The following is a 288,358-nucleotide window of genomic DNA, read 5'->3' as shown; positions in this document are numbered from 1 at the left end:
ACTTCTTCTTCTAGCACTCCTGGCATTACCATTATAAATTCTTGTGCATCTTGCTGAGTAAATATTAATGATCTGCTACATTTATCAAAAAGGTCTTGAATGCCTGAAGCAGAATGTATTACAGATCTGTCACTGAGTAAACTTTGGAGCAAATGATACAGTGTAGAATTCAATCACGTATCTGTTTTTTGTTGAATTTGATTTGGACGGTGTGGTAAATGGACCAGTACATTGAGAATATAATTTGCATGGCATGTGACACCTGAACTAATTTCCAAGTCGTATCCTACAATATCTCCCTTATTTTCCAGGTATTTTGTCTTAACAACTTCTAGCTTCTGCTGGTTTTCTTTCTTTTATTGAATATCAGATGACTCTTTTGTAAGCCTACATTTTAGACAGATTGCCTGTTTCTCATAAATTGGGTACTGACCTAAATGAAGAGCTTATAGACTTATTCATTGATTGTTCTGTCTTACACAGCTTGCATCAGCCATAACTTTCTTATCATCAAATTTAAGTAAAAACGAACCGGAAAATGTTCTAACTCGTGATAATGCTACATATGAAATATCTTCTTTAAATAATGTACATTTAATTTTAATAAAAGCTGTGACTACACTTCAACATTGAGATTTAGGGATAGTTACAGGATATGCTAGAGACACTGGAAACTGTTTCAGTCGCACATATAAGTCCTTCACAAGCAAAAAACATAGAATACATCAGCCAATCTGCTTCACGGCATCAATCTGATCAAATGTTATTGCTAAGTACTCAACCTCATCCCTATTTGAAAATTAATTAACTCAATAACTTTGCCCATATCACCGTTTGCTAACCCTTACTCCACATTTAAACTACGCTGCAAAATTACTCGATACTTTTTGCACATGTGTAAACACTTTTCTGATCCTGCAGTCCTCTACATAGGTCTCTCAAAAGAATCCAACTTTGCTTATAGTTTCTCAGTTAGTAGTACTATTACTCCATGGTGTTCCTTGTTACAATAGCTATACTTTCCAAAAGATCTTCTTTCTCCAGCTTCAGTAATTGTTCATTGAAGTTGTAGCACTCTTGAAGTGCTCGCATTAAACAGACTGGATTTCTCTTTTTCAATTAAATTGTACATTAGTTGTGCTGCTATGTTGTCAGATGAAAATAGTTTCTTGGTAAGTTGACTTTCCAAAGCACGTTTCCCTTCCTTTGTCAGAACTCCTGCTCCTACGTCCTTCAGGATATCTTCATATTCCATATCATATGCTTGATGCATATTCTTCACTAGTTCCTTGTATTCAAAGTGTACCCAAATATTCACATTGCCCATACTTCCCAAATAATGTCTTGTTTCAATGTGAAGAAGTGCCTTGTCTTAAAAACATAATGTCCTTTCATGGGGGGTGAGTAGGTCACCAAATACAATTAAATGCTTTCCTCCAAACAGAACATCATACTTGCTTTTAAAATCTGCTGCTTTCTTAAGTGTACGAAGGCAAGCATTAATCTCAAAACCATACTCACCTCATCGAAGCTTCAGTTTCTTCATTAAGTTTGACACCTCATCACAAGCCTAACTAGATAACGTCTGGTATTCCAGCTTATTGTCAAGTTCAACAGGCAGCACAAGTAGTCGGTGTAAAGTTATTTTTTAATGGTGTGTGCAGCTAATCCAGTTGATGCTGTTACTATATATGGTACATTTGATTCTGTTGTCCTCTGTAGGTAAGGGGTGAGAACTTTAATTAAAAAGCTTTTCTAGTACCAGCTTGACCACTGATGAATAGTAGAATTGGCTTGAATGAAGAGCATTCACATGCTCTCTTCTCAGTCAGAAATCCATGCTCTATTTTATCTTTCACTTCAATATAAATTTCTTTCTGTTGATTGTTCAGCTGTGCCACTAAGTGTTAAAAATCCAAATTTTCCTCTCTTGCTTGCTGTATTACAGGTTTTACCTCACTCATGGCTATGGCTGCTTCATTTTGAATAATTGGTTGTCCAAGTGGATCTTGACTCAGTGGTGTAGAACATTGGCTTCTATGTGAACTCTCCCTAGCTACTTCAGCAGCAATGGTCTCTTCTTCTTCAATCTCATGGTTCAGCATTTGTTAATAGTTTACAAGACTAGGCACTGAATTCTGTATTTTACAAAATTGAAAGAATCTCCATAGCAGTTGTACTCTCAAAGTATTTCTGATTCAGCTTGCCAATGCTTAACCAGTTGCAAAAGTGTAAAATAGAAAAAATCTCTTCTGTCTGAAGTTTAGCAACTCCGTTTTCTGTGGTTAATTACATTTTTGTTACTATGTCTCACCAAACAACCATTACATCTAACTACTGCATATTTTCCTTCTATGTTTTCTGTTACATTCTATTTCTATCTATAGAGTTGAAGTTCTTTATAAAGGCACATGTCTTCTAGATGCGGACTCCTTCTAGAATAGTACATAGCTACCGTATTTGTCTTAACAATGTCTCTACTTTCTGGGTCAAACTGCTAGATACTGAATTTACGGGAAATACTTCAGCATTCTATTTTGTATAGTTGCTAGGCCTAGGCTTACCCAAACAATTCCCCTTGCCTATGGGGACAAACTGGATGAGCTCAGCAGGTCCCAGCACTCATAGGCACCCATCTTACTATGGGAAAGCCTTTTTCAAGCTGAAGCTGTACCATTTCTTAGATAGACAATTTTCTGCAGAAATCTCCTCCCACACATCCTTCATCTCTGTCTTCTCTGATTTTGTAATGTATGAAGTGATGTATCAAGCACCAGCCATGGCATTTACTGTAATAAATTGTAGATCAATATTTGTATTCCACATCTTCAGAATCACAGAGTTGTAGTCATTTATATATTTGAAGCCCTCTGTTCTTCTCATGTTGTATGTGTTTTTCTGTGATTTCCGTGTCAATATATGTCTGACTGCAGACATAAAGCTGTTCACTATTCCTTGTGAAAACAAAAGTCGTGGGAATTCAAATCGACATCTCATTAAAAAATTTCCTTTGCATCTATATTTTCAACAACAGAACTTCCCACATCTATGAGTTTGAAACCATTGAACTTGTTGTCGCAAGCCCTTTTTGTCAGCATCTTTTGGGGTGGAGCATGTTACATACTGTTCTATAAAAGCAGCATGTGAATATGAGGAGCACCTCTTACTTGGTACTCTTTGCACCGAAGGAAATCAGTAACTGCACCAAGAGGAGGATTAGTTTTGTTGCAGATGAAAGGCATCATGGCTTGAAACCTGTCGTTAAAATGTCTGCAAACATCTGCAGGATCATAAGGAGCTAATTTTTACTGCTGTCTTCACTTTGATGTCCTTAATGTATGAGTATGCTTCTGACAAAAATTCAAGCACTTCATTTCAGGCATACTCAGCACAACTGAGTTTGAGAAACCAAGTAGTTGCACCTAGATTTGCCACATAAGTTTTAGTTCTCCATGATGGCATACCAATATTTGTTGGTGCCACATTAGCATTCCATCAATTTAATCAAGTTGAACTCCAAGATTTTGTCCTTCCCATAAACCTCAATAAATTCCTTTGCAGACAGATTTTGAAGATTAGCTCCTGTTTTCAATATATGGTAAACAGCATATAATAGTCCAGACAATTCACTCTCAAACAGAAATGGTTATGTAGGGAATACAATGTCAAAATCTTGGATCCCCTGCATATAATCTGGTTGACCAGTATTTAGCTGCTGGTATATGTAGAGGGTGGTCATTGTCATGTGTGCGTCTTTCTTACCTCATTCGACTGATGGTCTCAAAGGGGATCGCGCTATCACACATGTGCCTTATGTTTTCTTAGTGATTATTTAGTTAATTAGGGGGCGGGGTTTCTTGTGTAATGAAAAGGTCCTGGTGTAGCCAGGACAACGAACAGTCTAACCTATGTGGTGGTTTTCATTTCCGGTCTCCGAAACAACATCTTTGGCGATGAAGGTGGTCAGAAATGGGATTTGCTGTTCTCCCGCTTCTGTTTCCGGCGCTGGTGTGGAGCTGCGGCACTCCTTTGGGGGTGTGTGTTTTCTGGCAAGATTCGCTTGTTGGCGTGCCATCTTGCCGAGGTTCCTGTGCCGAGTGAGAGCGGTGTCCTCCTGTTTCCTGGCAGGTTCGTAGTGTCCTGTTTGCCGCTTGCCTGCTCCAGCGGTGTTTGGGGGCATGGCCAGCCTACTTTCTGTGACGCGCTGCGGTAGATAGCCGGCTGGCTCACGGCGGTTACAACGCGTTCACTTTTGTTTCCACAGTGATCCAGGCAGAGCTGTGAGGCCGCTCTGAGAGCAATCAAGGAAACGAGGCAGTTGTGTACGCATCGTGGCAGGAGCACTCTGGCTGTTTTGGTCCCCTGTTCGTGCTTTGACATTGCTGTGGATACATGGCAACAGTTTGCATAAGTTGTCAGCAGCTTGGGAATCCTTGTGCCGGCAGGAAATGCTTTATGGACAGCAACTTCTGCAGAGAATAACATACCTCCAAAGGGGTTTGTGGCCACCATTTACAGTTACGTGGTGCTGAGTGGTGTGGCATTATAGGGTCTTTGGCTGCTCTGATTTCGATATAGAGGGTTTAATATGTCTACCATACCCCCAGTGGAAAACTTACTGTTAGATGGCCCACCATCCTCCCAGGCTGCCCGCTGGAAGGAGTGGGTAGACAGGTTGGAGAATTATTTTGATGCCGTTGACTTGGTGGAGGACAGGGGGCGTCCGATGTGGCTGCATCTTGGAGGGGCGGCGATTCATCGTTTGGGGCAGTCAGTGGTGGAAGGTACTCCACAGACTTATGACACTTTGAAACAAGCTCTGACTGCCCATTTTGAACCTTTGGCAAACCCAGATTATGAGGTTCCTGTTACGTCAGGCTTGGCAGTTGCCTGTTGAGTCCCTGGACATTTTCTTTGCTCGTCTGCGCACTCAGGCCAGTACCTGTCGATTGCCTGATACTGCTGATGAAATTAGGGCCCAATTCATACTGGGATGTTATTCCAGCAAGCTCCGGGAAGCCATATTGCAGGTGCCAAATATGCCGATGGCTGACATGCTGACACATGGTAGATCCAAGGAGTTGTCGAAGGTCAGGGCTGCTCATATAGATGCTGCACTTCGCTGTAAAGGTGGAGCCGGTACACGCTGTTTCAGCCAGAGTGTTTGATAAACCAAAGATGCAATATCGAGGCAAAGTGTAGCGACCCTGGACTTGTTATGGTTGTTATGGTTGTAGGGGTTCGTTTCCTCATAAAGGGATTTGTCCGGCGGTTGGAAAGCGGTGCTCCAATTGTAATAAGGTGAACCACTTTGCAAAAGTGTGTCGTTCTGCTCCTGTCCGAGGATCTGTGGCTTCATCACCTGCCCAGGTGTATTCAACTGTTCCAGATTTGGCAGAGCAGGATATGGATGATGATGATGAGACTACGGATATTTTACATACTTTGCAACCTGGAGGTGCTATATAGAGAGGGTTTGCCCAAACTCTGTGTTTTGGTAAATGGGCACTCTGTGCCTGCTCTAATCGACACTGATGCATCCATAAATGTGATGGCCGAGTCCATGATGATGGGGCTGCCAATTATTCCTGTTTTACATGGAACTTATACCAGAATATTTGCTTTTGGAGCTAGTGAACCTCTTCCACTGGCTGGTGTTTTTGCTGCTGCGATTTCGCATGGTCCTCATGTCGTGAACACGCTGGTGTATGTTACCAAAACAGGCCAAGAAATGCTGTTGAGTTGCCAGACAGCTGAGACATTACATCTGGTTGTGTTTGCATTGGCTATACATAAATGGACTGTTGATGACTTGCTGGTCCAGTTCTCATCGTTGTTCAATGGCATAGGCTGTCTGAGGGATCGGATGATTAAACTACATATCGATGAATCAATACAGCCTGTGGCGTTACGTCATTGGAGGGTGGCCTTTCATCTTAGGCCAAAGGTAGAGGCTGAATTGACAAAGCTGGAGGAGGCTGATATTATCGAGAAGGTGGAGGGCCCGACTCCATGGGTATCACCTATTGCCATCGCACGTAAGCCCAAACAAACTGGGGAGGTCTGCATCTGCGTGGACATGCGTTTGCCCAACCTGGCGATTAAGCGCGAACGGCACCTCACCCCTACAATAGATGATATTGTGGTGGAAATAAGCGGGTCTAGGTGGTTTTCTAAGATAGACCTCAGTGCTGGTTACCACCAGTTGCTGCTTGACCCTGCTTCCAGAGCGATTACCACATTCTCTAATCATGTGGGTTTACGGCGTTACAAGCGCCTTAGCTCTGGCATTTCTAGTGCCGCGGAGGTTTTCCAGGACACTATCCATGGGGTTTTGTCTAGGCTGGACGGTGTGATAAATGTCAGCGATGATATTTTAGTACATGCCCCAACCTTGGATGGACATCTCAGCCGCCTCAAAGGTGTGTTTCAAAGGTTGTTAGATCATGGCCTCACCCTGCATAAGGAGAAATGTGAATTTTTAAGGAATGACATTTCGTTCTTCGGTTATCGATTCTCACAGGATGGTGTGTCCCCTGATCCTCTGAAGGTGCGTGATATTCAGTCCGCCTCTGCTCCTGTGAATGTGTCTGGTGTAAGGAGCTTCATGGGGATGGTCAACTACTGTGGCCGATTTATTTGTGGTTTGTCAGAACTAACGGCTCCTTTGGGGGGGATTCATCAAGTCGAATGTTGCCTGGGAGTGGGGCCCGAAACAGGAGTCTGCTTTTCAAGCTACTAAGCCGGACCTATCTACTGACACTACTTTGATGTACTTCAATCCATTGTTAGACTCTGAGCTTTCTGTAGACGCCAGTCCTGGGGGGTTGGGGGCAGTACTTTACCAGCGGCAGGAGAATAGTGAATTGGCTCCAGTGGCGTATGCTAGTCGTGCTTTGACTGCCACCGAACAGAGGTATTCTCACATCGAGAAGGAGGCCATTGCAGTGCATTGGGGATGCCGTCACTTTCATTTATATTTGTATGGCCAGCCTTTTGTTGTATATACTGATCATAAACCTCTTATACATTTGTTTATGGGTTCATCTTCAAAGCCTCCTCACCGTATTGAAAAGTGGATTTTGCAGTTGCAGGACTACAGCTTTATAGTGGTTTTCCGTCCTGGGGTTTCGAATCCCGCTGACTATCTTTCCCGGGATTTTTGTCCCGCTACTGTTGCAGAGGAAAATGATGCCGAGGAAGTTGAGGAGTATATGCGTCTGGTGGTAGAACGTTCCAGGCCTCTCCCTATTTCTATGGAGGAAATTTTGGGTGCCACAGCTAGGAATGATTGCCTTCAACTGTGCCTGTCCGCTGTTTGTACTGGGAAATGGACTGAGTTGATGCATTCCACTAAATGTCGTACAGTGGATGCGAGGTCTACTTTGGTTTCCCTCTTTCAGGTATGGGGTGAGTTGGCTCGTTCCCCGGAGGGATGTCTTATGAGAGGACCAAGGTTGGTGATTCCTGCCTGTCTTCAACAGCGTGGAGTTGATCTAGCTCATTTGGTTCATCAAGGGGTGGTAAAAACCAAATCCCATTTGAGATCCAAGGTATGGTTTCCTGGACTGGACACACTCGTGGAGAGCACAGTGTTGGGCTGTGCGCTGTGTCAGGCTGCTGGGGGAGCTGATGCTCCTGCTCCCATCATCACAGAAGATATCCCCTCCTTCCCGTGGCAGAGGGCAAGTGCTGATTTCGGATGCTTACCTGATGGGCGGCATATGTTGGTGGTAATAGATGACTTTTCAAAATATCCTGAAGGGGAACTTATGGATAGCACCACCGCATGTCGCATTATTCCGCTATTTGACAAGATCATGGCAACTCATGGTTTGATTTCCGAATTGCGCACAGATAACGGACCCCCTTTTTCTAGTCATGAGTTTTTGAATTATTTGCAGACTAGGGGTGTTGTGCATCGTAGGGTCACCCCTTTATGGCCTCAGACTAATTTAGAAGCTGAGCGCTTTATGCGAACACTTAATAAAGCCATTCGGATTTCCCTCACAGACCGTCGGGATTTGGATTGTGCAATATTTTTGTTTTTAAAGGAATTCCGGATGACTCCTCATTCCACCACGAAAGTCAGTCCGATGTCTCTTTGTATGAACCGTCCCATTAATGATTTTGTACCCCGAATGGAAGCAAGCCTGGCAAATTATGCAACTGTGGCTGGGGAGCTGAAGAATCAGCAAGTGGTGAACGATAAAGTAGCATTTCGACATGGGGCTAAACCCCTGACTTTTGTGGTTGGTGATCTTGTCATGGTGAAAACCCGGCATCGTAAAGGGAAATTTAGTTTGCCCTTTGAGCCGCAGCCTTTGGTTGTACAATCAATTGGAATGGTGTGGTCATTTCACGTAATTTTTCTTTCTTTAAGTCATTCCGGGCTCCTGTTGCGATCCAGAACCATGGACATTTGGTTCCATCTGATGCGGACTCAGTATGTTCAGAAGATGAATTCAATGATTCCGTCTGTTGTTCCACTGGCAGATGATGTGACTACTAGTTCATGTGGCGGATTTCCATCTGTGTCACCATCTGCCATGGAGTCTGGTTCTGTCCCTGTGCCTCCCCCTATTGAATCTTTGTTACCGGAGTCTGATGGTCGACGACGGGGTGTGGGGAGATATCAATTACGTCCATGTCCTGTTTGTTCTATACGTTTGAGCGATTATGTGACAGGTTTAAAATGAATTTTCATTTGTGCTTTATTTTGTTGTGTTTTTGGAGGAATGTGATGTGTGCATCTTTCTTACCTCCTTCGACTGACGGTCCCAAAGGGGATCGCGCTATCACACATGTGCCTTATGTATTCTTAGTGATTAATTAGTTTATTAGGGGGCGGGGTTTCTGGTGTTATAAAAAGGTCCTGGTGTAGCCAGGACAACGAACAGTCTAACCTGTGTGGTGGTTTTCATTTCCGGTCTCCGACACAACAGTCATCAAGGTGGCCACCTTCTCCAGTGAAAAAACAGCTGTGAAAAACAGCGATCTTCTAAACTTTTCTCCCACACACTCATGGGAGTTCATTTTGCTGGCTTCATTTGAAAGAGACAAATAGCATCACCAATGAGTTTTTTTAGAATGCAGAGGATGGACGCTGTAGTGTTCGTAAATCTCTTCTGATCTAGATCCCTCCACTTTTTCAATCTGTCCACTTGATGGTGATGTTTCATCCTCTACATATGCCATATGTTGAAGAACATGAACATTTGTATAACAAATATTATTTTGTACCAGGTATAATGGTGCTTTGTTTAGTTTACTAACATGGACTAACTTTTTGCCAGTTTTATTTACTCCTTGTAGGCACACCATTTTCTAAAATGACAAGGTTTTATGATCCTCCCTATGTACACCAACAGTTTCATCATACTGTTTAAAATCTAAAGTTAAGTATACAACTCTTCCTTTAATACCTTTCTGAAGGTCAGTTGGTGGCAGCTTCCCTGTTAGAGGCTCCATACGAACCATAGCCTGAAATGGGTGTACACATTGTATGAGAATGGATTGATACATATTTCAATATTAAAGTTGTCCTTGTACCTCTTCAGCTATCACTTCCTCAACATTCCTAGGAACAATCTCCTCTTTTTGAACGGGAGTGCTATCCTTCATCTCATAACGTCGGCCAGTTGTTTCAACTGCATGCACTATTATTTTCTCTTGAAAGAAGCTTTCTTCATTAAAGAAAGGCTCAATACTGGAAGAATGCTTCTATTCACTACTGAAACCTTTGCCAAAATTACTTTTATTCCTAAATCTTTCTTTTTGCTTCTTTTCCTCAAATACAACACTATTTTGTCCAGTGTTCTTGTTCTGCTCAGTATCAAAATAAATAGCTTCCTCTTCAGGGCAAATGCCTTATCAACTACAGCCTCAGCACATCCCTTTTGTCGACTGTTTCTCTTCTCCTTTTATACTGGTTCATAGTTCGTATGAGATTACCCTACTATGAAACATTCTGACTCTTTTTTAGGGCTTACCGTAATACCGTAATACATAATTTTAATAATCGTTATTTCCTCATCACAATAGATCCTTAATTTTTCCAACACTGTGCTAATGTGCCATGAAGAAGAAAAACCATAATAGCCCATAAATACTTTGGTATAGTTTCAATAAAGTGTAACTGTGCTAGATTTAGCAGCAAACTATAACTATTCAAAGTGCAACTCATCAATTTTCCATCTCTATTTCTTCTTGAAACCATCTTATCTGCAAGTAAACCTTCCGTACGTTGATATGTTTTTCATAGGGCATTTCATAATAAACAACATTAATAATCATCATTTTATTATAACAATGAATCATCAGTTTTTCCAGCAAAGTGCAGAAGTGCAAAAGAAAAAAAGCAAACCTTCCATACATTGATATGCTTTTCACCAATACATAGAGCATACCATAACAGACAATATTAATGATTGTTATTTCATCATCACAATAAATCCTTAATTGTTCCAAAAAAGTGCTAATGTGCCATAACAGAGAAAAACCATACAAATATGGTGATACCGCCATAGTATTCAATAAATACTTTGGTATACTTTCAATAAAGTGCAACTGTGCTAGATTTAGAAACAAACTATCACAACAATAAACACTTTGGAATACTTTCAAAAGAGTGCAACTGTGCTAGATTTAACAGCAAACCATTATTATTCAAAGTGCATCTCATCGAGTTTCCGTCTTGATCGCTTCATGAAACTAATTATTTTATTTATAGCATGGAACTGAGGCCGGACGTGCAGGGTAAATTATAGAGGGCACCGGCAAGGGTGGCCAGCAGGGAAGGAGGCCCTGAGGAAGAATCACCAAATATACCTAAAGACTGCCGCTGGGCATTCAAGGATAAAGAGAAGGGAGCCTAATGAAAAGGTCAACTAACAAGAAAAAAGCCCTCTGTCAGTGGATATCAATGTAGGCTGCATTAGTTTGACCCAAGGGAAGTCAAAAGAATACCCATTCTTCACTTAAACTAAAACAACATTAACTGCACCTCACGGGTCTTCCCCTGATGTTGAGTCTGGGCTTCCTTTAAATGTACAGTCTGCCGCTCTGTGTCCAAAACAGACAATGGTTCTCACCAATCTCATGAGTTACAGAATAAAATTATGATGGCCTGCAGCCTCAGCCTCCAATTAGTAGTAGAAATGGTAGACATGGGCCAGTGAGACTAGGTGAATGTTGAACCAGATGGGTTCTCAGAGAAGCAGTCTTCAAAGCAACTACAAGGAGAGGAGGCTGTTGTGCAATGGGATATAAAGACCATGCTGAACCTCATCTCGGATGAGATAAGAGAATTAAAAGCAACACAAGCAAGCAAGATAGTAACCATGCATCAACATTTAGCTAAAATCAAAAAAGCAGTGGGTAGCTTTCCCGTCAGAATGCAGGAGGCTGAGCCCAGGTCCTCGCAGCTGGAGGATCAGATGAACATCATGCAGCAACAAGTCAACCTAGCAAGGAAGGAGAAAACTTCATTAGAAAGCAAGATCGATGAGGTGGTTGGAGTTCCCGAAGGATACGAAGGAGCCCAACTTCTTCAATGGGTTGAACCATTCACAAAGACAAATGTCTTACCTGATTATCCAGGGTGCCTTACAATCACCCAAGCACATAGGGTCCCTCCGAGGCATATCCTAATCCAAACTACTACAGCCAATTTTGATATAAAAGAACAAACACTTACTAGAGCCATCGAGGAAAAAAATCAACTAATGAAGTACCTTGTTGTCATATCTTTTCCGATATGTCAGCTGCGGCTGCAGGCTGACAAAAAGAATTTGTAAAGCTCTTATATTCGTTTAAAGCACAGGGCCCACAGGCAGCAATAGGCTAACAATCCAAATTAAGGGTCACAGTGAATGGGAAATTCACATGGTTACAAATTGGGATGAAGCATATGAGCTGCTGCAAGAGATTTCCGGGGGTGGGGGGGATTATATATATTATATAAATATCTATATAAAAATATATAGATATATTTTATATTAGTTATGTTTTCCTGGAAATCTCATGCTATATGGGAAAAAGCAAGCTGACAGTGGAGAAAAAGCAATATAACTAGTGTGTCAGCAAGGGGGCTGGGCGGATGAGTAGGTCACCCGGGGTGCATCACTATGGCACCCAGTAAGGACATTCACCAGGAGAGGAGTATTGTGGGCAATTCCCCTTTCCCTTGGGAGCGCGTTGGTTTGGGTGGTGGGGGGTGTTCTGAGTGGGTGGGCTCGTGGATGTGTTTTGGGTACAGCGGAGCACGGGGAAAAATAAACAGAGTCATAGGGGTAGTGAAATTGAGGGAAGAATTGTGTTAAACAAGAAGGTTATTGTGAAAAATGTTATAAAGGTAATGAGTCTTAAAATTCAAATATTACTGTGTAATGCTGATGGTATATCTAACAAACAAAAGTACTGGGGCTTAATTAGGTGCTAGCTTCTTTTTCTCCACAAGTTTTATTACTCAAGGTACCCATTTTAAAGACAATACACCATAGCTTTTTATTCATAAATATTATTACAAAACACTTTTTTTATCCATTTTAGCGGTGAGGGAGATAGCGGTGTATTTTGGACAAGGGGTAGACTGGCAGGATGTACAAATTCATAGGGATCCTAATGGTAGATGGATCTGGATTGCAGCCCGGCTAAATGGAAATACGTTTAACCTAGTAAACTGCTATGCCCCACAGTGGAAGATCTCAAAGCAATCATGAAGATTAACGAGGTGGCCATGGGAGAAAAAGGCCATATAATCATGGGAGGTGTTTTTAATTTTATCCAGGACGTATTAAAGGATACCTCAAATAACACTAAATAAAAGCTAAATCCATGCACTAAGAAAGTGATAGATATAATGAAATAGGGGTATCTACTGGTAGACCTCTGGCGGAGAGCTCATCCAGAGTTCTCACAATATGCTTGCTTTTAAAAGAGATTCAAATCAGCTTCTTGTATAGATTTCTGTTTAATCTCTCACTCTCTTAACTGTGCTGGTTTTAAAATTTGGGCTAACTCTTTTTCTGATCATTCACTAGTCAGTATTGAGTTGAAGGTAGAAACGAGGAAGAGGGAAAGGTCCAGATGGCATATGTATTGCTGCCTTCTTTCTAATCAGGAATAGTCTGCAAGTATGAAAAAGTATATAGATGGCTTTTTCAGATAAACAATGCCACTGCATCAACTTTTTTCAGTTTGTGGAGCCTTTATGGCAACAATCTGAGTAAATATCATGGCATTTATGGCCTCACAAACTAAAACTTGGGCGAAATGTATAGCCAAACTCCAATCTGCAGTTGATACTGCTATACGGAAAAATATTGATACTGATAAAAATTTCCATTTTACCCGTGATGATTTATCTTCTTTCTAATGTCCCAATCAAAATGAATATAGCGTATTATAAGGAATTAGAGCCACTTTTTAGACGCTTCTTTTTGGATAGCATTGTAAATGTCAATTCAACATAGCAGTGCAAACTGCAAACACAGGTTCTGTAGTAGCACACATTACACATATTTGAATTTCTTCTTCTCTATGATGCACAACCAGATATACAATACCTCTACTAGTATATTATTTACAAATGCCAGCACACCTACAGCATAAAAGTACAGCCATACAAATGTATTGAATATACCACTTGTGGGTAAGGTAACAAAACTATATGTTGGACAGAAAAATATTTACTTGACCACTATCAAATATTTCAGTCACCTACTTCTAACCACATGACTCAGTACAAATCTACGTCAGTCTGTTTACATGTACATATCAGTTACTGGTCAAATGGTTCATTACTTCCATCAGCACTTCACTTCATATATAAACAAATATTTCAGCACTCTTTAAGTATATTACAGGATAAGTAACCAATGTTCAAACTTTATTACATTTACCTGACACTTATGTCACTAATATTTTTCTATATATACATTATCAATGTCCCCATTTTAACATACCTCTCAATTCGCTTTGTTGTGCCTCAAATTTTAACACACTGTCACTTCAAATTTCTTCTAGCTGAAAATGATAAGTACCAGTCTCTGTAAGAAAGAGCCAGTAATGGCAATTGTTCCCTCTCTTTTTCCAGAGATAGTGTTGTAGTTACCAAATCAAAATGTTACCTTCTGATGTTGTTCTTACTCCAAATTTCCTTGGTCATTTTTTATCCCTGCATTTAGTCTCCTGCTAAGAAGCCCAATCTGGTAGTGCCGGTGGGTGGATTTGTGACTCCTTCGCGATGTCCAGCACATGCCCCTCCCCCCCTTGTAGTATTCGTGACAGAGTCAAGAATCCATACGGGAGTCCGTTAAAACATTTAGATCAGTGATGTCATTTGAGATGTCATCAGTGATATTACTAAGTATATCATGAGTGTTGTAATATGTGATTTTATGAGCAGTGCATTGTGGGGGCGTACGTTATGGTTAGCTCAGGTAATTATCACTGTTGAATTTCACTGGTTTTGTATGAGTGAAATCTGAGTCTCGCCGGCCGATATTTGTATAGCATGGTTGCCCGGCAACGCCTTCTAGTCCTCCTACTATGTCCACTATACCGTAACGCGTCAACACGCTTACGCGCCCAAACCCCGCCCACCCCGGAAGTCATACTGACACTACTAATCCCGGCCTGGTACGCCACCTCATTAGCGGGGAAGCACGGAGAGGCGAGTAGGTACCAGGCTCTCTAATCACGCAGCAACTGTAAGTTATCTAACTCCTTTTTTCCATCTGAGCCAAGCACCGTTCGATCGTCTATCATTAGCTGGTAAGCCCCACATATGAGACGATCCTATTTTCTTTTTCCTCGACAGAATACGTTATGCTCTGAGGCTTTATCCTTCCCTCTACCCCGTGAAGCTCTAAAGACCCACAACAGGAGTAAGCCCTGTTGACCACGAGGGTTCTTCTAATTTATGTTGTGTGTTGCTCTGTTTAGTATGAATGTGTGAGTGGGTTTTGATTTCACGCCGTTACTATTCACGCTAACTTTGCAGTGAACAGCCGAGCCACGCACAGATAAACGCCTAGTGCTGTCGACTGTTGGTGTAACGGTTATTTATCACAGAGCACGTCGTCATTGATACAGTGTGCCTGCTGGGGCCCCGACTGGCCCTTACTATAAATTTGTATTTTCGTTAGGCACAACCACTAATTAAATGATGAGCCATCCGATAGTTGCACAATTACGGCAATTATGAGTTCTGATTGGGATGCACAGTGAGCAAGCAGACACGTGAGAATCAGCTCGGCACGACGTTACAGGCTTGTAACATGCATATTCGTGACCCCTATGCTTTTTTCCTCCACAGGTCTTTTGCTTTTTTCTCACCACCATTGATTGTGAGATTGCGACTGTGACTGGATTTTCTGTCTACAGTCTTTAGGAATTTAGGGCTGGCAGGTCGTTAGTGTGTCCTGACCACCCATCTTCCTCTTTTTGGTCCTGATGAAAACCCGGAATTTTCCCTTTATGGGTTGAAACATGTAGACCTGAACTACACATAGTGATACACTTGGTCATAACTAACCTCACTGTATCCACACACTTTATTTTAATATTGTCCAGTAACTTGCCAATAAAAGTTTTTTCACACAAGGATACCAGGACAATTTTTAACATATTTTTGTTCACTTCACACACAAAATACCCGCTCCACTGTAATTCACGTGTCGCAGCACACCCTGATGGCATTCGGCCATTAGGGTGGACCCCGATGATGAAGCATGTCACCAACCAGGTTGGTGAGTGAGGGGTTTTTAAACAAAAGAAGGACTCTCTTCATTTGATAGTCATCTCACTCAGTCCGCAATTTTTTTGCTTTCTGATGGTACTCCTCTTTATGTTTATGTAAAAGTTTGGACCTAGGGGAGGGGACCAGGAGTACACTCCGTTCGCTTGTTGCGAATTAATCCCTTACTCTCTCTTTGTTTAACTATATGAAATCTGAGTCTGACAATAACATCCCTGTGGCATTATGTGTGTGTATGTGTGTGTGTAAATCCACTGTTGTATGTGTTTTAAGGTTGATACTGCAAATCAGGTTTATTGTTCCATATATATGCATTTCCTTTTTTATACAGTGACCTGAAAAGACAGCAAAAAATAATGTTGTGTCTATTATTGAAAAGCAAGGTTTCCATTTCATAAATGAGGTCTGAAAAGAGTCATAAGATGTAAAAGTAATCCAATCCTGGTTTTGCAAATTGACATGGCTGCCGTGTCCTTAATCCTTGGGATGACTTGTAAATCTTTTCCAGGCAATCAGAGGCTTATGAAAGTCAGACCCAGCTGGAAACGGAGGATCATTATGCAAATCCATGAGCCATGCTTCCAGCTCTGTTTTATCCACAAGATAAAATGTAAGAGATAGTTTTATGTTTTCTCATTCACTGCAACAAGTCCAGATTTCCTTGTACCAACATTGCCAAGCCTACAACATTGTCGAGTCTGCCGATTCAAACATGTGTGCTGCATTTAACAAGTGCGTTACAATTACAAAATAGTCACTGACAAGAGAGATTCACACAGAAAACAATGAATATCGGCCTGAAATCAGTGCTGTATTAAAGCTGCCCAGCAGAACAGAAAAAGTTATAATGTACCAATTCACAGAAAACATAACAGTAAAGTGGGACACAATCCTGCATCCAACGCAACATATATAACAAAGACACAAATTAACAAAAATTCACAAATTCAGAAAAAGGCTCAAGCAGGACAAGAAATGCTTGTAACTTGTATAAAGAAATGCAACAAGCAAACAAGATGTAGAGGCAACGTTACACATCAGTAATTAATTCATTTGCTTTTACGGTGCATATAAGGTCAACAACGTTTCGATCCCGTAAAAACAATATTGGGATCATTATCAAGACGTAAAAGTTACATTGGTGAGGGAATTTTAGCCAAACGTAATAGCAGGGGTCAAGCAATGAGGCAAATGCGATAATGCCAGAAAGAGATTACTGCGGTCGCACTGAGGTACGTTAGATCACTCGAGCGTCTTGGCGCATAGCAAAGGAGGTAGGGTGGGATTGGGGCAATTCCCAATTAAAGGTACTGGTATGGAGAGGCGAGGTAACCTAATTACCTGAATAGCTGCAAACAATCCAATTTGGAAATAAATGAAAGGTGCTCTGAGTCACACAACGATGATGCGAGTACTCCTGAGCTGGTACAATGACCTGTGTATCCTTCGGTATCCTGGTATGCTCAGGGGACACTATCTAGATGGAAGTATTACTAACAATCCTGTGCTTTAAGTTGACACAGTTATCCATGTTATCTGGTCCGACCATAGCGCAATTGACTTTTTGATCAATTTGCCTCTGACAAAAAACATTTGGTTGGACCCTTCTGTTAAAATCAGGCTCTAGGATTAGAAACAAATGGATCATGCTCTGAAGTCTACATGTTATTTGGCTCATCCGGAGGTAGTGGCAGTACATTATCAGAATTGGCTCATCGACATTGTGGCTCTATTTAAAACTTGCAATCAGCGTCGGGCAAAATCTTCCGTCCCCTGGTTTTCAGATAACCTTAAACCAATTTCACAGGCAAGAGTGCAATGGCAGCTAGGATATGATCTTCAGGCAAAACAATCTATAGGTCTCTAATTTGCGATTACAAACAGGCGATTTTTGAGAAAATCTAAATTTTGTATAACTTAAATTATGAACACCCAAAATCTCACAAAAGAATTGTTAAATGTTGTGAACATACTCGCTGATTAAAAGCACTGGCAGCTACAGAACTATCACAATCTTTTTGTGATGATTTAGACACCTTTTTCTGCAACAAGATCTGTAATATATTTTCTGAGTTTTCCAACCCTCAGGATAGCAATCAATTGGATGGCACCCCTACATAAATAAGGCGGCCAATAGGAAATTCCACTTTTTTCTCTATTTTTACCTACACTATGATTACCAGTTAGTTTGGTTTCTGCAGGTTCTTGTGATTTAAATGGCACCACCATACTTTCCTCCTTTTCCTCTCTCTCTGCCTCCGACGTTGAGGCTCTTCTGTTGAAAAGTCAGGTTTTCCTCGGAACTCCTGTTCAATTCCAATTCTACACTCAGTCTCAGAAGCAGTCACTGTTCAGCACACACCACTTCTTAATGCCGTGATTACTTCTGGCCACTTACCTAAAGTTTGGAAGGAAGCAATTGTAATCCTTTGCTTAAAATGGCCAACCTGGATGTGAAGGTTTAAAGAACTATTGTCCTATATTACTTTTTCCTTTTTACTGCTAAAGTCCTAGAAAAACATCTGAATCAGCACTGATATCTGTTGTCGGTCAGTATGATCTATTAGAACAGTCTCAAACTGGATTTAGGAGACTGCTTAGTGCTGAATCTACATTAGTGGCAGTAGCTGATAACATCATAACCCCTGTTGACAGTAGAAAGACTGCGGTGCTTTTTATTTTAGGTTTGTCTGCAGTCTTCGATACTGTGTCCTCCTTACTTCTTATAGTGTGTCTTACTCAAATGGGGGTAAAGCCCTAAATTTACTTATTTCAAATTCAAATTTAAATCATTATTTCGGTCGATTGCAACCATAAAAAATACAGATAACATTTTTCAGTAAATTACATTCTTAATTAATCCAATAGTTTCAGAGCAACGTGGTAGGGCAAATCAATCCATGGTAATTGCAGATCCAAATCAAAATTTGCCAATAAAACCTATCTACATCAATAACTATTTATAAAATTCATTTTAAAAGCCAGGCAGTCCATAAAAATATAACATGTTACAGCATAAGTAGTATACTGAATATTTGATAATCCTAAATTTTACAACTAAACAACAAAACAATATTATTAACAACAGAAGAGAACACAATTCATCATGAAGCAGCCATTTTTCTAAAGTGCAAGTGCAGAAGGTTCATGTTAAATGATTGTTGATCCCCTAATGGCTAGAGCTTCAATCCCATTTTTTTCCTTATGAGATATGCATTAAATAGGAATCTGCACACACTGAAGATGACTATTTGTGATGTGTCCGTCTTCAATATACATTCTGCCTCATTGCAGTGCCTGATATTCAGATTTTTGCAGAGTGGTCTTATCCATCGTTTTCTAGCCTCATCATATACAGGACAAAAAAACAGTATATGTAAGTCGTATTCTACCGCCATTTTTGGACATAAGGTACACTGGTCGCTGCTTGTATCATCATGGCTTTTGCTCCATCTTAATTTATTAATATTTGTCTGCAAAACCCCGTACCTAAATTGCAAAAACAAGGATTTCGCTAACTGGGGGCGCACCTCATCAAAAAACAATTCAAATTGTGCAGTATTTTTGAAAGCTAAAAATCTTGATGTAAGAGACCCCACAGAGGAGCCGTGCAGCACCCTATCATTAATATGTACCCAGAATAATAATTTTAGTTGTTTTTTGCAAGCCGATGTTAGTTGAAGGGGATTGTCCCAATAATGGGAAACACCCAACTTGGTCATCCATACTGCTATATGCTTGAACCAGGGGATCTCTTTACACTGATCAAGCTTCATGATCTCCTCTAGACCCTCTCTGTAATGAAGGAGCTCTGGTGTGACCAAATCCTCACCCAAAACAGAAGGGGTCTCAATAATGCATCATGATCAGTCCGTTTAAGATTAAGATCCATAATCACTGGAATTAATGGTGTTCTAGTGGGGATACTTATTAATTTCCGGATAAATTTATTTTCTCCCTTCTCAAAAGTGTTCTTGCAGTAAGGGCCCCAAATTTCCGCCCCATATAAGGATGCTAATTGAGCTTTATATCTAAAAATCTTTAATGTGGGGGAAACAGCTTTTGAAGTGCTGGCAAAATGGTTTTTTAGGATGGGTGATGAGTTCTGGAGCAAAATTATTTTATTATTTTCCATTTGCAGCTTCCAAGATAATTTAGTATCCAGTGTTATCCCTAGATAATTAAAACTATGTAATATTCTAGTTTTTGATCTTTTAGTACTAGATTCTTTTAAAAAGATTTATGAGGATTTATAGACATGTATTTTGTTTTGCTGGAATTAATTTCAAGGCCTCCCGTGGTACAGTATGCGTAAAAGGAATCCACGAGACATTGCAGTCCCTTTGGGGTTTGTGAGATTAGGATGGTATCGTTGGCGAACAATAATGCTGGTATTATTTCCCCCCCCAACTTGGGTGAGTCATTTTTACAACCTGTTTTGGAATATCCGTTACATAGAGTGAGAAAAGTGTGGGTGCTAATACGCACCCCTGCCGCACTCCTCTACTAACTGGTATCGCCTTAGTTAATTCTCCCCTTGGACCCAATCTCACTTTGTCAAAATTCCCTTCAGGTAGCCTAATTAACTTTATGAGAAGTTCAATCGGCACCCCTAAGCATTTCAACGTATTCCATGGGTACCAAATCAAACGCTGCCTTTAAATCTACAAAGACGATATATAAACTGCCTTTTTTTACATTAATGTATTTCCAGCATATACATGTAAACCTGAAAACTTGATCAACCATACTGGTTTTAATTCTAAACCCTGCCTGGTACTTTGACATAACTTTGGTCTCCTCTATCCATTCAGTTAACCCCTTGTGTGCTGATGACGAGCTGAGCTCGTCATGGCACACAGTCGCCGTGTGCTGATGGCGAACTCAGCTCGTCATGGCACCCACCCACGTGGGAAGCGCTGGCACTCCCCCCGTGGGCGTTCAATCAGCCCCTATTTAATGGGGAAGGCAGGGGAAGACATTCCCCTGCCTCCCCCCGCCCCCCTCCCGCGTCATCAATGAGGCGCGCTGACGTCATTGGAGGTTCCCTTTAGTTCACCGACGCGCAGGAAGCCATTTGCTTCCTGCGCGTCGGTGAACTAACAGGTACGTTTTGGGGCTGGGGAGGGGGGAATTTAAACTAAAGAGGCATCGGGGGAAACGAAAGGGTTTTCCATTCCCTCGATGCCTCTTTTGAGCATTCCTGCTGCACGATCGTGCGATCGTACAACAGGAATGCCCACTAGACACCAGGGATTTTTTTTTTTAAATCGCCACCATTGTTCGTGTGTTGGGGGAGCGGCCCCTTGGGCAAGGGTCGCTCCCCTTTTGGGGGCATATTCGTGGTCTTTGTCTCCCCCCCAGGGGGGATGTAGAATATGGTTTTTTTATTTATGTAAGCCCAAATTTACGTTTTGTGCATGGGAGTGGCCCCTTGGGCAAGGGTCGCTCCCCCTTTGGGGGTATATTCGTGGTCTTTGTCTCCCCCCCAGGGGGGGATGTAGAATATGTTTTTTTTACTTTTGTAAGCCCAAATTTACGTTTTGTGCATGGGAGTGGCCCCTTAGGCAAGGGTCGCTCCCCCTTTGGGGGCATATTCGTGGTCTTTGTCTCCCCCCCAGGGGGGGATGTAGAATATGTTTTTTTTATTTTTGTAAGCCCAAATTTACGTTTTGTGCATGGGAGTGGCCCCTTGGGCATGGGTCACTCCCTTTGGGGGCCATGTTGGATTGCCTACGATGTTTTTTGTTTGTTTTGGGGAGCGGCCCCTTTGGCAAGGGTGGCTCCCCTTTTGGGGGCAAATTGATAGGCTTTGTCTGCCTCCCTGAGGGGAAGCAGAATTTGTTTTTTTTTAAATAAAAAATGGGCGAAATTGACCAATGTGTGTTAGCAAGCCCACCATTATTTGTTTATTTTGGGGAGCAACCCCTTCGGTTGCTCTCCTTTTGGGGGCCATTATTTTTGCTTGTTTACCCACCTGGGGGGGGCAGATTTAAAATAAAAAGTAAAAAATAAAAAAATGTGTTTGGCCCAATGAGCCAATTGAATAAGTGTAGTGGGGAGTGGCCCCTTGGGCAAGGGTCACTCCCCTTAGTTGCCTTTTTAGTTTGCCCATGATGTTAGTTTTTTAAAGGGTCGCCCTTTTGGCTTTGTCTTTCCCCTGGGGGGGGGCTGATTGAATTTTTCACCAGTCTTCATGCTTCAGCTCACTCCACCACCTTAGTTCAGACATGGCTATATGCAAATTAGTCTGACCCTGTGCCTCATGGGAACAGTCCAGCCCGAACTGCCAAGCTATATCTTCCCTTCCTTGGAAACAACCATCCTGGGACCATTTTCTGCCTAATCTGCCGCCATCAGCCAGGCTACCTTGAGTTCAGTGGCAAAGGGAGCAGGGGTCTCATTTCTGGGCATACCCTGCCACCTTAGGGCAATGAAAGTGCACAGGCTTAGACTGATTTGCATATAGCCATATCTGAACTGAGGTGGTGGAGTGGGCTAAACAATGATGATGCATTAACCCAAGATCAGTTGACGGGGGTGAGTGTTAGATTTGCTCAAGCGCTCTGTCCATCATCCCCTTTGGTATCCCCTTGAGGGTCAGTTCAGTTCTTTTTTTTTGTGGTTCCACTAGGCAACCAGGGTTTATTTTTATGTTAGGGAGCTGCCCCTTGGATATGGGTCGCTTCACTTTATGGGAGGATGATTGTTGCCATTTCTGCCCTCTTTGGGTGGCTAAGTTGCAGTATGTATTTAGGCCCATCTGCCCACTAGACGCCAGAGTTTTGTTAATTTTTGTTTTAGGGGGTGGCCTCAAGGGCAAGGGTTGCTCTCCTTTTATGGGGGTGAATATTTAATTTGTCCTGTTAGGTCCACCTACCCCTTAGCTTGGCAGGCGGACTGGTGCATTATTTGCATATGTGATTGTATTTTTTTTTTCTCCATTTAAATCTAGTGTACAGCTTTTGATTCTTGTTTGCTGTTTCGACAGTGGTTGTTCTGCAGTTTTGCGTAGTTGCATTTTTTTGGTAAGAACAACTTTTTTGTTGTATGTACTCCAAATGAGTAATATTGTAATGTATGGATGCATGTTTTTGTAAGTGGTGTCATAGTGGCAGCATATTTAGTTAGTTTTTTTAGCATGAAAATCGGTGTGATGTGTTTTGCATTGTCTTTTGTGTAATTTTCTTTTCTCTTTCTTTTTTAGTGGGATATTGTTGATCCATACTGTGTCTGTGCAGAGTACGTGGTGCTGATTTTAGCTGCTTGTGGCAAGTGAGTGGTATTGTTTTGGAGTGTATAGGTATTTTTGATAAAGGTGCAATTTGTTTATTTTTTTCTTACAAAGTGTTTGTTGTTGTTGACTTGTTTGACAAGTTACCTTTATTAGTAATCATTATGGCTAGCCGTAGAATGACTGCTCAGCAGGTGGTTGGAATGCTTCTTGAATCTTCCTCTCAGCCGGATTATGAGACTGACAGTGCATCTGAGGGAGAGGAGGGAGGGGAAGATTCTGGTAGTGAGTTTTCTCTCCACATGGAATCATCGGAGGATTAAGGTTCTCTCAGTGCAGATGAAGGGCCTGTTTTAGAGGAGGATACTGCTGTGCCGATGGTGCAAGAGCGATCTGGATTGCATCCCGAGGCTACTAGACTTCCTACTGGAAGTGCTGAACTCTGGGTTGATCCAAACATGGTGCAGCTGGTGTTGCCTGTCTTTAGCAGTGATGCAGGGTGTAGAGTGGATTGTGAAATTCTTTTGCCTATACAGTATTTCCAGTTATTTATGGATGATGTATTTTTGGGTGAGATCGTTGAGCAGACCAGTTTGTATGCTGAACAGTTTTTGAGGGACAACAGTGAGAAACTTAGACCCCACTCTAGAGCTACCCGGTGGACTCCCACAAATCTGAAAGAGCTGAAGAAGTTTTTGGGTTTGACTTTCTTTATGGGTTTGCTAAGGAAGCTTCATATTGATCTACCAGCCCCTTGATGGCAACAGCTATATTTCCTGCAGTTATGGCTCGTGATCGTATTTACTTTTGCTACGCATGCTGCATTTTGGTGATAATTCTTTGGCGTTGCCACGTAGTCACCCTGATAGTGACCGTCTTTTTAAGATTCGGCCTGTTCTTGACCACTTTGTTGATTTTCAGAGATATACATTCCAGGGAAAGAAATATCTATTGATGAGTCTTTGGTTTTGTTCAAGGGTTGTTTGGTTTTTAGGCAGTACATCCCTAGCTAGAGGGCACGCTATGGAATTAAGCTGTATATGTTGTCTGAGAGTAGGACAGGATATGTTTTTAATTTTCGTGTGTACACTGGTAAAGATTCCACTATTGACCCCCCAGGTTGTCCGTCCACTTTTGGAGTTTTAGAGAAAATTGTGTGGGACCTTGATAGGAGACTGTTTAACAGAGGCCACCATTTGTACCTTGATAACTTCTACACTGCTGTGCAATTATTTAAGGAATTGTTTAAAGTGGACACTTTTGCATGTGGCATAATCCGCTCTAACCGCAAAGGTTATCCCAAAGAGCTTGTTTGCAAAAAACTTCAGAGGGGTCAGTGCAGTTCCTTGCGTAGTGATGAACTACTAGCTGTGAAATTTGTGGACAGGAGGGATGTGTACATGCTGACTACCATCCATGATGAGAGTACTTCACCTGTGCCTGTTTGGGGTCAAGTTGCAGAACTGCACAAACCTGTGTGCATTCTAGACTACAATCAGCACATGGGTGGTGTTGACAGAGTAGATCAGAAGTTGGAACCTTATACTGCTATTCCGAAGGCTTATGTTTGGTATAAGAAGTTGGCCATCCATTTTTTCAACTTAGCAACTTTCAATGCTTTTATTGTGTTCAAGGAGTGTTCTCGTGCGTCACAGATGACATTTCTTCAGTTTAAGCACTCTGTGATAGCTAGCCTTGTTGTTGTGGATCAGGTAAGTGTTCCTAGATTTGGAGTGGTGGAGGATGTGACTCTATTGAAAGATCGCCACTTTCCTGATTACATTCTTCCCACATCAACAAAAGACTTTCCCATTAGAAGATGTAGAGTCTGTTGGCAAAGAGGTTTGAGGAGGGAGACTCGCCTTTTCTGCCCCAGGTGTCCTGCTAACCCTGGGCTGTGTGTGCCTGCTTGTTATAGAGCGTACCACAGGCAAAAGAATTGTTGGGAGTATCCATGAGTGGTAAAGTGAACTGTCTGGTCTGTATTGTTTAAAAGTGTGTATTCTGTTTCAAGGTTGGCATTAGTGCCATGTATTTAGTTTCAGTTTGTTTATTGTATTAGTAGATTTGTATCTATTTGCAATTTGTTTGTGGTTTTTTTTGTTTAAAAAAATCCTAAATGTGATGGCGGTGTGTGGAGCCTGGCTTTGGCTGGCGGTATGCGTGGACTTGCGCTTGGCTGGCGGTGTGCGTGGCCTGGCGCTTGGCTGGCGGTGTGCGTGGACTGGCGCTTGGATGATGGTGTGCGTGGATTGGTGCTCGGCTGGCGGTGTGTGAGTAGTGACTTGCTGCTGGTCACTACACACATTGCTACCTGAGTGCTACTCCACACAATCCATCAGTTTGTGTAGTTGCTGGGTCTGGAATGTGGGCGTGTGAAAGTGATGGGCCCTTGAATGGGGCTGTCTGCTAGTGTGAGTGTTGTAATGTGATGGGCCCGGGGCTGGCGGTGTGAATGTTTTGTATGTGTCACACGTATGAAAGGTGTATGAATTGCCTGTAAAGAGGTTGGTGCCTTGTCATGACTTTACAGTTCACGAGCTGCGAGTCAATGGTTTAGTTTCTTGTCCTTTCAATCATTAACAGTGCATTTCACTTTTGTGAAATGACTTGCTAATACAATTGTATATACTGAATCATCACTCACCCTCGTGTCAAATCCAACCAGTATGTGAGTGTGCTTTTTTATCTTTTTGAAGCAGGTTGTACTTTGTCCCTTTTTGTAAATGTTATAATGTCTTGGTTTTGTGAATGGTCTTGTATGTATCAGGTATGAAATGTGCGTGAATGGCCTGTAAAACGGTTGGTGCCTTGTCGTGGCTTTACAGCTCACGAGCTGCGAGTCACTGGTTCAGTTTTTGTGCATTTAATTATTGACAGTGCATTTCATTTTTGTGAAATCTCTTGTTAAACAAATTAAAGGTACTGAACCATCACTCGCCCTCGTGCCAAATCTAACCAGTATGTGTCTGTGTTTGAGAAATTGATAGCTGTGCTGGAATCTTTGTCTTTTGAGTCTCTCTGTCAAGGTGTCCATTCCATCTAAGAAGAAACTCCTAAATTTAGATATTATTGTTAACCCATGGGAGTACATGGTGATGTCTCCCTTGTGAATATATTTATTTTTTCATCCACAATGTCCTGCAAACTTCACAATGTCTGTCACAATTTCCATGCAATGTTGTGCCAAAAATCTCACGCTGTAGAACTGAAAACATAATTAAGTCAAAACAATTTGGTGTTGCAAGGGAGGTCACCTGGGTCTTTGGCCCAGTGCTCGACGGCCATCAAGGGAAACCTACCAAACCCACACATTTCTGAAAAGTAGACACCCTGGGGCTTCCAAGGAGGTATGGTTTCCGTGGATCCCCCAACGTTCCCTTACCCCGAATCCCTTGCAAACCTCAATTTTAGCTGAGAAAATCAATTTTTTCACACATTTTTGTGTGGGAAAGTGTGGCATCACCAGGCTCACACAAATATCCTACCACCCAGCATTCCCCCAGGTCTCCCGATAAAAATGGTGCCTCACTTGTGTGGGAGTCCCAAGTGCCCGCGACAGGCAAGGCCCCAAAACGTAGTGAGGCAACCTCAAAATTGCCTATGTCAAAACCACCTGTTTTTGCAAGGGGGCTCACCTGGGGTTTTCGCCCCGTGCTCGACGGCCATCTAGGTAAACCTACCAAACCCACCCATTTCTGAAAAGTAGACACCCGGGGACTTCCAAGGCGGTATGGCTTGCGTGGATCCCCCAACGTTCCCTTACCAGAATCCCTTGCAAACCTCAATTTTAGCACGAAAAATAATTTTTTTCACACATTTTTGTGTGGGAAAGTGTGGCATCACCGGACTCACACAAATTTCCAACCACCCAGGGTTCCCCCAGGTCTCCCGATAAAAATGGGGCCTCACTTGTGTGGGAGGCCCAAGTGCCCACGATAGGCAGGTCCTTGATTGTCGCGGGCACTTGGGCCTCCCACACAAGTGTGGCACCATTTTTATCGGGAGACCTGTGAGGCCGGTGAATCTGGCCAAAGTCTCAGGTGACCTTTCTTAGGTGCCGGCAGAGCTAAGGTTCGCAAACTACAGCTAGGCACCTTGCCAAAAAAGGTAATTTTTCACTGCGAAATTGAGGTGTGACCACGTTGTGTTTTGTGCCGTTTCCTGTCGCAGGCACTAGGCCGACCCACACAAGTGGGGTACCGTTTTTCTCGTAAGACTTTGGAGAAATCAGGGTGGAAGGAAATTTGAGGATACACGAAGATTCCAGAACTTTCCACCACAAAATGTTGAGAAAATTAGTTTTTTTTTGTCTATGTTTTAGGTTTGCAAGGAATTCTGGGTAACAGAACCTGGTGCGAGGCAGTCAAGTCACCCCATCCTGGATTCCCCTGGTTGTCTAGTTTTCAAAAATGTATAGGTGTGCTAGGTTTCCCTAGGTACCGGCAGAGCTAGGGTTAAAAAACTACAGCTAGGCACTTTGCCAAAAAAGGTCATTTTTCACCGCGAAATTGAGGTGTGACCACGTTGCGTTTTACGCCGTTTCCTTTCCCAGGCACTAGGCCAACCCACACAAGTGGGGTACCGTTTTTCTTGTAAGACTTTGGGGAACGCAGGGTGCAAGGAAATCTGTGGATACACGCAGATTCCAGAACTTTCCATCACAAAATGTGGAGAAAATGTGTTTTTTTGTCAATGTTTTAGGTTTGCAAGGGATTCTGGGTAACAGAACCTGGTGGGAGGCAGTCAAGTCACCCCATCCTGGATTCCCCTGAGTGACTAGTATTAAAAAACGTATAGGTTTGATAGGTTTCCCTAGGTGCCGGCAGAGCTAGGGTTCGCAAACTACAGCTAGGCACTTTGCCAAAAAATTGTCATTTTTCACTGCGAAATTGAGCTGTGACCACGTTGCGTTTTACGCCGTTTCCTGTCGCAGGCACTAGGCCGACCCACACAAGTGGGGTACCGTTTTTCTCGAAAGACGTTGGGAAACGCAGGGTGAAAGGAAATTTGTGGATACATGCAGATTCCAGAACTTTCCACTACAAAATGTGGAGAAAATGTGTTTTTTTGTTTTAGATTTGCAAGGGATTCTGGGTAACAGAACCTGGTGGGTGGGAGGCAGTCAAGTCACCCCATCCTAGATTTCCCTGGGTGTCTAGTTTTCAAGAATGTATAGGTTTGCTAGGTTTCCCTAGGTGCCGACAGAGCTAGGGTTCAAACACTACAACTAGGCACTTTGCCAAAAAAGGGTCATTTTTCACTGCGAAATTGAGGTGTGACCACGTTGCGTTTTGCGCCGTTTCCTGTTGCAGGCACTAGGCCGACCCACACAAGTGGGATACCGTTTTTTTCAGGGGACTTTGGGGAACAGAGGGTCGAAGGAAATTTGTGGATGCACGCAGATTCCAGAACTTTCCAACACAAAATGTGGAGAAAATGTGGGTTTTTTGTCAGTTTTTGTAGGTTTGCAAGGGATTCTGGGTAACAGAACCTGGTGGGAGGCAGTCAAGACACCCCATCGTGGATTTCCCTGGGTGTCTAGTTTTCAAAAAATGTATAGGTTTGCTAGGGTTCGCAAACTACAGCTAGGCACTGCCAAAAATAGGTCATTTTTCCCTGCGAAATTGAGGTGTGACCATGTTGCGTTTTGCGCCGTTTCCTGTCGCAGGCACTAGGCCGACCCACACAAGTGGGGTACCGTTTTTCTCGCAAGCCTTTGGGGAATGCAGGGTGGAAGGAAATTTGTGGATGCACGCAGAATCCTGAACTTTCCACCACAAAATTAGGAGAAAATGTGTTTGGGTGTTTTTAGGTTTGCAAGGGATTCTGGGTAACAGAACCTGGTGGCAGGCAGTCAAGTCACCCCATCCGGGATTCCCGTGGGTGTCTACTTTTTAAAAATGTATAGGTTTGCTTGGTTTCCCTAGGTGCCGGCAGAGCTAGGGTTCAAAAACTACAACTCGGTGAAATTGAGGTGTGACCATGTTGCGTTTTGCGCCGTTTCCTGTTGCAGGCACTAGGCCGACCCACACAAGTGGGGTACCGTTTTTCTCAGAAGACTTTGGGGAACGCAGGGTGGAAGGAAATTTGTGGATGCACGCAGAATCCTGAACTTTCCACCACAAAATGAGGAGAAAATGTGTTTTTTTGTTTTAGGTTTGCAAGGGATTCTGGGTAACATAACCTGGTGGGAGGCAGTCAAGTCACCCCATCCTAGATTTCCCTGGGTGTCTAGTTTTCAAGAATGTATAGGTTTGCTAGGTTTCCCTAGGTGCCGGCAGAGCTAGTGTTCAAACACTACAACTAGGCACTTTGCCAAAAAAGGGTCATTTTACACTGCAAAATTGAGGTGTGACCACGTTGCGTTTTACGCCGTTTCCTGTCGCAGGCACTAGGCCGACCCACACAAGTGGGGTACCGTTTTTCTCGAAAGACGTTGGGGAACGCAGGGTGAAAGGAAATTTGTGGATACATGCAGATTCCAGAACTTTCCACTACAAAATGTGGAGAAAATGTGTTTTTTTGTTTTAGATTTGCAAGGGATTCTGGGTAACAGAACCTGGTGGGTGGGAGGCAGTCAAGTCACCCCATCCTAGATTTCCCTGGGTGTCTAGTTTTCAAGAATGTATAGGTTTTCTAGGTTTCCCTAGGTGCCGACAGAGCTAGGGTTCAAACACTACAACTAGGCACTTTGCCAAAAAAGGGTCATTTTTCACTGCGAAATTGAGGTGTGACCACGTTGCGTTTTGCGCCGTTTCCTGTTGCAGGCACTAGGCCGACCCACACAAGTGGGATACCGTTTTTTTCGGAGGACTTTGGGGAACAGAGGGTCGAAGGAAATTTGTGGATGCACGCAGATTCCAGAACTTTCCAACACAAAATGTGGAGAAAATGTGGGTTTTTTGTCAGTTTTTGTAGGTTTGCAAGGGATTCTGGGTAACAGAACCTGGTGGGAGGCAGTCAAGACACCCCATCGTGGATTTCCCTGGGTGTCTAGTTTTCAAAAAATGTATAGGTTTGCTAGGGTTCGCAAACTACAGCTAGGCACTGCCAAAAATAGGTCATTTTTCCCTGCGAAATTGAGGTGTGACCATGTTGCGTTTTGCGCCGTTTCCTGTCGCAGGCACTAGGCCGACCCACACAAGTGTGGTACCGTTTTTCTCGAAAGCCTTTGGGGAATGCAGGGTGGAAGGAAATTTGTGGATGCACGCAGAATCCTGAACTTTCCACCACAAAATTAGGAGAAAATGTGTTTGGGTGTTTTTAGGTTTGCAAGGGATTCTGGGTAACAGAACCTGGTGGCAGGCAGTCAAGTCACCCCATCCGGGATTCCCGTGGGTGTCTACTTTTTAAAAATGTATAGGTTTGCTTGGTTTCCCTAGGTGCCGGCAGAGCTAGGGTTCAAAAACTACAACTCGGTGAAATTGAGGTGTGACCATGTTGCGTTTTGCGCCGTTTCCTGTTGCAGGCACTAGGCCGACCCACACAAGTGGGGTACCGTTTTTCTCAGAAGACTTTGGGGAACGCAGGGTGGAAGGAAATTTGTGGATGCACGCAGAATCCTGAACTTTCCACCACAAAATGAGGAGAAAATTTGTTTTTTTGTTTTAGGTTTTCAAGGGATTCTGGGTAACATAACCTGGTGGGAGGCAGTCAAGTCACCCCATCCTAGATTTCCCTGGGTGTCTAGTTTTCAAGAATGTATAGGTTTGCTAGGTTTCCCTAGGTGCCGGCAGAGCTAGTGTTCAAACACTACAACTAGGCACTTTGCCAAAAAAGGGTCATTTTACACTGCAAAATTGAGGTGTGACCACGTTGCGTTTTGCGCCGTTTCCTGTTGCAGGCACTAGGCCGACCCACACAAGTGGGGTACCATTTTTCTCGGAAGACTTTGGGGAACACAGGGTCGGATGAAATTGGTGGATGCACTCAGATTCCAGAACTTTCCAACACAAAATGTGGAGAAAATGTGGTTTTTTTGTCAGTTTTTGTAGGTTTGCAAGGGATTCTGGGTAACAGAACCTGGTGGGAGGCAGTCAAGTCACCCCATCCTGGATTCCCCAGGGTGTCTAGTTTTCAACAATGCATAGGTTTGCTAGGTTTCCCTAGGTGCCGGCAGAGCTAGGGTACAAAAACTACAGCTAGGCAGTCTGCTAAAAAAGGGTCATTTTTCCCTTCGAAATTGAGGTTTGACCACGTTGCGTTTTGCGCCGGTTCCTGTCGCGGGCACAAGGCTGACCCACACAAGTGAGGTACCGGTTTTATCGGGAGACTTTGAGTAATTCAGATTTATAAAACAACTGTTATTACCTATTGAGTTTTCATGCATTTCTCCCTTCCAAATGAAAGACATTGTGTAAAACAGAAGTCATGCTGAAAAATGACCAATAATTTTCATGCTAGCATGAGCATTCCCAATTTTGAAAATGTGCAAATAGGTACTGTTTCTAAACTCTATAATTTGTACCCATTTCAGAAATACATAGGTGTCTTTCATACCAATTTTTCCATGTATACATTTTCCAAGAATAATTGCTCTATACCCGGTACATAATAAAATACCATTGGAAGTTACTGCTCAGTTTTTGGCTCTGGGTTCGTCGGGTTGTTGGTGAACCTACAAGTCCTATATATCCCCACAACCAGGAAGGTCCAGCGAATGTAACGGTATATTGCTTTCAATGAGATGTCATAATTACAAGAAGATACAGGTAAAAACATTGACACAAAAGGCCGTTTTTTTCAAATAGTTTTCAATTTTTTCAATATTTAACTGTTAGTTTCTATTAAGAAACCACCATGGATTTCGACAAATGACCCCTTTATGAATTCAGAATTGTGTCTACTTTTCTAAATATATTTCCAGGATCCATCATTTCTTTCATACTCATTTTTACTATTAACTGGAAGGAGGTTGAAAGCACTAAAAATAGCAAAAATAGGCTATGTTCCAGAAAAATGCCAAAACTGTGTGAAAAATGTTGGTTCTCTGACAAAAGACTGTCATTCCCTAAAAGCTGGTAAAATGGTGATTTCAGCCCCCCAAAACCTTTTTTGATAACAGTTGCAGGGAAAAATTTCTGAGACCCCTCCAAGGGAATCCACAAACCCTGGGTACCTTTAGAATCCCCATGATGTTGGAGGAAAAGGATGCAAAATTGGCATGGATACCTTATGTGGTCAAAAAGTAACAGGGGCCTAAGCACGCACTACCCCAAATAGCCAAAAAAAAGGCTTCGCACAGGAGAGGAAAAGGCCTAGCAGGAAAGGGGTTAATCTGTTTAAAATATGCCTGGCAAAAACTTTTTGTAAAATATCGATTAAACTAATAGGGTGGTAATTTGCAGGGTCATGTGAATTACCCTTCTTAAAGATTGTCACAATCTCTGCCCCTTTCCACATCTCAGGTATTGGTGTGCCTGTCACTATTGAATTACACAGAAAGTTTATATACGGACCCCAGACCTCTATGTCATGTTTTAATAAATCTCCTGAAACTTTGTCCAGTCCTGGAGCTTTCCTTCTTTTAATGGCCTCAATGGCGTTTATTGTTTCTTCCATGCTAAACTGCAAATTGGCTGCCTTTGCGGCTAGCTCCATTTCTTTAGTTACGAGAAATTGATCCCAGTTTGTATCTGAGTACAGCCTAGAGAAATGACCAACCCATGTTTTTTCGTCTAGGAACAGATCTTTGTTGGACCAGCCCATTTTATTCCCTTTTGCTATTATTCTCCAAAAGCCGGCTTGATCTTTGGACCTGGCTGCTTTTATTAAATCTGTCCAATTATCTTCCTCCCATTCTTTTTCTGCTTTTGCAAGTGATTTTTTATAATTATATCTTTTTTCACTTACTGTTAGTATATTATTGTTTTTAATTGCTTGAATTAGCTCTGTCTTAGCTATCCAACAGTCTTTATTATACCAGGGAATACCCATCTTGCTATGCCCATTGCCGTCACTATTCCTTTCTTTAGGTATTTTACTTAATATTGGAGCTAGAGCATGTATCAGTTTATTATGTAAGTCCAACATTGGGATTTCCTCAGCTGGTAACTCAACAAAGGGTGTAATTGTCTCAACAAAGGTACTGTAGATATTGGTCATGGATCGAGTGTTGCCTAAGATGTTCAGCCACTTAACGGCTCGCCTATTATTACTTATTAAAATTACTTCCATAGTGGTACTATTTTCTCTTTTACCCACTGGGATGGATACAAAGAGTTCCGGTAGTTTACTTATTTATTTTCTTTCCGAAAGAACACAGGCTGTTAGATGTGGACAGTTCACTCCTAAACGCTGTTTGCAGCCTGTGGGGTGCCTCAGATTTCGTCCCCTTAGCCCTACGTAATTCAATCTGTATGTCACTCCTCCGGCCAAGCATATTCAATCTTCCGGACTCAGTGTACTACCCTACAAAGACGATACCCAGAACATTGTTACGGTTACGATTGACATCATTTATATGGTTCAAAATTTTAACGACTGTGTGTTTGCAATCAGTGAGTGGATGACGAACAATTTCTTAAAACGTAATGCTGACAAAACACATATTGTTTTTTCTTCTCTTTCCTCGGTTTGGTCTCACAATTGGTGGCCCTCTGCCCTAGGCTCACCTTCTGATCCTACAAAGGCAGCTAAAAATCTGGGGGGATTTCGACGAACATCATGCCTTCGACATACATGTCAATGGTACGGTTTCTTCTTTTTTTAACATCACTTGCTCCGTTAAGAAAATATTCACTTTTATTCCGGAGTCAGCACAGAAAACTGTTATTGTTGCCTTAATTTTCTCTAGGTTGGATTACTGAAATGCATTGTTCCTCAACATTAAATAGAGATTTGGGGATATTCAATTTAGGGATATCCCTAACTTTGGATATCCCTATATTCAGACCAGTATCTGAGGAGCTGATAAAATTGTGTTGACTTTCAGTCAGAAAAAGAATCTCTTTTAAAGCTCTTTGTCTCGCTGATCATTACCAGGGACCTTATTTCTTACTGTGTGTTTGCAATCAGTGAGTGGATGACGGACAATTTCTTAAAACGTAATGCTGACAAAACAAATATTGTTTTTTCTTCTCTTTCCTCGGTTTGGTCTCACAATTGGTGGCCCTCTGCCCTAGGCTGACCTTCTGATCCTACAAAGGCAGCTAAAAATCTGGGGGGATTTCGACAAACATCTTGCCCTCGACATACATGTCAATGGTACGGTTTCTTCTTGTTTTAACATCACTAGCTCCCTTAAGAATATGTTCACTTTTATTCCAGAGTCAGCGCAGAAAACTGTTATTGTTACCTTCATTTCCTCTAAGTTGGATTACTGAAATGCATTGTTCCTCAACATTAAATAGAAATTTGGGGATATCCAATTTAGGGATATCCCTAAATGTGGATATCTCTATATTCAGACCAATATCTGAGGAGTTGAAAAAAATTGCATTGACTTTCAGTCAGAAAAATAATCTCTTTTAAAGGTCTTTGTCTTACTGATCATTATCAGGGACCTTATTTCTTACGTTCTAAGTTCCAGTGTTACCATCCGGCAAAATCACCATGGTCTGCTCAGAGGAAATAGTTCATCATGCCCAGATATCTCAAAGCTAAATGGGAAGGCAGGTCTCGTGTCTTTCTGATTTCTCAAATCTGGAATTCCCTTCCTTGCCATATCTCAGAACTGGATACTTTATTTTTATTTAGAAAGAGCCTGGAAACTTGCCTCTTTTCACATTAAGTATGGTTCTGGGGATTTTCACACAGCTTTGCTCTTTGCTCCCTGGAAGAGCTGTTTTTAAGTTTTAAGGAATTGTCCTTTATCCACTCACTGACAAACACACAGTTGTTAAACTTTGGACCACAGAAAGGATGTCATCCGTAACTGTAACAATGATCTGGGTATCGTCTTTCTAGGATGGTACCCTGGTAATTATTTTCGTGGCCCTTTAGAGAACACACCATTTTTACTCTTGCCCCCATCCCTTTAGCTGCTGGGGACTCTTCCCACCTTTGGCAGAGTCTCCCACAAACAACCTCATGTGAACCCTGGTACTCACCTTTCAGTCCGCCTCCTGAGCAAGCTTCCTGGTGTCAGTAAGCTTGCTTTCCATCAAGTGCTGGTGCAGCTCCAGAAAACACAGACTAGACAAGTGCTTCCACATAATAAAATTGTACAGCCCCTTGTAAACTGTTACCTCGATGTCCATCATAACCGTCCAGTGCTCTGCAAAATGTACTGGCACACTTAAGTCATGTCTGGAATCAGGCTTCTTGCTCTGCATAAAACTTATCTAGTTACTCTCTATGGTAAGACCATACATAGTGATCAGGGTATCCTTCATGGCAGGGTAGTTGAACTCATTTAGGTTCCTCAAGGCCAGCAATGTGTCTCTCCCCTCCACTGTAAAGTAGTTCCACAAACCCACCTCCCCCCCAATCTTTCTCAGGGACCCAGTGCATATGGAGAGCTGACTCATACCCCTGAAACCACCTGTGTATGTCATCCTTCTTCGAAAGCTCTTTCCCTATACCCTTGGATATGTGTACTCTAAAATCAGACTGCACTTTAGAATTGCTGACACCGTCTGGGCTTGACTTGACCTTCAAGTCCAACTCTTTTAAGCTCAGTTCCTTAGCTAACATCATTTTTCTCACCTCTTATTTATCCTTTTGGAACTCCCTCTCATGCTCCAACTTAAGCCTTTCCAGCGCCAACTGACGTCTCCTAGCCTCCCGCCTGTCCTACAGCTCCTCTGCGGACAGACCTCTGGAAGAAACACTGCTATTTGACCTGGAAGGTGCATTCCTCCCAGGTGAATCTTGATTCACAACATCCACATGCAAGTTCTGCTCCTCCATATTCACATTATCATTCACATCTTCTGTGTGTCCAAAAGCCTCATCTGCTGTCGACCAGGCACTTAGCGCTTTTTGCAGGTCCTCCTTTGTAGGAGACTTCTAGTAGGAAATTTGAACTTCCTGCAGAACGTTTTGAGCTGAGGCACTGTTTAGGTCTCCAAACTCTGTAGCTCAAACACCAGATCTGCAGGTACTGCTGATGGCTCTCCAGGCTGAGACATGATTGTGAATCAAACTCAAGAGTTGCAAAGAAGAGAAAAATCAAAAAGAGTATTTGAATGTATAATAGTCTGTGATATGGAAGTAGTGTACACCAATCACTGTATGCAAAGTATAAACAGAATTCTTATCCTCACTGCTGCCAACCAATGTTAGAAATGGGGCCTTTAGTTATCAGTGGTTTGCATCCTGTCCAAGTAGGGATCCTCACTGTAGTCAGGGTAAGAGAGTCACACAGCTAAAATAACCCATGCTCACGCCCTTGGTAGTTTGGCACGAGCAGTCAGTCTTATCTCAGAGGCATTGTGTAAAGCATTTGTACATGCATGCACACCCAGTAAAACAGTGAAAACACTACAAAATGAGTCCACATTAGTTTAGGAAAATAGCCAATATTTTTCTAAATAAAACAAGACCATAACGACAAATCCAACATAAACAAGTCAAGATAACACTTTTCAGAGGCTAAATAAGTTCAGTCCATAGAAATCTATGGATGTTGTGGAAAAGTAAATTTTGCCATGTTCTGTGTCCCTACGCCTCATCCATCATATGTTATGTGTGCATGACCAATATGCATATGTTATTCCCCATGTCCGATTAATGACGCAATTACAGTTGTGTCCACCTTTAGTATGCTAGTTTCCAGTCCTCGTGAATACTACGAATATCAGGCCTATGTAAAGTTACGTTGCCACGTTTCTCAGTGTGCACGTTATTCCATTATAAAGTCCCCGTTTCCAGGCCTCAAAAGGGCCCGGACCACAGATTCAGCTCCTGTCTCCTGAAGTCTCGCTGAGGAGCGATACAACCCCCACCTGTATCCTCGACCCTTCACTTACTTCCTGCCTCGCAGTGCCCGGTGCAGCCTGGCTCTGCCTCTGAGTCTGCCAAAAGTATGTTATAGTTCCAGTTATCAGTTCAGTCCTCCTTCTCTGCATTCCTAAGCTACTGAACTGCATCAATAGTTTCCGTCATTGTCTAGCCTATGCGGCTCCACGTTAGAGAAATACTGTATTTAATGGTCATTTAGTATTCTTCATCACGCACTACATGTAGAATAATGCATGGTCCAGTCTTAGAATCAAGTTAGCCTTTCCCCTCATGACTTCTAGTTTATATCAACATGTTCCCTAAACATCAGATACTAGATAGGGTTTAGGTACATGTCGCTCCGACCCTCCAGACTTTAGTCTCTGCTCCTAGCACAGAGTTCATAGCCCCCAGCTTCACCTAGTAATACGTCATTGCCAGTTTGCGCGCACCACCAGGTTAGAGGTCCCGGCTCCTTAGGTAGCCCCCTCCTATGTTTCCGCCCCATTCATGACATATTCTGTTACGTTTGCACCACATGTCTATGTATACGCCCAGTTACACCCACTTTTACTGTTATCTTTCGCGACTGCTACGCGTCACGCCTTCTGCTCCACCCACTGCTACGCCTACTGCAATGTAATGCTATGTGTTTGCGCTATGTATATAAGTTCATGTATTGTTATTAAAAGTTAGCGCGCTCATCCCAGACCCAGCCCCAGCAGCTGCTGGGCCTCTTTTCCCCTGCTGGGTCATCCTATGCAGGTTGTCCTGATCCTGTCCTTATGCTGTAATAAACCTGCAGAAACTCCTACTACCTCGAATCTTGACTCTTATTTATTGAGCTATCTGTTATGCTATATGCCTAGTCAAAAATAGGGTATTATTTATTTATTTACCACATAATGGCGCCCGAATAGGGACTTGCCCTTTCCCCACGCGTCGGTGAAGCCACGCCGACCCCCTGACCCTCTACAGTCGTGACGGAACTCTTCTGCGCAGTGGCAGATATTTCTGCTCAAGTATCCCTCAGGCCAACGGAGGAGACGGAGGAGGCGGTCCAGCATCCGAACGAGACGGTGGAGGAACGCGGCGAGTCCCGACCAGAGCCCAAGCCGAGAGTCCAAGGTCCGAGGTATCCGGAGGCCCACCCGTAACTGAAGTCCGAAGTCCGTCGTCGTCAGCCCAGTCCCGTCCGAGGCCTTCCGTTCTTGCTGCCCGGTGAGTACCATTGCTGGGGTAGTATCTAGACAGGACCAATCTAAATTGACTCCTGGTCCGTGGGTTGGTGGTACCCAGACTCACAAACGAAGTGTTCACCTAGGTGGATACGGGTCTTGATGCGTTCCTTTATGGGACCGGTATGTTCCGTACTGTTTCAGCAGTGCATCCAGTAATTCTAGTCTGTTCCGTTCTCGAGAAATTCTGTTCTGTTTCTGTTCTCAAGTATTCCAGGTAATATTCTGTTCGAACTGTTATGTTATGATATTGTTTAATGTAATTCCAATGTCGTGGTATGCCTGAATTGTTTTCCCAATTGTTATTGTTCTTCGTGTATTGTATTGTGTTCCGATTCAAGTTTACAATGCCGCTCTTTTCAAGATTACGTCAGCTAAAAACTAGAAAGGGTTTATTAGAAGAAGCAGTTCCTGTCCCGCCTAGGGACAGTCCAGGTCACTTTATGTATCAGAAACATGGCATAAGCGCCATATTGTATCTAGATTTATGGGTAGAGTATACCAAACAGTTAGAAGAAAAGTATAGATGGCCCGTATCGGGTACATGGGATGCCGAATGTATCATGCGAGTAGAAGAAGCATTATGGAAAAAGAAAGCCAGACAGTCACAGAAAGATGCCATCGAGTTATGGCGTAAAGAAGCGCATAGAAGAACGGAAAAGGAAGTCAGAGTTAAGTAGAGAATCCCAAGAACGAGCCCAAGAAAGAGAATTAATCGAGATAGGTGAACGAGTCAAAGCCGAACAGTCAGACAGACAGAGGCATGCCCTCATTAAGGGTATGTATCCTCTCCTTGCCGAGGGCTTGCCAAAAGCGACCCCAGAGGCATCCAGTAATTTCCCGCCACCATTACTTCCGACCAAGCTACGTCACAAACCGACCGCAGCTGATATTTTTATTTCGTCCTACTTGGACGACACAGTCCCAGAATATGCAAATCCTGTTCGCGCTCCGCCAGTCCCTGTAAATCAGGCACTTCCCGCTCCTCCAGACACCGGAGTACCTGTTACGGTACCCCCGGTCCAGCCCGCCATACAAGTCCAGCCCACGTTACAATTACCGACCCTGCCAGGTCGGAAAGCATCAGTTGATGATTCCAGTTTAGGGGCCGCAGGGGGAGGTCCTCCTCAAACCCCGCCGCCACACAAGCGTTTAACGTTAGCCGAATTACATGCACAAGCATTACAGCGTACGCCTAGGTATCAGTCTGTTGCAGAAATAAGAAAATCCCTTGCCGAATGTTGCTATGATCCAGTCCCAGGCGAGGATAATATGGTTTTATATTCATTTCGCGTAAGAAAGGTGGCCGAGTATCTAGTCACCTTACCGAATATGAAAGAAGATCTAGACAGAATATATCGTTTCATCCGTACAGGGGATGATCCAGAAAGTATTAGCGAGACTATGTCTCAAAGGAAAGCCGAGATCCAGCTCATGATATTAAAGTTCCTGATCAATTGTCTAATAAGAGAACAAGATTACCCGTCTAAAGATCCCGCCGAAATGAGAATCCTGACAAGGTGGAGTGATAATATAGCCGAGGGTAAGCACAAGACCGTCGGGGCTATGGAGAGTATGTACAAGAAAATCCGTAAAGAGATAATAAAGATACACGAACAGCGTAAAACAGCACAAGTAAGCGAGAAAGAAAGTATCTCTGATCCCGAAGAAGAAGAGGACGAGAATCCCGCCAGAATAGCGTATGTAGGAAAATCTAGATTTCCAGATCGCCATTTACGTCTAGAACCCAAGTCTAGTTTTCATCATTCAGCACCAGAACAAGGTTCTCTAGAACAAGTATTTCAAGCTACCGATCACATTCTGAAATCACGAATCGGTTATAGTGAGTTAAGTACCATGCATGAACAAGAACTAGCCCGATCAGCAGTCCGATGGATTACTGATTCTACCACTTTTCCAGACGAAATAGTGGCACAAATGTTTCTGAAAATGCCCCCAGCCGAGCAGCGACTGGTGGGTATGTATATGATTCAGCACCTCATTACTCTGTATGAGGGTCAACACTCTGATCCAGGTCCGTTACATGATATCCTGAACGAGTTACTCCAGTATAAATGGAGAGGTCTAGGTACCGATTTAATTAGTGTCATTCTAGAACAACGCCACAAATATAGAACGTTCTTGAACCCACATTTTGTTCATGTCTCACCCCCAGAAAGTAAATCATTCTACATAGACAGACAGAATCCGTTACGAGAAGTCCACCCAGTCCAAGGGGCGGGTGGCGAAATGCAACGAGTGTTTGTATACACTCCAATAACAAAGATGGAACTTCTTGAAATGAAGAAATTAATTCCCTGTCATGACAAAGATCCAGCAGGGTTCCATAGAGAATTAAAAGACATGCTCCGTATGGGAGAATACACTTACCCAGATATCATTAAAATGTTAAAGGTCCTGTTACCCGCAGGGGTGTATGAAAAGCTAAAGGAAAAAGAATGGGAGGTGGGAGAGAAAAAGATCGATTGGACAGCTCTAGAAGCTGAAGACAAGGCTCGAGTACCAGGTACCGGTCTTGGAGATAAATGTAAAGAACTACCAGAATTATTGATTCAAGTTTTACCCAGATTATTGACAACTAGAAAAGAAGACTGGGATGCAATCTCAGCCTGTAAACAGAAACAAGACGAAGATATTAGTGATTTTTATTCTAGATTTGAAAAATGTTTTAGTATTAACAGTGGTCTCAAGACAAGTAGTGAGTCATACCCTCACCTTTTCGTTACTAAATTAGTCGAGAATTCAAGTCCTCAAATTAAAAATCGAGTTTTGAAAGTCGAAAGCACCTGGCAAGCAAATACTCCGTCCCAGATGCTCCAGATGCTCCAATACCACCAGAATAGAATCAGAGAAGAGCAAGAACACGAAAGAAAACGTATGAAAGACACGAAAATGAAAGTGCTAGTTGCACAATCTGTTCCTCAAGACAGTCAGAAGAGGGGTCCGAATCAAGCCAGTCATCCTGCAGCTCCCGTTAAAGGGAACTGCAATTATTGTAAACAGCCAGGTCATTTTATAAACGAGTGTGCAGTTCTGAAACATAACATAGCTACTGGTAAGACTAAAGAAAGATCACGTCCGCCTAGACAAGAACAAGTTTCACAGACTCCTCAGTCGCAGAATGCACAACAGACAGTTACAGTACCGCAGCCTATTGCTGCAACACAGCATGTCACATCACAAATGTACCAGTATGCACAGTCCGAGTATCCAGAGTATCAGCCATATTCATGAAACAGCCTAGAGAGGGAGGTAGGCTTGCCTCTCATCGAGATACCCGTAGATCAAGAAGGTCCCTATGTTCACAGTCAAGTATTAGGGAAAGACAGAAAGTTTTTGATCGATACAGGGGCAAGTAGGACCACAATTAGTCATGCCGAAGTTCCAGGGGCTCCGCTCTCAGGCTCAAGAAATGTTTCCCTTGGATTTTCAGGAAAACCCATTATAAATGAGATCTCAAAGCCAGTTACTCTAGAAGTAGGTCCATTGTCCCGCACTACTGATCTGTTACTTACTAAGTCATGTCCAGAAAATCTATTAGGCATTAAGACACTGAAAGAGTTAGGTGCAGTCATTTGCTGTTCCCCAGAGGGAATACGTCTGTTCCTACGTGACTTTAAGGGTCACTATGTATTACGAGATTTTGATTCCAGACTGTCTAATGTTCCGCAGCATCTATGGGCACAAGGTCCAACAGATGTAGGTTATATGCAAATCACACCCTATCGTGTGACTCTCAAACCAGGTGTAGTGTTACCACGAATCAGACAGTACAGATTGCCACCTGAGGCTGTAGCAGCCTTATCCAAAATTATTGACGAGCTCATGGCTCAAGGAGTAGTTGTAGAAACTGACTCCAATGTATGTAATTCTCCGATCATTCCAGTCATGAAACGTACTGATCCAAATGCACCCCCAGTATATCGATTAGTGATTGATTTACGAGAGCTTAATAAATGTATTATTCCTCAGTACCCAGTAGTCCCAGACATCTCTTCCCTATTGACAGCCATTGATTCCGAAGCCACGTTCTTCACTGTCATAGACCTCAAGAATGCATTTTTTAGTGTTCCCATCCATCCAGACAGCCAGTTTCTTTTTGGATTTTGTTTAAATGGAAGGAGCTATATGTTCACACGCGCTCCTCAAGGATTCACAGAAAGTCCTAGTATTTACAGTCAGGCACTTAAGAGACAACTAGACACCATTCACATGCCAACGGACACTGCCCTGCTCCAGTATGTCGATGATCTACTGATCACAGCCCGTTCTGAACGTGCTTGCGAGCGAGCATCCCTTACAGTTTTGTATTTTCTAGCCGAGATGGGGCACAAGGTGTCACCTTCGAAGCTTCAATTCTGTGTCCAGCAAGTGGTCTACTTAGGACACTTGCTGTCCAAGAGGGGTAGGCAGTTGACACCCGACCGTATCCAGTTAATAGCGAGTCTTCCCCAGCCCAGAACCCAGAAGGAGGTACGTGCTTTTATCGGCCTTACTTCTTATTGTAGACAATGGATTCCCCAGTATGCATTTCTAGCCAAGCCACTGATACAGTTAACGACACAGGAGGCAGCCGTATCGACTGTCCTCCCTTGGACATCTGAACACACACTTAGTTTCAACGAGTTAAAGAAAGCCCTATGCCAAGCTCCAGTTCTAGCTACACCGAACTACAGTAAGCCTTTTACACTTTTCGTTACTGAACGTGAAGGTACAGCATTATCTGTTCTCACACAAGATCAAGCAGGACAATCCAAGCCCTGTGCTTACTTTTCTAGCACATTAGATCCAGTCGCCCAGGCGTTGCCTGCGTGCCTCAAGTCAGTTGCAGCCACAGCACTAGCTATCAGACAAAGTGATTCCATAGTTTTAGGACATTCCCTGACAGTACAAGTTCCACATTCCGTGGAAGTTCTTTTAAACCGAACACAAACTCAGCACTTGACAATTGCACGTTTAACAGGTTATGAATTGACACTGTTCCAGCCACACATAGAAATTAGACGCTGCAACGTCCTGAATCCTGCTACACTGTTACCATCAGTTAGTTCAAATCCTGACCCACATGACTGTGTGGAAGTAGTTAACATTACGACAAAGCCAAGACAAGACCTGACAGACATTCCGTTACCAGATCCTGACCTGACACTTTATGTGGATGGTTCATGTATGAGAACTAGTACAGGAGAACTAGTCGCCGCGTATGCAGTGACTACTGACACCGAAGTTATTGAAACACACCGTATTGATACCCTGTCCGCTCAAGCAGCAGAGCTAGTTGCTCTGACACAAGCCTGTATACACGCCAAGAACCTGAAAGTTAATGTTTATACAGATTCACGTTACGCATTCGGAGTTGTACACGACTTCGGAGTGCTCTGGCAGGAGAGAGGTTTCATGACTTCTCATGGAACCAAGATTCAGCATGGTCTCCTTATTCAAGCTCTGTTAGATGCCATACATTTACCGACATCCATTGCTATCATGAAATGCAAAGCACATACGAAAGTTACTGACATTATTTCCCAAGGTAACGATCTAGCAGACCGCACAGCCAAGCTTACAGCACAGACTCTAGACATTCCAGTTAATCAGACACATACTCCAGATCCGACTACATGCATGACAGTTAAGGACCCTACCCAAGATGTCATAGATATCCAGTTACATGCTACTCCCGAGGAAATCAAGAAATGGTCCGAACAAGGAGGGGTCCAGACAGATCAAGGATGGTTAACAAAGGGTAGAGCCACATGGTTTCTCCCCGACTCTATGGTTCAAGTCATTATCAATACCGCACATAGTCCAGCACATTTAGGAGAAAAAGCTATGTTAGACAGTATCCAGAACATTTGGTTCAACAAGCATTTACGAGCTGCAGCCAAGCAGAAAGTCCGTACCTGTATGATATGTTGTCAGTTTAATCCAGGTAAAAGTGCCCCGGTGGAACAAGGTGGTTTCCAGCCCCCTGACCACCCTTTTGAGGTCCTCCAGATGGATTATATTCAAATGGAGCGATGTCGAGGTTTCAAGTATGTCCTTGTAGTAGTATGCGCTTTGTCCAGGTGGACAGAAGCATATCCAGTCCCAGATTACACAGCCGCGACCACTGCCAAGCAGTTGGTTCGTGAATTCTTCCCTAGATATGGACTCCCTAGAGTCGTATATTCTGATAACGGTCAGCCATTCTCCTCAGAGTTAATGAAGCATGTTTCCCTGTTGTTAGGGTACCAGTGGAAGTTCCATTGTGTACGCCATCCTGAAGCAGCCGGTCTAGTCGAGAGACATAATCAGACCCTGAAAATCCGTATTGCAAAAGTTTGTAAAGAAAAAGGTGTGGACTGGCTAGTAGCTCTGCCAGTCGCTTTATTTTATATGCGCATGGTCGCACATTCCAGATCAGGTCTGTCCCCGTATGAGGTCGTATTCGGCCGCCCCCCTAACATGTGGGGTACTCCTAGACCCCGAAGTATTACCGATGTTTCATGTAATATGTTGACAGATTACCTAGCTTCCTTGATGTCTGCCCTCAACTCATGTCGTTCACAGGTTGCCGCCGCCTTTCCAGACAATACCGAGGTGGCACCGCATGAAATCGTTCCAGGTTCCCTTGTGATGGTCCGGAATTTTGACAGATCAAGTCCGCTGGAACCTCGTTGGAAGGAGCCACGTCAGGTCCTCTTGACCACCCGTACTGCCGTCAAGCTGGAAGGCAGGAAGGGGTGGGTCCACCTTTCTCATGTAAAACTTTTCAATGGATTGAAACCCGTTTCTAAAAACATTTCCAAGGAGTCCCAGGATTTTAAAGACTGCCAAGATATTGTTCTTAAGGACTGTCCCGCAAAAGACATTGTTACAACCCCTTCCCTGTTAGAGAAAACTCCGCAACAGGAGTATAAGCAAAAACTACGGTCTAGTAAGTCAGTCAGTTTGATTGTATAAGTCCTCCCCTAGGTGAAACGGTTAGACTGTTTCTGACATGTATAAAATAGACCCCCATAGTGAGAGAGTCAGTAAAAACTCAATTCAATGTATCGTTTTTCTAAGTTTCATATTATTCATCAGCCTAATGATTTCCTGCACTAGCTACGCACTTTTCCTGTGTTTCTCAGTTCCTCATGTAAATAAGTCTGCTAATGCTACAGTAGAGCATACGTTTAGTGATCTGCCTCCTCACGAATATTCTTACCGCCTCGCTATGCGTAATAATTCTTTTATCCGTATGTTACATTATTCACACCAGACCAGCAATGCCACTAATTGTTGGGTGTGTGGTCGACTCCCCCCTTTCCAGACACCGAAGGGAGTTCTGCCACTCTTTCCTTATCCTTTTTCACATAATGGTTCGTGTGGAGCATGGTCCACGTTAACGTCATCCGCAACAGATATGTCTTTTCTTAACAGTACATGTTTCCCAGACAAGCAAGGTTTCCCCCACAGAACCGGGTTAGATCTAGAAAATGAAGTGTATAATTTAGGTAATTATTCGTCGAATTTCATGGTCCTGAATGTTCAGTCGGATACTACTCCAGACTCACCTGCTATTTCAGTACTACCAGTCAAAGGCGAATTATGTGTCCGTAATTATGGTTCTGTACACGTATGCCATAGTGAATGTACTACTGTTATCCAGTATAGTGACAGTGGGAAATCTATTTTTAAAGCCTCACGTCATTCTTATTTTGTTTGTGGTCAAACTGCATATGTTCGTCTGCCCCTCGATTGGGAGGGAACCTGTTACATTGCCCTCCTACTGCCGCCTGTTTTTCTAGCCCCACCTGACTACCATAGGAATTCCTTCCTAGTACATACTAGACACAAGAGAAATCTCCCGATTGTCGATTATACTGAAACTGCCGCAGAGCAATTCATTGATATAGATAAAGGTGTTTTCCCTTATTTAGGTACAGTTGTAAATAGTAAGCTAATTCGTAGGTTAACAAGAACCCTTGAAGCAGTAGTAGATGAGACTGCCTCCGCTCTAGGTAACCTAACTGAAGAGCAATCCTTTATGAGAATTGTCGTTTTACAGAATCGTCTCGTCCTTGACGTCATACTGGCCGATAGGGGCGGGGCCTGTAGAGTCCTCGGATCTAGTTGTTGCATTTTCATTCCAAATAACGCGCCGTCTGTTTATTCAGCTATAACCAGACTCCATAAAATTGCCCATCTGTTACATCAAGATCCAGGCACCTGGACATGGTCCGGTTGGTTCTGGAATATAATTTCCGCATGGGGATGGAAATTCCTGTCCTTTCTAAGTATTGCAGTAGCGATCATATTTAGCTGCTGCCTCTGTATACAATGTGGCCCTGCGATTTGCAGCATGTGTGCTACCTCTTGTATTCCTAGTCCTAAGCCCCGTTCTAAGTCCCGTTCCAAGATAATTCGAGACGAGCAAATGGTACTGTATGAAATGATAGATGGTATCATGAAAATTGATGTTTCCTGATGGAAACGTAGTGACAAGGAGGGAATGTGGAAAAGTAAATTTTGCCATGTTCTGTGTCCCTACGCCTCATCCATCATATGTTATGTGTGCATGACCAATATGCATATGTTATTCCCCATGTCCGATTAATGACGCAATTACAGTTGTGTCCACCTTTAGTATGCTAGTTTCCAGTCCTCGTGAATACTACGAATATCAGGCCTATGTAAAGTTACGTTGCCACGTTTCTCAGTGTGCACGTTATTCCATTATAAAGTCCCCGTTTCCAGGCCTCAAAAGGGCCCGGACCACAGATTCAGCTCCTGTCTCCTGAAGTCTCGCTGAGGAGCGATACAGCCCCCACCTGTATCCTCGACCCTTCACTTACTTCCTGCCTCGCAGTGCCCGGTGCAGCCTGGCTCTGCCTCTGAGTCTGCCAAAAGTATGTTATAGCTCCAGTTATCAGTTCAGTCCTCCTTCTCTGCATTCCTAAGCTACTGAACTGCATCAATAGTTTCCGTCATTGTCTAGCCTATGCGGCTCCACGTTAGAGAAATACTGTATTTAATGGTCATTTAGTATTCTTCATCACGCACTACATGTAGAATAATGCATGGTCCAGTCTTAGAATCAAGTTAGCCTTTCCCCTCATGACTTCTAGTTTATATCAACATGTTCCCTAAACATCAGATACTAGATAGGGTTTAGGTGCATGTCGCTCCGACCCTCCAGACTTTAGTCTCTGCTCCTAGCACAGAGTTCATAGCCCCCAGCTTCACCTAGTAATACGTCATTGCCAGTTTGCGCGCACCACCAGGTTAGAGGTCCCGGCTCCTTAGGTAGCCCCCTCCTATGTTTCCGCCCCATTCATGACATATTCTGTTACGTTTGCACCACATGTCTATGTATACGCCCAGTTACACCCACTTTTACTGTTATCTTTCGCGACTGCTACGCGTCACGCCTTCTGCTCCACCCACTGCTACGCCTACTGCAATGTAATGCTATGTGTTTGCGCTATGTATATAAGTTCATGTATTGTTATTAAAAGTTAGCGCGCTCATCCCAGACCCAGCCCCAGCAGCTGCTGGGCCTCTTTTCCCCTGCTGGGTCATCCTATGCAGGTTGTCCTGATCCTGTCCTTATGCTGTAATAAACCTGCAGAAACTCCTACTACCTCGAATCTTGACTCTTATTTATTGAGCTATCTGTTATGCTATATGCCTAGTCAAAAATAGGGTATTATTTATTTATTTACCACAATGTGTTTCTTTTAGCACAAAGTACCCTGGAGGTGTCAAAATTCAAAGACGGAACAGGCGCAGGGGAGGTGAGGTGCCGGAAAAGCAAAGCAATGCATTGGTTCCTTATTCCCAGGGTAGGTGAGGCATCTGTTCCTTACTGCCAGGGGAGGTGATGCATCAGTTCCTTACTGCTAGACAGGGAAGATGATGCTTTGTTTCCTTATTGTCAGGGGAGGTGATGTGTTGGCTTCTTACTGGAAGGGAAGGTGATGCGTTGATATCTAGACATGTAGCCTCGATTCCTGACTGCGGGCTGACATCAATGAAGAGACAGTGTTGAAGGACGATGCACCAAAAATCCAGATATGCTGAGTCAATGCGGAGATACAGGTGCTGCTTCGATTTCACAGCCGTGAAGCAGGAGATGGGTTGAATCTTCAACAGGGGCTGCGTCAGAGTCAGAGCGGGTGCCATGGACGTCGGTGACACAGTGCTCAGGATTTGGGCTGTGGCGATTTTTCAGCCACAAAGCAGGTGCTGCATTGTTTCTCTAGCCGCATGGCGGTGCTGTGTCAAGAACACTGGTGTTGTGAGTCGCTTTATGGATTTTCTCACCAGGTTTCAATTCCAAGGGCCCAGAATCTGATTTGGCACCCCCTGGCAAGTCAGGGCTCTCAGCAAAAGAGCTCTGGTACTGGTAGGGGAAGTCTTTGATGGCCCGCAGACTTCTTAACAGGAGGCAAGCATGCACAAGCCCTTGAAGAACCTTGGAAGCAGAATACAGAAAGAAAAGTCCTCTCCTTTCACTCCCAGAACAGTCCAGCAAGACAAAGCAACAGGCAGATGGCAGTCTCACCAACATCCAGCTCTTCTTCCTGGTAGATTGTACTCAGTTCAGAGGTTTTCTGAGTCTGGTGTGTCAGATGTCCAATACTTATACCCCATTCTGCCTTTGAAGTAGGCAAACTTTAAAGGAAAGACTTTGTAGTGCAAAATATCCTGCCTTTCCCTGACTCCAGACACACTAAAGGAGGGTGGACACAGCTATGTGTGAGGACAGGCACACTCCGTTTCAGGCATCAGTGGCAACTCCTCCCACCAATCTAGTTCAGGAAGGCCCATCAGCCTGGTGATGGGCCATCAGGAAATTCAAAGTACACCTCAACTCCCTTTGTGTGACTGTCTAGAGTGCATACACAAGAGCCCAACTGTCAGCCAACCCATACTTGGATTCTACAGACAGGCTGAGGCACAGAATGGTTAAGGAAGAAAATGCCCACTTTCTAAACATTACTACAACAAGATTGGACAACCCAATATACCCTTGGAGTCTTGGGTAAATTACAATAATAAGTAAATGTGCCTAGAAGGGAATTTATTTTTCGCTAAATCTTCATAATATTCTCATATATTCACGAAGTCCTAAATAGTGACTTCAGACAAAAAATCTATGGAATTATACATGTTTTTCAACATGAATGAATCTCAAAAGAAAATAAGACGGGTGTATACTTTTTTAGACAAATATAAATTGATGTGGAAAAATTAATTGAGGGTACAGAAAAAGCAAATCACAAGTACGCAAAAGTGAACTAAGTTAAATTCTTTATACACTCACTGACACTTTTGTCAACACCTATTCCAGTTCTTTAACAGCATGGAAAACATTGTGGAGGATACCATGAATATTGTTTAGCAATTTATTTGTACATGGAATTAGGTGAGCTTATCGACGTTTTGGTCTATTTGTTCTCATCTTTTAGACTATCTTCAGGACGAGATGCTCATATTGTGAACGAAAAACCCTGGATTTTAACATGATCTGATGATGATGGTAAAAATGGCAAAGCGATTGTTTCCATTGAATCAACTCTGTATGCGCTGGACTTGTAACGATTTCCATATAACAAGTCTTAAGACAAGCACATTGGAAATTTCCCAGGCCTGGTGTTGGGGTCAGTGAGTGAAGTACTTTGGTCATTCAGTAAACTTTTACCGGATGGTGAAGCCGTCACGGATCGGGCCTCGATGTCCGATTGGTGACGGCTTCTCCATCCAGTAAAAGTTTACTGAATCAGATTAGATTCATTCAGAGACCCCAAACTCCAAATCTATTGCATCCAATGGGAAATTATGCTTAAAAGATATTTCAAGGCAATCCCCATGTTACCCTATGGGAGAGATAGTCCTTGCAATAGTGAAAAACTAAATTAACAGTGTTTCAGTATAAGGACATGTAAAACACAACAGTACATGTCCTACCTTTTAAATACACTGCACCTCTGCCTATGGGACTGCCTTAGGCCTACCTTAGGGGTGACTTACATGCAGTTAAAGGAAAGGTTTGGGCCTGGCAAGTGGGTGCACTTGCCAGGTCGAAATGGCAATTCAAAACAGCACACACAGAAACTGCAGTGACAGGTCTTAGACATGTTTGCAGAGCTACTCAGGTGGGTGGCACAAACAGTGCTACAGGCCCACTAGTTGCTTTTGATTTACAGGCCCTGAGCACAGCTGGTGCACTTTACTAGGGACTTACTAGTAAATCAAATATGCCAATCATGGATAAACCATTCACCAATACATTTTACACAGTGAGAACTTGCACTTTAGCACTGGCCAGCAGTGGTAAAGTGCCCAGAGTCTTAAAAAAATGCTCAGAAACAAAATGCTGCACACAGTTCAGTTCAATATCTTTATTCAGCAGGAAAAGATACAGCCATAAATGTACATTATATACATGAATTAATCCAACATTAAAATCATTCCAGGTAATCCACGTTACATACCTACTTTTAGTTCCATACCACTATTAAATATGTCTCGGGAATCTAATACCAGTAGCGGTTGGCAGTAGGTGTTTCTGTAGGGCAGTGACGTGGGCAGGGGGAGGGGCAGGGTGGGGGGTAGTAATGTATGGATTATGGAGTTTTACAGGTAAGTAAACATTAAAAAAATTAAACGAATTTCGTTGCGCGCATTGCATCACATTTGGTGATGCAGTGTGCGCAACAAAATTCGTTTTATTTATTTAAATGTTTACTTACCTGTAAAACTCCGTGATCGATACATTACTACCCCCCACCCTGCCCCTCCCCCTGCCCACGTCACCGCCCTACAGAAACACCTACTGCCGACCTCTACTGTCTAATACATAATACGACTTTCAAGGTAAAAAGAGCAACATTAAAACAAACTTGGTGGTGATTCAGTACAAGCAGATCTGTAAAAGCAACCATTTGGGACCTGATATTCTGTGCCAAAAAACAATGGTTTACGGTAATGCCTAGATTTAGAATACATTTTACAAAACAAGATAAAGTGCCACGTGCTTTGTTTACTTATGTCATCACATTGACTTAAGCAAAATAAACAAGTGATGGACGGAATGCTGGACAATGCAAACATTCACCCCCAGTCAAAAGGATCTGGGTTAAATCCATCAGTTTTTTTGCTCACCACACCACCCAAGTTTGGACACAGCCATATGCAAACCAGTCTTGACATTGTTCCTTTAGGGAACAGTCCAGCCCGAACTGCCAAGCCAGGTCCTCCCTGGACCAGAAACAAGCATCCTGGGACCAGTTTCAGGGCATCACCATTCATCAGCCAGGCTAGCTTGACTCCAGTGGTGTAGTGGACAAGGGACCCATGTCTGGGCATACCCTTCCCACTTAGGACGACATATGCAAAAGAAACAATTGATGGACGGAATGCTAGACATTGCAAACATTCACCCATAATCATTGGATCTTGGTTAAATCCATCATTCTGTTGCTCACCACACAACCCCAGTTTGGACCCAGCCATATGCAAATCAATCTTGACCCTGTTCCTTGCCCAAACAGTAATAGCTGTGTTGCTTTTCCTCCTGCCTTCGACTGTGACATTTGTACTACCTAAGGAAACCTGGCACACCTTCATTAAAGAAAGAAAAAATGTTTGCCAACTCTTTTGAGATTTTTCTTTCAAGTCAATTATTTGATCTCCTCACAGGGGGTCGAAACATCAACTTTTCTGTTCTAAACTTCCAATACTTCACTCAAAAAAGAGGGGAACCCACTAAGAAATTGGAATATCCTCTCCCACATCCACATGCTCCCCGAGAGTCCATCCTCCAGAAGCCACATAAACCACAGTGCTAAAAGTTAACCCACTGGTAATATACTGCTCTATGTAGCACAACACAGACTCATGTAAGCACACAATCCTTAAGCTCATCTATAAGGCCCACAACAAACATCCAGCATCCACATGAGTCCCACATAGGGTATTGGCCCATTTTTCAGGTCCAAGATCCTCATTTCTGTGCTTAGCCAGGAAACAGGTACTTACCATATCCCCACTAATTACTCATTATGTGGCCCCTTGGGGACTAAGGCCTAGCATCCATGACATTCCTTTCCTACTTACCATCTGCAGCATCAACTCACAACCAACGATTTGCAGAGCAAAGACAGAAAGGCAAGACGTTCCTGCTTTCTTGTCAACTTAGTCAGATATCACTCCTGCATGCATGGTCAAAGTCAGGGGCATGTGGTGCAAGTGTAGTAGCAAAGACAGCATAAGGGATATTTTAGTGCAGGATTAGGTTCTTCACGTAGGTTAACTCTGACACTTGTTGAAAGTGGCTTTGCTTATTTGCTGCCATCCATGCTATGCTATGTAATATTGATGTATATAACACACTTATCACCCAAGAGGGTATCCAGGTGCTGGGGCAGGTGTGTAAGTGTGGGGTCCCCAAGGTTCTTGTACAAAGAGCGAGGTCTACAGCTGCTTGCAGAACTCAAGAAGTGAGGAGGAGGCTATGATTCATTAAGGGAGGACATTGCATGTCTTAGGTGTGATGTAATAGAATGTGCAACCTCCAGTTTCACTTTTACAGATGCAGGGAATGTGTGCAAGTTAGAATGAGGCGGAGCATAGGTGTCTGGTGGGTTGGTGAAATTATATGTGGCTCTTCATGTATTCTGGTCCTGTGTTGTGGAGGGCTTTGTATATGTACATGAGTAGTTTGAATTGGCTCTGCTTGTGAATGAGGAGCCAGTGAAACGTCTTGAAGTGTGGTGTGATATGGGTGTGGCAAGGGAGGCCTAGTATGAGTCTTGCTGCTCGGTTTTGGATATTATGGAGTCTGTGTAGAAGTTGTTTGGAGAGTCCAAAGTAGAGAGGGTTGCCGTAGCCCAGGCTGCCAGTGATGAGTGCTTGTGTGACAGTCTGTCTGGTGTTCTGAGGCAACCATTTCAAGATTTTTCATAGCATGCATAGGATGTGGAAGCAGGAGGTGCACACTGCTTTGACTTGCGCCACCGTGTTAAGCTTATTGTCTAGGATGATCCCTAGATTTCTTGCGTGGTCTGTGGGTGTTGGTACTAGCTCCAACTAGCCGGATTCTCGTGGGGAGGTCATTTGGCTGAAGATTAGGAATTCCGTCTTCTTGGGGCTGAGCTACAGGCAGTTGGTTCATATCCAGTCTACTATCATGGTAATGCAGTTGGTGAAGTTGGTTCTGGTGGTGATTGTCATGTCTGTCAGGGAGAGGAGGAGTTGGGCATCCTCAGTGTCATGAACCCCAGTTAGATAGCATCAGATGTCACCCAGAACAAACAGTTATAGTACCTTAGCATTTACAGACTAAGATAAAGCATGTCTCCAGACAAAGGCAACAAAGGCAATAGGAACACTATACCAGACACAGAAGTGCATATGTCATTAACACTGTCTGTTGTAGGTTATAATATGCTGCTTTTAAATGCAAAATTTGTTTTCATTTACCTATTTGGTTTTTCGTTTAATCTTTTTACTTTGCACGATCCTAGCTCTTTTCGCGTAGCACATGTTAAATGTGTACTATGTGCTTACGCGGCCAGCTTACGGTGACTCGCGGCCATAAAAGGAGCCACACCCATCCACTCTACACGTATTATTAGGAGTCCCGAGCTCAGTGGGTTATTCCGGCGGCTCCGTCCAGTTTCTTCAATCGTGTCCTTGAGTCAAGTAGGCATTGTTGCAGGCTGCAGAAGTCTTTTTTTGGCATGCTGAGCAGGTAGGAGACACCAACGTTCTTTCTGGCTGAATCCGTATTGGCTGCAAAAGTAAACAAAGTGCAGTTAAACACCGAACCTGATAAGACAGTGTATCAGGCATGTCAATTGAACTTTGTAACCCTTGTGACAAGTGAACGTTTAACCCATTTTAACAAAGTGTGCTCAGAGAGAGATAAAGACTAAGAAAAAGTGAAATAGGGTCAACCAGTGTGGGTTGATCTAAAATGCTGCTAATCTGAGTCAACAACACAGGTGACAAGGGACACTCCTGACCTTCTTTATGTTTAATCAACCAGTGTGATAATTTGAGCCAGCAACACAGGTGATAAGAGATACTTCATTACCAAAGACTTCAAGATAAAATACTTCACTGGTTCATTCCAACAAAGGTTATTCGTTTTATTTACAGGTATACCTGAGTACACATGTTCATGTATTGAGTTAACAACGTATATGTTACACAGTAGAATTATCCTTTAAATGTATTGGGTTCTCTTTTCCAGGTCTCTCTCACCTCGGTACCCTCCCCTCCCTAATTCCCTTCCCCTCATCGGGCCATTCTGAACGTCTGTTATTCTAAAATCAGAGTCGAAGCTGCCAGAAGGTGGGCCTCTTGGGGGTATTGCTCTTGGGGAACACAAGAGACCATTTGACACTCAGGGTAGGAAATGACGGTGATCTCTTGTGATTGGATGATAATGAGAAATGGTGTCACGTATTTCTTGAAAAGGGTGGGGCTAAGGGACAAACCCTGTGAACCTCAGCATATCAATTTCTTGGTCTCTGATGTGAAGGGTGGCAGCCAAACTCTTTGGGTTCTTCCTTTGAGGAAGGAACACATTCACTAAAGATCAGATCCTTGTATGCCAAACTAGTGGAGTGTTCTGATGAGGGTGTTATGGGAGACAGTGTTGAAGGCAGCAGAGATTTCAAGCAGGAGGAGGTCCGCTGTTTCTTCTTGGTCCAGGATGAATTGAATGTTGTTGGTGGCAGGGGTGAGTGCTATTTTGCTGGTGTGGTTCTTTCTGAATCCTGATTGAGTGTTATCTAGAAGATGGTGACGTTTGTGGTGGATTGTGAGTTGCTTGTTGAGGACATTCTCAATCACTTTGGCTGGATAGGGGAGCAGGTAGATGGTTCAGAAACTAATTGGTTGTTTTGGGTTTGGCTTTGAGGAGGGCATTGATTTCTGCAAGTTTCCATTCATCTGGGAAAGTCGCGAACATGATGGAGGTGTTGATTGGGGATGTGCCCAGATTGTAGATATAGTGAGGGCATAGGTCAACTGGGGCCTCTGGGTGGATGGTCCGCATTATTTCCGCTGTGTCGTTTTTGGTGATGATTGTCCACTCGGTCAGGTTGCTGTCTTGGTAGGTGGTGTAGGTTAGCAACGAGTTCTCTGGGACAAGTCAGTGTGCGAAGTTGCTGTAGATGTTTGCGAGTTTGCTGTGGAAGAAGTTGGATAGGTAGTCATAGAGTTGCTAGGAGTCAGCAACATTGTTGACATTGGTTGAGGGAGCAGTGAAATCCTTAATGATCGAGAAGATCTCCTTGCAGCTGTTGGAGCTTCCTTTGATGCAGTTCACTCGTGCTTTTTTTAGGTGTCTCTCATTTGCACATGAATGCTTGGAATCATGAATCTGGTAGGGGTGTTGACTTGAGGTGGGTTGATTTGGAAGTGGATGATGGTGTTATCAGTCCATGTGAGTCGTGGAGTTGTATTTGCTGCTGTCAGTTGTGGTGAAGATGGAGTCCCAGTGTGTGTCCTGTGGTGTGTGTTAGTTTTGAGTTCGATGTTGCTCAAGCTTTTGGAGAGTGTTGTAGAGCAGGGGTTGTTCTAGTGTTCCAGGTGAAAGTTGAGGTGACCGAGGAGAATGTAGGCTCTGGAGTTGATGGTGAGTCGAACGATAAAGTTGGTAATGAGGTTGATAAAGGTGGCTCGTGGTCCGGGTGGTCGGTAGGTAAAGATTCCATTCAGGGGACATTTTCGGAAATTTGCAGCATAAAGTGCAGGTGTTCCACGAATGGGGTGGCTTTCTCTGTGGATGTTGTGCATTTGGAGGTTTTCTTGTATATAAGAGTGGTCCTGGCAACACATTTCGTGTACTTCTGGAATTGCCGAGCCAGTGAGGTGTTGAGCCAGGTCTCTGTGATGAAGAGAATGTTGGGTGTGTCGCCCATCTCCACATACCTCAAAGCCACTCTAAGCTTTGCTGCTGCTAAGCACTTTGCCTCTCCATGATCTAATTCTCCTGTGCGTCAGAACTAGGTGCACATTCTGTGTTTGCAGTGCCCGTCAACTGGCTCCTTTTTCATACTCTTTGCCCTACGCTGCAGTAGGGCAATTCAGAGTAGTTAAGTTTTCAATCCTGGTTATATCAATCCAGAGTTCTTTAATGACCCTAGTTGGCCTCATACGACCTCTTCTCTCCTGAGACTACCCCCATTCTAGTATTTCCTCCCAATTATTATGCAGGAAAAACACTTTTATGTCTATACTTTGGACAGGCCTGTCCTCTTTCTGTATAAAACTAACTTAGTTTGTGCGCATTGTCCTGCACCTGGCTTACAAATTCAGCAGCATCATACTGAAGCTGATTCCGTCTTTCTTCATCTGTGACTCATATGTTCCTCGTCAAGCAGCACATGTAATCAGTTTAGTTCATTAAACTTTTTTAGGTTTTTGATAAAATCATAAAAGTGTGCATCTCATTTAATAGCAGCAATGTATCACAGGAAACATGCATCAGTTAAAAATACATTGTATAAACATTTAAAAAGAACTTACAAAAGTACATTAAAATTGGCAATTAATACTAAGATAGAAACTGGAATTACCATCATTGTCTTAGAATAACCAGATCCTAAACTACCAATACTTAGTAACTTACAGATAGGACACCAGAAAGGAAGTGAGAAACAAAGAAACACACTTTGGGTGTCGCTAACAGCTGTATGTAAAGATATGCAGGTCTAATCTGTCTGAAATGTTGCGGAATCAGGAGAGGCCTGATATGTTTCAATCGGAGATTAGAGAAAACTTCAGGCAAATGAGTAATACATGCATAGTGTTACATATTGTGATTTTATCACAGTTATAAACGGGCAATTTGGATGGTTTGTACCATACCCCCTTCTTGAACAAGAGGTGGTGAAATTTGTCCAGCCTCAGGAATGTCAGGAAGCGATGTTCCCAATTAGGCATATTCAGTAGGAGATAGGGCTCAATCCCATAGACATATTTAACCAGGACATACTTGTGCATTTTCTGGTTTGTTAAAGCTGAGTTCTCCCTCATGGCTGCCATCCTCTGGGAGAAAGCCTGCTTAACCCACTCAAGATCAATTTTGAAATTTCCCTGGGGTTGGTGAATAGGCCTGGTCGCCCCAATTCATAAAAAGATTTTTTAACATATTGCAGCTATGGGATTTGGGCTACAGTCTTTAAGTGCTGACAATCCTGAAGAATGAGCCTGTTAACATGGCATTCCTCCTTAGGGCATACAGAACACCACACCAAAAGCGGACAAACACTTATAAAATCTGTAATGAATGATATGGATCATTTCAACGGGAATAGCCTGGCCAACGGCTTGTAGATGTCTCAAAAACTTGTTTTCAATCACCTGCGCATGATCAATATTAGCATCCCCACAGATTCCGCAACCAAAAGTGGCTATCGGGACACATTTAGCCTTGTATACATCTAATGGAAGTTTGGGGGAGACTTATGCCCAATGCATTTGGCAAAATCGTAACGCCCTGAATTGGCCCTTTGCAGAATCCTCCTGTTTCTTGCAAGTAGAGGTTTCCAGCTGAGCCTGTGCTAAAAGATTGAACGATTTTGTATTTTTGGGACCTAACACGATGAAATGTGGGGGCATATTACCAACAACTAACGATAATTTTCGCTATGTTGGTTTAGCGGCGATATTTTTATCGCCGAGCTGCGGCGATTTTTATCGCTTAGGAGCCTTGATATTATCAAGGTTTATCTCCTAAGCGATAAAAATCGTCCGAAATGCATGAATATCGCTGAAAAGTCAGCGATATTCATGCATTACCGAGCTAATGCTCTTAGCCATGTTATCCACCTACCATTGGATAACATGGCTAAGAACTGCTCTGGGGCAGGTGTTAGCTTTTGGAGATATTCGCGCTTAGTGCGAATATCTCCAAAAGTTGGTAATAGGAGATAGCGATGTTAGCGACTGTTTCCAGTCGCTAACATCTTGTCACGCCCACTTTGCATGTCATTAGTGATAAATATCACTGACATGCAAAGCGGGGCCCAAGATGGTCGCTATCTCCTACTAGCTGTCGCTAACTGGTGTTAGGTACAGCTAGGTAATAGGGAGATAATTTTATCTCCGCTTTCTTGGCTTGTAAAGCCAAAAAAGTGGAGATAAACCGCCTTGATAATATGCCCCGTGATTTCTTAAAATGTGTGGATAGATCCAAACTATTCATAAAATCGATAAAAGTACCTAAAAGATGTTGGAGGCTCCTAGCTGTACGGGCAATTAAAACCTCATTATCTGCATTTAAAAGTACTGGAATTGCTCTTCCACCAACTCTGGGGATATCTGAGCCGATATCAATAAGCACCTCCTTTAGCCGTTTTCTTTGCATGATAAATAAAAATGGGGCCAGAATGCAGCCCTCTCAGACACCTTTTTTTGAGTTCATATGCCGCTGTGCACTCACCGTCAGGTCCGTACCTAACCACCCCTGTTAGGCCACTGTGTAATACTCTCATGAAGGATACAAGTGTTTGATCTACCTCCAAAGACCCCAGCTCAGTTCACAGCATATCTCTGTTAGCACAGTCAAAAGCTGACCTGAGATATGTAAAGTCCAGGTGGACAGAACCCTCTCTAGCCCTCGTATATCTAGATATCAGGAGTTGCAGGTTTAGGTTTTTCTCAACTGTCCCTCTCCCTGGTCTAAACCCATATTGCAGGTCAGAGAGAATTTCCTTTTAATTATCCCAAGTGGGAGTCTCTCCAGGATCACTTTTCCTATAATCTTCACTTCTACGTCAACCAGGTAAATTGGCCTGTAGCATGCCTATAGCATGCGGGATATGCTCTGTCTCCATTTATTAAATATAGGGACTGTAACTGACCGCTTTCATGCCTCTGGATGTGGACCTCTTATGGCTGCATTTGTATGGAGAGTTATAAGAGGAGCCCAAACATCAAATGGTGATTTTAAGAAATCGCCTGGACTGTGGCGGCACGGGGGTTCTGACTCTGGGGTAAAGATAAAATTGCCTTTTTAACTTCTGGCTAATGGATAGTGAGCACGTCAGTGTTGTTGATAGGGTAGGAAAATGGCTCAGATCCCTCACACTTGTAGAGGGCCGAGAAGTGGTTTACCCAGGCCTGAGCCAGGGGTTGTAAGACGGCACATCGCAAACGGTAACATCGCATGCCCTCACTTCGCCATTTTTAGATCGCATGTCCCTTTACATCGCAAGCAATGGCAACGCAACCAATCACGCCGCATCCCAATAGAAAACAATGCAAAAGACTTTAACACCGCATACCAACACTTCACATGCTATAATGCAAACCTAATACCTGCCCTGAACCCTAGAATCGGGGTGGTTCGTGGATAGCAGAAACTCTCACCGTGGATAGCGGATCAAAGTGAGGATAGCAGAAACTCTTTCCATAAAAGATAGTAAAGAGAACGCGGATAGCAGAAACTCTTACCGTAAAAGACAGTAAAGAGAACGCGGATAGCAGAACCTCTTACCGTAAAAGACAGTAAAGAGAACGCAGATAGCAGAAACTCTTACCGTAAAAGACAGTAAAGAGAATGCGGATAGCAGAAACTCTTACCGTATAAGACAGTAAAGAGAACGCGGATAGCAGAAACTCTTTTGCGATGTGCGTTGTACATGCCTACGATGCTAATGTCATCGTGCTGTTGTGGCATGCGCAGTAAATGCATGCGATGCCATTTACCCTGCGATGTATTGACTTCGCTGTAATGGGTGTTTCCGGAGCCAGGACAGTGATCACCTGGTCTGGAAGCTGTTCTTTCTAAAAAAGTAGTGATTCAGGAGCCCCTAAAACTTGTTACTATCTTTTAGTGTGCTAACCTCTACCAGCCCAATCCACAAGTTTTTCTTGTGCTGCAGCTTTCTATTAGCAACAGCTACTTTATATACTGATCTGCACCTTATAACCTCTTCCCTATCCCGTGGGGTACTTTTGGGTGATACCAGGAGCTCCTTCTTTGACCTGGTGCAAATTTTTATCAAACCTCCTACAGGGTTTGGGAGATCCTGCTGATCATGGGTTAGTGTGTGTCTGATTAAAATATCCGCAAAGGAATTCAATGGCTTTACAAATGTAGACATCTAATGCCTCATCAACAAGACAGATTTTAAACTCCTCCTGGCATGACAACAACATATTGCCATTAAATGCAACAATAACGTCTCCCCATTTGATTTGATCCTGCATCCTCTATCTTTGGTTGTGACTAGGGTTTTATAAAGATCACTTGTACCCCAGGGCTTTTTCTCCCAAAAAAACTAGAGATCAGTGGATTGTGATCACTGTTCGGGTTCCATTCAGGGGAAAAACTCAAAGAAGAAAAAACTCCCTGATGCGAATATTTAATCAATAATGGGCCCTGCTCCAAGGCCCTTAAAGGTGGAGGCACTCTATAGGCACTTAAACTCATATAGAGAGTAGATCAAATACGTTGACATTTGCAGCCAGATCATTAGGATATTCCCTTGAGTGGAATGCCTAACATAAACCTGTTTCACAGGGAGACCCTCTATGTCCTTGGAATCATATAGAAAGTAGCTACTACAAGGGTGTAAATTAAAATCCCCAGACACAATCAGCTCAACCTGTTGAGTGGGAGGAGAGAGGGGGAAAGCTTCTAAAAACCTACCCAATTCTTCCAAAGTATCTAAATTCTCTTTCCCTTGAATAGGATTATAAATGTTAATGCAAAAAACAGTTAGATGATGGTCAAGATTCAATAAGACAACTAGAAAATAAGGGGAGTTGGTGGGGATCATCTTGGGAGCTCATGTAATCACTAAACGAAGGGTACTGAGGTTAGCAAATGAAGATGGACAAGAGGGAAAGTTTCACTGAAGTATACAACTAGTTATCTCTGTTCTCATTGTCATTTGTGGCTCTTAAACAGATGCAACAATCATTCCCTATATGATTGGTCCAAGCCATTCATCACCCCTTAATTCCAGCACAGTTAAGCATACTCCATCTTGACGTAATCTACCAGGGGCCAACACCAAGGGTAGGCACTGTACTACTTCAATTTTCATATCTGCATTCGGATTAGTGCCTGACACTACTGACCAAAACCCATGGCATGGTTTGTATTTTTCTTGGCTCACATATCCCAGACTACCTGCTGCCACGCGGCAACACACATAACTGAGACAGCCAAAAGATGAGCAACGATGCATAATCCAAGCAGCCCACACTGCAAGAGATCAGATCATACTAATATCAGACGTGTAATAAAAGCCATCCCACTAGCATTGAATAACTTCATATTACACCATTTCTTTCATTGACAGATAACATTAAAAACAAAAGTAAGTCTCCTCATCTGTTAGAATTGTTTATACAAAGAATGCAAACTGGATTTAATGCAGCTGTTAAGGGCATAGGTTGCGTCATTGCCAAGGCTTGTTATCGAAATTATGGGAGTAGTCATAGTGTAATCAGACACTGGGTCTTGGTCACAGCCAAAGATATGTATTTAAGGCCAGGAGATATTTGAACTAGGAAAGCAGGCATCACAGGACGAAGTATGTCAGAAATTATAGAAGAGCAGGGAGCTCACAATAAATGCACTTCCTCGTGATGTTTGTTCTGCCGCAGACACTCTTTCGTATTACAAAATGGGTCAAAGCTGCTTGTATGGCCCCTTCAGTAATACTGTAACACACATAACATGGATGCAGATTTGTGAACTACGCAATCAGGTATGGCCAATTCCTCTCTTGTTTAAGGGCATGGCCTATGCAAATGTCAGAAGAGAGAATGAACATGTGTGTGCTTGTGTCATATTACAGATGTTAAAAAAGTTCACAGGAAGGGCTGAACAAGTGAGCATCAGCTACCCTGCCTTTAGTAGGGGTACTTAAGGTTACCCTTAGGATGGGTACAGATGCTGACTGCGACCGCCCCAGTGAGGCGCTTCAAGGGCAGCCTATAGGGTCCCTGCTCTACTCTCTCCAGCACATGTGCAACTTTTGGTGGTTAGGTCATGCGCTGAAGAGCATTTCTATGGGCTGTGTAGACCCATGCCGTTGGTGTGCTACAGGCACGCTCAATAAAGGTGATAGTGAAACACATGGTCATGTGCTGAATCTTCATCCAGGCACCAGCTACTTTTGACGGTCTTGAGAGTAAAAAGCACCAGTATGTGAAGATATACAATAGCAAATGCAGTGAGTACTGAAATTGACTGAACTTCTTTCTAAAGGCTGTTAAACATTTCACTTATTTAGGTGTCCGAATTTATGTTGATCCGCAAGAAATTATTGGTTTCAACTATATACTCGGACTCTTTAGGCATGGGGCTAATAGGTGGAATGTCATGTTATTAAAATGGTCATTTTACCTTTCTATCTTTACCTGTTTAGGTGCATCCCGTTATTTCTTCTGAAAGTGTTGAATCCAGTTGGCAAAAATTATATGGCAAAATAAAAAATAGTGGTGTGCTATAAGTTACCTGCGAATTACTCGTCGTAAGGGTGGTATGGCCCTACCAGCAATCTGAATATACAATATATGTTCCATCATTCTCAGACTCCCGCTGTAGTTAGCACAAGTAATTGGGAAATGGAAGACAACTTTTCGACTACCAGGTTTTCTCACAGGCTAATATGTACGAGGAAGGCTTGGTAGACCGAGCCTTTTTCAAACACACAAGCTATAAGACTCTTTTGCTCGATCATAAAATCGGCCATACCATTAGCTCGCTGTGCCATATTCCAAGCTTTCATCAATACTCTTGGCCACAAAAGGAGGGTCCTGATTTTGCATGATGGTGACACGAGGGATCAGTCTGTCTGTGTGGCTTAGTATTTTCCATCACAGACAATGATACGCGACGTTGGAAGTTAAAAATAATGTGGGCCCCACTACAAGATGCGTTGACAGATGTTTGATATACCTAATTTTCCATTATCTGTATTTATATCAAGAATGCTTATAGATCTCTGATGATTGATTTTTAAGTATCACATTTCTATAACTAATGTCTTACCCTTTTCTTTGTACGTGTATGTGTTCAAGCTGGCATTATTAAGGAATTGTAAATCATTACATTTTGCACTTTCGTTAAAAAAAGAGAACTTTTAATAAACCTCTTTAATAAGTATAATCTGGAAAATTCTGTGAGAAGGAACACATGATCCTGCTAAGAGTACATTCTTCAAAGGTGGTCGTTATAAAAAAAACTTACATAAAAACTTGAAGGAAAGATTCAAAATGTTTCTATGTAAGAATATGAGGACAGGAATGCAATCATCATTCTTTATGAACATGTATTAAATTGTAGAGAGCCCAAACCAGCTCTTCTCCATGTAAGGCAGCTTCAGCGCGCCCATAGAGTACACACAGGATGTACGTTACATAGTTACATTCATCCTGATTCACTAAGGGTTTGTCAAACTAAATTCAAATTAAGTGCGAGAATAAACCAATTTTACCATCAGAAACAGAATTAAGGGTTTGGGACAATATTATGTACTTTTTTCATCACAAAAATTGTGCTGGAGACATTTTGGGAGAATTCCTACCTATAAAAGTGGGTGAACGACCACAAACCTAGAAAGCTGTGCTTATCTATACCTATACGACCATTTCAAGAAGATTGCCAAAACATCCAAGATTACTCTGAAGATTCATCGTGAATCCCTGAAAATCAATGATTTTCTTCAAGAATAGAAGAATTTCAATTGTAACAAAAGACTGTATCATTCCTTCCCACCCTTGTTAATTAGACAAGTATCCAGAGTACTTAAAAGATGCTAAGATGATCTCAAACCAAAAAGGATGCCTTCCTGCACAAAAACTGTCCTTTGAGGCTATTTCCTCTTTGCATGTGTGCTGCGGAATGAGCTACACGTGCATAGAAGCGGTCGCCAGTAGGTAGTTATAGTTTGGCCCTATTATCCATAATAAATCCGCAACATTCTATTTCCAATAACTTTGGCGCCGGTCGACGAATCTTTGCGGATTTTCAAAACGTATGGCCCGCTCCGGTCCGCTCCTAACCTGAAAGTCTTGGGGTGATTCGTCAAGCGGGGGCCGAGAAAAAAGGGGGGTCCCAAAACTTGTTTTTGCTATGCAATTTCCCATAGGAACCTTTAGCTGCAGCTACAGCCCGAACTGCTGAACGGAATTACACCAAATTTGGGAAAGAGGTAGCCCTTGGTTCAGACTCATGCCTTTTTGTTAAATGGTGTAAATCCGTTCAGTAGTTCCTGATAAAATAAAAAGTAAAATCATATATATATCTATGGCCGTGCAGGATCTGCGCACCCTCCGGATGACAAGCTGTATGCTAATTGGCTGTCAACACTCCAAACCAGGAAGTGATGGCAGCCATCTTGTGCCTCCATAGAACCGAGGCACAAGAAAGCTGAGAAAAAAACCAGCAAAACGTAAAAAGGGGGCAAGGTAGAAACACCCTGACCCATTAGGCCTGCTTAGGGGGTCCAAAATAGACCCGCAGGGCCCAAAAAATATATATATTTAAAAAACAGACAAAATCTGAGCAAGCTGCGCGGATCCTGACTATAAAAAAAAGTGCGGGCTCCTGCACTTCGTTGGTAATTAGTCCCCGGGGGGGCCAAGTCCTGGGGGCAATGTGATTATGTAAATGGGGGGCCAAGAGGGGCCCACAGCCCCGGGGACCGCCACACCCCAGGACTTTATAACATTATGTGTGGGGGAACTCACAGCACCCCAGCCCCCGGGACCGCCACCCCCGGGGCTTCATTAGAATATATGCGGGGGCTCACGGTCCCCCAGCAGCCCCGGGAACAGTCCCGGGGCTTTTTAAAAAAAAAACCTGTGTGGGGGAACTTGAGCTCCCCCACATGCCCACGGCCTCCCTCCTGGAACCTTGTCGTGGCCCTAGGGACCGTCACCAGGGCCGGCTCCTGCAGTGACCCAGGGTGCCCAGCTGTAGTTTGCTATGGCAGGGCAGGAGGCTCATGGCTCCTGCCCTGCCATATCAGACTTGGTTTGCATTTTGAAAGAGAGAGCAGGGAAACCTCCTCTCTCTTTCAAAATGCAAACCAAATTGCTTTTCCACATGGGGAGCTGTATCTTAGCAACTCCCAATGTGGAAAAGCAATGCCGGCTCCCGCAGGAGGCAGGGAGCCGGCTGGGAACTTGGGGGGATGGGGACCCCCCACGGTCCCCAACGAGAGGCTAGGCCCCGGGGGGAGGCCCCGGGGCCATAAGTGGCCCGGGAGGGGGGCCACGCGGCCCCCCTCCCCAAAGTTTGCATAGAATAAATAAATATATTTTTTTAAAAGGCTGGCCCCGGGGGGTGGGGTCCCAGGGGCCATACGTGGCCCCCCTACAAAATATATTAAATACAAATAAAGGCAATGCCCCCGGGGATAGGGTCCCCGGGGCCGATTAAGGCCTTGGGAGGCGGCCACGTGGCCCCCTCCCAAAATATTTAAAAAACAAAATAAAAAAGGCGTCAGGCCCTGGGGGCCCCCAGTGCCAAAAAAATAGGAAAAGAAGGGGGGCCACACAGCCCTCTTCTTAAAAAAAAAATTGAAAAAAAACGCGGCATTGTGCGGAGGCCCCACATCCTCGCTGCAGCACTATGCAAACACGCCACCTGGCGCGTTTGCAGATGGGGAACAAATTCCCCTTGAATACTGGGGGGTCCCTGGAGGCCAAGTAGCCCACCAGGAACCTCCAGTATGCGCCAGGGGGCTGCATTGCAGAGAGGTGTTCTGAGGCCATGCCCCTTTTTACACCTCCATGCAACGCAGCTCTGTGGCACTTAATGGAGGCAGCTGGTGGGTTAGTTGCACCCCAGGGACCATCAGGATTCAAGAGGAGTTAATCCCTCAACTTAAAATGCGAAAAAAGGGTGTGTTTGCAGACATGTGACCTCAGGCCCGCCCCCTTCCTTCACCATTGTGCAAACGCACCCCCTGGCGAGTTGTAAGTTGGGGAATTAGTTCCACTTCAATACTGAGGGTCCCTGAGGGCCAACTAGCCCACCAGGTACCTCCAGTATGTGCCAGGGAGCTGCGTTGCAGAGAGGTGTTCATTGGCCACGCCCCTCTTTACACCTCTCTGCAACGCAGCTCTGTGGCGCTTACTGGAGGTACCTAGTGGGCTAGTTTGACCCTAGGGACCCTCAGGATTCAAGGGGACTTAATCTCCCAACTTAAAACTGACACAGGGCGCATTTACACATGGGCGGTGGGAGGGGATGGGGCCTGAGGTGACTTGTGCAAACACGCCCTGTGGCATGTTTTAAGTTGGGAAAAGAATTCCCCTTCAATCCTGAGAGCCCCTGGGGGCCAACAAGCCCACCAGGTGCTTCCAGTAAGCGCCATTGTGCTGCGTTGCAGAGAAGTAGTCCAGGCGGTACCCCTTTTTACACCTCTCTGCAACGCAGCTCTGTGGCACTTGCTGGAGGGACCTAGTGGGCTAGTTGGACCCTAGGAACCCTCAGGATTCAAGGAGACTTAATCTCTCAAATGAAAACGGCCACAGGTCGCGTTTACATAGTGGTGAAGGGAGGGAAGGGGGCCTGAGGTCACGTGTGCAAACGCCCTGTGGCGCGTTTTAAGTTGGGGAAATAATTCCCCTAACCCACCAGGTGCTTCCAGTAAGCGCCACTGCGCTGCATTGTAGAGAGGTGGTGCAGGCTGTGCCCCTTTTTACACCTCTGCAATGCAGAGCTGTGGCGCTAACTGGAGATACCTGGTGGGCTACTTGTACCCAAGGGACACTCAGAATTCAAGGGGACTTTACCCCCCAAATTAAAACTGCCACAGGGCGTGTTTGGGCATGTCAGCTCAGCCCCCCTCCCTTCCCCAGTGTGCAAATGCACCCTGTGGTGCATTTTAAGAGGTAATTTTAATCCCTCTGCCCTATTATATACTAGGGGCTTACAGAGGAGGTCAGGCTAATAACAGGGGTACCCCAACGCATGGTGTTCCCTAGTGTATGTAGGTGTTTTAACTGTATTCTAAGTGTATTTTAGCATAGCACTGTGTTGTAAATAAGGGTCCAAACAGTATCACGTTAACATCTGATTTATTCGCAGTATAAATAAGCAGTGCCCCCGGCTTGACCGAGCTCTCACAGAAGGTCCTGGTCACAACATTCTAACCCTGCCTTCAACCTCGGAGAAGGTACCTACCAAGTAGTATGAGAAGGGGGGTGGCGGGTGATACCATTTCTTCAAGTAAGTTACAACACACTGGCTCTAGGACTGGTTAGTCAGAGTCAGTTACCACCAGTACCCATCTGAAAAAGTTGAGGGTACAGGATAATTTTGTAAAAAGGCCTCTTTATGCTCCTCTGTTTGTTCTTTCTGCATGTCTTCCTTCTTCCTGAACTTTTCTTTGTCTTTGAGGACTTCTGTTGCTAGGTTTTAGGTGCGTTATAGTTAGTTGGGCATTTCAGCTAACTATAACTCGCGTGCCCGCAATGCACTGCTGATGACGTCACATATTACATCACTCATGACATGGTCCGTGACATTACACATGACATCACTGATGACATCTCAAATGACATCATCATGACATCACTAATGACATCATCCTAGTGATAGAGTGTCAGACCTCCTCTCACCCTAATATAACCTTTGATACACACATTCAAAAATAGAAACAACATTTTTCAAAACAATACCAATACCAGTTACAACAATCTATTCAGTAATTCCAAGATCTACATACACATCCATTTTTTCATCAACAGTCCTATACATTCACTCATACATGTACTCACTGATCATATGTACTCATACACCTATACATCCTGTTACACACCGCCACTCATCCATAGAGTTTCTGACACACATAGTCACTCATGCTAATAAAGAATCAAACATTCATTTACTTGCATATACAGTTATACACACACCACCACACTTACTTCTAAAGAAACTTACACATTCTTAGTCTTTTAAACAATCACTTATATAAACACATACTTATTCATACAGGAACTCTTCCAATCTCTCACTCTCACATATACTCACTTAGGCACACAAATACTCACATATACTAGTTTAAAATATATGAAGTAACTTATAAAGACACTAATGAGACAGTCATTCACTCACTAACACACCCATACACACACTCATCCACACATACAGTCCTGCTCACATACTGTCTTCGACACATACAAACAATAACACACTCATGCATGCATCTATGCACTAACTAATAACTCCCACTGAACCATACAGACACTCAGACACTCATACTGATACTCGAAAAATCAAGTAATAACCCATAGACACTCATGTTGCTACTCACAAACCCATGCAGTCACTTATACACAAAGTGAGAGACTGACACAGATATTTACATATTTAAACATTACTCACTAACCCATGTATTTACTAAGATACACTTAATCAGTCCTTTATGCAATGATGATTCTCCAATTATCATACAGAGAGAATCTTGATTTCATTAAAGGCAACGGAGGCTGACATGCAATAACCTTTATTGCTTCCCAGGACATGCAGCCCTATAAAGTGTAACAAACTACATCATAGAAGAACATTCCATATAGCAACAACAAAGCACCATGACAACCAACTATCTTCCTCTTGGAGCTGCAAACGAATAGACAACTTCTTCCAAGATAAAAAAAATAACTTCTATAACTTCTTTATGCAGATTCTGAAATAGAAGAAAGAAAAATAATGGTAGAGACCAAATGCATGTACGTAAAATAGAATAATGGTAAGGACAATAAGTAAATATGTAAGCAAAATTAATAAGGCAACCACCTGGGAATGGTGGGAGCGATAATGTCAGCCTCCGTTGTCTTTAATGAAATCAAGATTCTCTCTGTATGATAATTGGAGAATCGTCATTTCATTACAAGACCGGAGGCTACATTATGCAAGTTTAAAGCTCTGTAAAGCTACATTGCTAACATTATCTATAGGTTTAAGATAACATTTAACAAAAGTGGAGGCATTTGACCAATCCACTGCTTTGAGGATATCTGAAATAGAACCACCATTCCAGATAACCTTACTGGCCATAGCCCCTCGTGAAGAGTGATCGCCAAATTTGGATAAATCAATACCTGCTTCTAACATAAAAGTTCTCACCCATCTCGAGATCGTAGCAGAAGAGATTGCCCGATAGGGTTCAATAAAAAGAAATAAGCAATTGATTTTCATTTAAAGGTCTAAAAACACTAATGTTTTGTACATACACCTTCATACAGTTTACAACACAAAGCTTTGCACAATCAAAAAAGGAAGGGTAAAAAATACTTTCTGACATAGTTTTGGTTCTTTTCCAAATTTCAAAGAATACAACATCAGGAGAATACATTCTATTACAAATTTCTAAAGCTTTAACATCTGAAACACTTCTAAAAGAGATTAAGCAAAGAAGTGTAGCTAAATTAATTGAAAGTTGTTTCCTAGAAAGGAAGAGGTTATCAGGCCAGGAAGTAAAAAGTTCGAAGATAAAATTAACATTCCATACAGAATCATTCTTAGCCTTAGGAGGACGTTTGAGTCTTATTCCTTTCATCACTCTACGAACTAGTGGATCAGTACCAATAGAAAAATCATTTGACAGGGAGTGACCTGCAGAGATTGCAGATCTGTAACAATTAACTGTTCAATAAGAAAGTCCAGATTTAAAAAGATCTGCTAGAAAATTAGCTACTTCTACAGGAGGTGCATCCACAGGAACCACTTTTTCCAGGACATGTATTCACTAAGAGACACTTAATCAGTCTGTTATACAATGACGATTCTCCATCTATCATACAGAGAGAATCTTGATTTCATTAAAGACAACGGAGGCTGACATCAATAACTTTTATTGCTTCCCAGGACATGCAGCCCTATAAAATGTAACAAACTACATCATAGAAGAACATTCCATATAGCAATAATAAAGCACCATGACAACCAACTATCCTCCTCTTTTATTCGCTGCTCACGGACAGTTAAGTACAACTTCTTCTTGTCTCTATATGACTTTCTAAAGTTTGAGATATTTAAACTGTATATTTGCCCTTTTTGGCGTTATTTACTTCCTTACATGGTGAATTTTAAACTGTCTATAGTTTTTTTTCACAGTTTATAGGATTTTGTTGTAGTTTTTGTCTCATTATGATTCATGTGTATATTAGTTTGACTTCCTTGTGCTTTCTCTCTGAATAAGGTACGTTTTGCCTACCTTTCGCTCACACCTTCCAATTTACGGTTGGGTTCTTCCTTTTTCTTGAATCTTTTCTTTATTTTTCCTTTTCGTGCCCCTTTCATTTTTACGCGATTGTTTGCTCTCCATTACACGATTGTTTGCTCTCTGCCCGTCTTTCCGCTTTTAATTAGGCGTTTACCTAAGGGTACAGAGTTTCGGCATTGCCGTAAGTAAACAGCCCTCCCTCTTAGTTTAATGCGGCTTTAGCACACATCTGGGCTTAGTAACGGCTTTAACACGCATCGGTGCTTTCTCTGTTATCAGAGTCACCATATGCGCGTTTTAAGGCGTCTCTCTCCTGCTTCCCAGTCGTCTCTCTCCAGCTTCCGGGTCGCGCCGATTGCTCGGAGTTGACCCACATGCCCAAATCGGAGCTCAAGGCTCCACTCGCTGTGCCCCGAAAGGCAAAATTTTTATATTTAAACACAACTCGAGCCTGACCCGCCCGCTGTGCGTCTCCATGGGAGCGTACAGTGCTAAATCAATGGACCGTAGTCAGTTTTTTTTCCCTCGCGACGATACAACACTTGGCTGACCTTTTACTCTCATTATTTTATAGAAAAGAGTCAGGGCTTCCATTTTAGTTATTTGTTTAAAAGCACTCCGAAGGTGATTAGTTATTTGTTTAAAAGCGCTCCGAAGGTGATTAATTATTTAAAAAAAAGAAAAAATGAGGAAGAAGATTTACAAAGAAGGAGGTTTGACTTTTATAGTTTGGTTAATACCTTACACTATGTCTTAGGAGGACTCTCTCTAATGATGAGACTCCCCTTACTCAAACCTTGCTAATGAACCTCTTTGAGAGGCAAATAAACTCCTCCCTTAAAGAAGTTGTAGAAGCAGCACTTACTAAAAGAAAAAGAGACACCTTTTGTGAGCAAACAGCACTTTCTTCGGATGAAGAAGTGGACATCCTCCCTTCTAAAGGCGGTAAGGCAACAAAAAAGATTAAACATGTTGAGCCTCAAGGTATCCCACCGGCTACCAACGACAGGGTGTTATCTATGGGTAGCCTTCGCTCTACAAATGACATAGGTGTCCTGAGCGGTACAAAAAGATCGAGCGGCCTTAATGGCACAAAGAGCACAGGTGCCCTTAGCGTCGCGCAGAGAATAAGTGTCCATCGCGGCACAATTGACCTCGTCAATGATGATGACGATTACCTGTCCACAATTGATTTTGATGACGATGTTGATAAGTACAATTTTGACCCTCAGGAAAAGTTTGAGGATGACCTCCTTGATGAGGACCTGGGTCAATCTAGTAATAACTCTGGCTCAATTAAGGATCCATCTGGGAACGAGATGTTCAATCCCTCTAGGATCACCCACCCTAGAGGTTCAGAGTGGTGGCCCTTGGATCATGTCTCTGAATTCATTAAAGCTTGGATTAGGAAACCCCTCGAAAGAGATTCTCGTAATCTCATGAAATCTGAATGTCCAAGACCCTTTTTGGATAACAAAGCGGGCGCAACTCCCAATCTTGATCCTGAACTTCTGACTTATTTAAAACTGAGAGAGATCCTCGCAAAGGTCTGGAACGATGCATTAAACAGTGTCAGGACAAGCTTTTAGACACACTTGGTCCTCTGGCTAGGATCCTAGATCTGGCTGAGGAGGCTTCTATGAATGGGACTCCAGTTGACACTGAACTCCTGTGAGGTTGGAGCCAACGTACCATCTGCTTCTGGGAAATGCTAACGCAAATCTTACCTCCGAAAGGAGAAGAGCGATACTGATGCTTATGAATCCCAAGTCAGGAGATTTAGCTAACAAAGACATACAAGGAGACCCGATTGGTCTCCTCTTCGGAGAGACCTTCATCAAAACTCTTGGCAAATACGTCTCAACTTTTTCTGCATTTAATAAAGCCCAGACAAACATGAGACGCATGTTTGGCGGAATATTTTTGGGAAGGGCCGACAGGGGAAGATCGGCTGTTGGCCGCAGTTATAACAGGTCCTATTACCAACAAAACCAACGTGGTTATTCTAGGAACTTCCTGGGAAACAACAGCTTTTTTCCCCAGCGAGGCCGCAACAATCGAAGCCGAGGCGGAAACAGTCGTGGAAGATTCCAAAATCAGGGACAAGGTAAGGTCTCCTCTTCCTGGTTCTTTCCTCCCAAAGGTAGGGGGGAAGACTCATCCTCTTCAGTCACAATTGGTCTTCTATAACAAACGATGCTTGGTTCTTAGAAACTGTAAGAGGGTTCAAAATATATTTAATTTCCATTCCCTATCAGACCAAACAACCCAGGGAACTTTCCCTAGACCAGGAACAGTCAAGTTTAGTAGATGTAGAGGTGAATCAAATGTTAGAGAAAAGTGCGATTCGCATCGTTCAAAGCTCCGGTCCGGGTTTTGTGAGCACAATCTTTTTGGTGAGAAAAAAAGAAAAGGGTTGGCGCCCTGTAATAAATCTAAAGGAATTGAACTCTTACCTTGTGTACAGACGTTTCAAAATGGATGGTATACAGCTTCTGAGGATCTTCTCCAAGAAGGAGATTGGCTCATAAAACTGGATCTCAAAGACGCATACTTTACAATCCCTATAGATCCAAATTCTCAGAAATACCTAAGGTTCATTTGGAGAAACATAACCTAGCAATTTCAATGTCTTCCTTTTGGTCTATCATCAGCCCCATGGTGTTTCACCAAGGTGCTGAGGCCAGTAGTCACCTCTTTAAGGAGAAGAGGAGTTCGCCTAATTATCTATCTGGACGACATCTTACTGATGTCTCAGAACAAAGAGGAACTCTTGACCCACATGAACCAGACTGTGGATCTCTTGGAGAGTCTTGGTTTTATCATCAATGTGGAGAAATCCATTATGACACCTTCGCAGAACCTGGAATTTCTAGGTCTTCAGTTGAACACACCCTTAACCCAATTGCAACTTCCCAAGCAGAAACTATCAAAAATAAAAAAAGAAGTTTCTTATGTTTTATCCAAGGACCAAGTAAGCTTAAGGGAACTAGCAAGAATAGTGGGTCTTTTATCTTCTTCCATTCAAGCTATCTCTCCAGGCCTACTTCACTACAGGGCCTTACAGAGGCAAAACGCATCAGGCCTGAAGAAAGGTCTTTGGTACACGGATGTAGTTCCCCTGTCCCTGGATGCTCGGGAGGATCTTCTATGGTGGCGCACCAACTTAGACAGTTGGAATGGAAAAGCAATATTCGGGAATACCCCGGATCTTACTCTGGAATCCGACACAAGCAATTTAGGCTGGGGTGCCAGGCTTGGGAAGATGGAAAACAGGGGAAAATGGTCAAAAGAAGAGCTGGCCCTTCACATAAATTCTCTGGAGATGTGAGCATGCTTGAATGCCCTTATGAGCTTCAAGTCTATCCTCAAAAACATGTAGTCCTGATCAAACTAGACAATTTCTCAGCCATTTCATATATCAATCGACTAGGGGGAGCAAGATCGAAAACTCTAGCGGACCTAGCAGAAAATATTTGCTATTTCTGTTGGAATCACAAGATATCTCTGAGAGCAGAATTCATCCCAGGCCACCTAAACACAAGAGCAGACTGGAATTTGAGGTTCCTAAGAGACTCAAGCGACTGGAAATTGAATCCTTCAGTTTTCCAGAAAATTTTAAATCTGTGGGACCCCTTTCAAATAGATCTTTTTGAAAGCAGACTGACCTTTCAGATAAGTCACTTCCTCAGTTGGAGACCAGGCCCTTAAGCATCAGCAGTGGACGTCTTCTCCAACCTTGGAAGTCCCTGAACTCTTATGCCTTCCCTCCATTTGCCCTACTACAGAGAGTTCTCTTGAAAATTCGAAGAGAACATTGCTGCACTGTTCTAATTACTCCCTTTTGGAGTTCTCAAATATGGGAACCATATTTGAGTCAATTTTACAAAAAAAATCATCCATTTAGACACTTATATACCCATTTATTCTTCCATCTACCTTGAGATATACATATATAAAACATACTTAATTTTCTGAAAAACACACATTCACTGGATGATGTCATTAGTGATGCCATTTGAGATGTCATAGTGAATTCATGAGTGATGTCACTGACCATGTCATGAGTGATGTAATATGTGATGTCATCAGCAGTGCATTCCGGGCGCACAAGTTATAGTTAGCTGAACTAACTATAAAAGGGGAATTTCTATGGTTCTGTACGAGTGAAATGCCCTACTAACTATAACGCCCCTGAAACCTATATTTTTTCAGTGAATATATATATGTATATATATATATGTATATATATATATATATATATATATATATATATATATATATATATATATATATATATATATATATATTTGTATATATATATATCTATATATATATTCACTGAAAAAACCATAGGTTTCACACCAGTTATAGTTAGCTGGAAATTTTACTGACATAAAACCATTGAAATTCCCACGTTATAGTTAGTTGGACTCACTATAACTTGCGCGCCTGCAATGCACTGCTGATGACGTCACATATTACATCACTCATGACATGGTCAGTGACATCACTCATGACATCACTGATGACACCATCCAGTGAATGTGTCTCTTTCTGAAAAATAAATATGTTTTATATATGTATATGTAAAGGTCGATGGAAGAATACATGTTTAAATAAGTGTCTAAATGGATGGTTTTTTTTTTTAATTGATTGGTTAACTGGCTTATTAAGTATCTTAGTGAATACATATATTAGCGAGTAATGTTTAAATATTTAAATATATGTATCAGTGTTTCACTTTGTGTATAAGTGGCTGCATGGGTTGGTGAGTAGCTACATGTGTGTGTATATGGGTTATTATTATTATTTTTAGTATCAGTATGAGTGTCTGTATGGTTTGGTGGGGGTATTACTTAGCACATAGATGCATCAATGACTGACTCACTGTTTGTATGTGTTTTGAAGACAGCATATGTGCAGGTCTGTATGGGTGGATGAGTATGTATATGTGTGTGTTAGTGAGTGAATGACTGTCTCACTAGTGTCTTTATCAGTAACTACATATGTTTTAATCTAGTATATGTGAGTATTGATGTATATAAGTGAGTATATGTGAGAGTGAGAGATTGTAAGAGTTCCTGTTTAAATAAGTATGTGTTTCTATAAGTGATTGTTTAAGAGAGTAAGTATGTGTAAGTTTCCTTAGAAGTAAGGTGGTAGTGTGTGTATAGCTGTATATGCAAATAAATGGATGTTTAATAGTTTATTTGCATGTGTGAGTATGTGTGTGAGTAAATTTTGGATGACTGTCGGTGTGTAACAGGATGTATAGGTGTATCACTACATATGATGAGTGAGTATATGTATGAGTGACTATATACAACTGTTGGTGAATGAGTGGATGTGTATATAGATGGTGGAATAACTGAATTGGTTGTTGTAACTGGTATGGGTATCTCCATTTTTTTGTAAATTTTAGTTTCTATTTTTGAATATGTGTTTCAAGGGTTACATTACACTGAAAGGAGGTCTGTCACTCTCTCACAAGGATGGTGTCATGAGTGATGTCACTGACCATGTCATGAGTGATGTAATATGTGACGTCATCAGCAGTGCATTGCACGCGCAAGTTATAGTGAGTCCAACTAACTATAACGTGGGAATTTCAATGGTTTTATGTCAGTAAAATTTCCAGCTAACTATAACTGGTGTCAAACCTATGGTTTTTTCAGTGAATTTAATAGGTTTTTTAAATGCTAATTCCTAACTATAACTGGTGGGAAACCTATGGTTTTTTCAGTGAATTTCATAGGTTTTGTAAATGCTAATTCCTAACTATATATAGGGCCTCAAACCTATGTTTTTTTCAGTGAATTTCAAAGGTTTTTTAATAGCAAATCTCTATAGCTATGAAATATAATATTTTTTGTAATGAATTTTATATTATATATTTATGTAATACTATTTTTTTATGTATATTTTTCCTTTTTTTTTTTGCCCTGGAGCGCTCCCGGTGCGCTGGGTTGCGGCGCGCCCGGGTGCGCGTACCGGTGAGCGTCCCGTTAGCGCTATTGCCACGAACAAAAACATCATCATGACGTATCGCGTAGCCGCGTGATGCGTCTTATGACGCACGGCGTAAGCGCACCCAGAAGCGCCGGAGCGCATGCGATCGTGCAACGTAAACGTTAAAAATGGCTACAGTAGCAGCAGCAGCAGGAGCATCTCAACCACCACCACCACCACCACCACCACAAGGACCACCACAACACCACAGTGGTGGTGAAGAAGAAGAGGAGAAGGAGGAGGAGGAGAGGCAGTTCCTGCCTGAAGATAATCCCCCCTATAAACCGAAGGAGCACATTGTGTGGGAGTTTTTTAAAATCCCAAGGGGACTAAAGAAAGTCAATGCGCCAAAAGTGACTTGTCTGATCTGTGGCACTGTACTTTCCAGGGGGAACCCTGCAAAAAAATATTCATTTGGCAACAATACCATGATTCGCCATATGCAACGCAGGCACCCAAACAACTATGCTGCGGCAGAGGTCAGAGAACTGACAAGAAACCCTCCCCAATCTTCTCCGAGCACCTCCAAAAGCAAACAACCCACTCCAACGGGTCCAGAGACAAGGGAGATGGTCCCAAATATCCAACCCCTGTTTGGAGATTTTAAAATAGTTTGTATATTTTGCGGGACTACAATTTCCTATGGACAGCAAAGTATCAAATTGATCAACCGTGCAGGAGACAACCACAACTGCAGAAAGAAACCTTAATTTTTTCCTGATTTTTTTTGCTCCAGTTGAGCCGTTTACAATTCCCTGTTTTTTGTTTGTCCCCATAAAAATTACAAATAAAATATAAAATTGTTCATAAAAGCCAAAAAAAGTAAAAAATGTTCAAAAAAACAAAAAAAATATAAAACAACAAAAAGAATAAAAAACTGTTCTTTTTAGAACTACCTCCAATTTATAAAAAAATGCTACATTTTTTAAAAACTGTCTTTTTTTTTTCTCCAGGGTACGCGCACCGGTACGCGCACCGGGGCGCGCACCCAAAAAAATATTTAAAAAAATTATGAAGGAGTGAGCATGAGGGAAGGGGACAGAGAGAGTGATGTTAAGAGAAAGAGAGCTAGAGGGAGCAACACAGAGGGACTGTGTAATAGATAGTAAGACAGAGAGAAGGTGTAATAGGGTGTAAGTGAGAAAAGGAAAATGAATAAGGGAGCGAAAGAAGGGAAGAGAGAGGAAGAAGACTAAAGCAGAGGTACTGGGAGAATGTGAGTGGGTGTTGAAAGTAAAGGGAAGGACAGTAAAGGATGGGGAATGAGGGGTAGTGACGGAACCGGAGTAAAGGAACAGCGGTGAGGGAGGGTGAGAAAAGAGCAGTGAGTGTAAGTAAAGAGGGGTGAAAGAGGGTGGATAAAAGTGAATAAGGGTAAGACATGGGGAGTGACAGAGAGAAAGGACAGAGAGAGTAAAGGAAGGAGTGACTGAAAAGGACTGAGTGAAGCAGCAAAGAAAGGTAAGTGAGGGAGTGTGGGTGAGTTATAGGGAGTGAGCATGACGAAAGAGTAGTGATAGAGTTAGGGGATAGAGACAGTGAGGGTAAGAGAGACAGAGTGAGGGAACAGGAGTGAGGAACTGTGAGGACACAGACTGAGAGAAGGAATGAGAGGAGTGGAGTAAGTGAGTAAGGGAAAGGGAATGAGTGAGGGAGCGAAGGAAGGGAACAGAGGGTAAGGGAAGTAAAGCAGGGGGACTGAAAGAAGTTGAATGTGGTAGGAGAGTAAGGGAAAGAGGAGTAAACATGAAGGATAAGAATAAGTGAGGGAAGCAGAGTAAGGAAACAGGAGTGAGGTAGGGTGAGAGAATAGTAGTGAGGTTAAAGCAAAGGGGAATAACAAACTACATTTTTTAGTCACACTTACCATATAATTAATGTAAACTTAATTACATGTTTTTACTACACTTTGTATCTGTGAAAGAGAGAAGAAAAAATAAGTTATGATTAGTAAAATATATATTTTAAAATAGAAGAGACAGGTCAAGAGGTTAAAAATCATAAAAGTGTACTAAGAAATAAAGTAAGAGTGAAGGACACAGAAAGGGAAATAAAGTAATGTAGAAGGACAAAAAGAGGGAAAAAGAAATAGAAGGAGAGCAAATTACTAAGAGTAAGGCGGATACATTCAGTGACAGAGAGGAAGAGAAGAAGAGAGAAATGAACAGAAGGTAAGAAAGATACTAAAAGAATGTGAGTTAGCAAAACTAAATCAGGAAAGAGGAGTAAGTAAAAGGGGAATGACTGAGAGGGAAAGGAGTCTGATTGAGGATGCATTTACAAGAATGAGGAATGGAAGATGACTAGGAGTGAGTGAAGGGGAGTCACAGAGTGAAGGGATGAAGGGAGTGAGGATAATATAGAAGGATTGAGGGAAAAGGAGTGAGGAAGTTAGTAGACAGAGGGACTAAGGGAAGGACTGAGTGAAGTGGAGTACAATGAGTGAGGAAAGGAAAATGAGTAAGGGAGCAAAAGAAGGAAAGAGAGGGGAAGAGGGCTAAAGCAGTGGTACTGAGTGAAAGTGATTCGGTGATGAAAGTAAAGAGAAGAACATTGAAAGATAGGAAATGAGGGGTAGTAATGGAACCGGACTAAAAGAAATGGGGTGAAGAACGATGAGAGAGGAGCAGTGAAGTTGTTGTAAGAGAAATGATAGAAGGTAGATAAACACAAGTGAGCATAACACAGGGAGAGTGAGGGACTGAGGACATAGAGGTAGTGAACGAAAAACAGAGAGAAGAGGACAAAAGAAAGGAGCAAAGAAAGATAAGTGAGAGAGAGCAGGTGAGTTATAGTGACAGAGTGCGACAAAAGAGGTGAGTGAGTAAAGAGGAATTACTAAAAGAGCAAAGGAGGAAAAGACGGAAAAGGGAAGTAAAGCAGAGAGACTGAAAGCTGAAAAGTGGTGCAAGGGAGAGAGGGGATGCAGACAGTTGAAATGGGAATGAGGGGTTGTGAAAGAAGTGGAGTAAAGGAACGGGGTGAAACAGAGTGAGAGAAAGGCAGTGTGAGTGAGTAAAGAGAGCTGAAAGAGGGTGGAAAAAGGAAAGTGAGTGTGAGACAATGGGAATACAATTTAAATTACACAATACAAACTATAGAATAACTTGTACAACATGTTAGATAGTTTATTTTTGCTGTTCTCAGAATATATTGAATTTCACTAAAAACAGTGAGTTCAAACTACTCATCATATGACAGCGGGGAAAAAAAACACAATCTAAAAGATTGTGTTTAAAAAAAACATATAAACTTAAAAATCACATATGTACACTAATCTTTGTTTCACTTACTTTTCCTTTAAGCCAAATAGTACATCATGAAGGTCCTTTTCGTTGGAAAATACTCTGATGTTCTCTAAAACTTCCATTTCATCGACTTTCTATAAGAAAAGCTCCAAGAACATCTGAAATATTTTTCAATGTTTTCATTTCCTCCTTGTGTTCAGTCATGACTCTTTGCTCATTCCTTCACTTTTCCTTAGGGCCAAATAGTGTCAGATGTATCAGTATGTTTTCAAATTACTCAAAACAAACTCTGAAATTACCGTTTTCCCAACGATCTGAAAGAAAAGCTCATACAACATTTTCACAATGTTTAAATATTCATATTTCCATCTCTGGCTCACTCATATTCAACATTTCCTATAATACTGATATCACTTACTATGTGATCCACTTACAGTACCTATATGACAACTAGAATTTTTATATTATCTTGATCACTTTTACTCACAATATAATTTTAAACAGCAAACTAACTTTTATTAACTGCTCCCGTCTTCATAGGCCAATTACCTTTACTTACATTTTGGTTCTAAAAACACTAGGTATGAATTTTTTAAGTCAAAAGGCAAACGTTGTTTGAAAGTCAAATGAGTATCATTACAGAGCTTCCACCCTTTTTGACATTTTAAATAACATGTGTAATACCCTGATGTTGTCGAAGGACCGTCATGATAAATAATAGCTACAGTTGCAAAGGTTCTTCCTGAAATTGATAACTGAGAAACCACAACATTTTTAATAGAAGTTGTCAATTTAGTTCCATCAGGTCTACATCGTTGGAACATTAAAATGACATACTGACCATAAGTTTGTATAAATAATGTGGACAGCATTGCACACTTACATTGGGTACACACCATATTGTGATCAGCTGCCTTAACTAGCTTATTAAAAGACACTGATTTGCAGCCTGGTAAAGTCAAATATATAAATCGTTCAGTGTCTATTCTAGTACTACTTGATAAACTACAATTGTCGGAGTCATGCTGCCATTGATAAGAAAGGCCAAAAAGATTTTCTACATCTACAACTTCATCTTCCAATACACCAAACATATACACAAAAAATTCCTGACAATCCTGCTGAATATTCTGTGAAAATTGACTTTGACCAGAACATATGTCTAAAAGATTTCGAATTTCTGAAAGACTATTTTTGCTCTATCACTGCTACATTTCTCAAACACAGAATTCAATTAACAGCAGAATCTTTGATCCCGATTTTCAACAATCTGTTCTTGTAAAGTTTGAAGAAAAAAAACAACATTAACCACTACATTAGCATAGCAGTTGACATCAGAACTGTTTTCAAACTGAAATCTAACAACATCTTCAACAGAATCCTTTTTCTTTCTGCTTACAATTACAGTTTAATCTACTTTTTGTCTTTTTGCTACTACCTCACTGCAATTATTCTCATTTCTTCATTTTTGGCCTACCAGACGTTTTTCAAACAGAGGATATTGAGGCAAATGTGGAGCATACTCTCTTCTTAACCTATTGTATTCTTTAACACAATCTAGATCAGCAAAAAATCTTTGTTTCATCACACTCAATCAAGTACAATCCTGATAAAGTTCTGACTCGTGATAATGCCACATATGCCATAACCTCTTTAAACACAGAACTTCCAATGTTCACCAAAGCACTATGTACACTTAAACCTTGAGATTTATGAATTGTCACCGCATATGCCAAACAAACAGGAAACTGTTTTCGGCGAACATATACGTCTTTTACAAGCAAAAATCTAGCAGAACAACGACTGATTTGTTGTACTTGCTCAATGCCATCAAATTAAATTTTTTTAAATTCAATTCCCTCTCTATTTCTGTAATTCAGAAATTCAACAACATGACCCATTGCCCCATTTACCAGACCTCTTTCAACATTTAAATTCCTTCTCAAAATGATACGACAATTTAAACACACATTCAGAGTATTTTCAAAAACCAGCAGTTTTAGATATACTCTTCTCTAATGAATCCAATTTTGATTTCAAATTTTCTGACAAAATAATTGTTGCTCCCATATGCTCTATTTTATCTATAGCTTCCAGTTTCACAATCTCTTCATTTTCTAACTTTAACATTTTGTTGTTGAAGATGGAACATTCTTGCAGAGTTGGCATCAAACATATCCCAGATTTGTTCTCAGTAATTTTCTTAAAAATATTCTCTGGAAGAATGTTTTCATTTGGATACACATTTGAAATTAATCGTGCATGTAAAGCTTCTTTCACATGCTCACTTACTTTTCCAATTCTTACATCTTGTAGAATATTTTTATAATCTTCATCCTTTGCCTGTCGCATATTTTGAAGCAGTTCTGCATATTTGAAATTTAACCATATATTAACGTTTCCAATGCTTCCTAGGCACTTCCTGGTATCTTCATGCGTGAGCATTTTAAACACTGGTTGTCCTTTCACTGGAGTCAACTGCAGTAGATCTCCAAAAACAATAATGTGTTTCCCTCCAAATAACATATCATACTCTGTTCTAAGAATTTCTTGCATTCTCAAATGCACAAAAGCAAGCATTAGATTTGAGACCATGCTTACTTCATTAATGATAAGAAGTTTCATTTTCTTCAGGTCTCTGGAAACTTCAGAACATGCATCTCCAGATAGCTTGTGGTATTGCAATTTATTATCATGCTCAACTGGTAGCATCAGTAAACGATGTAAAGTAATCCCTTTAATGTTATGTGCTGCCAGCCCAGTTGGAGCGGTAACAACACAAGACAGCGGTGATTCAGTCCTTTTCTGCAGATCAGTTGCAATTGCTTTAATCAGAAAACGTTTTCCAGTTCCCGCTTCTCCACTCACGTACAGTCGGACAGGCTTAAATGATGTACATGGGCACTCTTTTTTCAAATGACTGAATCCATGTTCAATCTGTTCTGCGACTTCGTCACATATCTGTTTCTGCTCAACGTTTAGTTGTTTCACCAAATCTTCTAAGTTAACTACATCCTCTTGAGCTTGTTCCATAGCTCTTTCCACCTCATCCATGGCAGTGGCAGCTTCATTTTGGATAATTGGTCCTCCTAGTGGATCCTGACTCAATGAAGTAGAACTCTGACTGTCTTGAGAACTGTCTCCAGCAATCTCTACAGCAATTGTGGCTTCTTGCTCGATTTCTTCGTTCAACATTTGCAGATAATTTGGAAAAAGAGGACATTCTATGGTATCCTTGGTTGCATTAAAAGAATCTTCGTAACAGAGAAAATCTCCAAGTAGTTCCTCTTCTGTACGCCATGGCTTAAAGAGTTGCAAAAGAGCTAAATAGTAAAATTCCCTTTTGTCTGGAGATTCGCAACTCAATTTTCGATGATTAATCAAATGGCCTTTTCTCTGCTTAACTAGACATCCTTCACACCCAATGACAGCATATATTCCATTATTGATATCTTCTGTGATGTTCCTCTTATAACTATAGTTTTGCAGAACTTCATACAAACAACTGTTCTCAAGATGATTACTTCTATTTGGATAGTATGTATCCAACATGTTTGTCTTCAAAATATCTGTACTGTTTGGTTCTTTCTCCGCCAAATACTCAATTTCTTGTACAGATTTCAAAACTCGGTTTCGTGTTGCAGCACGACCTAGACGCGCCCAAATGATTGTTCTAGATTTGGCATAGAGACTTGCTGATGATAACCGATCAGAACATTCATATGCTCTAATTTCTCGATGCGACAACATCTTCAGACTGAAACTGTATAATTTTTTACTTATACTCTTTTCATGTGAAATGTCCTCCCACATTTCCTTCAGTTCTGTCTTTTCTTTTTTTGTGATGTAAGACGTCACATATCGAGCCACAGCAATAGAGTTGTCAGCAACTAACTGAATATCCATGTTAGCTTTCCACACGGACAAAATCACTGGGTTGTAGTCGTTGATGTACTTGGATTCTTCGTTTCTTTTTAAATTGTATGTATTTTTTGGTGATTTCCTCGTCACAGTATGTCGCAGAGAAGACATCAAATTATTTACTCTTCCTTTAGAAATCACTGGTCGTGGAAACCCGAAACGACATTTTGTGTAGAACTTGTCCTTGTTTCTGAATTTTCAACGACAGTACTTTCCACAACGATGGGATTGAAAGCGTAAAACGTATTGCCTTAAACTGTTTTCTTCGGTAGTTTTCGGAACAGCACATGTTGAATACTCTTCAATGAAACTCATCACTGTGTCATCCAAATCTGTTCCAAATTTGGGTGCATCTTTAATCCATAACAACATATGTATGTGAGGAGCACCTGTCGCTTGATACTCCTTTCTCCAAAAGAAATCCAAAACCTCTGCAAGGGGAGGATTTTTTTTGTTGGTAATAAAAGACATCATAGCTTCAAATCTATGATTGAAATATCTGCATACATTCACTGGATCCAAAGAACACAGTTCTCCAGGTGTTTTGAATTCTATATTTTGTATGTTTGCATTTGCCTCTTGTAGAAATTAAAGTAAGTCGTCCCATGCATACTCAGCACAGCTAAGAGTGAGGAACCATGTAGGAGTTCCTAAGTTTCTTAGCATACATTTCAATTCCCCATGACGACGGAACCAATACTCGTTTGTACCACGCTGACATGCCATGAGATTGATTAGATGAGATTCCAAAATATTATCTTGCAGATTCACTTTCTCCATAAAGTCCCTCGCCGAAACATTTTGCAGATGTGGTCCACTTTTCAATATATGGTTCACTGCATAAGAAAGCCCAGACAAGTCACTTTCATACAGTAGATGAAACAAATACGGAATGCATTGACGAAACCTTGGATCTTCAGCATATAATCTTAAAGTCCGGTATTCAGATGCAGGAATTTGAACTGGTCGATCGTCATATCGTCCACCTTGACCTGTTGGAAATAACTGTGGAAAACAACAAGCTTCCAAACTTTCTTCCCATACACTAATGGGACTTCCTTTTGCTGCTTTCATTTGAAACAAGTCAATTGCATTCCCCATTACGTCTTTGGAATGCAAAGGATGAACAGCATAATGTTCATATATTTCTTCACTTCTAGACACATCAACTTTTTCAATTTGGCCGGCTAAACAATCACTGTCTTCTTCTGCAACTGTTTCCTCTGCACCAACACATACATGTTTGTAGTACTCATTGTTTTCGACCAAATACAACGTTGCCTTTTTGACTTTCCTAACATCCACTAAATCTTGCCAGATTTTCTTACTCTTTGTCGGAACCCCATTAACTAGAATAACCAGAGGTTCCTCTTCCACTTTTTCTACACCAATTGTATCAATATTTTTCTTGAAATCTAGAGGCAAATAAACAACTCTTCGCTTTAATCGTCTCTGTAAATCTGAAGGAGGCAATTTCCCTATCTTAGGCTCCATGCGAACAATAGCCTGAAAAGGATGCACACACTGAATCAGAATAGACTCATAGGTATTTAAATCCATCAATTCAGAAGGAATGTCTACCAACTCCAGATTATTATGAACAGCTCTAGCAGGCATTCTGTTTTCATTTAATTTATTATAACAATATTTACAAATACGTTGATCGGAACCCAAATCAAAACAATTTTCTACCAACAAATAAGTTGCAAAATCCTTCCACTCATTATTATTTACCTTTTCGCTTTTTACATATAAATCAACTAATCTAGTCTGATGCTTATAATGAGTTCGTCGACAACACACACAACTAAAATTTGACCTTTCACTTGATTTCACCTTAAACTTGGAAATTTCCTGGTCAAACGTTTCTGTACTTGAAATCTGTACATTGTCTTCCACATTACCTTCTATTACTGTGTCAATTTCTACACTGTCCTCTTTTTCACCAAAATAACATAACTCAATTTCTTCACAAATGTTCTTCACATCTATTTCAGATTCATGCAAAAGAGCACTGTTTAACTGTTTAAGCTTAAGTGCTGGACTTTTTGCATAATACAACCTTCTCACTAATTTCCTCATTTTATTATGATGCACTGCTAACATCCTAAAATGATGAAAAACACTCTGCCATACTTTTCTAGAAAGTCAAGCCAGTGAATGCCCATGCAAACCTGTGTTTTCTCTCACTCTGCAAGGATCTAAGTCTTGCAACATCTTCATTTTCTGTTTTAGACTTTTCTTACTATATGTACGTAAGAAATTACGAAGAAAATCGATTGAATCCTGTTGCACACTACAAATACTACTACACTTCCAAGTGTACACTAGACCCTTAGTACTTCTCCCTAAAACTTCATCAGCTAACACCTCTTCTGCATCTCTAGACACAAGTTTCTCTTTTTCAATCGGACAACCGTCTTTCTCCTCATATGCTGGACCACTGGTGTCAACTGCATGCACCAAAACATTCTCCTGGAAGTAACTCTCCTCATTAAAAAATGGCTCACAACTTGAACTAATGTGAGTAAATATATTTCCTAGGCAATTAATAAATGATAATTACAGTGTACCAAGGAGTGCTCAACAACAACAATAAGCAAACAAAAACATATGTTAAAACAGCCACAGTATTTTTTATTTTATTTATATATGATGTATTCAATACAGTGTACTAAAAAAGAAGAATTATCATAGCAATACATAGCAATACACAAGAAATTACAGTACAAAGGCAAGAGTTAAAAATACACAATATGAATGCAGTTATCATAATAATCAAAAACACAGTAGTAATTATCGGTAAATTGTCGACGCGCGTTTCGGCGTATCAAAACGCCTTCTTCAGGAAATTACTACACCTGTAATAAAAATAGACATAATATAAAAAAGACATTTATATAAAAAATAATTCATGTATACCATACATTAAGTCACAGTATTCATGCTTTCCTAATTCTGCTAGTGAGAACAACTCCATCCACTTTATGGTAACGTGGCACGAATGCATAAATATATACCTGTCTAAATTGAGTAACTTATTGCTTTGCCAGAAAAGACTGTGTTGAACCAAACTGATAAAGAGACCTATTCTTACACAAAATTAACTCACCTCATCTACACCCCTGGACAGGCCTCACCTCATCTGCACCCTGTTACCATCAATTATACCCAATACATTGAGGCCTGTCCAGGGGGCACGGAGGAGGTGAGGCTTGTCTAAGGGTCAGAGGAGGTGAGTCCTCTCCTCTGCATTCTTGGACACAGGCCTCACCTCCTCTGCACCCCTGGACATGCCTCACCTCATCTGCACAATCTACTTCCTAATCTGAGGAAACACAGGTGACATGATTGTGAAAGGTTCAAATATATTTATTTAATCTTGCAGACACTATTTATTCCTTCTCAAAAATGTAAAAGCTATTCATTTGCCCCAAAATCGTTTTCCCAATAACATTTAAGAAACAGAGCGCTCGTCCTATGTACAAGCATTCCATTTCACTACTGAAACCTCACTATTTTACAAAATACAATTCCTCTATCTAGCAAATGTTGATACCAAACATTATCATTAAACATAACAAAAACCAACAAGAAAAAAGCACAATCTGCTTCCTAATCTAGGGTAACACAAGTGACATGATTGTGAAATGTGCAAATATATTTATTTAATCATGCAAACACTATTTATTCCTAGTCAAAAATGTAAAAGCCATTCATTTGCCCCAAAATCGTTTTTCAAATAAGATATAAGAAACAGAGGGCAGGTCCTATGTACAAGCATTCCATTTCACTACTGAAACCTCACTATTTTACAAAATACAATTCCTCTCTCTTGCAAACATTGATACCAAACATTGTCAAAAACCATGACACAAACCAACAAGAAAAAAGCACAATCTGCTTCCTATTCTGAGGTAACACAGGTGACATGATTGTGAAAGGTTCAAATATATTTATTTAATCATGCAGACACTATTTATTCCTTCTCAAAAATGTAAAAGCCATTCATTTGCCCCAAAATCGTTTTTTAAATAACATTTAAGAAACAGTGCGCAGGTCCTATGTACCGATCACTGCGACCACTGCGCCCTCCACAGCCTGGTCGCCCCCACGCTCCCCGCCTGCTCTGCCTGCCTCATCACCTGCTGCCTGCCAGACGCCGATTCGGAGCCCCAGCCGCCGCAGGGCCGCCCGACCTCGGATCCCCGGCGCCCCAGCCGCCGCAGGGCCGCCCACCAAGCCCGCATAGGTTTTTCCCGCCATTACCTGCCGCGACCCCGCCCCCCCGCCTGCCGATTGGCCCACGCGCTCCCCACCTCCCAGCGGACCATCCCTCCCGGCTCCCTTCTTAAGGGGACCCAGACCACGGTTCAGGAGCGACCACTGCGCCCTCCACGGCCTGGTCGCCCCCACGCTCCCCGCCTGCTCTGCCTGCCTCATCACCTGCTGCCTGCCAGATGCCGATCCGGAGCCCCAGCCGCCGCAGGGCCGCCCGACCTCGGATCCCCGGTGCCCCAGCCGCCGCAGGGCCGCCCACCAAGCCCGCATAGGTTTTTCCCGCCGTTACCTGCCGCGACCCCGCCCCCCGCCTGTCGATTGGCCCACGCGCTCCCCGCCTCCCAGCGGACCCTCCCTCCCGGCTCCCTTCTCAAGGGGACCCAGACCACGGTTCAGGAGCGACCACTGCGCCCTCCACGGCCTGGTCGCCCCCACGCTCCCCGCCTGCTCTGCCTGCCTCATCACCTGCTGCCTGCCAGACGCCGATCCGGAGCCCCAGCCGCCGCAGGGCCGCCCGACCTCGGATCCCCGGATCCCCAGCCGCCGCAGGGCCGCCCACCAAGCCCGCATAGGTTTTTACCGCCGTTACCTGCCGCGACCCCGCCCTCCCGCCTGCCGATTGGCCCACGCGCTCCCCGCCTCCCAGCGGACCCTCCCTCCCGGCTCCCTTCTTATTCGCCCCCGCCGAACACCTGCACTTCCAGATCCACATCAACCCCAGGACCACCCTCAGAGGCACCCTCATCTACAGACCCCCGGGACCACGCACACAATTCAGCGAGGACATCGCCGAGTTCATCAGCCCGCACGCCCTCCTCTCCGCTGACTACATCCTCCTCGGGGACCTCAACTTCCACCTGGAGAACAACAACGACCGCAACACCACCACCCTGCTGGACAACCTCGCCAACCTCGGACTCAAGCAACTGGTGACCTCCCCCACCCACTACACCGGATACACACTCGACCCGGTCTTCTCTTCCAGCAAGGACATCGCCTTCAGCCACGCCACGGGACTCCACTGGACGGACCACAGCTGCGTCCACTTCAGCTTCAGGAGGACCACGCTCCACCATCACCAGCAACAGGTTCCCCGCAGAAGCTGGAACAAGATCACTGCAGACCAGCTCGCTACTTCCCCGAACAAGAACCCTCCCACCAGCACAATGAACCCCAGCCAAGCGGCCACCAACCTCACGAAATGGATCAGCGACTGCGCAGATGACCTCGCCCCTCTGAAGACCCCGCCGAGCAGACCCGGCAGCAAGAAAGCCCCATGGTTTAACGACGAACTCAAGAGCTCCAAGAAGAACTGCAGAGCACTCGAGAAAACCTGGCGCAGAGACCCAACACCGGACAACATGACTGCCCTCAAGCTCGCCACCCGAAAACACCACCAACTGATCCACGCCACCAAGAAAACCGCATTCAAGGAACGACTGGACAACAACGCACACAACAGCAAGGAACTCTTCAACATCGTGAAAGAGCTCTCCAACCCCAACGCCGGAAACAACGACATCACCCCCTCGCAAGACCTCTGCAACTCCCTCGCCTCCTACTTCCACAACAAGATCGCGGACATCCACAACAGCTTCAGCACTCAACCGACGCACGCCACGACCGAACCACCGCCCCCCACCACCACCCTCCGCGCCTGGACCCCGATCAGCACCGAAGACACCATCCGCACGATGAACTCCATCCACTCCGGATCTCCGACAGACCCCTGCCCTCACCACGTCTTCAACAAGGCCGTAACTGTCATCGCACCCCACCTGCGGGACATCATCAACACCTCCTTCGACATCGCCACCTTCCCGGAGAGCTGGAAGCACGCCGAACTCAGTGCTCTACTCAAGAAACCATCAGCCGACCCCACCGACCTCAAGAACTACCGCCCCATCTCGCTGCTCCCGTTTCCGGCAAAAGTCATCGAGAAGACCGTCAACAAGCAACTGGCCGCCTTCCTCGAGACGAACGGTTCCCTCGACCTCTTGCAGTCTGGCTTCCGGCCGAACCACAGCACCGAGACCGCCCTGATCGCAGCTACCGATGACATCCGAGCCCTGCTCGACAACGGAGAAACAGCGGCCCTCATCCTCCTGGACCTCTCCGCGGCCTTCGACACTGTCTGCCACCATACCCTAGTACAGCGCCTCAGCAATGTCGGAATCCAGGAGAAGGCACTGGAGTGGATCATCTCCTTCCTCGCCGGAAGGACACAGAGAGTCCGCCTCCCCCCGTTCAGATCGGAGGCCACCGAAGTCATCTGCGGCGTTCCTCAAGGCTCCTCGCTCAGCCCAACACTCTTCAACGTCTACATGAGCCCCCTCGCAGCCATCGCACGCCAGCACAACCTCAACATCATCTCCTACGCCGACGACACCCAGCTGATCCTCTCTCTCACCAACGACCCCACCACCGCCAGAGCCAACCTGCACGAAGGGATGACAGACGTAGCCAAATGGATGTCGAACAGCCGCCAGAAACTGAACTCGGACAAGACGGAAGTCCTCATCCTAGGATCCTCACCCTCTGCCTGGGACGACTCCTGGTGGCCCCCCGCCCTGGGCAGCGCACCCAAACCAACAGACCACGCACGCAACCTGGGCTTCATCCTGGACTCCTCCCTCTCCATGACCAGACAAGTCAACGCCGTCTCCTCGTCATGCTTCAACATCCTGCGCATGCTACGCAAGATCTTCCGATGGATCCCCTCTGAGACCAGGAAGACGGTCACCCAGGCCCTCGTCACCAGCCGTCTGGACTACGGCAACTCCCTCTACGCCGGAACCACCGCCAAACTCCAGAAGAGACTCCAGCGGATCCAGAACACCTCAGCACGACTCATCCTGGACATCCCCCGCCGCAGCCACATCTCCGGACACCTGAGAGACCTGCACTGGCTCACGGTCAACAAGAGAATCACCTTCCGGCTCCTCACCCACGCACACAAAGCCCTACACAACCAAGGCCCAGGATACCTCAACAGCCGCCTCAACTTCTACGCCCCCAAACGCCAGCTTCGATCGACCAGCCACGCCCTCGCCCTCGCCGCCGTCCCCCGCATCCGAAGAGCCACCACAGGAGGAAGGTCCTTCTCCTACCTGGCCGCCAAGACTTGGAACTCCCTTCCGACCCACCTCCGCCTGACCCAAGACCACCTCGCCTTCAGGAAGCAGCTTAAGACCTGGCTGTTCGAGCAGTAGCGGACCCCCTCCCCCCAGCGCCTTGAGACCCTCCGGGTGAGTAGTGCGCTATATAAATGCTTGATTGATTGATTGATTGATGTACAAGCATTCAATTTCACTACTGAAACATCACTATTTTACAAAATACAATTCCTCTATCTTGCAAATGTTGATACCAAGCATTATCAAAAAACATGACACAAACCAACAAGAAAGAGTCTCAATCTGCTTCCTAATCTGAGGTAACACAGGTGACATCATTGTGAAAAGTTCAAATATATTTATTATTTCCTTCTCAAAAGTGTAAAAGCCATTCATTTGCCCCAAAATCGTTTTTTAAATAACATTTTAGAAACAGAGCGCAGGTCCTATGTACAAGCATTCAATTTCACTACTGAAACCTCACTATTTCACAAAATACTATTCCTCTATCTTGTAAATGTTAATACTAAGCATTAGCAAAAAACATGACACAAACCAACAAGAAAGAAGATCAATCTGCTTCCTAATCTGAGTTAACACAGGTGACATCATTGTGAAAAGTTCAAATTGTTTTCCTTAATCATGCAGACACTATTTATTCCTTCTCAAAAATGTAAAAGCCATTTATTTTCCCCAAAATCGTTTTTCACATCACATTTAAGAAACACAGCACAGGTCCTATATACAAGCATTCCATGTCACTACTGAAACTTCACAATTTTACAAAATACAATTTCTCTATGCAGCAAAATCTTTTTACCAAGCATTATCAAAAAACATGACACTAAGCAACATTAAAAAAACACAATGTGCTTCCAAATCTTCTCCATAGAGCACACAAGTCTCTATCTATATTAAATGAATCATTACTCACCTTTACAAATGCTTTGGGAGATTGAGAACAGTGTCAGACACACACACCAATATTTCTTTAGCAGAGCAAAAGGTATGCACTCCAGACACTGCAACCATGAATGGCACAGAAAACCTCTAATTCTACACACATATCCCTCATGTTAACCAATTAAAACTCTTCCCTCACTATTTCAAAGCCAACACTCTTCCCCCCTCAGCCCTTTCTGCCTGTTACCATAGCAACTCCCTCCTCACTGAGCTCTCAGGTTTAAAAGTTTATTCTACAATTTTGCAAATGAACTCAGCAAGGATGTTTGACCTCTCAATACACCAGCTTATCCAGTGCAATGTTTCTTTAAATGACTTTTTCTTAACCATTCAAATTACTTCTTTCACAGAACAGAACCATGCACCCTAACTTTCAGTTTTCAACTATCTGAATCCACCAATCAAGAGCACTGAAACTCCACAGTTTGTTTTGCAAACTCCTACTGTTCCAACTACCATTTCATTTCCACACTTCATCTGACTGCACCAGAACCTCCTCTCACCATGTATTCTGTCTGGATTATTGGACATAGCTACATCCACTGTGCTCAAAGGTACACAGCTATCAGACATTTTCACAACCTTGATTTACCAAATGTAGACATCAAGTGGATTGGCCAGAGAGGTTTGAGATGTCACCAATTGATACCATTGGTGAAAACCTTTTTGCATCTGCCACACCCTCACCTCATAATTCTGCACTGTGGTGGAAATGACCTAGGCACTTTGACTGGGGTAGGTCTGGAAATGCTTTTAAAGGACACCTTTGAGCAATTGATGGCACTTTTTCCACAAACTGCCTTGGTATATTCCAATGTATGCCAAAGACAGAAATGGAAGTGGTCCAACCAATTTTGTCCACAATTTGAGTAAGCACGGAAACATGTGAATAAATCTGTTTCTGCTTACATGAGAGACTATGGAATGGTTTCAATATACAATAATAACTTGCGTTACAACATGCAAGATATCTACAGAGGAGATGGTGTGCACTTCTCAGATGAGGGGAATAGAATATTCCTCCTGAATTTAAGACTGTGCATTGGAACCTACTTGTAGGTACCTTAATCAGCCACAGAACCCAAAAGCTCTTTTCAGGGCTACCCTACCTCTGATCACTCAAAATAATTATTTTACTCTAACTTTTTTCACTAATTTTCACCAAAGTACGCTCCCCGGTACGCTCCCCGCGAAAATGTAAAAACATTTTTTGGGGGGGGGGGCCTATATGGGCCTCCTAAGCCCCCCTCAGAAAACCTAGGGGGTCAGGGGGTCTCTACCATGCCCCCTTTTACTCATTCCCAATGTTGTTTGTCCTCCATCTCGTGTTCCAATTGTACCGAAACACAAGATGGAGGACTCCCGTTGCGCAGCCGGTGCGCGTACCGGGGCGCGCACCGGTAAGCGCTTCCCAAAAAATGTGTAAGTTAATTTACATAAAAACCACTGGAGAGACTTTCACCAAAATATATATAGAATAGGCCCTACTACATACCAGTCCCTACCATTTTCCCAAATTTGGTGGAATTCCATTGAGCCATTTGGGCGGTAGCCCTGTCTAAATATCCTGAGGTAAATTACATGACAAAAACACATATGAAAGTGTTAGAATTTACAACCAATTAAAATGTTACTTTCGTTTTGTATTTTTATGTGCTGACATTTGATTGGTTATGTACATGAATATATATGAAAAATGAGAGGGAAACACGGCCATTTTGACTAGTACTACCTGAGGTACATTTATAAAGGATTTTCTCTCAAAACTTCAACTGCTTTCTGAAAGGTAAGTTGTTAATTTGTAAGGGGAACTATGTTGTGCACTTTAAGTTAATTTTGAAAAACGTTTTCTGTTAGTTATTTATAGATTGAGATAGGCTTCTCTGTTATAGTTATGGATTGAGTTAGGCTTCTCTGGTATAATTATGAATTTACTTAGGCTTCATCACATGCACTTTTTTATATGTCTACTTCCTGCCTGATACCATACACTGCCCAAACATAACTTCACTGTTAAAAACTCAGAAGTACGGGGCGTGGCTTACGCGCCGGCGAGCAATGGCGCATCCTCCATGAGCTCCGGGACAACGCGGGACTTGAAGTTCGTTTCCTGATATTTTATTCTTATGCGGAGACCAGCAAGCGGCATCCCTGTACGGCGGAACATGGTCCCCGTCTGCTGCGCGATGCGGTGGCCCTCCTGATTGCCGATTTCCACCAGTTTTGCCGGTAAACATCCCTCGGCTGTTGTGGGACGCGAGCGGCCGCCATTTTGTGCCGCCGAGCTCGCGTCCCGTTTTCTCTTCACATTTGCCGCATCAGCAGCCTGGTGCTTCTCCTGCTACGCCATATGGCCATATGTTGCAAAGGTATGTTGTGGGGACCGTCTAATATGTTCCTACTCTACCCTCGCGACTTTTGGCGCTGCAACTCTCTTCATGTCCTCTCACTATATTAATATTGATTAGCGGCGGCCATTTTGTGGTGTGTCTGGCGCACTATCCAACACCTCCCTCTCATCTACTCATAACCTTCTGTGGAGTACTAGTTGCCCCCCTGGGGTCTCAATTCCTATGGACGCTTTGCTGTTGCTTCTCTGCAATACTCCTGGATGGTTTTCTGCTTGCATATTGCCTTGATTTTTGCTCCATTTCGTTGCACACCATGTGGGTTTGAGTTGTTCCTTCTCCACTGCTCCGTAGTACCTCTTCTACGGCCTCTTCCTCCCAGTGCCTCTGCTCGCTCTATATATAGGGTCTCAACGTTTTGGATCTTGCGGTGTGACTTTTCCTCCTGTGGTCCTCCTCGTTTGCCCCTCTGTTGGTATCATGTCTCAGAACGCGGGACATGCGAGATCTTCTGTCACCGGTACTACACCGAAACGCCTCAAGAATGACCCTCCTTCTCCTATTCGTTCCTCTCAGAACCCTGTGCTGGACTCCATTTTAGAAGAGGTACGTGGCTTACAACCATTTATGGTGGCAACTAACGAGAAGCTCAAGCAGATAGAAGAGCGCTGGGTCGTTATGGAGAACAAGGTTTTACAACTCGAACAACGCATCAGTGACGTCCAGGATGTATCTACGAAAATTCCTATTCTTGAAAAGGAGATACAGCAGTTGAAACTTCACACAGAGGACCTTGAAAATCGTAACAGAAGGAATAACCTTCGTATTTATGGTGTTCCGGTGTCCCTTGAGGGGACCGACATGGTGTCCTTCGTCCGCAAATTCCTCTATGAACTTTTGGACCTCCAACCAGAATCTACTCCTCTAAATATACAGCGTGCTCACCGTTTGGGCCGTCTCACGTCAAACCCGACCAAACCTAGAGGCATTATCCTGCTTTTTCTTGAATTCACCGAATTGATGACTGTTCTTAAAGCTGCGAGACTTAAACGTCGCCTCCTCTGGTCAGGACATACCATCTTTCTTGCCCAGGATTTATCAAACGCCACGAATGCTCGTCGCAAGGAGTTCCTCAATTTACGACCACATATGAGGGACTTGCACATTCAATATGGAATCCTACATCCCTGTCTCTGCAAAATAACTCACAACGGTCGTTCCCGTACATTTGATGATCCTCAGAAGCTTCGAGAATATCTCCGGAATGTTTCTGCTGCCTCTTCCACTATGGACACCAATGACTGAAAATGATTCTTATCTTTTTCCTGCATTCACTTATCTTATGTCCTGACGACTGTTGTGGCCTTGTCCTGGTTTCTCTCTTGTAATTCTTTCCTACGACTTCTCTTCTTTTTGTTTATCTCCTATCTATATTCCCGCGTTTTCCGTCGTTCTGTGGGGTTGGCGCCTTCGCCGGCGTCTCCATGCTCCTAATGTCTAGCTCTTCTCTGTTCTCTCAGATCTGGCTTTTTTGCCTTGATCTGTTTGTTTTCTTTCTTCATCTCTTTCTTTCTTCTCTCTTTTTTCTTTTCACAGGCCATGCATGCTCTCCCCACGTTCATTTATGTTTCGTGGTTTTCTTTGTGTGCCTATCTTCCTTTCTTCTTATTACCTACTGTACTGCTCGTTGCTCCCCTTCTTCTTTCCTTATGCTTGAAATGCTCATTCGTCTAATGTTTCCCCATATTTACCCGACTCTCCTTGCCTTTTGTCATATTCAGTATTTGGTTCTCATTTTTAACGTGTTTGTCTCCACTGTCTTCCCTTGTAGTTGTTCACCCGCAGTGTATTGGACCCAGATGTTATCCTTCTACCTTGTCTTCCATCATGTGTAATTTTGTGACGTGGAATGTTCGTGGTCTTGGACACCCTGTTAAACGTCAGAAGGTACTATCCCACTTATCCAAGTTAAATGCTCAGATTGCTTTTCTCCAAGAGACTCATTGTACAGATGTTGAATCACTGAAACTTAAGAGGGCTTGGGTGGGTCAAGTTGTATTCTCTCCTGCTGTTGATAAAAAAGGTGGTGTTGCTATACTATTTCGTAAAGGTTTGGATGTTCAAATTATCTCATCTCAAACGGATGACGGGGGTCGATGGGTTCTGTCAAAAGTGGTGATACAAAACAAACCGATGGTCCTCCTAAATGTTTATGGGCCTGTCCGACCAGATCCTAAGTTTTGGTCTGACGTCAAAGTCCTCATATCCTCCATTGACTGCCCTAACATTGTCATAGCTGGTGACCTTAACCAATGGTTAGATCCCTTTTCTGATAGACTGTCTTCCTCCAAATTCCAGCCTGATAAGACACATAAATCCTTTCAATCGGCCATTGCCTCACGTCCCCTTTTTGATGTCTGGAAGACATGCAATCCGAACTCGCTCGAATATACATTTTACTCCAATGTTCACCACACCAGGTCCAGAATTGACTATATTCTAGTCAGCAAATCTCTTCTCCCTGCAATTCAGAAATCCGAAATTGGTTCTATTTTTTTGTCGGACCATGCACCTGTTTATGCCACTTTTGACCTAGCTCAAACATCCTCCTCTTTTAATCGATGGAAATTTAATACTTTCCTTCTCTCTGATTCGGTCTTTATGTCTAAAGTTAAAGATTTCATTTCTGAATACTTTTCCCTCAATTTACCTGATGACACTTCAGTTTCGAATAATTGGGATGCCTTTAAAGCTGCCTTACGTGGTTTCACTATTTCATATGTTTCTCAGAAGAAAAAACTCAACCGTGCTAAATATATCACCCAACTCTCCAACATTAAGACCCTAGAACACTCTTACTTTTCTTCCAAGAATCCTGACGCTCTCCTCCAACTTATCAAAGCCAAATCTGATCTTAATCAAATTGCCACGGTTGAAGCTTGTAACACCCTTTTGAAGATTAAATCTAAATTTCATGAGGGGGCAGAATAAAGCTGGTAAAATGCTAGCAAATTATCTCAAAATTAAATCTGAACGTAAATCAATTGGCCCCATTCTCAATGAAGTAACTAACACCCTGGTTTCATCTGATGAGGATATTGCACAAGTATTCCATAACTACTATAAACTCCTATATACTGATGATACGCTTCCTGATGATGATGATCTCTCCCGTTTCTTCAATGACCTGCCTCCTCCCCCATCTCTCCCTACCGAATTTCAGCAATTAGAGTCTGACATTACTCCTCAGGAAATTCTAAAGGCAATTACATCCCTAAAGAAATCGAAAGCCCCTGGCCCAGATGGTCTCCCAATTGAGTTTTATTCTACCATGCACACTATTTTTGTTCCTCATCTGTTACAACTTTTTAACTCCTTTATTACTAATGCCAAAGCCTCTGGATCCTTTTTGGATGCCCTAATTATCATAATCCCTAAGCCTGACAAAGACCACTCCTTGTGTAAAAACTTCCGGCCTATCTCCCTCATTAATTACGATTGTAAAATTTTTGCCAAAATTCTAGCTACCCGCCTTGACTCCATAATCCCTCTCCTAATCAGCACTGATCAAGTCGGTTTTGTGAAAGGTAGACTTGCTGCTGACAATGCTCGTGTTTTTGCCAATATTATTTCACATAGTAAGAATTTTAAAGCCCCCCTAGCTGCCTTATCCCTGGACGCTGAGAAAGCGTTCGACCGTATTAATTGGAATTACATGTTCAAATCATTACAATGGTTTGGGTTTGGCCCCTCTTTCATTTCCTTAGTTAAACTACTATATTCTGCTCCTCGTGCAAGTGTTTTTGTTAATAATCAATTTTCAAAATTTTTCGCCTTAACCAGAGGAACTAGACAAGGCTGCCCCTTTCCCCTTTACTTTTTATTCTTTGCCTTGAACCCTTTCTCATTAAAATCCGTTCTAATCCCCTCATTAATGGGTTCAAATTGTCATCATTTGAGACAAAAATTTCGGCTTATGCCGATGATGTCCTGGTTTACATGGCTAATCCTGTTTCTTCGCTTCCTCCTTTTTTAGAAGAAGTCCGCTTATACTCCTCTGTTTCTGGATATAAGCTTAATCTCTCTAAAACGGAGGTCCTACCCTTAAACTCATCTTGCTACCAACATATGTTTGCTGCAACTGATTTCGCCTGGTGTCCCTCCAAGATCAAATACTTGGGTATTTGGTTCTCCTCTACTTTAGGTGACACACTTAAACTGACCTTTACTTCCCTTACTCAAAAAATTCAGTCACTTCTTCAATTATGGTCTCCCCTTTTTCTTTCTTGGTGGGGTCGTTTAGACACCATTAAAATGATGATTTCCCCACATATTTTGTACACTGTTTCCATGCTTCCGGTGAAAATCCCTAAATTATATTTTAACCGGTTGAACTCCATCTGCTCTAAATTTTTGTGGAATAATAAGAGACCTCGTATTGCCCTACATAAACTTATACGCCCGAAATCTAAAGGTGGGGTTCGCTTTCCTGACTTTCAGTCATACCACTCTGCCTTTTTAATAAAACAAGCTTTTTCATTGGCTTTCAATTTTATTGATACCCCTCTGCCCAGATGGATTGCACTCGAACGATCCTTGTTAAAGGATTTTACTTTCCAACAATCTTTATTTATGTCACATTGTTCATTTTTGACTACTCATCCTGTACTGAAATACTCCCATACTCTCCTGCACAATGTTTTCTCGAAAGACTCCTCACCCTTACAATGTTTTCTTTCCTCTAGTGTATGGTATAACAAATATCTTAAATATAAGGGTAAATCTTTTTCTTTCAAGTATTGGAAAGAAAAGGATATTATGTTTGTATACCAATTTTTCTCTGATTCCTCCATTCTTCCATTTTCTGTAATGCAAACCATGTTTGATTTACCTGTACACTTTCGCAAAGAATATGACATTATTACTTCTGCCATTTCATCTCATTTGTCTACCCTTCCTCCTTTTGATCTCCTTCCTTCCCTTACTCCTACCTCTCCTCTATATCCTTTGTTTACTCAACAAATTCCTAAAGCTGCTCTAATTTATAAACTGTTATTAGATACTGTTGGTCTTAGACCTAAAAGCACTATTGAAACTGTTTGGGAAACGGATTTATCCTTCTCGTTATCTGTTGATGTTTGGGATCATTTATGGTGTAAGTTGTTTAAGACTTCGATTTCAGCTCGTATTACTCAATCACTTTTTTTTCTATACCATAGAGCTCTTATTACCCCTGTAAGCATAACCAAATTCTCCCCTTCATCCTCCCCCCTCTGCTGGTCATGTTCATCTCATCCTGGCACGCTCAAACACCTCCTGTTTGATTGCCCCTCTGTTCTTACTTTTTGGAGCTCAGTTTGGGGTTATTGCATGCGTGTTTTTCATTTTTCTGTACCATTCTCTATGATGCATGTTTTTCTAGGTTCCATATCTGATGTTTTAGATTTACATTCCTATAATGCTAAATTATTTGATCTTTTCATTGCAACTGCTTTCAAAGTAATTTTGTCATGTTGAAAGGATAATACCAAATTATTTGTGCATACATGGTGGAATTTCATTTGTGATGAACACAGAATTGCAATTGCTTCTTCTTCCTCTGTCACTCTAAAAATTAAATCTGACCTTACCTGGCTACCTTTTGCTACCTTCTTATCCTCTTGTCCCCCTCCCTAACCATCCCTCCTTCTTTCTCTTTCCCCCTCTTTTCTCTTTTCTTTACTTCTCTTTCTCTTTTTCTTCTATTTTCTTTCTTTTCATATTTTACCCGAACCATTCTTTCATATCAATTTATCTCCCATTGTTCTCTCATATTGGTTCAGATTTTTGTCATGCTGTTATCTTATGTTGTACTTTCTTCTCTTATACAAAATAAAACTTTACTAAACTGAAAAAAAAACCTCAGAAGTACCTCTCTGAACTTAAACCCAACAGTGCCCTAACTCTACTGATAGTTATTTTTTATGCAATTTACAGCAAGAAAATGGAAGGTAAAGAAGAGACCATTAATATTTCTTTTGAAATTACGGATGAGGACATTCTTGAAGAAGATTTTCTTGACTTGGATTTCATGGATGAATTTCTGGACCAAGAATTAATTGACTGTTTAGAAACCATTGAATCATGCAATCAAAATTTGGAGGAGATTCCACATAATCAGATGTTGGAAGTTTTATTAAATTATGAAAATTCTGAACAATAAATTTATATTTAATAATTAAAAATTGTTTGAGACATTATTAATTTTTATATGTAATTCATGAAGTAGTACCAAAATGATTATAATATAAAGTGAGACTTACAGTATACTGTGCAACTTTTTTGTGTTACATAGTAAGTTTACTCATAGTTACTTCCTTTCTCCCACTATATTATCTCCAATGTGTATTTGACATCTCTTTTTCATCTCCTGCCTCCTTTCTCTCACTGTCTGTCTCTAATGCACCATATCACCGCCAATTTTGTGTAGATTCAGAAGAGAGTAAAATGTAATACTTGAAAACATCATAAGGGAGCAGGGTAGACTACCCATGATCCCCTAGGCCTTCTCAGGGAGTGCTTAAAGGATCTGTTTCTGTTTTCCTGACAGACTATGGTATGGATTCCATATACCACAATAACTTCTGTAACACCATGCAAGATATCTACAGAGGAGACGGTGTACATTGAATTTAAGACTCTGCATTGGTACCTACATGTTGGTACTTAAATCACCCACACAACACAACAACTCTATTCAGAGCTACCCTACCTCTAAGCACTTAAAATTATTATTTTACTGTTTCACTGGGTTTTCCCCATGGTACGCTTCCCGGTACGCTCCCCGGTACGCGTACCGGGTGCTCCCCCCGCGAAAATCGAAAAAAATATTCTTTTTTTGCCCCGCGGGGCCCTTTTATGGCCACCACATCAAACCTAGGGGGTCAGGGGGGGTCTACCCTGCCCCCTTTTGGTCATTGCCCCCTTTGTTTTTGCCACCTCTTGTGTCTCGATCCTACCGACACACAAGATGGCGGCCGCTCCGGACTGTTTGGAATGTTGACAGACACCTGAGAGCCAATCAGCTTTCCGCTCGCGAACTCGCGTAGCGCGCTGGAGCGCGCCCCGGTGCGCGTACCGGGGCGCGCATATAGATATATATATTTTGTTTTAACCTAAATTAGTCAAAATCCACTGGAGCACATATCTTGAGACATAGCAAAGGCACATCGGGCTACCAGTCCCTACAATTTTGCCAAGTTTGGTGGAAATCCATTCAGCCGTTCGGGCTAAAAGTGAGTCCAACCGCCCTATGGAAATTAACATGGGGAAAACATGTTTTGGGACCCCCCTTTTATCTTGGCCCCCGCTTGACGAATCCCCCCCAAACTTTCAGGGAAGGAGCGGAGCGGAGCTGGCCATTTTCTTGGAGAAATTCAGCCAATTCCGTCCATCAACGCCAAAGTTATTCCCAATAGAAAGTTGCGGATTTCCTATGGAAACTAGGTCCTAACTATAACTACCTACTGGCGACCGTCAGTAGGTAATATATATATATATACAGCGGTGTGAAACCTTTGATAAAGCTCACGAAGACACGAGCGAAACATGTTAGGAAAACAAGGCTGCTTTTGAAATAAATTGTTGCAGGCTTCATCGTGGTGTGCGGCTAATTACCTTTCTTTCTTGGAAGGTGTTGGGGAGGATATATATATATATATATATATATATATATATATATATATATATATATATATATATATATATATATAGGTATCCACCATCAAGCTTACTGAATATTGTATGTACGATCCACACCGATCCAAGTTTGAACAATTCGATTTTATTCTGAGCACAGACAACACGTTTTGAGCATACATATTTGTTGATTTTAGGGGGGGAGTGTCATAAAGCACAAACTCGACCAAAGGTAATAGAGCACTTTTCATGAGCAACAGTTGTGTTACCGATGGACACATTCATTTTTTGTTAGGCACGGGGAGATTAAGTGATTTGTTCAGAATCACAGGATGTTGAGCATCCCTGCCAAGACTTAAACCCGGTTCCCCGGCTTCGAGATTGACAGCTCTGGCTGTCAGGCCACATCCTCTCCCCACTACATCAGCCTCAGGCAGGCACACCTTTTTGGTTCAAACCCAGGGGCCTCATTTACTACTTTGTGGTGAAGGGCAGAGCCACAAGTCTCCCTGCTGTGCTGTCCTGCATGAAAGGGCAGGAATGCGCCATATTAATCAAATAAGGGACATTACTGTCTTCTCTGCCTGTGCTGGCGCACAAATTGGTGCCTAGCACCCACTCAGGCACCCTTGCACCATGGTGCAAAGGTGTCTGCCTTGTTGACATGACTGTTTTTGTGCAGGAACGGCCACCTTCCTGCACAAAACCTATCAATGGAGGCGTTTTTCTCTTTCAATGTGTACTGCAGAATGCAGCATACATAGAAGAGGAAAAAACAACGAGAAATAAAGTTATTTCTCCTGATTACGCCTTCCTTGAAGGGGCACAGTTGTGACACATTCCCAGATTTACAGATCCTTGTAAATCTGGGACTGTGTCAAACCCCATGGTTTTTGCATTGGAAAACCCCCAGCAACATCCATGGAATGCCTCCTTGGAATACAGTAAACTAGCACAGCCTTTGAGATGCCTTGACTTACTCTATATCTACGAGGCAATGCAAAGCCACTCATGGTGGCTTTGTGTCACCTCATAGATATGATTGAAAGGCCTACGCCACAGAAGAGTCAAAAAAGTGACGCACCACTGGAACAGGCCTCTTGTAAATGAGGCCCCATGTTTTCAAGTCTTTGCAAATATGAGTTAGCATAAACAAAAAGTGGGTGGTGGCACGAGAAAGCAGATGCAACGCCCATATAACACCTACCTGATGCAAGGCAGCGCAAAGCGCTATTTTGCATTACTTTCTTTTTTTACAAAGCCACACAAATCGGGATTTGCGTGGCTTTGTAAATCCCAAAATGGATTTTGCATTGGGCTGCACCAAATAATCGCCTCAACCACTTAGCGAAATCTTAGTGAATCTTGGGATATGTATTTTACATACTGGGACAATGCACTTGCCGGCCTGGGAAATATGCATAAATGTTTGACGTATAAAGCACACTAGACAAATTTCATAGTTTTACACTGTAAGGCATTATGGATAAGGGTTTGGAAATAGTGCATAAAATCCTGAGTCAATTAAAACACTCATAAAAAGAAAACACAACACAAAAAAATTCACAAACCAATTTAGAAATATAAAGTATATTTTAATTAATAGAATTACACTCTGGCACAAAGTGTAAAAAAATTCCGTACACGAAGATGATGGCAATAACTTCTTTATTTCAGTAATGCGCCAACACAAGCTCTGTGGAGAATGGAGCGCAACAAACGCCTTCCCATCAGATGGCCACTAGCTGTCAACTGTCAACATCCTTATGGAGAGAAAGAGGGACGGAGCGAGAGAGAGAGAGAGAGAGAGAAAATAAAATAAAAAGATAGAGTGAGGCATAAAAGGGAATAACTGGTGTGGGTAAATAACAATGTGTTACTCACAAACATAGTCTGATAGCTTCACAGGTGGCAATAACCTCCTTCCCACCCTACTGGTGACATGGTTTGTGGCAGTGTTGCAAGTGGGTGTGGGAGGTAACCTTCTACTAGTTCTACCCGCGCTTGAAGATCACGGCACTCTGTGGATGAAAGAGGCATTGTTTAGCTCTTAAAGTGGAATGCCCTGCTGTGTTGCATGTTTGAGGTTCACAGTCCATTTCCTCATCTGCCAATCCGGTAAACGATCTACCAAAGCCATGTGTATGTGCTTGGGTGCTGCTGTCAAGGTCAACTGGGGTGTTTTTGCACTGTGAAAGGACTGAGAAGAGCCACACCTTGCCATCACTGAGCAAGGCTGAATTGTATTATACCTTGCGTACAGAAAGGGGCTCTGTGTATCTTTTGTTGCCCTTGCTAATGTGACCGCTTCTCTTTACCTTTACTGTGTCCCCAATCTCAAGCTTGACAGGTTTGCACCCATTTTTTAAATCATATTTTTCCTTGCAGCTAGCTTGTGCTGCTTTCAACTTTTCCTTAACCTGCTCTGTTGACCAATTTACCCTTTTGGCTGCCTTGACCCAACCTACATTATCCTTGCACAAAGGACTCCTGCCTCGCATCAGCTCAAAAGGGCTGTGATCAGTGGTAACGCATGGTGTGATGCGATACGCCCACACAGTTTTGCGTATTTTCTGTTTCCATTCCTTTCTATTGCTTTTAGCCAGTTGTACAATGCCCTTGATGACTCTGTTAAACCTCTCTACTGCCCTGTTCCCCGCGGGGTGGTATACTGAGGTAGTTTTGTGACAGACTTAGTTTCTCTGGGTGTAGCCCTTGATGTTGTCCAATGTGAATTGAGGCCCGTTATCACTGATTATGTTTTTGGGCAGTCCCTCTCGTGTAAAGACTTTGTCAAGAAATCTCACCACAGTTACGGAATCTGGCTGAGTGAAAAACTTGATCTCGGGCCATTTGGAGAAATGGTCGATAAGGACAATTACATACACATGTTCTCCATTTTCCATTATGGGCCCCATAATGTCCACCCCTACCCTCTCCCAAGGCATGGATGGGCAGGGAATGGGTTGTAATGGTGGCCTAAAAGTCACTTGCGATTTTTCTGAGTTAAGACATAAGGTGCAGTCCCTGACTACTCTTTCAACTTCTAGGCTTACTCTGGGCCACCAGTAACTGTTCTAGACTCTATTTTTAGGTTTTGCTTGATGAAGGTGGCGGGACGCATAATTTTAAATAGGATCCAGACATGGGCAGAGGAGCATGATGTTATCTCCAATCTACAATATGGTTTCCGGGCGGGCAAAGGCACAATAGAACAGGGCCTTAACCTAGCACTTGTAATAGCCAAATACACGCAGGCTAAGAAGGGAAACCTTTTTGTTACCTTTGTGGACCTAAGCTCCGCCTTCGACTGCGTGGACCACGAGAAATTATGGTTGATTCTTAGTGATATCGGCATAGACAGACAAATCCTTTTATTTATTAAAGAACTGTATAGGGGGGCAGGTGCTAGGGTACGATATGGTAGGAAGGGCGAGTGCTCAGAGAAGTTTGAGATACGGCGGGGTGTGAGACAGGGGTGCATCTTAGCACCCCTCCTTTTCACCTTGTATATTTATTCTATTGGCCAATATCTCAGCGAATTTCAGCATGATTATCCAATCATAAGGGGAACGCCAGTGCCAATATTTTTGTAATCTGATGACGCCGCAATAATGTCCCGGACCAGGGTTGGCCTCCAAAGGGCAGTAGCTAAATTCACCGAATATATGAGAGGAAGAGGGCTTAAAGTTAATGCTTCTAAAACCTACACCATGTCATGCGGTATTGGGACAAAGAGGAAACCATGCCCAATTTTCCTGGATGGGAAAAGGAACGAGAGGACCGATTGATTTTCCTACTTAGGAATTAACTTTGATAGAAAGGGCTCCTGGCAGGCAGCTGTGACTGCAAGGAATTTAGCCTTCTCCAGGGCCACAGGAGCACTGATAATTTTCCCTGAAACCTTGGTGGAAGACCGGTTGGAGAACTGTTACAAATTTATAAATCAAAATGTGTATCCACCGGTACATATGGAGCAGGCCTTTGGGGCATTGAACATGCACAACAGATACAACTTCATGAGAACCATTATATTTGCTACTTATTAGCAGCCCCTAAATCTATAGCTACTTATACCTCACATAATGAAGTGGGCCTACCATACATCTCTGACATCATTAAAACCTCTCCTCTATTACTGTGGCACAAGGTATGGGTTACACCTGAGACAAGCCTAAACAGAGATGTCATCACTGACTGCATCAAGCAGTCAATATAAAATGGCTTAACTATGTAAAACATATGCTAAATGAGATTGGGCATCCGGAATTCTTTGTGAATCCTGCAAGCATGGAAGCCGTGCCTTGAGACTCATTGAAAAAGATGGTTTTTGAACATTTTGATAACAAGAGGTGGTTTCTGGAAAAATCCAAATGTACAGTTATAGAGAACCAGCTAATTACCATCAGCGAAGTCGTACAACCGTATTTGCTATCTGAGCCAAGCTGCTATGCTCGTATGTTGTTGACCCGCTTTCGCAAGGATACTTTCTATAGACTGATTACTTTCCCAGATTGTAATGATTGGTCAAGGGAAAGGGTAATCTGCCCATGCGACGATACCTCACTCCAATCAAATATTCATTGTGTATTGTTTTGTAAGTTTTATCGGATACCGAGGGGGAGATTTTTTAAACCTATATTAAAGGCCTGGGGGCTATGTACTTGCAAAGTGGCATTCCTCAAGTTAAAACAGTTAGAACACGATTATGTCATCAAGGCAGTATCCTCCTTTTTACAACTTGTCATTAGGTTCCGGAATACGATGTAATGTATATGGTAACTAAACTCCCCCCTTATTACAAATCAATCTAGGGTCTGTGAATATTAAAAAAATTCAGAAGCTCATGTCTACTTATTACAGGAAACGCATTTAGAGGCTAAACTATGTAAACAAGTCTTTGGTAAACTAGGTTGGGTTCAGGAGGTACTATGTTCTAGGCAAAAGGGAATCCCTAGGGGGGTAGTTCTTATTGTTAGAGCAAATAAGGGGATCATGGTCCAGAAATGGGACACTGACCAGTCCGGCAGATGGCTGGTGGCAGTCCTCTCTATAGGTAGTTCTCCCTATATGTGCGCAGTGTATTATGGTCCTATTGAGGACAATTCTAGTTTTCTTCTGAAATTAGGGGGTATTTTATTACAACACACTGCGCCGGTAATACTAGGGGGAGATTTCAATTTAGTTTTTGATAACCAGTTAGATCGCACTTCCAGAGTGAAATATCGTGTCCCAAAGAACTCTTTCTTAGCTCTTAGGAACATCATGAAGGACTTTAATTTACAGGATGTATGTAGAGCTAAATATGGAGCTGTAAGAGAATATTCTTTTTACAGCAAAAAATATAAGCAATACACAAGAATTGATTATTTTTTGGTAGATCGCGCATTAATGCCAGACATAGTGTCGGTATCCCATATTCCAGCAGGTTTTTCCGATCACTCAGTGGTGGAACTAGTAATTAACCTTAGGATCTGGCCCATAGAGGTTAGATGGACCTTTGATAGAACACTCCTGCTGGATGTCGAAATCAAGTCTAAGGTCAGAGAAAGTATTACTGAGTTTTTACATTTCAATATAGGTACAGGCACAGAGCAATTATTTTGGGAATCTTTCAAGTCCTACTTGAGAGGTATACTGAGTTCACAGATGACTTATAAGAGGAGATCTATTAAGAAAAGAGACACAGATGACCTTGAAGTCATAAAAAAGAAAGAATTACAACTACAGTTAGCAGCCCTCGCAGATAGGGATAACATTCCGAGGTTAGAAAAGAAACTTTTAGAACTTCAATCAGGATTCAAAGCAAGAAGCGATAAAGCAATTAAGGAGAGGTGGGAGGTCAGCAGATTGACGAATTTTGAGTACGGGGAGAAGTGTGGCGCTCTCCTGGCCTGGAAGTCGAGATCAGAGAGGAGCAGGAATAATATTGACTCACTAATCCAGCGGGACTCGGGGGTACCGTTAATGGAGGAAGAAGAGATTAGGGAGGAAGCAAGGGGGTTTATGAGGGGGTTATATCAAGAAGATAGCTGTTGTGGAGTTGAGGATGTGGAGGCTTGGTTAGGCTTGAGGGATTTGCCCCATCTGTGTGAATCGGATAAGATCTTGTTAGCCAGTGAGATCACAGAGGGGGAGATAAGGGTGCAAGTGAAGAAGATGAGCCGAGGGAAAGCCGCTGGCCCTGACGGCGTGTCGACAGAGGTGTATGCGGATAACTTGGAGGAAATATTGCCTTTGCTTATGACCCTCTTCAATAGAATTTTTTTACAAGGAGGTGATATTCCCCCTTCATGGCTGGAGGCTACTATTGCCCTAATAATAAAACCAAATAAAGATCCCCAAAAGATCGAGTCGTATAAACCGATTTCCCTCTTAAACTCTGATCTGAAGATATTTTCTGGAATACTATCAACCAGATTAGCAAAAGTTATTAAGACCATCATCCATCCAGATCAAAGAGGGTTTATACCTGGCCGGCAGCTCAATGAGCTCACGTTTCAGGTGATTGGGGCAATTGATGTAGCAGAGGAGAGAGGACTGCCACTCACCATTGTAGCGATCGATGTTGCTAAAGCATTTGATCAGGTTAATTGGGTGTTCCTATGGGAGACTATGACAAGGTTTGGGTTTCCTTCTTTTTTATTGAGGGAGTTAAATCTCTGTACAGGAGCCCCCGGGCCAAAGTCCTGATTAATGGTGGTCTGACAGACTGGTTTAACCTCTCCAGAGGTACGAGGCAGGGCTGTCCCCTGTCCCCTCTCCTGTTCGATGTATACATCGAGCCTTTTGTATGCTCCCTGAGATCGGACTCCGTTATTACACCGTTTAAAATGGGGGAGTTGGAACTAAAAACAGCTTTATGTGCAGATGATCTCTTCCTCTACACTGCTAACCCTGCTGAGGCTCTTCCCAGATTATTTAAATTAGCTAAAGACTTTGGTAGGGTATCAGGATATAAAATTAACAAAGAGAAAACAGATATAATGAGTTGGAATAGCGCAGCCCCGGTACAGGGGGCAAACAAAAAATTAGATATCTGGGTATATACCTTACACAGAAATTAGCAGATACTTCCAAAACTAGCTGGCAGACAGTGGTGAAGGAAGTAAGTAAGTTATTATCTAGGTGGGGGGTCTACCCCTGAATATTTATGGAAGAGTGAATTTAGTTAAAATGACCATCCTCCCCAAAATAACTTTTTTGTTTAACAACATACCCCTATTATTTAATCCCAAGGATATTGCCAACCTCCAAGGGAAGATCGGATCATTTATTTGTGCCACAAAATCTACCAGGATAGCATGGAGGAAATTAAGAAGGGGGCTGAAGTTGGGAGGCTTGGCTCTACCTGATCTGCTTTTTTTATTGCTATGCCTTCCAGCTCAAGAATTTAAAAATTCTGGCCAATAAGCTAGACTCCTCCTCGCACGGCTGTCTCTTTCAGGCAATGTTATTGGACCAGCCACAAGGTTTTGAATTTTTCCTCTATAAATTTGGGGATCAAAAATTCTACAAAAAGGTTTGCTTGAAGATTTTACAGGCGGCACTTAAAATCTGGCAGCACATTCGGAAGGTTCTGGGGATCCCCTACTACAACATACAAGCCCCAATATGGGATTCCCCGGGTACTCCTGACTGTTTGTTAGATCGGTTGGCACAGCCACTGAAAGAAGCAGGCTTGAAAAAGTGGGGGGACCTCTGTGTTAACACTCGGCTCTTGGATTGGGAATCTTTATCAAATCTAACTGGGGGGGTCCCTCACAAGATTCAAGTATTACCAATTGTCATCATGGTGGGGAAGACAGTGTTGGGGGAAGGAGGAGGAGACCCACATTCTAGATTTCATCAATAGAGGGAGAGGCTGGAAGCAGGAGGTCGCCTTCTGGTATAACACTTTGGTGGCGGCAAAAGATAGTCTGGCTTCTGAAATAATGAGTCTCTGGGGCAATTCTTTAACCGAGAGCCCAGAGGAGATACTGAAAGTCTGGTCTGACGCATTTACCATGTCACAAAAGATAGTCAAACCAGCCAACCTCAGAAGAAATCACCTATTCACTGCATACAGGGTATATTGGACTCCTGCTAAACTATCCAGGATATCAGCTGAAATCTATCACTGTGCGAGATGTAACTTTCCGGCAGCTGACGATTTACACATGTTTATGGATTGCCCAGAAATTACCAGCTACTGGAGGCAGGTGTGTGGCTTTATGGAGGAGGTTTTATCAACATCAATTACCTGTTGCCCCAGATTGATTTTCTTTGGCCTCCCACAGGGGTACTCGATGAAGAATTGCGCCACACAGTTTCGGTTTTATGTGATTGTTATCGCTAGGAGAGAAATATGCAGAGAGTGGAAGTCGAAGGCCCCCCCCAAGATTTGATGACTGCTTAAAGAACATCATGACTATTAGCCAGTCAGATAGGGTGTGTGGTGGAGAGAGTGCCATTAAGGTCTGGTCTGCGTTAAAAGATTGGTCAGGAAAATAACTAAAAGTCCAATGATTATGCCAGAGGTTTGTGGTCCGGTCCTCCCTTGTAATAAGGTAATAGGGAGTTGGACAAGGAGACAGCCTACCTCTGGGTGATTTCTGTAGGCCGCGCACACACTCCAGGGGCGGAATCTAAGCTTGTATGTGCGAAAGGCTCAGAGAGATCCCATCTAGAGCAGATATCTTCTGGTGGCATGTATGAGGACAAAAAAAAAACAAAGCCATTGTAAAGTTTGTACCTCAAATTTAACATGTATATATATACATATATATATATATGTCTAGTTTTTTCAAGTATTCAATATTAGCTACATAAATTGAATCGTGTGGAGTGACCCCTTGATAACCATCGGCCTTGTATGAATTGCACTATAGTATTTCTTTTATATTGCTACATTTTTAACTGTACAGATCTCTTTTAACATTGGTTTTTAAAATGTACGCTTTTATGATTTTGTGTTTTGAAATCGAATAAAGCATAATTGAATTGAATTGAATTGACTCTATTTTTAGTTTTTGCTATGCACAGATGCCCCTTGTGGCAGATGTCAAGCATTTTTCTTCTTAGTGTGTTTGGTGGAACTACTTTGCCCCCCCCCTTAACAGAAATACGTTTTCATGCAAGAGTTCATGTTTCACCTCCCAGAAGTGTTTCACTCTCTCAGGTAAGTTATTCTTTGAACCGCAGCCTTTTTTTACCATCTCAATCACTTCACACAGTGTCTTATCTTTGTTTTGTTCAGAGATCCACTCATTTAGAGAGATTCCCTCTATCTCTTCATTCACACTAGCAATGCACAATTCATCACTCTCATCACGTTTTTCACGTTCTGGTAAGTCTGCAACTACATTCTTCACCCCTGGGACATATTCTACAACATAATTATATTCGAGCAATCTCATAGATAGCCGTGCTAGCCTAGGTGATGCAGTGCATAATCCCTTGGTGGTAAACACTTTTGTCAATGGCTTATGGTCGCTGCGTAGAACAACCTTGCCACCCCAGACAAACTGTCTGAAGTGTGCAAGGGCCCATACACATGCCAGTGCCTCACGCTCAATGACTGAACATTCCTCTTCACTCGGAGTCAAGGAGCGTGAGGCAAAGGCTATGGTGCACTCATTACCTTTAGCATCTCTCTGGGTTAAGACGGCACCCAATCCTCTGCAACTAGCGTCCGTTTTAATTATATTCTCAAGTAGGGGGTCAAAACCTTGCAATGGAACGGTTGAACACAAATCACGCTTTAAAGAATTGAAAGTGCTTTGGCAGTCCTCATCCCATATATATTTGTTCTTCATTTTGTGAGAGAAGTTCTTTATGAATTTTGCATAAAATTCTATCAATCCTAGGAAGGATTGTAACTCCTCTTTGTTCTTTGGCACAGGCACTTTGTTGATGGCTTCCAAAAGTTCTTTCTTGGGACAAATTCCTTCACCTGTTATTTCATGCCCCAGATAGTTAACTTTGCGGCAAGCAAATCTGCACTTCTTGTATTCAGCTGTCAAGCACTTTGCCACAAGTATGTCAAGAACTTGGTTTACCTTTTCGTCATGCTCTAGCCTAGACTTTCTCATGATGAGGATGTCGTCTTGGAACGTCAATAAGTCCAGAATGCCTGCGAAGATGTTTTGCATTAGTCTCTGAAACATTGCGGCCACAGACGCCAATACAAAAGGGACACTGTTGAACCGGATCCCATCCTCGTTGCCAAATTCTGTAAAGAATTTCCGTATACGAAGATGATGGCAATAACTTCTTTATTTCAGTAATGCACCAACACAAGCTCCGTGGATATCGGAGCGCAACAAAGGCCTTCACTCAGACGGCCACCAGCTGTCAACTGTCAACATTCCAGGGATGACAGCTGGTGACGTAGGAAGGCAGAGGTACGTTGTCAGCAAGCGGACACAATACAATCACGACACAAAGAGTTCTGTTCGCAGAGGAGGAATCCAAATAAAGTAGGAAGAGCATTGCAGATGTAGACCATGTAGCACGAAGAAGACGCAGGGTGGCATTGGTTGTCATCGCTGTAGTGCGAAGTGCCATTCGGGCGTCGAGGATGGTCATTGCAGGAGCGTTAATGTCGTAATTCCTCTGCCTCTGAAACTAGCAGAGTTATCCATACGTAAAAAAAACAGCCCTTTCCCATGGAAACCTGCACCGCAATTATGTAATTAATGTTATAGTTGTTAATACAGTTGGTAATTGTGTATTTATAATGTTATGTCTATAGCATTTGACAGTACCATGCACTACTGGTTTTAAGGTAAAATTTGACTGTTATGTGTATTGAAGCTGAGTTCACTGCATATTGGATTCACTTGGTTCTGTGTGTGCCAAGCGCTGTTTGGGGAAACTCGCATTCCTGTGATTGAACGCTGCCTGGGGGGCTCTGATTGTAGCGATTGCGGAGCAAAGAGAATACAGCGCATTTCACCATCAGTGAAGCATTGCCAATACAGGAAAGGCAATGCCACACCCCGCGTCACGTTAAACGTGCTTCCAACGTGGCCCCCATTTTGGGTGTGGCACTTCTATATAAAGCCACCGCCAAGTTTCAGAAGTTGCTTAGCCTTCCTCCCGCTTTCGTGGAAGGTTCTCCCTTCGCAATCCTCACCTGAAATCTGACACAGCAAATCTTCAGATGACGATCATCCTAGTATACATCTTCACAACTTCAGGGGAGATTTCTTCTTGATGAGCTCAGCTGCACCTCCTGGAAAGACAAAAGAAAAAGAAAACGAAGTTATCTTATTTAATTTAAGGCGCCCATTGCAAGACAGTTAAATGTACTAACGAGAGGGAACTATTAAGAGACCATTTTTTAACAGTTTTTTCTTCATTAAGGAAAAGACTATTGAATCTGTGTGAACTACATTGGAGGACTACAACAAAACCAAAAGGAAAAAGCAAAGTGAAGTCTGTTATTTGTTTATGTTTTGGTATTTTGTTTTCTTTTCGTTTAGTGATGATAATGATGGAACACATTTGGGGCAGTTAAGGAAATGTAAGTACAATTAGAAAGATATCCTCCTGCAAAATCTTTATTGTGGAATGATAAATAGATTAAGATTGCCCAGAAGTGAAAGCCCAGACCGGGTCTCGCACACCATCATCGCCCGTATCCTGAACTTCAGGGATCGGGAGGCCATTCTGTACGCGGCGCGGATGCATGGCGACCTCAGGCACGAGAATGCCACGAAACGGTTCTTTCTAGACTTCACGCTGCATGTACAACACCAGCGACGCTCCTTCGATGGGGTGAACCGAGCCCATAGGGAACAGGGCGTGAAGTATATGATGCTCTTCCCGGCCCAACTCAAAATCCTTGATAATGGAAAGGCGTACTTCTTCGACATGCCGGAGGAGGCGAGCGACTGGCTTGAGGGCTGGTGCACCGTGAGCTGAAAAGGAGGACACAGGGGATCGGTGATGGACCGGAATCGAGAGGCGTCGGGCCCGGAGGCCGGGAGCTCACCCAGCGGCTAGATGCAATGGACAGATTAGTAATCATTGAGACACCCTTCAGTGGGCTGAGACTGACACGTGGCTCTGTGTAGGGAGGGGTGATCCCTATATAGAGGGGGTGAATCTAATTATGTTATCCAAACACTGGGGCCTGAACCTGGGACTCTTGCTGATAGGACATAAGAACTGCATACATTTGTTATTTGACCTGTTTAGTGGGATAGCAATGCCACGGGGAGAAGTTAGTATCTGTAGGCCTAGCGGGGCGTAGTTGTGGGGCTGAAAATTCCAGACAGATCTCTCTTCACGCTGTAGGCTAGACCATGACCCCTTACGCATGGGTTTCTGGGTTTTTTATGGATGACAGGCACTCTGCAAGTTTGGGTGGGGGGAGGTTGGGGACCCACTCAGCAGGGATGCAGGGAGGGGGGTGTTGGGATTGTTGTGTGTTTTTGTTTGCAGAGGGGAGGAAGTTACGTTCGAGACCTACATATCCAGCAGAGAATGAGGGTTGTCACGGAGTAAGTGGTGGGGGAGCAGGGACTGGGAGGCCCCATTGCCAATAGCTTGATACAATGCCAATGGGCAACCTGGCTACTGTAAAGTTTTGGTTCTGGAGTGTGAACAGACTGGGCAATAAGATTAAGCGCACGCTAGTGATGCAGTATCTGAATAGGCAATCCCCTGACGTTGTTCTTATTCAGGAATCTCACTTGAGGGGAAGTAGATGTAAACCCCTAGATCGGTTTGGCTATAAAATGGTAGTGCACTCTGGGTTTATGTATGGGGTCAGGGGGGTGGGCATCCTCATACGCAAAGCATTGCCCCTGGTAATTACAGACACGTGGACAGATACTGATGGGTGTTTTGCCGTGGCGGCGGGCAAATGGAAGGGGAGCCTGTTGGTATTCGGAGCCTGCTATATGCCGCCGGGGCTTCACTGGGTGAACCTCCCACAGCTCAGTACACTCATAGCGGACCCACCCTCCGACACCCCACTTATTGAAGGTGCCACGAATGCAGTAATGAACCCGGAAATGGATAGGTCTGGCCCTCGATCGGGCACACAGGGGGAACACTGCCTTGTGAACTTCATGAGGGCGCTGGGTCTAGTGGACCGGTGATGGGCACACAACCCTTCCCTAAGGCACTATACTTTCTAATCAGCCAGACACAGGTCCTTCTCTAGACTTGACCATCTGTTCACTCACACAGATAGAGTAGGGGATTTCTCTAACACCCATCACATGGCGAGGGGGATCTCTGATCATGCACCGGTGGGTGCCACACTTAAAGGCCCGATTATTGACAGGGCAGCCTTCCCGCGGATAGATCCATGGCAACTGCATGATCTGCTACTTACTGATAAGCTCCGGGAGGGTTCCGAGCTGTACTTTAAAGAAAATATGGGGACGGTACAATCACATATCACGCTCTGGGAAGCATACAAGTTGGTGTTGAGGGGGCAGGCACAGGCATTAATTGGGGCACAGAAAAAGGAAGAGACCTTGCAATGTAGACAAATTGAGCAAGAGATCAGTCATATGGAGGGCGAGGCTGAGATGGCATCATGCGTGGAGGCGCAACATCGGTAGGCGCTGAAACAGCAGGACCTGCGGGCCCTTGTGGAAGGCGAGGCACGTGCATATGCGCTAGCCACCCAACACCGCCTATACAATGATGGGGATAAGGCCCTTAAACTCTTAGCATGGCTGGAGAAGGGTGACAAAGATAGGTCTTGGGTGGTGGGGATCCGAGATGCAGAAGGAGTGCTTTAGACCACCAGTTTTGATATCGCAGAGGCCTTTGCGGCACACTTTGAGCACGTACACGCCCCGGTGAGCACGAGGTCCGCAGCGGACTGTGAGGAGTTTGTTAGGGATTTTAACTTACCAACGGTGCCCCCAGAAGCCTACGATGATCTAGAGGCAGAACTCACAATAGAAGAAATGGGTAAAGCATTGAGTTCGCTTAAGCTGGGTAAGGCGTCCCGATCCAATGGGCTCCCAAAAAAAAAAAAAAAAAGATTGCCCAGAAGTAACTTTATAATATTTTTTCTCTCAAAGATAAAAAGAGATAATTAAAGACAAGAAAGAGAGAAGCCTTGCCCCAAGGTATTTGTGCTTAATCTTCCCCATAGGAATCATAGCGGACAGCCCAATCATCACAAGAACTACTAGGACGCTCATCACGTTCACTTGAGTTCGCAGGTAGGAAGTCTAACATATAATTAATATTTAAAAGTAAGAAGAAGTGAGATTATGCTTATTTCACTGTCTGACTATTGATATTAAGTTAGTGTAAGATTGTTGCCTTGCAGGTCAACAACAAGAGCCTACCAGCATCCAGTATATGGCCCTCCTTCCTAAATCCTATTGTTTAGCTTAAGGTGATTCTATAACCCACTGGTTAACAAGTAGGTTTGAGGGAAGTTGGTCTATAGCGTCTCTGCAAAACCAACGATGCAGATAAAAGGTAAGAGTGCATTGTTACCTTGACAGTTAGTTTGGTGGTCACCCTGGACTCTCATTGCTGCATCACGAAGGTCAGCTCTCATGTTGTTGCTGGAGGTGATTGTAGCACAAAGATCTGGTCTTCACCTGAGCTTCACATTGGTGGTCATCGTGGGTGTCAGAGTCTTGATGCAAAGGGGGCATTTTGCAGTCACAAAAAGCCCAAACTTCAGGAGTTCGCCTATTTTTCTTTGGAGGAGCTATGATTTATGCCAGTTATGGGCTCAGTCCCTAGGTGCACCTCTTGAGGATCAGGAACTCACTGCAGCAGAGGCCATCAAGGCTCAGGCAGTTCCAGGTCAAGGCAGGTCCAATTGCAACAAGTCAGCTCGGCAGGTGCAGGGAAGCCTCTGGTACCTGGTTTGTCCTTGTATCTCAAACAGGAGGTCAATCAACTGACCCGTGGAGTCACTCAGGGTAGCCTGGAATGAAGGTAAGCAGGTTCAGTCTTCCTTTTTAGACAGCAAGGCATCCCTCAAGCAGCAGGGAGTTCCTCTGGCAAAAGGGCAGTCCTTCTGTAATGTCCATAGGTCCATGAGTGTTATGATGAGAGGCTGTGGAGATCCAATATTTATACCTGGTTCCAACCATTGATGTGGCGGGATTCCCTATAGTACCCCCACCTATGGTTCTGGAAAGTTCTGCCCATTCCCCTCTCAAGGTCCTCAAAAGTCTGAGGTGACAAAAGACAGGACAAGTGTCAGGTGTGTGTGTGTGTATGGGATGGGGCAGGGTCATTTGAAGTGAGGACAGGAAGCAGTCTTTTCTGGTGTAAGTGAGGCTGGGTGAAGCTCCTCCCAGCCATCCTGTCAGGATGGCCCATCCTTTCTACACTTAAGTCCACTTTGTGTAATTTCCTGGAAGGAATACACAAACCTCAACAGCAGAGCCAGTCACAGTCATGTGGCCCAGGATACCGGCAGAAGGCACAACTGGTAACAACAAGAAAATGCCAATTTTCCAAAAGGTGCATCTTCAGAATTGTGACTTAAAATCTAACTTTACCATTAAAGAAGCTTTTTAATTACAATTTGTTTGAGTGTAAAGAGGAAGGGGCTGATTTACAAGCCCCTTGCGTCATTTTTGTGCTGCAGTTGTGTCACTTTTTGTGAGGCAGCAGCAGCTTAAAAATGCGGCCCATTTACAACATGCCGCATCTAGGGTGATGCGTCACATTGTAAAGCCCTGTGTCACATTATACCTGCATCAGGTATAATGTATGTAGGGTGGGTGTTCCAACGCAAAAAAGCCTCGTAGAAGTGACGTAGTGAAATCTACATGATTTCACTGTGCCACTTTTAGGACTCCACTGCGTCAAATTCTTATGCCTGCTTGAAGCAGGCATAAGGATTGACGCAGCACAATGAGGATAGGCATCCCCCTGCATTGCTGGAGTTGTGTCGCGCTTGCGACACGACTCCAGTAATCCGTCACTTTTGCATCGACAGATGCGTCAGAATTTCTGACGCATCTGTCAATCCTTGCGCCATGGTGCACTGTATTGTAAATACGGCACATCCATAGTGGCGCAAGGGTTTTTGAAAGTGGCGCAGGGAAAGTGATGCATCTCCACAGATGCGTTAATTTCTTGTAAATCTCTATCTTCTCCCAATCTAAAGTTATCACTTATTAAATGTAATAAGGAAACTCAGTGTTAGCCAATATGAGTGACAGGCCCTACAGCAGTAAAAGTGGCTTTATGAATTTTACACTGCCAGAACATGTAAAACCTAAGCACACAGGTCTAACTCTTCAAGTGCATCCTGCTCTATAAACCTTTGGGATCTACCTCAGAGGTGACATATAAGTATTAAAAAGGAAGGTTTAGGCCTTGCCAAAGGTTAATTTTGCAGGTCAAAATGGCACTTTAAAACTGCTCAACAGGCCGCAGTTGCTGGGCTGAGGCATGTTGTAAAGGGCTACTTCAGTTGGTGGCACAATGAGTACTGCAAACTCACCATCAGCATTTAATTTACAGCTCCATGGTTAAATGTAGTATCATTTACTGGAGACTCACAAATAAATTCAGTGTGCTAACAAAGTATAAGTCAATTTTCCATGCTTTAGAGCGGGAGCACAAGCATTTTATCACGGTTAGCAGGGGAAAAGTGCACAGTCCTAGTCCCACAAAAAACTACTCCCTGGGAGTAAGCCAAGCTCTCTCTGTACACTCACTCACTCCCTGCAAAATGGGGCTGGGACTTAAAGGTTTTTCGTGCTCCTAGTCCATTTCTAGTAGATATTCTATTGTCTCAGGACCAAAGTTAAAGATCGACTTCCCCGCTCCCCCGAACATCTGTCCCAAGTCAGACTACCTTCTCTAAGGAAACTTTAAGTAAAAAAGCCTTACATAGCTGGAGGGACTGATTGACCCAAACCAAAAGCTGTGTAAATCCCAGAGATTAGTGTTGGTATTCACCTGAAAATACATCACTATAGTGTCATTAGGGTGAATAGAAGAATAGGTGTCAAGTATAAGACTGACCATTTGCATTGGTAGCTAAGAACATTCTTGGTATAATTAACAGAATACCATATTGGGCCAGATGTTCACTTCAGGGATGCGCACTTTCATCAACCGAGATCCCATTGAAACTGCCATCAAAGCTCTTACAAGGCCAGCATCAAGGCCGGCTTTTGCGCTGGTGGCACCCAGTGCGAGAATCATTTTTGGCGCCACCACATCCTACGACCGCCTCCTCGCATTCTCTCGCTACCACCAGGCATAAGTGACCCTCATCTCTCCAATCATAAGTTATTGCTAAACACAGCGCCCACCCTATGAGGTCGGCGCCCCCTCCACAGGTCAGTGCCCAATTCGGCCGCACCAGTGGCACTGCACTAAAGCCGGCGCTCGCCAGCATTCTCGGTGATAACCCTGCATAGTTTCTGGAGGACCTTTTGTCGCTCTTTTGTGCTTGTCACACCAGTACAGAATTAATGCTGGGCTGTGACCCTGGGAGTATTAACTGTTTTCTCAGCAGGACATCTTCTTAGAAGAGGGTAGAGAGTGTGCCATGCAGGCCATCAGTCTGAGATGAAATAACCGGATTTGCATTAATGGATTCTGAGAAGATGTGTCGGCTGATTGGCAAAGGTATATTACGTCAGATACAGCAGAATAAACAGTAATATCACACATTTTCAAACTAGGTAGCAAAAACCTCTGGAAGACACTAGGACAACTCCTGTTGGTAGCAGGGTGTCTGATGTGGTTAGAGCATCACTATTTGACTCCACATGTGTAATACGAATCTCTAAGTCGAATATATATTAACTTTGATTAACTGTGCTATTTGGGATGTGCAACAAGTTCGTCCAATGCCTTCTATTGTATTAGCAGGAACAACTAGATTCAGGCGAAATGTCCAGAGCAAACACATTTTGCGCCGGTCATTCAGTGCAACCGTTTGTGGCAATGTTTTTCTAAAACCACACCAACGCACTATATATAACCTGGAACTGTCATCGTAGAAATGACCCGTCACTGGTGCTGTCTACGTCGTAAGAGAAAAAGATTGTGGGCCACATTTATGAGGCCCTACCGGCTCTATTGCATCGCCGGTACGCTACTTTTTTGACGCTCCGGTGACACAATGTGCCTCAAGCATATTTATAAGGCCACATAAAGTCATGTTACGAGGCTTTTCATTATCTTTTAATTATGTGCCCATTTCACCCAGAAAATTGCATGAAAAGGGTGTTCCATGGGTGTTGATGCGGTAGGGTGACCAGAATTTTAATGCCCAAATCAGGGACATTTCCCAAAAATAGAAGAAGGACTACAATTTTACTTCAACCCAGCGCAAAGGGTGACAGTGCTCCTTAGCAGAGAATTACAGAAGAAGCAGTAAGAACATACATAAAATGCCATTTTTAAAACCAGTAGCTTGCCTGCTAATTAAATTGCTTTCTTATAGCAGCTGCTAACTATCCCTGCTTTGCAAAACATAAAATCGCACCTCCCACCGTTCTCAGCCAACCCTCTCTAAAAACCGGGACATGAGCTTAATTTGGTTAAATCTGCTGGGACAGCTGTCGAAAAACAGGGACTGTCCGGGCAAATATGGGACGCCTGGTCATCCTATGCTGGGGCGTTCCCAGCAACATCTGTGGCTTTTTCACACTGAGGCAGCACTAAAAACTTACGCTTGCCAGGGGAAGCATAAGGGTGGGACAATGTGGAGAAATACCTTTATTTCTCCTTGTTTTTCATATTTCTATGTGTGCTGCATTCTGCCTCTTGTGAGTGTTTTGGTGCAGGAAGGTTTCCCTTCCTGCACAAAAATAATCATCCTCGCAACGTAGGCACCCTTGCACCATGGTGCAAAGGCGCCTGCGTTGGCGCACGGCAGCCTATTGTGCGCCGGGGAAAAGGATAGGAGTGGGCCGTATCTAATAGATGCAGCACATTCTTGCCCTGCACTGACCTATGGCAAAAAACGCAAAAATGAGGCCCTTTGTTTAATAATTTAATTATTTAAACAACTTTACAGATTATTCCTGTAACACCTCATTTGCTTGCTGACTAAATTCAGCGGAGAAGTTTATTTTCGCTCACTAGTTTATGCATTTTTTATCTACTTTTTTTTAAATCTCCTAATTACATTAATTAATTTACTTTGTGATTTGGAGCATCCTATCATCTAAATTGTAGAAATCTTTATATAATCTGTATTAGTAGTAGCAGGTTTTTCCTGGCATAGTAGGCTACGAAAGTACACATAGCTTTCCCTACACTGCTTTGATCAGCACGAAAAAATATTCATTGTGCTGGACAAATAATGATAAAGTGAGGAGTATGAAAGCACTGAGACTGTACAATGTTTCTCCGAGTTATGCTGGTTTCTGTGCCTTTCATCATTACCATATTTTGATAAGTGTGATCTGTTCAAAGTCTTTTATAACCTTATTTATATGCAATGTTTTTCTCCGCATAGCAAATATCCCCATTATGTAAATGCTTGGTTTCCATATTGTGCTGCTAGAAAAAAACATGTAAGTTATTATGATCACATGCGTAGTTTTCAAAGACTGTAAATTGCATTAACAATGTGAACATTAACCTTTTGTTCCCGAGTTCATTGTGGTTGCGCTTACTGAAAATAGTTTATATCATAATGAAATTAGCTGTATCGTCAGTGCCTAAAGTACTATTAATTATTGTGATGTGACACAGTACTACATGAGCAAGGAACCAAAGGCTCTTGTCGCCCTGGGGTTAGGCGAGAGCTGGGGGGTGGGTGGTGGGTGGTGGGAAGTGGGAGGAGGGCTGCAGAATTCGGTCTGAAAAAAATAAGCAAATATATGAGTGTATATTTAGCTCTCCGTTTGCATTAGAGCTCGAGTTAGTATGTCCCATAAAATATGCCAGAAATGTCAGGAGTGGTATTAACACTGCGGGCTTCCACTTCCAGTGTATTTTAAAAATGTTCAGAGAAATTAGCGAATAACCAGGTGAAGCGGTGTTTACGCCAGCCATTTACCAATGGCTCCTCCTGCAGTATTACTGACAAACCTCTAGTAATTTCTTTAAAGGCTTTTAACTCTACGGAGCAGAAGAACTCTTTCAAAAACTTTTTCATAGAACAGTCTTCTACTCTGGAGAATTAGAGAATTGAACTGCAATACCCACTCACTTTTGTTTTGAGATGTTGCACCTGACATCCTTGGAGTGGTTCCCCCCAACATAGGACCTATTTTGATGAGACTCGGTAAGCATCCTTCCGCAGGTAGGAGGCTATCAGAGTCCCACCGTGAGTTTCACTTTTGACCAACGCATTACGATGTAGGCAGGCAAGTGTTAAATCGGCTGGTCATTCTGGCTGGATTCCAGCAGGCTCAAGGAGCCCTTCGGCCAGTCGGAGGCCTCACTGTAATCCAATGGCCAGCATTTTCACCGTCGAGATTACGATATCGATTTCCGACAGGCTTTCCATTTCATGCTTTCCAACATGGAAAGCTTGTTGGAAAGTGACTTTGGGGGCCCTAGCAGGGCCCCCTTCTCTCTGCAGCCTCCGTTTGGGGGCCAAAGGTGCCCCCCTGTTGCTCCTTGCACCGTTTGGCAGGCACCTTGCCACACGGTGCAGGGATGAACAGATTCCCCCATTTCTCTATGGGATCATGTGCTAAGGCGGTTTACGGCCGCAGCACAAGCTCCCATAGAGAAATGGGAGTAAGTAACCACACCAAGGGGGATATTCTCTAGAACGTGTGATAATCACCTCAAAATCAGATTAACGCAACACTTCACATCGCAGTCTATCATGGGAAAATAGCGCTGTTTTAACATTGTATTCTCAACACGGCGGTACCATTCCATAGTCTCGCGATAACATATCAAATGACAGTGTGAAAATTAACACGATGCCAAAAAAACGCGAAACACAAATGCGAAAATAGTAGCAATGAGGCCGATTGCGATACAAAAAATCTGCGATAACCAGGCCTCCAATTCCCACGCGTCATGCAGGGAAAATGCACCATCAAAGCAGAACAAAAAAAAGGGAGAAAAAAAGAAACTGCGTAGCACCATGGATGCACCCGGACCAAGTGCAGAGCCAAACGTGAACCCCACAAGCCCCACAGACCACCAGCAAGGAACATCGGGAAGGCCAAGGAGAAGAGGAAGAGGAAGACGGGGTTCAGTCCACAGGAAAACTGGATATTCGTCACGGAGGAGATAGAACACAAACAACAACTGTTTGTCACCTCCACTGTGTCATTGGCAACACAAACGGAAACAATCCAGGCCATTGTGGACAACGTGACTGCAGTCAGAGTGTCGAGGAGGTCAATGGAGGAGGTCACGAGGCGCTGGCATGATGTAAAAAGCCAAACTAAGCAGAAACCCGCTGCCAACAGGAAGGCAGCCATGGTGACTGGAGATGGAAGTCCTGTGCCACAGAAGAAACTGGAGAAAATGATGGCCACAGTCATCAGTGTGGAAACGGTGCAAGGAGTTGGGAGTCCAGACGCAGCTCCATGTGAGCTGACACAACATCAACAGGGTGAGTAACGACCAGGGACTGGGAGGAAGGGGGGAGATGGGCACAATGGCATACATGCACAATCATGTGTAGCACACTGCACACCGACAATGACCCTGGATTATGTCCCTGTTCCCCGTGCCACACTGCAGCACACATACAAACATCAAGTAGGCCCCCATCCACCATGTGCATAAAGGGGTCCCACCCCATACATCACCAATATCACAACCAACACATACACATGTGGGAAGCACAGAAAAGATGTGTATTTGTGAGCCATGCTGACAATGCAAGTGACACTATATGACGATCAGCATGGCTGTAGTACCATCATCATGACATTGTGCACGCCCCGACACTGAGGTGGCTGAGTGTGGACCACATCCGTTAAGGAGCAGGTTACACTCTGACACATCTACGTGCACAAACAACCCCTGACGTCAACAATATATCTGCAGACAAACAATGCACAAGAGAACAAAAAATGTCCAAGAGCAAAAATGACCAAGTCGCCAACATCTCAGCACCGTAAAAGCACAAAAGTCAAAGGCACACAGCCTCGAAGGGATAAGGGGCAGCAAAATCACTGCTGCAGGTGCAAATCCCCGACAATGCAGCAAGCACACATAGCAATAACAGCACATCCACATTGACGACAATGTGGTTCAAATTGCAACACTTACACAGCAGAACAGAGGACACAACTGGGTCTGCTTGTGCTTTGAAACTGGCCAATCACACCTGACATAGCAGGAAACTGTGAGATAAAAATGTATGTGTACAACCTCACATCCGTGATATAGTCCAAATGTTCACTGTCCCGCATCAAATAGTCCGCTCCTCCCAAACAGTCACAATGTACATTGTCATGCAGTCTGTATGTAAACGTGAACAATGCATCAACATACATGTCAACATAATGTAAAAATGCATCTCCCCTTCACATTGCAGAGGGAAAAAACAACACCTCCAGCAGAGCAGACCAGACAACTAATCTATGATGCTGAAGAGGACCTCCACACCTTCGACACCGATGCCCTACAACAGTTTTTGAACGTCTTAGGCAATCCACCTCCAGGAGCTGGGCAGCCCAGCTGCATCAAGGAGACCCCACCCCCTGCACAGACCACACAGCTGGAAGCACCCACCACCACAGCTGGCTCCCAGCACCCTAACGAAGCACACATCGCATTCCAAGGCCAGGTGTCAGACTGCCAGAAGGAGGTGGCCGAACGGGTGCGAGTGGGGTTCGACCTCATGGAAGTCGAACTAGATCACATATGTGGGTGTCTATGTCCCATCAGGGACCACTTATACTCCCCAGCGGAGACCCACACTGCGACATAGACGCATGCATTTGCACATTTCCAGTACTGAATCACGCCCAGATCCCTGGGATAATCTTTCACACCACCACGCAGGACTAGCGTACGCCGGTCCAGCCCACTCCTCCTATGTACTGAGTGGGGGACAACAAAGCTACATGTCCAAGGTCTTACCTGCTGCCTGCGGTGATATGTTTGCATCTGCTGTACACAGCACAATGTAATGTAGTAGGGCTGGGATCCCTCATGCATACATTATGACCACATGGACACATTCAGATAGTTTGTGGAACTCACTACGGGCACGTGCACCCGGCACCTTTATTGCCAGGGTCACATGTACAGTGACTCCTGTGCTGGACGTGTATGGGAGGTCACCCAATATCCAATCAGAAGGTTCCATGAATTGCAGTGCACTAAGGTTGGGGCACCAGAGCCGAGCGTGCTCATGTGAACAAATTGTCTAGTATTATGTCCTTTCAGGATATTCCTGCTGCTGTGGGGTGTGTTACACCTGCATCATCTTCCTCATCATTGTCCTAGGTCTTCCATACTTCCTGAGGTGACATTGCTGTGTGAGCTGTCCACAGCACAGAACTCAATCTGAAATGGTCCATGAGCTGTGGTGCACTGAGTTAGTGGCACCTGAAGAGCTGAGCAGGGTATCAAGCTGATGATGGCACCCACAACAGGTGTGAGCAACTCTGATAGTCTGGCAGTAAGACTCTTCCGACTGGCACTTGTTGTTTGGAGGTGGTTCTGGTGGTGGTGGCATGTGCATCCTGCAGTGATGCGATGTCCTGGCAGGTCAGGATTTGATTTGATGTGTGAACCCAGGTGGACCGCAGTTGGGGACAGAGGCAGCGGACAGCGCAGAGCCATTGACACATGGGGTTGATGACCCCCAGTCCATCGACCCAGAGGCCATCCAATATTCAATCCGACAGGGTCCATGACTTGAGCTGCACAGAGTTAGTGGCCCCGGATGCACTGCAGGTGACACAAGCCCACTGCCACGGGACAGTGACTTGCGGTCCACTGAGGTAGGGCCACGCGAGCTGAGCAGGTCCTCGTCGATGTCGAAGGTGAATGTAGCGGAGGGTTAAGGGGAAAATGGAAGGTGTCCTCCAGGGCATGATGCAGAGGGCAAAAGCAGGCAGGAAGCGGCAAACTAGGAGTGGAATGCTATAGCCTCATTTTTACCACCTATTAAGTATCACCTACATGATGATGAAGACAACCCCCAGTCCATAGACTCCCGCCACCAAAGTTCAACCAGAGACTATCCATGAATGTCAGGGCACTGACTTAGTGGCACCGGAGCTGAAAGGGGATGCAGTCTGCGATGAGGCCTGTACAATGAAATAAACTCTGCCATAAATAAATCAAGGCTCCGTTCCAAATGTGTGACCTACTTGACCGCAGTGTAGGCCGGAGGCAGCGGTCAGCAGGGGTACACAGCCACGTGTCGGTGGCAGTGTTCGATCACCTCCATAATGATGATCCTTTTATCCTTCGGACTGAAACGCGTCTTTCTCTTACACCTCTCCTAGTGTGCAATGATATGAACGTTGCCATTGAGAAATCAAGGCTCAGTTCCAAATGTGTGACCTACTCAACCGCAGTGTGGGCGGAAGGCAGTAGGGACCACAGACACGTGTGGTTGGAATGCTATACACAGACTTGGTAGCACCACATCAAAGGGAGTACAGTGATATCAAACATCCCATGAACATATGAACTTGGCCATCAGGATATCAAGACTCAGTTCCAAATGTGTGACCTACTTGACGGCAGTGTAGGACGGAGGCAGCGGTGGAGTACATTAACGAGAAAGGAGTACTGCGGGCCTGTGTTGCGGAGGCCGTGATGGTCGGGGGAGGCTGCCAAGGACGCAGGCCTCAGGCTTGGGGCTTGCACTGGCACATGGTGGGCCCACTTTGACACACGCCTGTGTCGGCAGGTGAGCAGTGATGCCTGGGTGCGCAGGGGCAGCCAAGACGGTTTTGGGGACCAGCGGCCCAGGGTGCAGCAGGCGCACAGGATAGCAGGCAATACCGCCCACGGCGATGGCGTCAGCCTCGTGGCAGGGTGAGAGGCGCCACCCTGGCAGACACTTTGGGCATTCTGGGAGAGAACCACGCCCCAGAGCTACGTGCTTTTTATTCATGCCCCTACGCTAGCCTGGCGTAAGCCAGGCCATCCCACTCCGCTCATGCTTACAGGGGGGACGTAACAAGCTACATTTCTGCGATCTTCCCCACTGGCTGAGGTGACATGGTATGTCGACATAGATGTATCTGTGGCCTGCATACTGCATTCTGTCCAGCACATCCACGCCACACTTTGCATTGTGTACATTCTCATTCATGGGTCACTTGCCTCCTTCGCACATGCCTGGTTCCCACCTCTCCCCACATTCTGCTATTGTGTGGCTGGGGTGCCATGCCGTGGTTGGCTCATGTACATGGCTAGCCCAGGTTACTACAGTAAGTTGTGCGGTGGTATCTGGTGAGTGGGCATGTTGTTTGGCATGTTGTGTGTGAGTTTGTAACATGTGCATTCCCAGAGTTGTGAGTTGCATAATTGTGGGGTTGGGGTGTGTGGTGTGTTCATTTGGTACTTACCAAGGAGCAGAGCATTTCTGTAGGTGCCATCTGGGAAGTGCTGGTTGATGTTGGACTGTCGGAAGATGTAGGAATCATGCACACTGCCTAGGTAGTTGGCAACGACATTGGTGAAGAGTCCCCGGTGGTCCACTATTGCCTGCACATGGATGGAATGTGTGTGCTTTCTGTTGCGGTAATTGTGTACAGTCTTGGCAGGGTGCATAAGTAGGACATGTGTGCACTCAGTTGTCATCAACACGTGAGGGAAGCCAGCTATGGCATAGAAGCCTTGCTTGGTCTCCAGCTGATCCTGCGCAGTGTGGATGAAGTGAAGGTGCTGGGGTATGAAGCTAATGATGGCATCCAAGACAGTTGTGATGAACTTTGATACGGCTGGCTGTGAGACTCCTCCGACTCTGGCAGTTGTTGTTTGGAAGGTACCTGAGGCCAACAGATGCAGCACAGCCAGCGGCTTTGTCTGCGGAGGGATATTGGTTGTCCGCTGTATGGGTACCATCTGCATGAGGGCAATGATGTTCAGGATGCGAGGATGGTTGTCCTTTTGAGCCTGTAGAGGGCAATGACATCCTCTTCTGTTGGGTCTGTGAGGCTGGTGCCTTTTCTGAAGGTCCACTGTCTTGGTCTGCGTTGCCTCTGTGGTAGTCTGGGAGGGGGGTGGGGTGGTCCAGGGAGGGTGGCGGGCCTGGCTGTGGTGGCAGTGGGTGTTGTTGCCCTCTTGGGGCTCTGGGATGCATGATCAGTAGCTCCATGGCATCTGTTGTTCTTCAGGTGTGGCTCTGGCCTGGGCTCCCTTTTCTGGTGCAGGTTGTCATCCGACTTTACACCAGGTCAGAGCAGGTGTTAATTTCCTGCTGCTAACGTGCCTTATCGCCTGCTTTGTGATCTTATCACGGATCTGGCTGGTCGTTGAGAATGTTGCATAGTGGTGTTGTCGTGGATTTTTGCACAGGAACGCCTACTCTGCATCTCACTAGCGATAGCTGCCGGGGTCATCTGTGGCGATTTTTTTGGCAGCTGCTATCGTAGGTAAACAGGTGATATCGGCTGTTAGCACCAGCTTGTGAATGGGACGACAAATTTATTGCCAATTTGGCTGCAATAAAGTGCCGATAACTCGGCGATAAGTCCTTGAGAATATGCCCCCAAGTGCGGTCACATTGTAATGCTGAGGTCGGGACCACAGAATGAAGGTCGGTCTGTCCCAATTCCGCAGTGCTGCCACCCAACATCCTAATAAGGTCTTTTTTGTCTTCCATCCTCCTGTTTTTGCTGACTTCATTTTTGCTGGATTTAGGTCTCTGCACACTTTACCACTTCTAATCAGTGCTTAAGTGCTTGTGCTCCGTCCTTCAAATGTGGTAACATTGACTTACACCCAACTGGCACTTTTAATTTACTTGTAAGTCCCTAGTAAAGTGGTATATATGCCCAGGGCCTGTAAATTAAGTGGTACTAGTGGACCTGCAGAAATAATTGTGCCACCCACCTAAGTAGCCTTGAAAACATGCCTCAGGCTTGCCATTGCAGCTTGTGTGTACCATTTTAAAACTATAAAAATGTGACCTGGCAAAAAAAATTCTTACCCGATGTAAACCATTCTTTTTTAAAAACATTTAAGGCACCACTAGGGATGGCCCAGAATACCGAGGGAAGGGTGCAGTTTATGTAAAAAGTTGGACATGTACTTTTAAATTTTACATGTCCTGGTACTGAAAAATTCTTCAATTTGTTTTTCATTACTGTAGGCCCAACATCTACCATAGGATACTATTGGGTTGCCTTATTACAATACAATCTGTCCTGTATCACTCGGTGCTGGGAGTGGCTGCAGACAGACTTCTCCTGTCCTCAGTGCAGAGAAACTTTTCCGAACAAAACCTTAAGACCCATCAGACATTTGGGAAATATGGTGGAGCTGCTAAAACAGCTTCATCCCCAGAGTGTGACTTCTCAGGATGAGAACTATGAGAACCTATGCATAGAACACAAAAAAAACTGAAACTGTTCTGTGAAGATGACCAGGAGCCCATCTGTTTGATCTGTCGAGAGTCCAAAGACCACAAGACTCACTCTGCATGCCCCATTCGGGAGGCTGCCCAGGAGTACAAGAAAACACTTCATAGCCACATGGAATGACTGCAGAAGGTGCTGGAGAACCTACAGACATGGGACGATGAGCAGAGGAGGACAGTGTCAGATCTGAAGGTAAACTACAAGAACCAGGGGGAGATGATCCAAAGTACATTTGAGCTTCTGAAGCAGTTTCTCGATAAAGAGGAGCAACAACTTCTCAGCAAACTAGAAACAACATAAGGAGAATATGAAGAAAATGCAAGAGAAACTGAGTGAACTAGAACAGCAGCAATCCACCCACTGGGACCTTATCAAAGAGATACAAGAGAAGTGTCAGCAGCAGGATGTGGAGCTACTGAAGGATTTGCAGATCATCTTGAACAGAAGTAACACTGTGAAGGTTCAGAAACCCATGGAAGATGCTGTTGTGTGGTGGACTCTGCAGAGCATCGGACAACATGCCTCCTTGCAGGAGAAGCTCTTTGAATTAAAAGGAACATTTCCCACAGAATTGGTGTGCAGATACATAAAACCTGGTGAATCAACTTTTCCTACAGAAAGGAAGTGGATATACATTAAAACCGGGGCATCTGAGATCACTTTGGATCCTGACACTGCAAATCCCTGGCTTATCATCGCTGAGACTGGAAGGAGCGTGAGGCTTGGAGTCAGACCACAGGATCTGCTGGACACATCCTAGAGATTTAATCCTGCTATCAGTGTCTTAGGAAGAGAAAGGCTGAGTTCAGGGAAACATTACTGGGAGGTGGAGGTGGGGGACAAGACTGGCTGGGACCTGGGGCTGTGTGATGAGTCTGTGAGCAAGAAGGAAGTGATCATACTATGTTCTAAGAATGGATACTGGATAGTGTGGTCAGAGATGGTAAATACAAGGCTATCACCTCCCCCTCTGCCGCCTTATTTCCCCGTATACCTCTAAGGGTTGTGTGTCTCTTTCTGGACTATGAGGCAGGCAGACTCTCTGTGTACAATGTACAGGACAAAACTCAGCTCTTCACCTTTTCCGGGGCCTCCTTCCCCCGCACCTTTCGGCCCTTCTTCAATCCAGAACTGAAAGATGGAGGGAAAAATGGAAGAGTGCTGCGGATCCTGTCGGTAGGACAAGAGTGAGACTGAATGTTAGCAGTGCCAGATAAAAGTGTATAGTGGCACTGCAGTTCTTCATTGTATACATGTGTGGTGGTTTATTTGTGTTTTTTCGCCTCATGGGCTCTCTTTTAGTTTCTATCCTATTTTTGGGTGGCATGATCGCAAATCGTTCTTTTGACAGAATCCAGAATGCCTGTTTACTGGCCTCATATGGGCTTAATAGTATTGATTCCTTGTTTTGTATTGTAATTGTCCCAATAAATGTGAAACAATTGAATTGGGAGCAAGAAAAAAAAATATGTTTGGTGTGTAAAAAATTGAAAATCGAAATCCTTTTTAATGGTAAAGTCGGAGTTAAGTCACAATTTTGAAAATCCCACTTTTAGAAAGTTTGAGGTTTTTTTGTCCTAACCATTTGGGGGCTAAAGCCTGTATGCTAGGAAACAAGACTAGGTGAAGCTGGCAGTTCGTCTTTGTGTACTGCTGCCAGACAGTGAGACAAACGGGAATAGGTATTGGCAGGGGTTGGCTGACAAAATATCAACCCTCAAAATATTCACATACAAAAAAATTGCAACCAAAATATCGATGTCAAAAATATCGTCATCCTACACTTATAATGGTAAATACAAAAATAAGTAGAGAAAAAATATTCTAATAAATAGTGTTTTATTAAATATTGTGTTTTAATATATATAAATTAAAATAATAAATATTAAATATATTAAATAGTAACATTAATTAAAAAATAAAATAGACATAATATATATTTTACCAAGTATAACAAATAAAGTTAATTTAAAAAAGTTAAACAAACATATTTCATAATCAATATATATATATATTTACATATATCACCTTAAAAAACAATGATTGAACTAATAACTTTCATTTATATTACAATTAAATTTTTTAATCAATATAAAAAAGAAAAAAATATATATACATACACACATACATATATATATATATATATATATATATATATATATATATATATATATATATATAGGTTTAAGGCCTTATATAGTTAGGAATTAGCATTAAAAAAAACCTTTGAAATTCACTGAAAAAAACATAGGCTTCAGGAGTTATATAGTTAGGAATTCGGTTTTAAAAAACCTTTGAAATTCACTCAAAAAACGATAAGTTTTAGTGGTGTTATAGTTAGCTGGACATTTTACTCATACAAAACCAATGAAATTGCTCCTATATAGTTAGTTGTACTAACTATATTTCGCGCACCCGCAATCCACTGCTGATGATGTCACATATTAGATCATTCATGACATGGTCAGTGACATCACTGATGACATCTCAAATGACATCACTGATGACATCACTGATGACATCATCCAGTGAATGTGGTTTGCTTCGTTATTTAAATATGCATTATATATATAGCAATTTACATTAAAGAATGAGTGGATATATATAAATAAATATTTGGATGGAGGATTTAGTAGCAGTGTAATTGACTGTTTACTTGACCAATTTATAATGTCTCACTAAATATAGTGGATAGTGACTAAACTGTGTGAATATCTGTATCACTTTGTCAGTTGGTGTGTAAACTGATTCTACAGTTGGTTACTAGCTATGTGAAAGTCTATATTAGTTATTGATTAGTTAACTGAGTATTTGTATGGGAGTGTGAAAGTGTGTGTGGTTCGGTGGGGGGTGTGTGACTGTCCAAAGATGTGTGAATAGTTGATTCAGTAGATATATGAAGTTAAACTACATGTTCTAACAGTTTGGGTGAGGGAATCTCTTTATGGGTGTGGTGATGAACAAATATATTTCTCAAAGGTACAGGTCCAACAAACTAGAAAAATAAAAGGCAGTGTATGTGTCAGTTGTTGTATATAAATAAGTATACATAAGACACAATGATTGTGTGAGTGACTGTATGGATAACTGTATACTTGTAATAATGATTTTATAATTCACTAAGTATGACTTACTATCTAAATGAATAGAAGAAGTGGTGTTTGTATAAGTGTTTTGCTAAGTAAATGTGTAAGTATGATCCATTGTTTGCATAAGTGAGTAGGATGACTTCATATGTGAATAGGATGCGTGCTGTTGTTTAATGTCGATATAGATGTATAAGTATTTTTGATAGTGTTCTATTGTTCATTGACAGCATGTATGAGTGAATCCATAGGTAAGTGATTAGATGTGTGTATACATCTATGAATCACTGAGTGGATTTGTAGATACTTGTATTGCTGTGACAATGGATTTAAATATGATACTCTGTATTTTACAAACAGTGATGAAAAATTGTAATAGTGTATGAAAAGGTGTATGTGATTGTCACGTGGATGATGTCATCAGTGATGTCATCAGTGATGTCATTTGAGATGTCATCAGTGATGTCACTGACCATGTCATGAATGATCTAATATGTGACATCATCAGCAGTGAATTGTGGGTGCGCGAAATATAGTTAGTACAACTAACTATATAGGAGCAATTCCATTGGTTTTGTATGAGTAAAATGTCCAGCTAACTATAACACCACTAAAACTTATAGTTTTTTGAGTGGATTTCAAAGGTTTTTTAAAAACTAATTCCTAACTATATAACTCCTGAAACCTATGGTTTTTTCAGTGAATTTCAAAGTTTTTTTTAAATGCTAATTCCTAACTATATAAGGCCTGAAACCTATGGTTTTTTCAGTGAATTTCAAAGGTTTTTTAAATGCTGATTCCTAACTATATAAGGCTTGAAACCTATGGTTTTTCCAGTGAATTTCAAAGGTTTTTTAAATGCTAATTCCTAACTATATAAGGCCTGAAACCTATGGTTTTTTTAGTGAATTTCAAAGGTTTTTTTAAAATGCTAATTCCTAACTATATAAGGTCTGAAACCCATGGTTTTTTCAGTGTTTTTAAAAAAAAATTGATTGGTTAAGTGGCTTATTAAGTGTATCTTAGTGAATACATATATTAGCGAGTAATGTTTAAATATTTAAATATATGCATGAGTGATGTAATATGTGACGTCATCAGCAGTGCATTGCAGACGTGCAAGTTATAGTGAGTCCAACTAACTATAACGTGGGAATTTCAATGGTTTTATGCGAGTAAAATTTCCAGCTAACTATAACTGGTGTGAAACCTATGGTTTTTTCAGTGAATTTCAAAGGTTTTTTAAATGCTAATTCCTAACTATAACTGGTGTGTAACCTATGGTTTTTTCAGTGAATATATATATATATATAAAATTTCTATGGCAAAATGAAACCCCTCATTTTGTTCCTTTTCAAATTAAATGTATTAAGTGTTACCACTTTATTCCAATCAAGATGACTTCAGGTGTGCCATACTTTTGTCATAAGTAAGACTGTTAGCGTTCTAGTTGTTCTTTAGAACACTCTGGGACATTCTGTCATTGGGCTATAGTTGGGCTACATCTGGCTGATATTTGGGCTACATTTGGGCTCTTTTGTCTCTGGTGGCCATCTTGGGAGACTGCATATCAGAATGTTTTTAATGAAATATAAGAGGATTTGAGAAGTCACTCAAAATGTGCCCTAATTTTTCTTTCTTCAGCACTAATCATAATTTCTATGGCAAAATAAACCCCCTCATTTTGTTCCTTTGCAAAATAAATGTTTTAAGTGTTAACACTTTATTCCAATCAAGATGACTTCAGGTGTGCCATACTTTTGTCATAAGTAAGACTGTTAGCGCTCTAGTTGTTCTTTAGAACACTCTGGGACATTCTGTCAATGGGCTATAGTTGGGTTACATCTGGCTGATATTTGGGCAACATTTGTTTTTTTTGTCTCTGGTGGCCATCTTTGGGCTACATTGGGCTACATTGGGCTACATTTGGGCTCTAACATATATATAGCCCAATGTAGCCCAATATATATTTTTTCAAAGTAAATGTTCGTAAAAACGACTGGAGCACATATCTTGAGACATAGCAAAGGCACATTGGGCTACCAGTCCCTACAATTTTGCCAAGTTTGGTGGAAAACCATTCAGCCGTTCGGGCTAAAAGTGAGTCCAACCGCCCTATGGAAATTAACATGGGGAAAACATGTTTTGGGACCCCCCTTTTATCTCGGCCCCCGCTTGACGAATCCCCCCCAAACTTTCAGGGAAGGAGCGGAGCGCCGCGAGGCAAAGTTAAGGAAAATTTCAGGAAGATTCCTCAACCGGCGCCAAAGTTATTCCCAATAGAATGTTGCGATTTCCCTATGGAAAACAATCCTAACTATATATACCTACTGGCTATCGCCAGTAGGTAATATGTATATATATATATATATATATATATTCACTAAAAAAAACATAGGTTTCACAATCGTTATAGTTAGGAATTAGCATTTAAAAAACCTTTGAAATTCACTGAAAAAACCATGGGTTTCACACCAGTTATAGTTAGCTGAACATTTTACTCATACAAAACCATTGAAATTCCCACGTTATAGTTAGCTGGACTCACTACAACTTGCGCGCCCGCAATCCACTGCTGATGATGTCACATATTACATCATTCATCACATGGTCAGTGACATCACTGATGACATCACTGATGACATCTCAAATGACATCACTGATGACATCACTGATGACATCTTCTAGTGACTGTGTGTTTCTGTAAAGTTTAAATATGTTTTACATATTCTAGAATGAGTGGGTGTATAAGTGTCTGGATGAAGGATTTAGTTGGTGCGTGACTGACTGTATGAGTGACTGATTAAATGTGTCTTACTGAATGCATGGGTTAGTGACTAAACTGTCTGAATGTGTGCATCAGTATGTCTGTTGTTGTGTAAGCTGCTGCATGTGTTGATCAATAGCTATATGATTGTCTATATGGGTATTAGATTGGTTGCGCAAGTATTAGAATGTGAGTCTGAGTGTGTGTGTGGGTGGCTGTGAGGTGTGTGACTCTGTGCATAGATGTGTGACCAGTTGATTCACTAGGTGTATGAGGTCAAGAGTGCATGTGGAAAAAGCTGTATGGGCGGTTGACTGTGTGCATGGCTGTGTGGGTGAGTGAATGAATATCTCAGTGCTACATGTCCAAGTAAGTACATATGTAAAACACAGTGCTTGTGAGAGTTGGCATATATAAATGACTGTACATGAGAGCCAGTGATTGTGTGAGTGGCTTTATGGATCAATGTGTACTTTTATCAGTTATTGTATAAGAGAGTAAGTATGTGTTAGTATATGTCTTTATTTTTGAGGTGTTGTCTGTATAACTGTATAGATGAGGAAATGGGAGTGTGATTGATTCTTTGCATGACTGACTAGGTGTGTGAGTAACCCTATGGATGAGTGGCAGTGTGTGAGTGTCTGTATAGGTGTATGAGTGCATATGATAGTGTTGTATTGATGAGTGTCTGTATGTATGAGTGATTGTATGGGTGAATGAGTGGATGTGTGTGTATACCTAGGAATCAGTGAGTGAGTGCGTATGTAGTTACTGGTATTGGTGTGTCAATGGTTTCAGCAATGGTAGATTGTATTTAAAACTGGGTGTATCAAAGGTTAGATTAGAGTGTGAGGAGGTGCATCGTATTATCACATGGATGATGTCATCAGTGATGTCATTTGAGATGTCATCAGTGATGTCACTGACCATGTCATGAATGATGTAATATGTGACATCATCAGCAGTGGATTGTGGGCGCGCGAGTTATAGTGAGTCCAACTAACAATAACGTGGGAATTTCAATGGTTTTGTATGAGTAAAATGTTCAGCTAACTATAACTGGTGTGAAACCTATGGTTTTTTCAGTGAGTTTCAAAGGTTTTTGAAATGCTAATTCCAAACTATAACGAGTTTTAAACCTATGGTTTTTTCAGTGAATTTCAAAGGTTTTTTAAAAGCTAATTCCTTACTATAACGAGTTTGTAACCTACGATTTTTAAAGTGAATTATTACGTTTTTTTAATAGCTGTTTTTATAACTATTAAATATTATATTTTTTATAAAATTATTTAAATAATGTATATTTTTCTAGCGTAAGCGCTATTCCCGGGTGCGAAAAAAATATAAGTATGTATTTAAAGTAAATAATAATGCAAAACATTCAGTGGCATACTTATAAAAGTAGTATTTTTGATTTTAAATAACCGTATTTTAACTTTAAACGCATTTCCTAAAATCTAGAAAAACGTTATTCAGACGCGCCGCATAAGCGCCCCCGGAAGCGCCTACGTACGTGCCGCGTAAGCGCCCCCGGAAGCGCTCCGGAGCGTGTAGCGTACACGTGTCAAGTCATGTGACCTTAAAATAACACTTTTCATTGGTTGTTCATTTTCTCTTTGGAGAGAGCAAGACCTGTTCCCTGTTTCTCCTCTTGAATTCTTTAAAAAGAATGGCTGGAAGAGCACCAAGCAGCAGTGACTCTGATGAGTTTCTACATGAGGACCCTCCTCAACCAAAAATTAAGGAGCACTTCATCTGGAAGTTTTTTACCATTCCAGAAGGTGAGAAAAAAGTCAATGCACCAAAGGTGGAATGCAAAATATGTCACACAATTCTATCACATGGTGACCCAAGAAAGAAATACAGTTTTGGCAACGCCACTATGATTTGACATGTACAAAGAAGGCACCCCCAGAACTATGCCAGAGAGAGTGTCAGGGACCTGGCACGGAATGCACCGAGAGATGGGGCCAGCACCTCGACTGGTGGTGCAACAGCTTTGGGAAGACAAGGTGGAAGAATGATCCCGAACAACCAGCCAGTCTTTGCACGCATCAAAATTCTATGCATGGACTGCGATGAACTACTCTGTTATGGGGAGTAGAGCATTGAGCTGATTGCTCAGAGGAGAGAGGAACCCCGCTGCCCTCCCCACCCCTAATTTTTCCCCTTTTCTTTGCTCCTGTTGAGCAGTTTTGGAATCCATGGTTTTGTTTTTCCCCTGAAAAAAATATAAAATCGTTATAAAAAAGTATAAAAAAATATATAAAAAAAAAAGAAAAAAAGTTATTTTCAGAACTAACTTCAATTCTCCAAAAAGAGCTATATTCTTTACATATATTGCAATTCTTTTTTCAGAGAATGTGTACTGAATAAATTAATGAATGAAATGAGTGAATGAAGGGGAGAAAGTGACAGAGGGAACAAGTGACAGAAGAGGAGTGAGAGAAGGTGAGTTGTAAACAAGAGTGAGTCGAAGTGGAGTGAACGAACGAGAGTGACAGGGAGTGACGGAAAGAAATGAGTCAAGGTGAAGTAAGAGGCCTAACAGACATGCTGCGTAAGATTCACTACTGGTACATATCCTAAAGCCTAACTGACTTCAAGAATACATGTATTCCCATATTTTTAAACACATCAACTAAGCACATTATTCACCCAGATTCATTTAAAAAATGTTCAAAAAACAATAAAAGAAATATAAAACAACAAAAAGAATAAAGAAAACAGTTCTTTTTAGAACTACCTTTAATTTATAAAAAATAAACATATATTTTTAAAGAATCTCTGTCAATCTTTTTTCTGCAGGGTACGCGTACCAGTACGTGCACCAGGGCGCGCACCGAGGCGCGCACCAAAAAAATAAAGAAAGAAAGAAAGAAAGAGTGAGCATGAGGGAAGAACACAGAGAGAGTATGAGGGAAGAACACAGAGAGAGTAATGTTAAGAGAAAAAGAGCTAGAGGGAGCAACACAGAGGGATTGTTTATTACATAGTAAAAAACAGAGAAGGTGTAATAGGGTGTAAGTGAGAAAAGGAAAATGAATAAGGGAGCGAAAGAAGGGAAGAGAGAAAAACAAGACTAAAGTAGAGGTACTGGTAGAATGTGAGTGGGTGTTGAAAGTAAAAGGAAGGACAGTAAAGAATGGGGAATGAGGGGTAGTGACGGAACCGGAATAAATGAACAACGGTGAGGGAGGGTGAGAAAAGAGCAGTGAGTGTAAGTAAAGAGGGGTGAAAGAGGGTGGATAAAAGTGAATAAGGGTAAGACATGGGGAGTGACAGACAGAAAAAAGAGAGAGAGTAAAGGAAGGAGTTACTGAAAGAGTCGGAGTGAAACAGGAAAGAAAGGTAAGTAAGGCAGTGTGGGTGACTTATAGGGAGTCAGTGGGTGTAGGTGGGGGTGTGGGGGTGTAATGTGTGTGTGTGTGTGGGTGTGTGGGGTGTTTGGGTGTGGGTGGAGGTGTGGGTGTGTGAGATATGTGTGGGGGGGGTGGGGGGGTATGTGTGTGGAGTGTGTGTGTGTGTGTGGGATGTGTGGGTGTGTGTGTGAGGAGTGTGTGTGTGGCTGTGTGTGTGTGTGTGAGGTGTGTGTGTGGTGTGTGTGTGGGGTGTATGTCAGAGGTGTGTGTGTTGTTGGGGGGGAGGTGTGCGTGTAGGAGTGAAGTAAATGATTAAGGGAAAGAGAATGAGTGAGGGATCAAAGGAAGGGAACAGAGGGTAAGGGAAGTAAAGAATGGGGACTGAAAGAAGTTGAATGTGGGAGGGGAAATAGGGAAAGGGTAGTAAACATGGAGAACATGAATAAGTGAGGGAAGCAGAGTAAAGAAACAGGAGTGAGGTAGGTTGAGAAAATAGTAGTGAGGTTAAAGCAAAGGGTGATGACAAACTACATTTTTTTAGTCACACTTACCATATAATAAATGTAACTTTAATTACATTTTTTTACTACATTTTGTATCTGTGAAAGAGAGAAGAAAAAATAAGTTATAATTAGTAAAATATGTATTTTAAAATAAAAGATACAAATGAAGAGGTTAAAAATCATAACTGTATTTAGAAATAAAGTAAGAGTGAAGGACACAGAAAGGGAAATAAAGTAAGGTAGAAGGACAAAAAGAGGGAAAAAGAAATAGAAGGAGAGCAAATTACTAAGAGTAAGGCATATAGATTCACTGACAGAAAGGAAGAGAAGAATGAACTGAAGGTAAGAAAGATACTAAAAGAATGTGAGTTATCCTGAGGCATCCTGGTTCACCGACGACCTCAAGGACTCCAAGAAGACCTGCCGCACCCTCGAGAAAGCCTGGCTCCTCGACCGGACCACCGACAACATGACCGCCCTCAAACACGCTACCCGCAAGCACCACCAGCTCATCCGCACCACCAAGAAGAAATCCCTGAAGGAACGACTGGACAACAACACCCACGACAGCAAAGAGCTCTTCACTATCGTCAAGGAGTTCTCCAACCCCAGCACCGGCACCAACGACATCACTCCGTCACAAGACCTCTGCGACTCCCTCGCCTCGTTCTTCCACCGCAAGATCGCCGACATCCACAACAGCTTCGGCGCCCCACCCACGTACCCAACCGTCGTACCAACGCCCCCCACCGCCACCCTTCGCACCTGGACCACGGTGACCACCGAAGACACAGCCCGCACGATGAACACCATCCACTCCGGATCACCGACCGACCCCTGCCCACACCACGTCTTTAACAAGGCCGACTCCACCATCGCACCCCAACTCCGGAACATCATCAACGCCTCCTTCAACACCGCCACCTTCCCGGAGAGCTGGAAGCACGCCAAGATCAGCGCCCTCCTGAAGAAACCTACAACGGACCCCACCGATCTCAAAAACTTCCGCCCCATCTCGCTCCTCCCTTTTCCTGCTAAAGTCATTGAGAAGATCGTCAGCAGACAGCTGACCGCCTTCCTCGAGACGAACGGATCCCTCGACCCCTCACAGTCCGGCTTCAGAGCCAACCACAGCACCGAGACCGCCCTCATCGTAGCCACCGACGACATCCGGACCCTGCTCGACAAGGGGGAAGCAGTGGCCCTCATCCTCCTGGACCTCTCCGCTGCGTTCGACACGGTCTGCCACCGCACCCTAGTCCAGCGCCTCAGCAACATCGGTATCCAAGAGAAGGCACTGGAGTGGATCATCTCGTTCCTTGCCGGAAGAACACAAAGAGTCCGCCTCCCCCCGTTTCGCTCCGAGGCCACCGAAGTCATCTGCGGCATCCCGCAAGGATCTTCACTCAGCCCCACCCTCTTCAACATCTACATGAAACCTCTCGCAGCCATCGCACGCCAGCACAACCTCAACATCATCTCTTACGCCGACGACACCCAGCTGATCCTCTCCCTCACCAGAGACCCCGACACCGCCAGAACCTGCCTACACGAAGGGATGAAAGACGTCGCCGAGTGGATGAAGGACAGCCGCCTGAAACTGAACTCGGACAAGACGGAAGTCCTCATCCTGGGATCTTCGCCCTCCGCCTGGGACGGCTCCTGGTGGCCCCCAGCCCTGGGCACCGCACCCAAGCCAACCGACCACGCACGCAACCTGGGCTTCATCCTGGACCCCTCCCTCTCGATGACCAGACAAGTCAACGCCGTCTCCTCATCGTGCTTCAACACCCTGCGTATGCTTCGCAAGATCTTCCGCTGGATCCCGACCGAGACCAGGAAGACTGTCACCCAGGCACTCGTCACCAGCCGACTGGACTACGGAAACGCCCTCTATGCCGGAACCACAGCCAAGCTACAGAAAAGACTCCAGTGCATCCAGAACGCCTCCGCCCGACTCATCCTGGATGTCCCCCGACGCAGCCACATCTCCAGCCACCTAAGGAACCTGCACTGGCTCCCCGTCGACAAGAGGATCACGTTCCGGCTCCTCACCCACGCACACAAGTCTCTCCACGACCTGGGCCCCAAGTACCTCAATGACCGCCTGACCTTCTACACGCCCACCCGCCAGCTACGGTCCACCAGCCTTGCCCTCGCAGCCGTACCATGCATCCGAAGAGCCACCGCCGGAGGAAGATCCTTCTCTTACCTGGCTGCCAAGACTTGGAACTCCCTCCCCATCCACCTTCGGCTGACCCAGGACCATCTCGCTTTCAGGAAACAACTCAAGACCTGGCTGTTCGAGCAGTAGCATACCCCTCCCCCCAAGCACCTTAAGACCCTCCCGGGTGAGTAGTGCGCTATACAAATGGCATGATTGATTGATTGATTGATTGAATTAGCAAAACTAAATCAGGAAACAGGAGTAAGTAGAAAGATAATGACTGAGAGGGAAAGGAGTCTAATTAAGGATGCATTTAGAAGAATGAGGAATGGAAGATAACTGAGAGTAAGTGAAGGAGAGTCAGAGTGAAGGGATGAAGGGAGAGAGGAAAATATAGAAGGATTGAGGGAAAAGGAGTGAGGAAGTTAGTAGACAGAGAGACTAAGGGAAAGACTGAGTGAAGTGGAATACAATGAGTGAGGAAAGAAAAATGAGTAAGGGAGCAAAAGAAGGAAAGAGAGGAGAAGAGAACTAAAGCAGTGGTACTGAGAGAAAGTGATTCGGCGATGAAAGTAAAGAGAAGGACACTGAAAGATAGGAAATGAGGGGTAGTAATGGAACCGGACTAAAAGAAATGGGTTGAAGAACGATGAGAGAGGAGCAGTGAAGTTGTTGTAAGAGAAATGATAGAAGGTAGATAAACACAAGTGAACATAACACAAGGAGAGTGAGGGACTGAGGACATAGAGGTAGTGAACGGAAAATAGAGAGAAGAGGTCAAAAAAAAGGAGGAAACAAAGATAATCGAGGGAGAGTGGGTGATTTGTAGTGATAGAGTGCGTTAATACTGCTGAGTGAGTAAAGAGGAATTACTAAAAGAGCAAAGGAGGAAAAGACGGAAAAGGAAAGTAAAGCAGAGAGACTGAAAGCTGAATAGTTATGCAAGGGAGAGAGGGGATGCAGACAGTTGAAATGAGAATGAGGGGTTGTGAAAGAAGTGGAGTAAAAGAACGGGGCTGAAAGAGAGTGAAAGAAAGACATTATAAGTGAGTAAAAAGAGCTGAAAGAGGGTGGAAAAAGGAAAGTGAGTGTGAGACAATGGGAATACAATTTAAATTACACAATAAAAACTATAGAATAACTTGTACAACATGTTACATAGTTTATTTTTGCTGTTCTCAGAATATATTGAATTTCACTTAAAAAAGTGAGTTCAAACTACTCATCATATGACAGCAGGGGGAAAAAAACACAATCAAAAAGATTGTGTTTTTAAAAAAAAATCTAAACTTAAAAATCACAAATGTACACTAATCTTTGATTCACTTACTTTTCCTTTAGGCCAAATAGTATATCATGAAGGTCCTTTTCGTTGGAAAGTACTCTGCTGTTCACTAAAAAATCAATTTCATCGACTTTCTAGAAGAAAAGCTCCAAGAACATCTGAAATATTTTCATTATTTTCATATACTCCTTTTTTTCAGTCATGACTCTTTGCTCATTCCTTCACTTTTCCTTAAGGCCAAATAGTGTCAGATGTGTATTATATAATTAAAAGAAACTCTGAAATTACCGTTTTTTTCGACGTTCTGAAAGAAAGGCTCATACAACATTTTCACAATATTTAAACATTCGTAATTCCATCTCTGACTCACTCATGTTCATCATTTCCTATAATACTGATATCACTTACTATGAGATCCACTTACAGTACCTATATGACAACTCCATTTTTTATATTATCTTGATCACTTTTACCCAGAATATAATTTTAAACAGCAAACTAACCTTTATTAACTGCTCCCGTCTTCATAGGCCAATTACCTTTACTTAAATTTTGGTTCTAAAAACACTAGGTATGAATTTTTTAAGTCAAAAGGCAAACGTTGTTTGAAAGTCAAATGAGTGTCATTACAGTGGGTCCAACCTTTACGACTTTTTAAATAGCATGTGTAATGCCCTGATGTTGTTGAAGGACCGTCATGATAAATAATAGCTACAGTTGCAAAGGTTCTTCCTGAAATTGATAACTGAGAAGCCACAACATTTTTAATAGAAGTTGACAATTTACTTCCATCAAGTCTACATCGTTGGAACATTAAAATCACATATTTACCATAAGTTTGTAAAAATAATGTGGACAGCATTGCAGACTTACATTGGGTACACACCATATTGTGATCAGCTGCTTTAACTAGATTATTAAAAGGCACTGATTTGCAGTCTGGTAAACTCAAATATATAAATCGTTCAGTGTCTATTCTAGTACTACTTGATAAACTACAGTTGTCGCAGTCATGCTGCCATTGATAAGAAAGGCTAAAAAGATTTTTTATATCTACACCTTCATCTTCTAAAACATCAAACATATATATTAAAAATTCCTGACAATCCTGCTGAATAATCTGTGAAAATTGATTTTGACCAGAACATATGTCTAGAAGATTTCTAATTTCTGAAACACTTTCTATTTTTGCTCTATCACTGCTACATTTCTCAAACACAGAATTCAATAAACAGCAGAATGTTTGATCCCGATTTTCAACAGTCTGTTCTTGTAAATTTTGAAGAAAAAAAACAACATTAACCACTACATTAGCATAGCAGTTGACACCAGAACTGTTTTCAAACTGAAATCCAACAACATCTTCAACAGAATCCTTTTTCTTTCTACTTACAATTACAGTTTCATCTACTTTTTGTCTTTTTGCTACTACCTCACTGCAATTATTCTCATTTCTTCTTTTTCGGCCTACCACACGTTTTTCAAAGAGGATATTGAGGCAAATGTGGAGCATATTCTCTTCTTAACCTATTGTATTCTTTAACACAATCTAGATCAGCACAAATCTTTGTTTCATCACACTCAATCAAGTACAATCCTGATAAAGTTCTGACTCGTGATAATGCCACATATGCCATACCCTCTTTAAACACAGAACTTCCAATGTTCACCAAAGCACTATCTACACTTAAACCTTGAGATTTATGAATTGTCACTGCATATGCCAAACAAACAGGAAACTGTTTTCGGCGAACATATAAGTCTTTCACAAGCAAAAATCTAGCTGAACAACGACAAATTTGTTCTATTTCGTCAATGCCATCAAATTTAATTTTTAAAATTTCAATTCCATCCCTATTTTTGTAATTCACAAAACCAACAACATGACCCATTGCTCCATTTACCAAACCTCTTTCAACATTTAAATTCCTTCTCAAAATGATACGACAATTTAAACACACATTCAGAGTCTTTTCAAAACCAGCAGTTTTAGATATAGTCTTCTCTAATGAATCCAATTTTGATTTCAAATTTTCAGACAAAACAATTGTTGCTCCCATATGCTCTATTTTATCTATACCTTCCAGTTTCACTATCTCTTCATTTTCTAACTTTAACATTTTGTTCTTGAACATGGAACATTCTTTCAGAGTTGGCCTCAAACATATGCCAGATTTCTTCTCGTTAATTTTCTTAAAAATATTCTCTGGAAGAATGTTTTCATTTGGGTACAAATTTGAAATTAATCGTCCATATAAAGCTTCTTTCCCATGCTGACTTACTTTTCCGATTCTTACATCTTGTAGAATATTTTTGTAATCTTCATCCTTTGCCTGCCGCATATTTTGGAGTAGTTCTGCATATTTGAAATTTAACCATATATTAACGTTTCCAATGCTTCCTAGGCACTTCCTGGTGTCTTCATGCGTGACCATTTTAAACACTGGTTGCCCTTTCACTGGAGTCAACTGCAGTAGATCTCCAAAAACAATAATGTGTTTCCCTCCAAATAACACGTCATACTCTGTTCTAAGAATTTCTTGTATTCTCAAACGCACAAAAGCAAGCATTAGATTTGAGACCATGCTTACTTCATCAATGATAAGAAGTTTCATTTTCTTCAGGACTCTCGAAACTTCGGAACACGCATCTCCAGATAGCTTGTGATATTGCAATTTGTTATCATGCTCCACTGGCAGCATCAGTAAATGATGTAAAGTAATCCCTTTAATATTATGTGCTGCCAGCCCAGTTGGAGCGGTAACAACACAAGATAGCGGTGATTCAGTCCTTTTCTGCAGATAAGTTGCAATTGCTTTAATCAGAAAACTTTTTCCAGTTCCCGCTCCTCCACTCACGTACAGTTGGACAGGCTTAAATGATGTACATGAGCACTCTTTTTTCTCATGACTGAATCCATGTTCATTCTGTTCTGTGACTTCGTCATATATCTGCTTCTGCTCAAGGTTTAGTTGTTTCACCAAATCTTCTAAGTTAACTACATCATCTTGAGCTTGTTCCAAAGCTCTTTCCACCTCATCCATGGCTGTGGCAGCTTCATTTTGGATAATTGGTCCTCCTAGTGGATCCTGACTCAATGAAGTAGAACTCTGACTGTCTTGAGAACTGTCTCTAGCAATCTCTACAGCAATTGTGGCTTCTTGCTCTATCTCTTCGTTCAACATTTGCAGATAATTTGGAAAAACAGGACATTCTATGGTATCCTTGGTTGCATTAAAAGAATCTTCGTAACAGAGAAAATCTCCAAGTAGTTCCTCTTCTGTACGCCATGGCTTAAAGAGTTGCAAAAGAGCTAAATAGTAAAATTCCCTTTTCTCTGGATTTTCGCAACTCAATTTTCGATGATTAATCAAATGGCCTTTTCTCTGCTTCACTAGACATCCTTTACACCCAATGACAGCATATATTCCATTATTGATATCTTCTCTGATGTTCCTCTTATAAATATATCTTTGCAGAACTTCATAGAGACAAGCGTTCTCAAGGTAAGGACTTCTATTTGGATAGTATGTATCCAACATGTTTGTCTTCAAAATATCTGTACTTTCTGGTTCTTTCTCCGCCAAATACTCTATTTCTTGTACAGATTTCAAAACTCGGTTTCGTGTCGCAGCAAGATCTAGACTCACCCAAATGATGGTTCTAGATTTGGCATATAGACTTGCTGATGACAATCGATCAGAACATTCATATGCTCCAATTTCTCGATGTGACAACATCTTCAGGCTGTAACTGTATAATTTCTTGCTTAGACTCTTTTCATGTGAAATGTCCTCCCACATTTCCTTCAGTTCTGTCTTTTCTTTTTTTGTGATGTAAGACGTCACATATCTAGCCACAGCAATAGAGTTGTCAGCAACGAACTGAATATCCATGTTAGCATTCCACATGGACAAAATCACTGGGTTGTAGTCGTTTATGTACTTGGACTCTTCGTTTCTTTTTAAATTGTATGTATTTTTTGGTGATTTCCTCGTCACAGTATGTCGCAGAGAAGACATCAAATTATTTACTCTTCCTTTAGAAATCACTGGTCGTGGAAACGCGAAACGACATTTTGTATAGAACTTGTCCTTGTTTCTGAATTTTCGACGACAGTACTTTCCACAACGATGGGATTGAAAGCGTAAAACTTGTTGCCTTAAACTGTTTTCTTCGGTACTTTTCGGAACAGCACATGTTGAATACTCTTCAATGAAGCTCATCACTGTCTCATCCGAATCTGTTCCAAATTTGGGTGCATCTTTAATCCACAACAACATATGTATATGAGGAGCACCTCTCGCTTGATACTCCTTTCTCCAAAAGAAATCCAAAACCTCTCCAAAGGGAGGATTTTTTTTGTTGGTAATAAAAGACATCATAGCTTCAAATCTATGATTGAAATATCTGCATACATTCACTGGATCCAAAGAACACAGTTCTCTAGCAGTTTTGAATTCTATATTTTGTATATTTGCATTTGCCTCTCGTAGAAATTGAAGTAAGTCGTCCCATGCATACTCAGCACAGCTAAGAGTGAGGAACCATGTAGGAGTTCCTAAGTTTCTTAGCATACATTTCAATTCCCCATGACGACGGTACCAATACTCATTTGTACCACGCTGACATGCCATGAGATTGATTAGATGAGATTCTAAAATATTATCTTGCAGATTGACTTTCTCCATAAAGTCCCTTGCCGAAACATTTTGCAGATGTGCTCCACTTTTCAGTATATGGTTTACTGCATAAGAAAGCCCAGACAAGTCACTTTCATACAGTAGATGAAACAAATATGGAATGCGTTGACGAAACCTTGGATCTTCAGCATATAATCTTAAAGTTCGATATTCAGATGCAGGAATTTGAAGTGGTCGATCGTCATATCGTTCACCTCGACCTGATGGAAATAAATGTGGAAAACAACGAGCTTCCAAACTTTCTTCCCATACACTAATGGGACTTCCTTTTGCTGCTTTCATTTGAAACAAGTCAATTGCATTCCCCATCACTTCTTTGGAATGCAAAGGATGAACAGTATAATGTTCATATATTTCTTCACTTCTAGACACATCAACTTTTTCAATTTGGCCAGCTGAAGAATCACTGTCTTCATCTGCAGCTGTTTCCTCTGCTCCAACACATACATGTTTGTAGTACTCATTGTTTTTGACCAAATACAACGTTACCTTTTTGACTTTCCTAACATCCACTAAATCTTGCCAGATTTTCTTACTATTTGTCGGAACCCCATTAACTAGAATAACCAGAGGTTCCTCTTCCACTTTTTCCACACCAATTGTATCAATATTTTTCTTGAAATCTAGAGGCAAATAAACAACTCTTCCCTTTAATCCTATCTGTAAATCTGAAGGAGGCAATTTCCCTATCTTAGGCTCCATGCGAACAATTGCCTGAAAAGGATGGACACATTGAATCAAAATAGACTCATATGTATTTAAATCCATCAATTCAGGAGGAATGTCTACCAACTCCAGATTATTATGAACAGCTCTAGCAGGCATTCTGTTTTGATTTAATTTATCATAACACTATTTACAAATACGCTGATCAGAACTCAAATCAAAAGAATTCTCCACCCACAAATAAGTGTCAAAATCCTTCCACTCATAATTATTTATCTTTTCACTTTTTACTTTTTACTACTAATCTAGTTCGATGCTTATAATGAGTTTGTCGACAACACACACAAGTAAAATTCGGCCTTTCACTTGATTTCACCTTAAACCTGGTCATTTCCTGGTCAAACTTTTCTGTACTTGAAATCTGTACATTGTCTTCCACATTACCTTGAATTTCTGTGTCAATTTCTACACTGTCCTCTTTATCACCAAAATAACAAATCTCAATTTCTTCACAAATCTTCTTCACATCTAATTCAGTTCCATGCAAAAGAGCACTGTTTAATTGTTTAAGCTTAAGTGCTGGACTTTTTGCATAATACAACCTTCTCACTATTTTCCTCATTTTGGTATGATGCACTGCTAACATCCTAAAATGATGAAAAACACTCTGACATACTTTTCTAGAAAGACAAGCCAGTGAATGCCCTTGCAAACCTGTGTTTTCTCTCACTCTACAAGGATCTAAGTCTTGCAACATCTTCATTTTCTGTTTTAAAGTTTTCTTACTATATGTACGTAAGAAATTACAAAACAAATCGATTGATTCCTGTTGCACACTACAAATACTACTACACTTCCAAGTGTACACTGGACCCTTAGTACGTCTCCCTAAAACTTCATCAGTTAACACCTCTTCTGGTTCTCTAGGCACAAGTTTCTCTTTTTCAATCGGACAACCGTCTTTCACCTCATATGCTCGACCACTGGTGTCAACTGCATGCACTAAATCATTCTCCTGAAAGTAACTCTCCTCATTAAAAAATGGCTCACAACTTGAACTGTGCATCCATTCTCCAGAAAAAACTTTACAAAAATTAGTCTGATTAATTACTCTTTTCCATTTACTGTTTGATTTGAAAACATCAATTGTCTTGTTAAGTGTCCTAATTCTATTGATTATTAAAAGAAATAATTTTTTCTTAACTTCAAAAGCCTGATCAACAATCTTCGCTACATTTTTCTTTTTCTTATAAAAAGCAGATCTCTGTTTACCTTTTTTAATATTTTTTAACAAATTTAAAACCACCCTATTGCGAAACATTCGTTTACGAATGTCCCTAAATTGATTTTGCCTTCTATTCCTATACATATTATTGTCTCCTGCTGCAGTAGTAACATTTTTTGGGAATCTCTCCTTCCTCTTCAAATTTGCTCTCTCCTTCTCTTTTTCTACATTCTGTCCAACATTTTTTTTTATCTACATATGTTCCGTAAGAAAGACTTAGTTGTCTTACCAGGAGCTTTTTTCCTGTTTTTTGAAGTATTTGTTGTAGGAGACTGCTTTAATTCAGTTGCTCTTTTTGATTTTTTCCGCTTAGCATCTTTTCGTCTCCTTTGCCTTGAGGGCATATTTCCTTACTACTGAAATCTTGATTTTAATCTGTAGAAAACAAAAAAAAAAATCATTATAGACCACTATTACCAAACAACAAAACAATGACAATAAGCAAACAATATAAACACTATACTACTTATACATATGACCTTATCTCTGTTTTTTAAATATAATTCTAAAAAAATATTTCAGGCACATGAATTGGTTTTACATTATTGACAAGGATTAGATAGTATCTGCATGATTAAAAAAAATATTTGCACATTTCACAATCATATCACCTGTGTTTCCTCAGATTAGTAAGCAGATTGTACACATGAGGTAAGGACTGTCCTGGGGAGCATAGGTGGTGAGGCCGGTGTCCAAGAGTGCACTGGACTGCACTTCATTAAGCCTATCCCCCACTGCACTCTTAGACACAGCCCTCACCTCCTTTCCCCCCTGGACAGACCTCTCTTCCACTACACTCTTCAACACAGGCATCACCTCCTATGCACCCCTGGACAATCCTCACCTTAACTGCAACCCTGAATAGACCTCAACTCATCTGCACCATTAGACAGGCCTCAGTTCATCTACACCCCTGGACACGCCTCATCTCATCTGCACCCTGTTACCATCAATTATACTCAATGTATTGAGGCATGTCCAAGGGGCACAGATTAGATAATGCTTGTCTAAGGGTCAGAGGAGGTAAGTCCTCTCAATTGCACTCATGGACACAGGCCTCAACTCCTTTGCGCCCCTGGACATGCCTCACCTCATCTGCACAATTCACTTCCTAATTTGAGGAAACACAGGTAACATACATTTCCTCTCTCTTGCAAACATTCCTACCAAGCATTACCAAAACAATGACACAAACCAACAGCAAAGAAGCTCAGTGTCCTTCCTAATCTGAGGTAACACAGGTGACATGATTGAGAAAGGTTCAAATATTTTTATGTAATCATGCACACACTATTTATTCCTTCTTAAAAATGTAAAAGCCATTGATTTGCCCCAAAATCGTTTTTTGAATAACATTTTAGAAACAGAGCGCAGGTCCTATGTACAAGCATTCCATTTCAGTACTGAAAACTCACTATTTTACAAAATACATTTCCTTTCTCTTGCAAACATTCCTACCAAGCATCACCAAAAAAATGACACAAACCAACAGCAAAGAAGCTCAGTCTGCTTCCTAATCTGAGGTAACACAGGTGACATGATTGTGAAAGGTTCAAATATTTGTATGTAATCATGCACACACTATTTATTCCTTCTTAAAAATGTAAAAGCCATTGATTTGCCCCAAAATCGTTTTTTTAATAACATTTTAGAAACAGAGCGCAGGTCCTATGTACAAGCATTCCATTTCAGTACTGAAAACTCACTATTTTACAAAATACATTTCCTCTCTATTGCAAACATTCCTACCATGCATTACCAAAAATATGACACAAACCAACAGCACACAAGCTCACTCTGCTTCCTAATCTGAGGTGACACAGCTGACCTGATTGTGAAAGGTTCAAATATTTTTATGTAATCATGCACACACTATTTACTCCTTCTCAAAAATGTAAAAGCCATTCATTTGCCCCAAATTCGTTTTTTGAATAACATTATAGAAACAGAGCGCAGGTCCTATGTACAAGCATTCCATTTCAGTACTGAAAACTCACTATTTTACAAAATACATTTCCTCTCTCTTGCAAACATTCCTACCAAGCTTTACCAAAAAAATGACACAAACCAACAGCAAAGAAGCTCAGTCTGCTTCCTAATCTGAGATAACACAGGTGACATGATTGTGAAAGGTTCAAATATTTTTATGTAATCACGCACACACTATTTATTCCTTCTCAAAAATGTAAAAGCCATTGATTTGCCCCAAAATCGTTTTTGTAATAACATTTTAGAAACAGAGCGCAGGTCCTATGTACAACCATTCAACTTCACTACTGAAACCTCACTATTTCACAAAATAAAAATCCTCTATCTTGCAAATGTAGATACCAAGCATTATCAAAAAGCATGACACAAACCAACAGCAAAGAAGCTCAGAGCCTCATTTATGAGGCCCTGCGTCAGTTTTGCGCTGGTGATGCATCACTTTTTGTGACGCATCGGCGGCATAAAACATGTGCCTTGTTGCGCCATATTTCAAAAATGACGCATCCAGGTAGATGCGTCACTTTTTTAACCCCTGCGCCACATTATACCTGCGTCAGGTATAATGTATGCAGAGGGGGCGTTCCCCCGTAAAAAACCTCGTAATAGTGACGCAGTGAAATCTATGAGATTTCACTGCGTCACTTTTAGGACGCTGTTACGTCAAAATCTTGCGCCTGCCTCACAGCAGGCGTAAGACTGACGCAAACCCTTTCACATGGGGCTTTCCCCATTTGAAAGGACGCATTGCTGGAGTTGCGTCACTTTTGTGACACACTCCAGCAATGCGTCACTTTTGCGCTTACAGATACGTCAGAAATACTGACTTATCTGTAACTCCTTGCGACATGATGCATCATACATTAAATATGACGCATCATTGGTGTCGCAAGGAGTGCGCAGTGAAAACTGACGCGTTGCTGTTTTCAGAAATAAGGCCCGCAGTGTGATTCCTAATCTGAGGTAACACAGGTGACATGATTGTGAAAGGTTCAAATATTTTCATGTAATCATGCACACACTATTTATTCCTTCTCAAAAATGTAAAAGCCATTGATTTGCCCCAAAATCGTTTTTTTAATAACATTTTAGAAACAGAGCGCAGGTCCTATGTACAAGCATTCCATTTCAGTACTGAAAACTCACTATTTTACAAAATACATTTCCTCTCTATTGCAAACATTCCTACCAAGCATTACCCAAAAATGACACAAACCAACCGCAAAGAAGCTCAGTCTGCTTCCTAATCTGAGGTAACACAGGTGACATGATTGTGAAAGGTTCAAATAATTTTATGTAATCATGCACACACTATTTATTCCTTCTCAAAAATGTAAAAGCCATTGATTTGCCCCAAAATCGGTTTTTCAATAACATTTTAGAAACAGAGCGCAGGTCCTATGTACAAGCATTCCATTTCAGTTCTGAAAACTCACTATTTTACAAAATACATTTCCTCTCTCTTGCAAACATTCCTACCAAGCATTACCAAAGAAATGACACAAACCAACAGCAAAGAAGCTCAGTCTGCTTCCTAATCTGAGGTAACACAGGTGACATGATTGTGAAAGGTTCAAATATTGCATTTTCAAAAAGCATCACACAAACCAACAGCAAAGAAGCTCAATGTGCTTCCTAATCTAAACTCTCTATCTATATTGAATGAATCATAACTCACCTTTACAAATGCTTTGGGAGATTGAGAATAGTGTCAGATACACACACAAATATTTCCTTAGCAGAGCAAAAGGTATGTACTCCAGGCACTGCAACCATGAATGGCACAGAAAACCTCTAATTCTACACACATATCCCTCATGTTAACCAATTAAAACTATTCCTTCTCTATTTTCAAACCAACACCCTTCCCCCCTCAGCCCTTTCTGCCTGTTACCATAGCAACTCCCTCCTCACTCACCTCTCAGGGTTAAAAGTTTATTCTACAATGTTGCAATTGAACTTAGCAAGGATGTTTGATCTCTCAATACACCAGCTTATCAGGTGCAATCTTTCTTTTAATGACTTTTTCTTAACCATTCAAATTACTTCTTTCACAGAACAGAACCATGCACCCTAACTTTCAGTTTTCAACTATCTGAATCCACAAATCAGAGCACTGAAACTCCACAGTTTTTTTTGCAAACTCCTACTGTTCCAACTGACATTTCATTCCTACACATCATCTGACTGCACCAGAACCTCCTCTCACCATGTACTCTGTCTGGATTATTGGACATAGCTACATTCACTGGGCTCAAAGGTATGCAGCTATCAGAAATTTTCACAACATTGATTTACCAAATGTGCACATAAAATGGATTGGCCAAAGAGGATTGAGATGTCATCAATTGATACCATTGGTGAAAACCTTTTACCATCTGCCACACCCTGACCTCATAATTTTGCACTGTGGTGGAAATGACCTAGGCACTTTGACTGGGGTAGGCCTGGAGATGGTTTTAAAGGACACCTTTGGGCAATTGATGACACTTTTTCCACAAACTGCCTTGGTATATTCCAATATATGCCAAAGACAGAAATGGAAGTGGTCCAACCAATTTTGTCCACAATTTGAGAAAGCACGGAAATATGTGAATAAATCTGTTTCTGCTTACATGAGAGACTATGAAATGGGTTCAATATACAACAATAACTTGCGTTACAACATGCAAGATATCTACAGAGGAGATGGTGTGCACTTCTCAGATGAGGGGAATAGAATATTCCTCCTGAATATAAGACTGTGCATTGGAACCTACTTGTAGGTACCTAAATCAGCCACAGAACCCAAAAGCTCTTTTCTGAGCTACCCTACCTCTGATCACTCAAAATGATTACTTTTCTCTAACTTTTGTCACTATTTTTCACCAAAGTACGCTCCCCCCCGCGAAAATGTAAATTTATTTTGTTTTGTTTGGCCTATATGGGCCTCCTAAGACCCCCTCAGAAAACCTAGGGGGTCAGAGGGTGTCTACTGTACCCGCTTTTACCCATTCCCAACGTTGTTTGTCCTCCATCTTGTGTCTCAATTCTTCCGAAACACAAGATGGAGGACTCCCGTTGCGCTTACCGGTACGCGTACCGGGGCGCTCACCGGTAAGCGCTCCCCAAAAAATTAAAAAGTTAATTTACATAAAAACCTCTGTAGAGATGTTTACCAAATATAGAATAGGCCATACTACATACCAGTCCCTACCATTTTCCCAAATTTGATGGAATTCCATTGAGCCATTTGGCCTGTAGCCCTGTCTAAATATCCTGAGGTAAATTACATGACAAAAACACATCTGAAGTGTTAGAATTTACAACCAATTAAAATGTTACTTTCAATTTCTAGTATTATTTCCTGACATTTGATTGGTTATATACATGAATATAAATGAAAAAAGAGGGAAACACAGCCATTTTGAGTACAACTACCTGAGGTACATCTTGAAAGGATTTTCACATTTTTTCTTCTTCACCTCTCTCAAAAGTAAGTTGTTAATTTGTAAGGAGCACTTTAAATTAATTAGTAAAAACATTTTCTGATAGTTATTATTGTCCCTCTGTTATAGTTATAGCTTGAGATACGCTTCTCTATTATATTTATGGATTAAGTTAGGCTTCTCTAGTATAATTATGATTTTACTTAGGCTTCATCACATGCACTTTTTAATAGTTCTACTTCCTGCCTGATACCGTACACTTCCCAAAGATAACTTCACTGTTTTTTTTTTTGTTTTTTTATTTGGTTTTTTTTCCAAAACCTTTATTTGAGCAAGCATAAAAAAAATACAAGAACGGGCCTACAACCTCACGGGCTGGCCGCTAATAATAAGGCACAAGGAAATAAGTAGAAATGTATTTCCGTGGTCAGGCACAAATCAAGTACCAAGCATTACTCCAAACATATCACAGAGCATATTGATTTTCTGTTTTATACATAAACACAACAAACACTAAAAAAGGCGAATGCATAGTAATCAAGGTCAGCCCAAAGAACGGAGGGGATGGTCAGCAATCAGGAGAACATAACAAGAGCCCTGAGACTCTAATAAGGTTGGGGGGGGGGGAGCAGCGGGGAGAACCGGAAAGCACAAGACAGTATGAAAAGGTTCCGGGAACGCTCGCCTAGGGAGATAGAGTAACATCAGTGGTGCCAACAAGGGGAGGGGTACAGATATCCCCACGATATTCATTCCACTGGCCCCAAATCTTCGTCCACGCCCTGGGTCTGCCCCTGGCCACATATACAGTCTTCTCACGAAACATGGACCAGTCCATGTTGTCCTCCCATTTCGAGACCTCAGGGGGTCTGGATGCGCCCCAGAGTTGCGCAATATCCCGTTTTGCAATCATGTAACCCAAGGTAGCCCATCTGGTCTGGGCTACAGAGTAGTCAGTGGGTTCCCACACATTCAACAGACACTGTCGTGTCTCCGGCCGCAGGGCAACACCAGTCACAGCAGTCATCACCTCAAGCACAGCAGTCCAGTAGGCCTCCACCACTGGGCACTCCCAAAGAATATGTAAAAAAGTAGCACTCGACCCACAACCACGCTTACATAACCCATCCGGGGAAAAGCCCATTGTCACCAGACGCGGACCAGTGACATAAACTCGATGAAGGATTTTAAGTTGAACCAAACGGAGACGGGCAGGGATGGCTACTTCTTTCGGAGAAGAGAGTGCCGATTGCCAATCCTCGTCGTCCAGTTCCAACCCATCGCCGACCCAAACCTCCCGAAGTCGGACCAATAAGTCTGCCCGATTATTGATCAGCTTCTTATAGATCAGGGAAATAGTGCTATCAGGCAGGTGGCCATCAAGGACACGATCCTCAAGGGGGGAAGACTCGGGCAGGGTCTCATCAGGAGTCAGGACTGAGGCGAGGGCGTGTCGGACCTGCAGATAACGAAAAAATTCTCTACCATTCAAACCGTATTCCGCCTGGAGGGCCTGGAACGACTTCACACTACCTTTCGAACAGACATCACCCACCTTACATATCCCAATCATATCCCAGCGGTCGAAGCCCTTAGTAGACCAGAGGCACCCCAAACGTTCAGAGGCATAAAGCGGCGTCGCCAATGTCATTCGATCCTCCCATCCCAAACTCACATTCGCGGCTCGCCACACAGTGACTGCAATCCTGGACGGACCCACAAGATGGCGCCCGGCTGATCGAGAATAAAGCGCTCTATTAAAGTCCCCACCCGGCAGCTGGAGTTTATCCATCTCAAATGCAGGATTTCGACCCGGTGAAAACATCACGTGATTAATAGCAGACAACTGGGAAGCCCAATAATATCTCTTGATGTCGGGGAGCGCCATGCCCCCGTCGTACCAAGGGATGGTGAGTTTCGCGAGGGCAATACGTGGACGCCCGTCCCAAATCAATTGCCTTTGAAGACTCTCGATCTCTCGGAAGTAGGTCTTGGGGATGTCGTCATAGGAATTCTGGAGCACATAGAGGAACCGCGGCAAGGACATCATTTTAAACAGAGCCGCCCTGCCCAGAGGAGACAAAGGGAGCTTACGCCAACGGGCCACGTCCAGTCGCAATCTAAGCAACGGGGGGAGGAGATTACGCTCAAATCGGAGCGAGGAGTCCAACGTAATGAAGATCCCTAAATACTTGAAGCCAGACTGGACCACCTGTATAGGAAGTCTGCTCGGCAATGGGGGTAAAACACCCGAAAGAACATACACGCAGGACTTGGCCCAGTTAATAACGAGGCCTGAGTTGGCTCCAAATGAAGTAAGAACATCAAATAAAACAGTCAGAGATTTACGCGGGGAGGTGAGATATAAAAGAATGTCGTCCGCGTAAAGCGAGACGCGGTCCTCAAAGTCCGGTGACCAGCGAATCCCTTTAAGCGAAGGCTCCCACCGAAGCCATGCAGCTAACTGTTCCAAGGAAAGTGCAAAAAGCAACGGAGACAAGGGGCAACCCTGACGGGTTCCCCTGCCAAGGGTGAAAGGGGTCGAAACTCTACCGTTTACCACTACTTGTGCTAGGGGTTCAGCATACAATAACTTGACCCAACCAATAAACTCAGGCCCGAAACCAAATTTCTCAAGAGCCGCCCAAAGATAAGGCCATTCCACAGTGTCGAAAGCCATCGAGGCATCCAACGACGCCAAAATGGCCGGCTCCGTCAGAAGCCCCGCCCTCGCAATCGCACCGTGGAGACGACGTAGGTTAAGAGCCGTGTTGCGATGCGGGATAAATCCGGATTGATCTGGATGGACCAAGTCATTAATGACCGTCAGAAGGCGGGTCGCCAGGAGTTTCGCCAATACCTTGGGCTCAACATTCAGCAGGGATATGGGTCTATAGGATGAACAAAGGTCCCGCGGTTTACCATCCTTGGGGATAACAACTATCGTGGCCAGACGCTGATCATATGGAAGAATACCCCGTTCCCGGGACTCCAGAAACATGGCACGAAGATATGGCGCCACTCTGTCGGGACGTAGCTTGTACAGTTCAATTGGCAACCCGTTCGGGCCCAATGCTTTGCCCGAACGGAGTGAACGGATGGCAGTAGCTATCTCATCAACAGTAAAGGGGGAATCCAACGCTACACGATCCAAATCGGAAACACTGGGCAGAGCTATATCACGCAACAGAAGGCGAGAGTCAGCCACATCCCTCACAGACACAGGGGTATAAACCACGCGAAAATACTCAGCAAAACAGTCAACTATTCCAACCGGGTCCGTCACACTCTCACCACTCGATGACTGAATCACGGGCACCACACGATTAGCTCTCTCCTTCTTATCCAACCATGCCAGCAATTTACCCGCTTTGTCCCCCACATCATACAAACGACCCTGTTGCTCTCGAAACATCAATTTAGCAGCATCCGTGACCATAGATTTATAGGCAAATTGTTTCAGACCCAGGGCGTGGAGTTTCGCAGACGTGACCCCCGATTCCAAAGCAGCCTCCAATGCAGAAACCTCCCCCTCAAGGTCCACCACCTCCCGATTCCTCACCTTCTTAGCTTCCACAATAAGGGAGAGGGCCTGCCCACGAATCACCGTCTTAAAAGCCTCCCACAGGGACACCGCAGAGGAAACCGACCCCTCGTTATCCAGAAAATATGCGTCCAAAGACTTAAGCAAAAGGCTGCGGGTCTCGGGGGAGGTAAGGTACCACGGGTTGATAGGAGCCACCCGGCCCACCGCCTCCACTCCAACCTCAAAACGGAGCCAGAGTGGAGAGTGGTCAGAAATGCCCCTGGGTAGGTGTACAATCTCACGCACCGCTGGCGACTGAGCCGCAGGCATCAGGAAATAATCCAGTCTAGACAGACTCCCATGGGCCCCAGAGTGAAAGGTGTATTGAAGCTGAGTAGGATGCAAAAGCCTCCAGCAATCCACCAAGCCAAATGTATCCAAAAACCCACCCAACCACTGTTGGGCCGCAGGAGTATCTCTAGGGGGGTGGCGATCGTGTAGACCGGAGAACACCGAATTAAAATCACCAGCCATAAATAGAGTACTATTAGGGAGGTCCAACAACACACGGCCCAAATCGGAAAAGGTAGAAGTCTGCAGGCCGGGGGGCACGTAAACCGTAAATAAGGAGAGGGCACGACCCTCATAGCGACCCACAAGGACAGCATATCGCCCCCGATCATCCAGAATCACATCATCAATAGCTAGGGGGAGGGAAGCCCGAACAAGGATACCCACACCCCTAGAACCCGAGGTAAACCCCGAATGTGCTACGAGGCGATAGCCCCACCTATTCATCGCATGACAGACATTGCCCACCAAATGAGTCTCCTGCAGGAAAACAATATCTGGAGATAAACGCCGTATGCATTTCAACACCACACTCCGTTTGATACGGTCCCCCAGACCGTTAACGTTCCACGAAACAAATCTCAACCCGCTACCCCCCATCCCACCCAACAACGCCAAGACCCCCCACCAATGAGCATGACACAAGAAACATCATCAAATACAGGATAGAGTCGCCTTGAGAACAGAACACACAAACAACGAACTTCCCAACCGCCCACCCCCCAACTAACAAGAGAACACCCCCCACCCTGCACCCCTGCAAAAAGCTAAAAAGCCACCCCAACCTGCAGTGTGCCTGTCGCCCAAGAACCCCCATTCTACACAAAGACCCCGGAGGAGGAAAGGCTCCGTCCCACCCGCCACCCCGATCAAGACCAATAACGAGAAAAAACATACATCAAATCACATAAGCAGTAGAGGAACGTAGGCATACACTCCTGGAAAAGTTATTCAAGACAAGGCACCAGGCGAAGACGAAATGTTCAGCTCTCTACACCACCTTCAGCACCGCCCGGGTGGGCATCGGACTCAGTTTCAGGAGGTCGGTCAGGCAAGGAGTCCAGCCAGTCATTCACAGCATCCGGCCGATCAAAGAAAAGAGTTCGGTCATTGTACTCAACCCGCAGCCTGGTCGGAAAAAGCATAGCGTAGCGCATCCCCATGTCCCTAAGACGCTTCTTGGCACCACGAAATCCCATTCGCTGCTTCTGGACCTGTTGGGAAAAGTCCGGATAAAAGTTCACCGTGGCATTCTCAAAGGCCACCGGGCCCTTCACACGTGATGCTTGCAGGATAGCGTCCCGATCCCTATAGTGGAAAAGTTTTGCAACAATAGGTCTCGGCGGGGCACCTGGCTTACCCTGGCCCCCCGGAACACGATGTGCACGCTCCACTGTGAAAAATTTACTCAGTCCAGAAGGAGAGAGATGGTTTTGGATCAGGTCTTCAACCAGGAGATCAACCGAGTGGGGTTCTGGATTCTCCGGAACACCAACCACGCGAACATTACAGCGACGTGCCCTGTTCTCAAAGTCTTCCAAGCGCCGGGTCATGAAATCGTTCACCCTACGGAGATTGCCAATCTCCGTCTGTATCTCAGAGACGTCTGCCGTGAGGCTGGAGGATTTGATGTCCAATGATTTCACCTTTTCATTGGTTTTTGATAGATCGGCTCGAATTAAGTTCACATCAATGGCCACGGTGTCAATTTTGTGGGCCAAGGTTTCATATTGTTGGCCTATCGACTCCCTCATGCCAGAAATGGCGCCCATGATGTCCTGCAAGGAAGGCTCCGTCGACGCATCTACGATGTGGTCAGACGCGCTGGAACCGGGCAGGGCAGCTCCGGGGGACCCCTTAGAGTGGGTATAACGGTCCATGACGTTAGATTGGACCGGACCCCCGCGCAGAGGTGTCTTCGTCTTCCGAGTCTCCCGTTCCCCTCTGCCCGCCATTTTGGAGATGCGTCACAAGGAGATTCACCAGGGTCACCGGATCGGGCACCAGAAAGGGAGGCCTCGGGACCAAAGGACCGCCACAAGGGTACCGCTAGGATAGGGACAGCCAAATAGGAGAATAGTCCAGCCAAAGGCCCGACAGCCGACTCGTGCCCTGGACCCAGCTCTGGCCCGACTCTCTAGCCGATGTCTCAACCTGAGGCAGAATCGAAACCGAAACTTAAGAGGGGGACCCACAAGTCCAATCCCCCTGCCGTTGTTGTTCAACTCCAAGACGGCCACTGAACCTCACCCAGTCCCGGGCGCACCTCAAGGGCGGAGCCCAAAAGTTCGAATCACCGTAACTCCGGCACCCGGTGTCAAAATAAATTTCTGAAAGGTCCAGGTAGATCAGCCCAACGTCCTCTATACAAATCCTCGTGGAAAATCAGGATTTGTTCAGGATATTATGCCGGGAGTGGCGGGGGTCCGGGGAGCGCTGTGCTCACGCGGCCATCTCGGATGCCCGCCAAGCTCCTCCGCTGATAACTTCACTGTTAAAAACTCAGAAGTACCTGTCTGAACTTAAACCTAACAGTGCCCTATCTCTACTGATATTTATTTTTTATGCAATTTCCAGTCAGAAAATGGAAGGAGAACAAAAGAAATTTAATATTTCATTTGAAATTGATCTCGAGAACAACCCAGAGGAAGAGATTGATGATTTAGACTTTTTGGATCAGTCTCTTGATCAAGAGTTTTCTTAAATGTGTGGAAGAAATGGAATGATGGAATCCAAATGAGGACATTCCTGACGATATAATGTTGGAAGTGCTATTAAATTTTGAAAAATCAGAGCAATACATTTTTATTTAATAATTAAAAATTGTTCCAGACATTCTTTTTTATATGTAATTCATGAAATAGTAGCAAAATTAATATATTATAATGTGAGACTTATAGTATACTGTGCAACTTTTTTATGTTACATAGTAATTTTGCTCATAGTTACTTCCTTTCTCCCACTATATTATCTCCAATGTGTATTTGACATCTCTTTTTCATCTCCTGCCTCCTTTCTCTCACTGTCTGTCTCTAATGCACCATATCACCGCCAATTTTGTGTGGATTCAGAAGAGAGTAAAATGTAATACTTGAAAACATCATAAGGGAGCAGGGTAGACTACCCATGATCCCCTAGGCCTTCTCAGGGAGTGCTTACAGGATCTGTTTCTGTTTTCCTGACAGACTATGGTATGGATTCCATATACCACAATAACTTCTGTAACACCATGCAAGATATCTACAGAGGAGACGGTGTACACTGAATTTAAGACTCAAACTTTCAGGAAAGGAGCGGAGCGCAGCGAGGCAAATTTGAGGAAAATTACAGGCAGATCCCTCAATCTGCGCCAAAGTTATTCCCAATAGAATGTTGCGGATTTCCTATGGAAAACAATCCTAACTATAACTACCTACTGGCGACCAGTCAGTGATATCACTGATGACATCTCAAATGACATCACTGATGACATCACTGATGACATCATCCATGTGACAATCAGATACACCTCATCATACACTAGTATAACCTTTCATCACTCACTGTAAAATACAGAGTACCATATTTGAATCCATTGACACACAAATACAAGTTTCTAAAAACCCACTCAGTGATTCCTAGATCTATACACACATCTAATCACTTACCCACAGATTCACTCACACATGCAGTCAATGATCAATTGAACACTATCAAATATACTTATACACCTATACCGACATTACACACCAGCACACCTCCTATTCACTTATGAAGTCATCCTATTCACTTATGCAAACAATGAATCATACTTACATTACTTACCTATACACTGATACAAACACCACTTTATCTATTCATATAGATACTAACTTATATTTATGGGCCGATTCCGATTCGGGTCGGAAATCGGCCTGACCGACTCGTACCTGGAATGAAGTCCGACCGACACCTACCGGCACCCTACGACCCGTGCAGTACGATGCAAAGCCTGTGTTTTACAACCCAGCCGTACGGAAACAAAGCCGTCCGACCGAGCAGTACAAAATTCAGCCATCCGGCCGGAAAATGGACACCAGCCGCACCGACCGAACCAAACTCGGAATGAAGCCGACGGATGTGTACCTGCGACGTCTGAGCCGCACAGTACAATGCCAAACGCATAAAATCAGACCGAACCGCACGGAGCCCAAATCGCATGACCGACCCAGACCGAAAACTTACCTGAAGCGAGAGAGACCATGGCGATAGACTTGCATGCAACACAGAACACAATCAGCGGGAAAGACACGGAGTAGCCCGCACAAGCCAACATGAGAGTCTGACTTGGTCAGTAGAACATCTCCTACATGCCCACCAAAAACAATGCCAAAAATACAAAAAAGGACCAGTCAAGCCATGACAAAGTCAATAAATACACACATTTTTAAAAAAAAACACGAGACACACCCCCAACTCCACCTATAAAAAGGCTAAACTACAGAAGTTGCAGTCACTCACAATCCTCAGCCACATACATGGCCCGCAAGCCCACACTGCGCCATGCTCACCTCAGAGGGGGTGGAAATGGGCTGGCAAGTACTCTGGGACTCAGCTTTGTTGTGGGGAGTGCAAGGCCCTGTTGGGAATTGGCTACCAACAAACAACATAACTCTACTGTCAGCCATCTTGTCAGCACAAGCACACCCCCTCACAGGGAAGCAGAGTCAGAAGGAGGGAAGTGAGGGCATGCTTGGAACGGGGTGTAGCCCAGAGCATGCTGGGACTTACAGGCACTCTCAACCCTCATCCACCTACATAGCCCAGCAAGATCACACTGAACCATGCTCACCTCACAGGGAGTGGAAATGGACTGACAGGATGTCTGACACTGGGTCCTGTTGTGGGGAGCACAAGGCCCTGCTGGGAACTGTGCAGCAACAGACACCAGGAATGCACTGACAACCATCTTGTCAGCACAGGCACACCTCCTCACAGGGAAGCAGAGTCAGAAGGAGGGAAGTGAGGGCATGCTGGGGAGGGGGGTGTAGCCCAGAGCATGCTGGGAGTTGCAGTCACTCACAATCCTCAGCCACATACATGGCCCCGCAAGCCCAAACTGCACCATGCTCACCTCCGAGTGGGTGGAAATGGGCTGGCAAGTACTCTGGGACTGGGCTCTCTTGTGGGGAGCGCAAGGCCCTGCTGGGAATTGGCTACCAACAAACAACAGAACTCCACTGTCAGCCATCTTGTCAGCACAGGCACACCCCTTCACAGGGAAGCAGAGTCAGAAGGAGGGAAGTGAGGTCATGCTGGGAAGGGGGGTGTAGCTCAGAGCATGCTGGGAGTTGCAGTCACTAACAATCCTCAGCCACCTACATGGCCCAGCAAGATCACACTGTACCATGCAAACCTCACAGGGGGTGGAAATGGGCTGGCAGCTACCCTGGGACTGGGCCATGTTGTGGGGAGCAAAAGACCCTGCTGGGAATTGGCCACCACCAAACAACAGGACTCCACTGTCAGCCATCTTGTCATCACAGGCACACCCCCTCACAGGGAAGCAGAGTCAGAAGGAGGGAAGTGAGGGCATGCAGGGAAGGGGGGTGTATCCACGAGCATGCTGGGAGTTGCAGTCACTCACAAACCTCAGCCACCTACATGGCCCAGCAAGATCACACTGAACCATGCTCACCTCACAGGGAGTGGAAATGGACTGACAAGATGTCTGACACTGGGTCCTGTTGTGGGGAGCACAAGGCCCTGCTGGGAACTGTGCACCAACAAACATCAGGAATGCACTGTCAGCCATCTTGTCAGCACAGACACGCACCCTCACATGGAAGCAGAGTCAGAAGGAGGGAAGTGAGGGCATGCTGGGAAGGAGGGTGTAGCCCAGAGCATGCTGGGAGTTACAGTCACTCACAATCCTCAGCCACCTACATCGCCCCGCAAGCCCATACTACACCATGCTCACCTCAGAGGGGGCGGAAATGGGCTGGCAGCTACCCTGAGACTGGGCCCTTTGTTGGGGAGCAAAAGGCCTTGCTGGGAATTGGCCACCACCAAACAACAGTACTCCACTGTCAGCCATCTTGTCAGCACAGGCACACCCCCTCACAGGGAAGCAGAGTCAGAAGGAGGGAAGTGAGGGCATGCTGGGAAGAGGGGTGTAGCCCAGAGAATGCCAGGAGTTGCAGTCACTCACAATCCTCAGCCACCTACATGGCCCCGCAAGCCCACACTGCACCATGCTCACCTCAGAGGGGGTGGATATGGGCTGGCAAGTACTCTGGGACTAGGCTCTGTTGTGGGGAGCGCAAGGCCCTGCTGGGAATTGGCTACCAACATACAACAGAACTCCACTGTCAGCCATCTTGTCAGCACAGGCACACACCTTCACAGGGAAGCAGAGTCAGAAGGAGGGAAGTGAGGTCATGCTGGGAAGGGGGGTGTAGCTCAGAGCATGCTGGGAGTTGCAGTCACTAACAAACCTCAGCCACCTACATGGCCCAGCAAGATCACACTGAACCATGCTCACCTCACAGGGTGTGGAAATGGACTGATATGATGTCTGACACTGGGTCCCGTTGTGGGGAGCACAAGGCCCTGCTGGGAACTGTGTACCAACAAACACCAGGAATGCACTGTCAGCCATCTTGTCAGCACAGGCACACCCCCTCACAGGTAGACAGAGTCAGAAGGAGGGAAGTGAGGGCATGCTGGGAAGGGGGTGTAGCCCAGAGCCTGCTGGGAGTTACAGTCACTCACAATCCTCAGCCACCTACATGGCCCCGCAAGCCCACACTGCACCATGCTCACCTCAGAGGGGGTGGAAATGGGCTGGCAAGTACTCTGGGACTGGGCTCTGTTGTGGGGAGCGCAAGGCCCTGCTGGGAATTGGCTACCAACATACAACAGAACTCCACTGTCAGCCATCTTGTCAGCACAGACACACCCCTCACAGGGAAGCTGAGTCTAATATCAACAGGAATCACACCCCTGTGTCAGCCACCTGATGGCCCTTAAGTAACAATGACTATGTACATGGAAATCCATACATGAGCTGGGTATGTGCACACATCAACATGCACATAGAAAGGCTTCATGTTGGCAGGACAATGTGCTACCACAACATCAACCTCTGTCTGTGACGAATTAAGACAATGCAGTGTTCAGGCATGCATCCTGACGTCATGTTGCAAATGTCATGTATATAAAGCATTGTTACAAAGCTCAAGGAGGGGTGAATGATCTGCTCCTCCTGTGCAACCTGGTTCATTACTGATTGTATTGCCTCCATTGAAAGCCATGCATATGTACACATGGGTAGTGCATGACATCATGTTTTACTGCATCAGTGTACTATAGCAGCAGCATCATTGACTCCCCCTTGTCGCAAATAAGCTGTGCCTCCAGCTGGAGGTAACTTGGCTGGTTCCCCAGTAGTGCCCAGAGGAGAAAACTGAGAGTGTGTTTTTGCTCAAGTGCTGTGAGTCAAAAACACACACAACACCCAAAGGCAAAGGAAAAATGTTGAACATTGTGATGTATGAAGTTACAAACAAAGGTGCTGTGTCTGGACCCAGTTATTCATCCATCACACCAGGGTTGGTCACTGTTGGTCAACATGTAGCAGCCCCATGTGATCCTAGACCTAATATCTCCTCTGGACACTATTGGGAAAGCAGCCAGTCTACCTCCAGGTGGAGGCACATCAGATTTGCAGTAAAGGTGAACCAAAGTAAATGCAGCTACAGTACACTGAGGCGGCAATCCAAGTAGGACGGTCCCATTCCTGTATATGTATGGTAGAGAATTTACTAAGGAATAAAATCATGTACATATCATGGCTGCACAGGATGAGTTATCCACTGCCCCCTCCTTCATTGTTAGTACTACTCATTGCAAGAGGAATGTATCAGAGACCTCTTTCCCCTCCCTGTTGCAATATACATAGGTCAACCCTTGATGTCTGTAGTAACAGAAATGACAATGTCTGTCTCTTCCAAACACAGGTGACACTGGGGATTCAGCACCAAGTGAAGAAGAGTCCCTGGCCCAGACTCTGGTGGAGGATGCGCTCTCTGGTGTTGATCTGGCCCTGTCCTCTTCGGATGACGACACTCAACCTGGCACCTCCCGTGTGAGACATTAGGCAGCACCACCATCAAAAACACCTGCACCCCCTGCAGCCATGTCAACACCATCTGCCGACAGACCTAACACCCCCGCCAACAGGGACCGACCTAGGAGACAGAGTTCAAGCAGCACAGGTGCCCCGGCAACCCAGGATGCTACCAACAATGACACCAGTGGCAACAGCCAAGGGGGCCCCGGGTCAACTGTGCCTGCCACCACAGGTACAGCCCGTGTGTCTAGGGGTGGTGCTAGTGGTGTTAGGCTGAGGACACGGCCTGCAGAGGGGCCAGGACTGCCTGATGACCCCCAACTGCTACGTACCCGGATAGCACTGGAGGATTCAGCCAGGTAGTGGGGGTCATCAAGGACATGCAGCAGGAGCAGGCTGCCCATCATGCCCGCATGGAGGCCAAGTGGGACAAACTCACGGCGGTGCATATGGACCTGTCTCCGCCAGATCAGCACAAATATGTCCACACCTCCCTGTGTGCCCACAACATCTCAAGCAATAACATCTGCTAATGCCACAGGAAGGGATGATGAATCTGGTGGAGACTCCAATGCACCATCGGCGCCTGCTCCTCAGGATCCCCCACAGAAGAAGAGGAGGGGTCGTCCGAAGAAGGACAAGTGAGCCACCGTTGTTCCCGCACATCCCCCAGGAACCCAGAACTTGTTTTGGATGTTGGTCTTAGGGTGCAAAGCGTTCACCTTGTTGCACATGACACAGGTCCCCATCATGACATGGAGGGTCCATGTTGTACCAATGTAGAAGATGAATGTGGACTTCACTCTGGACATTTCATCTACCAATACTTCTAACTCATTTGTGAACTGTGGATTCTAAACCTCAGGTACAGCACTATCTCCACACATGTATGTAAATAAACTCACCATTACACTATACTTGCCTATGTTGTGATTCAAACTTGGTATTTGTCATGGAGATGATGAAATGTTGAAGCACACAGTGCATGCGGACTACTACAGCAATGTCATTACTGTTATGTGACTCATGTTGATGTGACACCTATGAGGGAGACACACCAAAAGGGCTCCACAACACATACTTACCATGAATATGTGACACATTGCCTACAAAGATGGTTGCCAGATATACAGTGGAATGCACAGACAACACACCTTTCCACAGTCACTGCCAACAAGCCCACAAGCGAGGTTACCAAATGTCAGTCAGATGTGTGAAGACAGACAATACACATAAGTGAGTGAAGCACAGGTACATTACAAATCAGACACAAGTTTATTACACAACAGTTTCAAGGTGAAACCACATGAAAGTGGGCACATGGTCAACAACTGTTGTCAAATGGCGCTGTAAGGGTGAATTCTGGTTGTTAGTGTCAGACTTGCCCCAGCAACTGGCAAAGAACCTTGGGAAGGACAGAAATGAGACACAGTCAGAAGCACACCAGAGCAGGTAGGAAATGCAATAAACATGTCACAAGAAACCTACACAGTAACAACTTAGCATGTCCACACAATTGTGGACTACAGACCATCGGACCAGACACATCACAGCACGCTTCCAGTCAAGTACCACACGGACAAACACAAACAGCAACTGAGCTGCACTAACACATCACAGGCTCACTCAGGACATTGACATGACAACGCTGTCAACTCACCTCCAGCTGAAGAAGTCGTTGATGAGCTGTGTGCGGACGTCAGCCTCATCATCATCACCACTGGCCTCGTGGCCCAGGCCAGGTCCTCCTCAGATGGTGGATGTTGGTCGTCATCGTCCTGGATGAGAGGCATCCCCTTCCGCACTGCCTTGTTGTGGACCATGCAGCTGAGGATGATGATTTTACACACCTTTGCAGGCTCATATGGGAGGACCCCTCTGGTCTTATCCAGGCAGTGGAAGCGGCTCTTCAGGAGTACAAAGGTACGCTCGATGACTCGCCTGGTTCTGCCATGTACCCGATTGTACCACATCTCGGATGGTGTCACAGGGTTCCTCAGGGGTGTCAGCAACCAAGGCATGTTGGGGTATCCAGAGTCACCTACATACAAAGAATCACACATTAGTTGAGTATTGTAAGGGGGTTGGAGACAGCATTGCAAAACACACACAATGTTAAACAGTACACACCAACAAGCCGGGCACGCTGGTTTGGCATCTGTGACATCATCACCGGGATGCGACTCCTCCTCAAGATGTAGGCATCGTGGGCAGAACCAGGAAACCGTACAGACACATGTGAAATAACCATGTCCGCCAGACATACCACCAGAGCATTTATTGAGTGGTAACGTTTGCGGTTGCTGTAGGTATGTTCCTGTGCCCGTGGTGGTATCAGGGCCACATGTGTGCCATTGATTGAGCCAATCGCATTTGGCATCCTCCCCAGTCCATAGAAGGCATCCTTGATCCCTGCAAGTTCACCTGGTGTTGGAAACTTGATGTATGAGTCAAGGTGGAGCTACATTCCCTCCAGCACATCCCGTAGCACACGGCTGAACATTGTCTGTGACATACCCCCAACACTAGCCACAGTGTGTTGGAAGGTATCAGTGGCAAAGAAGTGCAGGGCTGCCATCACCTTCACCTTTGGTGTCAGTGCTGTCGGGTATGCGTGGCCAGGTAGCAGATGTGGTGCCAACTGCCCTGCCAACTCATCAATCAGGCTCCTGGTGAAGCGGTACCAACGGATGCTGTCGCGTTCCATCATGGTCTCGAGGTCCGGGAACGGTCTATGGACTGCTGGCGCTCTGCAGTACAGAGATGGGTAAAGTAACATTATACATTCAGCTACCAATGTAGCACTCATCTTGCAGAAAGTCACAATATACATCATAGCAATTCACAATTAACTAAGGTGTGTGCTTTTTTGTTATGGACACATATGTCACCTTCATGCCCATCATCTCACATATCATTGACACATGTGTGCATGAGTTCCCTGTGGCGCTATGGCAAATCATTGACTGTGGCACAGTACCTATGGACTGCTGTCACATTACAAACACACAACACAGTGACAAATGATGACAGATGTTTCACAGGCCTCACAACTCCATGTCAGGGAGATAGCCATGGTCCTTGTATTGCAACATATGCACTGGAATGCCATGTTGTATCATGGACATCCCACAAACATTAATGACTTCCCCAGTTACTGGGCCCTGTGGTCCCTGCAGGCCATACATGGATGCCCCTTACAAATACAGCCTGAAATAGCATGCACAAGGCACATAGTGGACCCTGTCTCACATTGGGGCCATGGAAACACAAACATTAGACACAACATGCACACAGACTTTGTGGATACATCATGAATTTAGCCATGGCTCTGTCTGTGACGTACATGACATGCAACCCTCTACTCATGTTGTATGTGACAGGTCATACACATCTCCAAACTGGTACGGTGTCCATGACTCATGCCCATAAGTCAACACTTTGAAATTACATTAGTGAGGTGCACCACATCATAAGTAATCTGTCCCCATGAACTCATGCCCAGCCTGGGAGTGGGTTGACCTAAGTGCCATTAAAGGATAGAAATGTTGCCCACCCCATAAACACACACAGGTGATACAGCTTTACATGCCATGCGATGCATTGTGGGTCATGCTGTGGTGTTGAAGGTGTGGCCATGGCACTTAAATCAGTGTTAAAACTGTCTGCCAGTCACACCATTGTGATCCGACGCGGCTGACTTGTATGCAGACGCGCCGTACATGCATGGACCGAGTTGTGCACACACCTTGTCCATTGACTGTACGATGCGTATGCATTACAGTCACCCGCATCGGATCACTTGATGCCAATGGGCAATGCGTGCTCACGGCTCGGTTCATGCATGTTGGATGCGTATGCAATTTGACCCGATGCAAGTGAGTCGTAAGCAGGCGTGTCGTACGATCATGGACCGAGCTGTGCGCACACATAGCCCATAGATTCGTATCCAGACGGATACGTCTTTTTTAAAATAAATGCGTCAGATAATCAGTTTTATGAGCCGTGCGCACTCATTGGCAATTGGCTGTCATGGAGACGGACGCGAATTTAAAAACTGCTCGAGTTGTGTGCTGGAAATACAGTTGGATGCGTACAACAATATTGCAATCTTAGGGCGTCCTGAAGGTGAGTGTTTTGAACGATAATAAAGACGTGTAGGAGTCTTTCATTTCCATGGATTGGACAGATTCACAGAATGCAACCATGTCTGGCCTATCAGTGAGGGGCAATGTCACAGAATATGCCTCTGCAGCACTGATTTAAGGCTGGCAGGCCCCCAGGGACCTCACTTGCCTGCACTACATGCTAGAGGACAACTTTCCACAATCCACTGCAGTTGCTGTCTGTGCTTCCTCTGGATCCTGCAATGGCGCGTACTTTGGAGAGGGCCCCAGCATTCACTGAGGAGGAGAACCAGTCCCTGCTGGATGGGGTCCTCCCAGAGTACAGAAAGCTGCATGGGACACCAGGGAGCAGGTGAGTGTATGGACCCACTGGTTGTGCTTCTTGAAATGTGCCATCAGGTGTCTGACACAATCTCATTGTAGTGTGGCTTCCTATTTTGTGACAACTGGTGTGTTGAGGATTTTATTGTGAGCAGGACATCTGAGTTGCGACAATGGGGATGATACCTGTGCAACATATAGGAGTGTGGTCAGTTGAATGAGCACAATGCTGTATGCAAGAGTGACTTTCACGCAGCTGTGTGTAATTGTCAGTAGACTGTGCGGTGCTCATGTTCAGGTAGTTGTGTTTGCAGTCACTCATATGTCAGATTTAAGTGATGTGGGGTCATCATAGTCCAAGAACAGTGTGTGGCAGGGGACAGACTGGTGCACTTGTCAGCTGCAGAGTTTGGTATGGGCATGACCTATGAATGTGACGCAGTGCAGACTGATGTTTTTGGGATGCATTGCCCCATGACATGTGACAGTGAAGACTGACTTCCATGCATGTGTGTGCCAGGGCATTGACTTGCTAGGAAGGATCTTACATTGGAGTTGGAGGTGCTCCATGCACCCCATTGTGTCATTTAGTATCAGGATGTTAGGACATCATTGTGTGTTGTGCTGCTAGGCATCACAAGATTGTGAAATGTGAGTGTGGGCATACATTCATCCAGACACCTGTACTGAGTGATTGGCATGCGATGTGATGTATGTTAATGGTGATGCGCTTCTACATCGTCATTTGCATGTACAACAACTGTGTATGTTGTGCATGTGTGCACTTTGGGGTATTGACAGCCAGCATGCAACAGACATATGGGTACCTGTCCAGGAGGGATATAGGCGCCATGGTTGATGTTCAGACTGGGTATTGACCTATGTACCCCTGTGCGTGCATTTTTAGTAAATGACAGCTGAGGATGCCAGTGCATGACCGGTAATGTTGGGTATTGACAGTGTTGTGTGCAGTCAGTGCAGGAAACTAATGTGGTTCTTCCTTTCCTAATTATATGCAGATACATCCATGGGCACAGGAGACAACGCCACGGACCGGGATGAGCCACAGAGCCAGCCCAGGCCATCAACTGAGGAGTCGGAGGGACCCAGTGGCACGGAGGGTGAGGGGAGCCACACTGAGGAGTCCTCAGCACCTTCCACCTCAGCTGAGGACCACAGCAGCTCGGAGGATGACTCCCTTGTGGGGGTGGTTGTCAGCAGCCAGGAAACAACGGAGGGTGAGGCTGTCCCCGCCACCACCATCATGACCACCACCACCCTCTCCTCGGCTCCCATCCCAGAGGTTCGTGGCAGCTCCCGTGTTCAGGAGCCTGTCTCCTTTGTGCCAGGCACCGCACCCCCTGCCTACTGTGTCCCCTGCTGTCATGAGTGTGGAGTCTGTGGACATACTGAAACAGATCCATGTAGGGCAGACATCAATGCTGAGTGTCCTCCATGCTCACACCGGTCTGTTGACACAACTGGTGTTGTTCATGGAGGGCATCTCATCTGGCATGTCTGCCCTACAGAGGACCAATCAGTCCATGGCCTCCTCACTGACGGCAGCAGTATCCCTCCTCCTGCAGTCCCTGACCCCTTCAGCCTCAGCCCAAACAACTCCTCCAAGCACCCTACCTGTCCCCAGCACACACACATCTGCACGGTCACCCAAACACACAGACAGCACACATTCACCCACACATAAGTATAAACGTGCACGCAAGCAACATCAGGGGACTGATACCACACACACAGGGGACGGGTCTCAGACACACACACAGGCATCCACAAGCACTCCGCAGTCCTCCGATCCCTCTCCCTCCAAGAGCCCTTCCCTTGCCTCACCTGCAACCCCATCTCCTAAAAATCTCTTTCTGTGTGACCTAGGCCTCTTCCCCTCAGATCCAGCAGATCCTGACTACAGGGGGAAGGGGAAGTCACCACGCACAGAGAAGAGTGCCCCTCACACCCAGACACCCTCCCCTAAGTGCAGGCAGACTGAGGCCCCCAGCAGCAAGTCACCCATTAGCCGGAAGAGCAAGACCCCCCCCACCCCCAGCTCCACTGCACAGTCTCCTTCCCCCATCCCCCAGGTCAGCACACCACAGGTTCCTCCGCGACACCCTGTCCCAGGTTCCCCCACCCACACATACATCGTCCCCAAAATTATCAGGCCCTCCCCCTCCCACTTGCTCTTCCTCTGACACCACCCCACTCTGTCTGTTGCTGCAACTACTGTGGGGAGCGTGTCACCCCCAACTGTCCTGCCAACCCCACCTGCACGCCTTTCCACTCCCATGGGGTTAGGCACTGCAGTGGAGTCCACGCCCACCCAGTCTGACATGGGCACTGCAGTGGGGACCATGTCGACTACACCTGACCTGCCCACTGCAGTCGTTCCAGTACCCACCCCATCAGACTTGTGCCCCACAGTTGTGACGGCACAACCCATGTCCGACCCCTCCACTGCAGTTGCCACTGACTCTCCTGCACCCAGCACCCCTTCCCAACCTCCTTCTGAGCCCTGATCCTGTCCCTGCGGTGCCTGGCCTGCCCAATGTATGCCCCTCAGAGTGGATGTCCCCCAGTCCTTATCAGTGCAGGCAAGCAATGGGTGACAGGTGTCACTGACACCATCATTGGACTTTTGATTTTCTACTGGACATGGCACTACATTTATTTAAGTATTTTTCCTTCCAGATGGCAGATTGCTGAATAAAGCATTTTTTGTTCTCCTTGTGCATTTGATTTAGCTGTAGATTTTGTTGCTGCTGTTTACCCTGACCTTAGTGTGAAGATGCAGGATTTACAAATGTATGTTACTGAGGTGTTGATGTGGTCTACTCCATGTCGGCCATGAGATGAGTTTTATGTTCAGATTGGTATCCATGTCACCCTTTGCAGCTGAGTGGGGTTGTCATGATTGACTAATTTGGCACATGGATGGTAACATTTCTTTGGCATGCCCACATCTGTGGCTTGCACCCATGCACATATGATGTGCTTCACAATGTCCAATGTGACACTGTCCCTGACTGTTGTGCCATCTACACTGTACATGCAGGTGCTGGACATCATTGGTGTAAAGTCAATTGTGTCCTCTGTGCAACTTGGTTGACATATGTATTGTCTATGTGCAGGTGACTTAAGGGGCAATACCGTACCCATGCATATGTCACCAGTGCCTACATTGGGTGGCAGATGAAGGTTGACTGTACAGGTGTTGTCCTGACATGCACAGGAATCATACATACTGTTTGTCAAGTGCTGCTATTTCCATGATGACACCTACCTTGTGGTCACTGTGATGATGGGTGATTTTGACCCTTTGCCACAATGCTCTACTTTAGCTGCACTTTGTGTCCACACATTTTACATTGGATGTATACACTGATGGGGTGTTTTCACACATTGGCCCAGTGCTATTTCAATGCTTGACGTGTGTAGCCCACACTCTGGTTTACTTCACACATGTGATGGTAGTTACTTTGTGTGTCATGAATCAAAATCACTGTTGGGGCTATTTGTCAGGCACTACACACTGTTGGCATGATGTTGTTGTGGAATGTATTTGGCTGACCTGCCTGTGGCTGATGTTTGATGGATGTGTGTCACATCATCCTCCCTATGGGTGGGGTGGCATCAGTGATAGAGCACATGACACATATGGGTGGGGTGGCATCAGTGGTAGAGCACATGACACATATGAGTGGAGTGGCATCAGTGATAGGTAACAGGCCCTTATGGGTGGGGTGGCATCAGTGATAGAGCACATGACACATATTGGTGGAGTGGCATCAGTGATAGGTAACAGGCCCCTATGGGTGGGGTGGCATCAGTGATAGAGCACATGACACATATGGGTGGGGTGGAATCAGTGATAGGTAACAGGCCCCTATGAGTGGGGTGGCATCAGTGATAGAGCACATGCCCATATGGGTGGGGTGGCATCAATGATAGGTAACATGATACATATGGGTGGGGTAGCATAATTGATAGGCAACATGATACTGATGGGTGGGGTGACACCAGTGATAGGAAACAGGCCCCTATGAGTGGGGTGGCATCAGTGATAGAGCACATGCCCATATGGGTGGGGTGGCATCAGTGATAGGCAACATGATACATATGGGTGGGGTGGCATCAGTGATAGGCAACATGATATGGGACGGTGTTGGATTGGTTTAAGTCGTTCCTGACCAACCGCCGGCAAGTGGTCTGGGCACCGCCGTTCTCCGCCGAAATGCCGCCGCTCGAGGTGGGGGTTCCTCAGGGGTCCATCCTGAGCCCCACCCTTTTTAATATCTATATGGCCCCTCTTGCGGCGGTGGCGGAGTCTTTTGGTGCCCAGATCATCTCCTACGCGGATGATACGCAGCTTCTTTTTTCGCGTGGCAAGGGGGAGGATTTCGACGGCGGGCGGATTCAGGAATGCCTGGAAGCCGTTTTTGAGTGGTTTCAGGGACACAGTCTGAAGTGCAACTCAGACAAATCCGAGTTGCTCTTCTTCGGCTGCTCTCCCGACCCGGCTTGGAAGTCATGGTGGCCGTGTGATATGTCCCCTCCTTCCACGGTTGCAGTAAAGGCGAAGAATCTTGGCTTCTTGTGCGATGTCGACCTTTCCCTGAGACCTCAGATCATTGGGCTGACGGGGAAATGTTTCGGCATCCTTAGGATGCTACGAAAATTTCTCCCTTTGCTGTCCTTTCATCACAAAAGAATAACGGTGCAGGCCTTGATAGGATCACGCCTCGATTACGTGAACGCGCTTTATTTGGGCCTTCCTAAATATTTGATGGCCCGTCTGCAGGTGGTGCAGAACTCGGCGGCCAGAGCCATCTTTGGACTTCCCCGGAGGGCGCGGGCCTCGGAGCTTTTGGAGCAACTCCATTGGCTTCCGATGGCCAAGAGAGTCACGTTTAAAATCTTGACTCTGGCTTTTAAGGCGCTCCACGGAATTGGTCCTTACTATCTCCGTAAGCGGATAGCCTTCTATGTCCCCAGAAGAGCTCTCAGGTCTGCCTTCGAGGCCAAAGCGGTGGTTCCTTCCATTAGGCGCTCTCGAATCGGAGGTCGCTCTTTTCGGTACCTTGCGCCTCGGTGCTGGAACGATCTCCCTCGATCCTTAAGACTGATGACCAATCTGTTAGCCTTTAGAAAGGAGCTAAAGACCTGGCTTTTCACTCTGTAATCTGTGTCTTTTCTGGAGCACTGTTATGCTGTACCTATCCTTGTTTCACTCTTCGCCAAAGCGCCGGGACACTCCTCCGAGTAGCCGTGCGCTATAGAAGAGCCAATTTAACATAACATAACATAACATATATATGGGTGGGGTGGCATCAGTGATAGGCAACATGATACATATGGGTGGGGTGGCATCAGTGAAAGGCAACATGATACATATGGGTGGGTGGCATCAGTGATAGGCAATAGGCCCCTATGGGTGGGGTGGCATCAGTGATAGGCAACATGATACATATGGGTGGGGTGGCATCAGTGATAGGCAACATGATACAAATGGGTGGGGTGGCATCAGTGATAGAGCACATGACACATAAGGGTGGGGTGGCATCAGTGATAGGCAACATGATACATATGGGTGGGGTGGCATCAGTGATAGAGCACATGACACATATGGGTGGGGTGGTATCAGTGATAGGCAACATGATACATATGGGTGGGGTGGCATCAGTGATAAGCAACATGATACATATGGGTGGGGTGGCATCAGTGGTAGAGCACATGACACATATGGGTGGGGTGGCATCAGTGATAGGTAACAGGCCCCTATGGGTGGGGTGGCATCAGTGATAGGTAACAGGCCCCTATGGGTGTGGTGGCATCAGTGATAGAGCACATGACACATATAGGTGGGGTGGCATCAGTGATAGGTAACAGGCCCCTATGGGTGGGGTGGCATCAGTGATTGGTAACATGATACATATGGGTGGGGTGGCATCAGTGATAGGCTACATGATACACATGGGTGGGGTGACATCAGTGATAGGAAACATGATACACACATGAGTGGGGTGGCATCAGTGATAGGCAACATGATACATATGGGTAGGGTGGCATCAGTGATAGGCAACATGATACATATGGGTGGGGTGGCATCAGTGATAGGCAACATGATACATATGGGTGGGGTGGTATTGGTGATAGGTAACAGGCCCCTACGGGTGGGGTGGCATCAGTGATAGGCAACATGATACATATGGGTGGGGTGGTATCAGTGATAGGCAGCATGATACATATGGGTGGGGTGGCATCAGTGATAGAGCACATGACACATATGGGTGGGGTGGCATCAGTGATAGAGCACATGACACATATGGGTGGGGCGGCATCAGTGATAGGTAACAGGCCCCTATGGGTGGGGTGGCATCAGTGATAGGTAACAGGCCCCTATGGGTGGGGTGGCATCAGTGATAGAACACATGACACATATAGGTGGGGTGGCATCAGTGATAGGTAACAGGCCCCTATGGGTGGGGTGGCATCAGTGATTGGTAACATGATACATATGGGTGGGGTGGCATCAGTGAAAGGCTACATGGTGCATATGTGTGGGGTGGCATCAGTGATAGGCAACATGATACATATGGGTGGGGTGGCATCAGTGATAGGCAACATGATACATATGGGTAGGGTGGCATCAGTGATATGCAACATGATACATATGGGTGGGGTGGCATCAGTGATAGGTAACAGGCCCCTATGGGTGGGGTGGCATCAGTGATAGAGCACAAGACACATATAGGTGGGGTGGCATCAGTGATAGGTAACATGCCCCTATGGGTGGGGTGGCATCAGTGATTGGTAACATGATACATATGGGTGGTGTGGCATCAGTGATAGGCTACATGATGCATATGGGTGGGGTGGCATCAGTGATAGGCATCATGATATATATGGGTGGGGTGGCATCAGTGATAGGCAACATGATACATATAGGTAGGGTGGCATCAGCGATAGGAAACATGATACATATGGTGGGATGGCATCAGTGATAGGCAACATAATACATATGGGTGGGGTGGCATCAGTGATAGAGCACATGACACATATGGGTGGGGTGGCATCAGTGATAGGTAACAGGCCCCTACGGGTGGGGTGGCATCAGTGATAGGCAACATGATACATATGGGTGGGGTGGTATCAGTGATAGGCAACATGATACATATGGGTGAGGTGGCATCAGTGATAGAGCACATGACACATATGGGTGGGGTGGCATCAGTGATAGAGCACATGACACATATGGGTGGGTGTGCATCAGTGATAGGCAACATGATACATATGGGTGGGGTGGCATCAGTGATAGGCAACATGATACATATGAGTGGGGTGGCATCAGCGATAGGCAACATGCCCCTAAGGGTGAGGTGGCAGTAGTGGTGGCCATGGGTTCCCTAAGGAGGCGTGCTAATGGTGGGCAGGGTCTGGACCCCCTGGATTTGTTTGTGGGGTGAGTGTCTGACTTACCGTCTGCGCCGTCCGCGTTTGTTCCTGATCCGGTCAATTATGTACAGGACTGGTATGACCTGCGTGATCAGTCTCGATCAGTTCCTTGGTGCTCCGGTTCGAATCTGTGGAATGGGTTAATGGCACGAAACGGAGTTTATATGCAGCTCTTACGGGTGCTGAGACGTCCTGTAGGTGGCGACCCATCCGGAACGTGGGAACTGCGCATCGTACTTGACCGGAAGTAGCAGTGTTTAGGTTGCCGTGCTGCGCGAATTGAGTGTTTCTGGGTCAGGGTCGGTCGGAGATTGATGATGGAGTCTGAGCTTGCGTATTGGTTGGGATTTTGGCACATTTCCGCATCGTACTTCCTCGCCCGGACAGTCTCGCTCCTGGTACGGTTCGGCCGTAAGGTAAGGGCTACTGACACGTCTCGGAGGGCTGACCGACCGAGATCGGAATCGGCCCCTTAGTGTGTAATAAAATCACTATTACAAGTACACAGTTATCCAGACAGTCACATATACAATCACTGAGTCTTATGTATACTTATTTATAAAAAACAACTGACACATACACTGCTTTTTATTTTTCTCCTTTGTTGGACATGTACTCACCCAAACAACTGTTATAACATGTAGTTTTAACTTCATATACCTATTGAATCAACTATTCACACATCTTTGGGCAGTCACACCCCCCCCACCGAACCACACACACATTCACTCTCCCATACAAATACTCAGTTAACTAATCAATAACTAATATAGACTTTCAAATAGCTAGTAACCAACTGAAGAAGCAGTTTACACAACAACTGACAAAGTGATACAGATGTTCACACAGTTTAGTCACTATCCAATATATTTAGTGAGACACTTTAAATTAGTCAAGTAAACAGTCAATCACACTGCTACTAAATCCTCCATCCAGATATTTATTTTATATATCCACTCATTCTTCAATGCAAATTGCTATATATATATATTCACTTTAAAATCATAAAAGTATGCTATTCAATCACATATTAAAATCAAAGGTACAATAATAAATACAATTATTTACATAATATACAATTCATATGTACATGACACACAGAGTTTGTCAAATGCATAAATTTCCAAATTATCTTGAAAAATGTACACACTGTCTATGGGACAGCATTTTAATAACCGGAGGTTCACATTCATATATATATACTCAGTTAATTCTTTAAAATTTCTTCAATTGATAAAGTTACATTTTAATCACAAGATGCTTCCCCTAATTGCCTCATCTTTTTATTACGAATGGAGGCTACCAGGAAGTTTGCTACCCCAAACATGACAACGGAAGATTCCATTAACTGTAAATAGAGTAAAGCAGGTTTTACTTGTATGAAACCCCTGTTTTTCAGCAATGGAGTAATACACTTTTTCCTTCCTTCCGTATAAAAAGGACAAAAAAACACAAAATGCATCGTGTCCTGGTATGAATGATAATCACATTTACAGGGAGCAGCTTCCTCTGGTTTATTCCACTCCCTATAATTTCCCAGTAGCACGTGCGATTGATTAAAACGAAATTTGGTAAGCAACCATCGATGGAAGGGTTTGGTGACAATTGTCAAGTATGGTTGGATAGACATTGTCAGTATCAACAAATAATGAGCCCTCACAGTAGGTTTACAAAGTTATATTGCTTCGCGATCCAGTTCCCTAGATTTTATAAAATTGTTTTTTACCCAATTGATGTCGGCTTTAATTAAACTTTCTGGGTTAGAGTAAATTTCTGGGCGTCCAAGATAACTAGATATGGATTTAATGTAATACAACCATTGTATTTCTGCCACTTTGTCAAGAGACATACAGTCCTTAATAATCTTGTGATTCAAAGATAGGTTGGGGTTTATCCATGTTCTTATCCATTGCAGGATAGGTGCCATGTTCAAATAATCTGAGATATAACCCATCCCTAGCTCAAGGTGTACAGGATAACTGGCGGTTGAGTAGGGAAGACCCAGAAGGGCTCGCAGAAATTTGTTTTCCTCCCTCTGTATGAGGGTTGTATCCTTATAGCCCCATAATGCGGCCCCATACCTGGCAATGGCCACACTTTTTGCCTTGTAACTAGACAGGATTGCTTCCCCCGGTTTGCCTCCCAGTCTCTTTGCAAAGCCCGAAATAGCAGATGTTGATCTTCTTACGCCAGCTGATTTATTTAGTAATTGGGGAGCCCAGGTGCCAGCATCATCAAACACAACTCCTAGATAGGTGAAGACTCTAACCTTAGTTATTATGGAGTCATTACAGGAGACTGTTTTAAAGTACTTTCTTCTGTTCCCTAATGACATAACATGGGATTTTTCTGTATTGACCACCAGGTCCAACCTCTCCATAAACTCCCCAAATGAGTCAAGCAGTCGTTGTAAGGCATTAGGTGTTGTCGCCAACAATACTGTATCGTCCGCGTATAGGAGTACAGGGATGGACGATCCTCCCATACGCGGAATATGAGATGTTACACTTGCCAGGACCTCTTCCAGGGAGTTTATGTAAAGTGTGAACAGCATTGGGGCCAATATGCATCCTTGACGCACCCCTCTGCCAGATTTAAACTTGGCAGTGCATTTTCCCTCTTGCGTCATTCTAATTGATGCCGAAAAGTCCCTATGTAACTCAGCTAGGAAGTTCACCAAAGCCTGGTCCAATCCCAGCTCCAGGAGCATCTTCCACAGCCTTGACCTATTAACTAAGTCAAAGGCTGTGGATAGGTCCATAAATGCCAGGAAGATTGAACCTTTTGATGCTACTGTATATTTGTTGATTATAATATGTAGGTTTAGGCATTGGTCTTCTGTGCCTCTTCCCCCTCTAAACCCATTTTGGGCTTCACATAAGATAGCTTTATCTGTAGCCCAAGTATTTATCCTGGCCAGTATTACTTTTCCCAATATTTTGATTGATGAATCAATCAGAGAGATTGGCCGATAACATCTTGGGTCCCCCCTTTGTCCCTTTTTAAATACTGGTATTATGATAGAACGGGACCAGGTCTTAGGGAGAGTGGCCGGGGTAGAGCTTGCTGCTAGATTAAAAACATTAGTGAGTATTATTGACTAAAGGTCAGGGTTGGCTTTATACATATCAGGCGGAACCCCATCTGGGCCTGGTGCTTTCTGCCCCGATGTTTCAGCTATTGCTGTCTGTACTTCTTTAATAGTAAAACTCTGTACAGACCCCACTAGTTCTTTAGAATGTATCTCGTAAGTGTCAAGTTCCAAATTACTTCCGTAAATATTCTCAAAATGGTTTAACCATTCCCGTTCTGTAATATTGACTTCTAACGGGGCATTTTCTACCCCATTAAATAAGGGTGAATTTACGATAGTCCAAAATGTGGAACTATTCCTTAGGGTAGCTTTATCATATAATAAATCCCAGGCCTCTTTTTTTATTTCATTTTTACGAGTTTGTAGTGTGGTTTTGTATATTCTCCTTAAGGAGGAGACCTCAATCTTGTCTCTAGGCTTCTTATTTAGAGCACGCAGGAGCTCACTATGAATTTTAGTGCAGTTATGGTCAAACCATCTATGCACCAGGTTGGGTTTCTGTTGTCGCTTCACCGTGAGTTCTGATGAGACCTGGTGACAGATTGTCTCAAAAGATGTTATGGGATCCCCCCCGAATCTGAGTGGGTCTCTACAGGTGTTAATTTCATTCCCAACCTTAGATTTAATTGTAGATCGGAACTCCTTTGGTACTATTTTATTCCATTTTAATCTCCTCCCCTGATCCTTGGTTACAACCTCATTAATTGCTTTAAGGGTCACTGTTTTATTAAAAGACAGTGTGGTGTTATCCATTTCCAACACCACTGGATTATGATCACTAAATGTAGATTGAATGGCATTATAAAATAAAACGGAACTTAACAATCCAGGTGATAAAAACATATAATCTATAATGGTTTCACTTTCCCTTGCGTCATATGTAGGAACCCGATCCTTTAGATCGGGGAATCCAGGTTCGAACAGGTCTACCTCTGTGAGTAAATCCTCCAGGGCAACTCCCTTTACATTGTGTTCAAAATGCTGATAAGCTGAATAGGCCGGGTAGTCTAGGTCTAGATACTGGCAGTTTAAGTCGCATAGATGAACATTAAAATCACCCATTAAGATGACATGGAAAAAAGTGGTTTGAGCTTCTTTATATAAGGATAAAAATGTATGTAGTGAATGAATGTGCTCATTTGGGTACTCTCCCTGTATTGCGTTATAGAAGTTGATATATACAACTTTATTGTTGTTTGGCATTAAAACTTCTATAGCTAAGAAGTATGGGGAGGTAGTATTAAGCTCTTTCACTATACCTAATATATTCACCGATATTAAAAAACATCAGTCCTCCTTTATCCCTTCCTGATTTGGATTTGCGGGCAGCTACAGAGTATCAGGTAAACCCATTCACCCAAAAATTGCACTCCCTATCCCATGTTTCTTGCAGCGCCACTATATCATATTGCCTCAGAAATTCAATCCAGTCCTTATTATCCCTCTGAGAGCGTAATCCTGCAATATTCCAGCTCACGAGCTTTACAGGGAGCTCCCTTCTTTCCTGATGTACTATGGGACGTTTGGGCAGGTTTGGTAAACATTCTTGTGACAGTCAATCATTATCACCCAAATGGGATAAAGGTGTAAATCTATTTGACGTATCGATACCCCCATTAATCGCAGTAATGTTGTGATTACGTAGTTTTGGAAGTAGTCCAGATTTTTTAGTGGCCCAACTGTTTAAGGGTGCTGGCTGGTTTACTGGATTTCTTGCTGTAACTATTTGCCCATTCTCCTGTGTACTCCTCTATGTAATTCTGGCCAATGATAAAAGAACCCTAATGATAGTGCTCGTATCTCTCCTTCTTGTATGAGCATATCCGTTGCATCCCAGAATAACCGAGAAGCCACATAGGGTCTATTAAAGTTCACAATGAGACAATCTCCCTTAAGATTTTTTTTGGTGTTTCCCACCCAGCTCACCCGTCTCCCCATATTTATACTGGCAGAGAGATTTTTGCCACTCGTGCAGTTTTCATCGCACCAGACCTTGATGTTTCTTAACAGGATTTCCTGTGTCTCTACCTCACCTAGTTTGAGAGGGGGTACATTTACTAAAATAGCCACATATGGTGTGGCCTCTGGGGGTAGATGAATAGTATGTTTATATTCTGCATTCCTATTCTTATTATGCTCTCTCTCAGCTGTAGGGGTCTCTTGGTGAGAGTGTGAACTATCGGGAACAATAGCCATCCCCTGGGCCTCCAGACCCTTAGCCTGGCCAGCAGATATTACCCCACTGTGTGACATAGGCGAGGAGGATGGGTTCAGGTGAATCGATGATATACAATCATTTGAGGTCCCCTTAAACACAGTATGCTGAGTTCGAAGTTTATCAGTCAGATTGGTGTTTACAGTAGTGTGCGGATGATCTTTTAAAGCCAGGAATGTGTTTATACTTTCACATGTTTTCAGGATTTCTAATACACACTCTCTTAGCGTTTCAGTAATGTACTACACACTCTCTTAGCGTTTCATGAATGATGTAATATGTGACATCATCAGCAGTGGATTGCGGGTGCGCGAAATATAGTTAGTACAACTAACTATATAGGAGCAATTTCAATCGTTTTGTATGAGTGAAATGTCCCGCTAACTATAACACCTCTAAAACTTATAGTTTTTTTAGTGAATTTTAAAGGTTTTTTAAATGCTTATTCGTAACTATATAAGACCTGAAAACTATGGGTTTTTTCAGTGAATTTCAAAGGTTTTTTAAAATGCTAATTCCTAACTATATAAGGCCTGAAACCTATGGTTTTTTCAGTGAATTTCAAAGGTTTTTTGAATGCTAATTCTAACTATATAAGGCCTGAAACCTATGGTTTTTTCAGTGAATTTCAAAGGTTTTTTATATGCTAATTCCTAACTATATAAGACCTGAAACCTATGGTTTTTTCAGTGAATTTGCAAGGTTTTTTAAATGCTAATTCTATTAGCGGATAACATTTAAATATGTTAATATCCTTGTGGGACCACCTGAGCAGCCCTAGGGGGTCAGGGTGTTTCTACCCTGACCCCTTTTTGCATTCTACACGTTTGTTTTTCTGCTTTTTTTGTGCCTCGGTCTACCTAGCACAAGATGAATGCCAACACTTCCTGGTTAGAAGTGTTGACAGCCAATGAGCATGCTGCTTTCCTGTGAAAGGCATGCTGATTGGCTGCCACTGTCTGTCAACACTCCAAACCAGGAAGTGTTGGCAGCCATCTTGTGCCTCGGTTGAACCAAGGCACTAGAAAGCAGTGAAACAAAGGTGCAAAACATGCAAAGGGGGCAGGGTAGAAGGGGGCCTTGTGGGGCCTGGGGGTCCCACAAGGCCCCCCAGGCCCCCCAAAAATATTTTTTTTCTTGAAAATCGCGGGGGTACGTGCACCGTACACGTACCGTACAGAGTACAGTAAGCTTACAGTAAGCTTACTGTAAGCTTACTGTATTCTGTACGGTGTGTGTACCCCCGCCTGGCCTCAGAACACTACCCTGCAATGCAGCCCCCTGGCGCATACTGGAATTTCCTGGTGGGCTAGTTGGCCCCCAGTACCCCCAGTATTCAAGGGGAATTCGTTCCCCCTCTGCAAACGCGCCAGGTTTGCAGAGTGCTGCATGAAGGGGGCGTGGCCTCCGGCACGATGCCAGTGTTTTTCTTTTTTGTTTTTTTAAGAAGGGGGCTATTTAGCCCCCTTATCTTTCTATTTCTTTTACCCTGGGGACCCCATCCCCTCAGGGCTTCACCCTACTTTTTTTTTTTTTTTTAAATGGGGAGTGGGCTGCGTGGCCCCCCTTCTGAGGCTTCTTTTAGCCCCGGGACCCCATTCCCCAGGGCTCTGCCTCGCTTTTAAATATGTTTTTTGGGGAGGGGGGCTGCGTGGCCCCCCTCCTGGGCCACTTCTAGCCCCGGGGACCCCATCCCCCGGGGCTGGCCCTCTCTGTTGGAGACCGTGGGGGGGTCCCCAATCCATCCTCGGTCCCTGCCAGCTCCCCGCGTCCTGCGGGAGCCAACATTGCTTTTCTACATGGTGAGTAGCTAACATGCTGCTCCCCATGTAGAAAAGCAATCGGCTTTGGTTTTTGGAAGAGAGAGAGAGCAGGTTTCCTGCTCTCTCTTCCAAAAACCAAAGTAGTTCGCTATGGTAGTGTGGGAGCCGCAAGGCTCCCGCCCTACAATGGCAAACTACAGTGTCCCGGGGGTAGGTGTTAGGAACTCTCATCATTCTTGCGTAATCTGCCAACATCCTTCTGGGGGCTATTTTAATCATGTCTCTGTACTTTAATATGTTCTTGTATTACCCATGTTTAATATGTGTTCTTTACCAATGCTTGTTGGTTTCCTGATTTATTCTTGACCAATGCTTGTTGATTTACTGACTTTGCACATGAGACTGTGAGCCAGCATCATGTTTGAAACTACTACGTAAAAAGCGTAGGAACCACACCCTTGCTTTTCCTATAAATAGCCACACCCAACAAGCAGCGGTGCTTGGCTTTTCAACATTTTGTTTAAGGATGAAGACTGACATCGCAGGCATCAACGAAAATAAGGACCTCTGAAAGCTGAAGGTCGTCAACAATCAAGTTGAAGGGAGAATCTACCGAAGGAAGATCTCACCTCGCTGGAACAAGCTAAGTCACCAACACTTGTACTTTAAAAGCGCATTTAAATAAACACCGCATTTCTTTTAGGCAAAGCTCTTAACTTCAAAAGCGATTGTGAGATTTACTGCATTTCATCTTTGGGTTCAAATTAAAGTACACCAAGGTGAAAGACTTTGTACTTTAAAAGCACATTTAAAAAAGCACCTCATCTTTACAAAGCAAGCTCAGTACTTCGAAAATGCATGTGTGATTTACTGCGTGTCATATTTAAAGGTCAAATTAAAGTGTGCTAGAGTGTTTCTAGGAAATCCGGTTTACAAGACATTCAAGGAGTGTTAAATCATTTTGTGGCTGCAACAGGACATTAATCAGACAGAAAACACGTTTGTTCTGGACAATTTGTGATGTTCCTGATTGAGCATATTTTTATCATGTTTAGTTTAGGTTCAAGGCAAAACTAGGATAACCTTTTTAGGTGAACTTTCCAGGAAGAAACAATTCACACTCCTTGGATTCGCTTCGATTACATTATTTTGAGAAATATCTTGCGACTAGAGGCTTACAAATGTAGGTATGTTCCCTATGTGATCTGTGGGTTTAAGTCAGACATGATTTGAGACATCATTGCAAGCATTTACCATGTTCCTTGCATTTCCCTTGGAAACCAACAGTTATTTAGGTTTAATTCAAGTGCAATCCGCTATTACAGCCAATCCCAAGACTAGAGAGATTATCTGTGCAGCAACAGTTATTATAAAGGTAATTCTTGGGGGAACTCAATCTATAATTAGAGTGTTTCATGCATTCATGTCATTTTACTAAAAAGCAATTGTTGTTTACAGATAGAAGATACAAACAGAACACCTGCTCATGAGAACTAGGATCCTGGCTGGCCCAGGTGTCAGATTATAGCTGTGTCTTCTCTTTTCTCTCTCTCTTGTCATCCCAATCCCCTTCCCTTTTGGGACAATTGCCAACGCTGCTGTTCATCAAACAGAGTTGAGAATTGTTCCAAGAGGACTGGAGATCCTGCATCACTCCTGCAAATCATCCTGGAAATTCAGGTGAGTGGCTGGAGTCTCATCTGACATAAAGCCAAGCCACAAAAATACTATTTGCCTGGGCGATTGATGTCCCTACAGTAGAGAACCCTTCCGTACAAGAACTGGCTAAGGCTTTTGAGACCTTACAGCATGAGGTGACAGTATTAAAACAAAACAAATCATCACCTTCAGTGTGAGTTACAGCACTATAAGCCTAGAGAGTCACCTTGGGAGGATGGTTCAGTTCGACCAAAGCAGGTTATTCCTGCACCACGCTTTCAATTCACACCTAATACCTCTGATACATCTACATTCAACAGTCAACCAGTGAAGGTTTCTGTTACTACGCCTACTCCTGTTCTCTTAGCCCCGCCCAAAAGCTTTTTCGGGGATCAAGTAAAATTTCATATATTTATGAACCAGTGTCAATTACATTTCTTGTGTCGCCCGTTTGCATTCCCTGGCGATACTACTAAGATTGTGTTTATCCTCTCCTATTTGGGTGGCACTGCCGCAACCTGGTCCATGCCTTATGCAGATCGGATGATCCAATTTTACACAATTTTCTACAATTTATGGTAACTATACAGAAACTGTTTGCAAGGCATCGCTTTGTTCAGGCAAGCAATAACGAATTACTAAATTGAAAGCAGGGAAAACAAGATCTTTTGTCTTATATAACAACTTTTAACCGACTGCTTGCTGAAACAGAATGGCCTAAAGAGAAGAGAACTTCATTGTTCTATCGCGGCCTTCGAGACAAATTAAAAGACGTTATAGCCCAAATAGTTGATCCCCCTACAGATTGCGCCGAATTTATTGACCTGGTGGTTCGTCTGGATCACCGTTTAGGAGAACAACGGGGAGAAAAGACCCGGGGAGATTTAACACGAGTAGTAGTTTTGAAACACGATAAGAAAGATTCATTCTTATCTGATTCTTCTGAGCAAATGCAAATCGGGGGAATCAGGGGACCCTTGTCAATAGAAGAGAAGGATCGGAGACGTCGTCTCAATCTGTGTTGATATTGTGGTCATGCAGGACACTTCGCTAGAGAGTGTTCAGTTAAAAACACTACTTGTAAGGCAATAGGCCTCACTAAAAGGCTTCAAAGTTCCCAAAACGATTCTCAGTCGGAAAACTTCTTGGCCTGACAAGGTCAGAGACATCCTTATCAACCACCTCGGGCAGTACGGTCTCATACTTAGCAGGTGCTATTACAGCCGCTCCACGTCATATGACTCTGATTGTGACCCTGCTTTTTTCCAATCAAATTCGAAAAGTGATACCAATACTATTAGATTCTGGGGCTACCGGAAATTTTTTAGATATCAGGTTGACTCTGCTACCCCCTCCGCCAGGACTGGTGGTGGGGTAGTATTCCAAAGTGTTTGACACCTTACACGACATGTTTTGATAAAGCCAAACCAAAGTTAACATTTAACCGCGAGGTTCATAATGCATTTAAGAGTATATGGTATGGCTATATCATAGAACAGCTATAAGGACATGGTTCCGAAAGCTGCAGAAGGGCTCAGCTCCTGCTAGAGCACCCTCTCACATAAAACCAAGCACTCTGCCTCTAGGATTGTTAAGGCCTGCCATAGGAGTGACTTATATGTATATATGTGTCTATATATAAGGATAGATATAGGTATACTATATTTAAGCAAGGGGTGATTACACCACCTTGCCCAAGCTGAGTGTTCAGCCTGTGGTGTCAGTTTGGATGCCAGCCAGGGGTGGCATAATACATGCTGCAGCCCCTGGTAGGCCTTGGATGCACCTATGCCCTGGGTACCTATGGTACACTATACAGGGGCTTACAAAGGTGACCCAATTCTCAATTAGGTATGTACCTAAAGGACCTGGAGTCCATTTTACAGAGAGAGCAGATAGCCTGGGGTACTGAATAGCAGGATCACATGCCAACTAAGTCAAAAACCAGCTAAACAGTAGGCAAAAAGTTGGGGTAACCATATAGTCAGATATCCACCTTCCTACACAACCCCCCCAAACAAAAGGAGATAAGGCTATCCTTGACCAGGTAAGCCTATATTGCCTAAGTGGACATATAAGGAAGTACCTGCACTAGCATGGGTACCCCCTGTCTCATGGTCCACTAAGCAATCCCTCACCCTAGGTGTATCAGAGGGTCTCTACCATAGGGAATCTTTACCTGTGGTGTGTTTTGGCAAAGTAAAAGGCTGGTTTTGAGATGGAGTACTGAAGTGAGGCTCCACTACTGTTGGGCTCAGCTTCCTCCAATCACTTTCCACCATGTATGCCTTTCTTTCCATGACTGAGTTGCACTGTGCTCTCAGGGCCAACCTCTGGCTACCTACAGCTGGAGGCTGTCTCCCTTTTGTTGGACTACTGGAGGGACAGGTCAGGTTTGGGGCCACTAGGTCCCAGGTTTGCCTGTGCCCAACAGAGTCTATCTGGGGGAGGTTCCTACCTAGGGGTAAGGGAGATCCCTCAGACGTTTTTGGAATTTTCACCTGGCTAGGTCTGCTAGACTTGGTGCCCCTTATCTGCTGATGGGGGGTTCCTTTGGACAGGGGGCCCTTTGGGGTCCACTGGCCTCCCTGACCTCTACAGCCCTGGGCTGACTGAGGCAGGGTAGACAGGGGCAGGTTACCTGCTCCAGACTGGGTCCCACCTTGGAAGGGTCCACCTACATTAGGGGCTCTGCCAGGCTAATCCTGACTACCTCTGGGGCAGTTCCTTCACAAGGTCTAGGGTCAGTTCCCTGAGGAGGCTGACCCTCACCTAATGTCTGATGGGAAGGAGACTTTTCTTCCTCCCCAATACTCTCTGTCTGTGTTGAGTGATCCATAGTTTCAGGCTTCACAACACAAGAATCTGTTTGAGTTTGGGCTGTGACCATCACAACCCTACCAACCTTTTCAGGAAGGCCTACCATTTTGGAATGGGTTTCTTGTTCTATCTCAGCACAAGCTGAGATTTCAAGATCATTGCCCAGTAAATAATCTACAGGCAAGTTTGTAGACACTGCCACTGTCTTTGAGCCAGTGACACCTCCCCAGCTGAGATTTACTACTGCCATGGCATGATCTTTCTGCACTCCATCAATATTGATCACCTGGTTTGTGAGCCCAGGTAAAAGCTCTCCTGAGGGGACTAGTCTCTCAGTCACCATGGTGATGCTAGCCCCTGTGTCTCTATAGGCCTCAACTTTCTGACCATTGATGAGGGGCTCCTGTCTGTACTTGCCCAAGGTATTGGGACAAGCAGTGAAGTTGGTAAACCCCATGCCATTCTCATAGTCTAGAGTTTATGTACCTGGGGACCTGGTTAGGCCAGAGTCCACCTGAGTTCCCCAAGTATACCCAGCCACAGTTTTGGGGGCACTCCTACCACCTGGGGGATTACTACTAGTAGTAACAGGAGGTCTTGGAGTATTACTTGGAGGAATATTTTCCTTATTGTTGGCTTTTGGGCAACTGCTGTCAGTTTTCCAATGGCCAGGTTGCTTACATACATGGCTATTCTATTTCTGAATAGTAGAGGAAGGAGTTTGGGTCTCACCCCCTTCAGAGGATGTTTGGGGTCCTGTAGTCGATTTGTCCTTAGATTTATCCCCACCTTTCTCTTGAGGTTTGATAGAATCTTTATTCTGGTCACCACCCTGATTTTTAGGCCTAATCCTGGTTCTGACCCATTTGTCTGCCTTCTTACCCAATTCTTGGGGAGAGGTCAGATCAGAGTCCACCAGGTGCTGGTGTAGAAGCTGGTTTTGACAATTACTAAGGATCTGCTCCCTCATAATCAAATTATACTATCCTGCATAGTCATGTACTTTGCTGCCCAGTAACCAGCCCTCCAGAGCCTTAGTAGCACAATCTACAAAATCAGTCCAGTCCTGAGTCTGTGTCTTCTGGGCGTCTCTGAACAGCAACCTATACTGCTCAGTGGTTAAGCCAAACCCATCTATTAGAGCACCCTTCAGGACAGTGTAGTTATCAGCATCCTCATCACTGACTGTGAGGAGCTTATCTCTGCCCTTATCTGAAAAAGAGAGCCATAGTATAGCTGCCCACTGACTCTGGGGTACCTGTTGTAATTTATAGGCCCTCTCCAAAGCAGTTATCCACTTGTGGATGTCATCCCCACTTTGGTAGAGAGGGACAATCTTACTTAGGGTTCTATGGTCATATGACCTTTACTACTTCTAGGGATTTTGCTGCCACCAGTGGACTCTAGTCCACACAATTTTCTCTCTCTCTCAAGAGCCATGGTCTCTTTCTCAAGGGCAACTTCTTGCCTCCTGATTCCAAGCTTGGTTTCTCTCATCCTAGCTTTATGTTCCCTTCTCTCAGGGGAAGTCATTCTCCTGAGAGCTGAGGCATCTGACCCTATTGAGTCACCAGAGTGGTGGGAGTCACTAGAGAGTGACCTCCTCCTTCTGTGCTCAGTGTTAAGTCTACTTGGGGGTCTAGATGGGAATCTCTCCCCTCCAGCCCCATGTAGGCTTAGGTTGATCTGGTTCAGTTCTCCAACTTGGACCTGATCATCATCCTCTTCATCATCAGCATCCCCTTGATGTCCATCATGGGAGTCTTCTGTTGAGGGATGGCCCCCCTCTCCACTACCTGTCTGATCTGGGGTTGCTGCCTTCTCAGCATCATACTCCACTAAAAGATCTATTAGGTGTCTCAAGGTTGGACTCTGTCATTGTCTCAGTCTCCTGAGTGAACATAAACTTCTAAGTTCATTAAAAGTAAATGAATCATATCTAGAAGGTGCCCTGGGAGGGTCAACTTCTATGGGGAGATATCCACTAGGCTCTCCTCTTAAGGACATTTTCTAGTGAGGTGTGGTGTGTGCACCTACCTACACTAAGTGTTATCTACTAAAACCTCTCTAGGAGTTGTAGTCAGTGTGTGCTAGGCCCTTTGCTCTACAACAACTAAGTTCAGTAGAACTTAAGTATTCTAAGACTTGATTTATATGTACCTCTAGGTACCTTAATGTGATCTTTCAAATAATTTCTTAAGATTATATGGTAAAACAACAGCAAGCTCTTATCCCAACCGCTGCACACCAATGTGAGAAGTTAGCCTGGCATATGATGTCCACTATTCTAGTGGGCACCTTGCACCAGTCTAAACGACCCTTATTGATGGTGGTTGTAAAGTCAACCTTATAGACAAGCTATACTAGTGGTAGCATGGACCAGCAGTCTTATACTAAAACCTCAGAGAGCATGTGAAGCAAGCTGTTTTACCAATTATAATCCCTTGAATACCAAATGAAAGGACACCACACAAGGTATATATCAAATATATATGTATTTATTACTAACACAACCCCTCTGCACTCTTTATGAGGTATGGGGTCGAAGTACATTACAAGTTACTCGTTAAGCATACTGTTGCACAAATACAATTCTGCCCTAGGGGCCTCACGAACCATATACTAAATAAGTGGTATAAGGACCCCTTCAGGAATGTTGAATAGGCCTAGGGCCTAGAGAATCGCTGGGGCTACACTGGACAACCAAGGGATTGGAAGTAGGAGGCCCACAGGAGACGCGTGCAGTGTCTAAACACAGTCGCGAGTTACCACAGTTATAATGGGAACGTAAAAGTTACAAAGTAGTAGATTAAGGACACTTCCGGATGGACTACGGTAAAACCCTTTTAAACTAGGACACTTCGAGAGTCAACACCCACGGGAGCACCGGAGTACTCGAGTAACCTCACCCAGGGAAGCCGGGTGCATAGGTGTTCTTTCGTGTCGGGTTTCTTCGCTGTTTCCTAAGGAGAGCTGAAAACAAGTGCTGCAGGCGATCAGGAGAAAAGTGTCTGAGTGGATCCAAGGGTGGATCGAGGATGTGAAGAACCTGAAAGCAGAGGGGACAAAGTCTGGGCCACTAGCCAGTTACCAGGAAGGAACCAGGCGATGTTGAGATGCAATCAGGTGAAGAGGTGAAGCTTGTCTCTGCAGCCACGAGGACCAGGAGGCATCAACCAGGCAATGGATTCAAGCTGTCCCACAAAGGATCTAGGTGTCTGCGGTGTCGGTATCCGGATTGGACCCAAAAAGCCTTGGCAAACGCAATCCACGCAGGAAGGGAAGATTGGCTTCAGGTCAGACCAGCAAGGTCTGGGGAGCTTCTCCTTTGCAGGGAAGCTGGAGCAAGCCCGGAGCAACCAGGCAAGCAGTATAAGTTCAAAAGAAAGTCTTCCGAGGGCCAACTAGCCAACAGGCTAGCAACGGGGAAGATGCGTCGAGCTGAAATGCAAGAGCAGGCCCCACACGGCACTCGTGGAGTGTGGAGGGCTGAGCTTCGGTGCAAATGGCACTCGGGCCTGGGGCTTCTCAAACACCAATGCACAACTTCAAGGATATCTCAGCTGCACGGTTTAGCAAAGAGCAGGTAGTCCAGGGTGTATGGTCCCACGTCTCTCGGGTCCGCCACGTGTCTCAGCGTTGCTGTGGATGTGGATTGGAGTCGGAGAAGTCTGGAAGTCCAGTTCCTGAGTCGCTGAGTCTTCGGGTTCCGGCAGGAGTGTCGACAAAGCAAACTGGCAAGTTACTGTTGGTGCCTGTTTGCACAGGGTGGTCACTCCTTGACCACAAGGGAGATGTCTTCAGTCTTCTAGTCGATATAGAACCTCGAAGGTCCAAGAGTTCCATTTCAGAGTTTCAGTCCAGGATAATCTAATGTCTCTAGACACAGCTCCTATCTTTATACTAATCTAAGGGGCTAGATTACCTGCTAGGTCCCTCCTATGGGTGGAACCTGGGAAGGGGATGGTTACACCCCTTTCCCTTTGTCCAGTTTCACGCCAGAGCTGGGGCTGGAGTGCCCCAGCAAGTGGTTTGAACCGGGCTATGCATGGAGCACCTTGTGTGCCACAGGCAGTGTCTGGAAAAGCATCTTTCCATTGAACTCACCCTGTCCCAATACACTACAGGCTGTCTGGGGAGGTGCTAGCACCTCTTTTGACAGGAAACCTATTGTCCAGGCCTCCCTTGCCAGAGTTTCGTCCAGCTGCAGGAGGTCAGACTCGTGTCTGTGGCAGCAGCATCCATTTTGTGATGCTGAGGCTCTGTTTAACTTTAACCGGGTAAAGCAGTAACTACATGTCTTCTCCCTCTAGAAGGGTGGAATACTACCCTCGCCGCCAGGACTGGTGGGGGGGGGGGGGAGTATTCCAAAGTGTTTGACACCTTACACGACATGTTTTGATAAAGCCAAACCAAAGTTAGCATTTAACCGCGAGGTTCATAATGCACTTAAGAGTACATGGTATGGCTATATGATAGAACACCTATAAGGACATGGTTCCAAAAGCTGCAGAAGGGCTCAGCTCCTGCTAGAGCACCCTCTCACATAAAACCAAGCACTCTGCCTCCAGGATTGTTAAGGCCTGCCATAGGAGTGACTTATAGGTATATATGTGTCTATATATAACTGTAAATATAGGTATACTATATCTAAGCAAGGGGTGATTACACCACCTTGCCCAAGCTGAGGTTTCAGCCTGTGGTGTCAGTTTGGATGCCAGCCATGGGTGGCATAATACCTGCTGCAGCCCCTGGTAGGCCTTGGATGCACCTATGCCCTGGGTACCTATGGTACACTATACAGGGGCTTACAAAGATGACCCAATTCCCAATTAGGTATGACTTCATTATCACCTATAGACCGGGAAAAGAACAACACAAAGCTGACACTCTGTCACGATTAAATTACCCACGCGCAGATAAACAGACTGGTTCTGCTAATCCAATTATTCCGGAACATAAGATCATTGCTTTGTGTGATTCCAAGGATTTTCTTGTCAAATTACAACAAGCATTACGAACTGCACCTATTCCTCCAGATACCACTAAAACAGGGGACTTGGTATATTTTAAAGACAAATTGTTTATTCCTACGGAATCCCTACAACGCACTGTGTTACACTGGAATCACGATTCTACTCTAGCTGGACATTCAGGTTTCAAAAAGACCTTAGAATTATGTGAACTATCATTTTGGTGGCCCACGCTGTCTAAGGATGTAGAAAGGTATGTGCAATCCTGTTCTACCTGCATTCAAGCTAAATCATCACATGCTGCACCTTCTGGTTTATTACAACTAATGCCTATACCACCCATGCCTTGGCATACAACAAGTATGGACTTTGTCACTGATTTACCTACATCAAATGGTTATTCCATTATTTGGGTAGTAATAGACTATTTAACCAAAATGGCTCATTTCCATCCCTTAAGGAAAATGCCCTCAGCCAGTGAACTAACCACATTATTTATGCAGCATATTGTCAGAGCACATGGCATACCAACAATCATAATTTCCTATAGGGGCCCCCAATTTATTTCCAGGTTTTGGCGAACCTTTTGCTATTCTCTAAACATTGATTGTCGTTTATCTTCTGCTTATCATCCCCAAACTGATGGGCAGACAAAACAATTAAACCAAACCATGGTACAAAGCTTACGTTGTCCAATGTCTACCTGGACCACTGAATGGGATAAAGCGTTGCCTGTAGTAGAATTTGTGTATAACAACTCCAAACACTCTGCTACTGGGGTATCTCCCTTTTTCTGTCTTTTAGGTTATCATCCCTGTATGCTTCCTTTAAATCCACCTGTCCATTCTAGGATCCCAGCCGTACAAGTACATCATGATAACTTACTACACATTCAAACTCAAGTAAGACAACATCTTCAGACTTATCAAAATCTGATGAAGTCACAGGCAGACAGACATAGGCGACTGGCTCCCTCGTATGCAGTCGGAGATAGGGTATGGCTTTCCACTAAGAATCTGAGACTAAGTGGTTCCAAAAAACTACATCCAAGGTACCTGGGTCCATTCCCTACTAAACGTCTAATTAATCCTGTTACTGTTGAATTAAATCTTCCTGCAGACTTCCAAATACATCCTGTGTTTCATGTCTCCCTGATTAAACCATTCTCTGATGATACCCGAGATGGTCCTCCACCCCCTCTAATTAAAGTTCAAGACAACTGGGAATTTGAAGTAGCTAAGGTTCTACATTCCACTCGAATTAGAGGAAAATTGTATTATCTCCTGGCCTGGAAAGGGTATGGACCAGAGGAGAATTCATGGGAACCAGCATTTGCAGTCCATGCCCCGCAACTAGTTAGGATGTTTCACAGACAGAATCCCTCAAAACCACGCCCTGTGTCAGCATCTTTAAGGGGGAGGACTGTTAGGAACTCTCATCATTCTTGCGTAGTCTGCCAACATCCTTCTAGGGTCTATGTTAATCATGTCTCTGTACTTTAATATGTTCTTGTATTACCCATGTTTAATATGTGTTCTTTACCAATGCTTGTTGGTTTCCCGATTTATTCTTGACCAATGCTTGTTGCTTTACTGACATTGCACATGAGACTGTGAGCCAGCATCATGTTTGAAACTACTACATAAAAAGCGTAGGCACCACACCCATCCTCGGTCCCTACCAGCTTCCCGCGTCCTGCGGGAGCCAACATTGCTTTTCTACATGATGAGTAGCTAACATGCTGCTCCCCATGTAGAAAAGCAATCGACTTTGGTTTTTGGAAGAGAGAGAGAGAGAGAGCAGGTTTCCTGCTCTCTCTTCCAAAAACCAAAGTAGTTTGCTATGGTAGTGTGGGAGACGCAAGGCTCCCGCCCTACAATGGCAAACTACAGTGTCCCGGGGGTAGGTGTTAGGAACTCTCATCATTCTTGCGTAATCTGCCAACATCCTTCTGGGGGCTATTTTAATCATGTCTCTGTACTTTAATATGTTCTTGTATTACCCATGTTTAATATGTGTTCTTTACCAATGCTTGTTGGTTTCCTGATTTATTCTTGACCAATGCTTGTTGATTTACTGGCTTTGCACATGAGACTGTGAGCCAGCATCATGTTTGAAACTACTACGTAAAAAGCGTAGGAACCACACCCTTGCTTTTCCTATAAATAGCCACACCCAACACGCAGGGGTGTTTGGCTTTTCGTCATTTTGTTTAAGGATGAAGACTGACGTCGCAGGCATCCACGAAAATAAGGACTTCTGAAAGCTGAAGGTCGTCAACAATCAAGTTGAAGGGAGAATCTATCGAAGGAAGATCTCACCTCGCTGGAACAAGCTAAGTCACCAACACTTAACACTTGTACTTTAAAAGCGCATTAAAATAAACACCGCATTTCTTTTAAGCAAAGCTCTTGACTTCAAGACTTTGTACTTTAAAAGCACATTTAAAAAAGCACCTCGATCTTTACAAAGCAAGCTCAGTACTTCAAAAATGGATGTGTGATTTACTGCGTATCATATTTAAAGGTCAAATTAAAGTGTGTTAGAGTGTTTCTAAGAAATCCAGTTTACAAGACATTCAAGGAGTGTTAAATCCTTTTGTGGATGCAACAGGACATTAATCATTAGACAGAAGACAAGTTTGTTCTGGACAATTTGTGATGTTCCTGATTGAGCATATTTTTATCATGTTTAGTTTAGTTGGAAGGCAAAACTAGGAAGAAACAATTCACACTCCTTGGATTTGAGTACATTATTTTGAGAAATATCTTGTGACTAGAGACTTACAAATCTAGGTATGTTCCTTATGTGATCTGTGGGCTTAATTCAGACATGATTTGAGACATCATTGCAAGCATTTACCGTGTTCCTTGTATTTTCCTTGGAAACCAACAGTTATTTAGGTTTAATTCAAGTGCAATCCGTTATTACAGCCAATCCCAAGACTAGAAAGATTATCTGTGCAGCAACAGTTATAATAAAGGTAAATCTTGGGGGAACTGAATTTATAATTAGAGTGTTTCATGCATTCATGTCATTTTACTAAAAAGCAATTGTTGTTTACAGATAGAAGATACAAACAGAACTTCTGCTCATGAGAACTAGGATCCTGGCTGGCCCAGGTGGCAGATGTTAGCCGTGTCTTCTCTTTTCTCTCTCTCTTGTGATCCCAATCCCCTTCCCTTTTAGGAAAATTGCCAACGCTGCTGTTCATCAAACAGTGTTGAGAATTGTTCCAAGAGGACTGGAGATCCTGCAACGCTCCTGAAAATCTTCCTGGAAATTCAGGTGAGTAGCTGGAAGTCTCATCTGACAGTAGGCACCCGGGACACTGCAGGAGCTGGCCCTGGGGAGTGGTGGTCCCTAGGGCCACCACAAAGCTCCAGGAGGGGGGCCACGCGGCCCCCCTCCCAACATTTAAAAACCCCGGGGGTGGTGGTCCCCGGTGTTGGGGGGTCTCTAACAAACCCCCCAATTGAACAATTTAGAGCCCCGGGGAGGTGGCTGTCCCCGGGGTGTGTGGGGGGGCTTGAGCCCCCCCACACAGGTTTAAAAAATAAATAAAAAAATAAGCCCCGTGGGTGGCGGTCCCGGGGCGGGGGACTGTGAGCCTCCCGCATACATAATGTTTAAGCCCAGGGGGGTGGCGGTCCCCAGGGCTGGGGGTCCCTCTGGGCCCCCATTATTATAAAAGAAAAGAAGCCCCGGGGGGGTGGCGGTCCCCGGGGCTGCGGGGGTCCGTGAGCACCCCCTACATACATATTGTTAAAGCCCCGTGGGTGGCGGTCCCCATGGCTGGGGCGCCCCTCTGGGCCCCCCATTATAATAAATCTCATTGCCCCCTGGACTTGGCCCCCCCGGGGGCTAATTACCACTAATGCGGGCTTCGGGGTGTTTTTTCACGGGATACACGTATCCTATACGCATCCCGCGCTTTTTTAAAAATTCTTTTTTTATTTTTGGGCCTTGGGGGTCCTTGTGGGACCCCCTGAGCAGGCCTAGGGGGTCAGGGAGGTTCTACCCTGCCCCCTTTGCACCTTTTGCACACTTGTTTTTCAGTTTTCTTGTGCCTCGGTTCTACCGAGACACAAGATGGCTGCCAACACTTCCTCGTTTGGAGTGTTGACAGACAGTTGACAGCCAATTAGCATGCAGCTCGTGCTGAGAAGGGTACGCGTATGATCCTCGGAGGGTACGCGTATCCTATTTCGTCCATTGAAATATATATGATTTTACTTTTGATTTTCTGAGGAACTACTGCACAGATTTACACCATTTAACAAAAAGCGTGATCTGTGAATCAAACTCTACCTTTTTGCCAAATTTGGTGTAATTCCGTTCAGCAGTTCGGGCTGTAGCTGTGTCTAAAGGTCCCTATGGAAAATTGTATGGGGAAAACACGTTTTGGGACCCCCCTTTTTTCTCGGCCCCCGCTTGACATATCACCCTGAAACTTTCAGGATAGGAGCGGAGCGCCCCATCTTCTTGGAGAATTTCACGAAGATTCGTCAACCGGCGCCAAAATTATTCCAAATAGAATGTTACGGATTTCCTATGGTAACTAGGTCCTAACTGTATCTACCTAATGGCGACCGCCAGTAGGTAATATATATATGCACAAATTATTATGTTTTGCTTTTTCCAAAATAGTTGAAATAACAACACATCATGTTTTTAAACATAATTTTGTTTAAAAAAATGTATCATATGGAGAGGACCTTTGTGTAATCTAAAGTATTTTCTTTATGTTTACCATTGACCATGTGACTCACTTGAGAGGTGTAGCAACACTAAAAAAAGTATATATGATTCAAGCTGACCGGGTGTACAGTGTGTGAACAAGAGCACTTGATGCTCGAAACGCGTCGCCCGTTGAGAGGTATTCAATAAATCTTACCTAAGTTTCTAAGAAATCCGGTTCACAAGACATTCAAGGAGTGTTAAATCCTTTTGTGGATGCAACAGGACATTAATCATTAGACAGAAGACAAGTTTGTTCTGGACAATTTGTGATGTTCCTGATTGAGCATATTTTTATCATGTTTAGTTTAGATGGAAGGCAAAACTAGGAAGAAACAATTCACACTCCTTGGATTTGATTACATTATTTTGAGAAATATCTTGTGTCTAGAGACTTACAAATCTAGGTATGGTCCTTATGTGATCTGTGGGTTTAATTCAGACATGATTTGAGACATCATTGCAAGCATTTACCGTGTTCCTTGTATTTCCCTTGGAAACCAACAGTTATTTAGGTTTAATTAAAGTGCAATCCGTTATTACAGCCAATCCCAAGACTAGAGAGATTATCTGTGCAGCAACAGTTATAATAAAGGTAAATCTTGGGGGAACTCAATTTATAATTAGAGTGTTTCATGCATTCATGTCATTTTACTAAAAAGCAATTGTTGTTTACAGATAGAAGATACAAACAGAACTTCTGCTCATGAGAACTAGGATCCTGGCTGGCCCAGGTGGCAGATGTTAGCCGTGTCTTCTCTTTTCTCTCTCTCTTGTGATCCCAATCCCCTTCCCTTATAGGAAAATTGCCAACGCTGCTGTTCATCAAACAGTGTTGAGAATTGTTCCAAGAGGACTGGACATCCTGCATCGCTCCTGAAAATCTTCCTGGAAATTCAGGTGAGTAGCTGGAAGTCTCATCTGACAGTAGGCACCCGGGACACTGCAGGAGCTGGCCCTGGGGAGTGGTGGTCCCTAGGGCCACCACAAAGCTCCAGGAGGGGGGCCACGCGGCCCCCCTCCCAACATTTAAAAGCCCCGGGGGTGGTGGTCCCCGGGGCTGGGGGGTCTCTAACAAACCCCCCAATTGAACAATTTAGAGCCCCGGGGAGGTGGCTGTCCCCGGGGTGTGTGGGGGGGCTTGAGCCCCCCACGCAGGTTTTAAAACAAAAAAAATAAAATAAGCCCTGTGGGGTGGTGGTCCCGGGGCGGGGGGCTGTGAGCCTCCTGCATACATAATGTTTAAGCCCAGGTGGGGTGGCGGTCCCCAGGGCTGGGGGGCCCCTCTGGGCCCCCATTATTATAAAAGAAAAGAAGCCCCGGGGGTGGCGGTCCCCGGGGCTGCGGGGGGTCCGTGAGCACCCCCTGCATACATATTGTTAAAGCCCCGTAGGTGGCGGTCCCCGTGGCTGGGGGGCCCATTATAATAAATCTCATTGCCCTCTGGACTTGGCCCCCCCGGGGGCTAATTACCACTAATGCGGGCTTCGGGTTTTTTTTCACGGGATACGCGTATCCTACGGCCTTTTTTAAAATTCTTTTTTTATTTTTGGGCCTTGGGGGTCCTTGTGGGACCCCCTGAGCAGGCCTAGGGGGTCAGGGTGGTTCTACCCTGCCCCCTTTGCACCTTTTGCGCACTTGTTTTTCAGTTTTCTTGTGCCTCGGTTCTACCGAGACACAAGATGGCTGCCAACACTTCCTCGTTTGGAGTGTTGACAGACAGTTGACAGCCAATTAGCATGCAGCTCGTGCTGAGAAGGGTACGCGTATGATCCTCGGAGGGTACACGTACCCTACTTCGTCCATTGAAATATATATGATTTTACTTTTGATTTTCTGAGGAACTACTGCACAGATTTACACCATTTAACAAAAAGCGTGATCTGTGAATCAAACTCTACCTTTTTGCCAAATTTGGTGTAATTCCGTTCAGCAGTTCGGGCTGTAGCTGTGTCTAAAGGTCCCTATGGAAAATTGTATGGGGAAAACACGTTTTGGGAACCCCCTTTTTTCTCGGCCCCCGCTTGACGTATCACCCTGAAACTTTCAGGATAGGAGCGGAGCGCCCCATCTTCTTGGAGAATTTCACGAAGATTCGTCAACCGGCGCCAAAATTATTCCAAATAGAATGTTACGGATTTCCTATGGTAACTAGGTCCTAACTGTATCTACCTAATGGCGACCGCCAGTAGGTAATATATATATGCACGAATTATTATGTTTTGGTTTTTCCAAAATAGTTGAAATAACAACACATCTCCAAAGAGTGCACTCCTGAGCCATATATCGTTTTCAAAGCAAAAGTTTGTATTTATTTCATTCGTTACAGCGAAAGTTGACGAACGCGTTTCTGGAATTAGTAAACTGGAGTTGTGCAATTGACCAGCATGTTTCACCGCGTGCAGATATATATATTCATTGAAAAACCATAGGTTTCAGGGACGTTATAGTTAGAAAATAGCATTTACAAAACCATAGAAATTCACTGAAAAAAAACATACGTTTCAGGTACGTTATAGTTAGTTGGACTTTTTATCAAATTATCAATAAATACAAACAAATCTAGTATTGAGGCATAAAAACAATTCATTTAATTCAAATATACCAAAATTATATTTCAACTTTTCATATGATTGATCATCGCCCCCCATACATAGATACCTACTTTGCTATTTTTTGGCCCTTTAACAGAATACAAACTGTACTCCAAATTAAATATATTGTAAAACCGGGCAAGCCACATTTCATAAGATGGTGCTTCAGACTGTAGCCATGAAGACGCTAGACATAACCGTGCTACAGCTGTAGCAATAAAGAGCAGATTCCAGAATTTATACATCGAACTTCCTTCTCCAAAATCTTCACCAGTTCCTAGTAGCATCATGTAAGCCGAAATTTTTATAACGAACCCCGGTGACCTCCGTTAAAAACTTCTCTATATATTCTATAAATGGTGCCAGTTTAGCACATACATAAAAAATATGGAGACTGTTTTCCTCTTGCTCCTCGAAGTCTGCGGGAGTGGCCATCTTGGGCTCCCGTTCGTTCCCCAGTAGGGTCATACAGAAAGAGGTCGAAATTAGGGGTCGCCCGCTCACATATCAGTTCCTGCTGGGGGGTATGACATTTGTCGTTGGGTCTATCTACGCTCCCAATAAAGGACAGGTCAAGTTTCTCCTCACCGCTCTCCGTGAAGCTGCTGCAGCCTCGGACCGCCACCTGTTACTCGGCGGAGACCTTAACATTGCCTTTGATAATGGCCTAGATCGCTCCTGTCAGAGGGCCACACAAGTAGGAGTACTCACCGGCGCAGGGCAGCACACCTCCGGGACCTGGGGCTTTCAGAGCTTTGGCGACACTTCCACCCACGCACCCGCAGCTACACCTTCTACTCAGGGGCCCACAAGACGTATGTCTGCCTTGACTATTTCCTCAGCATTACCTCATTCCGAGCCTACGCAGCAGACGCCGAAATTCTGACAGCCTCACTCTCAGACTCCCCGGTCCTGGCCACCTTCCAGCTACCGCGCTCCTCCCGACCCCTTAGACACTGGCGACTGAGGGACACACTTTTACACCACCCCACAGTGGTTGAACAAATCCAGAAGACCATCACTAACTTTATCACCCTTAATGCTAATACGGACACCTCCCCGGCGACTCAGTGGACAGCACTCAAAGCAATTGCCAGGGGGGAATTCATAGCTATATCTTCCGCTCAAAACAAGGAGAGGAGCCGTAAGAGAGCGGAACTTACTCAGAGAGTCTCGGAGCTTGAACAGCTACACCAAAGAACCGGGGCTTTAAGTGCTTGGTGGCAGCTCTGTGTAAAGAGGAAGCAGCTCACAGCATTTGATCAAGACAGGGCTGAGAATGCGGGTCTCAGACTCCAAAATTCCTATTATACAGCTGGGGACAGGTGTGGTCGTCTATTCGCCAATAAGCTGCGTGAAGTCAAACAGTGCCAGGGAGTGTGGACCATTCGTACATCTGGGGGAGAGTCTGTTTCTGAGGACGCAGCGTTAGCAGAAGCATTCCATGGTTTTTACGGGGAGCTCTATACCGGAGACAGAGCTGGGTTGAGCATCCAGAGTGAGTATATAGCACTGGCCCACATACCCGCGCTGTCCCAACCCCAGGCTGATTACCTAGCCAGAGCTATACAGGCAGTGGAGGGGATATCTGCGATCTCTCACCTCAAATTAGGTAAATCACCCAGCCCCGACGGCTATACGGCAGCCTTCTACAAGTCATTCTGCTGCCAACTGTCTCCCATATTGACGGGCCTCTTTAACACCTTCACACAGGCGCAATACCATGGGAGATGTAAGAGGCGGCGGTAGTGGTTATCCCGAAGCCAGGGAAAGACAAGATGGCATGCGGCGCATATAGGCCTATTTCACTATTAAATGTGGACATTAAACTGTACACCAGTATTCTAGCAGTCCGCTTGGCACCATATATGGCCCAACTGGTTGAGCCCGACCAAGCCGGCGTTATACCGCAGAGGCAGACTAGCGACAACACCAAACGCATTCTACACCTGATAGAAAAGGCATCCCGTACTCAAGGTGAATATATGCTCCTGGCCATCGATGCAGAGAAGGCCTTTGATAGGGTGCACTGGCCCTACCTGCAGATGGTACTGATGGCGGCTGGTTTCGGCGAGAAGTTCCAAACTCGGGTTTTAAACTGCTGCCGCTCCCCCATGGCGACAGTCTCAGTTAATGGTCACACATCTTCTCGCTTCCCCATCGGCAGGGGCACAAGACAGGGGTGCCCTCTGTCACCACTCCAGTTTGCTCTCTGTATGGAACCTCTGGCAATGCGAATTCGAAGGCATTCCCTCATAACTGGGATTAAACTTGGGGGGGACATCCATACTATTAGCTTATATGCTGACGACATTCTGCTCTCCTTATCAGAGCCGGTCACAGCCCTGCACACCCTACTTATAGAACTAGTCAGCTTCGGGCGCGGATCGGGGTTTAAAATCAAAATGGACCAATCCATGGCTCTGAATATCTCTCGATCACCGCACACCCTTACCTTTCTCCAGGAGGAACACCCGGTGCAATGGGCGACAGCTGCGATTCCCTACTTAGGTATTCCATTGGCCCCCACTATTCAAACAACTGCTGATGTTAACTATTCTAAACTCCGCACTCACATACGCGCAGAATTAAATAGATGGAAACATTGCACAATGTCTTGGTTGGGCAGGATTGCAGCTACCAAAATGACTATCCTTCCCCAGATCCTATATCTTTTCCAGACCCTTCCTCTCCGGCCTCTGTCGGGCTGGATTCAACAGACCCAGGCAGATCTCTCATGGTTTATCCGGCATGGCCGTAAAGCCTGCTTCCGACACCAGGTCGCAATTCCCCCACCGGAGGGGGGAGTGGGGATACCAGACATCCAACTGTACTATCACACCGTCCAGCTTCGGTACATGGTGGAATGGCAACGGTTGGAGTCAGAGAAGCATTGGCTGTTTCAGGGCCAGGTGGTAGCAGGCAGGCTGCTGCAGGGTGCCCGTTTCCTCCGCAAAATCCACCTCCCTCCTAATTTGTATGCTTCATTGATCACGGGCACCATCATGGATTTGTGGGACCGCACCAACGTGTCCTCGCAGCTGGTCAACTTCCCATCACCCCTCACACCACTGTTTCACAATCCGTACTTCCAGCATAGCACAGACGCTTGGCGCTCTTCTCCATGTAGGTCCCTGTGTCATCTTTTTGATTTGGACGGCATTATCCCTTTCCCGCAGCTCAAAGACCACTATGGTATCCCAGAAACAGAACGTTTGCCATATCTCCAGTTCCATCACTGGGCACTACACCCGCAAGTCAAATCACAGGCACAGCGTCTACTAACTCCCTATGAGAAACGGCTAGTAACATGCACTTCAGATAAGAAGATCATCTCTGACCTCTATAAAATGCTCCACTACTCACACACATAATGCAGGCCGGCCCGTTGGGAAAGAGGCTTGGGAAGAACACTGAGCCACAAGGAATGGGGAAGCATAAACCACAGGGCACAGCACTCGGCCTACCATATGGGCCTTACAGAAACCCTGACCAAGATTATCACCTATTGGAATTACACGGCAGAACGCTTACATCGCTTTGACCCCCGCCGGAGTGACCTATGCTGGTGGGAGTGCGGGGAGGTGGGTACATTGGAGCATGTTCTATGGAGTTGCCCCCGGATACAATTGTATTGGTCCCAAGTGCTTGACAAAATTGATTTACACTTTGAGACGCAGCTCCCACTATTCCTTTCCTACATTCTCTTAGGTCTCCCTAACCCATATACATAGCCACTCAAATCCCGGAAGGGTCGTCAGATTGCGATTGCCCTAGGATCAGCCATACAGAACATCCTGATACACTGGCGCCCCACCCAGCCCCCTACACACACTGGCTGGGGATGGAGAAGCTCACTCTTACGTTAGCTGGCAGGCGGACAGAGTTTCCCGAACTGTGGCTGCCCTTCCTGACATTGCTGGTATCCGAGTTTCGGGAGTTAACATGACCCCGGTATCTGCGTCTCCTCCGCCTCCTTGACACACAGATTCCAATCAGCACCTCCACGACAGCTCACAGGAATGGCCGCTGAACACTGGGCTGCTTTCACTCTTTCACTTCCCTTTTCCCTTCCCCATTTTTCCCCCATTTTTGCTTTCTTTAGTCCAAGGTGGACGAGGGGTGGGTGGGGTGTGGGGGTGGGTTGGAGGGGGGTTTCTTTTTCTCCACTTGTCCCTTTCCTTGTTTACTCTGTGGACCCATTCCATGCTTTTTGCCTATGGTAACGACGTAACACGACATTGTTGTCTATTTGCACATCACTAAGGGGCTGAGGGTCTTGGTTTCTTGTTTGTGTTGAAATCAATAAAAAGATTTAAACCATAAAAAAATATGAAGAATATCTTGTGGATAATATACCTTATCACCTAGAGCATTCTTCATGCCAGCTATTCTATGAGCGGCCTTCTTAGAATGTAGTTTTTGAGCTAAGCAACGCCTCTAGCCTCCCCATACTCATAACAATTCTTTTATATACCAAATATTTAGCTGCAATTTCCTTGCTCCAAGATGAATTGATATTAGTCTTACATCTGGTCACATTGGTTTGTAGTTCGGCAATATTGTTCTTAAGCAACATCTCCTGTGCAAGGTTTCTTCAGCATTCTTAAGTTTGGTATACAGTTCCTGTACTACAAGTTAAGCATTCGTTTGTTGGTACAATCCATAGCTCCCTTCTGAAGCAGGCTTTAAGGGTATCACACCAAACCCCCCACCGATGTAGAATACCGATTATTTTGAAGGAAATCCTTATTGTTTATCATATCATTTATAAAGGTATTATCAAGAAGAAGTTTCCTATCAAAGGTAAAAGGTATTGGGGTTATACAAGAGCCCAATGAGGGGATATCCAAAACTACTGGTGCGTGATCAGAGGTAATTCTTGGAAATACTCATATTTTGGCTTCAGTGAATAAAAAGGAGATACAATAAAAAAGGAGGAGATGTACTAACTTCTGATGGGGGTGGGAATAAAACGTGAACCCAGGATTGGGCATACATGGAAAATCACAGACATCGACCAAGCAGTGAGCCACCAGTAAGTGACATAATGCCTTGACGACCATGGGTTTCCTTCCTTTATAGTCTTGTATGCCAAATTGGAGTTTCTTAGTGATCAAATTAATATTGAAATCACCGCACAGCACCAGAGGAGTAGGGCAAAGTGCAAGCTCCATATTTATTTGTTGCAGAACAATGGCTTCATCAAGATTGGAACCAGAAACAGTACACAGTGTAAACTTTGTTTCCCCTATCACACATTCCAAAATATCCCAACGCCCGAGCTTATCCACTAAGACCCGTCCCAAAGTTTGTACAGCAGGTTTAGCTAAAACCGCCAACTCTGAGTTGTTCAGGATTGTCGTGAAGGAGCTAAAAACACGAAACCCATTTCAATGAAATTGTTCGCTTTCCCCAAGGTTCATGAGTTTCTTGTTTGCAGACCAAGTCAGGCTGAATCACACGAAGTTCAGCGGCAACTCTTTGTCTCTTGTTATAGTTATTTAAGCCACATACATTTAGAGAACATTTGAGAAGTTCAGATCTAGCCATTAGAAAAATAGGGGAGCGATCCGATACTCCATTCTCGAAAGAAAAACATTAAATCTATCAAACTCAGAAACTTGACGATACTGTGGATTATTTTTCTTGTTTTGCCCCAGCTAAACCACCCACCCCCTCCCCTCCTAAAACTCCTACAACCAGAGAACCCCACCCACCTCTCCCTACCGCTACCCTTCTAAGAGGCTTTAGGATCTATGATCCCTGTGATGACAAGCTCCTGCCATCCGGATGATCACCCCCCACAACAAACCCCTCACCCTATGGACCAAACACAACAACAGTAAGACAAAACACAATTTGAAATATGCTTTAGACATAGTATATGTTGTTGCCAATATCCTAATATGCGTATAACCCAAGTTTTGCATAGGGTGAGATAATACAAAGTGAAAGAGAAGAAAGGAAAGAAAAGAGACATAATTACAAATCTATTAGCAGTATAGCTTGGTTGTAACCCTTCCGGTGAACGTATCAGAAGCCAGACGGGTGAAACATATTTTAGATAGATTGTAGGAACTCTTTCGCTAACACCTCAGAGGTAAAAAATCAGGTAGGATCTCTAGAAATAGGGCCATACCAGATTCTTTGTCTCTGAAATCCAGGCTCAAGACTTCTTGAACTCACTTTAGGACGGTAATGTTGCTTTATTGCTCTGTCTTTTTTCTTTCAAGATCCTTAATATGTATTGTGCAGGGGGGCGCTGTTCTCGGGTAGAGAGGAGTATGAATGCTGTTTTTTCTTTTTAGTGGTTCTTCTTCTTTTTCTTCTCCTCTTATCCACGTCAGGACTGTTCCCCTTATTGTTATTAGTAGGCTGGTGAGGAGATCGGGGGATTTTGTGTTCAACTCAGCTCCTCCATCACAAGGACCTTAGTCCTGTTGCCTCACGCAGGGGGTGGTGGGTTGGGGGGCCTCAGGTGGGTGGGATCAGGAAGGGTGGCTTGGAGGCAGGGGTGCGCGGCTGGGGGTGTTAGATCTTAAATTTAAAAATTGCTTGAATGTATACTACAATCGTGGCATTTCTGTAGATTTTTGCATTAATATGGCATGCTTAAGGCTAGAAGGGTGGCTTACATTTATTTTGTATGTACCTGGCAGGTCTGGTTCTATAGGCGAAGTAGATGGCATAGGGTAAGATCTGCTTAGCTTCTTGGAATATTTGTGGGCTCAATGACGGCAGAAAAAGGACATTGCTTACAAAAATTGTCCCGGCTCAGCACATCGACTTACTCTGTTTGCAAGAGACTCATGTCCCTTGGACCAGGACCATCTCAGAATTCCAGGGTTTGATTTAGTTGGGTGCTCCCGTCAGACATCTAAGATTAAGGGGGTGCAATTCTAATGAGAAGGGGGATTGGTGTAGGCAGGAAAACCTGCCAAGATTATTCCGGGAGGTGGGTTATTACGGAGCTGATAATTAATGGCAGACCCTTAACAGCATGCACAGTGTATGAATCAAACTTAGATGACCCCAAAGTCTTCCATCACTTGAATGTAGAGTTGGCATCATACCCTCATCCGATTTGTTTGTGCGGTGACATGAATATTAATCTGCCCGCGTATTTTAATATTTCCTCTGACCTAAGATATGGGGGTAAAAAGCCCAGGGTTTTTGGTGTACTGCAATTCCTGATTCAAGAGCATTGCTTGATTGACCTTTGGTCTTACCATAACAACAATCAAGATGGCTTCACATATTACTCGGCCCCTCATAACAAAATGGTCCGGCTGGATTATTTTTTTGTGACGAATCAGTTAGCTGAGGATTCCTCTATCTAAGCCCCTTCAAGAACTTTATCAGACCATAATACTCTGATTGTTGAATGCCCGTTTCCCCAAATCCTTGGCGGTCCAAGGATTTGGACATTTGAAAGGAAGTTGTTAATGGAGCAGTCCTACTTAGATCATATGAGGATTTGGATATCTATTTTAAATATTAACAGGGGGACAGCTTCTGGCACCACGGTTTGGGATACACTTAAGGCTGCTGTTCGCGGTGGGATGAAGAGCTTTTCTGCTTTTCAGCACAAGATGATTCGAGAGCAAATCGCTAGCAGAAGTCCAATTAATAGATGCTATTAAGGATGGACAAGATATAGCTGAAAGCCAGGCATTGGTTGCCAAGACTAGGGCTAGTGTGCTGGAGTTCTTTGGTCAAGACCTTGCTGCCAAATTTTTGCAGTTTCGCACTGAGATGTTCGAGCTGGGTGAAAGATCTGTCAGGGTTCTGGCCAAACGGCTCCAGCAGAGGAATTTGGTTAATCGCATTACTAAGATTCAGGATCATTTAGGTCAGGTTCAGGATACACCAGAGGGGGTTATGGGAGTTTTTTGTAAGTTTTATCATGCATTATACACTGAGGACAATGTTGGCTTAGACATAGAGGCGGAGGTGGGGACCTTTTTTCAGGATATTAATACCCTCCATCTTACATCTCAACAGAATAACATTTTTCTGCTCCCATAGAGTGGGAAGAGGTCGAGCTTGCGATTAACTCTCTAGCCAAGGGGAAGGATGCCTGTCCAGATGCAATTCCTCTGGAATTTTATAAATTGTTTTGTGCAGAGGTTCGGCAGGATTTTCTGTTGGTTCTTAGAGATGAGCAGCATGGCTCTATCCTGGACTCCTGGTGCCAGACCAATATTATTCTGTTTAAGAAAAAAAAAACGGAGCTTGACCTTTCCTCATACCGTCCCATATCCCTTATAAATAAGGATAGCAAAATTTATGCTAAAATCCTATCCACTAGAATAGCTTTGGTCATCACTCCTTTGGTATCATTTCGCCAGCATGGGTTTATCCCGGGGGGGCATACGGCCGATCATATCCGCCGAGTTATTGCATTACTGGACTGGGCACAGGTCACTCGCTCTCCCATCGGTCTGATCCTGTTGGATGCTGAGAAAGCGTTCGACCGGGTCGCTTGGGGATTTCTATAGGCAGTTCTTCGATGGAAGGGTTTTAGTTCTGAATTTACACGTGCGATTTAATCACTGTATAATGGGCTAATATCTAATCCATTCAGTATTAGCAGGAGTACTAGGCAGGGGTGTCCCTGCTCGCCTCTGCTATTTGCCTTATATATTGATCTCTTTTTAAACAAAATAGAACACTCATTAGATATCGTTCCGGTAAGGGTAAACTCTACAGATTATAAAGCTCAGGCCTATGCGGACGACATCGTTGTACTGACCAATGATGTTGCATTGGCCTTCCCAGCTCTACAAACCCTAGCAAAACATTATGGGCAGCTTTCTGGATATAAACTCAATGTTACTAAAACCCAAGTTAATCAATCTTCCGCTGTGGGCCCTTCTCAATCTCCTGTGTTCCAATCTGCAACATACCTAGGTGTTAAAATTACTGCTCTAGTAAGTGACATTCCAGATTTGAACATTGTACCAGTGATTGAATCAGTTAACTCTACTTTGGTAAGATTGAATAATTTCCACCTCTCTGTATGGCGGGACAGCGAGAGGGAGCCCCGGGGACGCGGCAGACAAGGTAAGTGTTTTTAAAAGCTTTCTATCCTTTTATTTAAGTATTTAGGGAGGGCGGGAGGGAGGCGGGCGGCGCGTAGTGGGGCTACGCAGAGTGCGCGGGTGGGCGTAGTTCTGTGCCCACTTCGCGTAGCTCCGCGGAGCCCCACTCCACACACTACGCCCAGGGTTAGTAATTACCCCCCCCACACACAACTTTAAGTCATACAAGGCCGCAGTTTGAGCCCTAGACTTGTAGACTTCTAGGGCTGGTGTAATAGCCTTTGTCGTATTTGCAAAAAGCTTTTTTATAACTGGTGCTGAGTTTTGCATTAAAATAGTTCTTGATTTCTTTATCTGGGGGTTCCATGAAAGTTTTGAATCAATGGTTACTCCGAGATAAACAAAACTAGAAACGCGCTCCGAAATCGCTCCATTCAACTTTATATAATTTTTAAAACACTTATGGGGCCTTATAGACATGTATTTAGTTTTTACTGGGTTTATTTCCAAGTATTTTAATTTGCAATATTCATCAAAAGTATTTAAAAGATTTTGCAGGCCCTTTGGCATTTGCAGCAACAAGATTGTGTCATCTGCAAATGTTAATGCACAAATATGGTTCCCTAGTTTCAGGCAATCATGCTTAGATTTGTGCAGGAACTCACCTATATCATTAACATATAAGAGAAACAAAGTTGGTGCCAGGACACAGCCCTGGCGCACGCCTCTCTTAACTGGTATCTCGTCTGTGACTTCCCCCCATTTGCCCCAACAGACTTTTGCAAAATTGTCCTCGTGAAGCCTAATCAAATGGGCTAAAATATTTGTTGGTACCCCCTGCTGAAATGTATTTATCAATAACAGATCTCTGGGGATTCAATCGAATGCAGCCTTTAATTCAATAAAGGCCACATATAAGTGGCCGGATCTCAGCCTTGTGTATTTCCAGGCGGTAGTTACGAGCCTGAACACTTGATCTATGGTACTAGTTCTCTTTTTAAAACCCACTTGACATGGGGAAAGTATACTGTTTCAATCATCCAGTAATTTAACTTATCTAAGATCTGTTTGGCATAAACTTTTTGCATTGTGTCTATCAAACTGATAGGTCTATAATTAGCAGGATCGCCCCTGCTGCCCTTCTTGTATATTGGGACGATCTACGGCCCCTTCCAAAATTCTGGAATTGGCTGTCCTCTTGCAATTGCATTGCATAAAAGATTAATATATGGGGCCCACACCTCAGGCGCATGTTTAAAGAGGTCCCCAGGTATCTTATCGGGCCAGGAGCTTTCGATGACTTAATAGCAGCTATGGCCAGTGTAATATATTCTATTGCTGAATTTTAACGGTTCAATCTCATTTGACGTCATGAGCTCCTTAAAATTACTTGTCGGATCTCTGACTATTATAGGCGGAGGGGCATATAGATGGTGAAAACGTCAATGCCAAGTGCAAGGGTCCAGATTATAATCTTGAACCGGATTACTTAGTTTACTACCATTAGCAATGACCTGCCAAACCAAGGATTGGTCACCTGTCTTTGAAGCTGTTATCAAGTCTTCCCAGCTAGCATCCTCCAAGTTTCTACGGGCTACCTTCAGAACTTTATTATACGCGTTTCTTTCTTGCCTAATCAAAACTATCTCCTTAGTTTACAAAGCCCTAATGAGGCATTGTTGGGCCGCAACACATTCTTTTTTGAACCATGGGTTAGACAACCGCATCTTGTTACTGTGTTTGGCCTTCCCAGTCTCAGATTTGGTTAGGTACGTTTTATATTTTCTACTATCTTCTGATGGATCTGTGTTATAGGTATGGCTTCAGGACTCACTTTTAAAAAAAGCGATACGAGGTCACTAAAAATATTATAAATACAAGTGAGGGGTTCTACCTTTTCCAGTATAGATGGCCATTTTCTTGCCCTCCTATTATTGCACACTATTGGCTGCAAAATCTCTGTGCCCATTCCAGGTTGAATCAATGAGTGTAGCAGGAAATATTTCTATGTGAGATCTAAACACAAAGGGAAATGATTGCTTTCTCTTCAGTTATCAACTTTAAAATCCTGCATGTAAGCCCAATAGGCAACACTTATCATAATGTAATCTATCCAGGATGAAGAAAGACCTCTCGAAAAGGTATTAGAGCATTCAAGATCTGAGGGGGATCTGCCGTTGCAAGACCTTAGTTCTTTCTCTATAGAAAAATTAAGTAATTGTCTTGCAGAGACAGAGCATCCCAAAGTCTTTTCTGTCCTCAGGAGCGGGATACCCATTGCTAGGTCTTCTTCCTCAAAAATTTTATCTAATACCGACAAGGGTTCATAGAAGCAGTTAAAATCGCCTCCAATTATAATGGGCCCATTGGATTTAATAGAGTCAAGGACTTCTTCTAAATGCTGGATTAATGGTGATTCTTTTGAATGCTCTCTTGGTCTTATATATATATATTGAATAAATACAGCCAGGACTTGTTTGAAAATTTTAAGCTTAAGCCCAGTATGTCATCTGTGACCCTTTTCATCAAAGCCAGCAGCTCAATGCAAGCTGCTTTTGCCCAAAAGCAAATCTGCTTTGCCTCATGAAAGTGAGAGCAAATTTCCTCCTCTCGCATCCATCAATCGAAGCAAAAGTTTACTATGACAGAGCTGCAAGTCTGCATAGATCCCCACTTGCCGTAGAAAACTACAATGTCCATGGCTTAGGCACGACGGCTCATTGTTGAAATATGTCCTCGGACATAATGATACCCAGTGCCATGGAAAGCTCCTCAACAAAAATTGGACGATGCGCCGCCATCCAATCTAATGCCCGAGAACATCGTACTCCCCGAGGCCGGCAATCCGCAACAGACCCCCACATTTTAATGCATGAATGCCCAAAGAAGTAGTGCCCCCCGGAAAAGTGTGGGGCAGCTACACCCTTCCACACTTAAATTTACGTATACCTCCAAAAACATGTTGCTCCTCAGAGTGGAGGGGCAGGAAAGATGCAATGCCCCCCCCCATTTCATTATATTTGCTAAAAGGAAATGGCAGTCCATGTGACAAAAGAAAACCCTGCATCATAACTAAACATTGCTCCTGGGAACTAGCCAACCCTGGGGCTTAATTAAACAAAGCACTCCACACTGCGCTCCGTTTCCCTTTTTCCCGCAGTCTGGGGAAGCTTCCTCCTCCACACTTAAATTTTACGTATACCTCCAAAGACGTACTGCTCCTCCAAGCGTAGGGGGACGGAAGATGCGACCCCCCTCCCTCGCATATCATTATATTTGCTCCATCAAAGTGTCGCTCCCCGTCACAGAAATAAACCATGCATAACTAAACATTGCTCCCAGGAACTAGCTCACCGAGGGCTTAATTAAACGAAACACTCCATACCGCGCTCCATTTTTCTTTTTTCCACCGTGAATTCCAGGCCCTACGCGAATCGTGCCAAAAACATAAATGTTTCTTTACGTTCCGACTCCCTGTGACACCCCTGACCACCCTAGGAAGGTCACACTGTTCCTACCCTACCCTCTTCTACTTAGCAGAGTCACAAAATGGCTCCCAAGGCTTCCTAGCTTGAAGTGTTGGCAGCCGATCCCAGGCAAGTTCGTGCTCGGAACGCCTCAGCCAATCAGATCTCACAATTAACAAATATTGATATCTCTAAATGTGTAAATATCTCAAAAACTACTAAACGGATTTTCACCATTTAATAAAAAGTGTGCTTTCTGAACCAAGTGCTACCTTTTTGTCAAAGTTGGTGTAATTCTGTTCAGCAGTTTGGACTGTAGCCTTGTCTAAAGTTCCCTACGGAAATTAACATGGAGAAAACGTTTTGTGACTCCCCTTTTTTTCTGGCCCCCCCTTCACGAATCACCCCCAAACTTTCAAGCCAAGAGTTGACCTGGATGAACAATTGGTTTTGAAAATTTCGTAAAAATTCTTCAAACGGCGCCGAAGTTATTGGCAAAAAAAAAACGCTTTTCCAACAGAAACTAGATTCTATCTATAACTACCTACACCAAAGATTCCCGAAGTGGATGCAGGCAGCAAATAACACACGGCACAGACCACAGATGAAGATAGAAGAATTTATCCCATTGTTACCATGTCCTCGTAAAGCGTTTCGGCTGCCAACCTGCGGCCTTGATCACACTACACGCTACCTGCAAGTAGCAGTATTATAAAGGCAGATAAGTTGCATTCAATATATGTATATATTACAGTACCTGCAATTGCCAGTAGGTAGTTATAGGTAGGACCTTGTTTCTATTTAAAAAGCGGAGTTGTAAAATGTACTATTCCCACTCCATTCAGTACAACAGTAGGGAAAGTGTTGGATTGCAGACGGGTAAAATTTACTATTCCCACCCCGATCAGAACAAAATTAAAAACAAACAAAATATCTTGAACAAAATAAAACTAATTCAGAAGTAAGTAAATAAATAAATATATAAATATGTTAACAAAAAACAACAAAAATTTAAACATATTGCAATATTAAATTCATATTACAAATAACGACATATATTCTTATAAATAAAATGCAAAAATCATTTCTATACAAATAAATAATTTTATTTAGGAATTATTTATTAACAAAAAAATATTTCTTACTTATATTTAATTTAGGGCGTAACTACAATGACGGTGACTGGAGTGTAAACCGGCCGAGGAATCTAACTCGGAAAGGCCTCATAATCCCTGAAGGTTGGTGTTTCAGCCATCGGAATTATGATGACACTTTCCGACTCCAGATCCATGTCGGCCTTTCCAACATGGAACTGCTGTTGTAAAGTGCATTTGGGGGCCTCACCCCTGTTGGCCATCCGCATGTGGCCCTGGTGCTTGCTACACGGTGCAGGGATGTTGAAAAATGTAAATTTTTCAACGGGAGCTTGTGCTGCAGGCAATTTCGGCCTGCCGCCCAAGATCCCAATGAAAAATGGAAGTTTGTGACCGCATCCGAACAGTGTCAGAACCGCCAACCTGAGGTCAGTTGGTTACCAATCTGCAGTAATGTCGGTCAGAGTCCAACATCGTAATCAGGGGCTGAGTTACTTACCTCCCTATAACCCTACAAAACATACAACCTGCACCTAAAACTTTACTTTAAAAAGCTAAATATTTACACTGTTCATATAAATATGTATCAACAAACTAATTATCATTAAATATGAATTATTAATTAATTATTATTAATTTACTTCCCATAATATACCCCCACTAAACACACACCACACTCATGTAATGTAACAGAAAATGATTTATGCAATTAACGTCATGAATTATCAATTTAATAATTAATATTGATTTAAAAATGCATTATTAATTACTTAAAATGATTTAACTTCCCAACCTTTACTCCTATAAACCCCACAACCCACACCTAAATATTTTAATTTTTTTATTAATTACTTATGAAAAATAATGTATTATCAATTAAATAACTAATAGTAATTAACTACTATTTATTAATTATTATTAATTTACCCCCAAAAAATGCCCCTAAATAAATTGATGTGGTTTGGAAAGCTTTCCGACCGAATGGGTTTGGGAATGGTTTCCGACTGACTCGGATCAGGGGAATTGACTTCAATGGAGCCTTTGCTCCGACCAAATGCATAGGCTCCCATTGAAGAAAGGGGTGGCTGGAGAAAATTGGGCACCCTGTGGCAGGCACCCCCTGGTGCCTGCCACACTGTGCATGGCTAGTAAAGGAGAACCCATTGGTACCCCCACGGGCCCGATTGGGAAGCCTCCGGCGCAGGGGGGCCCACTACGGGCCGCCAAAGTCTGATTTTGACTGCCGATTCGAGTTGGAAGGCATGATTCTGAAAGGCTGTCCAAATCAAGCATCGTACCTGTTCGTTCAGAAACGCGGCCCGTAGAGACAAACTTTTCTGCATCAGACAAAACGGATCGGTCATTCCAAATGCCGTCGGGTTTCCGATTGGGATATTCCTAACGTCCAACTAGCATTTTACTTGGTCGGTCAGAAATATTTACGAGTTGGTCAGAAAGACACGTTCCCGTCTGATTTGGACAGAGCAAATGCCATTAGGAGGCCTTCCTAACCGCGTCAGGATCAGGCCCTAAGTGCCTAATTACGATGTCGGAACCGTTGTGTTCCTGGGACCGACCGACCTCCGGTCAGCGGTCCCTACACCCGATTACAATGTGACCGCACATGGTGTGGCTGCATACTCCCATTCGTCTATGGGTGTGCTACGGCTCAAGGTACCTGACATGGTGCAGAGATTACCAGGAGGGCTCTTGGCCCCAACCAGAGGCAGCAGAATGAATGGGACCCTGCTAGGGGCCCCCAATGTTGGTTTCTGGCAGGCTTTCCATGTTGGAAAACCCGACATGGAAAGCCTGTCGAAAACCGACATCGTGCCGATCTCCAACTGGCTGACTGGCTCCTTGAGCCCGTCGGAATCTGACCCGTTTCAGTTTCAACCGCCTGCATTGAAATGCGTCTGTCGAAACTGACCCGCGATGAGGCTCGGAAGCCCTCTGACTGCCGACCCTCATCGTTATGAGGGCCTAATTATTAATTAATTACAAATAAATTACTTCCCATCATTTTACCCTATGAACCCCCAACCCACACATACAATTTACATAAAAAGAATTATCAGCACAATTAACATAATTTAATATCAATTAAATAATATAATATGAAATAAAAAATTAATTGAGGTATTATAATTACATTTCTTCCCACCCTATACTCCTATAAACCCACAACATTCTACGGCACTAAAAATCACAGACATTAATTACATTTAATTTAATAACTACTAAAAATGTAAGAAATATAATAAAAAACCTAAACAATAATTAGACAACAAAATGTACTTCATAGGCAGTTTTAATATATACTAAAATACATAACAACAATTAAATAGCAATATTTTGAACAACTATATCTTTACAAACGATATTAATTACTTTGATATTTTAATAATCGATATTACTTACCTCAAAATCTCTATTCTTTACAACAATATTCTTGCTGATGATATTTCCTTTTTTTATTATATTTTTATATATTTTATATATTTTTATTTTATAATGTATAAGCAAACATACTACCAAACAGGAAAAAAAACCAGCAGAAAGCAAAAAATAGCTTACATCAAAATAATCAAAATATGTCCTTGTCAGTACACCAGTATGTTCATGTAAATAATGAATTACACAAAGCAGAAACAACCAGCATCTAAAAAATACATATTATTACATTTATAAAATTCATCATAGTACCCAAATTAACTCTCCTGACTTAATCTGTTAACCCAGTCTTTTAGTGGGCTCCACACCTTTATTTCTACCTTTCACCTAAAGCGAGGTTATCACAGGAGGAGGCTTCTTTTTTGGGTACTGAAATCTCCCAGGAGGAGCTATACAGGGCTCCGCAAGCTCTTCCATCTGGCAAAGCCACTGGTACAGACTGTATATCACTGTAATTTTATAAAAAAATGTGTTAATGAGGTTGACCAGGAAATTCTGGGTTTATTCAAGGAGGTTAGAAATTGGCCACATCACCGGCATCATGGGAGACCGCTAATATTATTATTTTTTTTTAAAAAGGGAAGGACTCTATGAATATGGGATCTTATAGACCAATAACACTGTTAAACAGTGATATGAAACTATATTCCAAGATATTTGCATCTCGCCTAATAAGGTTATGCAGCAGTTAGTCACAATTTGGCAACATGGTTTTATTCAGGGTAGGGGGACGGATGACCATATTAGGCAGCTCATTTCGCTATTTGACGCGGCCGATGTCCAAAGGAAACCTTTAGCTGCGGCTTTCTTAGATGCCGAGAAGGCTTTCGACCGTGTGTCGTGGAGCTATCTATGGAGGTGTTTGGCAGCAAATGGTCTTGGCTCAGGGTTTATTAAAGCTATTCAGGTTTTATACGCTAAACCCACAGCTCGTTTACAAATCATGGGGGAGAGTCAGAGCCATTTGTAATAGGCAGGGGAACTAGACAGGGGTGTCCATCTTCCCCCTGTTGTTCGCATTACATATAGACCCCTTTCTCCAAAGCCTTGAGGCTTCTATGAATATTCTTCCAATAGGCTTATCGATTATCACCTCTGAGCCGGATAGCGCAATGGCCGAAGTTGAAATATTGGCCGAGCACTTTGGCTCATTCTCAGGCTACCGGCTAAATAGAGCAAAAACCCTGATCTTAGCTAATAGGTATACCTCGGCTGCTGATAGTAAGATTGTGGAAGAGGTCATATATTTAGGCATACGTGTAAGAGCTAAGGTTGAAGATATTACAGACATAAATCTTACCTCCATAATTGGTAAAATCAAGCATGATATGCGCTGCTGGGAAAATCTAAAGTTATCTATAATCGGCAGATACAACCTGATAAAAATGATGAGTCTGCCTAAACTATTATACATCTTTCGTATAGTTCCCCTCGAAATACACAATACATGGTTTAGGCAGATCGAAAGGGAGGTTGCTAGATTTATATGGTCCAATAAGCGGACACTTAGATCAAATACATTCTTATCTCTTCCTAGAGAAAGAGGGGGTCTCGGTTTACCTAATCTTAAATTATATTATTTAGCAGCTTCTTTACAATATTACTGGCCTCTATTTGGTTTTATGAAAAAGGAAGAAATTGATTCTAATCATGTGCCATCAATATTTGATAATTTGATTGGTTCACAGGCCAATGGCTGTTTTCTAAAAATATACGAACCTATTTCTTTCAAAAAGGCTTGCTTTAAGACTCTAATAGCAGCATATCAAAACTGGGTGGGGGTCAGGAAAAAACTAGGGCTTGGCAAAAATAGTGGATATATGCTATTGATGAATAATAATCAGATACCTGAGGCATTGGCAGATGAGTAACTACAAATGTGGGAGAAAGCAGGGGTCTTTAGGATAGGTGATCTTTTGACAGGGGAACATATTGCCTCCCTTGATGTAGTTAGGGCTAGATTTAAAATTAACCGCCGGGAATTTTTTAAGCTCTTACAAATAAGGGATTTTCTTCTTGAAAAAGCTGGTGCGGCAGTGAGGTTTTCCATGATTCTGTTGATGTAAGCGCTAACTAGTACATCCGGTTTGTCAATTTCGTCTCTGTATAGTATATTGTTTGAGGGTGTAATGGATGACCTTGAAAAGCACGCATTGAAATGGCAGGTCAGAGTAGATGTGGCTGTTTTATGACTTTTGAAGTCAATAGAAATGGCAAAAATGGTATCATGCACTGCAAATTTGAAGGCACAACAATGTAAGACTCTTTTTGGTTTGTATATTACCCATTGTTTTAGGAGTAAGGTATTTGGGGCGGATATGACTCACATTTTCTCTACATGTCAAAGCTTAGATTCACTAAGAAAAGAAATCTCAGGCTTTCTGCAATATGTTTTAAAAAAAGAAGTACAGCTTTCTCTACAGCTTATGCTACTAGGGGTAACGGCACAAGATGACCCTAGCAGCGAATTCCTTTTTATAGATATGTCAGTGCTCAGACTATGTGTTGCTTGAGCGTGGCTAGATCTTCTCCCTCCAACTTTTCTGCAAGGGAAAGAGCACTTTATGAGCAAAAAGGCAGGAAAGGTGCTGATTATATTTACATATCACAATATTTTGGACACTATATTTTAGAATGGTGATAATTTGTTTCCATATTTTGTCTGAATGCCATTTGCAGGATGGGCCATCTCTGACTTGATTAGGGGGAGTAGCTGCCACATACCACATGTGCAAAACACAAAAGCTCTGCCTGCACAACTAACAAAGGGTTTAACACTAGTCTTTTGTTACCCTAGACAACCCTGAGGCCAGGGCAGGTAGGCAGGGAAATTCCAAACACCTCGGGGCAGTGCTTAATTTATAAAATAGTAAGTGCCAGGGCTCTGACCAGGAGGCCACTGCAGTTTGCACCACCCATCGCCCCTGTCATCCCTGCCAAAACAATTACTAACCATCTCTCTTGCATTTAAATGCAACAGGTCAGATTATTCCAGGTCTCCAAAGCTAAAGGAATTGCTGGGAAGGCAGGTATGAGCAATTCTAATGTATATATTATTCTGAAACAACTGTTGTTCTGCTCATCTCTAAATTAGATGAGCAGCACCACCATGTGGTAGACTAATCTAAGTATGACAATTAGGTGCCAGTGCCGAGCACTGGAAAGCAATTAAGTACCTGTGCTGAGCACCGTAAAGCTCAGGCTCAAATTAAGCACTACCTCAGGGGGTGGAAACCTCCAGAACCTTCTCCAACTGCAAAGTGGGCACCAGGAATACATATCGAACTCGCAGACCCAACTTCTCAGTACACCTCAGAACCTGTGGAAGACTCAGAGAAACTGCTGTGAAGCTCTGCTAAAACGACTTCTACTCTATTTCCCTGCTGCCCTGTGGCCTGAGTGAGAGGATTGGACCTGCATTTTGAACCCACAACCACCAGAGAGACTCCAAGGGCCATTGGAACTCAGCACTTGGACTCTGTTTGCTGCGAGTACTACTCTACAAGGGATGTAACCCCAGTCTGGGCTCCTGCAAGCGGTCTTGAAGGTGCTTTGTCAACCCAGCTCTGCTCCTGTGGTTGGACAGTCTGCAGAACGATGCATCTCCTCACAGCTCTGCTTCGAAATCGCCGCAGGGTGACTCATCCCCACCACCAGACCTCACATCGCAGCCCGTAGTCTCCTCGGTACTGCCGATGCGTGACACCCCCTTGATGCAGAATTCTCATCCCAAGTCCCTCGTTGGTGGCATCCTTGATAACGATACATGACTTCAAATTGCAGCCCTGCAGCTTCTTTGGAGCCACCAGTGCGCAATGCATTTCCGACTCAGGATATCACATCACAAGCCCCTCATCAGTAGCATCCTCGACAATGACACAGGACTCCGCATCACAGCCTCACAGCTCCTAAGGGACCACAGCTGCACAATGCACCCTCGATGCAGGATCTCACAATGCTCTGCAAGCTGGATTTAAGGTATTTTGTTCAGCTGACCTAACTTGATCCCTGCATCCAGCCAGTGCTCTATCACAGTCGGCCTGAATTTGTGACTTTTTCCCAGTTGGGCATGACCAGATGACCACAAATGGCACTTTATGCTCCTAGGCATGGTACTCAAGTGTAAGAATATGCTACTTTGTATTAAATGTCTATTTGGACCCTAGGTACAAGGGTGCCTGCATTGGTACTAGGCAGCAGTTTCTGTGTCAGAGCAGGAATGCACCATATCTATCAAGATATGGTGCATTCCTGCCCTCTCTCTTTCACACAACAGTGCAGAAAGTTGTCTTGTTGCATTGCGTTCAGTTGCATTGCGTTGCGTGAAATAATCGTAAACATTAACCCTTGTGCCTAATCTTTTTGTAGAATATGACATCGAAAAGGGGTTTGAACCTTATGAGATTGCTCTGGAAATTAATAGGATTAGAGGGACAGACGCTGAAGGTACATATCTAGCAAAGGGAGGGATTCTCTACCGGCTCTAGCGAAGGGGGAAAAGATGAATAATCCTCCCATGAGTGACACCCTTGTCAGGATGTATCGCCTCACACCCGAAAAGTACAGACAGATGTTTAGGTACAGACAGAAGCTGCCCCATCAGTCCTGATTGAATGGTGTAGATTCCATTTGCAAGACACTGGATGGTTGAGGGAGATGCAGTGAAATAAAAGATTACCACAGGCTACAGAATATGGTGGCAAGAGAGCACATGTTCTGTCTTTGTTTTGAAGAATTGTGGCAACACCTGATTGATAGCAAGCTCACAGACCCCAGACAGCTTGCCAAGGAGGCGGACCGCAGGCTGAGCAGCAGGTTTCACAACCAGTTATCTGGGGGGGGGGTCACCTCAAGGGTGGGCAGTGTCCCCATCAGACAGAAGAGTAGGGAGATAAAAATAAAAGCAGGGAGGTGTCAAAAGGTCCCCAAAATAGTTCCAAGGGCAGAATTCTCAATCCCCACCTGAACAGAAGAGTAAGTTCCCTGACCATAAGTTCTCAGGAAAGGGATGTGTGGCTAGCCTCGGGAAGATGGTGGCCATGACCTTGAATTGCTCCGACCTTGTGAACAATGATCTGCTGCCCCAGGTGAGGAAGATAATACTGCGGGGATGAGCAGCACCCCCTGAGCAGTTTCTGATGGAGAGGCAGCACAACACTCTGCACCCACTCATGACAGCAAGGCCTGCACAAGGGCCATTTGGCAGTGAGGAGTGACCTGGACAGACTGAAGAGATCATAGCAGTGGCCCGCATTGCTCTTCTGCTGCGCCCCTGACAATCCGCGCTTGCCTGCAGCTGCAGGACCCAAGAGATGACCGAGGAAGGATGTGAGTAAGACATGGGATGTTTCAATGCCTGTGGGGATGGCCTGCGATATCTGTCTGCTGTGATCCCCTCATGTTGGCGCTGGTCCCACCCTTCCCGATGCCCTCAGATATGAGGGCATTAAATTGGCGGCTTGACTTATTTATTTATAATTTTTATAAAGCGCTCTGTCACCGACTTGTATCCTAGAGCTGTTCATAACGTTTAAAGTTGATACATGAGAAAAAGAGGGAAGGACCATAAGAAAAAACAGATCAGAGCTCTAAGGAGAAGGATGATTCTGTACCAATTACTTTGTGGAAAGTCAGGTCTTGAGCACCTTCTTGAACTTTAACACATGGGTCCTAGCTCGTAGGAATGGAGGAAGTAAATTCCTGACCTTGATTGTCTGACCATAAAGGTTCTACCTCCTTGCCTGGATTTCCTAAACTTGGGCTCACAAAACAAATTAGCAGATGCGGATCGAAGAGGTCTGTTTGGGATATATCTTCTCAATCTCTTTTGCAAGGGAACAGGGCCCATCCCATGAAAGGCTTTAAGAGTCTACCAAAGAGATTTAGATTGGATTCTTTGCTTAAGTGGCAGCCAGTGTAGCTCCTTTAATGGCCAAAGATGCAGAGGCTCTCTGAGATCTGTTCAAGGCAAGTTTAGCGGCTGTAATGTGCACCCTTGACAGATGATGCACGAGGTATTCAGGTGCATCCAAAAGAAGAGTATTGCAGTATTGAATTTTATTACTTTTGCATAGTTACTAAAAACCATTGCAATACAAGTTCCAGTTAAAACATGAAGATCATAGAAAACAGCATTAGTTACAAATGTTTGTGAACTTCCATAACACATTTAAAAGGTTTGAAACAGTTCCGCTTTAATAGAATAAAAGTGCTTTGCTGCTCGTGCAAGTAGCAGCCAGTATACATAATGCAGTCAATGCGGAGTTAGTTGCTCAGTCTGAGGAAGGTATTATCCAAAAGGGTGCATTGTTAAGGGAGTAGACTGATCACTCTGCGGTGGCTTCCCTGAGCAGCCTTAATTATAGCAACCACTTATTTTGCTCAGGATGGCGCAACACTATGATCCCTGGTGATTGAGCAATTGGCCACCAGCCTAGGATACTGTCCTGTCCGCCTGCCACTGACCTCCGGAGGAACTTTAGTTTAAGATAGATTTTGTCTCGGCTGCATCAAGAAATCTCACTAATCTGCCGTTAAGTTATGGTATTGCTGGATCGAAGCATGTCAAGACTGCTTGCCTCCTCGAACGGATTCCCCTTTGGTTAAAGGGGATTTTTAATAGTTGTCTCCTTTCCTGTAACATCTCATTGCAAAGCATACTAGATGGATAATGTTGTCCTGGCCATTTGTTCACAAGCTACAAGATGTTAAAGTTAGATCCCGCTTCCATGGGGGCAAGTTCTGGGGGCATGGGATCAAGCCAAGGTGGAGCTTTAAGAATTTTAGTTTCTGTGTCTTTGGGTAGCCCAGGTTAAAATATTTTTGGGGGCTACGATCTTGTAGCTGTTCAATGTCATCCAAACATGGGATCTGGCCGAGAAGGCTGCTTTGTCATCCACCAGCAACAGTTTTTTCAGCTAATTTCTTAAAAGCTGAATGGTTAGCCTGTATATTCCAGAGGGCCAGGAGTCCAGTGTTCTTGCAGGAGAATTCTCCGTCTGTTGGAGATCTAGCCATAAGAGCTGGTTTAGAGTTTTAGGTGCCAATGTTCTGATTTTGTTTCAGCAGATGATGTATGGTCCATACCTGGCCCACGATTGCTTTAAGAGGCCAAACTCCAGCCTGAGTTGCGCCGGGTAAGTATAATTTGGGAGGTTGAACATAGTTCTGTATGCTTTTACTAATGTTTTGTCCAGCAATTTTACATCTCTACCTCTCAGTGCCTCACTCCCATAGGTGATTGTGGGTAAAAGTATTGCTTGTGCAATGTTCATTACGGGAGTCAGTGTTGGACCTGTTAGTTTGGTTGTTAAACTTTTCATGGTTAGTGCTAGTATCATCCCTTTCCTTTGCATCTCTTCTTGTTGTCGAGCAAATGTTCCTTCTTTGTCTATGTAGACACATAGGTACTTATTGGCCCCTGCTGGTACTATTTGAGTGCCTCACCGATGCCACGATCTCGATCCTTTCTTCTTGCTGTTGATTGACATTGTCCTAGTTTTCTTTAGGTTGATTGTCAGGTTGCTTTGTTCTGCATAGAGCTGCATTCCATTAAGGAGATGTTGTAAGCCAACTACTGTATGGCTGAGCAGGACTACGTCGTCAGCATAGAGGAGATTGGACAGAGTTGTGCCCCCCAGCCTAGGCGCATGAGAATTACAGATGTTAAGTGTATGTGGTAAATCTGCCAAAAATAGATTGAATAAGGTTGGTGCCCGCAAACAGCCCTGTTTAAGGCCTATTGTTGTTTTTACTTTCCTTGAAAGATGCTTCCCTGTTCCTAGTTTCACCTGAACCCAGGTGTCTTGTCACCTAGTCCAAAGCCAGTTATGAGTGAGAACAGAGAGAGACTGACAAACGTGTAATCCAGGATTGAGCCATTTGTTGTGGAGTAATGACTGGCTATGGGAGGAAAATCACCCGAAAATCTTCAGTTAAGGGCCCTAAGGTTAAAGTGTTCAAGGCCTTCCAGAAGACATCTATTTTTCTTATTTGTTTTCCCGGAAAGTCCCCTTGTGTTGGTATATTGCAGTTTGAGGATTGGAAACTTGCTTTCTTTCCCTCTGATGATCCCAAAAGATATTAATTCAGGTAGTCCGACAAGATGAGATTTGGTGATTCAGCACTGTCTATGTAAATAGTTATTTGGCCAATAAGTTTTGCCGAGTCAATAGCTAAACATTTTGGGTGTATATATGCATTGACAATCGTTACTTCGTTGTATACCCCTGCCAAGGAAAATGTAAATTTGACTGCTAAAGCGACCTCTGTTGCAGGACCAACTGCAGCTAACGTTGCTAGCAGGCTTTAGGAACCAGCCACGCTATTTCAAACTACTTTAGTTCATTAGTATTTTAAACTACTTGTCACTGTTATTTGTTTTTTTAAACAATTGCACTGCGCTGTGTGACTGTGCCGTTCTTCTGCTTTGTATGCTATCATATTTGGCTTACATTTAAATTTGAATCATTGCTTTGGGGTACTGGAAGGGTCGTGACTAAATAGAAATTGTTCCCTCACCTTGCCAAATCCTCTCGTTCTCTCGACGTTTGCTCCCCGGTCCGCAACAGCTTTTGCTGATTGTGTGGAGGGAGCATTAAAGCTACATTTTCCCTCACTTCCGCCAGGACAACTAACGAACGCCATCTTGGGAGGGAGACAGTCTAGTCTCTCCACAAGAATACCTGCCTCATATTATAAAAATGGGGAATGGCGCTGACGCGCAATAGATAACTTTGCTAGCAGGCTTTAGGATCCAGCCTCGCTATTTTAAACTACTTTAGTTCATTAGTATTTTAAACTAATTGTCACTGTTATTTGGTTTTTTAAACAATTGCACTGCACCGTGTGACTTTGCCATTCTTCTGCTTTGTATGCTATCGTATTTGGCTTACATTTAAATTGTAATCATTGCTTTGGGGTACTGGAAGGGTTGTGACTAATTAGAAATTGTTCCCTCACCTTGCCAAATCCTCTCGTTCTCTCGACGTTTGCTCCCTGGTACACCACAGCTTTTGCTGATTGTGTGGAGGGAGCATTAACCCTAGATTTTCCCTTGCGTCCCCCTGAACAACTAATGGATGCCATCTTGTGAGGGAGACGGTCTAATCTCTCCACAAGCATACAGACCTCATATTATAAAAAAAACGGGGAATGGCCCTGACTCGCAGCGGGCGCGCCAAAGGCAAGCCCGTCTGCACCCGTCCACGTCCAGCGCCAGCCATGCTGCTGGTTTTCAACCATGTAAAGTATTTTTGCCGAATTTGTTAAGGCTGTTAAACATTAAAAATCAGTGCAGACATTATATGAATGTAGATCAAATTAGAGGCCCCATTACCTGCTGGGAATGTCGAGCACAGTTACCATTTGCCGAAACCAAATATGCAATGGTAAAAAACAAAATAGCTAACCATCAGGCGGTAATAAAGGGGGGGACTAATCAATGCAAGCTCCCTAGTTAAACATGCATTTGACATCAGAGAGCTGATCATAGAAAAGGAATTAGACTTTCTATGTATTACTGAAACCTTGCTAAAAAAAGATTGTAACCCATATATTGCAGTGGCATTGCCTCCTAATTATACCATATGCAGGAAAGACAGAGAGTACAGTAGGAGAGAGGTGGCTATCATTCACTACAATGGAAACATTTTAACTTACATGCGCTCAAGGGGGCAGAAAGCCTCGGCTTCTGCTGCGCTATAAATGGATAATTTTCATTCTCTGGAGCCTTAATCTACCGATCTCCAGGCAATAGCAGTACCTTCCTGGACTCATTAGGGGAAACTCTCTGCTCAGATACACCAACTTCACTATGCTCGGAGATATAAATCTACACTTAGAAAGCGGTAATAACCCTGGGGTCACGACCTTCTTGGACACAGTCACTCCTCTTGGCCTGAATCAACTGGTTAAGGTACCTACACACAAGGCAGGACATACATTGGATGGAGTCTGCTCCAACTTCACCTTACTTCGGATGGAGGCTCCTATCCCGCAGGCTTGGTCAGATAATTATTTCATTCCCCTGGCCACCCCAATATCCAAGATGGCACAGGTAGCCATGAACAACCCTATGGTGGCGCTGAGGCGTAAATGGCATCTGCTAGCCACTAACCCCAAATTGCCCATAATTGCCCCCAAAAATATACCAAATTTTACTGACGAGCCAGCAGAGGATTCCCACCTCTTCCACACTTGGATGACAGCCTTAAGTGAGGAAATAATTCCTTTGAAGCACACTACCAGAAGGGGTAAAATAAAATCACACAATGATCCATGGTTTACTAAAGATCTAGCGAAGCAACATCTACACTGTAAACAACTAGAACATAGATGGAGAAGGGGCTATGAGGTAGCCAATTTACACATCTATAAAACTCACAGGAAACAATATCATTCAGCTATCAAATTAGCAAAAAAAGATTATTTTGGTAACAGAATAGCTATGGCGAAGCAAAACCAAAAAGAGATATTTGCAATTGTAAAATCGTTTATCGACCCAAAAGCCTTACAGTCAGAAGTTCCTCCCTATCAAACTCTCTGCAATGATATTGCAACATATTTCGATGATAAGATTAAGAATATCCAAAAGGATTTTGGAATTCCAGGCTCACAAGAATCTGTGAACGAACATGATCCAGACTACAGGCATGATAGGACCGTCCTTCACGCCTTTTAAACTGTCACTCTTTCACAGACACACAAAGCCATTTTAGCATGTAAATCAGGTTCGCCATTGGATGCGTGCCCCACAACGATACTACATCATATCATGGATATAGTGAATCCTGTGATTAATGACATTGTGAATTCCTCTCTTGCCTCCGGCATATTGCCCCATGAGTGGAAATTAGCTATAGTGAAGCCACTGAAGAAAATACAAAATCTAGATTCATCCAATCTTTCTAATTATAGGCCCATATCCCTACTGCCCATTTTAGGTAAGATCACTGAAAGAATGGTCTATATGGAACTCTAATTTTGCTGAAACAGCCCAGATTTTCTACCCTCGACAATCCGGCTTTCGCCTGAAACATTCCACGGAATCTGCAGTACTGGAAATATCAGACACTTTGAAATTCATCACAGATAAAGGAAGGCAGTACTGATCATTCTTGATTTGTCTGCTGCTTTTGATACCATCTCTCACAACATCCTCTTGGCCAGACTAAAATCTTGTGGCATTTCCCACAGTGCACTGGCCTGGATCACGTCCTTCCTGTCAAATCGGAGGCAAGCAGTCTCCCTTGGCACCTTTCTCTCCTCAGAACGTACCATCACCACGGGTGTACCACAAGGCGCCTCACTTAGTCCACTCCTATTTAATATATACATGGACCCGCTTATTTCAGCTTATGGGATTGAAACAACATTTTACGCTGACAACACTAAGCTAATTTTGTCCCTTGATAAAAACTCCATGGAAGCTGAAGAAAATTTCAAAGCCTGCCTTACGGCGGTCATCAAATGGATGAAAAACAATCACCTCCGATGTAACACGGATAGACAGAAATCTTGCTGATAGGGAAAGATAACCCTTTTCAAACCAAGGATTGGTGGCCAGAGGAGGCAGCAGCCCCTCCATCCACTGTGGAGGTGGCTGAAAACCTGGGGGTGTGGTTCGACTCCTCCCTCTCCTTCAAACTCCATGCACTTAAGGTGGTGGGTACATGCTTCGACCTAATTAAAACCATGAAAAAATTGTTAGGTCTGATTCCGCTTTCTGCAAGGAAAACAGTGGCAGTGCCACTAATACTATTGCATCTAGACTACTGAAATAGCCTCCTGGCAGGGGTTAATAAATCAACCCTGAAGAGGCTACAGGTAGTGCAACACACAGCAGCCAGATTGGTCTTAAAACTTCCCCGTAGGGCGTCAGCCTCTGGGGCACTGAAAACTCTTCACTGGCTCCCGCTACATAAGAGAATTCTATTCAAACTCCTTGTCACCACCTTCAGAGCTACTCGCCGACTGGGACCAATATATCTCTCTACAAGATTTACACCATATACCACAATGAGGACACTTAGATCTACATCTGCAAACCTACTCAAATTGCTTGGTTCTAAACTTAAAACTCGGGGAGGGAAGTCTGCAACTGGATTAGGTGCAAAGGCTTGGAACTGTATACCAAACAAATTGAGATCGATGGAATCTGAAATACTGTTTATGGAAGGCATTAAAGACCTGGATCTATGGAACACCCGACAAATCTTGCCTTGCCCTCATCTAGGTCTCCATTCTCCACTGCTAAGTTTGTTATCTGTATAGCACCAGGAGGCTCTTTTGGGAGTGACAGTTTGCGCTTTATGCAAGCCACATTTAATTTACTTTCATTTCAGCTGCTGTGGGTATGGTGTATGTGGATATGTAAGTAGCCAGAACACCCTGAGGAATGGCCGTTTTTCCTGCCTTTTGTGGCTGGTATTGCAGAGCAGAAGAACCCTTGTATGTGTAGTGGTTCTGCAAGCCATGTCTCCTGCAGCAGAATTATGTCAAACATCTTGAAGTATTGCAGGAATTCAGGGTCAGAGAGTTTTGTAACCAAGCCATTGACATTCCAAGAGCACAGTCAAATCTCCATTTCTTTTTGGGAATTACTGTATTGTTATTGAGTGGCTGAGGAAAGGGTTACAGTTCTTTTAATTGGCTCAGGATATCTCAGGCTGCTTCCAGTAGCTATTTCTTCTCAGGAGGAAGCGTACTGGGAGCCCTGAGTAAGTGGTCTTCGTTGAGGCGAATGGCCCTGTGCTCCTCTGAGACCGGATGATGGAGGCCTTGGGTGTCTCTTGTTGCCAGTCCTTAGGCTGAGAATTAGAAGAGGCGTTGGGTAGGCTGGATTTTGGTGAAAAGTGGCATTAATGCCCCAGGCTTTGAAGATGTGATTCTCCATTAATACTCTCTGGGCGATAGAGGGTGATTTCCATGAGGCCCTTGTGGCCTCTGGCATTGATGGATTATCAGATGTAGCACGTTCTATTGCTAGAAGATCAGATGAGTTCAGGTCCACTAGATTGGGAATGGCCTGTAATAATTTCAGGATGTTGCCCCTATTCAGAATGTCTTGAGGCCCTTTTGAGATCTACTCAGGTTGGAGCAGTGTGGATCTCGAGCCAGTTGACAAACTTTTTTGGGCCTGTACTTGGTTTATGAATACTCCAGCATGCAGCGCAGGACCATTTTGGTAGGTTGTTTGTTTATCCACCATCGATTGAGGTAGCGCATCTTCTCTGTGGGTGATATGGTTCGATACTGTGTTTGTGATTAAGGTTGGTTTTCCAGGTGGTGTTGACCACTGTAAGGGCAGAGAATCATGGAACAGCTGATCTGGAGCCGTCCATGGATGCTTTAGTTCTCTCAATAATGCAGGTTTTCGAGTAGCATAGTTTGTGCAATTGTTTGTCTGGTTGTTATTATCATGGTGATTGATGGTAGATGGGCGGACTGCATTTGATCCCGTCTCCGGGTTCTTTTCTATTACCTGGTCAGTGGTTTTTTAGGCATATTCTTGTTCTTTAGGGCCAGTTTGATCAATTAGACGCGTTTGAAATGGTAATGAGGAAGAAGAGATGGGGATGATATTATCACTTCCAGTATCTGTGGCCTTCGTTGCCAGTATCAGGTTCCAGTGTCCTATGTCTTCTAGAGTCATTTCAATGGAATTTTCAATGCTAGGGAGACAAGGAGATGCGTCTGAGTCTTGGTACGAACTGATTTGATCCAGTGCTGTATTCTGCTTGCCCCCTACTTTTCAATCAGTGTCTAATTTGGGACACTGTTTGTTGAAGATTGGATAGATAGCTGCTTGGTTAAGAAGAAGTGTTTTTTGGTTACGGCACTTTCTTTTCTGCTGGCGGCGTTGTTTGGCATTGGCCTTTATGTTGATTGAAACAGCTTGGTCTATCTTGGAGGGTTCGCTGCTAGAGCAGGAAGACTCCACTCTTTGCTGAGTGCCCAAGTCCTTGCCTTTGGAATTCTCGGTATTTGGGTTATCACACTCCCATCGATTGTTTCCAGGATCTGAAGGGTCTGAAGTTGGAACACCAGAAGTGGGGCGAACAAAGTTGGATGATGCATTCTTCACCCCATTAAGCACTGTAGTAAGCATTGCTGGAGGGGTCGATAGCTTGTCCACGATCTGGCTGCAGACGCAGCGGAGATGTGCTTCTGCTTATGATCTTCTTGTTAAACTGTTACGGTCCCCCAGTTTTTCATCGATGCCTGCTGTGAACACAGCCAGAATGTTTAATAGCGAGATCTGGATATCCATCTTATTGGACTGGTATTGTAATGCCTCCACTGACAGCTGCATGGTGTTTAGGATAGAGAGCCAGGCACTACCATCTAGTGCTCTTGCCCCTCCCTTCTCCTTTGGTTCCCCTTTGTCCTCTCCCTTATGGGGTTGCTTGTCATCTGGTATATTTGGTAAGTTTGGGTACACTGTCTTTGCTGGGGATATGCCCGTATGGTGATCTGGAGAGTATGCTGATAGCATTTCCTCCCATTCTTGAGTGCTTAAATAGGATAAGGTCGTCCATCCCCCTCCCTGCTTGGGATCATTAATGTTAAGTGTTGGTGACAGCGTGGTTAGACTGGTGTGGCTAGGTTCAGGAGAGGCAGCATTATTGGCAGTGTTAAAAATGGAAGTATCTAGATACTTGCTACCAGGGCGTTTTTCATGAGGTGCCGGTGGAGAGTAATGCCTGATTATCTTGTCCGTTAAAGGGATTAGAGAAGATTGATTGATCTGGGTGCCCTTTTCCATGTGCATTTGCCCGCTTGTTCCTAATGGAGCGGTTTTGTCTGTATAAACATGCTTCTGTTGGACGTCCACTGCTGCTGGAGGCATGGGTATTGCAATAGCTCAATTAGCTGGGCCAGTTGAGCCCTGGTCTGCCATTTGCTGGATTTGCATAAACCCTAGGCAATCCTTTGTGGGTTCTGCTGCTTGTGCAGGGGTCGCCGAGGGTCTCATTAGGCTGAGTACGGGGGGAGATGCCCCTGAAATATTCATAGGTGGATTGCTGTTTTCGACTGCTTTGGAGTTGTCCCTCGTGTCCCTCATGAGTGGAATGATCGAATCAATAGCATTGTCTTCAGTATGGACTACTGTTGTGATTAGCTGTAGGGGCTGAGACGTTTGTTCTGGTTGAAAGGGGGACTGAAGGCCTTTAATTGCAGTGTTGCTTGAATAAAGGGCAGCTTCGATGACTTTTAAGAAGTTGAACTGTGTAAGAAATTGTGGCTGATTTGGAGAGACCTTGAAGTTGAAGGGGACGCCCCTTCTTCTTGGTCACGCGCTGGCCTTTGGGTCAACATCTGTCTCAATTAGGGGAGTTAGGGCAGTAGATTGAGCTGTAGATAGAGCGGTAAAGGGGCTAGACTTGTGCTTCTTCTCCTTTCTCTGAACCGGCCTGGGCTGGGTAGTCACCCATACATGCCCTGATCTCATACTGCCTAGGGGGTAGCCCAGGGGCTCCCATCGGGGTTCACTGGAAACCCCTGTTCTTGCGTAAAGATTGTTGACTGTTGTCTGGTGGCTGTTGGCTATTAATCTGAAGAGTTGTCCACACGGTTATCAATCTGATGCCTAGTGTTGCTTCCCCTAAGGGTCTCTGTGGTTCCTGCATTACCTTGAGTTTACAGGAGTTTTCGGGAGCTATTCCCTCTTGCGCACTGCCAATGGTGTGAGCACTTTTCCAGTCCGATCTAAGTCTTGCTCGGAGAGACCAGAAGGAGAGTGAAAGCTGCTGTTTATTAAGCTCACTGATAAGCTCACTGGTTCCCCAAATGGCTGAGGTCACCGAGGTGTCAGAGGTGTAAGCACAGCTGCTAGGTAGATATTGATTCACTCTGGGTATGGCTTGTATTTGTCACAGGATCTTTGCTTGGTTTGGCTTGATGGCTTAATTACTGGTTACTTTTGTGTCTTATGCTTTATGCAGTGCATGGGCTGCCAGTGTGATTCTGTGATGCTGCGCTTCGTCCTTCAAATGGGTACACATGGGTTCGCTAACCCTGTCACTATCCCCTGCTCCGGTGCTGTGTGACCCCCGGTACCTCCTAGTGCTGGATGCTCATCTGGTCTCCCCGTTCGCCGGTTTGTTTGTTAGGCTGCTTCTGCCTGCCTGTTCAGTCCGCCTGTTCAGTCTGCCACACGCAGCACTCCGCGCCCTCCTTTCCCTGCTCCTCTCACCTCACGGCGCAGTCCTGTGGTCCTGGGGGGTCCGTAAATCCCCCCGGAGTGGATCGTCTCTTGGACAAGGCGCGGCGGAGGCAGAGGCAGGGGCGATGTCTGTGAGCGGTGGCCTGTGGCCCAGGCTTGGAGCGTCGGCTTACAGGCTACAGGATTCAGGCTTCAATCACTCTGCATGATTCTTTTGCCAACCGTGTTGCTGGGGCATGTGGGGGCACGCTCAAGGCTCGCCTGGTACACCTTGTTTGCTGGCTAGTTGGGATGCTAGTGGAGATAGCTGTCTTGGAGGAAAATGCTGCTCCAGAAACTCCCCTGCCTGCCCCCCCCCCCCACTGCAGGGGCTCACAGAGTCATCTGCTCACCACTACTAAAACTGCTGCTCGGCAGGTGGCCAACTCATGAATCAGGTGGGGCAAGCAAGGAGGACGAGAAGGATGAGGTGGGGGTGGAGAGAGCTTCAGTGTGGGCCCCCCTGCATGCCACCAAGTCCGCGTTAGTCCATGATAGCTCAGCCATGGTAGCCCCCGGTAACCCGGTCACTGCGCCGAGACTCTGCTTCAATCTCGCCAGTCGGCAGGCTGATGCTACACCACCTCGTGGGATGCCAGTTGGTAATTGTCGGTGTCTGTTGGGGTAAGCGGGCCAGTAACATTTGTGTAAGCGGGTAAGACAAGGCTGGAAGGGTCAGACGGGAAGTGGGAAAAGTATTGCAGTAGTCTAAACAGCTAAGAATAACACTAAGGACAACCAAGGCACTGGAAAAAGGCAGAAGAAATGGCAGGATCTTCCGAAGAGTTTTCAAGAGCGCAAATCAAGTAGCAGCAGTTTTATTTACGCAACCGGTGGTTCCATTTTGGCCTTCTGATTGGGGGCCTTCTATGACCTTTGAAGCTCCTCCATGATGCTCTGGCTGCCATCTTCACTGACCCATGATGATGAAGAGTACCCATCTGTCCTAACCACGACCCTCTCTGCGGTGGGTGTTTCTCCCATCAGTGCAATGCCCCATCCATAAATTTCCAGCAGCAAAGATCTTTGACATCCTGGACTGCACATGCTTCCCAGTCGTAAGGCCCTGGGGTGGAGGCCAGTGGACAAGCGGGTCCACAGGAAGCAGATAGCAGTGAAATTGCCATAATCTCACCACTAGTTTTGCCTACCCTGAACCTCTTTGGACCACTGCATGGAGGACAACACATACTAACTTGGTAAGGGGGGGAGACTGGGGCAGCGGGTTCTCAGCCGGTGGGGCATCCAGATGCTGGGACCAATCGCCCGGTGGACTAGGTGGCATCGCAAGAGAGACTGGGAGCAGTGCTATCAGAGGCTAAGCTGGACAAAATTCTTGTTGCTATTTCAGACTAGACAAGATGTGCCGGGCAGAGTGGATATGGTGGCAATGGAACTGGGCCTGTTATGCAATGACCAGAGAAAACTCACCACCCGCATCACACAAGCAGAAAGTTTGCTGAACACTATCCAGCCCATAGTATCCAGCATGGGGATGCAGGTCAAGAACCTCACGGCTAAGGTCCAAGAACTTGAAAGCAGGCGGGAGGACTCTGAAGGGCGGTGCATCCGTAATAATCTCAGTACTGTTGGATTTCCTGAGGGTTCAGAGGGCTCAGACCTGATGGTGTTCTTCAAAATGTGGCTGGCACGTGCAGTGGTATTACCTGGTGGAAGTGCTCATCGAGTGTCGCAAGATGGCCGCCCCTGGGTATGCCTCCTAGGCCGGTGGTGGCCACGCTAATGAACTACAGAAATAAGGAGGCCCGCCTACAGATGATTTGTACAATGGGATGATCATCCATGAAAATACACAAGTTTTTGGTTCGCGGACTACACCCTTGCCATACAAAGTTGCAGAGCGTCATTCCGGGGAATGAAGAAGAAGCTACAGTTGGTAGGCCTGACTTATTCATTGCTATTTCCAGCCAAGTTAAAAGTCATGGTGAACTGATCTAGTTATTTCTTCACTGAACCAGCGATGCCTGAGATTGGGTGGAGCAACAGCAATACGAATCCTCAGCACCGATTATGCCAACATCAAGAATGCAGATGACCACAGCTCAGTGTGGTTGAAGGCGCCGGACCCAAGGAAATGAAGATGTAGACATCAGTGATGCCCCCTGCCCAGCCTAAGTCTGGGAGGAACAGATCAAGGCCCTGTTGAAAGCCACCAAGCTGTTGGTGGAGAAGCGTTCCCTGTGAGTTCAGACTCTCGAGTATGCACTTTCTGAGGAGGTTCCATCACTTCGGCAGGGAGTGCAACATTGATGGTCCTGCCAGAAGTCACGCCTCAGATTCCAGACACTATGGTTTAAACTCGCTGTAGGTAAGGTATGTGGGGCCCAGCATGAGGGTCGCCTGTCGACCCTTAGGATGAGTGGGTACACACGCCTGACCGTCTTCAAGCAGATGGAGGATGAGCTTGGTTGCTCGTCCCTCCCCATGCCTGGCTTCTGTCCAAACAGTTTCTGACTGAGCAAGGGTCTAGTAGAACCTTTCCAGATGATGCTCAATCCGGCCCTTGATCGAAACAGAATGGTTCAAACACCCACCCTGTCCAGCTTTCTACTTAGTAGCTGAAATACTTTACTGCAGTGTGTCAGATGGCCGCCGCAGGCCAGCCACCCCCTTGATAATCTCCCAGAGGATATCTGCCTGTCTCACAGGAACTGAGTAGTTTTCCCTGGCTTCCAGTTAGGAAAAGAATTATAATTAAAGTCTTAAGGCATCACATAATCTTGGTCCCCGGTCACTCAGATCTAAGTTTCAATGATATTTACCCAGAAGGGTGCTGCACTCAGCCTATAACTGGCTAATAGCAGTGTCACAAATTTGTTGAGGAAGGTGGGGCAGCAGATGCTTTTTATATGCTACAGTTAAACTGCGGAATATGCTGCCACAACACATGTCAGAAATAGAGATGTTTAGAAGAAATCACAAGGTATACCTCTTCTCTCTTTAAATTACTTATGGCGCTTCTCATGCTTTTTCTACCTGGTCTGTCATGTTTGGTCTCTCAGCACCAAAACCCCCTTCTCCTTGGTATGTTTCTGTTATTCTTCTAGTCCTCGGGATCAGCGTGATGCAAAATTAAGGCCACCTCCTGATCTATCCAAACCCCGAATGCTATGATAGCCAAGGGTTAAGGAAGGATCAGATGAGGGCAATGAAGCCCGCAGGGAAGGAAGGGAACTGCGGGGAGGGAGATCTGAAACGACAAACAATAAAGATTGTTGAACCAGTTCTTTCTCTGTAATATCCACAATATAACCTCGTAACATAAACCACTGGTGTACCCCCTCACTCACTCTACCTGGAAAGGAAATGAAAGACGATGTACTGTAGAAGATAAAGGCTCTTCACCAACATCAAAGCCTGGGAAGACTAAGAACAGCTCTACTTCCCACCTGCAACACACAAAGGCATAACAACCCTTATTCACTGTCCTAGTATGTGACTAACGAATCTGATATATGTGTATCAGGTTTGTACATACCCCCCTTTGCTAAGACTATAGCTATGAAGGGGAGATCAAGGAGTAGTCCCGAAGTTCGTTTTATAATTAAATGTGAACTTAATCCTGAATGGGTTACTTCACCCAGTAAGTATTGAGAACAGTACGGTACCTTTTTCCAGTAATACACCGAGTCGCCTTAGAATAATCAAAGGACTGGAAGGTACGAGTATCGCTGTAACGCCAGAAACGATGTTCCTTTGCCAGGGCCGCAAGACGCCAACCCCGGACAAGAAGAACCAATTACCAAACCTGGTAATTAACTTCGGAGGTATGTAGCGATTTCGTCCTCCACATGAGCCTTAGCTTCAGGCTCCCCAACGGAGGGCAAATGTAGCAAATCAAAATCTTTGCCACAAGAAATACAAGAGTCGTCCTCCGCATGAGCCGTTCCCGGCTCGTCCAACGGAGGGCAAATGCAAGATCAGATTAATCCCTTTGCGCTAATAAACAGCCGTCCTCCGCATGAGTCATTCAGGACTCGCCAACGGAGGACCCAGCGGTAACAGAATACCAGCAGAATTGCCGATCGTAAGCACCTAGCAAATTCGAAAGACCAGAAGCTTACTTTATCCAGGAACAAGAAATCCACAGTACAGAGTCAGTCTAACTCCGTAGCCGGATGCAAGCAAGACCGAATATCCGACACAGAGGACAGGAAGTGACTCCCATATGAAACCTCCCATCGGCTCAATACCGCTAAGATTTCTGGGAACTGTAGTTTTTGCGAATGCACCAACGAAATGATCCCAACCTTATTCAGCAGAGAGGGCGCTCTTCTGGGGAACATAACAGTACATCCCCCTCCTCACAAAGAGCGCCGCAACGGCCCAGGACGCAGCGGGAACCTCCTATGGTACAAGGACACCAAATGAGGCGCATGAACTCCAGACGCGGGCTCCCAAGTATTCTCCTCCGGGCCATACCCCTTCCATGAGACCAGGTAACGGAGTCCTCGCCCCTGCCATTTCGCGTCCAGGATGCCCTCCACCTCGTATTCCAACCCGCCCTGCACCAACAGCGGCGGAGAGAGCCGCTGCACAGAAGACAGGGACGGCTTCAGCAAGGACACATGAAAAACCGGATGGATCTTCAGGTGCCTTGGGAGCTTCAACTTCACCGCCACTGGATTGATACAACACTCAATAGAGTACGGGCCGATGTAGCGAGGGTTGAACACACTGTGTTTACGGAATCTAATGTTCCTGGTAGATAACCACACCTTATCCCGCTCTTGGTATAAAGGTCCAGTACGCCGATGCTTGTCGGCAATGCATTTGTACGCCACCTTTGACGCCTTGAGATTGCCCTGAGCCCTCACCAGCGTATCCTTGATGTGCAAAACCCTCTTTGCAGCCTCCGATACCTTATCCACCTTGACAGGATGAAGAAAGGGAAGGAAACGTGGATGGCGCCCATATGTACAGTAAAAGGGAGACACCTGTGTAGCACTATGAGTAGCATTGTTATATGCAACCTCCGCAAGCCACAAATAGTCCACCCAATTGTCCGTACTGTGATCCACATAGCATCTCAAAAACTGTTTCAGGGTCTGGTTTAGACGCTCCGTCTGCCCATCCGTCTGAGGGTGGAAGCTGGTGGACAAGGCCGTCTTGATATGGAAAGAGGAACACCATGACTTCCAGAACTGCGCGGTGAACTGGGAGCCCCTATCAGAAACAATGACAGCTGGCAATCCATGCAATCGAACAATGTGCACCATCAATAGACGAGCCAATTGCCCAGCTGTGGGAACTTGTGGGCAGGCAATAAAATGCCCCATCTTAGTCAGGTAGTTGATCACCACCACAATCGCAGTACACCCCTGGTCTCTGGGTAGGCCCACCACGAAATCCATCGATATAAGCTCCCACGGAACAGAAGGAGTGGGCAAAGCTGCAGAAGCCCGGCAGGACGACGATGATCCGCCTTGACTGTCGCACAGGCCACACACTGTGACACCCATTCAGCGACGTCAGCCCTCAGCGATGGCCACCAACATCTTCGATTGATGTGATCCACCGTTTTCTCCACGCCCATATGACCAGCACAAGGGGAACAATGACATCACCGGTACACCTGCTTCCGAAGGGATACTGTAGGGACCAAAAGCCGCCCCTTATTCATCGGATATCCATCCAACATCCTCCATTCACCGTGACTTCGCAGCCAAGTCTTCCAGTAGAAGGTGTTAATCCCCTTCCGGATCCCCTCCAAGAAGGCATCAGGCTGTATAACACACACCCGCTTCGCTGGATCAATGATGGCGTTTTCCTCCACAGCCTCAGGTGTTCTAGAGGAGGACTGGCGAGTCAATGCGTCGGCCTTCCTATTATCCGCCCCAGGCCTGAACGTGATAGTGAAGTGGAATTCGGAAAAGAAAAGCATCCACCGAAGCTGTCTCGGTGTGAGATGTCTAGAGGATGTCATGAACTGGAGGTTTCGGTGGTCAGTGTAGACAGTAACTAGGTGTTTAGCCCCCATCAAGAAATGCCTCCATTCAGTAAATGCAACTTTAATCGCCAGGAGCTCCTTTTCGGCGATACAATAATTGCTCTCAGCCCCGTTCAGCTTCCGGGACATGTACGCAACGGGATGTAATTGTCCTGTCTGATCATGTCTCTGTGACAGTACAGCTCCCAATGCAACATTAGAGGCATCAGCCTCCACGATAAAGGGCTTGTCAGGAATCGGATGAGCAAGTACTGGGGCAGACACAAACGCCTCCTTCAAGGCTTCAAAAGCTTCATGGGCTTCAGAGTTCCATACAAAAGGATGTGCTTTTCTCAACAGTCTTGTGATGGGAGCGACCACTTGAGAAAACTGTTTAATGAAGCGCCTGTAAAAGTTAGCGAAGCCGATGAAGCATTGCACATCCTTCACATTTTGAGGTACAGGCCACCCTTTCACTGCCTTGATCTTTGGTTCCGCCATTTCTGGCCATGAGGGCTGAGCGTAACCCCTAGGAACTCCACCGTTGACACATGAAAGTCACATTTGCTCAGCTTACAGTACAGGCGGTGTTCCTGCAAAATACTCAATACCTTTTTAACATGATGTACATGTACTTCTTCCGATTCAGAATCAATGAGAATGTCGTCTATGTAGACAACGACGTAACGGTCCAAAATCTCTCGCAGCACATCATTTAAGAAGTATTGGAATGCCGCTGGGGCGTTGCAGAGCCCAAACGGCATAACTAAATACTCAAAGAGCCCATACCTGGTCTTAAAGGCGGTCTTCCATTCATCCCCTTTTCTCATTCTCACCAAATGATAAGCGCCTTTCAGATCCAACTTGGTGTAAATGGTGGCTGTGCTAACCTGTTCTAGCAACACACTTATCAACGGAAGGGGCTATCTGTTTTTTGTTGTTACTGCGTTTAAGGCCCTGAAGTCTACACACGCCCTCAATTCCCCATTGGCCTTCGGAATGAAGAAAAGAGGAGAGGCCGCCGGGGACATAGATGGACGAATGAAACCAAGCTTCAAGAGTTTGTCCAGATAAGCCCTCAGATGTACATTTTCGGGTTCAGTCAAAGCATACAAGCCTCCACAGGGAACCACAGCACCAGGGACGAGATCGATTTGGCAATCATACTGCCTATGTGGTGGGAGGATTTCTGCTTGCTCTTCATCAAAAACCCCTTCGTATTCCTTGTATGCTTCTGGCAATTGTACCTCCTTTTCAGCTGCCGTGGCTCATGCTCTCCACAAGCTAAAGCCGAAGAAGGCCTCTCCTTAACCTCATAACAATTTTCCCAGCAATATGAGGAATTTAACGTGATGGTGCCTGTAACCCAATCTATTTCAGGATTGTGACGTTTCAACCATGGGATACCTAAAATGACACCGTATTGCGGTGCCTTGATTATGCTGAATTTGGCCCTTTCTTTATGACATCCAAACAACATGTCCATCTCGCCTGTATGATACCCAACCGGGCCTAATTCTAACTTTCTCCCATCTACGGCGTATATCTCTTCACATTTCTCTCTAGGGATCAAACCGATCCCAGCTCTCTTTGCCTCCATCTCATCCATGAACAGGCCAGTGGAACCTGAGTCTACCATAGCATACATAGGTATCCATCTAGCCTGGACTAGTAACATGATTTCAATAAACAGGTGCTGAACCCCCACCATATTCCTTAGCAGAGAAGGGATGTATTTCTGACTCCAAGGAACCCCTTCGTTCACCTCAGAGTCCTCTAGTTTTCCGAAGGTTTCTCAATAGCTGCTGAAACCCCCTTGGTAATGCGGAATCTAGACATCTTGGGTTTAACAGGGCATTCCCGCACAAAGTATCCCTTTTTACCGCAATATAAACAAAGCCCGTGTTTACGACGCAGCTCTTTCTCAGGCGTGGATAAGGCTGCCCTAACAGCCCCTATATCCATGGGTTCAGAGGTAGTGGCTGAGTCTTTGTCTAAGGTTTCGAAGGCCCATATGAGGGGATCATTCTTCCCTTAAGTTTATGATCACCTTTACGTTCCTTTAATCTGTGATCCAAAAGCAATACCAGGTTAAGCAACTCCTCACAAGTGGCTGGCTGAGGATCTATTTGTGCTATTATATCCTTCATATCCTCATGTAATCCCTGATGGAATAAAGAGGCTTGCTTGGCTTCAGGCCACTTTGTTTCAGTAACTAACCTCCTGAATGAGTTCAAATAGGTCAATATGTCATGATTTCCCAGTCGCAACTCTAATAACTCCCTGTTCACTGTATAGGAATCCGCCCTTCGGTCAAATACCTTGACGAATTCGTCCTTAAATGCTTTCCAATCGTGTATGATAGGGTCATCTCTATGTATCAGAGGTACCGCCCATTGGGCTGCATCACCTACTAAGTAAGAGATGAGGAAAGCCACCTTGGCCTGATTAGTAGGAAAGGACCTAGGCTTACAAGAAAAATGCAGCATCACCTGCGTGAGAAATACCTGTACCGAGCCAGCGTCGCCCTTAAAGCGTTCAGGATTAGCTAAAGGAATCGTAACAGGTATTTCCACCACCACAGGACTTGGTGGGGAAGAACTAGAGGCCCCTACATTAAAAGGGTTTCTCTGGATGGCATCTAGTCGGTTGCGTAGATCCGCTGTTTCCTGTCTAGAGGAAAATAACTCTGACTGGACTAGCACTAGGGCCGCTAACACATCATCAAAAGTGGCCATTTTCTCATCCGCTGATCAGGAGGATGTATAATCGTGGGTCGGATATTCTGTTATCCTTCTAGTCCTCGGGATCAGCGTGATGCAAAATTAAGGCCACCTACTGATCTATCCAAACCCCGAATGCTATGATAGCCAAGGGTTAAGGAAGGATCAGATGAGGGCAGTGAAGCCCGCGGGGAAGGAAGGGAACTGCGGGGAGGGAGATCTGAAACGACAAACAATAAAGATTGTTGAACCAGTTCTTTCTCTGTAATATCCACAATATAACCACGTAACATAAACCACTGATCTACCCCCCTCACTCACTCTACCAGGAAAGGAAATGAAAGACGATGTACTGTAGAAGATAAAGGCTCTTCACCAACATCAAAGCCTGGGAAGACTAAGAACAGCTCTACTTCCCACCTGCAACACACAAAGGCATAACAACCCTTATTCACTGTCCTAGTATGTGACTAACGAATCTGATATATGTGTATCAGGTTTGTACATACCCCCCCTTTGCTAAGACTATAGCTGTGAAGGGGAGATCAAGGAGTAGTCCCGAAGTTCGTTTTATAATTAAATGTGAACTTAATCCTGAATGGGTTACTTCACCCAGTAAGTATTGAGAACAGTACGGTACCTTTTTCCAGTCGCCTTAGAATAATCAAAGGACTGGAAGGTACGAGTATCGCTGTAACGCCAGAAACGATGTTCCTTTGCCAGGGCCGCAAGACGCCAACTCCGGACAAGAAGAACCAATTACCAAACCTGGTAATTAACTTCGGAGGTATGTAGCGATTTTGTCCTCCGCATGAGCCTTAGCTTCAGGCTCCCCAACGGAGGGCAAATGTAGCAAATCAAATTCTTTGCCAAAAGAAATACAAGAGTCGTCCTCCGCATGAGCCGTTCCTGGCTCGTCCAACGGAGGGCAAATGCAAGATCAGATTAATCCCTTTGCGCTAATAAACAGCCGTGCTCCGCATGAGTCATTCAGGACTCGCCAACGGAGGACCCAGCGGTAACAGAATACCGGCAGGATTGCCGATCGTAAGCACCTAGCAAATTCGAAAGACCAGAAGCTTACTTTATCCAGGAACAAGAAATCCACAGTACAGAGTCAGTCTAACTCCGTAGCCGGATGCTAGCAAGACCGAATATCCGACACAGAGGACAGGAAGTGACTCCCATATGAAACCTCCCATCGGCTCAATACCGCTAAGATTTCTGGGAACTGTAGTTTTTCGCGAATGGACCAACGAAATGTTCCCAACGTTATTCAGCAGAGAGGGCGCTCTTCTGGGGAACATAACAGTTTCCCACAGTCTAATTTCCCAAAGTGATTGTTTGTGTCCATGGAAGCAATTGCATGTTTACAACATCAAAGTAATGCAGAGACAGTGTTGAGAAACCCACAGGTTCACTAGGTCATACCAACTGTAGACCAGTGACATTGTTAAATATGTGAATAAGACACTCAAACTGCCTTAAACAACTACTGAGGATGTGTGACACAGACTACTCAAACCGTCTACCCTTTGGAGTTAAGACACCAATAGTAATACCTGGATTCCAATGACAAGTACAATAGTACCCAAGGTACAATAGTACAATAGGCTGAAAGCATATTTTTCATTTTGTGGCCAGCCAATCAGGATTGAATAGTCCCCTTTAGCATGGCCAATTGTTGCATATATGGACACTAACAGTCCAGAAATACATATCTTTAATCCCTTAATGACCACCCTTAGCACCTCTTTAATTGCAAGTATCTCAAACAACTGAACGGATATCCACCAAATCACAAAAAGCACTTCTACTGAGAGAAATTCATTTTTTTTGTCAAATTTGGAGTAGTTCTGTTCAGCAGTTTTTCTGTACCTGCGACAAAAGTATTCTGCCAAAATCAGGAGGGGCAATCAACGTTTTGCGAACTTCCGCTATTTTTTGGCCCCCACTTGATGAATCACTCCAAACTTTCTAAGGTTAATTAATTGTTGTTTTATATATAAAGATTTGTACAACCTTAAATTTTTCCACTTTTAAAAATTCCTCTACCCACCTTGTTCCAATAATTTGTTTGAGACAAATGAATAATATAGGAGACTTTGGTGTTGTTTTTTAGGTTCTGCACCTTTAAAGGGGAATTCAGGTAGGCGTTTACCTACGAAGGGCTTCTGTCAAGGTAAACAGCTAGTGCAGCCATCGGCAGTGAAAACTATCTTCTGTCAACATTCTATTGTTGAAAACTAATCCATGTGCTAGAATGTACAATCCCTAATGCTATCTCATGTATCACTGTCAGCATTTGCTTTGTGGCAGTAAAAAAGACATCCAAAAATGAGGAGTGTGCAAGCAAACCCAAACTACAAACACACACAGACACCAACACCACTTTGAGTCAATGACCCCACCATACACCCAAGGAAAAGTTAAAAGTATGCTCACGGAACATTAATGACCACATACAAAAACTTAAAGATCATGACACCACAACATTCTGGAGTAACTTCAAGATCCTTATTTTCCAGAAAACCTGGGCTCAAACAACTGCCTCAATGACAGGCTGTATAGATCATTAAAAACCAGCTACCAAAGTGATCAACAATGGAGGCTCAATGGGCGGTCTATTGATTTATATCTCTTCATGCTTGCATAGCACAGCGGATTAGACCTACTTGACAGAATCGTGAGTGCAAGCAATGAATTTTAGTATATTCAGCAGCAACAAAAAGTAATCTTTGCTGATCATCACATAAAGCCCAGCAGGTCAGAAAAACTGACTAAACTGCAAAAGACTGCTAAAAACTATAACAAAATTAAAAATTAAATTCCCGCTGGTTAACATCCTGCTATCTGGTGACTTCAACAAAAACCTGTTGAACGGTGTAAAAGGTCAAGAAGCCAATGACCTGAACATAACCTGTGATATCTCACATCAAAGGCTGTCTGTTAAAACCCACTTGAGTAAACTGGCAGAGTTCTTCCTGTCAGATTGCAAAGACTTGGGCCTCAGGTTCCTAAATGGTCAACTGTGTGGGGATTCTCCACCTGGCTGGACGTGAGAATTAGAAAAGTCCATCTCCTATATCTACTTCACCTTGTATTCAGCTGCTGTATTCAGGTATACTAATAGCTTCTCTTGGGGACTGCTTTGCAAGTGATGCTAGACTGCAGCAAATTGCCCTGGCAATTTATACTTCACAACTAGTGGTTGCCCACCCACCCACTTCCTCAGGGGCACATACAGAAAATCTTAAATGAGTGCAATGGGACAAAGAGTTTGGCTCTGAGGCGACTACCTGGATCAAATCACAATATGGTGCAATTTTTCACTTACCAGCTTCCTGATCAAATAATCAATATTATTCACAGATCACATACTCCAGAATTGTCAAACCATATACCATTCTTGTACAAATTCATAAAAGCACTCGGCTAAACTTAAGCTGACAAGGAACTAGAAGGCCTTGAAAAGTGAAGTGAATCCCAATATGTGCAACCTCTTGTGGCATCTCTTTTCTCCAACTGAGAAACTCAAGAGAAAAAAATTCAGCCAACTTTATAAGAACAATCTGGCTGTCCAGAAAAAAAATGATGAGTTCTGGGCTCGCTTTCTATATGTGAGCAAAAAACGAACTCCAAACAATTATGGTCCATGGTGAACCAAATGCTAACAGAAGACAAGAAAGGCACGAATGTAAACATTCCTGAGACCGCATGGATATCATTTCTGTCAACTCATTTTTAATTAACAACAAATTCAGGCCTCACTAACTTTTCATCAACAGTTATGAGTTCACTCTGACATTATATAACTTTCAAAGTGCACCACTACTGATCTGCCAGTGGAACACCGAGTCAATATAACACCAAAGACCTGCCCAACCAGCTCGACAGAGGAACAGACCAGTCTCAAATTGGTGAGAATGCAGAAAGATGGGGCACCCGGCCAAAACCGTCTTAAGACAACATCCTTTATATCTAAATCCTCATTTTGGGCCATGGCAATGCTACCACTGTTTGGATTCTACCTGGATACAAATTGTATCCCAGACTCATAGAGACGATTGATTATTCAACCAATCTTCAATGGGGTTTCAAAATCGGAACCTAGCAATTATCTCCTTGCAGCGCTCATCCACAACTACGCTAAACTATTTGCTAGCCTCCTGCTCGAAGACCTGAAAGCTTGGGCAGACAAAGCACAGATCATCCACGGAATTCAGGGCAGCTTCAAAGATAACAGCAGTACTACAGCACATTTGATGGAGCTGGCCCCAATATGCGACAAACCCCTCAGGGGTGGATCTGCACCCTACTCTTGCTCATGACAGCAAGAGTAGGGCCTCCTTTTTGTGAAAACTGCAGGACTGGGGCCTCCCAGCTGACTTACTGAGATCGATTGTACAGTTGTATTCAAACACTTGGGTGCAGGTCAAATTATGAGATAGTGCATGCATCTTGAAGAAGATCTCTACAAACTGAGGGCCTAGTAAGATTGTGTACGCTTTTCAACTTGTATATTGCTGACTTGACGGAGGCCTTAGATAAAGTCAACTGCCATCCTCCCAAACTGAGAGGCCACCTTGTGACACACTTACTTTACGTTGATGACCTTGTACTGCTAGGTCAAACCAAAATCATCCCTCAACTGCTACTTTCCTGTTTGCACACCTCTACCATAAGCAACAGTCTTGAAATAAACCATAAGAAACTTACGACAGTGACCTTCGGAAAGAAAACAGCAGACTGTGGCAGGTCTGGAATGACTTCTCTACGTGCCCTTTACTCTTTTAATGCTCCAATTAAATCCCTCTGGAGCATGGTGGCCCATTTTAACGCGCTTACAATGTATTTTCATGCCCTGTTTTAAATTACTCGTCTCGATTCTGTTCTAATAAGATACAATTTTTGAGAAGGTTTTAGTTAACTATTCAATACACTGCTGATACTGCGTCTCATTTTAGATTTATTTTGTTGCACCTAGTTGCACAAAATACATCCAAAACGTTTTCATGGCTCAGATCAAACACAGACTCTTAGAGTTAAGCCAGACATATGTTTCTACTCTGGCTTGGCTAAGCTCAGACTATGAATTTGCCTGGGTTTCCTCGTCTATTTGCAACTCTGGCTTTGTACATGGGGGCATCAGTCACTTGATAAAATGATTTGCAAAAGGCGAGGACCAGAAACATGGATCTCTGTCCACATATTGATTTGACAACTCTATCATTAAGGCGTCTTGTAGCAGAGACAAACTGTGTAGTAAAAATAAGTGATCCCAGGTCAGGGACTCCAGGCCTCTGTGTTGTATGTGCCAGCAGTGAGGAGTTCCTGGGGGAGAACTGCCACAGCCAGGTGATTTGGGCATGGATGTGGCTTCAGCTGGGTTGTTTGGGGTGTGACACCTCTCACATGTATTCTTGGTTTGGGAGTTGGATCTGGGGGCCATGAGTCTGGTCTGCTATGTGTGTGTCCGTTTTTCTCCTCCTTCTCATTTCATCATCAATATTGTTCATTTCGGATTACAAATCCATAAAACACTCATAAAAACATTGCAAAATGCTATTGGAGGCTAAAAATAATTATAAAAATAGTTGTGAAACCTGTACATATTCTAATCATTAGAAACAATCTACTCATTTCACTCAGGTTTTAACTTGTTCATTTTATGGATTGTGTTCTTAAATATATATAGTGACTAGTTTGCCAAAATAGTAGTAAATCTGCACCTTCTTAAGTACACCTTGAATAGGTGCGAATTAACTTTTTGGAATTCACAAACATTGCCAGAGGTAGTCTTGGAAAGCTAGACCTGTATCAAGTTACCAGCCATGCTACTGGCAGTCAAACACCCAAAAGGTAATGTTGTGGATGCTTGAAAAGAGTCTAACGAGTGGCAGTCACTCGGGTAGCATTCCAACCCATTGTTTTTCACCCACTGTGCCACTCTAGGCAGAGACCACCCACTGACAATCTATGCTGATCCTGTTCATCATGCAAACATTTGAGATTCACACTCTCCTGATTCTTACTGACTAAGCTATGCCCATGTATGCTTACTTTAGGCATGTTGCTCTTAAAAGGATTCACAGTGATGCTGCAAAACTGCACACAAATATAAAGATCTGGAAGCGCACAAAGAGAATATATATTCTGAAATAATTCATCTAACCTAAAATTGAGCAACGATACATACGTTTTATAGGGAAATCATGTTAAATAGTGTAACATACAAGAATATACAGAGAATTTGTACTATACAAACAAGGTTAGATAAAATACAATAGTGACGCTCATGTGAGAATCAATTTTAGTACGACTCAAGGACCAAACGATAAGAGATGTGAGTAAAGGTCAGCTGCCCAGTATAAGCTGCATAAGTCTCAGAAAGCGGTTCAAAATAAAAAGTCCTTCACAAACGTTTTAGCAGACCTATGCGATAAATTTAATACCTGGAAAAGACCATTTCTACTTACCAGGGTGTAAAATATCTGGCATTAGAATAGACGAAAGGTTAAGTTTATACGTAAAGAAGGAATTACAAGAAGCTGTAGCCAGCAAAATACTTGTAACATCCACCACAAACGTATATGTCTATAGGTCCTTACGAATATTGTGTAGGCGGTTTCCCCGTCCTGGAATCAGGCACTACAGTACTCTTGTTAAATACTGGAGGAAGTGACTGTCGAGTGTGGGACAGGGAAGAATTCATGGGGATGTACGAGTAGGGATTTCCTGACAGGGAAAAATATATTTCCTGCTGTGGAGGGATGTTAAATGTACAAAAGTAAAATTGTGCATGATTGACCCATGCAGAATTTGACCTTAGTGGAAAATGTGCTTGTTTGGACTTTGGCACTAAGGAGTACTCCTGGACATCTAAGATGTGGATCCAATGGGAGTTAATGTTTCCTAGCAGGTTTTTTTTCTGAATCAGGCCCACCATTCTGGCACTTTCCTCCAAGTATTAGCCTATCCTAATCTGATCATTGCAGTCATTAAAGTGTTGTCAATACTGCTCAACGTATTTTGGTGTTAGCAAGGGCCAGTACTTTAAAAAAGCATGCTAAGCTTTAGAAATGTGAGCCAATATCAATAAACTCCAGAAAAGTAGCCTTTGTATTAGCACCCAGAGTGAAAGCGAAATGTTACTAGTGCACTGAAAACCATTGTACTGTTGTTGAAATTGTCCTTTCCCTCCTTCCTTTCAGCCACTGTAAACATAATTATCTGCCACAAGAAATTCTCCAGACGATCAAGACAAGCCTAAATCATTGATGAATGACCTTGTTCAGCCAGTATTTTAATTTCTCACTTAAAGGGAGAATACTAGTTTGAGCTTGACTGTCACATTCTTTATTACCACAGGTTCCGCGCACATTATGTAGCCTCTTTATATCGTTGTGCATTTAGTTGCATCTAAGGATGTTAAAAACTGGGCATGCAAGATATTCTGATGCATTGTCAGCTGAGGAAAAAATGGGCGTTAGTCATTCAGGCAGTCTCCCAAAAATGTAATGAATTACATTGCAAATTTAGAAGCGGTTTAAACAAATAAATCTTTATGATTTTCGCCTAAAAGATGTTAGCAACAGTCTCATCCCAGCAAAGGTGAACTATGGTATCAAATTGATGGGAAAAAAAGTGTGTGGCATGACTTTATTGGTGCAGTCTTTCTTAAAACGAGAAGTAAGTAGACACATGAATCCATTTCAGACAGAAGATACATTGCAATAGGCCTCCTGCAGCGGCATCAACTTCAGCCCTCTATCTATCCATGGTTTTCCCTTCATTCCTCTGCTTCTCTGCTAGTCCTGCAGTGACAGAGCAACACTAAAAAGGGAGCCTAGGAAGGGCAAGTCCGGGCTGCCACAGGACCTTGGCACAGGGCCTACATGATCTTAGCACAGAAGCAGGGGCGTAACACAGGCCCCCGCAGCCCCCGCGGTGCGGGGGGGGGCCTCGAAGGTTAGGGGGCTACTGCCCCCTCAGCAGAATGCAGACTGGCTTGACTATGCGAGCAAACCGTAAATATTAACTCGCAGCAGTCAGTGTCACGGCACGGTTCGCCTGGGAACAGTCACATAATGTCAATACCCTTCGGGTTGAGTTTGCGCTATATAAAAACTGCCTCAAAAAAGAAAAGTATTTGAGTAATTGGTTGTTATGCTCTGTTCAGTTGCCGCTGCACCATAATTTTCTTTTTCTAGGGCGCTTGCGACGTAATTGTCTTTCAATTTAGGTTGCCGATTGAAGCTGTAGTTGTGCACGCCACGGTATAGCTGTTAACTGACGTCACACGTGGGCCCCAATGGCTGCTACTGAGACAGCCAGGACGAGCAAGCGCGCTCTGCGCAGCTCCGATATTAAATTATTTTCCGGCGGCAATCATGGCTGCTCAGTTATCACGTTGCATCTGGATCCAAGGAAAATACCAGCCCTGCCCCTCAGGATCATTAGTTGAGTCGTGCCCGGGGTTCCGTTGCTGAGGGGCAGGGGCTGGTGCTGTATCTGCAGCTGCAGACTTACACGCGTCACTACACCAAACCCTGCAGGTGACACCCGGTTTGGCAGCCCCCGTTTGGACCTCAGGGACACAAGGCACCACTAGAATTAAGGTAATTTATACACATCATGTTAAGTTGCAAAACTGTCGTTTTATAATAAAAAAATTTACTGGTTAAACTGAAGTTTGAAACTTATATGGTGTACAGCGCGATCAGATCGACGTGAAAGAGGGCCTTGAAGACAGTCAGGCATCTTGTTCGAACCTTCAGTGACTTTCGTACTGTTAAATTATATAACTTTGTCGTCGTGGTTGAATTTTAATTGAAGACTTTAGAAACTAAAATGCCCAGGAGTCCGACAGAAATCCAGCTCAATATTCTATTTGTCAACGTGCCTTGCTTGCTGGTCTTTCTGATGCGCATAGGTAGTTCAGGAGGTTTTTAGCAGGTACCGAGAATGAAATGAAGTGAGAGCTTGAACTTGTTTTGACTGGTAGAATTATGGGCTGTGGGGCTGAGGGCTGAGGATTATTGTAGCCATGAAATACTTTATTTGTACGTGTTTATTTTAGGCAATGTCTGATTTACAGTGCTTCGAAGCACTTGTGTGATTTTGCACATGGAAGAATCTGACAGAACTAAAATAATATAGAAAGCAATAACTTTTCTGTACCCCCAACATCTTTATTTATCAAACCACTAATATAATTGACATTCAGTGACTTTTGCTTCTTTATTTGCTCAAATGAAAACCTTTAAATAGCACATTTTACATTCAATTACTTTATTATTTCAAAACTATATATAATGACGATTTGTAGTTCGTTACAGACTGTATCAATATTATGTTTTTCATAAGTAGTTTCTTTATGCGTATTTTTATAGAGAAAGTGGCTATTTCTTTAGCAAGCTTCAGTGTAATAGGAACACACTACTAATCTGTGTCTAGCCTGCAAGACAGATTTGGATCATATTAAGACCTCCACAGCCATTCTTCTTTCCGAGGTCGATAAATTCATTACCATGGAGGGTTGTTGGTACAAAAAAAAAAGCCATGAGCGAACAGTCATGAAAACCGCAGCAAACACAGAAACAATTACAACTGTGCGGTCACGCAGTCTGACTCTGCAGTACTCTGCTAATTTTTCAGCACCTACCATTAGCACACTTTAGTTTGGTGAGTTTTTAGAGTTTCTTGTTAGTCAAACGGTTGTAATTTGTGATATTTATGTTTCCCTCATCAGCTTCCTTACTTAATTTTGCTTGCAAGAAAATGTCACTCAAAGTCATTGAACTGTCACTCAGAATTTCACTGAAATTATGAATGTGTCACACATACCAATCCGAAACCTTGGCAGCTATGAGTATGCATACTGTAAATCTGGCTTATAATGCATTGCAAAATGGCGGGCAGAACTGTTAGGTCAAGTGAGGTCAATGGAAGTTTAAGGCAGCAGCTCTTGAACTGTCAGGACAGTGGAATTATTCTTTCCATCTACGGCCGAAAATGAACTACAGCGTCAGCGATATTCCGTGAGACGTCACATGAACAGACTCCGACTATGTTGTACGGTCCAGACTCCGCGTCAGGCAGGCACCATTATGTTTTTTTTTCTCAATTTCCTGCCAATGGACTTGGGCCCCCAGGAGCTGCTGCCCGTGCCGCCGGCAGGAGTATGATTGTGCTCCCTGACCTCGACAGGCGGACACTTCAGGGTGGCCTACGGCAGCAGGATCATGGTGTAGCACTGAGTTGAGACACACTATCGGCTTGGCTTTCGTCGTGGTGCAGGGGCCTCCTTTTCGCAAAGTTTTAAGTTGGTTCGAGTTGTAGGGTAGGAAGGAAACATTTTTCTTTTAACAATAGAGTAGCGTTTGTGTCAGCTGTTGTGGTGCAGCAGGTTCAGCATGAGGGGGAGGGGCCTGGTTCACAAATGTCTTGGTGATAGTTCTCACTGTTACTAGTGGCATGTCATTGTTGTTTCCGAGTAGATCTCAGGCCCGGATCCATGGTCTTGCAGGGTTCAATATGTTTTAAAAGATCTGAAGGTAGCATGCCAAAGTCTCCTTTGTGTAGTGATGCAGTGTGAATGTCATTCTCTCACATGATCTACCTGCTCATACGTCATTTTTGTCATCTGCCTTGTTTACTTTGCCTTTGTAAACCTTAATTCCTGCGTTTTGCCCCTTTTTCACTGTGCCTCCCTGCCTGTCATTTGCCTTCTGTACCCGTTGCATCGCCAGTTTTTCCCGCCGCTGCGTCCCCGCCCCCCTGCTCGCCCATTCGCCACTCCCACCTCCCAGCTGCTCCTCCCTCCCACCTACCCTTAAGGCAAGCCCATCTGCACCTGTCCGCGCCCAGCGCCAGAACACTGAACGCCGGTACAATGCCAGCACCCTCCACGCCCTTAACATCGGACGATCACACACCTGTTTCCTGACCGCCCTGAAACGCACACAAGGACCCTTCTGCCGGAACTGCAGCTTCACCAGCATCCGACTCACCCATCCACCCACTGTGAAAGAACGCAACCACCTCAGATGCATTCTTTTCAACACCTGCTCTGCCTGCAAACACGCTGTTGAAGTCTGGGACCTTCTCGACTGAACCTCCCCAGATGTCGCCTTCCTGACCGAGACTTGGCTGAACACCTCCTCTGCACCCAACATCGCCATAGCCTTCCCGGACGGCTACAAGATCACCCGCAGGGATTGCACCAACAGAGTAGGAGGAGGAATCGCCATCGTTCACAGGAACACTCTCAGAGTCTCGACCAACACCGACGACACCCTCAGCACCGCTGAACACCTGCACTTCCAGATCCACACCGATCCCAACACCACCCTCAGAAGAACCCTTGTCTACAGACCCCCCGGACCCTGACCACAGTTCAGCGACTCCATCACCGACTTCATCAGTACACACGCCCTCGCCTCCACAGACTATATCCTTCTCGGGTACCTGAACTTCCACCTTGAGAGCAACACCAACTCCACCACCCTGATCGACAACCTCGCCAACCTCAGACTCAGACAACTCGTCCCAACACCCACTCACTCTGCCGGCCACACGCTTGACCCTATCTTCTCCGCAAGCTCCCACGTCTCCTTCAACCACTCCACCAAACTCCACTGGACCGTCCATCGCTTCATCCACTTCACCTTCCGTAAACCCACAACTCACCACCACACCCAACAGATCCCCCGCCGATGCTGGAGCAAAGTCACCAAAGACCAGCTAACCACCACCCTCGCCCGGAGCCCACCCACTGACTCCGACACCATGGCCCGCAACCGCAGACAATAGATCAGCGACTGCGCCAACACCCTCCCCCCGATCAAGAAACCCTCCAACAGACACACCAGCAAGAAAGCTAGCTGGTTCACTGAAGACCTCCAGGCCTCCAAGAAAACCTGCTGAACGCTAGAGAAGAAATGGCACCGTGAACAGACACCGAACAGCTACGCAGCCCACAAGAATGCCACCCGCAGACACCATCACCTCATCAGATCCGCCAAAAGAGCCTCCTTCAAAGACCGCCTAGAAAACAACACACACAACAGCAAAGAGCTCTTAAACATCGTGAAGGAACTCTCCAACACCAACGACATCCCACCTTCACAAGACCTGTGCGACTCCCTTGCCACCGTCTTCCATCGCAAGATCATAGACATTCACGACAGCTTCAACGTCACGACCACCCCGACAACCACTGAGGCCACCATCCGCACTGATCCCGTGTTCTCCTGGACCAACTTAAACGCAGACGACACCATCAAAATCATGAACACCATTCACTCCGGATCTCGGTCTAACCCATGCCCACACCAACATCTTCAACAAAGCCAGCACCACCATCGCATCCCATCTCCAGAAAGCCATCAACATCTCCTTCAAGACAGCAACCTTCCCGGAGAGCTGGAAGCCCGCCTAAATCAATGCCTTACTCAAAAAACCCAAGGCTGACCCCAAGGACCTCAAGAACTTCCGGCCCATCTTCCTGCTCCCGTCCCCGGCGCAGGTCATCGAGAAGACCGTCAACAGATAACTGACCCGACACCTCGAGGAGGACAGCATCCTGGACCCGTCCCAGTCCGGGTTCCGCACAACCACAGCACCAAAACTGCCCTCATCGCCACCAACGATGACATCTGGGCCCTGCTGGACAACGGAGAAACCACGGCGCTCATCCTCCTGGACCTGTCAGCTGCCTTCAACACTGCCTGCCACCACACCCTACGCACACGCCTCCAAGATGCTGGGATCCGAGACAAGGCTTCCTCAAATTGCGACAATTCCATATGTGACACAGGAAGAAGGCGGACAACATTTCACAATGTTCCCTCAGTCTTTCCATAGGGCCACAGTCCTAGATCTGGTCTGTCTGTTGCTGTTGGAATATAGACACTCCAACAGGACTAGCACTTTGCAGTTTGACTAATTCTCTGCATGAAGTGCTTTGACCAGAAGCAATGGAAATCCCTACACTAGTTGCTGTCAATAAACAAGTATTCTGTCGGACCTGCAGTGAGTCGACACATAGACTCTTTGCTGTTTATTCAGAGTGTTGCTGCCTTTCCAGCTGCACGGATTTCTTGGGCCAGCCTCCTTGTCCATGCTGTGCTTGCAGCTAATGAGGAGCAAGTGTTACAGGGAGGGTCCAGGCACACACAAGAATCCATATTCCGGAAGCCACTTAACATATTCTCTGCCCGGAATCAGATAACATGAACACTGGAAACTAGGCGAGAATCACAGGAGAGGAAGACGAGGTGGGACTTGAAAGAGAGAAGTAAGGATAGGAGGAAGAAGAGTAACAAAGCGAGGGGACAGGGAAGGTGCTACGAAAAAATGAGAGAAAGGGGAAAGTTCCATGAAGTGATGGAGTTGGAGACAAAAGACAAAAAAGAAAAGCTGATCAGGCAGTGGAAGGGACTGGGGAGAAACTTAACAGGAAAGAGAAGAGGTCAGAGATGGGTAGGGAGCTAGAGGTGGGGAGGAGAATGAGGAAAAAGGTGAAAAGAAAGTAAGAATAGAGATGCCAAACTTAATAAAGGAGCTGGCCTAGTCAGGGGTAATGAAGGGATCGGCATCACAGGAAAGAGGTGGGAAGGAGAGGCTTATATGTCTATAAAATGAAGGGAAAGTGTGTGAAGTAAAGGGCAAATAAATGTGTGATATGAACAGGAAGTTTGAAAACAGTGGCAGAAAAGAGGGAGACAGTAGAAGAACAAGCTTGGAAAAGATATGTGGAAAGAGGGGGTATTGTAGGGGAGAGGAAAGAGCTGGGTAAAATGGAAAGCAGCAACTCATAATTAGAAAAAGAGAAATGACAGACTAGGAATAACATAAGAAAAATAAAATGGGATAGGAAGGAGTAAGGATAGACAGTGTGGCAATGGTAGAGAGGCGAGAGTGCAGTGTAGTTGGGTGGCTGATAAAGAAGGAGACCCACCAGTGTCGTAAGTTACTCATGGCTGAAGTGACTGGTAGTGATCAGTAGTAGTGAACAGGTCCCTTTTTACCCTGTCACTGGAGTGAGGCCTACAGGCTCACTCATTTTTTTTAAAGTTCAGCTGCTGTGTGCTTGACTCACCCTTGGCCTACTTCAGGTAGATGTGCAGTGTTGCGCAGGAGTAGTGACTCTGCGCTAGATGTGTGTGTGCCTGGGAAGGGTACAGTACAGGGATTTTTATATCCTTCTGCCTGCTGTACGTTATATTATTTTAACAGTGACTTTAAAATATCTGCACCTTCATGCACAAGCCAAAGGGGCATTTGTTGACTAAACTGGTTTTATTTTTGTATGATGCTGCCTGCTGTACTTGTTATTGTTTAAAAAGTCATTGTGAAATATTTGCACCTTCATTCACACACCAAAGGGCCATAGTCTGATTAAACTGGTTAGATTTGATTTTTGTATGCTGTTGTGCTTGTTATTGTTTGACCAGGCACTTTGAAGTATTTGTGCCTTCATACACAAACCAAAGGGGGAATTATTTGACCAACCTAGCTTAATTTCTGCATGCTGCTGGATTTATTTTTTATCACGCACTTTGAAAGTGTTTTCACCTTGATGCAAGAAGAAAGGGGGCTTGCTTACAAAACACGCTTGAGTTTTGTATATTGCTGGACACACATCTGCATCAGTGTTCTGAAGCATCCAATCAGTTTTCATCCCCAGCCTTGTGTGCCTGCCTGTTTATGCCCTGCTTACTAATAACGCCCTGATTGTAGATATTAAAATTGCATCCTCAGTTCATAGAGTGGTAAACATGATCCAAAATCCCTGACAGACGCAAGCGTGTGGCATGCAGATAATTCACACCAGTTTATTTCTCTTGGAGCGGCAGGATACTGGGTTATATCTTGTGTACTGCTCATGTATATTGTCAGTCGAGCCTGTTAAATTTCAGATTTGGGTTTGTCTTTCAAAGGTTCAAGTTATTTTCCATGAATGTCAATTCTAATTCAGATCCTATGTAGTTGTTCTTTGTTCTGCAGGGATAGGCAGTTCCTCAAACAATAGGACCGCACCTTGGCATTGCTTTGATTCCTGTCTCAGTTAAATAATCTGCTCTTCACAATAATGTTATTTATTTATTTATTTATTTAAACACTTATTAAGCGCAACGACGGCCCGTGGGCATCTCGGCGCTGAGTATCTGCTAAATTCGGCCCTACAGGAGGATGTGATTATTGGTCAAATAGCCACGTTTTGAGGTGCTTTCGGAAGGACCACAGGGAGGGGCTGCTCTTTATGGATAGTGGCAAAGTATTCCAGAGCTTGGGTGCTGAAACGAGGAATCTTCTGTCACCCCATGAAACCAGTTTGGTACGGGGTATTTCCAGCTGGAAGAGGTCAGAAGACCGCAGGGACCTAGTGGGCCGGTAGGGAACAAGTTGTTGCTTGAGAAAGGCTGGTCCCTAGTTGTGCAACGACTTGTAAACAATGCACAGAGCTTTAAATTTAGTTCTGTTCCTGATGGAAAGCCAGTGAAGTTCTCTGATGGTTCCTGAGACTGATTGAAACTTGGGGATATCACCCAGCAGTCTGGCAGCAGCATTTTGAATGGTTTGCAGCTTGTTGAGGACTTTTTCTTGGGAGTTCAAGAATAGGGCATTACAATAGTCCAAGGTGGACAGGACCAGGGACGTGATCAGGGTTTTACCAGCTGACGCAGGAAGGAAAGGGAGGATTTTTTTAATGATTCATAGCTTATAGAAAGCAGAGGAGGCAATCTGGTTTGCATGAGGGAAAAAAGTGAGACGGTCGTCAAACATGACACCTAGGTTCCTCACTTTGCTGACAGGAGTGGGGGGAGGACCCATAGACTGTGGCCACCAGCGGGAGGACCATTCTGGGGTTAAGCTTCCAAAGATGACCACCTCGGACTTATCCGAGTTCAATTTAAGGCAATTGGATGCCATCCAATTCCCTATGGCCTGCATGCCCAGATTGAAATTATTGGCGATTTTTTGGCCGTCATTTCGGAAGGCTAAAACCAACTGGGTGTCATCGGCGTAAGATGTAAGGCTCATCCCATGAGCACGAATGGTTTTGGCAAGGTCCGACACAAATGGTGTAGCTTTTATGTTAAGAGTGTTTCTTACTTTCTTATTCGAACATGGAGTACGCAAATATAGAGACATTTCATTTAATGTTGGAGGTTTCAAATCAAAATATACCAGATTTGTTGGTGGTGGGGCAGAGTGGTGAGTCGGGGGCCCCTTCCATGTACTTTGCATGGGGGCCCCTTCAGGTTTCGTTACGCCACTGGTTAAGTGGCTTCCGGAATATGGACTCTTGTGTGTGCCTGGACCCTCCCTGTAATACTTGCTCCTCATTAGCTGCAAGCACAGCATGGACAAGGAGGCTGGCCCAAGAAATCCGTGCAGCTGGAAAGGCAGCAACACTCTGAATAAACAGCAAAGAGTCTATGTGTCGACTCACTGCAGGTCCGACACAATACTTGTTTATTGACAGCAACTAGTGTAGGGATTTCCATTGCTTCTGGTCAAAGCACTTCATGCAGAGAATTAGTCAAACTGCAAAGTGCTAGTCCTGTTGGAGTGTCTATATTCCAACAGCAACAGACAGACCAGATCTAGGACTGTGGCCCTATGGAAAGACTGAGGGAACATTGTGAAATGTTGTCCGCCTTCTTCCTGTGTCACATATGGAATTGTCGCAATTTGAGGAAGCCTTGTCTCGGATCCCAGCATCTTGGAGGCGTGTGCGTAGGGTGTGGTGGCAGGCAGTGTTGAAGGCAGCTGACAGGTCCAGGAGGATGAGGGCCGTGGTTTCTCCGTTGTCCAGCAGGGCCCAGATGTCATCGGTGGCGGCGATGATGGCAGTTTTGGTGCTGTGGTTGTGCGGAACCCGGACTGGGACGGGTCCAGGATGCTGTCCTCCTCGAGGTGTCGGGTCAGTTACCTGTTGACGGTCTTCTCGATGACCTGCGCCGGGGACGGGAGCAGGAAGATGGGCCGGAAGTTCTTGAGGTCCTTGGGGTCAGCCTTGGGTTTTTTGAGTAAGGCATTGATCTCGGCAGGCTTCCAGCTCTCCGGGAAGGTTGCTGTCTTGAAGGAGATGTTGATGGCTTTCTGGAGATGGGATGCGATGGTGGTGCTGGCTTTGTTGAAGATGTTGGTGTGGGCATGGGTCAGACCGAGATCCGGAGTGAATGTTGTTCATGATTTTGATGGTGTCGTCTGCGTTTAAGTTGGTCCAGGAGAACACGGGATCAGTGCGGATGGTGGCCGTGGGGACGGTGGTCTCAGTGGTTGTCGGGGTGGTCGTGACGTTGAAGCTGTCGTGAATGTCTATGATCTTGCGATGGAAGACGGTGGCAAGGGAGTCGCACAGGTCTTGTGAAGGTGGGATGTCGTAGGTGTTGGAGAGTTCCTTCACGATGTTTAAGAGCTCTTTGCTGTTGTGTGTGTTGTTTTCTAGGCGGTCTTTGAAGGAGGCCCTTTTGGCGGATCTGATGAGGTGATGGTGTCAGCGGGTGGCATTCTTGTGGGCTGCGTAGCTGTTCGGTGTCTGTTCATGGTGCCATTTCTTCTCTAGCGTTCAGCAGGTTTTCTTGGAGGCCTGGAGGTCTTCAGTGAACCAGCTAGCTTTCTTGCTGGTGTGTCTGTTGGAGGGTTTCTTGATCGGGGGGAGGGTGTTGGCGCAGTCGCTGATCTATTGTCTGCGGTTGCGGGCCATGGTGTCGGAGTCAGTGGGTGGGCTCCGGGCGAGGGTGGTGGTTAGCTGGTCTTTGGTGACTTTGCTCCAGCATCGGCGGGGGATCTGTTGGGTGTGGTGGTGAGTTGTGGGTTTCCGGAAGGTGAAGTGGATGAAGCGATGGACGGTCCAGTGGAGTTTGGTGGAGTGGTTGAAGGAGACGTGGGAGCTTGCGGAGAAGATAGGGTCAAGCGTGTGGCCGGCAGAGTGAGTGGGTGTTGTGACGAGTTGTCTGAGTCTGAGGTTGGCGAGGTTGTCGATCAGGGTGGTGGAGTTGGTGTTGCTCTCAAGGTGGAAGTTCAGGTCCCCGAGAAGGATATAGTCTGTGGGGGCGAGGGCGTGTGTACTGATGAAGTCGGTGATGGAGTCGCTGAACTGTGGTCAGGGTCCGGGGGGTCTGTAGACAAGGGTTCTTCTGAGGGTGGTGTTGGGATCGGTGTGAATCTGGAAGTGCAGGTGTTCAGCGGTGCTGAGGGTGTCGTCGGTGTTGGTCGAAACTCTGAGAGTGTTCCTGTGGACGATGGCGATTCCTCCTCCTACTCTGTTGGTGCAATCCCTGCGGGTGTTCTTGTAGCCGTCCGGGAAGGCTATGGCGATGTTGGGTGCAGAGGAGGTGTTCAGCCAAGTCTCGGTCAGGAAGGCGACATCTGGGGAGGTTCAGTCGAGAAGGTCCCAGACTTCAACAGCGTGTTTGCAGGCAGAGCAGGTGTTGAAAAGAATGCATCTGAGGTGGTTGCGTTCTTTCACAGTGGGTGGATGGGTGGGTCGGATGCTGGTGAAGCTGCAGTTCCGGCAGAAGGGTCCTTGTGTGCGTTTCAGGGCGGTCAGGAAACAGGTGTGTGATCATCCGATGTTGAGGGCGTGGAGGGTGCTGGCATTGTAGCGGCGTTCAGTGTTCTGGCGCTGGGCGCGGACAGGTGCAGATGGGCTTGCCTTAAGGGTAGGTGGGAGGGAGGAGCAGCTGGGAGGCGGGAGTGGCGAATGGGCGAGCAGGGGGGCGGGACGCAGCGGCGGGAAAAACTGGCAATGCAACGGGTACAGAAGGCAAATGACAGGCAGGGAGGCACAGTGAAAAAGGGGCAAAACGCAGGAATTAAGGTTTACAAAGGCAAAGTAAACAAGGCAGATGACAAAAATGACGTATGAGCAGGTAGATCATGTGAGAGAATGACATTCACACTGCATCACTACACAAAGGAGACTTTGGCATGCTCCCTTCAGATCTTTTAAAACATATTGAACCTTGCAAGACCATGGATCTGGGCCTGAGATCTACTCGGAAACAACAATGACATGCCACTAGTAACAGTGAGAACTATCACCAAGACATTTGTGAACCAGGCCCCTCCCCCTCGTGCTGAACCTGCTGCACCACAACAGCTGACACAAACGCTACTCTATTGTTAAAAGAAAAACGTTTCCTTCCTACCCTACAACTCGAACCAACTTAAAACTTTGCGAAAAGGAGGCCCCTGCACCACGAGGAAAGCCAAGCCGATGGTGTGTCTCAACTCAGTGCTACACCATGATCCTGCTGCCGTAGGCCACCCTGAAGTGTCCGCCTGTCGAGGTCAGGGAGCACAATCATACTCCTGCCGGCGGCACGGGCAGCAGCTCCTGGGGGCCCAAGTCCATTGGCAGGAAATTGAGAAAAAAAAACATAATGGTGCCTGCCTGATGCGGAGTCTGGACCGTACAACATAGTCGAAGTCTGTTCATGTGACGTCTCACGGAATCTCGCTGACGCTGTAGTTCATTTTCGGCCGTAGATAAAAAGAATAATTCCAGTGTCCTGACAGTTCAAGAGCTGCTGCACGTCGCTTACACTTCCATTGACCTCACTTGACCTAACAGTTCTGCCCGCCATTTTGCAATGCATTATCAGCCAGATTTACAGTATGCATACTCATAGCTGCCAAGGTTTCGGATTGGTATGTGTGACACATTCATAATTTCAGTGAAATTCTGAGTGACATTTCAATGACTTTGAGTGACATTTTCTTGCAAGCAAAAGTAAGTAAGGAAGCTGATGAGGGAAACATAAATATCACAAATTACGACCGTTTGACTAACAAGAAACTCTAAAAACTCACCAAACTAAAGTGTGCTAATGGTAGGTGCTGAAAAATTAGCAGAGTACTGCAGAGTCAGACTGCGTGACCGCACAGTTGTAATTGTTTCTGTGTTTGCTGCGGTTTTCATGACTGTTCGCTCATGGCTTTTTTTTTTTTTTGTACCAACAACCCTCCATGGTAATGAATTTATCGACCTCGGAAAGAAGAATGGCTGTGGAGGTCCTAATATGATCCAAATCTGTCTTGCAGGCTAGACACAGATTAGTAGTGTGTTCCTAATACACTGAAGCTTGCTAAGGAAATAGCCACTTTCTCTATAAAAATATGCATAAAGAAACTACTTATGAAAAACATAATATTGATACAGTCTGTAACGAACTACAAATCGTCATTATATATAGTTTTGAAATAATAAAGTAATTGAATGTAAAATGTGCTATTTAAAGGTTTTCATTTGAGCAAATAAAGAAGCAAAAGTCACTGAATGTCAATGATATTAGTGGTTTGATAAATAAAGATGTTGGGGGTACAGAAAAGTTATTGCTTTCTATATTATTTTAGTTCTGTCAGATTCTTCCATGTGCAAAATCACACAAGTGCTTCGAAGCACTGTAAAGCAGACATTGCCTAAAATAAACACGTACAAATAAAGTATTTCATGGCTACAATAATCCTCAGCCCTCAGCCCCACAGCCCATAATTCTACCAGTCAAAACAAGTTCAAGCTCTCACTTCATTTCATTCTCGGTACCTGCTAAAAACCTCCTGAACTACCTATGCGCATCAGAAAGACCAGCAAGCAAGGCACGTTGACAAATAGAATATTGAGCTGGATTTCTGTCGGACTCCTGGGCATTTTAGTTTCTAAAGTCTTCAATTAAAATTCAACCACGACGACAAAGTTATATAATTTAACAGTACGAAAGTCACTGAAGGTTCGAACTAGATGCCTGACTGTCCTCAAGGCCCTCTTTCACGTCGATCTGATCGTGCTGTACACCATATAAGTTTCAAACTTCAGTTTAACCAGTAAAAAAATTTATTATAAAACAACAGTTTTGCAACTTAACATGATGCGTATAAATTACCTTAATTCTAGTGGTGCCTTGTGTCCCTGAGGTCCAAACGGGGGCTGCCAAACCGGGTGTCACCTGCAGGGTTTGGTGTAGTGGCGCGTGTAAGTCTGCAGCTGCAGATACAGCACCAGCCCCTGCCCCTCAGCAACGGAACCCCCGGGCACGACTCAACTAATGATCCTGATGGGCAGGGCTGGTATTTTCCTTGGATCCAGATGCAACGTGATAACTGAGCAGCCATGATTGCTGCCGGAAAAGAATTTAATATCGGAGCTGCGCAGAGCGCGCTTGCTCGTCCTGGCTGTCTCAGTAGCAGCCATTGGGGCCCACGTGTGACGTCAGTTAACAGCTATACCGTGGCGTGCACAACTACAGCTTCAATCTGCAACCTAAATTGAAAGACAATTACGTCGCAAGCGCCCTAGAAAAAGAAAATTATGGTGCAGCGGCAACTGAACAGAGCATAACAACCAATTACTCAAATACTTTTATTTTTTGAGGCAGTTTTTATATAGCGCAAACTCAACCCGAAGGGTATTGACATTACGTGACTGTTCCCAGGCGAACCGTGCCGTGACACTGACTGCTGCGAGTTAATATTTACGGTTTGCTCGCATAGTCAAGCCAGTCTGCATTGTGCTGAGGGGGCCGGGGCCCCCTAACCTTCGAGGCCCCCCCGCACCGCGGGGGCTGCGGGGGCCTGTGTTACGCCCCTGACCTGCCCCTCAGCAACGGAACCCCGGGCACGACTCAACTAATGATCCTGAGGGGCAGGGCTGGTATTTTCCTTGGATCCAGATGCAACGTGATAACTGAGCAGCCATGATTGCCGCCGGAAAATAATTTAATATCGGAGCTGCGCAGAGCGCACTTGCTCGTCCTGGCTGTCTCAGTAGCAGCCATTGGGGCCCACGTGTGATGTCAGTTAACAGCTATACCGTGGCGTGCACAACTACAGCTTCAATCGGCAACCTACATTGAAAGACAATTACATCGCAAGCGCCCTAGAAAAAGAAAATTATGGTGCAGCGGCAACTGAACAGAGCATAACAACCAATTACTCAAATACTTTTATTTTTTGAGGCAGTTTTTATATAGCGCAAACTCAACCCAAAGGGTATTGACATTACGTGACTGTTCCCAGGCGAACCGTGCCGTGACACTGACTGCTGCAAGTTAATATTTACAGTTTGCTCGCATAGTCAAGCCAGTCTGCATTGTGCAGAGGGGGCCGGGGCCCCCTAACCTTCGAGGCCCCCCCGCACCGCGGGGGCTGCGGGGGCCTGTGTTGCGCCCCTGCACTTAACATAGTCTCTGCCCGGAATCAGATAACATGAACACTGGAAACCAGGCGAGAATCACAGGAGAGGAAGACGAGGTGGGACTTGAAAGAGAGAAGTAAGGATAGGAGGAAGAAGAGGAACAAAGGGAGGGGACAGGGAAGGTGCTACGAAAAAATGAGAGAAAGGGGAAAGTTCCATGAAGTGATGGAGTTGGAGACAAAAGACAAAAAAGAAAAGCTGATCAGGCAGTGGAAGGGACTGGGGAGAAACTTAACAGGAAAGAGAAGAGGTCAGAGATGGGTAGGGAGCTAGAGGTGGGGAGGAGAATGAGGAAAAAGGTGAAAAGAAAGTAAGAATAGAGATGCCAAACTTAATAAAGGAGCTGGCCTAGTCAGGGGTAATGAAGGGATCGGCATCACAGGAAAGAGGTGGAAAGGAGAGGCTTATATGTCTATAAAATGATGGGAAAGTGTGTTAAGTAAAGGGCAAATAAATGTGTGATATGAACAGGAAGTTTGAAAACAGTGGCAGAAAAGAGGGAGACGGTAGAAGAACAAGCTTGGAAAAGATATGTGGAAAGAGGGGGTATTGTAGGGGAGAGGAAAGAGCTGGGTAAAATGGAAAGCAGCAACTCATAATTAGAAAAAGAGAAATGACAGACTAGGAATAACATAAGAAAAATAAAATGGGATAGGAAGGAGTAAGGATAGACAGTGTGGCAATGGTAGAGAGGCGAGAGTGCAGTGTAGTTGGGTGGCTGATAGAGAAGGAGACCCACCAGTGTCGTAAGTTACTCATGGCTGAAGTGACTGGTAGTGATCAGTAGTACTGAACAGGTCCCTTTTTACCCTGTCACTGGAGTGAGGCCTACAGGCTCACTCAATTTTTTTAAAGTTCAGCTGCTGTGTGCTTGACTCACCCTTGGCCTACTTCAGGTAGATGTGCAGTGTTGCGCAGGAGTAGTGACGCTGCGCTAGATGTGTGTGTGCCTGGGAAGGGTACAGTACAGGGATTTTTATATCCTTCTGCCTGCTGTACGTAATATTGTTTTAACAGTGACTTTGAAATATCTGCACCTTCATGCACAAGCCAAAGGGGCATTTGTTGACTAAACTGGTTTTATTTTTGTATGATGCTGCCTGCTGTACTTGTTATTGTTTAAAAAGTCATTGTGAAATATTTGCACCTTCATTCACACACCAAAGGGCCATAGTCTGATTAAACTGGTTAGATTTGATTTTTGTATGCTGTTGTGCTTGTTATTCTTTGACCAGGCACTTTGAAGTATTTGTGCCTTCATACACAAACCAAAGGGGGAATTATTTGACCAACCTAGCTTTATTTCTGCATGCTGCTGGATTTATTTTTTATCACGCGCTTTGAAAGTGTTTTCACCTTGATGCAAGAAGAAAGGGGGCTTGCTTACAAAACACGCTTGAGTTTTGTATATTGCTGGACACACATCTGCATCAGTGTTCTGAAGCATCCAATCAGTTTTCATCCCCAGCCTTGTGTGCCTGCCTGTTTATGCCCTGCTTACTAATAACGCCCTGATTGTAGATATTAAAATTGCATCCTCAGTTCATAGAGTGGTAAACATGATCCAAAATCCCTGACAGACGCAAGCGTGTGGCATGCAGATAATTCACACCAGTTTATTTCTCTTGGAGCGGCAGGATACTGGGTTATATCTTGTGTACTGCTCATGTATATTGTCAGTCGAGCCTGTTAAATTTCAGATTTGGGTTTGTCTTTCAAAGGTTCAAGTTATTTTCCATGAATGTCAATTTTAATTCAGATCCTATGTAGTTGTTCTTTGTTCTGCAGGGATAGGCAGTTCCTCAAACAATAGGACCGCACCTTGGCATTGCTTTGATTCCTGTCTCAGTTAAATAATCTGCTCTTCACAATAATGTTACAAATGGTGTAGCTTTTATGTTAAGAGTGTTTCTTACTTTCTTATTCGAACATGGAGTACGCAAATATAGAGACATTTCATTTAATGTTGGCGGTTTCAAATCAAAATATACCAGATTTGTTGGTGGTGGGGCAGAGTGGTGAGTCGGGGGCCCCTTCCATGTACTTTGCATGGGGGCCCCTTCAGGTTTCGTTACGCCACTGCACAGAAGGTACTCTAAAAAGAATGACTGGCCCAACCAATGTTCCATCATAGACTGCTCTTTCAATGACATTTCTCTGCCCTTACAGTTGACCCGCCCTTTGTAGTCACCCTCATGTCAACTTTTCTCCTCGGTTTTCCCACGACAATCAAGGTATGGGAAGATCAAAGACAGGTTGGGGAAGTGAAATCACACCGTTTGCTATTGAAAAATAGATTCTAAACTATTTTAAGAGGTATCTATGCCAAAAATGTAGTCATAATTATATATTTAAAGTTTTAGTTCAAACTACTTGTGATAGGGAAGCATATGTTCAGTGGTACAAGGATATCTATCTTGTGAGAGGCAAAAAGTAAGTTATATTGTTCATAAAACTTCACTAGCTTCCAAGCATTGAGCTCTGCTTTATTGGATAGCAGAATGAAAATAAAACTGATTTTACATTGACAAAAAATACAGCTCAGCCTTTAATCCTTAATTACTCCCCAGCTCACACACAAAAAGACACATAGAGGTTTGTGAGAAAATTCCCCATTTTGTAATGTCACCTCCAATTTGTTGCTTACTTTTATTGCTGGGTTTCACACTTTGCACAGTGAGACACTGTGTTCAGTGCTCAGGCCATGTACTCTTATCCCTAAAACATTTTAACATTGGGTTACTGCTAATTGGCCTATCTTTCCTATAAGACCATAGTGTTTGGTGTCCCAAAATACACCCATTGCATGGTAAGTTAAAAATCACCAATAGACTACAGCAAACAGTGCCATATATTAGTGTGATAAGATAAACCTGAATCCAGGCCTACCACTGTAGCCAGGCTGCTGCAGTTTTAAAACTCCAACGCCCTGCCTTTTACAAGAAACGCATCTCCTGGCCCGAGACTGTCCCAGGTTGCGGTCCCCGAAGTTCCCGGTTCAGCTTTTTTCGTCTGGGACTACTAAAACGGCAGGGGTTGCTATCTTGGTGTCTGGGAAGTTCAGAGGGGAGGTACTGCACAAGGTGGCGGAGCAGAAGGGGAGGCTCCTGGCATACAGATTTAGGTTAGGGGGTTTCCCTTTCACGGTGGGTTCAGTGTATAGCACTAATGATCGCCAGGACTTGTTTTTGCAGTCTGCTTTAGCCGATATTGCGACTACCCCAGATAGGCATATACTCATTGGTGGTGACCTGAATATGGTCTTCAACTCATCTTTAGACAGATCCGCGCAGCGCCATCCACAGACTGGGGAAATTTCACAGCTTAGTGCCTCACACTTAGGAGACCTGGACATGCACGATCTTTGGAGACAATTACATCCCGCCTCGAGGGCCTATTCCTATTACTCCCACGCACATAGGACTTACGCCAGACTGGACTACCTCCTGGTGACGGGGCCGTTGGCCGCACTAGCGACAGCATCTGACATAGGGGTCCTCACGTTGTCGGACCATGCTCCGGTGTCGGGATGCTTCCAGTTGCCGCCGATATCCCCGAGACGCGGGGTCTGGCGCCTCCGGGACACTCTGTTACACCGACGGGAGGTACTGTCGCGGATCCGGGCCGCGATTGCTGGGTTCCGGGAGCACAATGAGAACGACGATACCACCCGGGCGACGCAGTGGTCAGCCCTGAAGGCGGTGCTGCGGGGAGAGTTCATTTCCATCTCCTCGGCGGAGAACAGGGATAGACAGCGGAAGAGGGACGAACTTACAGGTACGGTTCGGGAGCTAGAACAGGTACACCAGAGGACAGGGGCCCCCAGAGTCTGGAGGCAGCTCAAGGCGGCGCGGAAGCTTCTCTCCGCGCTGGATATGGACAGGGCGGAATATGCGGCGCTGCGCCTGAAGCACGCATACTATACTGGCGGTGACCGTTGCGGCCGGTTGCTAGCGAATAAACTGCGGGTACGACACCAACGCCAGAAGGTCGAGGGCCTGTCCGTCCCCGGAGGCGGGTTGGTCACGGAGGACGACCAGATAGCGGAAGGCTTCCGCCGATATTATGCGGACCTCTACGCTGGCGAGCCCCCGTCGGCCTCGGCAGAGGCTGATTACCTCACATCGGTCGACCTCCCGGTACTCACACCGGAACAGGCTGAGTACCTGGACCGGGATATCCGCCCGGAGGAAGTGATTGGGGCTATCTCCCGACTCAAGCATGGGAAGGCCCCGGGGCCCGACGGTTATACTCCACTCTTCTACAAAACATTCTGCCCGGAGCTGGCCCCGCTGCTGACACGACTCTTTAACTCCTTTGCGGAGTCTGGGGCCATCCCCCCGGATCTACTGAGGGCGACGGTGTCGGTTATTCCCAAGCCGGGAAAGCCCCGCACCGAATGTGCATCCTATAGGCCGATCTCGCTGCTCAATGTAGACCTTAAGCTTTACACCGGGATCCTGGCCGCACGTTTGGCGCCTCATCTGCCGGGGTTGGTGGATCCGGATCAGGCCGGGTTTGTCCCGGGCCGGCAGACAGTGGACAACACCAAACGGGTGGTCCACGTTCTGGAGAAGGCCTCTCGGATCCCCGGGGAGCATATGCTGCTTTCGGTGGACGCCGAAAAGGCGTTCGATCGGGTGCATTGGCCCTACCTCGAGAAGGTTCTCTGTAAGCTGGGGTTGGGCGAGAAGTTTCGCACCCTAATACTTAACTGTTACAAGTTTCCCACTGCGACGGTGAGGGTCAATGGTTGCAATTCGGGCCAATTCGCGATTGAACGGGGTACTAGGCAGGGGTGCCCCCTGTCCCCGCTGCTCTTCGCTCTGTACATGGAGCCTTTTGCCCAGAGGATCAGAAGTAACCCAGAAGTGACGGGTGTCAAGATGGGCGGCTACATCCACACTATCAGCCTCTATGCGGATGACGTGATCTTTATGCTCGACAACCCGAAGGAGGCGCTCCCTGCCTGCCTCGCAGAGTTGGACGCTTTTGCGGCTGTGGCGGGGTTCAAAATGAACATGAGGAAATCGGCGGCCCTTGACATCTCGCTCGCCTCGGCTACCAGGCTGGAGCTGCAGAACCGCTTCCCCTTGCAATGGTCTAGAGATCTGATCCCATACCTGGGGGTACTGCTGGCACCATCCCTGCCTGCCATGGTTACGGCTAACTATGCGGCCTTAGGGACCAAACTGAAAGAAGAGTTGCTCCGGTGGAGCAAAGGTACGCTATCACTGTTGGGACGCATTCCTGCAGTGAAAATGACTCTCCTGCCGCAGGTGCTGTATCTGTTCCGTGCTTTGCCTTTACAGCCTCCGAAGGGATGGATACGACAGACTCAGGCTGATATCGCTCGATTTGTTTGGCAGGGTCGTAAACCTAGACTCCGTAGAGCCCTCTCCACACTGGCACCCGAGTCCGGGGGCCTCGGCATCCCGGACTTACACAAGTACTTCCAGGCGGCGCAGTTGCGCTACTTGGTTGAATGGAGTAAATGGGAGTCGGACAGACACTGGCTGTTTCAGGATCAGGCGGTGGCGGGCAGGACTCTGCAGGAGATACCTTTCCTTCGCAGGAGTCACAGGCCCCCCAATCTGTATGCGTCCTTTGTCACGCAGGCCACGCTCCGTGTTTGGGATGCCGTGTGCACTCGACATGAACTTACCACCTTCCCGTCGCCGCTTACTCCCTTGGCGGGGAATCCTGACTTCCGGCCCGGAACAGAACCTGGAGCGTTTTCGCTCTGGCAAACAGCCAGGTGCTGTGCATTGGTTCATATTTATGGCCCGGAGGGTGCTGTGTCGTTCGCTGACTTGTGCAGGGAATACCACTTACCCGAGACGGAGCGTATGCGATACCTGCAGGTTCGCCACTGGGCGTTACAGCCGCAGGTGCGAGATCTGGCTGATCGGAAACTTACCCCTTACGAGCTGTGGCTTGCGACGCGCTCCTCCGACGCCAAGCTTATCTCGGATCTTTACCGGCTACTACAGCCCCCCCCCCATCACTTTTATAGCCCCGGGAGGGCGCGCTGGGAGCGGGAGCTGGGGAGGACGCTGAGTCACAAGGAATGGGACGACATTTCGTATCGAGCTCGGCACTCGGCCTACCACACTGGGCTCACGGAGACTTTTACGAAGGTATCTACGTACTGGTACTATACGCCTCAGAGGCTGCACGACATGAACCATCACATACAGGACACCTGCTGGCGCGAATGTGGGCAGACGGGAACACTCTCGCACATTTTATGGGATTGTCCGTTGCTGGGTCCGTATTGGCGGGAGGTCCTGGATGATATAGATCAGTGCTTTGACATAGAATTGCCGCGCCTTCCTGCCTATGTTTTGCTAGGGTTACCCAATGGCCTGATGTACCCACTGCGCTCTAGGAGGGGCAGACAAATAGCGATCGCTCTGGGGTCGGCGATCCAGAACATCCTTATATATTGGCGTACCACCACGCTTCCCACAACCACGGGCTGGTTACACAGGTTGTGGCATGTTCTAGGGATGGAGAAGATGTCCCTCACGGTGGCGGGGGAGGTAGACAGATTTGATGACCTGTGGCGGCCTTTTGGTGTCCTATTGCAATCAGAGTTCAAGGAGATCACCTGTCCACGTTATCTCCGACTGCTGCGGCTGACCACCCCGATTTCCTAATGGGTGGGGGGGGGAGGAGGGGAGGGCGCGGGGTTCCTTTCTGGAAGTGAGGGTGTTGCTGGACATTCGCTCAGGCACGGGGGGTGGGGGGGAGTTGGGGTGGGGAGGGGTGGGAGTTGGGGGGGGTGTTCTGGTTTTGGAACAAGTACATCATGGCGCTCACGCTCTTATTGGGGCTCTACACTCGCTTGGCTAGTCCTCTCCGGATACTGATGGGGTTCTTGGGGAGAGTCTTTGCAGTATACTTTCATGATGTCTGTATTCCTTGTATGTATTATTGTTTTTTCTTGTTGCAGAAACTCTAATAAAATACTTTAAACCTAAAACTCCAACGCCATCTTTCAAAATAAACCCTGTTGACATATTTAAATAATAATAAGTTACCCCTATGTAGCCCTTGTAGCCCACAGAGCAGGGTGCATGGTATTTAACCATAGCACAAGTGGAAATGTAAAGGTAACATGTTTTTACAGTGACTAGCCCCAAAAAAGCTGTTTTCACTGTAGAAAGGCTGGCTGGCACATGAAGAAACATCAGAAAGCAATGTTACATATTAATTCTGCTATGTCTAGGTAGGGCACAGCTAGAATACAATTCAAGTACTATATTTAATCTTTATTAAAATCCCAACTCAATGTTGAAGTTTGATTTGTAATAAATATTAAGGAAAGTAGGATTTTACAAAGTTAACTTTTCCCTGCCTAAAGACCCATAGGCTAATCTGCATTAGTCTCCAACTGTCACCAAGGTGGTAAATGGTCCTCATGAGGTGTGAAAACTGCTCCCAGAAGAAAGACAATAGCCTGGGTGTGGAAAAGTGTTTTGTTCCTCTGGCAGGACGACCAGTTGGGCAGTGCACAGGAACTTTAATTTACTTTAAATGGGCCTCCTCTTTCCGAAGTAGATGTCAGATGACAGCTGTACAGGCTCCTTATTGTGTCCTACCAGTCAGGAAAACACAAACTAAGTGGAGGGGCTGCCCCACAACTGATTTGGAGTGACCACAGATGAGGGGCTGCTTATTACCCTGACATTCCTCTGGATGGGCACACAGGCAATGCACAAGGGGAGAAGAGTTTTTCCATCTTGGATATAGTGAGCATGGGGCACGGTAGGGTTGCTTGCAGTAGGGCACATAGGAACTGCTGCCAAGTGTGCAGGGTAACCCCTGGGAACTTTTGCCTCTATTGGTAAGTAAGGGGCCAAGAGTCCTTCCCACCCATAATTTAGTGCCAGGTGTAAATGTGGCTCCCAAAGACAAAGATAAAAGAAGGATTGAAATGTTGTTTGATACAAGTTAGAAGACCTAAAGGGCTGGGCCTGCTCTTACTTATACACAGGACAAAAAATGTACTCCAAGGGTGAGTTTGCTGACCATCTGTGCAAGCTATAGAGCCACAACAAGCTGAAAGAGGTATTTTCCCAAAGAGACCTGCTGACCAGTTCCAACTAGTCCTGACCTATTCCTTGCATGTGGCCTTTTCTGGAGTGAGGCTTGACACCCTTAAGTGTTGTTCCTGAGTCCTGGTACGCTTGGTTGTGTCTAACTAGAAATCTCTGAACATCCCCGAAAACCTGGGATTTGAAAACATTTTTAGACTTGAAAACCTTCTGAGCCCAGGACAAACCTGCCAAGCCGATCGGCCAAAGGTGTGTTGCCGCTGGGCAAAAGAATCAGGTTTCCCCCTCTCTGAGCTTCTCTACAACAGCAACTCTGATTCAGTGGGACCTCTCCAAGAAGGTATTCGGCCTTGTGGTACCTTCTTTGGATACAGCCCATAGCCCTGCCCCACTGGTGGAATCTGAGCTCCAAAAAAGAGTCTAAATCCGAACATAGAATTCTTGAATGAGCAAAGGTGCCAAAAGTATCTGACTGGTGAGAGAACTATCCTGGGCACAACATTTTTCCCCATGCTTTTTCAGCCAAAACAAACAACTTCATTGGGACCTCGTCAAACACCTACCTGACATTGTGGAGCTTGCAGCCTGCTGACCTGCTGAAGGATTTTGACTTCAGAAAAAAAGACTAAGGGCATATTTATCAAAAGTTTATGTAATGCAGGGAAGCAAACAAAGTTGCTCTGCTGTGTTGAGTGAACAGGAAAGAGCTGAAAAGCGCCATATCTACCAAGATATGGTGCTCTTCAGCTCTCTCCTAGCTCTACCACACTTGTGGCTGCCTAGTACCAATGCAGGAACCTTTCTACCATTATGCAAGGGTGCCTATGTTACAGACGGGATAGCTTTTGTCCAGGAAGCAATCTTCCTGCAAAAAAATAAATCGAAAGAGGCATTCCTCTTTCTATGTGTGACACAGAATGCATCAAGTATAGAACGAGGAAGTAACTTGGAGAAATAAACATATTTCTCTTAGCTACGCCTCTCTGTGGTAAGCTTACCAATTTCATGCAACTCCAGCTAAAGGATATACACTCTGAATCCCACAGTCATTAGGAGTACGTAATGGCAAGATAAAATAATATTTGAAAGTTGACTAATATCAGTTGGAATTGCATGCTTCACTGTCTCTTTGCGATACAAATATTTTTCTTTTCTTTTGTATTTTCCACAGAATGTGAAATTGAGTTCAATGCATTCATGAAAGAAGATTGGACAATTTAACAAAACATAATCAAATCCCTCTCTGCCGGACACCTCTCTCTGCATATTGCTGCTCTTTTCATCCCCCCCTGCCTGTATTGTTCCACCATCTTCGTTTTCTCTATGTTAACGTCAATACTCCTTTTCTCACCTCTCTATTTCTTTTGAAAGCTTTATACCTCACCCCTCTCTTCCTCTCTCTCTCACCCTCCTCTCTACTTTAACAGTCTTTATCACCCCCTTTCACTATATCATTTTAATCTTTACCTCACATTTCTCTCACTACCTTATTTCTCACTATCAAACTGCCCTCCCTCTTTATCTCCTACTAATTAACCCCATAATCTATTTCACCATTCATTGACAACCACGTATCTTACCTCCCATTTCTTTCTTAGTACCCTCTACCTCACCTAACTTACTTATTTCTTGCTACCTCTTCTTCCCTTTCGCTCTGTATCTCCTTGTCGATTTCAACTCACCCTCTCTACCTCACCTCTTTCCACCCCTTTCTTTATATGTATCTCTGTTTCATCTCTCTGTGTTTACCTCTCTTTACACCCTACTGTTTCTCTACCACTGTACCAATCTTGCCTCTCTTACTCATGGAAGAGGTTTGGCGCAGCGGCCAGGGTGTCTGACTCTGGACCACTGGGTTCACGGTTCAATAGCCGGCGGCAGGTTAGCTCAGCACCATGTGACTCTGGGTAATAGCTCGCTTAATCTTCCTGACGGCCCCCAGCGCCGGGACACCTCTCCGGAGGTAGCTGTGCGCCATACAAATGCTGGTATTTCATAAATATTTCTACCTTACATATATATCCGGGCATCACCTCTTTACTCTTCATGCCTTGTCTCGCATTCATCTCTTTGCTCTTTACCTTTCACTCTGACTCTTACTCTCTTTATCAAACCTGTCTTTCTATACCTCAGTTATCATTGTATGTGTCTCTCTCTCTCTGTCTGACCACTATCCCTATCTTATCTCTCACTATACTTCTCTCACTACATCAACTGTATATCAATACCTCTACCTCTCCGCTTCCCCCTCTTTCTACCGCACCTCTCTACTTCACCCTTCTGTGTACTCCATCACTCATCCTCCCTATACACGTTTCCCCATCTTTAGCTTTCTCTACCTCATTCTAAAACCTAGTTTGTCTCTGTACTTATGTTTCTCTTCACACTTGTTCCATTTCTACCTTGCTGCATTTTTCTTCAGGTTACCTCACCTTTCTCTGTTTACTTTTAGCCTCTGCCCACCTCACCTTATTTCTCTAACTGATCTCTAGCTGTTACTTTGGTCTCCCTGTACTAAGGGTCTCATAATATGCTGTTCTCTTTACCTCTCTGCCTCCTCCTGTCTCCTTCCATCTCCCATTTCAATTACTTAGTAGAGCCAGAGCTCACTGTCTAGCCGAAGAAGTGTGTACTAAGAAAGATAAATAGGAGTGACAAGGCTGGGAAAGAGAGTTGAGGAGAAAGAATTCTGAATTCCTCTCCAAATATTATTGCTGCATGGCAAATAGGATCTAGATTTAAGTACTAAAATAAATGTTTTTCTCCTGGAACTGTTGGCATGTGGGTGTTGGGCAAGTCAGACCGTGCACTCATTTTCAAACATTTTAAATACAAATCAATATTGTTTGATATAATGAGGGCCTCAAAGGACTAAAAATGGTTAATACATTTAAGATTATTCGAACTGGGGGCCTTAAAAGGTCTTGCGCTGGACCTCACACATTCTTAGCATGGTTCTACAATCTATATGTAGGTCCTTGAATATAGGCATGCCACGGTATTTAGTGCCAGAATTTTACGCAATCTGATTAAAAGTTTATCAGCATTTCATACATGCTAATGAAAGTTATGTCATCCAACCGTTAAACGTCACGGCAAGCAAAAGAAAAAAAATGGGTAAAGCACAAACAATTACTTCGAAGACATTTTGGTGTTTTAGAAAAGGGGTTCTGACTTCTGAGGATGCATGGGTGTGTCCTGGAATTATGGGACTTTATTTCGTGATGTGTTAGTGCATTTTGTAGCGATTGTCGGGTGACAGCAAATATGTGATGATCCCTCTGCATGAAACTCTAGAGACAGCGCAGTCATTTGTAGAACGAATGGTTGAGTTTCAGAATGTACCTATGTGCTAGATTTACTTAAAAGGTGGTACGCTTACTTTTATCAGACCTGATGGAAATGAAAAAATATTCTTGGTGTGAGATCTTCCAGTGCCTATCACAATCCTCAGGTGGCTTAGTGTGTTTGTACTGAGTGAGGTGATCATCCATCATAACGCAGTGTTGAAAACCCCAAAGACCGTCGTGCTAAATTAATTCAATAACTTGATTAATGTGCGGCTCCTCCATTGTCCATAGTCGATCGCAATGGAAGAAATAGTCTCCTCTGGTGCTATTAGCATAGGCTCCCGGAAGTGCGCTATAATCGCGCATCATTTTTTACTGCCTGCTTAAAAATCAAGCTACATAGACTGAGTTCCCTTATATTATAATTTGTGAAATCTGGGGCACAAAAATACGTGAAGGAGGAGGACTGGAAACATAAGATATTACCTGCTACTCGAGCGAAAATTTCAATATCAATTACGCAGCTGAGACAATTTGAATATGGTTGTGACAAAGCGCATTGGGGCTTTGCGGGGGGTGGCCGACCGGAGGGAGGCTCGCCCCCCCCGGGGAGTTTTGGGGCACCGGGAGAAAGGGGTGGGGGAAGGATTAGGAAGGACACCAGGAAGGGATTTTGGGCTGGTTGGGCTTGCTGGTGGGTTTTGGGCTCCTTTTGGGCTTCGGTCTAGAAAAGCGGCCATTTTGGGTCACTGTGCACCATTTCGTGGGACAGTGACCCAGCAGCCGGGGGGCTTAGGCGAGCGTTGTTCGTTTTGCGGTATATCGGTTGTTGGGATAGTGGTAGTACTTCAGGGTGATTGCGTGGAGTTTGGGGAGGGTTTTGTTGTGAGAGGTGGTGTGCGACGGGCTGTAGCGGCAGTTGGTGTGCGGCGGGCTGACAGCGGAGGTACCTGTGTCTTGATGGCGGCGGAGGCGATGGCAGATCCCCGGGTCCGAGAAGCGTTGCGCCTTCTAGGCGAGGCGGGCAGGACTGACCTCCTGCGCGACGAGGTAAGGGTGAGGCCGCCGCGGCGCGCTGCTGATGGCGCCGCGGCGGCAGTGGCGGCGTGCGAGCCTCCGCGTTCGCGGGCGCGTCAGGGGGAGGGGGCGGGAGCCGCGAGAGGAGCGGCGCGAGGTGGCGGTCGGCGGGCGGCTGGGGTGCCCAAGAAGGGAGAGGGAGCTGGTTTGAGGCACGGAGGCCGGAAGAAGGCGCCGCTGCAGTTTGTTGGCGGGGCGGAGGGCCTGGGGGGGGCGGGGGGAGGCGGGGGGGTGCCTGGGGGGGCGACGGGGGATGCGGTGGAGATAAACGGCCCTGAAGGGGGGGAGGGGAGTGGTGGGGGAGTTCACGTGCTGAGCCAGGAAATCGGTTTTGGAGGGGCGGCGAGGGGAAGAGGTGGCCGGGCGCCGAGAGGAGGCGGAGGGGGGGTGCACAGGATTGTTGAGGTTGCAGGGGGGGCGGGGAGAGGACAGGAGGGGGAGGATGGGGGGGTGCCCGAGAGGGTGGCCAGTGGAGCGATGGAGGAGGGGGGGAAGGGGGGCGAGGAGGGGTGGGGGGGGATTCGCCGCTGTTGATCGAGGAGTCAGAGGAGGGGGAAGGTGAAGGGGGGAGAGCAAGATGGAGGGGGGGTCTTCAGCCGATGAGGACGTAGTTCCTCCTAGTATCAGGGGCTCGCCGCGGGGCGGGGGGAGGGGTTTGGTGCAGGGAGGGGGTGCGAGGGGGGGCGGTAGGGGGCAGATCTGGGGGTCGAGGAGGCCATGGGGGTCGAGGGCGGACGGAGGAAGGGGAGGGGGGCGGGGGGGCCACGGTGGGGGGGGCCAGGGGGTAGGGGGGTTTGTGGGGGGTGGCGGGGGGGTCGCTGGGATGTGTGGAGTGTGGGGGTGCAGGGGGGGACGCATGGGGCAGACAGGGCGAGGCGGGGAGTTGGGGGTGGGGGGAGGGTGGGTGGGGGGTCGGCCAGCGCGGCGAGGAGGTCATTCTGCGGCATGGGGGAGAGGCGGTTGGGGAGGCGACGGGGATGGTTTTGCCTCGGCTTGCTGGACTTCCCCGTTTTTCTCTTGGCAGGAGCAGTGGGGCAGGGGCTCGGGTGAGCAGCATGCGGCTCCACCCCGCCGAGTGGATGGGCCGGCTCTGCCTAGTACGGGCGGTCGCGCTCCAACGAGGGACCATGTGCATACGGACGACGGATGGCTGGGTCATAGTTCTCTAGCGCCCCCCTCCCGATGGGTCGATCCGGCCGCCGGGGGACGGGGATGGAGCACCAATGTGGAAGGTTGCTATGATTACCAACCGGAGGGTAGGAGGAGAGTGAGTGTGGATTTAGGAGCATTGATGACAGCGTGCAGGGAAAAAGCGGGCTTAAGCAGGGTGTCAACAGGAGGGGTTTTGGTGGACGGCGAAGGCAGTGGAGGGATGGAGTCAGAAGAGGAGGGGGAACTGCGTGAGGGCGGGGGGGAGACCAGTAATGTTGTTGGCAGTGTTTTACAGGTATGCCCCCGGCAAGTGGTGCCGCGAGTGACGGCCCCCCCTGCAGAACTGGTTAGGCGGCGTGATCCGGTGAGGACGCCAGCCTTGACGCCAGGTAAGACCAGTACGGGGTCGGGGAGTGGCTTGGGCGAGCCTCATGGAGGCAAGGCGGGTCGGTTTGTGGATGGCGGTTGCCATGTGTCGGTGGGGACGGATGCGGGGGGAGGGGATGAGGTGCGCCTGATGAAGGGTAGGTATGTGCTAGATGCCGGGGTGTGTACGGAAGCGGAGGGCGCGGCGTCGGTGAGTACGGGGACGGGCGTGGCGTCCGGCGGGTCGGCGGCGGCGGGCGCTGGGGCGAAAGAGAGCTGTGACGTGCCAGTCAAGAAGCTGACGTATATGGGGGTAGCGAAGCCACTGGGGGCACATTTGTCGATGGCGACTAGGGAAAAGATATGGAAGGGGGAGTATGTGGAGATTTTGAAGTTGCTCCACCGGGAGTTGATGGCCAAAGAAGGGTCGAAGGAGGAAGAGCAGGAATTGGCGAGGCGGCCGAAGGTGCCGGTGACCATTGAAAATTGGTCGGCGGCCTTCTTGATATATGCGAGCGTGTACTGTGAGAAATACCCCGACAGGGCGGTCGCGCTGTTCAAATACATGGATGTGGCAAGGCGGGCGCAAGTGACCTACGGGGGAAATGCTTGGTCGCATTACGATGAGGAATTTCGGGCGCGCATGGCGTCGGATCCGGAGGCTCAGTGGGGGGAGTTGGATGCGGACCTGTACCAACAGACGATGAGTGGGGGAAAATTTGGCCGCACTATCTACACGGCCAGTGGTTTGCCACTGGCTCCGCCCCCCTTTTCGGCCCGCCCCACCCGTGGGGGGGTGGGGACGGGGGGAGCCGGGAGCAGTCACAGCGTGGGGGCCTGCTGGGATTTTAACAGGGGTTCCTGTCTCCGGCAGACGTGCCGTTTTAGGCATGAGTGCTCCGCTTGTGGGAAACGCCACCCTGAGGCGCGATGCTGGGGGCTTTGGGGTGGCCCGACACAAGGTCAATACCAGGCTCCCGTGTCCGGCAGGGGGAGGGGAGGGGGAAGGGGGGGAGCGAGTACCCTGGGAAAAGGCTCGTACACCGGTTAGGCTGGATCGAATGGAACCGTTTTTGGAGGCGTATCCGCGGGCGGACGATGCGAAGGTGCTGCGTCGGGGTTTCAGGGAGGGTTTCCGGTTGGGGTACGAGGGTCCGCGGATCACTCGGTGGGCGGAGAACCTGAAGTCCGTGAACGCACACAAGGGTATCGTCCGGGAAAAGCTCTGTAAAGAAGTGAAGGAGGGGAGGATGGTGGGACCTTTCGAGGAGGCGCCGTTGCCAGATTTGATCATCTCACCCATTGGAGTGGTCCCAAAGAAAGAGCACGGTCAGTTCCGCCTGATTCAACATCTTTCATGGCCGGAGGGCGCGTCGGTGAACGACTTTATCTCAGCGGAATTGGCGTCGGTGTCGTACTCGTCCGTGGACGTCGCGAGGAAGTTGGTGACGACGGCGGGGCGGGGGGCGCTCATGGCGAAATGCGAAGTAAAATCGGCATTCAGGTTGCTGCCGGTTCACCCAGCTGATCATCAGTTGCTGGGGATACAGCTTGATGGGCTCATTTTCGTTGACAGAGCGCTTCCGATGGGGTGCTCCGTGTCGTGTGCCTTGTTCGAGCGATTCAGCTCTTTCTTGCAGTGGGCTTTTTCCTGGCGCACAGGCTCTGAGGCGATCACGCATTACCTGGACGACTTCTTCCTGGTGGGTCGGCCCAGTTCGACGGACTGCCAGCAGCATCTGGACAGTTTTACGGACCTGATGGGTCACCTGGGGGTTCCTTTGGCGCCAGAGAAGACGCAAGGGCCCAGCACGGTGCTATCGTTCCTCGGGATAGAGCTCGACTCGGTGGCCATGGAAGCACGCCTACCGGAAGACAAGCGGGCGGTGATGGTGGACTTGGTGACGGGCATGGTGGCCAGACAAAAAGTGTTGGTGCGAGAGGTGCAGGTGTTGCTGGGGCATTTGAACTTCGCGTGCCGCGTGGTGCGAGCGGGTCGGACCTTTTGTCGACGGTTGGGGTTGGCCTTGTCCGGTTTGTCGCTGCCGCATCATCATGTGCGTTTATCGGAGGGCGCGAGAGAAGATCTGAGCATGTGGTTGGCCTTTTTGGAGCGTTTTAACGGTGTGCCCATGGCGCCCCCGGAGGACTGGGAGTGGGACGTGACGATGTCATCCGACGCGGCGGGAGTTGGAGGATTTGGACTCTACTGGGCGGGCAGGTGGTGCGCGGAGCAATGGCTGGAGCCGTGGCAGGCAGGGGGTAGGAGCATTGCGTTCTTGGAATTGTTCCCGTTGGTGGTGGCTGTGACAGTGTGGGCGCGGGAGTTGGCGCACAAGCGGGTGTTGTTCAAGGTGGACAATATGTCGGTGGTGCAGGTGGTGAACCGGCAGTCGGCAAGGGAGCCCCAAGTGCTGAAGTTGATGCGCGTGTTCGTGTTGAGGTGTTTGGAACACAATATCTTGTTTCGGGCTCAGCATGTGCCGGGAGTGGACAATGACATTGCGGACGCTTTGTCTCGTTCACAGTGGCAGAGGTTCCATGGGCTAGCCACGGAGGCGGCGGTAGTCAAGACGAAGGTGCCGGAGGAGATGTGGTTGGTGGGAGAGCGTGGGTCGTTCAGTTGGTGAGGTCGTCACTGGCAGCGTCCACGTGGAGGAGCTACGAGCAGGCCTGGCTGGAGTTTGTGCGATTTGGAGCGGTAAGGCAGCGGGGCAAGTGGCGTCGGGAAGAGCAGGTGGTGCGATTCATGCTGGGGTTAATGGACAAAGGTTTGGCGAGAGTGACGATTGCGGGCAAACTGGTAGGTCTGGCGTTAATGGGCAAGCTTTGGTGGGGTTATGCCCCTTCGGCGGGAGAATTGTGAGGGCGTCTTTTGGAGGGTTGGGAGAGAGAGAGAGGAGCTCGGGCGCAGAGGAGACGGCCAATTACGGAGGCGATGTTGGAAGGGCTGGTGGGCTGTTTACCAGGAGTGTGCAGGGATCGGGAGGAGACGGTGCGGTTTTCCACATTGATGTCGTGGATGTATTACGGAGCCTTTCGGGTGTCGGAGTTGGTGGGTTTGAAGGGGCGTACGGGGCTGACGTGGGGGGAAGTGGAGTTCCGAGGCAGGGAGGTCGCAGTGCGGCTTCAACGGTCCAAGACTGATCAGCGAGGGAGGGGCACTTGGGTGTTGCTGGGTCCTGGGGGAACGGAGGCGGTGTGTCCGGTGGCGTGGGGGAGACGGCTGGCGGACGGAGGGGTGCAGGTTGGGGCGGAGGTGTTTGGCAGGGGAGCGGCGGGTCGTGTGACGGCTGCGCAGTTGCTATGGGTCCTGCGGCATGCCCTGCGGTCTATGGGTGAGGATCCAAAAGACTTCGGAACACATTCATTTCGCATCGGGGCGGCAACGGAGGCGGCGCGGAAAGGTTGGGGGAAGGACGAGATAAAACAGTTGGGGCGCTGGAAATCGGATTGTTATAAGACATATGTCCGGTTGCGAGGGGGAGAGGTGGAGTAGACTGGAGTTTGGACATGCTGCTTACATATGTCTCTTTGCAGGTGCAGTGGCGGGGCCTACGGCGGCAGCAGTGTCAATATATGTGGTGGGCCATTCTTTTGTAAGGAGAGCGGAGAGGGCCGAGTGGGAAAAATACAGGAACCTTAACCTGGAATTGGATGAGCAACTGTTTAGGTGTCATTGGAGGGGAAAAGGGGGCATGCGTTGGCACGAACTGGTGCCGGTTTTGAATAATGTTGTGCGGGGGGGGGGTGCCCGGATATTTTGGTCATTCACCTAGGGGAAAACGATCTGTTGCAGTGTAAAGGACTGGCGTTGGTGAAACAAATGAGGAGAGATTTGTTGGAGATCAAGAGACAGTGGGCGGGGTGTTACGTCATCTGGTCTGAATTTATACCCAGGAGATGTTGGAGGGGGGCGGAGAGACCAGGGGCGATTGACAGGACTAGGAGGAAGATTAACAGGGAGGTGAGGACCTTTTGTGAGAAGGAGGGGGTGGGTAGAATGGAACACCCGGAACTGAGGTATGGGGCGGTCTATTTTTTCATGGAGGATGGGGTACATTTGTCGAGATATGGGATGGAGCTTTACATTGTTCAGCTGAAGGAGGCGTTAGACCAGGCAATAGGGGTAAAAAGGTATCCGAAAGCGAAGGGGTCCTAGTGGGGGGTCGAAAGCGGTAGGGGGCTTTCGAGTGGCGCTTTTTCCTAGTTAAAATGGGGGGGTAGGATAGGAGGAAGGAGTTTTACTGGTTGAAGGGGAGGGAATGTACATATGGCAGATGTTAAAAACAGTGAGGCAGGCGTTTGGGAAAATGATAATGATGTTTATGCTGTTGGCGGGGAACTGTTTAGGGGTGGGGGTGGGGGTTTGGTCAGGTAGATGTATAATTAGTTAGGCCTAGTTTTGTACGGCAAAGGCCAAGGTTGGGGTTATGTTGTCAGGATGCACCTGTTTCCCAATAAAAGCGGCCTTTATCACACCTTACTTCTGTGTCCGGTCGGTCCTTCCCCTCCCCGTCTCCCGATGGGCCCCAATGTCTATGGTAAGTAACTTTGAAAAGCGCAACTTGAAAATTGGTGACTCGTACTTCCTATTTCAACGTGCCATTTCCTTGACATCAGATCGTCAGACCCTGGAATAATTAGATTGCTTAATGACAGCTGACAGCCATCTATTTTAATAGCGTCTAATTGTGAAATTATAGACTAACTCAGTTACTAAAATGGCACCCTCGTTTTCAGTTTGTAGAAAACATTATACAATTACCTTTCGAATACCTTTAAAAAAGTGCGCTGTTGAATGATATGAATTTAAAGTAGCATTTTAGTAATGTAATTATGTTCGTTTTTCCTGATTAGCACATATTCATAACATATAAATAGGGTATACAAGTTACGTGTGCATTTCTATTCCTTAGTCAAGTACAACAGAGATGGAAGCATTTTGAAAACTGTAGGGAAAACGGTATTGTGTGAAAAATATTATGACGTTTTCAAAGTATGGTTTCTTGACGAGTTCAACATTTGACACATAAAACACCGGAAATAATCGTTCTCTCTAGCTAGATCCATCTCAAATAAAGTGATCATACAGCATTACCAATGCAGTTAATTTTAACACGTGAAAAAAGTGTTCCAGGTCTGAGGAAAAAATTGTGAAGAAAGTGTTGAGACATAAAATTGCATTGTAATGGAAAGTACAGCATCAGAGAGTATTTGTCTAAGTTTCCAAAGCCACATTTTCTAACTAGCATTTTATATAATTCTTTGAGGATTGTGACATCACACCAGCCCTTCTCAGTGGCTTCCTAATGTTTGCGGAAGGTGCAGTGTCAGAGCTATAGAAGTAAAATGAAAAGAGAACACGGCACTAGGAGCCAATGGAGTTCCAGATCTATTGGGGCCGTCCATTGGTACTCCCTTAGTCCATTAAGGGATTGTGTTGCTGTATTCAGGACGTTTCTATAGGCACCATGTTGTTGTCTGGAATACTGAAGAGCAGGACGTAGCCTCCATGGAGGCATAACAAGACCCGTGCATGAAAAGCCATTCTCATGTCGGGCTTAGCCCCAGCAGTGCGGAGCTGCGCCCCAAACTCCAGGGTCCCCCAAACTCCAGGGTCTGTGCAAGGGCAGTGGACCCCTTGGCATGGATTTCCCCCTAAACTTTTGCCTTCAGACCTCCTGTTTTTGCTGGCCTTAGGACTGCACACTTTACGACTACTAACCACTGCTAAATTGCTTGTGCTCTTGTAATAAAATATGTTAGTTTGGCTTATTTAATTTACTTGTCAGTCCCTAGTAAAGTGGCACTACCTGTGCCCAGGGCCTGTAAATTAAATGCTACTAGTGGACCTGCAACACTCTGATTGTGCCACCCACTTAAGTAGTACCTTAAACATGTCTCAGGACTGCCTTGAAGCCTGTGTGTGTGCAGTTTTTAACTGCCATTTTGACCTGGAAAAATAAACATTCGGCCAGGCCCAAACTGTCCATTTTTAATACAAGTAAGTCACCCATAGGGTAGGCATTGGAACGGCTCAGAGGGAAGGGTGAAAATTAATTTTAAACATAGGACATACACTTTTGAGATTTACATGTTCTGGTAGTGAAAAACTCTTAAATTAGTGTTTCACTACTTCAAGGCCTGCCTCTACCATAGGGTACCATTGGAGTTACCTTATTACATTTTCTACGTGTAATTTCCAAATGGGAATAGGAAACCAGTTCATGTTTGGTGTCTCTGTAATTGGAATTCAAGATCCTGTACTATGGTGAAGTTGGATTTTAAATGTAAATTTTTTAAATGACACTTTTATAAAGTTGACATTTTTTGCCTTAGCCATTTGGTACCTGCAGCCTGTCTCTGGGTCACATGACTGAGTGTAGCTGACAGTGTATGCCTCATGGACAACCACACACAATGGGGCTCTTAGGTGTGACTGGATGGGGCATCACTAGCAGGATGGGAGGGGGGAGCTGGGCCCAACCCCACTTACACTTGAAGAGGCTGTGTCCTCTCTTCACACAAAGGGATGCATACCCCCCTGTCATTAGTCTGGAGCCGGATTAGGTTTTTTTAAATATATAAAACACGAAATACTGCCTGGAGGTATCTGGGTGCTAATAGCATGATAGGAGAGGTGTTTTAACCAAAAGAAGGAGTTACAGATAAATCCTATAACTTATTACAGATGTGTACCTATAGGGCCTTCCTGAATTAGAGCAGTTCAGAGGAATTTTTTGAATCAGCATGAAGGGTGTGCCACAATTTAGCTGTAGTGATAATAAAACTTCTGCCTTCCCAGTCTGATAACCAAAATCTAGGAACTTCGACAAGGTTGGAGGTTGAGGGGCGAGGAGTTCTGGATGGAGCATACCAGTGGAACCAGATGGAGCATACCAGTGGAACCAGTGTATTAATTACTCGGGTCCAGAGTTGTGCAAGGCCCTGAACGCTATACATGAGGCTTTAAAACCTATCAGATTCTTCAAAGGGAGCCAGTGGTGGGAGCCAAGTGCCTGTTTGGCAGATCGATGCCTGGGAATCCTTAGCAAAAGCTGAGCCACAGATTTCTGGAGAACCTGTAACTTAACAAGAAGTCCTTTCTGCAGAATGAGAAAGAGGGCATGCAATAGTCTAATTTAGAAAGTATAAGAGAGGAGACTACTTTTTTGAGATCATTAGGTAATAATGGGAAGACTTTCCTGAGCATTTTTAGGGTGTAAAAGGTGGAGGAAGTGGTGGCGTTAACCTGGTGCTTAAAGGATAGAGCTGTATCGAAGATTCTTCCAAGATTTTATGCTTTTATGACAGGTGTTGGGAGCATGCCAAGTTTCTGCTCCCACCAATTAGGTGACCTAAAAGAGGTGTTCTGGCCAAAGAGAAGGACCTTGGTGTTACCCGAGTTCAATTTCAGGCACTTCTCCCACATCTACCTGCTGACATGGTGCCTGAGGTCCAGGAGAGGATGGTCGGCTGAGTGGCTTTGCTGGTGGACGGTGTTGGGTCGGTGCCTTGGTTATGTTCATCAAAGATGTCGCAGAGTGTCCTGATCTTGTGGTGGAAGAAGGACCATAGTTTGTTGTAGAGGTCCTGGGAAGGAGGGATGTCAGAGGTTTCACTAGGGGGGTCTGGTGAATTCTTGTATGACATTGAAGAGTTCCTTGGAGTTGCAGGAGTTGGATAGGATATTGTCCTGGATGAAGTTCCGCTTCATGGGTCTGATGAGTTGATGGTGTGCTGTAGTGGCGGTCCTGTGGCTTCTGGGGTTTTGCTGTTCCTTCATGCTTTCTCGATTCGTCAGCACGAACGCTCGCATTCTCGAAGGTCCATGGTGAACCAGGTGGTTTTCGTGTTGCTTTATCTGTTCAATTTCTGGAGGGGAGCGAGCGGATTGGTACAGTCTGCGATCCATGTGTGGAGTTTGTTGGCTGCAGAGTTCACATCGGTGGTGGTTGGGTGGAGGAGTGCGGCTGAGAAAAAGGCGAGGTGCTCTTCGGTGCTCTTGCTCCAGTTTCTGCAAGGGGGTGTGGTGTTGGCTCGTGTGCAGTGGGTTCTGAGAAGAAGTGGACACAGTGGTGGTCCATCTAGAGGGTTTGCATGGTATGACTGAAGTGAATATTGATTCCTCCGGTGAAGATGAGGTTGAGGGTATGTCCCGCTTTGTGGGAGGAGGTGGTGATGAGTGGCTTCAGTCCGATGTGGACGAGGTTGTCTACAAGGGCGATGGAGTTGGGGTCACTGAGGTTGTCAAGGTGGAAGTTCAGGACTCCAAACAGTATGTAGTCCGTGGAGGCGAGGAAGTGGGGCGCAATGTGGTCTGTAATAGTGTTAGAGAACGGTCCACGAGGTCTCGGAGGTCTGTAGGGGAGAGTTCTACTTAGGGTTGTTCTGGGGTTGACCTGGATCTGGAAGGGGCTGTGTTCCATTGGGGGCGAGGAGTCATTCAAGATGGGGGTGGTCAGTCGGAGGGAGCTTTTGTGCATGATGGCTAGGTCTCCTCCAGGGTGGTTGGCGCGGTCTTTCTTCTGGATATTGTAACCGTCGGGGATGGTGGTTACGATGTCGGGTGCGGAGCTGGTGTTGGTCCAGGTCTCTGTGAGTAAGGCGACGTTGGGCGAGATGGTGTTGAGGAGGTCTCATATTTTCACTGCATGTCTGTGCATGGAGTGTACATTGAGCAGGATGCAGCTCAGGGGTTTGGGTGCACTGGCATCCGGTGGGTTGGCTGTAGCTGTCAGGGTCTGAAGGTGGGTGAAGGTGCAGCGGCCGTGTCAGCAGGAGAACAGGCCTTGGCTGATGCTCGGCATTGAACGCTGTCAGTTGTTGTTGCATCCAGGGTTGAGTGTGTAGAGGGTTGCTGAGTCGTATCGGCGGGGGTTGAAGGACCAGGGCCCCTGCCGTTGGTCACAGTAGGGTCGCAGATGG

At 44.7% G+C, this 288,358-nt stretch overlaps 1 long non-coding RNA gene and 1 pseudogene across 1 annotated transcript; one reads left to right on the top strand and one right to left on the bottom strand.

The window, feature by feature from the left end:
- Positions 1-68,627: 68,627 nt before the first annotated feature.
- On the bottom strand, positions 68,628-227,056 carry LOC144772483 (uncharacterized). Its single transcript, XR_013599764.1, has 3 exons — positions 226,904-227,056; positions 113,021-113,119; positions 68,628-68,796 (listed from the first exon to the last, which is right to left on the bottom strand). It is a non-coding gene; the product is annotated as an uncharacterized LOC144772483 (long non-coding RNA).
- LOC144783420 (E3 ubiquitin-protein ligase TRIM11-like) lies at positions 116,334-130,535 on the top strand (annotated as a pseudogene).
- Positions 227,057-288,358: the final 61,302 nt, after the last annotated feature.

The sequence above is a fragment of the Lissotriton helveticus genome, chromosome 1_1 (assembly GCF_964261635.1).
Source record: "Lissotriton helveticus chromosome 1_1, aLisHel1.1, whole genome shotgun sequence".
Classification (NCBI taxonomy): domain Eukaryota; kingdom Metazoa; phylum Chordata; class Amphibia; order Caudata; family Salamandridae; genus Lissotriton; species Lissotriton helveticus.
The sequence above is the reverse complement of the archived record's forward strand: the minus strand, read 5'-3'. Positions and strand labels throughout refer to the sequence as shown.